Below are 285,661 nucleotides of genomic sequence, written 5' to 3' on the forward strand. Positions count from 1 at the left end.
CACCTGCTCTTCATAAATTACCCGGCTCTTACAGCACAAATGGACTAAGACACCGCCACACTATTGATCTGCAATCCTGGCCACACATCAGAAGCAACTGTCACTTTCTGTGCACGTCCGATGGGATTCTGACTATTATATAGCAGTAGAGAGTAGACACCAGTGTGTTTCAGAGCTATTGAGATGGTATTTATATCCAACAAGAACTAAGAGTCACCGGGTCCTACATTACAGCCAGTCAGAGTGAAGCCACACAGGATTTTCCACTGATGAAGCTAATCAACCTTGAACATGGGCAGCAACTTCTGTATCATTTTGGGGACTTTGCATTATATGAAGTGAATTAAAATTGAGTTTTTCTATATTCCCTATAAAATGAGGGACGGAGTCATAACTTCATCAGGACAAATAGGGCAGATTAAAAAAAAAAAAAAAAAAAAAAAAAAAAAAAAAAAAGAGCAGCAGGCCAAACTGCCTCTGTACTTCCCAGTGTGTCTTCTGAGTCATGTGCACCTTAACACAAAACTAGCCTAGCATAATCAAAATTCAAACTGCAGACTAATATTTCTCATACGTTTAAAAGGTAAAACCCTAAAAGGGAGAGTGCTAGACAACCAAATTCAGACAAATCACAGGAATTATCTAGCATATCCAGGAGCATAAGAACAAACCAAGGGGCTAGTCACCATTTGACGTGAATCAACATACACAGAAAAGCAATTAACCAACTTCAACATTCAGTCATTACAAAACAATAACAACAACACCCTTCATATACTCAGAAATATAGTGAAACTTTCTCAACTTCATGAGGAACATCTATAAAAGTCTACAGCTGGGCCTGTGAGATGATCTTCAGAACCTAAAAGTTGTCTTCTGACCTCCACGTGCTCAGCATACGTAGCACACACGTGCCCACACTCACATGTGCAAAAATGGTAATAATAAATACTACAATGTCAAATCTATAGCTATAGCTAACATCATAGTTAACTGATACTGAATGCTCCCCTCCTAAGTTTAGGGGTGTTGCAAGGATGCCTACCCTTGGAACTCTTATTTCACAGAGTAAAGGAGGTCCCAATCAGAGCAAGCAAGAAAGAAACTGTAGGAAAGAAAGAGACAAATTGTTTGAGTTTACTCATATCATTATCTACATAGGGAACTCCAACAGAAAAAGTTACAGAACCAATTCATGAGTTGGAGGACACAGTACCAACACCAATGCATACCATAAACTAGCAACAGATGTGTTGGGGGTAAGGTTATAAACGATGCCACTTACAATTGCATTGACAAAATGAGGTACATAGGTATAAATCTAACAAAGAGTACATAGACAATGGGTACAAACATACGAGCATCCGGGTTCATTTCTCAGCACTGAAAGAAGAAATGAAGAAAAGTAAATGAGATTCACAGTGTAGTTCACTCTGGTGCCAAGGGCTACCTTCTGTGTCTGCAAGATGTCCCCACTGGGTGTCAAGTGAAGACTTCACAAATTCAATATCCTTGTGAAGTCATCTGTACTTAAGATGGTTTTTAAAAGCTTTGGGAAACTAAAAGTCAAATTAAGAGCGAGTTTAACATTATTATTGCTGTGTGTGAATGGTGCTCATGAATGTGCACTATGTGTGTAAAAATCAGAGGACAACTTTCAGGAGGATTTCCTCCTTCCACCGTGGGCTTGGAGTCAGGTGGTCTGGCTTCCTTGGCAAGCTTTTGCCCACTGGGCCATCTCACCAGTCTGAGATAAAAAAAAATGTTAAACTAAGGCATCTCCCCAAAATATTAAAGAGTTCTTAGTGAGGCTTAGACACAGTCAAAGGCTTTTGTAGTACACTGAGGTTGGGTGGGAACAAGGGATAGCAGCTGCAGCAACAGAGGGAAGCAGACCGCAGCCCTGGGGCCTACTGGAGAAAATAACAATTCCTCAGAAAGAAAGCCGAAGAGGAAGGAGGTGATGCCCTTGCAGGAACACAGACCCAGCACAAAACCCCAGCAGAGAGGCTGGGGTTCATCTGAGCCTACCAAGTGGGAAGTAGAGGATGTGTCTATGAAGGTAGATGGAGTGAAGGGGAAAATTATTCTGGATTGAAGGCAGAAAGACTCTGCCTTGTGAAAGGAGGTTCTCCCTTGTGAGCATGGCTGGTTTGAGAGCAAATACTCCTTTGCTGATGGGAGAACTGCAGTCCCTCCCACCCAGGAGAGCCACATTGCCTATTCTCATCCATCCTTCCTCATCAGGCTCAAGGCACATTGAGCCCAGTCGCCATCACAGCGTACATTTTCACAAAAGCTTCTCCACCTCCCAAAAATTGTTCCATATCTATGACCTCATTTAAGCCTCGCTGTTCACTTATACGTTATTAGGGAAGGTGGCTTTAAAAATTTATTTTTAAAAATAGAAATGCAGTGTCATGAAGTTTGTGGATAAATGGCTAATTTCAGATTGTGAGGGTATGATAATCAACTCTGAACTACCAACTGTACCCCATGCTTTCCTATTCACCCATGTTGTCTCTTGAGCCATAGTATCTTTTGCAATCTGAAGTGCAGGGCTGAGACCTTCAGAGAGAAATGCTAATAGCAAATTACAGCCTCATGGAAGTGGCATTGCTTCCCATGGAGCTGGACTGAAGGCAGAGCACTGCTTTCTCCCTGCTGGGTTGTGTTCATCTTGAAAAAAGCAAGAAAATATCACAATCCGCCCTGGCTTGTTTGACACTTTCAGGTAATTCCTGTCTTAGCCATACATGGGTCCTGGATTAATGAGAATATATTTTTATCTCTCAACCTTTGAGCTGAAGCTTAGAGAGCTGTTCTTTGCCTGCTGGGTGAGGTTGCCATGGAAACTCTTTCAGGAGAATGAGTGTCTCCCTTTATAATGTTGTGACTATGAGCAGGGACTAAAACAGACCAGACACTCCAAGACAAGAATGGAGACCAAACAAAGCAACACCCCTCCAGTCCTCCACAAATGGGAAGTATTCCTCCAAACAGATTCATGCCCGAATATGTAAAACTAAACTTCTTTTGGCTTCTAAATCCTGATCGTTACTGATGCTTCCTCAGGCGTGGCCTGCAAGCCCAGTTAAAGCTAGGGGCACCAGCAGAAGCAATGCTGTGTGGTATGTCTAAGCTGGCCTGAACTGCTTCATGAGACCAACATGTACATTTCTTCCCAAGGCCATGTTCAGAGATGGCACACTTGCAATCTCCTTACCTCTGCCTCCTGAGTGTTGGCCCTAGCACTATCACACCTGGGTGAGAGCAGACCATCATATACACTGCTCTATGATTAGAGCAAGAATAGTATGCAAAGCACTCAACAGGTGTTTAGTGACTCATTCATTAGTTCAGTGAACTGAACAAATCAAAGTATTATATAAAACAGTGACAGCCCTCAGAAGAAAACACAATCCCCAAAAGTGGTAGTCACTATCCCAAGTATACAAAACCTGTCAATGAGAGGGGATAGATAAAAATTCAGCTTTAGTTTTTTAAAGTCATAGTGTCACCAAATTCCAAATTCCCAGTACCATGGTAAACATTGTGTTTGATCTGTGGCCACAGCCTTTCGGTTTATAGCTGAGAATCATTTTCTATCATCTTATTGTGTAAGGTGCTTTCACCATGGGGAACTCTATTCTTGTGTGAATGTTTCTGCCATCCCTAAGCCTCTGATGCTATTACAATCAAGTATGGCTACAAGGAAGGCAGAGGGTCTTTCCATTAGCTCAGTGCCCTCTTGTCTTCATTTCCTCCCTCCCATCTTTCTTCTTTTTCTTTTCCTCCATCTTCTCTTCCGTCCTCCATTCCTTCCTCTCTCCCTTCAGCCCACCACTTTCTTCCCTACACCTGGTACTAGATAGGGCCCTCCATAAATCTTGAGTAATCTTACACTTACTCTGAAGTTGAAAGTCTCATGAAGCTCCTGGATGTTCAGGAAGGGTACAGCATTCAAGGTTGAAAGACATTACTACATTTTTGTTAGATCTCCCTCATAGATATCAGTATTTCTCTTATAGTGTGCACTGGTTAGTTTTATGCCAACTTGACACAAGCTAGAGTTGTCTGAGAAGAGGGAACCTCAGTTGAAGAAATGTACCCATCAGATTGGTCTGCAGGGCTTTTCTATGACTGATTTGGCAGGGCCCAGATCACTGTGAGTGATGCCACCCCTGGGCTGTTAGTCCTGGCCTATATAACAAGGCAAGCTGAGCAAGCTAATGAGGAGCAATCCAGTAAGTAGGACTCCTCCAGTTCCTCTGCTTCAGTTCCTGCCTGCAGGTTCCTGCCATCAGTTTGTGCTCTTTGATGATGAACTGTAATGTGGAAGTGTAAGCAAAATGATACCTTTCTTTCTCAAGCTGTTTAATAGCATGGTGTTTTATCACAGCAATGGAAACTTTAACTAAAAGTGTAATGCTTCATTAAGTATCTGACTAGCTTTTGCTTCCCCCTCTTAATGATCTTAACCACATCCTCCTCCCTCTCCTTTTGTCATAACATAAAATGATAACATCAAAAGTATAGAATAATGTGCACTCAGTTCATTGTTGGCTTGTCAAATGGTCATATGCTTCTGGTTATTTTTATGAACACATAAAGAGAAGAAAATCATTTGCTAAATTAATAGCTGAACAGGTCCTAGATGATGGGCTGGTGTACTCTTATAAACACACACACACACACACACACACACACACACACACACATCTGAAATTAGGGCTGAAAGTGACATTATCACCAATTAAGTTTACAATGATACATGATCGTTTCTAAAGACCCATCTGCTGTCTGCAGAAATCCAACCACCAAAGCAAACTGAAAGCCACTGCAGCCACTTAAGAACACAGTCCAGCATCTCCATTCTCCATACTTGCTCAGTAAACCCATTGTGATCTGACTATTCCTTGTGTAACCCTCAGATTTGTTTTCAATAATGGTCAAAACCCACAATACCACTACAGCAAGATTCCTAAAGGTGCCATAGTGGCACCAGTAGTGGTAACCAACAGCCCCCTAACTTGGCCTAAGTCGTTCTCAATATGAAAGAATGTGTTCCTGGTACTGTAAACTTGGCTAACTAAGTTACCCTAGAAAAGAACCTGCCACTGCCACCTTCCAAAACCAGAATACTTCCTGACCGCTCTCTGAATACTTATCCTTATACCCACAGTAAGTGTAGCTCTCAACTTTAACCAAAGAAACTCTTCTTAGGAACAGCAGAGGTAGATCATTACAGAAGGCCACACCTGGTCAAAAGGCAAACAAAAACTGACTTTGGGGTGTTCAGTCCCAAATATAAATCTATATCACAACTCTTAAACGCAAGGCTCAGGGAACATCATGAAAGATGGGGAGGATAGGAAAAATTGTAAAAGCCAGAGGACCAGCACACGTACTGTGAAATAGTATCTTCAATATATAACAGAAAGTTATGCCCATAAAATCTTAATAATATACTCACCTAAACAAGATCTTCACAGTGACAAATCCAGCTAACATCCAAAAATGGATGGGGGAAATCTCACAAGGCCCCACTGACCTGAAACAATAGGTCATTCTTGAGTGACAGTTTCCTAAGAGAGAGATGGCCAAAGAATGAGAAATAAAGAAAATAAGAAAGTTTGGGATCAGGAAGTCTCACACAAGCCAATGGCTCATATAATCAGGTATACTAAGAAGTACAACATCAACAGGGCATGGTGGTGCACACCTTTTATCCCAGTACTTGGAGGCAGAGGCAGGCAGATCTCTGTGAGTTCAAGGCTAGCCTGATCTACAAAGTGAGCTCCAGGATGGACAGGATGTTACACAGATAAACCCTGTCTCAAGGAGAGGAGGAGAATGAGAAGATTTTATATACAGTTTTTTTTTTGTTTGTTTGTTTTTTTTCAGGGAGAAATGGGACAGAGTCAGCAAAAAGCTATCATACAATGGGAGGAAGTCACAGGAAGCTAATCAAGCAATGTTGCACAGAGGGAACACAGGATATCTCAAGTGCATCTCAGACTATGTGCTCAATGGCCTTGGGGACTGATAACCACAGCCCTTTAGGGGAGTGGGGGAGAGTGGAGTTCTCAGGTCTGGAAAAACCTCAGCTCCCTCAAGACCCCAAGTCATTACTGGTCTTGCCAAATGTGTGCCTGATTTTAGAAAATGAACTAAGTTCCTGCTCCCTACATGAGGACCTTAGGAAAAGTCCTGGACCAGCCTGGCCCTCACGTACCCTAACCTTGATGAAGAGCTACATGCAAATGGCAGCTACAAGAAGGATAATCATTCTTCTCTAGAGACAAACCTCCTAATAGGTTACCCATTCCCAAAAAGTCATCCCTAAACACACACACACACACACACACACACACACACACACACACACTTAAATGGATTTAGCAAGAGTTTTGATATTTTTGGTTGTGAGCCTCGCCTTTAATGGCTGAGCTATCCCTCCAGCCATAGCAGGAGTTTTTAAATAACATGTCTGTGTGTGTGTGTGTGTGTGTGTGTGTGTGTGTGTGTGTGTGTGTAATAAACAAGAGGCCATGACTTTGAGGGGGACATGGAAGGAGTTGAAGGCAGAGAGGATAGAGTGGAAATATGTAAATGCAGTACTCATGTATGACATTCTCAAAATACTAATACAATAAATGTTCTCTTGAGAAAAAAAAATCATCAAGTAAAATGAGCTGAGAGCATAGCTGAGCATGAGCACAGGCTCAGCATATTTAAAGCCTTGAATTCATCCTCATGAGTGTGAAGGAGGAAGGGGAAATGGAACAAAAATGAGGAAGTAATGCAAGAAAAAAAGAGGAAGAATGAAGGAGAGAGGGAGAAAGGTAGAGAGGGAAGCAGGGAAGTCACTTGAATACTGTCACAAGGAGCTGGGCCCTGGGGTACATGAGAAGATGATGAAGAGTCCAAACTTTCTGTATGAGATGCACAGGTCCTGATGATCTAAAACACAGATCCAATATACAGGTGATAGGGGGTGTGTCCATTTGATTATGGTGACTATGACGTATACAGTGTTTCAAATCCATGAATTGAGCTAACTCGGCAGAAAATATTTTAAAACATAAAACCTGTAGGACCAGAAGGAGAAGTTGAAGAACCAAAAGTGAAAAATAAAGCCATTAAAGAAGGAAGATAGCACAGGAGGTCAACGTCCTAGCATAGGAGGGCCAAGCTTGCAGGGAATTCTGGGAAACAATCGCATCTGAATGACAGCTGAACCACAGAAGAGACTTGGGAAGGAGTTATATGAAGCTACCACACCAGCCACTGCTGGGGACTGTCACTGTAAAACACAGTGATCTAAAAATAAACTGGATGCAGGTCAGTCAGAGGTAAGGAAGGGCCAAGAACCTTCCCCTCCCATGCTGACATTTCTGGTCGTGATGCTTTTCTTAGTGCAATGGCTGTCCTGTGATCTCCCACATTTTATGCAAGTTGTTTTAGACATGCCTAGTTCCCACACAGGGTGGGGAATGCTGAGAAATAGAGTTCCCAGACTGAGCAAGTTCTCTAAGCACTGCCTAACATACCTTCTAGCTGTGTGCAAGGGCAAACAAGAGCGTGGAGCTACACAGAGAACCATAAGACCTGCACAAAGACAAGGAAATAAACAAAACGGGACATGTCAGTATACTGTGATCAGCTATGGCCTGTGCTGAGAGATGTGTAAAACTGGGGAGTGAGGGAAAAGAGAGCCATCACTTTCATTCCTTTTTACTTCCACAGATTCATAGGCAAGCTGTTTCCTGACACTGTATTTTAGATATTTATTCATCAGAAAATTAGGAAAAATGGAAGCCATGACTCAGTTGATCCAAAAAGAAAAAAAAACCTTTTCCCAGGGAAATAGACATAACTTTATCATCTTTGTCATCTATGAAATCCCACAGTTGTTTTTACTATAAAATCATTTAATATTACAACGTTTTCTTCATATGATGTATTAAAGTGTTCTCTCAGCTTTGCCTTTCTGGGTTGATTTTTAGTATGTCTTTCTAAAATGACAGTATCAAGTAGATGAAATTGTCACTGTCCCTTCCATACCTAAACTATGATGTCACTCAAGTGTGGAGCTTCACCACTGCTGTTCCCTCATAAAATGCATGCAGGGTGGTGGTATGAGCTGCCCTCAAAGATGAAACAATAGTAACTACTTGTGTCTGCAAGGAATTTGAAATTTATAAAGCACCTTCAGATAGGTCTTCATATTTGAGTCTTAAGCAAGCTAACAAAGTAAGCAAAGCAAATGCATCTCTGGGTTTTTTTTTTTTTTTTTTTTTTTTTTTTTTTAGTGTTTGTCTCTGGGTTTTTAATAGCATGATGTCCCCAGGGATATTTCAGTTCATCAAGTATGATGTAACAGAACATTGCAGCTTCCAGGTCATGACAGCTTGCTACACTTCATGCAGACTTCATTACCTGATAATTTCTGTGAGCAGCACACACATTTTGAGGTCCTGCTGAAAAGAGAATGTCTTTTAGTAAAAGTAAGGCTTGGCTTTGAAGAACACCTACATCAATCACTAACTTTTTGGCTACAGGAATAGTATTTAATCTATCTAGGGTTTATAGTGCTTCCAATTTTTAAAACAGAACCACTTTTTGCAATCTTTCAAGATTGCAGACATTGTGTTATGCAGTGCACATCCCTAGAATGCCTGAGCAGAGCCAGGTAAATAGCAAGAGCTCCATGGATGCCTTGTTTCATCTATAAATCCTGGGGATTCCTCATGGCCAAAGACAGTTCTGCACAAATCCTTCACTAACCTCTCTCATTTTTTTTCCAGTTTTACTCTACCAAAATCTACTCAGAGGCCATTCTCAAATTGTTTCATATCTCAATCTTTTTCATTTAATTCACTATATATTTAGTGACTACAAAGTATATCTTATGTACTACACTAAACATCATATGAAAAATTATAAACTGTTATGTTCCTTATTTCATAGAGCTTACAGTCATGTAGACAGTAGTCAACATGTCATTAAACACAGAGATAGTTGCAAACTTACAAATGATAACACATGCCAAGAATGCACAGCCAGGATACAACATGGAAGGCTGAGTTTCAGTTGGGTGGTGAAAGATAATCTCTGTGGAATGACATTTAAGCATGAGCATGAAAGATCAGAAAAGCTAATCCTGTACAGAAGGAAAAAATAGCTCTCACTAAGAACAACAGGACTAGGGCCTGATGGGCAAGAAGGTCAGGGTGCAAATTGAAATTGGGGAAGTTGGCACCATCCAGACACTGTGGGGCATGTGATGTGCTTTGGGTTCCCCACAAATCAAATTCTGTAACATGTTTTAGGACCCATAATTTATTTATAGATAGTGGAGTAAACAATGCCAATAAAGGTGTAGAGCAAGTCACCTCTGGGGCACTTGCACCTCAATCTCCATGGCAACTCTAGGATGTGATACAAACAGAAGAAGCACCCAGGAGGCTAAGGAGCTGGGCTCCTCATTAAAAATCTCTATGCTTTGAGTAATTCTCTGGAACTTACAGATTGTCCTGTACAGCATCAACACACTCATGGATAGAAAAACAGGGTTGGGGCTGTGGAGAGCATCCAATTAGTAATGGGCTTGCCTTGCAAAGCAGAATAGCCAGAGTTTGAATACTCAGAACATACATCTAAAGAAAGAAAAATGAGCATGATTTCTCAAGGAGGCAGAGACAGGCAAATCTTTGTCTTGCCAGCTAGTCAGCCTATCCTACTTGGTAAGTCATAGGTCAATAATATTAAAAAAAAAAAAAAAAAAGATAGGATGAGGGAGCAGGGATTTGTTAACTGTAATAAGAACATATGAGAAAAAAAAAGACTACTGAAACCTACTATTTTTTAAGCTAACTTAAAAATACAACTAAGCAAGAAGACAAAAACATAGCAGTAGTGGTTTGAACAGAGGCATCTGCATGACTAGACAATACTTATCCAGGAAGACATGGATAATTAAATGAAACATTTCAGTGACAGGAGTGTGCTACCATGATAAGGGTGTCCTTTTGTATATATGTTTCTCTTGTTGGTTGGACTAAAACACTGTTCAGCCAATGAGGCAGGAAGATAGGAAGGTCTAGGAGACAAGGAGAATTCTGGGAAAGGTAGGCAGAGTGAGTCTGCCACACAGAATTGAGATGCTGATGGAGTAACAACATGCCTGGGCATAACCGGGTAAGCCACAACCTTGTGACAATACATAGGTTGATAGAAATGGGTTAATAATTAAGACAGAGCTAGCCAATAATAAGCCCAAGCCACTGGACAACAGTTTCAGTTTTATAATTAATATATAAGTCTTTGTGTGTTTATTTGGGGCAAAACGGCTGCGGGAAGCTCTGTAACACTACCCCACTATGAGTTTTTGGTCAGAGATGCCAGGAGGGTCTCAGAATAATAAAAGCTATTTCCAGTGTTCTTGGCTGCCCAGAATAACTAAATAGTAAGACCCTATTGCTGGAGACACAACACACTTTGGTTGCAGGAAATAGAAAAATCAAACTAAACTAAACTGGAATCTTCCTCCCTGATGGCTAGTTTCATAGTGCTGGAAAGTGCTATGCAGTCTACTATGGAAGAAAAGTCAACAATGGACTTAGTCACCATTGGGCCCTGTGTTATAACACTGACTTACAAGGAAATATACCTACTGGTGCAACAGTGGCATGATTGTTATTGGGGTAAACAATCTCTTTCTGATTGACTTTCAGGCCTATGCCATAGGAGGGAATTCTTACTGGATATTGTAAATCCAGGTAAAAGTCAATAGCTAAGAAGTTCATAGGCCCTAAAAGGAAATGCACTGGTACTGGTTTGCTAAATGGACTTGTTTTTTAACTGTCTTCTGAATATCTAGGTTCATACTCATATATTAATGCTGCCGTCACTCTTGGTCAGAGAAGCATCCTATCATAGTGGACAACAGTCAATACAGAAATTCATAACTGGTCAAATTGTTGGAAGTGACTATTGAATGTTCAATCTTATGTGAGACATCCCTAAAAGGAAGCGACACTGAAAAGATGTCAAAAGAAAGTAAGAATTGGAAGATGGAGAAGAGAGTTGTGGCATTGTATTCATGAACTCATAGTAGCTACGGTTACATGCACAAGACTTGAACAAGATCAAGCCAGTCAGCATTCTACTATGGATATTGGAAGAGCTTATGAAGCTCCACCATTAGCTGTTATTGGCAATTGATAACTTCTGAAGAAGAGGGAGTAATTTTTGCCTAGGCATGTGATGCTGGTTGTTTATCTATGTCCTAATGGATGACCATACAACCATGTGCATTCAGTCATCATTAACTGGACTTAGAGGATTATAAAAATTGTGAAAACAGAAGAGAACATGAAGGTAGATGGGGCACCCCAAGAAGAGGTGAGGATGGGTATGTTCAAGATATATTATATACATGTATGAAGTTGTCAATCAATCAATACAAAGTAGTCTTTTAAAAAGTGAGTGGCATCTGAGAAGCAATGGCTGAGGATGTCCTTTGTAAGGTCTTTGAGGACACAGAACACACAGTTTATATGTAACTATTTCACTATCCATGGTGATGGCCAGTCCTGTTTATATACTGACTACCGAATTAGTGTGGTTAATGACTGTCCAGGACAAAAAGCAGATGATGGATCCTAATTAATTAAGTCACAAAGGATTGACTTAAAATTTTTATCTGTGAAAGGTTTGTTATTGCTTTCTGTTAACTCATTTAGGTGGCCTGATGGTTCTTGGCCCATCCATGTATTCAGAGAGTTAACTCAAAACTATATATACTAGTATTCTGAAATATTTTGGAAACAGTGACACCATCGTAAGGGAATTTCAAGCCCCCTTTATCCCTGAAGAGATGAATGTCACAGCAAGTAATGAAGAATTTGCAAGTATGGTTTGTGTAATCCACCTTCATAAGACAAACACTGGGCTTTGGGTCTTAGTAACCGTGGGATATGGAACAAATTACACAATTCCATAAGCCCTCAGATTCCTCATCTGAAAAATGGGCATAAGACTATCCTCAGAAGTCTCACAAAAAAAGTTTAATAAGGTAATTCTCACTGGCCAGAAAGTAATAGCATTTGGTAAGTGTTATTGTAAAGCTTAATATTTTAATTTTTATTCTGATCATTTGTCTGGGATGCATAAGAAGATTGATTCTCAAGTTTAGTACAGATGTATGACAGGAAGACCCCTTTGTATTTGTCTTCTCAGGGCAGAAGCTTCTTTCCTCAGCACACAGTTCTGACACAGACTTTCCTTAGGAACTTGAAGAGTGAAGAGAAGTATGCAGGATGTCATAATGCCATGCCCATACCACTGTGATAGTTAACATTGATTGCCAACTTGACAGAATCTAGACTCCCCAAGGAGACAAGATTCTCGGCATGTCTGTGAAGAATTGCCTAGCCTGGGTTAATGGAAAAGAAGACACCATCCCAGTAAAACTAGAAAATAGAGCTGGAGAGATGGCTCAGCAGCTAAGAATGTTTACCATTCTTGCAAAAGAATGAATTCTATTCCCAGGACCTATAGTAGATGATTCATAAACACTTGTAACCTCATAGCCAAGAGATCTGGTGCCCTCTGCTGGCCCCTTCTGACACTCACACATATGTGTCAGACTCACATATGCATGCATACACATAAATAAAAACAAGTCTTTTTATATAGAATATTTTATTACATTTTTGTACCTTCTATGAACTGTGCATGTGATTTAATGTGTTGTTTTTTTCCATCAGTATATGAACCTCACAAGAGGAGTTGTGTCTATACATTGTTTCTAATGGAATCCACACATTTCAGATATAACCTAACACATCATAGGAGTCTAGAGACTTCTTAAATGAATGTCATGATTGTGTGTTAATAATTTCACACAACTAGTAAAATAACTAGTTTGTTTTGTTTTATAGTTTTGACTTGCATATTATTTGAAGTTGTTGAGTGTTCTTTTTTCCCCTACATGTATGTTCATCATGTGTGTGCCTGTTTAACAGCTATATGGTAGCTCACAGCCATTCATAACTTCAGATTGGGATCAGCCTCTTTCTTCTGGTCTTTACAAGTGGTAGGCACACACATTATGAAAACAAATCTTTTTAAGAGAGAGACAGACAGACAGAAAGAGGCGGGCAGCATGCTAGCTGAGCACAAGCACTTACCTCTCTCTGCTTCCTAACTGTGGATACAATGTCACCACTTGCCTCATGCCTGCCCCACCAAGATGAACTGCATGCTGGAAGTGAGAGCTGAAATGAACCCTTCCTTCCTTATGTTTCTTCTGTCATACATTTTCACAGAGATGAGAAAATTAATTAATATACCCTTTGTCCCTCCTCAGATCTTTGATCCAGCTGCTTCCTGGGGAACTGAGACCTGAGGGCTTAGGTGTACAGCATGTTTAAAGGGTAACTTGACAGACTGCGAAGGTCTCAGGTTCTCTTTAGTTTTTGTCTATACTCATTGTAATTTTTTTTCGTAATTTCATGATATATGCTCTCTTATATGAAAAATATAAAAGTGCTTTTTTTAATTACAAAAGAAAAAGGACAAAGGTAAAGTTCCTTGAAACTTCCCCTTTAGGGTCTTGCTTTCATTCATTGAAGATGCATCCGTTGAACTTTTGAAAATGCTGAGTCAAATGCTTCTTCACTGCATCTGACCTAAAACTCACTCATAGTCTACATCCATTTCTTCTTGCTTTGATGGACACAAAAACAAACATTTTGTAACCAATTGACCCTGCCTTTGAATGTAATAGTCATCTGCCAACCTCGATGCTTTCACACCCCAGATGCTAGAAAGAGTTGCCTCCCTCTATGGCTGTCAAAAACAGTAATGTCTAGTTCGGGGTCAAGATGGTGTCATGGATGAGGGTGTACTGGAGAATATGAACCCAGAGCTTACCAAAATCAAACAAGCACTGGATGTCCAGGTCTGGTGAGACACTGTTGACAACGTTCTGAGGTGCAGTCCCACTGAAGGATAGGGTGCTGGGGTCTTGTCACTGCAGTTATGAGTTCAGGAAACAAAGATGGCCTCAACCAGAAGCTTTTGTTCCACAGCCCAAGCCACATATGCCAGCTTGGAGCGTTGTCTCATTGAGACAAGGCAATTCTTGTGAACTGAGAGCAGAGAGAGAATCTAAATAAAGCCCTACAGCTGGGCAGTTGTCATGATGCCCATCTTACCTCACTGTGTTGGAATGAGCATCGGGCTGCCTAGACAGAAAACTCCAGGAGCTGTTGGGAGCTGCTCCTTCCACTAGGGGTTTCTAGGCAGCTAAGCCAGGCTGTTGAGAAATGGAAGCCAGGGCTTATCAACAAGGGGCCCCTGGAGCAGGATAAACAGATTAAATCACTTGGAATAGATTTCTAGCTGTTTTTCTACCTCCTTCCTGCCAGCAAGGAAGGAGGGGAAAGAGGAAAAGGATGGGCAAAAGAAGAGGGGAGGGAGCGAGGGAAGGTAGAAAGGAAGAAAAGCAAAGATCAAAAGCCACCCAGAAAGAGCTCTTTCTGTATATGCTGTAACTGTAATGTAATATTAAGAGCACACACTTAGATGTATGCATTTGTACTTAGCACTATAATAGAACTTTGCTTTATATATTTTCCTCTTGTATTTGTTTTATGTTGCAGGAAGTCCTGGCTATGGCCCATGTGGGGGTCTAATCATAGGAGTCAGGTATCTCCTTTCACTATGTAGGTCCCAGAGAGTGAACTCCGGACAACAGGCTAGGCAGCAAGCACCTTCTCCCACTAAGCTATCTCGTCAGTCTTATCATAGAACTTTTAAGTTCACAGTGTGAATTAATATTTAGTCATATTCTTGTTTGTTTGTCTGTTTGGGCAGTCTCCAGTAACCCAGGCTGGCTTTGAACTTGTATTCATTCAAGGATGGCCTCAGATTTCTAACCCTCCTGCCTCCATCTCCTTGTACTGAGATCATAGATGTGCACCAAATCACCCAGACCTTTATTCACTTTTTAAAAACCACAGTCTTTGTGATCTCTATATACATACTTTAAGATTGGTTTTACTCACTTCCTGATCATTAGAAGTGGAATTTAGAGAAATGTGAGATCTTTGGTCAGATTACCTAAATTCAGAGCATCCTCCATAGTCAATAGCAGGAATACTCTGGAATTTTCTTGACTCCTACCATTCAGCCTACAGTGGATGCGAGCTGCTGGCCTCAGTGCAGCCTTCTTTCAGGTTTCCACTTTGGCTGCACAAGCAGGGCTCAGGTCTGTCTCTTGCCTCCTACATGAAAGCAAGAGGCATTTTGCCCTCTCTCTGAGAGAAGGTTCCATCATCCTGGCCTTCAGTGCCCCTTGGGACTGCCTATAATAATGCAATCCATGTTTATTTGGATAATATTTATATGTCATAGATGGCTATTGCTAAGGGATCTTGAAGCTGTTATGACTCTAGCTAGGCAGTGGTGATGTACACCTTTAATCCCAGCACTCAGGAGGCAGAGGCAGGCAGATCCCTATGAATTCAAGGCCAGCCTGTTCTACAGAGAGAGTTCCTGGACAGTCTGGTCTATACAGAGAAACCCTGTCTTGGAAAACAAAACAAACAAAAAGACTCAGCATTATCCATCTACAAATAACTCTCCAATTTTAACAACATCTGTGTCTTTTGTTTCTATGTGCTAGGCCTTTTCGTGCCTCTGTCCCACCTTTTAGCAATACCTCCTAATCCTCTGAAAGGAGGCCATTGCCTCCATTTCCTCGTCCTCCCCAAGAAGGCAAGCAGCCATTGTCCACAGCCATGTTCTGACTAGGTGTCACTGTGGATGGGCTTGCTATGCCCTACAGTTTTCATGCAAGTTTTTCAATGTTTCAGCACCTTCTCCAACATCCCCTTGAAGTCTCCTTATATCCTCTTGTCTTTCCCATCAGCTGTCTCTCTCTCTACTCCCCCACTGTCAGCCTCAGAAACACTAGTCATCTGTGCTGCTAAAGATAATCTGACCTTGTGATCTCCCCCATTGATTCTGAGACCTGCCAGAAACCCAGCAGCTTTCTCTCTAATCCAGTAGAGTGTACACTGAGTCCTTCAACCAACAGTTGACTAACTGAAAAGCTAGGACTAATCCCTCAGTTCTCACCTTTCAAATACCACAATTTTGTTGTTCTCGTATTGCTTTGTTCTTTTTAATATTTTATTTATTAACTTATTTATTTGGTTGGTTTTGTTTTCTTGTGACAAGTTCTTACTCTGTAGCACAGGTTGGTTTGTTGTTCACCATGGAGCACAGACTGGCCTCTAGCTCATAATAATCTTCATTTTTAATGGTGTGTGTATATATATTCATGTGTGTATGTGTGTACATGCAGGTACTTGTGGAGTTCAGAGAACAGCCAGCCACAGATAGCAGGCCTCAGGAACTGTCACTTTCTTTTTAAGATAGTGTCTTATCGGCCTGGAACTTGCTTAGTAGTCTGGGCTGGCTGTCTACTAAACCCAGGAATCTGCCTGTCTCTGCCCTTTATTGCCTGAGCTATCTCCCCAGCCTGGAATTGTATTGTTTTTTGCTATCCACCACCAAATGATCAGCCTTGAAAACATACTTACATGTAACATTATACAGACTGAGCAGGCTGTACTTAACATATTTAGGAATATGTGTGCAGGTATTGGGGGAGGTGTGTGCATGAACATGCATGCTTGGAACATGTATATGTAACAGCCGTTAATGAAAACAGATGAACATGGTATGTACTCTCTCATATATGGATTTTAGAGCAAAGGACCACCAGCCTACAAGTCACACTACCAGAGAAGCTAGGAAACAAGGAGGACCCTAAGAGAGACATACATGGTCCCCCACAGAAGGGGAAAGAGACAAGATCTTCTGAGCAAATTAGGAGGGGGGCAGTGAGTGGAGAGGGAGTTAGGAGAAAGAGAAGGGGAGAAGAAGAATGGAGAAGTGGACATGAGGGAGCAGGAAGATTGAGTCAGGGGAGGAATAGAGGAGAGCAAGAAAAGAGATACCATAATAGAGGGAGCCATTATAGGTTTGAAGAGAAATCTGGCACTAGGGAAATGTCCAGAGACCTACAAGGGTGACCCTAACTAACAATCTGAGCAATATTGGGGAGGCTACATTAAATGTTCTTCCCTGATAATAAGATTGTTGACTACCTTATATGCCATCCTAAAGCCTTCATCCAGTAGTTTATGGAAGCAGAAGCAGACACCCCCAGCTAAACAATGAGCTGAACTGGAATCCAAATGCAGAGAGGGAGGAGTGATAAGAAAAGGGGTCAAGACTAGGCTATAAAAACCCACAGAGACAGCTGACCTGAACAAGGGGGAGCTAATGGACCCCAGACCGATAGCTGGGAAATCAGCATAGGACTGACCCAAATCTCCTGAATATGGGTCTCAGTTAGAAGGCCTGGGCAGTCTAAGGGACCTCTGACAGTGGAACCAGGGCGTATCCCTGGTGCACAAAAAGATTCATGAACACATTCCCCATGGAGGGATACTCCCTTAGCCTAGACACATGAGGGAGGGCCTAGGCCCTACCCAAATGACTTGACAGATTTTGATGATCCCTCCTGGAACACCTCACCCTCCCTGGAGAGTGGATGGGGGATGGAATGCGGGGGAGGGATCAGGGGAGCATAGGAGGATGGGAGGGAGAGGGAACTGGGATCGATATGTAACATAAGAAAAAGCATTAATGAAAAACGTAGGCTATTAATTTTAAAAAAAAAAAAAGCAAGGATAGTTATATGGAAAAGTGTGAAGGGATACTCAGCCAACTATTCTCCCTTTCTACTGTCTCTGTTGAGCTGGATGGCATTAGCAGCTTCATAAATACTGTTACTAATACCATGGATTATTTCTTGTTCCACCTGGCTTGCTCTGGCCTTCAGGGGTGGTGCCTCGGTGTTGGTGACAAACCCCTGGGGCCATTTCTCTAGATCCATCTTGTCTCAAACCCATTCCTTGCTGAGTCTACTGATGCTCATATCTACTTCCATTTGCCTTTAGTTAACGTATCCTCCTGCTTCTCTGAGCTGTTCCTAGTTTATTCTGATTCTCCTTAAGTTCCGTCCTGCTCCTCACTCATGACAGATGGACTCATTATCTGTTTCACTGATGAATTTTCTTTGTCATTTGAGCAACTTCTGGCACTTCTTTTCCTACCTCAGTGTACCCTTCTGCCTCCTGATCCTCATCCACCCCTCAATATGTCTGACCTGTTAGTTGGTGCTCTTGATTCAAGCCCCTTGCCCAGTACTGTGCCCCTCCAACGTCTCTCTCCTTTAACCTTCCATCTCTCCCTCTGCATTGTGTCCCAGTGTTTTGCTTATACAGCCACACCTTACTTCTCCTAAAATCTGATCAGCTCTTTGTCCTTCTTTTATTCTCACTATCAAATGATTGGAAAGTAGAAAAGAACCATTGGCATCCACTAGCTTTGTCCCAGCACTCATTTAACCTGCATTGTGTAATTCCTTCCTGTTTCTCCTACTCAACTCCTCCTAAGGCCACAGCCAACTTCTCTGCCAGTCACCTCTTGCTTCAGCACTTCCTGTTGACAGGGAGCCTTCCCTGAGTTTACTCCCTGCAGTGAAACTGCTTTGATCTCCAATCACTTTGATCAGTCTCCACATCTTCCTCTACCCCACTAAATTTAGATCTGCTCTAATCTCCTTTCTTTAAATGCTATTTCTGTTATTTTGGTTATCACTGTAAACAGGGTCAATATTTCAAACTAAAACCTTGTCAATAGTACCCCAAGACCTATCACATTCCTCGCTAGCATCTTGAAAAGGCCCATGTATACAATGGACTAAAGTCTCTATAGTCAGTATAAAAAGTTTTCAGCACCTGCCATAATGACAGGGACTCTTCCTCCCTTTCCTCACATCTTGTCCCTGATTATCTTTAATGAACAATAGCCTCATGATTCCTTCAAAATCGAATTTCTCCAGCTTCCTGTATTATACACCAATCCCCAACTTCACACTCACTATCAATACTGCAGTCATTTCCGTTTCTCCCACACCACTCTTCCTATTTCTTCAGATTAACTTTCCCAAGTACATTTAACCATATCATCTTACAATTCCCAGTTATCCAGCAAACACACTTCAAATTCCTTAAGATTGGCATTGACAGCAATTTTGTCAACATCATCACCTTTATTTCTCCCACAGTGTACAGTGTTCAGATGAATCACTCATTCTCTCCATCTCAGACCCTATATCCCTGCTGTGCCATTCTGCTTATGCTGCTTTCCTGCAAACAGCATCATGTTTTAGAATCACACTTCCTATTGAAATCCTGCCTTTGTTTTGGGATATGTTTTGAATGTACCTCTTTTTACATCTTTTCCTGTTTGGGGTGTAACTTTCTTAATCCCTGGTCCCATGTCTCTTCTGCTTAATCTATTTGGCTTCATAATTGTTTATGAATATTTTACCTTCTCACTGCTGATGTCTTATTCTCGCTGTAGACTATGAACATCTTTAATTGTATTTTTTTCAAGTACTTTACTAATGTCTACAAATTCAAAGATAAATGAAAATTATCCTTTTTTAAAACCAATGCTTCCTCATCCAGAGGAAAACATTAGTTAAGTTTTTCATCTCTGTTTTCCAGTGTAGGTTCCTCCCTCATTCAGAGGGTAAGAGAGTCCCCAGAAGTACTCCATTGGGGATGCAGACATAGAGAAAGTGAGATTATGTCTACCACTGTGTGTGGTGGGGGAGATGAAAATAAGTTCTCAGGTCTTTGTATGGGAGCCTGAAGGCAAATCTTTCCTTCTGAGAGAATATCACAGATGACTAGTGGATACACACCCCAAAACACCCAGTTTTGAGACTCTCAGGCAAAAATGGAAATGTGTGTAATTGGAGCTGTGGGAAGTGTTGCCATCATGGTGTAGTAATAGTAAAAATGGGTCTGAGCTGGGAGGAGGGAATTAACAGCTACACACCTCAGGGGTTCTCAGTGTGACATCATTTTGTCCATCACATCGCCTTTGCAAAATATCAAACATAATCACATTCTCTTATCAGTACTTTCAGAAATGCAAAACTTGAAGAAAGTCATGCTATGATCTCAAAAGATCTGGAAATAGACTCTTCCCTTTGTATCATTTCAGTTTGGGAGTTGTGTTGGTAGATCATGCCACACAGCTGTTGGAGAATTCTGGATCCACTGTAGTGTCTTATATTTTTTCTCCTGCTGTGATTAAGTAGCCTGACAAAAGAAACTTAAAGGGAGGAAGGGTTTATTTGCTCACAGTTCCAGGTTGTGGTCCATTGTAGCAGGGAAATCACAGCCCCTGTAACTTGAGAGAACTTGTCACTTTACATCCACGGTCAAAACCAGGGAACAGTGAATTGGTGCTTGTCAGTGCTCAGTTGGCCCTATCCCTTGCATTCAGTCTTGGGCCCAGCCCATGAAATGGTGCTTGTCACATCCAGGGTGGGTCTTTCCATCCCAGTTAGCCCTGTTAAGAAAATAATTCATGGCTCATGATCTACTTTTTTCAGATAAGTGTAGCTATCACCCTTGTCAAAGAAGCTCCTCAGTGTGGCAAAGAGAGACCATAACTGACAGCCACAATAGAACACAGTGAAGAGATCACCGGATCATTTGGAACCCAGACCCACTGGATACACTGACATCACAGTTCTTCTAACTATCGCTCAGGCAACATTTCAGAAGAGGACAGAACGATTATGAGAGTCAGAATACCAGGAAGTCTACTGTAAAAGTCTCCCCTAGAAATGGCTTTGTAAATAAGACCAGACCAATGGCAGTATCAGTAGGCAGGCTAACAAGGAAGGAGGTAAATCTTACCAGGTTCCACCCATGGACAAGTAACTGTGGGCAACTGGTGACTGCTTTGAGAAGAGTTACCCTTTTCGGAGGATGAGCTCACTAACTCATTCAATACAGAATGGTGAGCCCTGAAATCATATACATACAAACAACAAACACAGATTCAGTGGGTTGTATTTACATAATTGTGCATAGATATGTGTAATAATAATAATCATGGAAAGAGAAACTATCAGTTGGGAGTTGCAGTAGTACATGGAAGGAGCTGGAAGGAGAGGCTTGGTAGGGCCTGTATGGAGGAAAAGGAAGAGGGGAAAGTGCTGGAATTATATTTAAATTTTAAAAATTAAATTTAATTAAAATAGAAAATCACTCATAAGCATGCATACAGACCAACCTAATGTAGACATGTGATTCTAGCTTGTGCCAGATTGACAAACCTTGAGGTGACTGGGGCTGGAGAGGTAGCACAGCTGCCAACAGTGTGTGCTGTTCCCACAGAAACTCAAGTTCCCATTCCAGAACCCATGACAGCTTCTTCCAGAGGATCCAAAACTTCTGGCCTCCACAGGCAGCTTCACACTTGTATACAACGACATGCACACACGCGCACGCACACACACACACACACACACACACACACACACACACACACACACACACACTCAGAGAGAGAGAGAGAGAGAATTTCAAATAAAAGTACAACTGTTTTTTAAGCTAGTGATGACTGAGAGAAATAAAGACAAGCAAACAGGAAACAAAGAATGATGGTCCTGTGTAGACATTGTTAAAGTCATATGACCTCTAGTGAATGTACTTTCCTGAAGAACAAATGTGAGTAGCAATGATGTTGAGTCCAGGAGGACAAAACATTAATTATTAAGATTATACTATGGATCAGTCACACACATGCTTTTAATTCTCTTTATTCTGGCAAATCGCTATGAAATGGTAGCATTATCATGCTAACTTTGTGTCTAAAGAAACTGAGGCTGGGGGAGTTCGGTAACCCCGCCCCAGGTCAGAAGTCATAAGCAAGGATCCCGGGAAGGAGTCAGTCTTTCCTGTAACTACAACTGACTGCTCTGATCATGCCCTTGCTTGGAAAGGATAATGGTTTATAACTGTTGCCTTTCTCCTCGCTGTGACAAGGCACCAGGGGAAGCAACTTAAAGGAGGGTTTATTTTTATTGACAGTTTTGGAGGTTTCTGTCCATCTTGATGGGGAGCATGTGACAGCTGACTTCATCAAGACAGGGGTTAGAAAACAGAAAACAAACTGGGAGACGCCTGGCAGGGAGGGAGGGAGAGTGGGGGAGGGAGGGAGGAAGAGGGAGAGAGAACAACTTTGTATACTTACGCAAGTGAGTGTGGAGACCAGAGGTCAATCTTAGTGCTGCTCCATGAGCACTGTTCATTTTACTTTTCAGTTATTTAAGAATTTCATACATGTATGTAATGCATTTGATCAATTGCACTCCCTTTCTATGCCTCCCCTATAACTTCCACCATTTTCCCTTTGCAACCTCATGTTCTCTTAAAAAAGAAACAACCCACTGCTCCTACTTAGTGCTGCCCGTATGTACATAGGTGTAAAACCATCTGCTTGTGCCCAAGTAGTCTCTTAGAGGCTGCATCCCCAAATAGAATTGACTCTCCCTCTCCCAATAGCCATCCATTACCAATAAATCCTCAGCCAAGGGTGTGAATTCTTGAGCTCCTCCCCACTCCAAGCTGGGATTTTGACAGCCTTGATCTTGGGCAGGTTTCGTACATGCAGGCACATTGTGAGCTCATGTGTCCAATGACCCTGTCTTGTTCCATAAATATGGCTTTATTACCAACACTCACTATCTTCGGCTCTTATGATCTTTTCTCCCTCTTCTGAGATGATCCCCGGGCCTTGGGCTTAGGGAGTGTGATTAGCTTTCCTATTTAGCACTGAGCTCTCCATACTCTCAGCACTTTGACCAGTTGTGGGTCTCGGTCTTAAATCACCAGTTACTGTTTAGAAAATGTCTCTGATGAGGGTTGAGAGAGGTACAACTCTATGTGTATAATGATAAGAAATCAAGGGGGTAGTTTATTACTATGAATATTTAACAGAATAAATGGCATTAGGTTCTTCCTTAGGGCCTGTGGTATTTTGAGGTAAGATTTCTTGCTAGAACCCAGGGCTCACTTATTCTGCTAGACTTCTGGTAAGAGACTCCAGAAATCCCTCTGTTTCCATTTCCTCAGTTCTGAGAATACAGACTCATGGTACTATAGCCATGTTTTACTGGGATGTTATAGATGTAATGTAGGTCCTCTTGCTTTCATGGCAAGAACTTTACTGACTGAACTATTTCCTCAGCCCCTCAGAGTTACTATAACTCTTAAAGGTCATAACCCAAAGAGCCCCCGCCTGAGCCAACCAGACCCACAGCCTACCTAGGCAATATCATTAGCTAGGAGCAGGCATCCAGACACGTGAAGGACAGTTTGGATTTACACCATAACAGTCATTCTGTGCAAAGGGCTTTGGATTGAAAACCACAAGAATCCCTAACTGCTATTCTTCACCTTTAGGAAAGTCTACTAGTTCTATTTTTAAATACTATCCTTTTCAAAACTTTCCCAGTACTTTCCCTCTATGGCTATAGTTTCCAACACTGACCACATTATCTTGGTGTCTGTGAAAGAGTCATGCAGTACCAGGCAAGGAACAGAAACTGAAGATGTAACACACAAATTGTTTAATTTTCCAACCTCTCAGGTAGATAGCTCATTTCTCACATCTTATGGGTACATTATGGGTCTCATGAAACAATGTTATGCATCTTAAACTAAAAGTAACTCAGAAGATCAAACCAAGAAGATGCTTGTTATATGAGAAACAAAAGGGGACAAAAAAGAAAAAAAATGTATTAGTCAAATGTTCTCACTGAATGAAATTCAATGCATCTCAACAAATATGTTTGGTGCCATGTTACCCAGCAGGCTCTCTGCCATGTGCAAATCCAGGAAGGGATTGCATGGTCTCATCATAATGCCCCTGCTTCCTGCTCTAATCCCACACTTCCTTGGCTGGTGACAATTCCCCACAGCTGTCTGGCAGGATGAGGGAATGATTTGGGGGCCTGGTGTCACTAAGTCTCACATGTGCTTTACGACCAAAGTTTAAAATAAACATGATTCTCCCTTCTCCTTGTCCCAGAGGGTGTACACGACATTTCAGAATCTACTTAGAATAACAAAAATAGGTCACATGACTCCACTAGACCAGACCAATTCCTGTGTCATGGCTCTTAGTTCAGGCACATTCTGATCACAAATGGTTCTTCTGAAGTTCTCTTAGGCTTGGGATGGGGTGGGCAGGAATGCAGACAGCCTCCCCAGGCCCATATTCCCCTGTGCCTCTCTAATACTAATCCCCAGGGATCATTCGGGTTCCTGCTCTACCCAAAACATTATGTGAATCTTAAGGTCCCATTTTTTTTCTACCACTGGCCCTTTTGATATCTCTAAGCAGCACATCCACATCTGGTAATCTTGGTGAAATGACACACCAAAAAACCAATTTCTCGTTGTATATCACAGAAGCCATTTCCCCTCCATTAGCATAATTTTGCCCCCAATATCCAAAATTTCGAACACCTCTGATTCACACTCTGTGTCATTCATTACCCTTCATCATCATGGCATTGCATCTCTTGTTGATGAGTCTTTTCCTCTTCCCACTACTGATTCCCTTCCGTGCTACTCTTATTCTCTCATCCATTCATTACTTGTTGGTTTGAGTCCTTTATGTAGAGGACCCAGTGCCTGCCTGCACCAGTGTATACCCAGGAAGACAGCAAGGAACAGAACAAAGAAGGCAGCTGTCACAGAGAAGCATCCTGGCAAGAGGAGTTGGAATGGAAACAAGTGCTTAAATGGAAGTTAAATAATTTGGTCTAGTGAAGGAAGATGAGAAAACTAGAAATGGGGTCCAGAAATTTCCATCAAAGGAGGTGTGCAGGAGCTGGTTTAGAAGAGGGACCAGGGCATGCCACTCTAAGGTGAGGCCATTTGAGACAAGGCTGAGAAGAAAAGAAACAAGTCACAGAATGGGAAATGTTTCAGGTTAAAGGCATGTCATATTGGGTACAAGGGTTTAAATAATATTATAATGGGGTTGTTGGGTGAGTTTGGAGGTTATTTGTCTTCTATTTATGTGTAGCTAGAACACTGTGAACAACACAAAGTTGTCAATATCTGTGAGAAGACAACCAAGGCTTAGGCCAACTTGCTACACCATGAACAAAATTCTAGATTGTGTTTTAGGATAGTACGATAATATGGGAAGGCTTTGAGTTTGGAAAGCATAGAGTGAATGGATTCCTCCAGTCATAGGTTGAAAATATTCAGGAAGAAATGATGTGTTTAATGAAACGTGTATATATGGTTTCTACATAGTGTGTGTGTGGAGATCAAAGAACAACTTTTGGGGTCTATTCTCTCCTTCCACTATGTGAGTTCTGGCCATCACGTGCTTTTATCCACTGATCCATATCAATGGCCTAACTTTTTTCTTGCCACTCTCCAGACAAAACAGTATAGCAATCACAGTGAATACATTGCATTAGTTATTGTAACTAACCTTGGGGGGGCAGATTATATACAAATTCAATTCCATTTTATAGAATGGCCTTGTGCATCTACAGATTGAATATCTACAGTTCCTGAAACCAAGCACCTGCAGACACCAAAAGACAAAGATATATGACCTTGTGAAATATAGACTGCTGTGTCAACTGCTAAAAAACAAAAACAAAAACAAAAACAAAAACAAAAAAACAAAACAAAAAAAAAACTGTATCATATGGGCATTGGCCAGTTTCTCATCGCTGCAGCAAAATACCTGGCACAGGTAGGCAAGTTAAGGGAGAAAAGAATTGTTCTGGCTCATGGTTGTAGAGGTGTAATATCATGGTAGGAGGGGAAGGTAGAGCAGATCTCACCTGTGTTGGATTGGGAAGCAAAAAGACAGAATACCAGCACTACACGGCTTTCTCCTTTTCCTTCTAGTCCATCCAGCCCATGCCCCATGTGATGGTGTCTCCTGTATTCAGGGTGGCTTTGTCCTCCTTACTTAAGCCCCTTGGGAAAGGCCCTCACAGACAGAGCCAGAGTGTGACTTTCTAATATCCTAGGTGCTCAATCTAAGCAGGCTGGCAGTCACGATTAATTATCACACATCAGCAATAAGAACATAATGATTGATTACTACATGGGAAAGATCAAGCCAATACCAGCAAGACAGTTCAATACTAGTTACAAAGAGGAAGGGAAGTTTAAAAGCTCTCAGAACAAGAGCTAGAGAGATGGTTCTGTAGTTAGAAGCACTTGTTATTTGTCCAGAAGATCCAGGTTTGATTCCCAGCACCTATGTGGCAGTTCTCAACCATCCCTGTAACTTGAGTTCCAAAGGATCTGGCTCCCTCTTCTGGCTTCCACAGGCACTGCATACAGAGTGTGCACAGATGCACATGCAGACAAAACACCCACACACATAAAATTTAAATTTAAAAAGACATTTCAGAACAAGACCAGATGTACTGCAAGGAACTTAAGGTACTTACATATGTGGCAGACAACTCCTGCTGGAAGGAAACAGCAGAAGAACAAAGAGACCAAGTGCTCTGATTTTCAACAGAGGAGATGAGGAAGTGGCTTGTAAGAACTGGAAATGAGTACATTTCCCAAAGCCCCAAAACTTACCAAAGGAACACTTAAATGCTGCTGGCAAATCGTCAGAACAGGGCTGGCAAAATGTTCATGGAGTAAAGGCCCTTGCACCAAGCCTAGTGACCTGAGTTCCATACATAGGATCCCCGTGGTGGAAGGAGACAACCAAGCTGTCTTCAGACTTCCATAAACATGCTGGGACACACATCAGCCCATATATAAGATATAAGCACATATGCACACACAAAATAAGTAAGTCAAATGTAATCAATTTTTAATGTGCGGCATTGACCCTGCTTCTTTCCTACAGATTATCATAAATCTAATTATTGCCTTCTAGTCTAAATTTCAAAATGTATCATACTACATACGTACAAGTAGGAAAATGTGTTTGGGTCTCTGTGACAGAGCTATTTACTTGAAAATGAAAAAAAAATTAAACTAGAGTGCCATTTTAGGAACATGCCGGGACCTACTATCTGTTTTGTTTTTATCTGTTCATTTGCTAAAAACTTTGTCTATAGATTAAGTGATTTTCTTTTCCTCCCTTTATTCTTCTCTCATACATTACATCCCCTCTGCTGTTTCCTCTCTCTTCTCTTCACTCCTCCAAGTCCATCTCTCCCCAACTTCCCTTTCCCCCAGATCCACTCCTCCTCCATATCCCTTCAAAAACAAAACAAAAACAAAACAACAACAAAAACCAACCAACCAAAACAAAACAAAACAAAAAGAGCAGGCTTCCTCAGGGAATATCAGCCAAACATGGCACATGGTCTAACAAGTTACAAAAAGGCTAGGAACAAATCCTTATATCAAGGCAAGATGAGACAAACCAGTAGGAGGAAAAGGGTCCCAACCCCTGGCAAAAGAGTCAGAGGCATTCCCAACTCCCATTATTGGGAGTCCCACAAGAATACCATGCTACACAACAATAAGGCAATGATCTAGCTTAGACCCTTACAGGGTCTGTGGTTGTTGCTTCAGTCTCTGTGAGCCACTATGAATCCTGCTTAGTTGGTCCTGTGGGCTGTGTTCTTGTGGTGTTCCCTGCCCCCCTGGCTCCTACAATCCTCCCTTCTCCTCTTCTGCAGGGTTCAGATGAAGTGATTTTCATGCCTACAAATGAAATCAAACTTAAGCAGGAAAATTTAGTTCATGGTTGAATTGAGATTCAATATAAATATTAATAGAATATGAAGGCTAGAACTAATAAATCTTAACAGTAATTGCAAAGTTTCATAACAAAATTTCCCAAATTCTACATACAAGTACAAAATGACTCTGCAACAAATCAGGTGAAAAATACTTCTGATTGTAACTGAACGTAAGCCTATTATGGTAGATCAGACATATATTAATAAATTTTGCCTCCTAAGCAACTGTGTTCCAATTCCACCGGATTTGTTCTGCTCTGACCACACAGAAAACCTTAGATCCTATTCATGACGTTACTAAAGATGCTAATGAATTAAAAATCTTACAAGAAAGTGACCAGCATGGTCTAGGGTTGGAATTGACTAGAAAAAAAAAGTGTACAATAAGGAAGCTTAATCCCCCAAAAAAAAAAAACTCTCATGATGGAACATGGAGGAAATAATTCCCTTATTAAGGAAAATGTGTTAAGAGCATTTAACGAAATTAGGGGAGGAAGGAGTGCAGAATTCAAATGAGTCCAGAGAACTTCCTTAACCACCAGCAGGGGTTACGTTGTGAAGAGTCTGCTGTCATAACAAGAAGGTTCAAACTCACGCATCAGGGATGTTCCTCACTAGCTCATGAGTTGGAAAAAATGTTGCTAGATACTCAACACAAGATGGCATTTATGACTCCATGTCTCTCTCTGCCCCAACCTGGTTGGGGATCCTCTGTGACTCTGTGTGTGACATTTTAGTAAGGAGCATTTCCTGCCTACAGTTCATTTACAATCAGCTGTTCCTCTGCATTCCCTTTCGAAATTATCAGTGTTAAGTCCCCCCCTTTCAGCGAGAGAGCAGGAGAAAAGAGAGCCGGAGCTGGGGCCAGGCTTTCCCTTCGATTCCAAGCATACCTACTCTGTTAAATCAAGTCGAGTTTATAACTGAGTGTAAAGGTTCAGGTTTCCCTTCCAGAAATAGGGCGGGGATGCTCAGCAGCTGCTAGGACTAGGGAGTGGCTAAGAGTTGGAAAACGCCTCAACACCATCTATCTGCCTTTTACAAATGGTTACGAGGGGGATTCAAAACAAAACAAAACAAAACTAGAGAAGCGGAAAATCGGCCTTTATCCGCACTCCAAAGCTTCTCTCAAGCCGGCCTTTGCATCCAGGCTGAGCGATGAGGTGGGAACAGGTGTGCCAAACCCTACCCCACTTGCCATAAGCAGAAATTGTCTTGCTGTGCCGCTTGAGAAACCATTAGTCTAGGCAAGACAAAGGCTAGGCAGAGAAGCCGGGGATCGGGGATTGGGGGGGAGGAGGGGGAGATGAGGTGGAGCGCAAAGAGAAGCCAGCCAGGAGCCAACCTAGCACTATGAACATTATAGATGACATCATTGCTTCAAAGAGATGTGTTCCTCCCTTTCCCAGAGCAAGCCTATTTGGGAGGCAGCAGGAGTAGTGTTGCCTGGAAGAGGTGACTTGGTGGGTAGCTGTGTGTCCACAACCCAGAAAGAAGCCCAGGCAGTAGGAGACCGGCTGACACTCAGCTAGCCCGACAAGAAATCACCTCCGCTGGAGGTGTTTGCACTGAGGCGGGCTCCGCCTCCTCTTCTCAGCGCGCCAGCCCTGGGAGGGGCACGCCGGTTTAGGGGAGGGAAATGTGTGTCCAAGGGGGAGGGTCCGTAGCGACCGTGGCGGTGGAGAGCCGCTTGCGCATGTCAAGGATAGCAACTCATTCGGCAAGGGGACGGCCCTGGAGAGGGGCGGCTTGATCACCCAATCACCCAGCGCCAGAGCTCCACAGGCTCCAGGGGCGCGCTCCACGGAAGGGGTTCCTTCCCTCTACCACCCTCCACCTCTGACATCAACAACCCTACGGAAGCTTTCGCTTCTTTTCCAGCCCCTCCAGAACCTCCCGGGAATCCGGGCTCCTGTGTACAAGACTGAGGTGGAACAAATTTTGTAGCCCAGACGACGGCTGGAGTCGGGACACACCCAGCTGGAGAAGCCTGCTGGAGCTCCTGAGGCTCAGTGGATCTAAGTCGGAGTGTTGCTGTCCCTAGGGAAGGCGAGAGGTGAATCAACATGACTCCTTCGACAGCCGAGCATCCCCGCGCCCGCTGAGCGCTTCCCTTCCCAGCCCACTTTGCTTTGGTTGCTAAAGCTAGACGCAGGGGAGAGATTGGAATTCCAAGATCCGGGTGGGCGGGGAGGCTACTGTCCGTGGTGCTGAGCCAAGCCCGGGGACTCACTCCAGCGAGAGAGCACGAGGGTGGCCTGAGCTGACACCCACTGGGCTCCAGATCCCGCAGACCCCCCCCCCCAGGCAGGGCGCATGACCTTTTGTTCTTCCTCCCACTCAGAAGATCTCTCCCTTAGGGGTTTGATCCCTAAGGGTTTCCTCGAAAGAATCAGAGGGCGAAGTCCTTGACAGAGATTCTCTGTTTAGCTTCAGAAACCGCTCACGGAAAAAGATGCCTGCCTTCAACAGATTGCTTCCACTAGCTTCTCTCGTGCTCATCTGCTGGGGTAAGTACAGCACCCTGCCCTGCAATGTGCAGATAACAGGCACTGTGTAACAATAATAACACTTATTTATGTCGCTGGTGACAAAAAGGGAGTTCGCTTGGCTTCCTTCCGTGCATGTCTGCCAGACATGGGTGTCCACATGTGCTCCCAGAGAACTGGTTTTGGAGATTGCAAAGGCACCTCCCCCACTGCCCTGTGGCTTGATTTCTTTTCTTTCTCTAACCTTCTTTGGTGCTTCTCCCAGCCTCCCTCCTTTCCTAATTAATCCTATTTTCTCTTCCTAGCTTTTCCCTTTGCTGAAAAGGAATGTATCACATTCATTATTTTAAAATTCTTGCTTGCATTTACATTGTGTTACTCAGTGAAGGGTCAGTTATGAACATTTCAGTGGGTTGAGGGGTCATTTCTCTCTACTTAAAAAAAAAAAAAACACAAAAACTGGATGCATGAATTTTGAGAGAGAAAATACTGTAGTTCATTCATCTGTTAAATTTTAAAAAGAGAATGGGTGAGATAGTGGCTCAAGCCATTTGCTAGTGTGCCTTTATAGATGGGAAGTGCATTTAGTTTGCAAGAACATTTAGAGCTGAGGTGCTTTGGTATTCGGTGAGCTGGGTTGCTTTATTTGCTTGCTGGAGTTTTGGGGGTTTTGTTTTGTTTTCTCTTGGTTGTCACCTGTGAGAGACTGAGATGGCATTGCCCCTCCAGCTAAGGGACTTGTGACAATAATGCTGGGCTAAACAGCTTCATGTATAGCTTACAAGGTACCTGAATGAGTGCTAAGGGAACTGGGCATCTAGGTACTAATAAAATGCTGTAATACACACAGTATTTTATTGTGTGTAAATGTATGTATGCACTAGCATTCTTCTGAGCATATTAGTATGAGTATCTAAATAGACTAGTGAGACTCAGCAGAGAGAGAGAAAGAGAGAGAGAGAATGTTTCTGACATGTTTGCTTTCATGTCTCCGATCCAGCCCTCAGATCAAGTAAGTATAGATGCTTTTCAGTTCATAAGTCAGTTTATGTTGGTTTAGCTACATTTCTCCATACTCAAATATAACAAAAAACAAAAACAAAAAACATAGGGCTTGTGTCTACCTTCCTTATAGAAAGTAGGTTTGTGGGTTTATGGCCCTGTACTGGGCTTGGCTCCCATTCTGCCTGGGCAATGGCAGGCATGCCTCTTTGCCTTAGTATCACTTTGTCAAGCCTTGGATAGGAATTGTGGTTGCATGTGTTATTTGGATTTTGCATGTGACCAGAGAAAGAGCCCAGTTTCCTGTTGAACAAAATGTCTAGTGAAACAAGAATAGGAAGGAAAAGGAAGAAAATAATGCCAACCCCAAGGGCACATTCACAGTAGCCTATTCCCCGAAGACTACAGCATACTTGGACATAATGCGCTCAATGAGCTCACCTGTCTTGAAGATCAAGGCTGCTTGCTATTTGCTCCAGGGAAATACTCGGGCTGTGAGCCTTAGAATTTAGTCTCGAAGGATGAAAGAAAGCATGAGCGAGGTTAATTTGTAGAGAAGGGTTGAAGGAGGTCTGTAGAGAATTTTTTCCAAAATCTAAATTCTTAAGGTTCTTTCCTGAATTCCAGGGGTGGGGGCATGCTGCATTCCCAGCAGTTTTTCATTAGGACCCACCCAGCTCCAGTTTGCATCTTGCCTCTATTAGTTCTACTACTTCATTTTTATTAGGTAACATCCTCAGAAAGCCTGATAAAGGTGAAGTTTGAACACTGTCGCAGTCATAGGTAACATCCTTCTCAGACAAAATATTGCTAGAATTTGCAGTGGGCCCATCATCCCTACTCCCTTAAAATCTTTGGGGACAACTAACAGTATAGGTCACATCTATCCTTGCTCATTCCAAGATTGTGTAACCCAAACATTGGTTCAGCAAAAGGGTCTCAGAATGCTTGGTGGTCTGTGTAGAGGGAAGAGCCTTAGTCACAAGTACAATTTTACTTTATTTGCATATAATTCTTATATTCACTAGGTCTTTTGATCAGCACATCAAGGAGGGGTGATGTGAGAGTTATTTCCACTTTATGAATGAGAATATGAGTTCATAAAGGGCTGAGGGCTTGCTAGAGAGCAGCTGTCTTCCTGATTTCCACCTTCGAGCACCCTGTTGTAGACACACGTGATGCTGTGTGCAACTGTCAATTGGACATTAATCCTGGAATTTCTCCTGTGAGCCTTTCTCTCATTCCCCAACACCACCACCTTCCCTAGGGCTTCACCCATCCTTTAGCGCCTAGTGCCTTCTCTACTTTTGCTCTCCAAGGGTCCCTGGTATTGGGGGAGTATTCTTCTTCCTTTGGCAGCCCTTCCTGGATCTCATTCCTTCAAGACTCTGCTAATCTGATAGACCAAATTGTTTCAGGATGTTAATGTCTAAAAATAATTTTATTCATGCCCCCCAGCACATTATTTACATTATAATTAAAGCCTTATTATCTTACTGTGGAAGAAGCATTCTAAGAAAAGCTCAGAAAGAGAAAGATCTGGAAGGAACAGAGGAGTTGGTTTTTTTGGGGGGGGGTTGTTGTTGTTGTTTGTTTTTGTTTTAGTTAGTCTGTCGTCCTTCATTCATCACATTTTTTTTTTCTCATGATTGTCTTCCTTGTTACTTTAGAAATGAAGGTGCATTCCAAGGTCAATGATGCAGCCCACATCATTCCAAGATTATGATTTATAGCTAGTGATATGGGTTGACCTCTTCCATGTATTCCACTTTTTGTGGGTATCTAGATATTGCCACAGGGAAAAAAGGCAGTGGCATGCGTGGTGGAGAAACGGACCTCACTGTTGACAGAAGGAGCAGGAGGTCCTATTGCAGGGTGCAAGCAAATGAGGTGAGAGAATTTTGTGGCAATTTTACAATGTGTTGTCTGGGAATGCAGGAGCAGAGTTCTCTTACCTGGAAACTGAACTTTGGCCAGAAGGGTCACAGTGGGTGTGCTCTCCAAGGACAGTGTAAAGAGGGTTAGCTACATACACTCCATACACTACCACCCACCTCCCTGACTGTGCAATGTGTTCCCTCCCTCACTTCAAATGAGTGGCTGTGCTCTTCCTCTGCCATCCAGTCTGTGTGTTCATGAGAACCCCCAATCTACCCACCATTGTTAAGCCATCACCTAGGCAAAAGATCTCCCAAACTTAACCACTGTACAACTTCTTTAAATTTTTTTTTAAAAGTTATTTCATGTGTGAGTGTTGGTGTGGAGGTATATGTACGTGTGTGGGTGTGCTAGCAGCTAGAGGTGGGTGTCAGATCCCCTGGAGCTTAAGTTACGGATAATTGTAAGGTACCTGACATGGATACTGGAAACCAAATTCAGGTCCTTTATAAGAACAGCAAGTACTCTTATCCATTGAGCCACCTCTTTGGATGCCCAAAAAATTTTATTTAACTTATTTCTTGGGTGGGGGGAGTACATGCCATTGTGCACATATAGAGGGGTCAGAAGATAATTTAAGTGAGTCGGTTCTTTCCTTCTACTGTGTGGCACCCGGAGGTTGAACTCAGGTTTGTTCAGCTTGGCTGAAAGTGGCTTCATCAGCCGTACCATCTTGGCAGCCCCTGTACCAAACTCTTATCATTCTTTCTGCTTGTACCTTTGAATCTGCCTCACCTGCCTATTTATTCTCCCCTTGGCACACTGACCATGCAGCATAGTGAAAATCACATTATTCAACTCAAGGTTGCCTAGTTTGTGATGTGCAAAAGTCAAAGCTCCAACTGTGGCCTGCGGAGATGGGGCCCTCGCCTCCCTCGCCCTTCTCTTTTCTCCGTTTTCACTGTTTGCTGGTTTCCCACACTGGGCCTTGCTGTTCCTTGAATATGGCAGGCATGCTCATTTAAAGCCTGGAATGTCTGTTTTCTCTTGCTTGTCATGACCTCATACAGACATCTCTGTGGCTTCTTCTTCCCCCCCCCCCCCCTCTCTTTCCCTTCAGTGGCTTCCCAGTGACCATACACTCTTAGTGAGGCCGGCCCTGATAATATGTTTTTCTCTCCTCTCCTTGCCTTGTCTCCTCTCCCCTCCCAGTCTCCCATCACCCTCTCCCTCTCCCCATTCTCTTCTCCCTCCTCTACTGTATTATTTTGTTCTGTAACCTACTTGTACCATCTCCATTGGAATTCAGGCCCCAAGAGAGCTGGGTTGGTTTTTGTCTCTGCACAGTGGATACTCAATACATTCGCCAAATAAATGGAAGATAAATACCATTACTAATGATATTTATCCAAAGCACAGCCGTGAATTAATCCATAGGATCTTCATGACCTATCTACAGGGCATTTTTTTAATTATTGAATAAACTGAGTCTCAGAGAAGTTAGGTAGTTAGTCAAATACAGTCCTTAAGTTTTCAAACACCACTCACCCTGCTTCTGTAGCTGTAGCTGTGCATTACTTGGGCCTTACCCTTTCAAGCCTCTGAGGCCTCTGATCACTTCTCATCAGGTATGAGGATCTATGTATACACTTTTACACAACAATATTCTTAGTTGCTTTTAAAGTAAGTCTAACCAGTTTCCCCAAGATGTGGACCCTTCTCCATTAAAACAACAAAACTGATCTTCTGTAGACCACTGAATAAGACTAGCTCACTTCTTTTGAGGGTTTAAAAGCCAATTAATATTTCCCCATTTAGAACATTTTTAAACTTTAATTGTACTGCCAACAGGCTCTAAATTCCAAGTTTAAAATGAAATATGCTGACATTGAGCTAGTTTTAAAATATCAGTGTGTATTGTCCCACCTTGTAGAGTTTGTGTCTATCATTAATTCCTAGACAGGGTCATCAGAGGATCCTTCAAAGTCCCGATGATGGTAGCTTTTGAATCTTCCAAATAATTAGGTATAAAAACTCTTACTAAATGGTTTTTTTTTGTATTTATGAACAGTTTCAGAATCTGAAAATAAATTTTATTTTTTAAGTTGTTATTTATTTTGAGACAGAGTCTCATGTAACTTAGGCTGGCCTCAAATACAATAAGTAGCAACGAAGACTCAATTTCTGATCCTCCTGCCTCAGTATCCTGAGGGCTGGGACTGCAGGCATGTACAACCACACCTGATTTATTCAGCGCTAGAACTTCATGTTAGGCAAGCACACTACCAACTGAGCTACAGCCCCAAACCAATCTTTGTTACTAATTTGTTTATTGGACACAGAGTTGTACTCAGTAGCCCACACTGCCCTCACACTTGCAGCAATCCTGGCTAAGAGAGATTTTCTAAAGTTAGGTTTGATGGCACATGTCTGTAGTCTCACCTCAAAGACAGAATCAGGAGGATTGTGAGTTCAAGGTTAGCATGGGCAATACAGTAAGACCCTGCCTCAAAACACAAAAGAAACAAAACAAAACAAAACAAAACAAAATAACTGCACTAAACTGATTTTTTAAAACTTTTAAAATTGATAATAATTGAATTTCTTTGCCATGTGTTAGTCTGAAATGTTTGAAGACAACTCTGCCCTGTGTGCCCGTTCCCACATTTGTTCCTCACCGGGTCTTGTTGATGGCCCTTCCTGATCACCTCTGGCTGTGCACTCTCTGAACAGCCTCCTTTTGTTCAATGTGACATGCCGAGCTGATGGTACCATCCAGATTTGTTCTGAACATTGAAGAATTACCCCCTCCTTCCTCTGCACACTGTACATCTGTTAATGCATCCCACATTTGTTCATGCTTTGTTGGCATCTCTGTCCTGCTTTTGATTCATTCCAAATTTGCAGTCTGACACAGTCACCTTCTTTCTTTGGACTTGGAGTTTCTAGAAGGAAGGAACCAAAAGTCCAAACCTCCATGTGTCTGATCATCTGACCCCTCCAGCATTTGAATTTTGTCTCTCTACTCTGCACAGGTCTTGCTCCAGACTAAGTGGTCCATTCATCATATTCACACTGATGCTGCTCCATGCTCCATGGGTCCCCAAATACCAATCTGATTCCCTCTCACCTTGGCTTTAGAGCCCTCAATATATTATACCACAAAGCACATAAAGGTCTTTTCAGCATGAGTCTTATCTGCCTTTCTTCATGTCCCACCAGTCCTTTCTTCTCCCCAGCCCAAGCACTAGTAACTGATTGCACATTACTAACATGACCTCTTGTGTATTCTGGTTGAATCACCACAAGAAATGCATTCTCTGCTAGGTTATAGATGCATGCAAAGCGTGGCTAGTGTCTTGTTCATTCTCGGGTCTCTAATTTAGCATCAGACCTGGCAAAGAATGTATTTTCATGTCTCCTGAATGAATGATCAGTGAACGGACAGTTGATGGATGGAAGCATGGTCTGTCTCCCACTAGACTTCAAGGCTTTGAGGTTAGGCTCGAGTCTGTCCTGTGCTGCATCTTCATGGCTTCCAAAAACTTCCAGTCAGTGTTGAAGGACCCACCTCTTCACCATCTTACTCTAGACCCATTCTGATCACATGTACTCAAGGAACCCCAGCAACAGGTACACACGTGGGTCTTGTTATTTTCAAGTCTCATGATTCTTTCTTCTCTGTCTTTCCTCCCTCCCTCCTCATTCCCCAATGCCCACTCTGGCTGTTCCCTTCTTGTCACCCATCCTCTCTCCAGTCAGAGTCTGCTTCCCTGTGTGTGTGGAAGTACCCTCGGAGACGGAAGCCGTGCAGGGCAATCCCATGAAGCTGCGCTGCATCTCCTGCATGAAGAGGGAGGAGGTGGAGGCCACCACTGTGGTGGAATGGTTCTACAGGCCTGAGGGCGGTAAAGATTTCCTTGTATGTCAGATTGCTGCCTCTGGCCTTTCTTGTGCTGTTGTATGCCTGGGTGATGATGTCCTGACATGACATTCATTCCTCTCCTGAGCACTAACATCACCTCAGCAGATAACTGACAGCCTTATAGTATCCCAGGGTCTTTACAAGGCAAGCCACTTGGCCATCTATGCACAGCCCTGGTTACAAGCATGAGAAGAGGTACAAAGAAGTAAATGTGTTGAGAGAGTCTGTGTAGGCTAGACACCCTAGTAGACCTCTTACAGGTGTGTTCATCTTCCACACAATCCTGTGAAATGGATTTAATGCAGCTTAAAGAAAGAACACAGGCAGCTTTATGTAAGCAGCCCAGGTGAGCTCCTTCCACTCTCACAGTCCCAGTGAAGTAGGAGCAACTGGGATGACCAAAGTGGATCAACAGATATGCCCAGGACAGTCTCCTCTGGGGATAGTTTTTTATTAGTTCTTGCCATGTTCTGTATCCCAGGAGGTAATGCTGCCATTCTCGCCAGGAGGACCCCTAAGTACCCTCCCAGTGGTCTAGACACCAAAGGATTCACCCCTGGCATGGCAAGAAGTCCTCCAGATTATGTGCCAGGGTCAAGGTCAATGTCAGTTCTGGTTGGTCTGAGACAGTGCTCATGGGGTTGTGATTTCCTAAATCACTATCAGTACTTTCACTGAGTCTGTATCCAGGTTGCCTGGGTTTGATTTTGATTCTTTTCTTCACACTATTTAGCTCCGTGCCCTTAGACATATTCAACCTCTTGATGCTTCCAACTATTTTTTTTTCCTTTTAAGTAGGAATAAAAACAAAAGTTTCATTATTGGGTTGTTACCAAGACCCATGAGCTCTAATTTTTAATTCATTTTAAATAGTTATTGAAATATGGTGTGTTCGTTAGGGAAACTGAAGCTCAAAAAAGTAACATTAAGTCAGCAAAAGAGTTTAGATTTGAACACACACACACACACACACACACACACACACATGCGCACACGGGTTTAGATTTGTACATGGTGGTCTGACAGCAGATCACAGGCTCTTCCCAGAGCTCTACCTTGCTCCCCTGGGTCTCTTCCAGAAGACAACAACATGGTGAAATTGACTTTCACTCTTTTATTCTTTCTTTCCCCCGAGATGGAGTCACTTCTTATTCTAGGTACTATTTGGTATTTGAATGTAGGCTGGCTCCACCTGGTGCCAGGGCAAGGACCAACAGCCACTTCTTAGAGACTAACTTAAGCCCGAGTCACACACCAGGGAAGGTACACTCAGATAAGTGCCCATTCTTCGGAAGCCAGAGGTCTTGGCTGAATGTGAAGGATCCACAGGCTTCAGGCCTGATCACGTTTTAGCTGCATTCATTGCTGGCATGCCTGACTCAAACCACAAGGTGGGACTGAAGGACTACATTGTAGTTAACATCTAGGAATATGAGTTTGAATTTTTGTCAACACCCATGGCTAGTGGAGACTAGATGGAAAAACTGTCGTGTCAGAGAGTGGAAATGCCTGAGAAAGAAGTCAGAAAGTGCTGTCATTGTTCTAATTCAGCCCAATGCAAAAGCTCTATAAGTCTTTCTGTTGTGAGTTCTCTGCTCACTGGCCGTCCTTCTGCATTATGGATTCCCATCTATGGCCTGGCCACAACCACCATGATGGGTGCCAGCTCAGAGAGTCAGGTCTTAAGCTCAGGGCTGTCAGGTATCTTCCCTGCTAACGGCTGCCTTGTTGGCCTCTATATCCTGCTTTACCCTTGCTGGTCTCCTTGTCACATAGCTCACTGTCCTTCCCTAGCCCCTTTCTGTCTCCATCCTTTCTTTTTCCTGCTCCTAGTCTCGTTTATGTATCACCACCCTCCTTTCTCCTCCACTCTGTTCCTTAGTCCCCTCCCAGGACTCTTTCTGACTACTCCACGCTGCCTTCCCACCTCACCATGTCCACATGTCCAGACATCTGTTCGCTTCGATCTGCTCTCCCGTCTTCACTCTCTCTCCTGGCTTCCTCTGTGCCTCTTTATCCAACCGCACCATGCTCTGGGTCTCCTGGAACCCTGCCCCTTAGCCTTCCTGCCTGTGAGGACTCCTGCTCTTCCACCCTGTCTACCTGGCTCTCTGGCCACCACCTGCTTCTGCTCCTCTCTTTGCAGATATATGAGTATCGAAATGGACACCAGGAGGTGGAGAGTCCATTCCAGGGTCGTCTGCAGTGGAATGGGAGCAAAGACCTGCAAGATGTGTCCATCACTGTGCTCAATGTCACTCTGAACGACTCTGGCCTCTACACATGCAATGTGTCCAGGGAGTTTGAGTTTGAGGCACATAGGCCCTTTGTGAAGACCACGAGACTAATACCCTTGAGAGTCACTGAAGAGGGTAAGACTGAAGCCTGGAGTCTCTTGGGGGGGGGGGAGTGGGCCTGTGATCCTTAGCCCATAAACTGATGCTCGCAGATGCAGACAGACGCGCCTTCCTTGTATGGCCCACTTCCTACAGCCTGCCGCATCAGAGTCCCTGCTGGTTTCCCCTCAAAGCAGACAGGCTAGTAGAGATATTAGGATAATGTCCTTGGTCCCCAAGGGAAAAAGGACAGCTTCCACAAGGCCTACATCCTTTTCCCTCTGGCCTTTTCCCTCTAACCCTAACCTAATATATAGGGAAACATCATCTCTTCTCCTGTTTCAAGCCACATATATCTCCAAACAGGTTGCTTTCAAAATTCAGTGAGCCTCAAGTCTCCTCAGTTTTAAAATTGAAAATTTGCAATTTATATTTATTTGCTCTATGTGTGTGTGTGTGATCTGTCTCTGCATGCACACACATGTGCCATGGTGTGTGAGGAGTTCAGAGGGCAACTCACAGGAGCTGGTTCTGTCCTCCTACTATGTAATAACAGGACTGAACTCAGTTCATCAGGCTTGATGGCAGGTGCCTTTGCCTGATAATCCATCTTGCTAGCCCTTCCTCATCCATAGACATGTGTCTATCCTCAGCCAGAGGTAGGAACAAGTTGACAGATCTCTACTTTTTAAAGTGTACGGACTCTTTTTGTTCTGTCAATAACCAAACTTGTGCATTCCCCTTGCAATCTGAGCTCATAATCCTAGGAGCACCTTACAAACTGCTTTTGCGCTGCTATCAGGAGATTCAGAGGTTCAGACCTTGGTTAATGCTCCTTCCCAAGGCAGGATGTGAACTCTGCACCTCCTTTTGGGTTTCCTCACCAGGAAGCCACCATGCCGTTCTCATACCCTCTCAGACAGTTTTATTACCAGCATGTTCTTATTGTTATCCTAAGATACAGGGAGGTGAGTTAGGCAGTGGTGCTGGCTGTGAAAACCAAAGTCACATCTAGACAGAGCTTGCCCTAAGCAAGGGAGTAGAGAAATCATAGCCTCTAAGTGACTGGCTAATTTAAAAATAAAAAGTATCACTGTTATGAAATCTAGGAGGTGACAGTTTCTGGGTCTTGAGGGTGAATGCCATTGAAACATTGTAACTAACTCAAGTGGAAGATCAGCCAGTTCTGAACGTGTAGCAGGCTCAGGCCACCTGAATGAAAACTTGTTGACCCACTTTCAGTCTCGGAGCCTGTGTCCTCTGGTGGGAAGTAGAGGGGTTGAACAGGAAGCTCTCTGAGGTATAAATCTGTTCCAATGTTCCATTACCCTCATTTGTTTATGCACTCTCTCCTCCCCTGGGAAGGGAGCCTGGTGCCATCTGGTGTTCACCACCAGGAACTGTTGGCTGGTGCCTGCCTGACCACAGGCAAGTGCCTGTGTCTCTCTCTGTCTCCTGGCCTCTCAGGCTTTGGCCTCCAGAGATGCTGGGGACACTGCCAGTGGGAATGTGTGGCATCACTGTGCTAGCTTGCCTGTTTGACACCAGAGCAATCCTCCTTGGGTAAGAAGAGAGGAAAAAACAAGTTCATAATTAGAACGGCAGGCAGAGCCGCGCAGGTGGTAGGCTGGGAAGGAGTTTGGATAGTATTTAATCCGGGTGCCTCCACATCACCCTTGCAGGTGTGACTTCAGTAGCTTAAGGTCCGGTGTGCATTCATGACTCCCCTTAGGCACATGGAGAGTGTAGGTGCGGTGAGAGTATAGGCGTGGCGAGGAGCAAGGGGTTTGCTTAGGAACATGAAGTGGCATGAAAATCGGGACCAACGCCACTCTCAAGTTAACCCTCCCGACTGCACCTTCTCCTTCTACCACCATCTCCTCCCCGAGATGCTTTCCCTCCATTTCTTGTTTTTGCCTCTGGAACCCCTTGGCAGGCCTCCCCACCCTTGTGTCACTCACAGGTACACATGACAGATGTTTGTTTGTCCCACTCCTGGGGCCCCAGGGAATCTGCCTGGTTCTCCTTGTTGGCTTTCTCCAGGCTTAGTCTCTCTTTCTCATTCTAAGACAGGAAGCTGTGGCCTCTTCTCCTACAGGTGACAGAAATACAGAGGGAACCTTCCTGTTACTACATCAGAGCTACTTCACCACAATAGAAATAACACACTTTAAGGCAAGCCTATCACATGCATTTATCATGTCATAGCAGGCACAGCAGAAGACAGGTGAGGGATGTTTTCATGTTCATACACTCCCAGCTTCACCATGACCTGCAGCTCCAGCAGGATCAAGAAAACCCAATGTCTAAGTGCCCTGCAATTGTGCTGTCCCTGAGTTCACCACTGCTAGTGTATGACACTGATTAATGTAATACCCACAACAATCCAGACTACTGTGAATCTATGTCCTCATTTTACAAACTGAGACTCAAAAGAAATGAGTATTCACACACACAGTAGGTAGTTTAATTTGGATGCAACTGGTGTGTGTGTGTGGGTGTGCGCGCACGCGCGCGCACGAACACACACATTATCTGCAATCATTCTGACTCCAGTATTCCTTTCCCCTCATCCTCATGTCCAGAACAGTCGAGTGAGAAACTGACAGGGAGTCAGGCATTGTGGATTCCTTTGATATCCTCATAGGTTCCTCAAGACTTGGTGTTTATTTGAACTATACTTAATAGGCTTCATCTTGTGCTGGGTCTGTGGGACACATGCATTCTGAACCTCATTCTTCTCCTTGCAGAGGGAGAAGACTTCACCTCCGTGGTCTCAGAGATCATGATGTACATCCTTCTGGTCTTCCTCACCCTGTGGCTGTTCATCGAGATGATCTATTGCTACAGAAAGGTCTCCAAGGCTGAAGAGGCAGCCCAGGAAAATGCGTAAGTCAAAGATGCAAAAGTAATGACAGCTTGCACATTCACAATGTCTGCTGTCAGTGGTGTCTGCATTCCTCTTCTTTTAAACAATTATTTATTTTATTTTATATGCATTGGTATCTTGCTTGTATGGATGTGTGAGGGTGTCAGGTCTCCTGGAAGTGGAGGTAGAGACAGTTTTAGATCTTCCATGTGGGTGCTGGGACTTGAACCAGGGTCCTCTGGAAGAGCAGTCAATGCTCTTAACTACTGAGCCATCTTTCCAGCCCCTACATGCCTCATCTTAAAAATCTAATAAAAACTCTGACAGAGCCAGGTGGTGGTGATGAACAACTTTAATCTCAGCACCCAGGAGGCAAAGGCAGGTGAATCTCTGTGAGTTCAAGGGCAGTCTAGTCTACAAAGCATTCCAGGACAGCCAGGACTGTTACACAGTGAAATGCTGTCTCAAAAAGCCAAAGAAAGAAACAATAAAGGATACATTATTATACGTATTTTACCAACCAGAAAATAGTAAGCTTAGAAGAGGTTCTGATAAGGCCATTTTAAGTCATAGACTATCTTAGTTACTATTGCTGTGGGAAAAAAAAATAACAAAAAGCAACTAGGGAAAGGGAGGATTCACTTCATTTATAACTTCTACATCACCTTCCATCCTCAAAGAAAGTCAGGCCAGGAACCTAGAAGCAGGAACCAAAGCAGAGGCCATGGGGAAAATTCTTTCTCATCATGGCTTACTCAGACCACCTACCTAGGAGTAACACCACCCACAGTGAGCTAGGCCTTCCCACATCGATCATCAACCAAGAAAATGCGCCACAGGCTTGACCACAAACCAGTTTGTTGGGATAATTTTTTTGTTGTTGTTGTTTTGTTTTCAATTGAGGTCACTTTTCCTAGCTTGTGTTGAGTTGACAAAACACAAGCCAGCACAGAGACAAATCAAGATTTGAATTCAGGCCAGCTGTCTCCTGGCTTGCACATTAAACCACTGCCAAAGCAGCCTCATAAGGTTATATGTTATCATAGCAGGTTGTAAATATTGAGTTGAGGCTGCCTCACAGAAGCACATTGCTGAGGTGAATGGAGAAGCTGGGAATTGAACCCAGGCCTTCTATTCTTTATATCTGTGTCACATTGGCTGTTCTCTCTCTGAATTCTGGAGCATGCCAACTCACCTGGGCACTGCCCTTTATTAGCTAAGGAGAGCCACAAAACATGCTCTTTCCTTTAAAACTTGGTAACAATGGAAAACCCCAATGAGGGGATCTAATTCCCTAGTGTGTGGCCTCTGCTTTCCCTAAAGACACATCACTCAAGAGTGAGTACATGTGACAACTGCTGGAATCTTTAAGGACAAAGGGCTAAGAAACCCTATAAGCCTGTTGTTTGGGAAAAGAAAATGGAGTTATGTGGGAAAAAAAAAAAAAAAAAAAAAGTCCACAGACATCCAGTGACACCGAAGAGGGAGTATCTAAAATGCCTAGGACATTGTAGCTTAGATATTTTTGATAAAATTTAAATTAACTCATTTTATGGTACCCATGATCTTAGAGAAATAAAAATTACAACAAACTATGTATAAAGGCAGTACTAATGATTGAATAGGGGATACTGAGACTTGGACATGATTACCTCCTATTGGGCTCACACAAGAAACAGAGTAGGAACTAAGAACCTCCAGTACAGTCAGAATCTCCAGAGGGCTACACAGGGTAAACCATGACAGCTTTGAGAAAATCCAAGGAACTTATTTATGCTGGTCTGACTCCAAGAACCAGAAAAGATTCTTGGAAATAAGTAATGACAAGTTTGCTATCACAGTATCTGGGATTTAAATAGATACTATCCACATGATCAAGGAAACTTAAGATGAGAAATTTGATTCAAAGCTACAGAAATAAGAGGTGAAAAAAAAAAAATTCCAAAGGGGCCCACTCTCAGCCAAGGCCTAGCAAGATGACTCAAACTAAGCGGGCCTAGATCTCCATTTGTAATCTCATCCCACCTAAAGCTCACTGAAGAAAGTAGTCAAACTGAGCAAGAGATGTTGTAGACAGCAGGATTAAGTCCCAGGAGACTTGAAAGTAAAGCATAGAAAATTAAGCTTGTTTAAAATAGAACAGGGTGAGGCTCAGGAGGAAAGCTTATGCCTCAACTGTGAGAAGACCTGGGTTTAGTTCCCAGCACCACACAAAAATGAATAAAATAAAATACTTTCTGCAAAATAAATAAATAAATAAATAAAATAAAGAACACAAAGCCAAAAAGAAAACAATTTGCTAGAAAGATCAATCAGAGTTGATAGAAAATAAAACAAAACAAAAAAATGCTTTTTTGGGGGGAAATTATATACTGGTGACCAGCAAATGCAGGAGAATTATATGTACTCAGAGGAAGGAAAGACTTCCCTAACCTGAAGCATGATGTTTGTAGCCCTGTACTTAGTATGATTCATCCTAAGAGTATTTTACTTTAGAATGAAGTGAAAGCAATATATTTTCAGCAGATACTACTTCAGAGGTTGGATTCTGATGTCTTCTCAGATTAACAATACAGTTTGCTCCCTCCTGATGCTGAACAGTCACATCAACCTCCAGTCAGCAGGAGACACACTGTTGCTAACTAAGCTATGGTTATAGGTAAGGTAGCTGTGTTAAATGCATTGCCATCACTTAGCAGGACATGACCCTCTAAGTTAAGGATCATCTTATGTCCTGAGTAGGGTGAATGCATGAATCTAGACCTAAACACAAATTTCCTTTAAATAGATCAATGGCAGCTACTCACTTGGGTACTCTACATCAGTATCATCTGAGATGAAACCTTGGAAGAAATACTTACAATACCAGCAACATGACAAGGATGCTATCTCTCCCTGCTCCTATTTAATACTATATTTGAAACCTTGAGTAAAATGCTAAGAAATGCGTTTAGCTTCTTTTCCTGTTGTTATGATAAAAATACTCTGAAAAAAGGAATACAAAATGAGAATAAGGGTTTATTTGGCTCACAGTTCAGGAAGGGGCCAAGCAAGTCACAGGTGGGGGAACTTGAGAGGACTGCTCACTGTTACATCCAGTTACATCCACAGTCAAGAGCAGACAGTAGTGAATGCATGCATGCGTGATAATGCTCAGCGGGGTTCCTCCCCTTTTATAGGCCCAGGATCCCTGCCTAGGGGATGGTACCACCCACAGTTAAGATGGGATGTTCTGAAAACAATCCTTCATGGTTTTAGATGCTAACCTTAATCTACTCAATCTCTCACAAGTGTGCCCAGAGACTTGCCTCCTAGGCAATGAACTGACAATTACTGCTAATCATCACAAGTATAAAGAAAAGTGGGATGAGATATACAAAGAAAATATATCACCATTACTTACACCCAACATACCATTTTCTATACAAAATTTCCTTAAGCAACCTAGTTAAGAATATCTATAAGGTTGCTGATATAAATCCAACTTCAGTCATGTATCATATAATGTTCATTCAGCCACAGACCACATGTGCCATAGTGGCAGCTACTGACAGTTTAGTTTGTGTACTTATACTTCACGATGTTCATACAAGGACAAGCTCACCTCATAAGACATGCCTCAAAATATGTCTCTGAGGCACAGCAAAGCAAGAATCCAATGTAGAAGCACATTTAAATTCTTAAATTAGAAAAAATAATTAATTGCAATAAGGGCTGAGATTGTTTCACAGTTGAGAGCATTTGCTGTTCTTGCAGAGGACCCAGGTTCAATTTCTGGAACCTACATGATGGTGCATAACTGTCATCCCAGTTTCCAGGGGTCCAGCACCCTTTTCTGACCTCCATAGGCACCAAGAACAAACATGGTACACATACATACATGCATGCAAAACATCCATTACACATAAAAAAGTTTTGAAAAAAGAAAAACCTTTTAACTGCAATAATAATTGTTCAGCAGTACCTAGCAATAAATGAGAAAATTATAGAGCCTTACTGAAAAACATAAGAAAAAGCAAAATGGTGGAGAATGAAATCTCACTCTTCCAAGCAGTTCTTCCCCAAAATAATCTTCAAAGTCAATGAAATTCCAATAAAAACCTCTATTGGATTTCTTGGGGAGTCTGATAAATTCATCTTAAAGGTCATGCAGGAGGGAAAAGGGCCAACAATGCCTTAATCCAAAGCACAGCTTGATTATTTTAGGTTTTGCAAAGCCACAGGGAATTCCTCTGGGTTTTTCTGTTTACAACACTTTAAACAGGTAACTATCTTGTGGGTCAGAAGTTTGCCCACCCACCACTGACCTAAGTCAAAGCAAAAACAGCATGTCTGGAAGATGTTGGTGGCAGGATTTGTCTTAGGAGCTATAAAGATTGCTCATAAGGATACAAGACGATTGCTTCTCTGCCTTTTGGCTAAGGTTGAGTGAGAATCTAGCAGAGAGAAGTTAATAATTTTATCCATCTCTCTCTACAAGCCAAAATAAATTGGTGGCCATTTTTAAAAGTAGAATGTAAAACTTGAAAATTGTACTAATGGAGTAGAAAAAAAAATGTGTAAATACAGAAAATTCTTTTTTTTTTTTTTGTAGTTGAATAAGAATTTATATCCAAAGCATATTTTACAGAGGAAATTCTTCAATAAAATACTAAAAGTGTAAATCAAAAATGGGAAAAATAATTTTCACTATATCATATGTAAAACAGCAATTGTTAATGATAAGAAGTTATATTAACAACAGATAAGGGCAAATTTTACAAACATGAAACAATAAAAGAACTTAAATATTTCAGGAGAAAAACGAAATAATAGAAGTAGAAAACAAGACAGCTTGCAAATATATGGAGATGCTCAACTTTACCAGGAACCAGGCAGATGAAAATTAAAGCCACTATGAAACACAAATTCGTAGCCATTCGGTTTAGTCAAAATTTCCATCTCTATCCTGATGATAAGAATGATGAAAAGTGATGTCTGCACTGTTGGTGGACATGTTCATATGCAAATATGGGAGGGCCATTGCCATATCTGCTGAGAGGCAAATTGAAGATTTGTCTTGGGAAGACCTACCTATAAGGAGATACAGAGCTCTTCTGTACACAGCTTTGTCCCTGGGTCACATGCCTTCCTGTTTCCTACACATTATTCACCAATGACTACTAAAGCACTACCTTTTTCCCCCTCCCACACCCTCTGCAGGTCTGACTACCTTGCTATCCCGTCGGAGAACAAGGAGAACTCTGTGGTACCTGTGGAGGAATAATGTGGTGTGACTTGAGGTGATGTACAGGGTTTGGGAAGAGTAAGGTGGGTGTAGATGACATGCCATACAAATGTCATTTGGCATCCACAATTGAAGCAACATTCAATTTGGTCTTTTCTACTCTGCATAGCAGTCCTGCCCTCTGGGAACTTTAAGTTAATGGTCAAGTCACAATGCCCTCCATTATGTCAAACCCTTCAGAAGCTGAATTTATTTTGGCTTCAATGTTGGGCAACCCAATCCCCTTGCTCATGATAACAAAGGCATAATAATTCTCTCATTCCCTCTTTGGTCCAAACGGTTTTGGGAAGAGCTGGGCTGGACTTTCTCAGTGAGTTCTTCTGTTGCTGGTAGGTGATCTGAGTACTGAGGGACTTGGATGTTCCCAGTTCAGTGATGTCAGCAGCATCAGCAAAGTGCCCCAGGAGTCCCATTGCATCCGTCTTTGTATTCATCAACCATCCACCCAACTGTGAGGTTTTATCTGACCTCTGAGCTCTATTGGAACTCTACACATCTTTCCTGAACTGAAGAGCCAATACCTCTACATAGAATAAACCTCACTTTGTCCTTGCTTTCAAGCAAGTAGATCCTAACTCAACTAAAGTTGTCCCTTATGCTCCAAATGACTTTACATATGTACTAGAGAGTTGTATTCCCTCTGCCCTGTCTGCAATTGGGTCGTTCTCCACTGCTACAAAAAGAATGGATGTATAACTGAAGGAAGCACTGGTTAGTTTGGGCTAAAGCCAAAGCATGCCATGCACTTAGATTCATTGAAGTCAGTTTTCCCTCCTAAGCCCATGCCCTGCTTCTCAACACCAGAAAGCAGCAATGTCTCTCCAGGGTATCCAGGAACATCCTCCATGTGGCCTGGAATATGCTTTGGAGCTTAGTGTTTCAGGGCTAGATCTCCATAATTCCAAAGGCTTGCAGCAAACCCAGGACTTCCAAGAGCCAAGGAAGGATCCAGGGCAATTTCATTGCATCTTGAAAGTGATACAACATACTTCTGATATTGGAAACATGGATGTGTGTTCTTTCTGGACTGAAATTGCTCAGTTGTTCTTTTCTCAGTGTCCGTGGAACAGTATTATTCCTCATTTTACAGGAGGCAGCTGAGACTCACATGGGGATGAATGGGACATTTAGGAGATTAAAGTGGACAAGAGATTTCAATGCTACCAACCTCACATTCCCTGAAGCAAAAGATGTTTTGAAGACTCTGGCGTGCAGCTTGGCTATAAGTCATGCCACTTGCCCAGCAGAAGCTAATTATGATAGATTCAGGGAACTGGAAAGCAGGCAAGAAAACCCAGAAGGCCTGAGACAGACCTGCAGAATTTCACACAAAGATGTATGAATCTGAAGCATGCCCCCAGAAGATGCAGCACCTGAGGGTGATACCTGTACAAACAAAAATGTTTTAGTGTGCAATGGATGATGAACAAACTGGCAAAGATGGGCGTGTAGCTTCTAAATACCTCGCCTGTAGATCTGTAATGTTTGGAATTTGGTGTTTGTGTATCCTCCCAGAATATCTTAGTCAACATCTCACTATTTCATTGTAATGACTGTTCTAAGTGCAATATTCTTTAGCCCCTACAGATACCGAGGACAGGAGGCCTTATGGGATATAAAAAGATCGAAGTGGGATTCAGTAAGAGAAATGTCCCTCAGATCTGGGGAGGCCTGTAAGAATGACCATTCTCTACTCCCATGGGGGTTTGTATGACAAGCTCGCTTTTTCACCCCTTCCATCACTGGGGCATACTTGAAACAAGACCCTCAACATAAATGAAAAGCATCTAATTATGTTGGAGAAAACATTTGCAATAAATTCAAGATCCTTCTTCTCACCAGTTAATTTTCCACCCTATGCTTCTGAAATAAAAGTGACAACAGAACATTTTTTTAAAAATACTTTACATAGGGAAATAGACTTGAATTAATGCAGCATTTTCCTAGCAATGGGCTAGTTAGTCCAGACCTTGTGGTGGTAGCAAACTACTTCTTCCGTTCTACTGTCTGCTTAGCCATGCATCTAACTTGTGACTAGGTGGTATGTGTGACTGCCTGTCCTCTTTATTCCTTTTCCTAAACAGAATTCCAACCTAGATATCAGAATTATAATGAAGCGGAATGACACAAATCATGTGTCCCTTACATGACAGTTTCTCTTCCTTCTTCCCTTTTCTACAATTGCAATCCTTCTTATCCTTGGTACCTTCCTTACATCTACAGGGCTTCAGAAGCATTTGGCTCATTATTTTCTCTCTCCTCCACAACTACTCCAGTGATGTGAATGCTGTTGATGCTCAATGCTACAATGAAAAAACCTGAGGTCCTTGGCATCAAATAGCTTTACTAAATCACAAGGTCATCTAGCCTGCTATACTCAAAGAGCTAGAGTCCTAGTCTTCTCTCTCCCATCTCAGTCTCATTTCACTTCCCAATTGTGCCATTGCTGCTTGTTCCTCCCTCCCTCCTGTCAAGCCCTTTCTTCTCTCCATTGTCCTCTAAGCTTCCTACTCCTTGGCTTCTTTACCCTTTCCTTCTTGGTGAACGCTAGACACATGCTTTGGGAGTCCATCCCATTCTATTTTTGTCTGGTTTGTTTGTACATGGTAGTTTATCCAGAATCACAATTGAGTTTCCTTTGGAAGATTATGACTATAACCCACAAGGTTGGTACTCACTATCCTACTTAAAATTATCACCACTTCCCTTTCTTCCCATATTTCCACTTAGAATCCCAGACTAGATGTGTACCATGCTGGAGTGTTTTCTGGTGTGCTATTGCTTACCCAAGGGCTTAGAAGAGTTCTCAAGGGCTATAATCACTTAGAAACCCCAACGTTTGTCTTGGTGCTGGGTATTTCCCGTGACTGATCCTTAGCCATTTACTGAAGGTCACACTAGGTTGGGTCTGATTTTCCCTTTCTTTAACATCTGTGAACTTGGCCACTCAACTCAGTTGGTCCAGAAAGCATCTTGCCCTGTGACTCTTACTGCCAGCTAGGTCTTGAATCAAACCACAATCCCTGAGTTTTAGTGCTTGCTCTTATCTTAGACTTCACTCTCAGTCTGTTTGACAGCATTACTCTTTGGTTTATCCACCCTAACATAACTGTACATGCCAGCTTTCTGTGGAGTTTCTGGGATCACTCTAGACATCGAACTAGAATTATTAGTAGAAGAGGAAGTTTTCAAGCATGATTGTGCCAGGAAAGACAGCGAGGGGGAGGGGACGGGGGGGGAGGGGGGTCAAGGAAAGGGACAAGGCTGAGGGGACAGTTCACTACGAAATGTGCTCCCCACACAAACATGAGCACCCGGGTGTGATCTCCAGCACCCATGTAAACAGCCAGGCATTGTGGCACATTCCGGTACTCACTGTGCTGGGAAGGAAGAGACAGGAAGATCTGTGGGCCTCACGAACCAGGTCACCTGGCTTAGCTTACTTTATGAGCTCCAGGTGAGTGAGAAATCCTGTCTCAAAAACAAAACCAAAAAATCCAACAAGGTGGACAGTGCCTGAGAAATGATACCCAAGGTTGACTTCTGGACTCCACATGTAAATGTACACAAGTTACAACCCATATGCAAACATTTGTAAACATGAACACACAGACACATGCGCGTGTGCGCACATGCATGCACACACACATGCACACAGAGGCTAGGTCCAGTGGTACACTATTGGAAGCAGGAGGATCATAAGTTCAAGGCCAGTTTCAGCTACATATCAGGTAAAAAGCTAACTTGGACTACATGAAATCCTGTCTCAAAAAAAAAAAAAAAAAAAAAAGAAAGAAAGAAAGAAAAAAGAAAAATCTAAAACACACACACGCACACAAAGGGGGGAAAACAGAAAAGAAACAGTGGTTCACTCTCTTCACATCACACTACCACTACATATCAAAACATAAACTATGAACTGAGCACAGTGATGGATGCCTTTGTCAGAATCTGAATCTACTGGGTGCAAACCACATGGAAATGGTCATGATGACACCTTTGCAGGAAGAGGCAAGAGCTAGACACATCTCATATGTATTAGCAATCTTTTCCATGTTTGACAGGGAATCAAAGTGTCACACACACACACACTCACATACACACACACCTTCCTTTCACTTCTGTTTTATACATGAGAAAGCCTGAGTTCTATGAATTTACCCAGTCACTGCAAATGTGTCTACATAGGACCTGGTATGCTTGCTCATCAATCTGATCACATTAACACACTGTCAAATACTAGGTTAGTCTCTCAATAGACCCCAAGGTCTTAGGTCTGTAAAAGTGTGTGTGTGTGTGTGTGTGTGTGTGTGTGTGTGTGTGTGTGTGTGTGCACGTGTGTGTGTGCACGTGTGCACTTGTGCATAGGCCCACAATTCCAGTAAAGTCTCTGTTCATGTCAATAAAGTGTCTCTGAAGACAACATGCTCTGGGTTTGCTCTGCTTACAGCATGCGGCTGCTGCCTACTCTGCCTCCCACCTAGCACACAATCTGCCCCACTTCCTGAACCGAGGAGACTAACCCTAGAGAATGAAAAATACTCAAAAGTCTAGAGCTAAACATGCTAGATGTGGGATCTAGATTTTCAATCCTTCCTATCCTCTGCACAAATACAAAAGAACACAAGAGAAATGTGCACTCTTATCTAGCATCACACATTTCCTAACCAGGTGTGGAGATGCTAACTGCAAGGAAGATCTAATGTAGGGAAGGCTCAGGTGGCTTCACATTTAGGGAACACAAAAGCAATGCTGTCTTCTAGTATCTAGCTTCCTAAAAAAAAAAAAAAAAGCCAAGATCCCCTTAAAGCTGAAAGCATAACAAGAAATTGTGAGGGTTCAGGCCACCAAAACTGGTTGTGGGATTTTGTTTTGTTTTATTTGAGGGGGGCCTTGAGGCAAATGTTTCTTTGTGTCTCCCTGGCTGTCCTGAACTTGCTCTGTACACCAGGCTAGCCTCAAACTCAGATCTGCCTGTCTCTCAAGTGCTGAGATTAAAGATGTATGTTACCATACCCAGCTCTACCACAGTTCTTACAACAATGCTGTCTAAGACTAAAAAGGGGGTTGAGAAATGGCTTCGTGGTTAAAGGTGCTTGTGGCTCTTCAGGAGGACTGAAGTTTAATTCCCAGTACCCATGTCAAGTGGCTCACAACCACCTGTAACTCCAGCTCCAAGGAATCTGATACCCTCTCTCGTCCTCTGAAGGCACCTATACTATACTCACAAGCACACACAGGCATGAACAACAGGTAATTTAAAACAAATCTTTTAAAATACATGAAGATTAAACTTATTGCAGTACAATCCCAGCTGCCATACTAAGATATATATATATATATATATATATATATATGCATGTCTTTATAAGAGAATTATGAAATGACAGATGGGACCCACGGCCACATTACTTCTTAATAGTGACACATGAGTGTACTCAGGTATGACAGTTAAAACTCTCTCCCTCCAAGGCTCTTAACACATTGAAGAAGTAGAAAGATTGTAGGATCCAGGATAGAAATGAGTGCTGTTTGACTCATTGATCATGATTACACAATAATGTTTAAAACCTGAGCAAGACAGTGCCTTTTATTCCATCATGGATGGGGTAGGAGCTAATAAGGCCCTACCCCTCCCTGAGGATCTACTGGGGAGAGACAGGAGTTTTCTTTAGTGGTGTAGCCACTGATAAGTTGCTCAGGCTTTCCTAAGCATCCCTCCTACCCATGCTTATACAACAACCTAATTGATCCCAGTGAGTTACAAAAAGGCATGGAGGTAGGAGGGGGAACAGGCATAGATAGGAGGGGAAAAGAGGGAATGGAGATGGATGAGATCACAATTCATTTTATAAGTCTGTATGGACTTGTCAAAAAGTAAGAAATATCGAACACGGAGTAAATAAAAATTTGAAACCCTAGCCATTCCACTTAATCAGGCTATTCCCTACCTGAGATGGAGGTGTGTATGTGAGCAACATGCCTGTTCACACATGCCTTCATGACTTGCTGTGAGCATATCTAGGGACGTCAGGAACACTGGGGATGAGGGAATACCAATGGACCAAGCAATAAACACACACACCATTTCTTATTTGTAATTCAATACTTTTTTCCTTTAATTCATACTGGGCTTCCATGGCTCTAGCTACTTTACATTATGATTTGGCTGGGTAGCCTTGTATGTTTCTAGGTACTAGCAGTATTTTCAGACCTTGCGCACAGCGCCAGGCAAAGTACAGTTATAGATCCAAATACAGACGGCCAGACAACTCAACTGCAACCAACCCGTGTTCTTTCCCACTTGTGGCCCAGTGTAGGTGTTGGGTGCTGCTCCCTCTGCCTCACCCTCCTCCTCCCCATGTCAGGATTATCCATGGGCCACTATGGCCCCTGATCCATCCCTCCCCACCTCAGAGTCTAGGTTGAGTGAAGGGGCGGGGGAAAGCACCATGGGTTTGGGAAGATGGTCTGGTCCATGCAGAGAGTGGTCTGGCCCTAGAGTGCAAGGGAAGGAGATGTGGGATGCCACACATTCTTGTTGGCAAAAGTGACTGTTTTACTGTGCAGTCTATGCACACAACACAGAAGGCCTGGGCCGGCTTCCCAAACAGCCTCATGTCCTGCCTGGAGCAAGGGCTGTCATTTGCATTTTGCTTCTGAGGTGTCTTATTGTATCGAGAGAAGCAAGGAGGACCAAAGGGCAGAGATGACAATGTCCATTAAGCATTCACATGCTGGGAAGATCGTCTGGCATCAGCAAATCTTGGCAGGTAAGTACTTCACATCGGCAACCAAGGCTCCAATCCGGGCTCCCAGGCCTGCTGAGGACCTCTGAGTCACAAGACCCCTGAGCTGTTGCATGGCACACTACAACAGGGAGCTGGCTGAGCCCATCACAATGGCTGGAGCGGGAGTGAGGTAACGAGGCTGGGCAGAGAGGTGGGAGAGGGAGCTCTCTACACCAAGTGCAAATTCCTGATTCATATCAGGAATTCAGGGATGTTGAAAGAGGGCCTTCCAGAAAACACTCCTCTGAGACCCAAACGCATCTTCTAGAAGAAGACTTGGAGACGGAAGGGAGTGGGGCCAGCCTGCTGGAGTGGGGTGGGAGTAGAGGGACAAGGGTTGAGAATGGCAAAGGGAAAATGGGAATCATTGCTCCATGGCTTAGAGACAGGGATGGTGTTGGGGGAAAGGGAGAGAGTCTTGGAGAGGGCAGGCAGAGTCCAGGTGTGTAGAAAGGGCTACCATAGCCCTGGCACCTGGTGACAGAGAAGAGTGCTATTTCTCCTAGGCCCTAGTGAGAAGGGCTGGCTTTAGGCTGACCTGCAGAGCCAAGGAAGTAGGATGGTGGCACAGAAAGGACCCTTCTGGGAGCAAGTAGTCCAGAAAGAGTCTTCCCCTAGCCAGTCCTTTCCCCAACACCTCATCTTACAAATGCTGTCTATGATAATAGTAGTCCAGTCCCAGCATAGGTGAGAGGCTATGGACAAATAGAGAATCCACTTGTGGTAAATTCCTCTTGAGGTTCCCCGGTGCTCCCCACTCCTTGATGCCTATGTCCTAAGGCAAGCCAAGGATTTTAGTAAATGTTTCCCAATTTATCCAAACCACAAAAGGATTTTGGCTGAGCAAAACAGAAGTTCTTAAACTGGGAATGGCTTCTTCCCATTGTGTCCTCCATCAGTGAGGAAGGAATATGGACAGTACAAAGGATTCACAGTGCCTGGGGAAGATGGCCTCCGTCCAAAATGCTACTCTTCTTGCTGTTACCCTCTAAGCCTGAACCAATTCCATACTAAAACTAGGCCAAAGGAGGAAGGTCTCCCAGGTTAATGCTGAGCAAGGCTATCCCTGCCACTGGGCTCCCTAGACCTAGTCAAGAACAAAGCTCATCTGCCCTGACAGGACATCTTCCAAAACTGGAAACTTAGATCTCCCTAGTCTCTTGACTAATCTCTGAGTCAAGGTCAAACCTAGAACCCATATTAGAGGTCACTTACTGACCCTTGCCTGTTACAAATTGATCCTGAAGCTCAGTGATGGGGACTTAACCAAGGCCACACAACTTTTCAACAGCACAGTCAGGACTCAAGCCCAGATCTCTCCACTCTTAGGAGAGTCAAGTGAAAGCACTTGACTGTCTTGATATACAAACCCTCATAGAAAAGTCAATATATGTCTACAATAAATAAATAGATGCACCCTGCCAGTTGGAAGAAGTCACCCAAGGCATGCCAGCTTCCATGGCCTCCTGCAGACAGTTGCCACGTGCCAGGCTATTGTCCAGGGCACTTGTTTTAGTTGCAAGGGTGAGCTCCCTTCTCTTTCACAGATTAGTGACTAAGGGTGGGGAGGGGTTTTGTTTAGGAATAGCCTACAATGTTGGCTTCTTCGTAGTTTAAAAGCCCAAGCTAATGGTAAAACAAAAGCAACTCAGAGGAAAGCCATGATTCTGTCCCTCATGTATACATGCTATCGGGGGCCATCAGAAAACAGGAGGCTCACTCCCCAGCGGGTGTTCTCCTCCCCTAAATGATATTTCTGGCTAAAGAGAAGCAGCTCTTTGTGGTCGGGGCTACTTCTGTGAACAACTTTGAAATCATCCAAAAGGATCCTGCTACATTAACAGTTCAACTCAAGTAAGTAAATAACTACATATGCAATAAATTTGAGAATTTCCAACTTTGCCTTCAGAGTTTCTGGGAATATGTGTGGCTTCTGGCTATTCCAAGGGGAAGCTAGCATTTCAAATGGTACCGTTTGCCCTTCTTTGTCCCAGGTCTCGATCTTTACCAGCAAATCCCTCAAAACCGTGAAAAAACCAAGAGAGCCAACTGGTCTTTGGGCCTTGACCATTGTAGAGGAACAATGAATCCATTTCCTCACCCCTGTTGTCCCGGAAGAGTAATGGTAGCTAAAGCGCCAAGCCTTCTCCTCCCTTCATCAGAGGATGACCCAAGGATATATCCTATTGTTTGATTCTGCCCTTCTAGAAACACCAAGACCTACTTCTCCGGGGCACTGCAACATCAATGCCTTCCTTTCACTGCCTAAATGGAAGGTCCAGACAATTCTAAGAGGAGAAAGTAACTTTCTCTTTGCGGTAGGTAACCAGTGCCTTCTTGTTCTCTTTGTAGGGATGCTCTGGGAAGTCTGGGGTTCCTTCTTCCTCTGGACTTGAGAAGCCCAGGAGAAGAGGCCAGCTTAGAGAAGCCTTTGTGCCAACCTGGCAGCAATTCTTTACTACTATGGATCTCCATGAGCTCTGCCAGGGGCTGGCAGGGTTCCTTGAGTCATCAGATTGAAGAGCAGGAGATTCTGTAAGGGAGGATGATGGGTCTGCCCAGAAGGGCCCCTTGAGATCATATAAAAGCCTGAGTCCTGATGGGTTAACATTAAGAAGGCCCTGACTGGTTCAAGTTCCTCATTCCTAAAGTAGCATCTTCTTTTTATTTCTTGGTGACTTTATACCTCACTGGGGCCAGGGACTATACACAGAGAGAGATTTACACACACACACACACACACACACACACACACACAGTCAAAACCCCCACTCCCAAACCTGAGAAACATAGAACTGAGGTGGCCTCTATGTGGGCCAGGTTTCACTTGGCCTCTCCCTGATCAAACATACACATCTGTGCCTAATCCTCCCTCCAGTGGCTCATACATTTTCCCACACAGTGGCACACAAATGCCTCTATTGCTAACACTGGTTCTTTACCAAGAGTTAACAGTGCTGTTAGCCCTCAGATTGGCTTAGCTACTGTGCTCACTACTCACACAGGATTCTGGGCAAGCCCTGCAATCCATGTTTCTAGATCATTCTGTCTCCTAAAGCCTGGAGGTTCTAGGATACCCTGACTTACCACCCTGGACATCAGACTCACAGCTCAAAGGGAAAGAATTAGAGCCACAGACCTGACTGGTTTATAACCACTAAAAGAGGTTTTTGTTTTTGTTTTTTTTTTTTTTGTTTGTTTGTTTTTGTTTTTTTGTTTTTTTTTTTTTTGTTTTTGTTTTGTTTTTTGTTTTTTTGTTTTTAACAAGGTCAAAAAGGCTCCACCCTGGCTAAGAAACAATGTGTTCTTAGGACACAGAGAAACAATAGGACTTTAGGCACTAAAAAGTGACACTTCTCCCAGATCCAGCCTGGGAGAAGACCAGAGAGAAAGGAAATGGGAGGGTTAGAGATTCCCAGCCCTTGTGGGGTCCACAACCTACTCAGGTCAGAAGGTGTGGGGGTGGCTGAGGAGAATTCCCTTCAGATGCCAGAGCTCAGGAGCCTGCAGCCTCACAGCCCTGGCCCACAGATGCAGCCTCTGCCACAGTCCTCGCCACCTGGCTTTCAGTGTAGTCCTAACCAATGGTCTCCTGCGGGGCACTGAATAGGGCTCCTGCCCTCTCCATTCTTCATGCTCCCAAGAGAAGGCCTGGGGAAGCATTGGGTTGGGGGGGAGGAGAACAGGTTCTCTTTTATTCTAGAGACAAATCAAAAGAGGATTAGGGAATGAAGCACCTTAAGCAATGCCTTCTTGAATGTCTTTTAAGACCCAAGGGTCTTCACAGGCATTAACTTTGGCTCAGCCACATTTCCCTTCTAAGGGCCAAGAATGGCCAGCAAGGGAAGGGATGAGGAACAGAAGATGGGAAGAGGAGGATCAGGGGAGGTCGGTGCTGAGAGGTGGTCCCTGCCCTCCTCAGTCCCTCCACAGTGGAGGGAAAATGCTGCTCTGGCCGGCACAGGGGGCGGGAGTTCCCGCTCCTTCTCCCTGGTACATAGGCATTATCTCTTTTTTTTTAAAATCTGTATATAATATATATTTATATTCTGTATATATATATTTATATATATTTATAGGGTCTATGTACATGTATTGCACAGGCCTCTGGCAGCCACCCCTGGTCCTGCCTTGTCAATGATAGCGGTTCCTCTTCTCCTCGCTTTCAGTCGTGTAGTCTCGGGACCTGATGCCATTCTGAAGGTTGATGAGTGAGTCCTTCATCTGTAAGACAGTGCTCCCAGTGAGTCTCCAAAAAGTGGCAGGTGTCACACCCATCTGTGGCCCACTCCTCACCATGACACAGAAAACAAATCCAACACAAGGGTGGCTACCAGAAGTCTCAGCCTGAGGCAGAAAGGGGTCAGCCAGTCCAGCGCTGGAAATTCCTTGGGCTTGGTTATTTGTGACTCTTACATTAATGAGTTACCAGTCGCTCTAAGGAGCCACCTTTAACTACCATTTTCTTGACCTTCAACTCTGATCCTAAATTTAACCTTGTCCCATGTTTCTCCTGGGCTGGGATGCTTTCCAATTCCCCTGCTCCAGTTTTACCCAGCTGGAAAGGACCAGAAGCAACACAAATTTCTATGGTTACAGTCATCCTTTGTCTCCTGACCTGTCAGACACACAGGGTCTCTAGGTTGCCTCCTCAGGAGCTGCTTTACCTACTATTTCTTAGAACTAAAACAGACATGCACAGTGGTGTCAAGTAGAGAGAAGGCAGGTGTTTGATCAGCTCCGTAGCAGGAAATTAATATTCTGAGGTCTTAGAATGAGGTTCAAAAGGGACAGCTCCAGTTGGAGAGACTTAAATGGTCCATTACATAGCAGCTTGTTTAAATACTGTCTAAGTAATCTACTCTGTTATAATGACAAGGTGATAGTCTGTCTCAATGCACTGAGAACTAACTCCTGGTCTCTCTGCATCACCTACTGTTCTGATTTCTCCGGTTCTAAATCAACTCATCGGGTGGGAAAAGGGGCCCATGTTCTGTGCATGAGGGGTATACATGTGGAGTTTAGAGGACAGCATACAGGAGTCTCTCCTTCAAGAGTCTTTAGTAGCTGAACCATTTCACTGGCCCCTCAAAGAAAGTCAATATACACATCCTCTAGGAAGACAAATTACCATACAGTATTTCTCTATAAGAAAAGCCTGTCCTACATCCCTCTGGCTATTAATCTATTTCTTGTTATTGTTGCTTGTGCTTCTAATACTTCATTGAGGAACAGCTTTAAAAGGAAATCAATGGATGGGCCAGAATAATAATAAAAAGGAAGCTGACATCAGAATGGTGGAAAGGGAACACAGTGACATTTCTCAGTACAGAAGGAGCCCAGGCTCCTCAAGGTGAGGGACCGTGAGCATCTCACCTGGTCAAGGAGCATCACTGAGGATTTGATGATCTCCCTCCATTTCTGGAGCTCGGTATCATGGTACTTTTGTTGGGATTCTAACAGCTGAGCCCATTCTGTCTGAGATTGGGGTAACCTGTGGGGTAGAAGAAAGGGTACCCAACAACTGGAGTTATGCTCAGTGGGCTGGTGTGTGCTCCCAAAGGACAGAAAGGCACATCTGAGTGCTCTCTCTTCTGCTCAGTGCTCTAGGGTACCCACTGTCCTGAAACTTAGACTGAAACCCAATGACAGATTTCTAGAACCAGACTATAGATGCATCTCAAAGGGGTGTCCCCTGAGCACAGGCAATGGGACAGTCCCAGGCAATTGGATGGGGTTCAGATGGGGACGAAGAGGTGAGGTTGATATTACCTTTCCTGGAGCCTGAGGCCCTGCCAGGCCGTCAGGGTCTGTGTGGTGTATTCCAGCATCCATAGCTTGTAGAAGAGCATCATGTTAAGGATGACCAGCAGCACCAGACTGGGAGGGAGACATGGGGGAAAGGAAGGGCAGTGAGTTGGCATGTGGGCCAGGGATCTCCCCACCTACCCATGAGTCCACATGAGCCTGCTTGCTGGGCCAACCCAAGCATTACAGAGGGGTGAGGTAGTTGAAGGGATTATAGCAATGGTTGGAGAAAGAGAAGCAATCTAGTCTACTGGGTCAGTGACAGAGCAGGAGAGCCATGGAGAGAGGTGTAAGCAAAGGTATTGAAGGCACAGGTAGGGGAGGCACAGGCACCTGAATCTGGGTGCCTGGGGGGAAACAGCACAGGTGGAGGGGGGGAGTGATGAGGTAAAGGGAACAATCATAGAGCTGATACCTGAAACAGATCCTAATGAGAGCAAGGGAGAAAAATGAGGAGGAGGCAGAGGTTAGAAACAGGAGTGTGGGGAAGGATAAAATGCACTTCAATGGAGCCAGAGAGCAAGTGAGCATCTAGGAAAAACAAAACGAAACGAAACAAACAAACAAAAACAAAAACAAACAAACAAACAAAAAAAAAACCATGAGAAGCAGACACAATGGACAAGGCAAACAGGCAAGGAAGGATGGAGGGAAAGTAGCTGCAGACATAGTTTTCCAGGGGTGCTAAATCAAGAGGTTTTCCTACCAACCCAAAGTCATGCCATACTTGAAGGGTGAGGCTGAAGGTGGAACTGCTATGCCTTATGGGTACTGGTACCTCCCTGAGGCTACAGTGTCTTCTCCCTCTACTCACCAACTATCTGGCAGGGATCAGAAGCAAAGGATGCCAAGGGTGGGAGGTGGGAGGACAGCAGAGAGGAGGCTGGGGATTATCTCCTCTCTACCTCAGTGGCTGCCTAGGCCATTCTGTGACAGAGGCTCATGGGGTAAGAGCAAAAGGCAGGGATGCGGAGAAGACTCAGAGACAGGCAGAACTGGGGATGAATCTTAGTGCGTCACCTACAAATCTTTTCAGACTTCCGTAAATGTTTCTCATCTACCCTGAAATGGTTTTCTCATGAGGGATATCACACCTAACCTGCTGGCTGGTCTATGGATGGAAAGGAACATAAGCTTTATCAGAAGGTCCACCTTAAGAGCTGATTCTTAACACAAAAGAATTTGGCAAGGGCAGGTATGCACAGGAAGAGAGAAGATGGCCAAATTGGGAAGGCAAGTCATAAGCGGAAAAGGGGCCAACAAAGGGAAGAAATCACATGAGATTTAGACTGTGCCATAGAAAACACACAAAGCCAGTGTGTGAAAGTAATGTCCAGCACCTGACTTGTTTCTCCAGCACTATTGGATGGGCGTGTCACTCTTCTGTCAGCTACAGGTCCCTGGGGCTAACCTAAGTTCTCCAGGAGAACACTCAGCTTTTGTGTTGCATGTCAACACTGTCATCTGACTGTGTCAGCACATGCTGAATCATTTGAATGCCCGCCTCCTCAGTGTGTGCCACATCCCACCTCACACTTTGGTTTGTGTATATCATCCTGGGTGTTTTAAGTAAAGGTCATGTGCTGTCTGAGGAAAGACTCCCCAGTGTGCCAACCAGAGACAAAGAGGTGGGAGGTTGAGTCACCACACTGAGGGTGGATGATGGCAAGAGCCTGCCAGACATGGGTAAGCCATACTGTGTCAGTGTGTTCTAAATGCAGGCTATTAGAACCCTAGCCTGGAGAGCATTGTGTTGAGTCAGAAGGCCCTACTATCCTAAACTTACCAAGGCACAGATTTAGCTGTTGCCTATGGGATCGGCCCGCTTGAGTGGGCCTTGTCTAATAAGGAAAACTGAATTGCAGAGAGAGTATAAATATGACTAACCAAGGTTATAGCCTCTTACTGACCAGTACCCAATACCTGGCATAGTTTTAACTATGCCGTTCTATCACGGTTTCTTATGCTATCATCTGAAGAACCTGAATATATTTTCATGCTATGCCTCCAGGAGTAGCAAGAACCCTTCGTATTCTCAGCAGGCTTCTCTCCTATAAGAAGTCACAAGGTAGTCCCTGGCCCCACTTCTGTCACATTCCGTATTCATGGTCTCATTTAAATCCACAGCTTTACTCTCTCTTCTAAGAGCCAAGCCCACACCAGCAATCTATTGTAACCCAGACATTTCTGGGTTGGTCTCTGGTCTGTCTTCTCTGATGACTTCCAATTAAACTCCAAATTTCTGTTGACACAAGCACTTGTGGTCCCTGTAGGAAGCTGGTCTTCCTTTGAGATATAGCTGAAGTGTTAGTGAGCTCTTCCATCTGTGACCTCTCATGCCCACTCTGTCCTCTCAGTTTGGTGGCACCCACGCTGCTTCCAGTCTTTGTCAATCCATCCGTGTTATTAACACAGTGCTGGTCTGACTGTGCCACTTGTGAGCTCCCCCCCCCCCAGAGTGTCCTGAGAGTAAGGATGTCCTCTCACATCCCTATGAGGATGCTTCAGGGAAAAGTACAGAAGGGACACAGAGCAATACTGACCCAGAGGTGGCATGATGCCTGGTGGACAGAAGGTAGAGTACACATGCGGGTATTTACTGTGCCTCTCATCCACCTGTGCCACCTACACTCACACCTCATTCCCAATCCAAAGGAATGGGATGCCAGGCTGCAGGCTGAGCCAAGCAGAAAAGCTGTCTTTAGCTGCTCCAAATGCCTTTTGTTCAAATGGTTTAGCATATGACAAGGACTCACATACAAGACAGCTGTGTTCTTCTATCTCATGCCTTCATTTCTTTTGGCTTCTCGTTGCCCAGCTCAACTTATTGTGCAAGCTATCGACCCTATGGTTTTGTAATGATGTGATAATTATAAGTCATCTACATTGAAATAAGCATCTGCTCTCCCTGGACTGGAACCATTGATTTTGTCTGGCTACCCAGCCAGTGAGGACTCTGTGTATGGCTCTCATGCTGGGCCCAGAGCAGACACTCAAGAGTACCTCATATAAATTAATGAACTCTTAAAATGTCCTGAAGCATCCCTATGTCAGTCAGCATTTATCTTGAGAAGGGATTCTAAGCATTCTACCTCTCTCACCCACTTGGCGTAGACACTGCATGCACCATTTTCCCCCTAGAAGGCTAACACACAAGAAGTGCTGAGAAGGGGCAAAGAAACAGAAAAAGGTAATGAATGAGCAACTGATTCAGTGAGGACTGGACAAAGGAACAAAGAGAAGAAAGGAGGGAAAGTAAGGGGGAGTGTATGCTCGAGAGATGAGGATGACTCTTCTGTCTGCACCAGGCAGGAGGAGGAAGATGTTGGGGCCAGGGAGGGAGAAGATCCTGGAGTGTCTTACACACAGCTGATAACCAGCAGCAGCTTGGACACACTCTGTAGGTGAAAACCGTTGGGAGTGTCCTCGGGAATATGCCGCGTCTGCGTGGAACCTGTGGGAGAAAAAATAGGTCGTCATCATCTTCACAGGCCACAAGTCCACACACACACTGCTGACAGGGTACCAGGGAGCTGTGCATCATGCTTCCAGAGACCTTGGTCTCACATCTTGAGAGGAGGCAAAGGTTACAAAGTCAAGGCTTGGGTCAGATAATTACTGAACAAAGAGAAAACATAGCTATGTAACTAGGATATAGAGATGTGTTTGGCTGAGGAAGACAGGCTACAGGCAGAGGGCTCCTGGCCCTGGCTTTGTAATCAGCTACATGATGTCAGGGCAAGATATGTAACTTCTCTCAATCAGTCTACTAAAATGGGACATCAATCATATACACCTTAAACATGTAACAATAGAGTGCTCCAGCTGGAATGGGGAATGCATGGGAAATAGTGGTGCTCTCCTGTCCCCACACAGCACTGATAAACTCGCAAGCATATACAAAGCATGGTATGTAAACACTGGAATCATAGTCTCTAGTCCCTTGGAGAGCCCCAGGTTTTCACAACAGAAAATATGCATAAGGACTAAAAGGACAGATGACAAGAGGAAAAAATATAAGAGGAATCCACAGCCTGGACAAGCAGGCAGGCAGGCAGGCAGGCACTTGGTAGGTCTGTGAGGGACAAGTGACACATTTTACTCATGGGTGCGCACACATATGTCATGACAGAGGCATGCAGCATCATCCCATAGCCCTGATCTACCTGCCACGTGCTTGATCCTGTGGCCCACATCTTCATCAGTGGGTGTGGTGACAGGGCTCATCACCTCTTCCAGGTGAGGTACCCTCAGGTGGGCATGGGGACGCTTCCTCCTCCGAACTGCTGAAGACTTATTGGCCTTTTCCTTGGGTGACTGTCTATGCATCTCAGCCAGGTAGGTACTCTCCGTTTTGGTTAGCTCGGACTCTGTCAGACACAAAAGGGCCACGTCAGAGACCTATAGCTTCAGCCCAACATAATGTCCACCAGAAGCAGCTCTCTAGTAGTACCATATTTCTACAACCGTACCCTAGGAAGCTGGCTTGGTGGGAAGATGACCCTCAGAGATGCCATGGCAAGGGTTGAGGCAAAATATTGCTTAGAAAACCATATTCCAACTTCGCACCTCCATGTATATAATTTATGGCATATCACACATTCCCTAAATAGATGCCCTCAGATCTTTCTTATAATAAGATGACTCAATGCCAATGTCACTACATCTGAGGGTAGGCAAAAATCACAGCCCCTCCTTAATGATCTCAATGCTACAGGCACAGTCTCTTGAAAGATACCATTCCCAGATATCAAACTTGATGCTCATTTCAAGGGCAGAATTAGGGACCCTATGAAACTAATTTATGGTCTTAGAGACCCCCGTGTTCTCCAGGCTTCCCAATCCCCTGAATGGCAGCCTGCAGCTGCACAGGCCAACAAGGGAAGGTTCAGGCCAGATGACATGAGGAGTGTGGCACCCACCTAAATGGCGGAAGTAGTCCTCCAATCCACTCCAGAAGTTCTTCTCAATGAAAGTTTTTACAAACCCCCAGGGCTGTTTTCGATAGCGGAGCTCTGTGGAGACCCTGAAGAAACGAGATGAGTCATTCATATTGGGAAAACAGGTTTCGAAGCATAGAAGATCAGAGGTTAGCAATATGTTGCCATGCTGTGGCCCCCTGGTGTGTATGTGTGTGGAGAGTTGCAGGGAGGAGGCAGTATATGCTCTGCAGCTTCCCAGCCAATCAAGAGAAAGTTTAGAAATGGAAGTCAAGCCCTTTTAAATCCAAGTAGGGACTCTAGTGCCTCATCATGTACAACTTTGAGTGTCTTCTCACCTGCCTGCCTCTAGGCTACACCCAAGCCCTTCTGAGCATCTGTCTCCCATCACACTCTACCCTCCCATGTAAAAGCCTTGCCCTCTGCCTCTTCCTTGGGTTTATGAGCATCTGTCAGTAGATCTTCCCCAACATAACCCTTACACACATCAGGGCTGTTTGTCCTGATGTTCTGCCTCACCAGGGTGCTACCCTCCTCCGGGCCTAACAGGAACATGGCCATGCTTGGAGTCTTCTTAAATTCCCACCCAGTATCTGTTTTCTGCATGGAGAATGGGCTAGCTCCTCCTCTTCCTGAGAATGTCTAGCTGCCATCAGCCATGATGATTTTCAAATATGTGTGTGCTGATTTCACAATTAGACTACACACTTCTTCTAGTGTCATGGTCTATATTTCCCCCTTCCTCTGAGTGGACATCACTGTAACCAGAACTAACTTCATCTGAATATAATGTGAGCAAGCTAAGTACAGAGAGCTGGTTGTGTTAGGTCAGGATTAGGTTAGGTTTGTAGAAGCTCATTGGCTAACCGTGGAAACAACAGGAAATCCTATCACACAGGGCATGGAGCAAAGGGCACAGGGTCCTATTGATATGAATTCAGTATGAACCTGGGACACAATTCTTGGCAAAGTTACTCTTCTGATAAATGAGGGTAACTCATCTCCTTGGGTTATTATTCTAAAAAGCCCAACAGATGGATGTAGTTTAAGTCCCTACACAGTTCCATTTAAAGCATACAAAATGAACAGTAGGCTTGCTGAAGATCTTCCAAAGAAGATGCAGAGAGCTCAAGGTGACATGGGATGGAAAAGAATGAATTCTGGATGGGAAGGTGAGGAGTCTCAGAAGGACCCAGGGAGGATGTACAAGTGAGAGTAACCAGCTCTCCTTCTCCCCAAGGAGCAAATGGGCACTGCATAATTTGGATGCTTTCCCCCACCTACACCCATATAAGCCTTCACACTGCACACCTGAGTCGACACTTGTTCCGGGCCACGCGGGTGAGCGTGTAGCGATTGATGGTGTAGAAGTAATCATGGTATGGCACATCGTGGGTAAGGACTTCAGCATCTATCACGTAGCATTCACTCTCCTGACTCGCTTTGTACATGGTCTGTAGGGAGGGAAGCACCATTGACCATTGACTGAGGAGAAGCCAAACAAACAGGAACAGCACCCTTTCCCATATCCCTAGCCCAGGAGTCCTAAATGGAAAGTGTGACATCACTTGACTTGGTGGCATCTGAGGTAGCTGGATGCTGCTGCCTCTGGACTACACCAAGCCTAGATGCAGAAACACCTCCCAAGTCCAGCTTTCATCCCACAGGATGTGACAGTACTTCCAAATACACTCTAGCTCGGTTCTTTCCTCTCCTGCTCACCTGCGTCTCCCTGACAGTGGCGGTTTTGGGAGCCAGGGGGTTGGTAAGGGTAATGGTGTAGAGGATCACACGGCTCTGGTTTCCATTCTCCTCCTTTTTCCATGGGTGGAAGATGATATCTGAGGGTAGACGAGAGCCCTGGGATGAGGGGGTGGGGAACAGCACAACTCCACTTGCCTGAATCTCCCCTCCAATGAACTCCTTGCCCCATGCTGACTACTGACCACCCCGTCCCCTGGAAACCAATGGGAGTTTGAAAGCTGGGGGAGTTGGTGAAGGAGAGGTGGAGTTGGAGCAGAAAGGAGTCATTGTGGCATTGCCGAAATTCTACAGAGAGCTCCATAATGCTGACTGTTCCAAGGCTGGGGCACGAGGTCTTGGGGCCACCTGCGGGGGTGCAGGCAACATTGGAGCCACTGTGGCAAGGGTACCAGATCCCCAGGGAGTATAGCCACCCCATGGCCTCAAGGTGCCTCTTCTTGCAAAGGGTGCCTTTGTTGCCTAGAGCTTTTGCTCAGAGGGGATGACTGGCATCTCTGAGAGGCAAAGTTACATCTGTGCTGTGGGGAAAAGTGAGTGAGAGTGAGAACAGACACAGAGCTCCCAGGGTACCAGATACGGATTGGATCCTCACACAGCCCTTCCAGGCTAACTTTCTACAGGCAGGTACATAACCACCTGGAGTTCAGATTCCTAAAACCCCTAGTGCCAGGGACCCCAAGGCACAGCTGAGGACTGAATGAGCCAATGCAATCCACTCAGTACAGTGGGTGTCTCTCAAACAGCAGAACAGCTGCCCTATAGTAGACAGAGCCCTGTGGGGACTAAGAACTGGCAGGCCCTGCTCACTGGGAAATCTTTAGAGTCTGGTGGACAGTGGCCATATGACAACCTGAAGTACTAGTGACAGAGAGGGCCAGAGAATCCTAGAGGACCTCTGGCAGCACATAGGGCCAGAAAGAAGAGCCTGTGTCACTGGGAAAAGAACAGTATCTGGAAAGAGGTAGGCAAAAAGAAGGAGGAGGAGGAGGATGAATGATGGAGGAAAGCATGGGCAGTCAGGGAGGGGCCAGTCCGCAGGTCAGACCAGAGAAGCGCCGTTGCTCCATGAAGTCCCGGAGGAAGGGTGAGTTGGTGAACAGCAGGTCATACAGTTTGTCCACGCTGAAGTTGAAGACCTCGTTCACATACTGTCTTCCACTCAGGTCCTCATAGAAGGCCTGGACCTCTCCTGTGAAGAAGAGTGAATGAAGTAGACAGTGACTGAGGAGGGCAGGAAGCTGTGGTGACATGGGGGGGGGGGAGGCACTGGTACCTCCATGGCTAATGCAGGCACTACCACCAAGCAGAAGGTGGCTGGGACCATGGGCTCGCTGTTAATGCTTTTGCCTGCATCACTTCCCTTCTCTAGGACCTTGGCTGCCTGGTCTGGGGCACAATCTGAGATTCAGAACCTAGATTCTGACTCAAGGATCAAGCCAGGAACTTCCTTTCATGCTACATGATGGAGAGGTGAAGGGATGCTCCAGACACGTGCTAAGAGGCTCACCTTCATCATGGGTATCTGAGGAATCACTGAGCTCGGTGGGGATATCCTCATTGTCATTGAAGTCCAGTGAAGGGGAGGTCACTGGCGCAATGATCTCAATCTTCTCTCCTATGATGTTGTCAATGGCAAGCTCCTTCTCCAGGGACCCATCACCCTCCATCACCTCTTCCTCCAGCGGCAAGCCATCAAACTGCAGTGGAGATCAAGAAACACCCACCAGGGTCCCTCTCCATGGAACAACTCTTCAGAAGGAGACCAGCAACCCAGCCTTAGAAGTCATCCCATCCCCAGCATCACTGCTGCTCAGGACCAGGCGGTCAGGTGCTGAGACTGAGAGAGAGCACACAGCCAAGCGCTCACTGCCCTTTCCATGCCATCCAAATGGCACACTGGTCGATGGGTGGTGCTCCCATTCTAGGCCCTTTCTGGAGCTCTATTCCTACCATGTTGCTACAATGCCAGCCTGCCTATAAACAACATCCCTTTCCTCAGGATCTCAGAGGGCTTCACGGGCAAGTTTGGGGCTTCATTCTCTCACTGGCACTGGGAGAGGATTGATTCTATTTTAAAGCTAATCTCAGAGATAGAAAATGAAGGCTAGGCATCAATGACACTTTCATTAGCCTGGTCACCAGATATGAAGTAAAGGGTTCCCTTTTCCTAGAGTCCTTTCCCAAGGAACCCAGCCCCTTCTTGCTGACATATGTTCTAACCCTGCAGCAAAGTTCTGGCTTCTTTGCAACAGTGTTCTGAGGAGAAAGGTCCTCACAGACATTTATATAGTCTCCATAAACTCTAGAATAATGGGAAAATAAACTGCAAAGGAACTCATCAACAAACATTCATGATATACATGAATAAGCAATTAACTGTCCTACGGTTCTACATTCATGTGTGATTTTGAATTTGGATCAAGGCAGGGAAGCAGGGCATGGGGTAGGCATTTAGAGGGGAAGAAACCCAGGAAAGATATCCAAAAAGAGAGGCTGTCTGGAGTATTCCACCAAGGGTTACACTTTGAGAAGACTTAGAGTACTTTTTATCTTCTCATTTGTCAAGCCAAATCATGTAAACAAGATGCTGAGCATCTAGTTCTGGGCATCTGGAATATATCAATGCACTAAGAGCTCACGAGTTCTAGGATGCTCCCTTTTGTCATGGTGACCCCTTCCTACTTCCCTGCTCCCAGTGGGGCTCATGTGGGGTTAATTAAACTAGGAGAAAATGGCCACTAATGGGGCAGGGGTTAACCCAGAGTTTATGGCCCATACCGAGACAGGTGCTTCACTGCTTCCTGTAGAGGTGAGTGTACTGTTGGTGATGGACTTCTTGGGCAGCTGGGGACTGGCATCAGGCTTGGTCTCTATGCTGCTTTTGGATGAGCTGTCATTCACTTCATTCTCTTCTACAGGGATCTCTTCACAGTAGCTGGAGAAGATCCCATGAGCGTAGGTTAGTCCTCGTGGAGGACATCACCAGCTAGTCTAAGAATTTGGGATTATCTATCAATCTGAAGCTATGGGCTTTCCTGCTTCTCCTCTCTTTGTATTTGATTTTGTGCTGACCAAAAAGCTGCCCCTTCCCCTTGTGGCTCTCCCAACGTCTCATTCCCTTCTTATTTCACCTCTCCCTATCCTGAAACTTGTCTGAAAACTCACTTCTTCTAGACTCCCCCTCCTTAGATGTATGTCTACCTAAACAAAACTACATCTCATCTTACTCTTTTCTGTTGCATTCCATCCCATGCCGATCATCTGAATCTAACATCTGGGCTCTGAGCACATATTTTCTTTCTCAAACATCAACTGCCAAGATTGGACTCTGAATACAGTACTCCCTTGGTAGTACTGCCCAAATCATAGATCACAACTAATAAACGTCCCTTTATTGTACATCCTGGATGAAGGTAGGTGTCGTTCTAGAGACACTGCAAGAGTGCCACTGCCACAGACATTAACCTCACAGTCATTGGCACTAACATCTCATTTGTACATTTAGTGGCATCTGGATGTATTACAGCTCCAAGTAAATCATGATATACATTTTAGACATCAGAAAACAGGGTTCAACAGAGCTAATGTGAAAGCAATATTAATGCTGTTTCAAGCCAAGGTCTAAGTACTCTCAATGCCCTTTCCTTCCTTCCTATTTTACTGGCTTCTCACAACATTTAGTCCCCACACACCTAACTGCTGTCAGTCACCCACTCTCCCCATCTTTCTAACCTACTTGCAGCATGTCATTCAGTGAGAGTCTCCATCCTTAACTTTCTGATCTTAGCTTCTAGTGTGAAACTCTCCTTCCTTTTTGGAATATTCTTTCTCTGCTTCCCTCTCTTGCTGAGTGCTTCCAAGCCTAGACCCTGAATGTCCTTTTATGCTCATTCACTTGGAGGACTGAGCTAACCAAATGGTTATCCACAGGTGACTCTTAGCTGTATAGCCCTGGTCCAAACTTACCCCAAGAACCTAACAGCCAACTTCAGAGGCTTCCTTGAACTGTCCCCTTGGCTAGCAGGATTCCCCGTTTGCCTAAAACGAACCTTTTAATCTCAACAATCTTCTGCCAACAGTATTCCCCATCTCATGTTTGGAACCACTCCATTTGTCCAAAGAGTTACATGAACAAACTTTATATTAAACCTGAGCTATCAACAAATCCTTCAAAATACTATGAGGAACTAATTACTACCAGACCTACTACAATCACCACTACCGTCTGTCCTCTAAATTATCATCGAGCAACCTTTCAACAGGTCTCCCTTGTTCTCTACCTGAGTGTCTTTCCAATACAGAAGCCATACTGGTCCTGTTTGGATGCTAATTCAGAACTTATCAACTGTCTATTACAAACCTGCCCCTCCCTTTCTGCCTAAAAGCCAGCTGTCACACTGACCAAAAGGCTACTTACTAGTCCCTGCTCTCTTGGCCTCCTGGCTTAATCTCTGATCACGTCTGCAGCCATACATCTCTGTTACAGTTCCCTCTTCCTGAAACACTAGTTCCCTCCATTGTTTCCTGTAGGGTGGTACTCCGATACCATTTTCCAATGATGTATTCATTGCCATTCAGATCCCCACATCCTCTGGGAAGCTCACCCAAGGCCACACTCACCCCATTGTATTGAAGTCATCGTCTGGAGGCACATAATCCTCATCATCACTGGTTAGACCCAGCTCGTTCCCATAGCATTGGTGGACAAAGTGCCAGAGCTCCTTGGGGCACAGGGGCTGCAAGAGATAAGAGCAGTGACCCTGATCCTCCCTTCCTCAGGCTCTGCCATTCAGCACATAAGCACTAAGCCAGGCTGGCCCCCTTGTGGGGAAATAAGCCAAAGGGCTTTCTTCCCATAGTACATCTCTATGACAATACCATCCACCTCAGATATCCCTGTTAGATGCCAATCTCCTGCATGAAAACAATACCATCCACCTCAGATATCCCTGTTAGATGCCAATCTCCTGCATGAAAATATAGATTCCAACAAAAACCAAGGATGTGGACCTTTCTTGCCTGTCCCTTCATTGAAGCTTTGCAGGATGGGATTAACTGACCTTCCAAAGATGGGAAGTACCCCACCTCTTGCACCCCTATTAATCTAGGGCCACAGTTATCTCTGAACACCCACAGGTGCACTGACTCAGTCTTGCAACACCCCAGCCCTCTCCTGACAACCTGGGTATTTCCTTCTTCATTCTGAAGGGCAATCAATTTGTATACAATCCTGTGTCTAGCTTTCAGTGTTTACCTATTGAGGAGGCATCTATTTGTCCTCTTTAAGAATACTGTCCTAAGAAAAGCTAGTTTTCATAGGATACAATTTCCAGAGAGAAGCAAGGGAGGGAAACTAAAAAATAAAGTCAAAGAAGCTAAGATCATGGGTGAAAGCCATTATTGAAGAAAGTACTAGTGACAAGTATGTGAAAAGGGGGGTAAGAGCATAAGAAAAACAGATACAGCCTATGAGTAAAAATAAATAAGTATAAATATAAATTCAAGAATCCTGACACCAATAGACTTTCTGAATAATACAAGAGGCCTCCAGACCCACACTCTGAAGGAATGGTTCAGGCATCTGGAAAAATACCTTAAGTCAACTTTCCAGTTTTCTGACTTAGTAGAACCATCTAGAATGGCAGTTGTGTCCTGCTTCTGTACAAGCAGGTGTTAAGCGCTAGCTTTCAGTGGTGATTATGAGAATAACTCCTCCATCTCTTATCAAGACCTCCCCTGGTATCTCTAGCCTATGTGGACGCCCTTCTTCCTGCCTAGAACACACCTGTTTTCTGTCAAACTCTGTCCTAGCCTGCTTCACCATTCACCCTCCCCGTATTGCTTTCCCTGGCCAGGTCTGCCTGGATCAGCTAGAGTTCACACAGTCAGGACAAGCACAGTTAGCAGACCTCATTAGATAAAAGTCATTAGTAAGAGTCGTTTTTGAAGACACTGCAGTGCCCAGTGCATGATTCTATGTCCTATTCAGAAATGACCACAGATGTAAACTGAAAAGTCAAACCTTCCAGGAAATATCTAGACCCATTATTGCTTTATTGCTTTGCCATAATTGATGCTTAATAAGGCCAGAAGAACTCAGCTCAAAAAGTTACCAAGATTTATACCAGGGCTCTAGAGGCTCAAATTAGAAGAAACTGTAGATAAAAATTAATTCAGTTGATTTTCTCCAGAGAATAATTAGCTCAGACTAGAGACAAGGCAGATACATACATACATGTATTTAACACATTTATGCCAATCATGTGGTAACCTAGTTGGAGGTACATATTATTTATAAAGGGATCCCCCCATGTTTCTTTCTCTGGCCTGGAGAGTACCCCCAACATCTGACTGCTTTGAAATGGGAACTCTCTATGGACATGGGCTGTAATATTCCACCTGTGTATCCTAACCTAATGCAAACACACCAGCCATCAGTTGGTGGCTATCTTAACTGGGTTTTCTTTATTGGTGGTTCTCTCAGACCTGGTGTCTGGTTGGCCAGGGTAGAACCTCCCAGGGATAGCAAGTTCTTAGAGACTTGGGATCAACTTACAGGTAGGCAATAATTCCCCCTTCTATAGCTTGACAAATTTCCTCTCTTAAGGCTAGGTATCCTAAAACCAGATGCCAGGCAACCTGAGATAGTCTCCAGACCCTAAAGGCTGCTGAAATGAATATTAAAGACTAATCCTGTACCTTCATGGCCTGTTCATCCTGACCACCCCAGCTGATCCCAGGAGATCATGGTAAAGGCTCTTGCCCATTCTTCTGCCTGTTTTGCCTCCTGACCAGCCACAGTGCTTCTCCATGTGGCCTGGCATGACTTGAGAAGACATACCTGATTTCTGGAGAACCTGTGGATAGGAAACCTGCTTCCTTCACAACAGTTTTTCTATGGCTACCTACTTCATTCTACTTGGCTAACCCAAGTCCTAGAGCACTATAAAACAGTGGGACTAAAATGCCTGAAGTCACAGGTCCCTTACTTCTGGAAGTGCTGGGACATTCTCATTAAAAAAAAAAAAAAAAAAAAAAAAAAAAAATCCTGACCCTGTTCAGGACTCAGGTCAAGATTACCAGTGGGAGATTCTCAGGAACATGGGCTCCTTAAGATCCAGACATAGCACAATAAAAGCACACTTCCTAACTGGGGCAATACCCAAGTGACAAGAGCACTTTGAGTGGGTGGCTTCCCCAGGTTGAAGGACAGAGCCAATCCCTTATCTCTATAATCTGTCTGTCTGTCTGTCTATCCATCCAGTAACAGAGGAACTTTATGTCCACTTCCCCTTTAGTACTTACCTTTTCAAGGAGAGCATTCTGCCAGAGTCGGAACATCATCATGTATGTCCTATCCCGGGCCCCGAATGAAGTAAAAAAGTGCTAGATTGGAACAGAAGATGCAGAGAAACACCTGTGAAAACTTACAACACAGTGAATGGAAACACGGCCTTCCTTTCTCTCATTCAAAATACTCAGCCTCAAATGCTACTGATACCCCAAATCGTCAGCATACGGGGACCTGAAAGCTCTACGTCCTCACTGTAACCAAGTCCTTCAATATTTTACACACTCTCCTCTGTGTTTTTTACTCTAGTTCTAAACTGTGTCTTCAAAACTATAAATGTTCTTTGCACACCAACTGGAACAGGGCAAGAGGTGAGCTGGGGCACAGCATAAACAGGATGAGGCAAACCTACTGACCCAGCAACTTTCAGCTGGGTCTAAATACACATATGAAAGCTATCCAGCACAGTCTGTAGGTGCAAGACACAAAATCAGGTGTTCTGGCTCAAAGTTCAAGTTCTAACATGCTACCCTAACCCCTTGCTCAGCCTCCAACCACCCTGCTCACCCAGGGTGAGCTCACCCTGCTCTAGAACTAGTATCATGTCTAAAGACTACCATGGCTTAAGGTGAGAATACAGAAGTGGAGAGATGGGGAATGGGATTTGGGTAGGAGGGCATGGGCAGAAAGGTTAGAACTTGACAACACTCACCTTTTCTGAATCAGTACAGACTTGTATGGCATTGGGAATGAGGCGAGCTGTTTTCTCTTTAGTCATGGAGCAGATATCTTTCAAGCGGACTGTCAGCTGGCATCCCCATGGTGACAGTAGCAAGCAAAAGCGGGCATTAGTACAATCAGGCAAAGAGTGTTCATGTGGCACCAATAGTGGCCAGGCAAAATCACATTGCAGTTCCCATACCTCTGTCCCCAGGACGGACCAATTTAGAGAACACACAGTTTACACCTTATGCCACAGAAGTCATGTGCTACGGAACAACTAGATTCTACAACCTGATACACAGACAGAGGACCTGCCATTTTTTGCTACTCACAAAATCATCTGCATCATAATTGATAAAATGAAGAACTCAGAAAGTGTGCAAGTCAGATCTTCTGAGCCCTTCAGCCAATGTCCTTTCCACTTTACTGCCTCTCTCTGCTATAATGTGCCAGACAGCTATCTGCATTTGCCAAAGGAAAAAAATTTTATACTGTCCTCCACACCCAAGAGCAGGAAAGAAATGCATGGCAGTAGAGATGCCATCCATGACTGGGACTCAGAATCGGGTATCCTCCAATGCTCAGGCATAGGTTTGTGCTAACAATATAAAGGAAGAGCTGGGGTCGGTGATGCATGCCTTCAGTCCTAGCAGTCAGGAGGAAGAGGCAGGTGGGTTTCTGAGTTCAAGGCCAGCCAAGGCTGCAATCTGTCTGGGGGCTAGGAGGTAGGGGTGGGGGCACACACTACAGAGGCTTGGGAAGAACATAAAGTCAGTAAATGAAGACAATGGAAGCAGCTTGCTCAGTCATGGCCAAGGTGATGCCCAAGGGGACAAGTCTGGGTCTTTTCCTTCTTTCCTTTTTGCAACACTGGGGACAAGCGCAGAGAAGCCTGTATGTGCTGATTAAGTGGTATGCATACTACCCCTGAGATACAATGCCTGCATCCCCCACTGCCCCCCCACTAACGCAAGTCCAAGTTCTTTACCAGAGTTTCCCATCGGAAGATGTTGCTGTAGAAGCAGATCCAGTTTTCTGAGAGGTAGAGTCGGCCCTGAAGAAGAATGTCTCTTTGGAGTGCACATGAGTAATCTGTGGAGAAAGCAGGATTTGGAAGCTCCAGAAATAAGCAGGGGACATTTTCAGCAAACCAGTCAGTGTACAGTGAGCATGCCACCTATCCCTCTAGCACTGGGGGAGACCAGCCATATGCTGTTGACTAGGTGTGCAAGCCCCTTGATCTATCAGCCAGGGAAGTCACTGACATCTCATGACAAGAACACAGAGATGAAGTACACTCCTGCCTGGCGGCAGGAAAATGAATGAGTATTATAGTCAATGACTGGCCAGCTTTAAACCAATTAAAAAGGCCAGTGCTGTTGTCATCCTCTTACTACCATGGCAGAAACTGGCTCTATGACCATTTTCAGAGGGAAGTATGCCTCTGAATCCCTCCTAGGTGGCCTCTCAAGGATGCATGCCATAGGCATGGTGCTAGAGCCTAAGATCTGGGACTTAAGATATTGCCTGATGCCAGCTCCACCTGCTTGCTTGTGTTGGCTCTCAGCATCCCATCAGAGGCAGCCTGAGCACTCTCTCTCTCTAGAAATCCCAAACTTCCTGGTTGGCCCCCTCCCAGGTTACTAGCTCACCAACAATGAGGCGCTCCGTGTCTGGAAGTTGCTTAAAGAGCTTTCTGAAGTCTTCATTTCTCTGCTTGTAAGTGGGGCTTAGCACCTGTGAGACAACAGCCAACATTAGCATGATGTGCCCACATGCTGCGGGATCAGAGATGGATGCTGGGGTGGAGAAGGGGAATGCTTATGTGTTAGAAAGGCAGAGAGGGCAGAGAGAGGCACCTCTCTGCCCATAGTCCCTGAGAGGCCCAGTTAAGAAAGGGGCCTGGGTGTAGAGAAATAGCATAGAGGATCTAGTTCTGAAAAACCCTCCATGCAGCATTGGTCAGTGAGAAATAAGGTGTCCACATATGTCCCAAGAAAAGAAAGCAAGGAAGGAAACCTTCAAGGGTCTAAGGATCTAAGATGTCAGCTATCACTCCCCTGCTTCCTGCCAACTCTGTCTTGGCAATGGAAAGGACCTGAGGGCCATGGTAGCTCTCAGCAGGACTTTGAAGAGGGTTGGACACTGTGGGCCTCTCGAACTCTGTTATGGCCAGTATGGTGGGTGAGCTGAAGACATTATATTTTGTAAATCATAAAGCATGACACTAGGTAAAATTCAAAAATTCAGTATCAGAAAGAAAAGGAAGGCAAAACACAAGTTGTGAAGTTAAAAGTACATCAGGCACACAGGAACGACACTTCCCTCCCTATTCTCACCAGATGATCTGCCAAACCAGTGTACAGTGAGGAGACCGAGGCAAGAGAAAAGCCCTATGCCCAGGGGCTCCCAACTGCGATATAGTGGCAGAGTCCAAGATGAGAGTCCATTCGCCATAAGCCAAGGAAGCCAGGAGAGAACAAGGACTTGTATAGTGTAGAGAAGCAGATCTATGAACAGCTGTGCATCCTGTACCTGCTCATTCCCACAGACTAACTTAGCAAATCTTCCTTGGAAATCCCTCCAGCCAGTGCAATAGTTAGGAACTCTGCCCTGTCAGAGCATACAGCCTTAAAAGCTTCTACAAAATGAAGGGAAATAAATAAGATGGGTGCCCATAGACGAAGGACACTCAAGGATGATACAAAGCGTATACAACCTGCGGAAAGCCACACAAGAGGACAGAGGCACATCTGCATTCCGCCCGGCCATGTGCTGACCTACTTACAGACACACCAGGCTGCTGACCCTCTGCCAGAGATACAGGCCTGAGGGACAGATTGTCCTGCTCGCAGTGACATGTGGTTCCTGGCCTCTTACCCTCTCACCCACTTCCCTGGGAATCCACAGGCACACAGGGGATGGACCCTTCAACTGTTCACATTTCAACTTTCTATGAAGTTAAACGGCCCACGTGGAAACAAAGTCTGGGAGTGACTGCGTCTGCCTGCCTCTGCTACAACCTGACACTCTGACTAGAGGAAGAGGAACAGGAAGGGGGAAACACAGAGAGAGAGAGAGGGAGGGAGGGAGGGAGGGAGAGAGGAAGGGAGGGAGGGAGGGAGGGAGGGAGGGAGAGAGGGAGGGAGGGAGGGAGGGTGTGAGTTCAGTTTAGGTCAATGCTCCAAGAGGCAGAAACCAGAGAAGAGCCAAGGAAAAGGAACTTCCCGTCAGTCTGTCTACAATTTGAATTTCAAGCTTTTGTTCTGATTTACTTACATGTGTCACATGAGAGGCCCAGTTACCATTCCCAAAGTATACCTCACTATCAGCATATAATGTCAAACTTCCCAAATCACCTATATGAGCTTGAACCAGGTTTCCAAACTACTAGGAGGCTATCTAGAAGCTTCTCTATCTTATGATTTCTATGACTTGAAAAGACATTAGACAGGCCAGCTGTGGCACACACCTTTAATCCCAGCACTTGGGAGGCAGAGGCCGGCAGATCTCTTGAGTGTAAGGTCAGCTTGGTCTACAGAGTGAGTACCAGACAGCCAAGGCTACACAGAGAAAACCCTGTCTCGAAAACAAAACTGAAACAAATGAAGACCTCAGATACAACAGTCCTCCATGAATCACTAAATACAGGACAGAATCTGAGCACAGGAAACCCACGCTTGACAACCTGACTGCTCTTGTAGTTCTTGTGATATCTCACCTTCTAGGCAACTATACGCACCCCACAGCAAGCACATGTCCACCACATACATCACCACATCTCACCACAGGGTAGACTTCATTAACCCACTTCATACTTGTGGGAAATGAGGCAGAGGTTAAGCAGCTTGCCTGAGGGATGTGGAGACCCAGTGGGAATGGAACATGAGTGTTATCCAACTGATAAAAAGAAACAACACACTCATGGGAGAAGACACTCGCCTGCTTTGGGTCTCCCACTAGCTTCTCACATCCCTGGGTGAGTCTTTACAACGTTCCTGTATGAGGAGAAGCCTACTAGGGGACCCCAAAACTACTTCAGGGGCAACTGAGTATCAGGCATCCAGTAACCTGATGCCTAGAGTCCTTCCTCCAAGTTCCAATATTTCATCCTCTTCCCTGGGCTTCTATCATCCAATGAGAGAGTTCCAGGACCCACAGAGATGGAGGTACAGAAGACTAGGTACAATCTCCCAAACACAAGCAGAAAAGGACAATTAGCTGTAGGTAAGAATAGGGAAAGCCTCCGCCTTACTCTGCACTTGTACCTAGCTATCCTTATTCCACTGTCGATGTAGCTGATAGGCCAGTCTCCCTGTACTAAAGTACAAAGACACATTGGATGGGAATGCTTGGCTTTCCATCCTATGCCCCGTCAATGCTGGAGAACCTAGCCCTCTGCACCCAATCCCTATGTAGTCGTAAAACATTCTCTTCCAAGGGTGAGGCAAGTCTCACCTCTGTAAAATGGCCAAAGAATTCTGGCTCAAGGGTTGTCAAGTCTGAGACTCTCAGCAGGGCCAAGTTTGGCATGAGAGAGTACACAGAATAGTCACAGGGACACAGAGAATTCAGGTTACACACTCACGGCTGGGATATTCTCAGATCCATGCCAGCAGTAGCATTCCACACCAACAGGTGCATCAGCAAGCCTCTTCAAGTACCACAGCAGAGACTGGCTGTCCAGTTCCAGCAGGAGGCTCCAGAGGACCCCAGACTCTGTCAGAGACTCCATCAGCCCCAACAGTGTCCCAGGCAAGGGTCCCCAGGTCCTTATGCTGATTTTCAGGTTCCCTCAGAATGAAAACAGTGAGGCTTGCCTGGACTCAACACAAGGTGATCTCTGGCTTCTGCTCTGGGTCTATAGAACCCTAGCTGGTGTCTTCTCTCTTAGAGCCGTGCTCCCAGTGCAAACTCTCACAAATGAACAGATACAATAAGCCGGGTTCTCAGAGCGGGCTGGCTGGCCAGTATCCCACAGCCGGGCTCTGCTTCATCCTCCCCTTGTCTTCAGTCTGGGGACAGCCCAGAGGGGGTGTGGTCAGGCAATACTCCCTGGTGGGTGCAGCCACTCAAGAGTCCAGGTGAGGCCCGAACACATAGATACAGCAGGCACACAACGCAGGCTGCTGGTTGGGGAAGGGCAGCCCCACCACGTGAACAGGCAAACTTTGCAGAGCAGGATGACCCACAGCTGGGTCCAGAGGTCTGTTTCCACTAGCTACTCACACTCCGAGTGACTCACAAGTGACTCTTCCGAAGCTCGAGAGAAGCCCATGATGGCCCAGATCCTTAGTCCAGATCTGCCCCACAGACTGGCCTGTTTAGTCAACAATGTACTTTCTATCCCCCATCAGACCAGGACTTTCGGTGACTCATGTCTCTCACCCAGGCAGAAAGGGTCAGTCACCACTTAGCTGCAGCATGGGGTGCTCTTGTCCCCACCCCTGCACACACCCCTTTTGCCTCCAGAAGGCACTCCTTTGAGCTGGCCAGCAAATGACTTCTTTGTTAAGAGTCACTGGGGCCCCAGGGAGGGAAGGAGGGAGGGAGGCAGGGCTGGTGGGCGGGCAAGGCCAGAGCCCCTGCACATGCTTCAAGTTACAGGATCTGGGTGATGGGCCTGCCCAATGTCCTTTGGTAACCCCAGGCCTATCCTGGCCTCAACCAACAGATGTTTCCTGCAATGGAAAGTTGCTGGCCAGGCAAGGCTCTCAGTCGAGGAAGAGAAGGGGAGGTGCCCAGGGTATCACAACTCTGGTGAAATGGGAAACGTGAGACTAAACAGAGCAGGGGTTTCCTGAGAGACAGCAGCAAACATGGGATTCTACAAATGTGCTGGCCACAGAGAAGTCAGACAGATTAGACTGGAGAAGAGGAGGCTAGCCTGAGGTGCCTTCCAGAGGACTAGGCCCCAACTTCCATACATGGAGGTATAGGATCAAAGCCAAGCAGACTCCCCGGCAAGCTGCTCAGACCTTAAGGGCAAAATAGCAACAGTAAGAGCAGACCCCCTGGACCTTGGTGATAAGTCAAAGAAAGGAAAGAGATAGCAGCCAGGCCCTGGGGGCAGAAAGGGCTCTAAAGTGATTCTCAACCTGTGGGCCATGACCCCTTTGGGGGTTCAATGACCCTTTCGCAGGGGCTGAATGTCACATTTATTTACATGATGACTCACAACAGCAGCAAAATTACAGTTACGAAGAAGCAGCAGAAAATAATGTTATGGTTGGGGGTCATCACAACACGAGGAGATGTATTAAAGGGTCCCTGCAGTAGGAAGGTTGAGAACCACTGTCCCAGACAGAGAGGTAGAGATGAGAAGTAAACAGCACTGGGGATGGGAAGGCGTGGACTCCCACAAGATTCCAGAAACAATGGAGGTAGGTAGCTCCCTTGCTCTTGGGCTTGGCCTGCTGCATCATGGGTAATGTTTCTTTGTCTTATAAACCTTAGTAATTTCTTATGCTGGAATTTTAGCATATTTAAAAATGAATATAATGAATTTAAAAATGACTTCCAGTGAAGTCAAAGAACACAGATTCTTGGGTCTCAGACCCAAAGACTCCAGTTACGAGGAACATGACAGTCACTGTTAGGATAAAAAGAGGGGACAGAATCCTTGCCCAAGGTGTCCCCTAATTCCCTCCTCTTTCCATCTTGAAGGACACCTGCCTTCATCCAACCTAAGGTAAACCCCACTCCATTGGATGCCATCTTCCCCAGGAATGAGCCACCCTTCAGTTTGTTCTTCTCTAGCACTTAGTATTTCATATATTGTATAAAAATTATCACCACATGAACGTATCTCCTATCTCTCTATTGGCATCTTATCACCATCCCTACACACACACACACACACACACACACACACACACACACGCACGCACGCACGCACGCACACACACACACACACACACCCCTACAGATCCCTAGATCATAAACCTGGCTTCTTGGAGTGTAGTCCCTGCCCTCCGACTCTATCCTAAGATCAAGTTCTCTCTGCTTATGTATCAGTGGTCCTCAAATTTTGTGAAAGGTGATTGCAGCAATCCTGTTTTCCAAGGTGATCACAAAACCTCTCTTCAGGTCCACACCACACTCATAATATAGGCAGTAAAGACAGTACCAGGAGGCTCCGGGAACTTAGCAGAAATTCCTTGGAAACACTGGTATCTAGGCCACAGACACAGGACAGGTGAGATGGTGAATGTCTGGACAAGGCAGGGACAGTTTACAACCAGAGAGATCAGAGAGATAGTGGCATAGGAGATGAGTCTCAGTCTGCATTAGCCCTTGAATCCACCCCCCTCTCTAGGGCCAGGCAGGGCAGGGCCAGAACTGCAGGAGCCGGAATTGACTCTTAGCTAAACATTAACTCTATGGCAAACACTTGGTGCTGGGACTAACTGGTACCCTTTCTCCAGCCTCAGCAGGAAGGAGGGGGTGAGAGAGCCCAGGTGGAAAAACAAAATAGATTTTGGTTCAGCATTGACCTCACCTGGGAAGAAACCAGTTAAGAGCCACAAAGGAAATCCTGCTGCTTCAGCCAAATCCGGTAGGCAGAAGCCAGATGTGGGTGGGACAAGGAGACAAGAGAAGGTGACTAAACATGGGGTGGGCATGGGTGCAATGCAGAAGGGTGGGGAAAGGGTAGGATTGGGATGGGGATCTCATCTGGAGAAGACATACATACACTACCGGAGAGTGAAGGATGGGGTTGACTGTCATGAGGGTAACAGTCAGGGAGATTCTTCAAAGTTATGGGTAAAAATCATCCCTGGGAGACAGATGGATGAAGAGGAAAGCCAGTCCATGAAGGAAATACCAGGCATTGGATGTGTCATCTCTGCTACCCCCAATGCCTGCATCCACTCCTACAAAGCTTTGTCCTACAGTTCTCGAACCGATGCCAGCTAGACTTGCCATGTCATTCCCAGGATTGGCACCAATCCTCCTTCCCTTCTTAAAGCCGGCTTTCCTAACAAAGGACAGTGTCAGACAGTGGATGCTGTCTCCAGCAGTTGCCCTATTCTAGGTTTTGTCCCTAAGTTGCTATGGAAACACTAACACCCCAGGAATGAGACATAAAGCAGGAGGGTCCATCTACCCACCAGGAGCTCAGCCAGACTGGTGCCTACTGGGACCAGGAAGGATCATATTTAAAAGGCACATGTGTCCCTCAGGCTTCAGTTTGACCACCTTTATTTCTGACCACAGTTCCAAAAGCCCTGTCACCTGATCCCTTAAGCTCCTGACCACTGGGGCTGCACCTCTGTGCTCCCAGGCTGGAGGCCCTGCTGAATAAAATGAGCTAGTCAGCCCATGGTGAAAGGGTAAGAAGGGTCCCAGGGCAGTTGCACAAGACAGAGTCTTCACATTCTACCCCAACCGTGACCTTCACCCTCCATAGACTCTCCCCTATGTTAATGGGGTCTAGCCATTTCCTTTCCTATGACTCACCCATCAGGTCAGGTTAGTCTTTTATTTTGCTGACAGCTTCCCTTGGCAAGTTGTGGGATGATGAGTTAGTTGCTTTTCTACAGACTGGTGAGGGCAGAGTGGCTTCCTCTTAAATTACACCCAGGCCCCTTGAACAGGTCTCCAGGGACTCCTATAGTGGTCAACCCTATGCAGAACTCTGACCCCGTCTAAAGGAATCCTAGTTGGAGGGATAGAACCTGAGGCATCACGCTGGTGAAATGAGCACAGATGGGGGAAAGAAAAGAAAGTCTGCAGCCGCAGGAACAGGACACCAGGACCCTCTCTGAAAGTCGGATTCCAGCCAGCCAGCTAGCAGGGAGCAAGAGAAATGAGAGGCAGGTCTAAGGGAAAGCAGGCCACAACAATGGAGAGACTAGGAGGGGGTAATGCCGAGGGAGGGGCCAACCAAAGCTCCCCTGATGATGCCTTTGAACACAAGTATATAAGGTGTAGCCACAGCACTCAGAAAGAAAAGGTACTTAGCCAGCCAAGGCCCAGCAAGTGCTACAGAACCCTACCCAACAGGTGGCTCTCAGAGAACCCAGGTCATAGATTCCAGTTCCAACCACGGCAACTGTGCCAACGTCCAGGGTAAATGTCCTGGCAGGGCCAGAGAGCACTCAAGGGAAACTTCTTTAGTGTCAAACAGACAGGCTAACTACACTAATAAGTGGCTCTGGGAAACTGAACCAGGGCATTTGTCTCATCAGTAAGGGTGGAAGTATCCCATCCAACTAGCCTGTTTGGGGCGCCGTATCCAGCTTGCAGCTATTCATCAACCTCTTCAGGAGCTACCTCTGGTACAGGAAATGCAGGAAGACATGAAAGCAGAGGCTATGGGCTGTGCGATTTCCATGCACACTTCTTAGTAGCAGCAGCTAGGGCAACTGGAAACTGTTTTTCATGTCCTGATGTCCACCTGCCATTTCTGTTTCCTCCTCCACTTGGATCCTTTCTGCTTCCTGCACCACCAGGCAGCAGCCCAGAGCAGGCAGAAAGGGATGTGTTGGTGGTCATCCTGGAGGTCCATCAAGTTCAACTGCAGGCAGATGTCCCACCCCCACGCTCCAGCCAAGAGGCATGGCCTCCCAGCTTGCCATCACACTGAGTGCTCAGATGTCACATCTTCGAGATCAGGCTGAGGGAGGACAGGGAGATGAAGGAGGTGGAGGGGCAGGGCGGTTGAAAACTTGTTAGCAATCAGGAAGAAATAGGAAATCGGTCAGGTGACTGGAAAGCAGATCAGAAAAGAGCATGAAGGGGGAAGAAAAGGATGGTGTGTACAGGGGAGAGAGCATGGAGACGACCACGGTACAAGGGATGGGAAAGAAAGGCAAATAGCAGCAGCTGTGCTAAAAGCCATTCGAGGAGAAAGGGAGCGATGAGAGCCTAAGTGGCAACAAGGACAAGATTTGCATGTCCAAATTTGGATGTTTTAATTGCCCAATAGCACTGTGGCCATGTGTTTTCTGTTTCCCTTAGGCGACACTAATTTATGCAATGCCACTCAAAAGGAGATAGTTGGGTGGAGGATGCTGGGGTATTTGTAACAACTGGGCCTGGACAGCTCCCACACACAGAGAGCTCCTCCTTCCAAGATACCAGCTGCTATCAGCCCGAGGAGGCCAGCGGCAGGAAGACTCTTGGGGAGTCAGGGAGAAGCAAGGGGCAAGGGGAGGCAGAGGTCAGCCTTCTCTTCCACCTACTGTCATCCCAGTCCTCAACTGCCTCGTATCAACACCGGCCATTTATAGCTCAATAAAAAGCACCTGAGATAGGCAGGCCCAGAGAGCAGCCTGTGGGAAGCCAGAGTGTTAGCTGACATGTGTCTAACCTTAAGGAACTACTTATTACCATGCTGGAACACACACATGACCCGTAGGGATGACTTGAACCCACAGCCCCACATTAAACGCAAGCCTCTCCTTAGGCTTTTCCTCTGCTCCCTCCCACGTCACTGCACCATTCTGCAGCTTCTCCACACCTCAGCTCCTGCTGGAGCAGAACGAGGGTCAAGAGGAGATGAGCTGGGGTAGGGGTGGAGGAGTGGTCTTCTCAGCACAGACAGGCTCAAAGAAGGGGAGACAAGGGTCTGAAGACAGGGCACAGTGCCCGTCAGCTCTTCTTCTGGGCAGTCCTCCTGAGGACACAGAACACATGACCAGGGCAGGCTAAGAGATGACCTGATCCATGTGAGGAGGAGAAAGGAGGTCTTCACAGAGACTTCTTACACCACAAAGCCTTCTCAGGGTCCAGAGGTGGATGAGCGGCCACCAGAGGTGACCTAAGAAACAGACCAGCAGCCGCCAAGCCCTTCATCAGGCACATGCTCTGGGGGACACTGGATGTCTATGACACATCCCATCACATAGCATAGTCTCTCCACTCCAGTTCCCCCAGGATATCTTGGCTAGCAGATGCTAACTTTGGCTTCCTGGCTCCCCTGACTCCAGAATTCTGTCTGGCCTTGAAAGAGTCACCCCTCAGTGGATGTTCCCTTAGCTCATACAGGGCACAAATGAGGAAAACAAAGAAGTTGGTCATTTCTTCTGTCCCCAAATCAAACCACCTCCCCAAGACTTATCCATCCTCCTAGACAGGAACTACTCTATCTATTTTGGGACAAGAGGCTGACAAGGGCAAAAGCTCACAGAGAACCCAAATTGTACTTGACCCATTTCCTTCCCTCTGCCCACCTCTACCCACCCCACCCAAGACACAGACATACCCAGTTTACTATTACCCACCAGAAGAGAAACAGAAATACTTACATTGTACCAACTCTGGCTTTTCTGAAAAGACAAAAATAAAAAAGAGAACCAAGTTAGCTAGGGAAGAGATAATGGGAGTGGCTAGAGTATTCCTTCCCCCTGGGGTGTAGGTAACACAAACAGCAGAGGGTGGCCAGGGAGAAGGAATCCAAATGCAGCTGAATGCTTCCCATGTTGATGCTCAGGAAGGTCCTCCTTTCGCAAGACAGCCCCAGAAAGGAGGACCAGAGAGCAGTCCATGCTGGAAGCCCCACCACAGCTGGGGCGATTGGAGATGCAGGCAGTGGCAGCACTAGCTAGCGCTCAACCAGAAGGGAGTCAGAGCCCCATCCATCGCCAGGTTCTACTGATGGGGGGTCGGATGTGTGGTAGGCATCCAAAGCCTAGTCCGCAAGTGGGTTTTGACTAGAAGCAAAGCCTAGATGGAGCCCAATACAGCCTTCTGCTCCAAGTCATCTCTGGCAAAGGCAGGGTAGACTATTTTGGTGATGGGGGGAGGGGGAGGGAGAAGAGGCAGCCTAAAGTCACACTATGCTCCTGGCTGGCTGGCAGATGAGTAAACTCATCCTATCCCAACAACTGGCTGACCTCATAACAGCTAAGAGCAGAGGTTCGGCAGGGGAAGAAAGGAGAATTGTCATCTCAGAAGGCTTCTCCCAACCCATGGTGTGACAACTCGGTATTCGCACACTACATTCTGTCCCAGCTCTATGGTTGAGGAATTCTCATTCTGATCTCCCCAAGGGACCTGAAATCTTCTAATGAAAGAAGGTGCGTGGCTAGAGTGTTCCGTGTCTGTTTCCAGCTTCTACATTTAAGCATTCTGTGTAAGAAACTTTACCAACAGGTTGAAGCCTCAGTGTGTGCTAGAGGTATGCAGCCTGTGCACAGTCAGCAGCCTGGAGCTTGTGTATCAATGCAGAACTGGGAAGCCACTGTGTCAGCTGATAAGCTGCGTGCGCGTGAGTGTGTGCGTGCGTGTGTGTGTGTGTGTGTGTGTGCGTGCGTGCGTGTGTGTGTGTGTGTGTGTGTGTGTGTGACAGAGAGAGAGGGAGAGGGAGAGAGAGAGAGACCCAGAGAGAGAGGCGACTAGGTGACTATGAACCAAGTATGAAGGACTGTCTGCCTGACACCTTGACTTCTGCTTTGGTGTCCAGAGACAGGCAGTGGAAGGGGATCAGGTATGAATATGCTTCTCCCTCACACAAATTTCACTGACTAGCCTGCCCAGGGCAACAGGTAACAAGGTAGACATTCAGTTCCCCTCAGCTAGAGGCTCTCTGTAGTCATTCCTCAAAAGGATGTCACCGGGGTCTAATCTAGATGGCGCAGTCTTTTATCATAGTGCCACCCCCTCCTACCATCCAGAAGTTGAAGGTCAAATCCACACATCCAAGACTATTTCATCACAGGGTGGGAACTGCTACCTGGTAGGAAGGAATTCTGGACTTGAACATTCCCCTCGTTCAGCCAAGGCTACACATGCCTGGAGGAGAATGGACAGTGCAAGAAAGTTGTACCTAATGGGACCCCAATTTCTATAGACTTTTTGAGTGGTCACTGTGACAACTGACTCTAGGACTACAAGAAATGGGGTTGTGAAGATGTTAGTTAACTGCACATCAGGATGACAGCAAGTATACTCTTGCAACCTCCACCTGAACTATCCACAATTACACTGTGATATACCAGTCCTGACCCAAGCTAGTCACCTGACACAGACGAGGAGAAGCTCTCAACTGTACCTAAGCACTTCATTCCTTGTAACTTTTGTATACAACTCAAGGAGGAAAGGGGGTGAGTGATGGGGACAGGGCCCTTTGTGATCCTCAGACACGGTGCCTGCCTTCTGCCCATACAGACAGAAGTAGATCTCTTTCTATGCACCATCAAGACGTTAGTTCCTTAAGAAACAACTTGAAACAAACCGCTTCAAGGTCCCAAGAGCTTCAGTTAGAAACATCTGTCCCATCTCTAATTAGCTCTGTGATGCTACGTCTAATATGTGATATCTTAGAAGGTGAGAGCAAGGAAGTCTAAGAACTGAAAGAGACGAGGAAGGCACCCACTGAAGGCTGTGCCCCCAGCACAGCTCTACGGAGGGTGCCTCAAGGACTGTCCACAGGCAGGAGTTCCTGGGGAAGAATTGCATCCTCATGGCTCCCCATTCCTGAGCAGAGGGCTAAAGGCACCTCCTGTGAAGGAAGGGCCTCAGAGAGGCTTAAGGCCCAGGAGGGTGACAGGGGTGCCAACAGGCAGGACATAGAAACTGCCTGCCATTGTAAATCCACAGCTGTGCCCCTACCTGGAGGATAGAGCTAGTGGGCAAGAAGGCACAGAACTAAGAGGAGGCCAGGTTCTAAGAGCTTGTAACAGATGATTAAAGGGGAGGAGGGGGTGAGGACAAAGACAGAGCTGATGGAGGCAGGGTCAGGGCTAGAGGTGGAGGATTTGTTCTGTGTTTCTTTGGGCTTTTCTACAAGGACTCAGACAAGCAAGGACTAGATGGAATGCAAGGCTCCTAGAAACATACCCGAACTACCTTACAGCAGTGTCCTGCCCTTGCATCCAAAAGCATCTCCCAGAGCAAAGGCTCAAGGAGTCTGGAAGGTGGGCTGAGGAGGGGGATGAAGGGAAATGGGGCCAGAAGCTGTACATTAAACATAAATTGGGAAGGAGGGAATAAAACATCAATGTCTTACTTTGATCAGATTAAGTTTGTCATACTGAAAAGAAAACCACAAAAATTAGAATTCAAACAAGCAAACAAACAGAAAGGTGAAAGGTCACAACAGCACTAGTGTCACGGCACTGGGCATTGCCAAGCACCAACAGAGAGCTAAGCGGCAAGGCAGGAGCCAAGGATTGAGTGGCCCTATCTACTTGGCAGGCCTGCAAGGGCTGAGCAGCACTCCTGAGCTTGCGGGAGCAGGAAAGCATGCCCTGGCTCCCTCTAGTGACCACAGGCCATCACTACCTAGTGCAACTCGATTGTGGCCCAAACACAGGGATTTCTGAGAGTACAAGTCAGCCCTGGGACCTGAGCAGAAGCAAGAATCAGCCTCAACCACTGAGATAATGATGGGGGAAGGTAAAGCCTTAATGATTCCCCTGTCCCAATCCTGCATCTAACAAATGAAGAAATGGAGGCCGGAAGAGAGAGACACTGTGTCTGCCACCTCTCCTACCTGTGTGAAGAAGGAGGCATCTTACAGCCTGCTTGAAAAACACATAGGGTGACCTGTTTACAGGAGGTGGTCAGGGTGGCCTAGCTAGGACTGTAGCAAAAACAGCTCTAGCTTACAGATTCTCTGCATAGCTACATCTGGCCACCTTGAAAGAGTGCTGCTCTGGGCGGGTTGAGCATAATTGCTCCCTGGTGTGCTTGCATGATGTGGTCCTACCCACATCAGTGGTCAGCAAGCATTGTGCTGCTCACTGAATGAATAAGAGCTGTACACTTCACTTTAGGATTGGAAACACTATAGACTTGGAGAAGATACGGAGAGAAGGAATAACCTGATGCCCCCCAACAGCCAGATCCTCCTTGTTCTTCCAGATGAGCCTTGGGCCCTCCAGTACACATTTCACCTAAGGCAAAGGAGTGAGCACTCTGGCATAGAGACAAAAGGTCTTACATAATTCCTGTCCCCAGATCGAGCCTGCCTGAACCTGCCTAGCTGCCTACATCCAGAGAGGACCCCTGCTGGCTTCTTCACTCCAGGATGTCCTCCACTGGCAATAACCACTTAAAGTCCAGTGCTTTGAGTGTGAAGAGCACAGTGGGCAGTCTCAGGTGTGGGGCTGCATGTTCTTCCATTAGGAATGGACAGTGCTGTTCCTTCCTCCCTGAGGACACTAGCACTGTGAGTCTTCCTTTGGCTTCTTCCAGACACCCTGTTTCCCCACAATTGATTGATTTCCTGGGCACTATTCTCTTACCACCAATTGCTCACCATTTACTCACTCCAGCTTCCCCTTGGACCTCAGAGATCCTGGGGCCCTGGGTAGATAGAGTCTGGCACAACTCCCCTCTGCAACCATAGCTAGATCCAGAGCCTGGTGGTATTGACACATTCACCAACCTCCAAGTGCTCACACTACACTCTCTTTGATCAAAGCCCAGGGCTCTAAGCAAACCCTGAATGAATTCCAGAGTGGGACAAGCAAGCAGTTAAGGGGTGCCCTGGCCCAGTAGCTCTCAGGATGGAGGGAAAGATGAACTGGGCAGATCCCCTGAGGTCTTGTCAATGTCACCAACCCTCTGTCTGTGGTCCTTCTGGCCAGGCTCTCATCACTACTGCCAGAGAAGCGTATGCATCAAGGGGCCACAAGAAACAAAAAAAAGTGTGACTGAGTGGAGGCCCCATACACACAGGAATGGGACTACCCCCTGCAGGACTCTCCTTTAGAAAGTGCCACGCAAGGAGAGAAACGCATTCCCACTAGTGGTGGTGTCTGAGAAGCGGGCAGACACGGAGGGGCGGGCGGGGGTGGGGGGGTGTCTGTTCTCTTATATCAGGTGCAGTGGGAGTGGTCCCTCAGTGACTTCCAAGCCAGCCTGCCAAGGGATGGGGGTGGGGCACAGTGGGGTCTGCCCTTCTGGGAAAGGAACCAAGCAGGGCATATGGGCAGAATTGGCAGGGGTGGAGGGAGGGGTGCTGAGCTGAGCACTACAGACAATTCAGTACTAGGGGGAGAGTAAAAGACAGAGACAAAAGATGGCTTACTTTTGAGAGGCGCTTGTGAGACTAAGACCATGCATGCAGAGAAGGTATTTGGGAAACAGTGGGGAGAAGAGGAAGAACAAGAAATCAAAAGACAAATTCAAGTGGGAAACTAGCTCCCATCCCAAGCCTCCCGGGGGGTGGGGTGGGGTGGACTCCTGTTCCTCATGCCCTGTGAGTGTGTCGGCTGAGGAGCACCTGGGCAGAAGTGCCCCTTGTTCGCAGAGGCCTGGGGATGGAAGAACTCTGGAGAACCACACCCCATGAGACCTCTGTGCTAACCCTTGGGCCAGGAGCCTGGGGGTTCAGGTGTGCAGGCACAGGGAGGAAATGCCCTGGGACTATCCTCTCTGCAAGATGAGTAGGTTAGTATGAGGGTAAGCAGGGTGGTGGGCAAATAGCTCTCTGGAAGGTTCCCTGAAGCCTCTCTTTCTAGCAACACAGTGGTCCCAAACAATGTCCCTTTACCAGTTCAAGGGACCAATTTAAAGGATTTATCCCCAGAGCCCTCTCCATATCTCAAAAGGTCACATAATTCCTTAATTCCTACAGAGAGAGATGGAAAGGAGGGGGGCATGTGGCTAGGACCATCCTCCACCCCACCCCACCCCTGCCTGCCCGCAGCCCACCCGAGTGCTTAGATGGGAATCTATTCAACTACGATTTCCCGGTCAGCCCTGACCTAACGCGACCTGACCACATAGACACTGGTGCTCTTCAGTCACCGGAGTACCCAGTACTTTCCAGCAGCTAGCTAACAAGGGGTACTGGATCTCCAGCATGGTCTGCTCACCTTGGAATTTTTACCACCACTCCGACCAGATTGTGAAGAGCAACTGCGTTGCACACCCTGCTCCGGGGTGGATGGGGATTTGTCTGAAGAGTGGTCTGAGCCCTTCTCCACCATGGTGTCTCCGTCCTGGTTCTGTGGTGTTGGCGAGCGGGATCGCTTCCGGAGGATGGGGGAGCAGGCCGGCGTGCTGCGGTTGGAGTTACTGGCAGTGCTGCAGGGGCAGATGGAGACAGGGAATGAGGTGAGAAGGAGGAGGAAGGAACGCTGTCAGTGATAGTAGGCCAGAGACCCATGCAAAGGACCCAGCCAACAGGCTGAGGAGAAAACCAGAGAGAGGGGGCCCCCAGCTAGGGATTCGCTGCACTGTAATGCTGCTACTGGCCAGCAGGGAGCAGTAGTGCCAGTGTATAAAGGGAAACAGGACTAGAGACCAGCAGGTAGGTATTTAAATGTTAACCCACCCATCCTGCAATCTCCCCATCCCACCCAGTTTGAGCTTTTACTATAGGCAGAAAACTATTGGGGAAAATAATTTAGACCCTGAAAGAATCATTGGCAATCACTCAATACCACCAGCTCATTTTATAAACAGTTTCAAAACTTTTGTTCATGATGATAATCTCACTTTTTCAAAGCATTCACATACATATTATTTCATGGACATGCCTTTTTTAACACTGATTATGTCACTTTCTTTTGCACGTATGTGTGAGAGCACGCATGTGCCACAGCATGTCTGTGGAGGTCAGACAGCAACTTGCTGGAGTCTGTCCCCCTCCTACCACAGTGTGAGTCCTGGGGAATGAACTCAGGTCACTTGAACAGTGAGCTTTTATCTACTGAGCCATCTCACCGGCCCACACACGATGTGTCCTAAGATATTCAACCAAGCTCATAATGGCAAGTGCCACTATCCTTAACTTTAAAAATGAAGACAAATGCCAGGCAGGCAGAAGCAAGTGATCAAAGGACAGACTCACAGTTCATGCCACTCTATTAAGTTACATTGCTGTTGCATTGGGGCAAAACCTTCTTCTCACCCCCCACCCCCAATTCATCTCTAAAAAGTTCCCTGCACTTCCCACAGCACCAAATCCAGCTACATCTTGGCATACCATCTGTTAATCTAATAAGATTGAAACTTGTCTTATGTTTTCAATAGAGGTAAAGAAAAAAAATTAAATTCATTTTGCTATGTTTTGACATAGCAAAGGACAAAATTAAAGAGATGGACAAAAGGGGAAATCTACTCGAAAGAAGCAGGGGGGTGGGAAGGAATGATGTGTGAGATTGCACAGCCAAAGAGCATGGTGCCAGGAGGGGGCAGGACTCGGCCCACCTGCTCGGTAGCCAGACTGGATAAGCTGGGCAACCATCTCAGGAAACCACATGCTGGCCTTGCCTCAGGAAGTAGAGGGCAGGGTGGAGGACAATGACATTTACATGAAGATCTGGCTGTAACCTCGATGCCCCACTAGAGACATTTGCAATGATTACCATGCCCTACCACCTAGATAAACTCAACACAGGAGAGAGAAGAGGGTCTACATGCCTAAGCAGTATCACTGGGGAAGGGAGAAGTAGGGTAGGGACCAGTTTTGAACCTTATTAGAGAAACTGAGAAAGAAAGAAAGAAAGAAAGAAAGAAAGAAAGAAAGAAAGAAAGAAAGAAAGAAAGAAAGAAAGAAAAAAGATCAGGGGGAAATGAAGCAAGAAGGCCCATGGTTTTGCTTCATCTGAACACAGAGTTCAATAAAAATCTCATCTGCCAATGATTTGAAGAAACCCAAAATGTCTCTCAGAGGAGGTCATCCAACTTCTCTCCCCATCCTTTTTCTCTGACCCTCGATACCCATTCAGAACTATGAACCATGGTGAAAGGAAGTTATATTCACTTCTTCAGTTCCAGAGGCTGAGCCATGTGTCTGGTGAAAACAGATACTCTAGTCCTCTGGGAAGGCTTGGAGGGAAGGGAGACCTGGGTGCACACCTGTCCATAAAAGCCTTATTAACCCCTGGACTGATAGCTGGGAAACCAGCATTGGACCGACTCAGACCCCCTGGGCCATCTAAGGGACCTCTGACAGTGGAACCAGGATGTATCCCTGGTGCATGAAAGGACTTTGGGAGCACATTCCCCATGGAGGGATCCTCCCTTAGCCTAGAGGCAGGAGGGAGGGCCTAGACCCTACGCCAAATGACTTGACAGATTTCGATGATGCCTCCTGGAAGGCATCACCCTCCCTCTGTGGAGTGGGGGGGTGAGATGGGAGGGGGATCAAGGGAGGGAAGGAGAGGGAACTGGGATCAATATGTAAAATAAGAAAAATTATAATATATATGTATATATATACATATATATATATATATATATATATATATATATATAACCTTTACCATAATGAAAAAAATAAATAAAAAGCCTTCTTTCTCTTGGGACAATTCCAGTCTATGTCCAAGTATTCAGGAGCGATCTTCCTACCTACTCACCCCCAACAAAATTTAAAAAAACAAAAATTACTGAACACCTGCCCATCAAAATCACAAAAGATCTTTCCTGTCTTCCTGAAACAAAGTCCATTCTCATACAGTCTGATTCTAGATCATGAGAACCTGCTCAGAGGTAGCTGCTGGGGGCAAATTCAAGCAAAGGTCAGGTAAAACAAACAAACAAAATAAAAAGCATAAAAAACTAATGGCAGATATGGGAGATGTCATTCTGTATATGTTTCTCATACTGGTTAATGAATAAAGCACTGTTGGCCAATAGGAAAGGAAGATAGGAGGGACTAGGAGACAAGGAGGAAAGAGGAAGTAGTAAGGGGGGTCAAGATGGAGAGACCGGGGAGACCAGACGCCTGCCCCACTCCCCAGTAAGGAGACCATGTGGAAATTCAAATAGAAATGAGTTAATAATTAAGACAGAGCTAGCTGATAAGAAACAAGTAACTGGCCAACAGAATTGTATGTAATACAGAGTCTTGGTGTATTATTTGGGGCTGGCGCGGCGGCGGGACAAGACCAGGCGGCAGGTGGAAAATCCATACTCCTTACAACACAAATGAATAATGTGAGTGGAGTGGGTGGAACGGTGCAGTTCTTGCTACCAAGCCAATGACTCAAGTATAATTCCCAGGATCCACAGGGTGGAAGGAGAGAACTGACCCCCTGCAAGTTGTACTCTGACCTCTACCACATGTATGTGTACACACCACAGTGCACACGTGGAGAGTAGAGGACAACTTTAGGGAGTTAGTTCTCTCTTTCCACCATGTAGGTCCCAGGAATCAAACTCAGTTCTTTAAGCTTGACAGCAAGCATCTTTGCCTCTCAAAGCCATCCCTCTGGTCCCTTGGATCTTCTCATGTTACCCAAGCTAGAATTTAGTTTTCCTCCAATTGTGTTCTTCACCTCTGTGGCTACTACTCTTGACTTCAACCTGTCATTGGGAGAGTCCCCTCTGCCACCAGCCCTACACACACTTGCTAATCTGGCCCAATAATATTGTGCCCAGTAAATATTTCTTCCAGATAGATGTCACCTGAGTGCCTCAGCTCCCAAATATCTGGCCATCTTCCTCCCAGACCCGCCCATTTCTGGTGCTTTTCCAGAGACACCATCATTGCTCAGAAGTGGCACCTATCCCGCCCCACCCCAACTGCATCCTGCTCTGGTTCCATAGACTCATTATCCCATCCTTCCTTCTCTGTCCTGGGGTCCTACCCCGGCTTCTCAACATGCCTTGTCTGGACTTGTCCAACAGCTTTAGCTATGATTTGAGTGGTTCCTAAAAACCCTGAGAACAGTAAGAGGTCGAGGCCCTTCCATGCTTTGGCCCTGCTCCAGTCCTTCTCTATGCAAGAAGAAATCCCTGTAACCATAGTTCTGCACCTAAGCAGAGTCATTGTAAACCTATTAAAAGATCAGCCATTGTCCTGTAGATTTGGACATGCTGCTATGCAAATAAAAGCAATTCCTGCACATTTTGTATAGCAGTCTACCTTTCCAACTCTATTGTGTGCCCTTAACCTGATCCTACAGGCTGTATTGATAGAATTGATGTTACACTTGGGGAGGGGGCTCAAAAGGACCTTACATGCACTATAGAGAGGAAGACCAGTATTGGGGCAATAGACAAGACCACTGACCTGAATTCAGGAAGAGTCCTGTATGTAACCTTTGGCCTTTAAGAAACCTGAGAAACAGGAGAGTAAGTACCTGGCTGAGGTGTTATGATTGTGTGTGTAGCACTATAGTGCCAGAAATATTTATTGGCCACCCAGTATATGTTAAACATTCAAATTCACACAGGTGAATAAGAAAAGTTCTTTGTGCTAAGGACATTTATATTGTGGCAGAGCTAGACATGACCTCCTCTCATTGGAATATAAGCTGCAGATGGTGTGATCCAAGAAAGCAAAGAGGAGGAAGAGGGAAAGGAAGGGAGAGAGGGAGAGAGGGATGGAGGGAGGGGAGTGGAAGGGAAATTAAAAGGAATGAAAGGAAGGAACAAAGGAAGGAAAGAGAAAGACAGACAGACAAGAAAAGCTTTCCTTGAAGAACTGGGTTCAGAAAATGCACTGGGGTTATTCAGGTAAAGACAAAGAAGTCAAGGCAATGCGGAAAGAAAGAAGAAGAAAGAAAAATCATCACGAAGAGAATGAAAGTCTTGAATAGCATGGGGAGAGTGACAAACCACACATGAGTTCTGAACCAACTAAGCCCAAGAGCATCCTGTCATCACCACCTCTCCCTAACAACAGGTCCACTAAGACTAAGACCCTGCTTGGCTGCACCTAACCAAGTCAGATTCTATTTCCCACCTCTCCTGCATGTGAGACTGGCAACAAAGATTTTCATTCCTGTCTCAGTTACCTTGTGACAGAAAGTATGTCCTTAAGCCTGACCACAGCAGCTCATGCTATGTGTGGTCATGGCCTACTCCCTATACTTAGGTCTGGCGGCAGTCCCTAAGCAATGGGGAAATACAGCAGGAGAACAAAGGGTTTCTTTCTACAAAGTCACTCTTTACAGATTCTCCGACCTGCCTGTACCTCATGCACCCTGGTGATTGCACCACTTTTCCTGGCTTGCTGCCCCCATCCTTATTCCTAGTGAGGTCCTGCAGGCACAGGCAGACCTTGTCAGCATGCCAGCTCCCTGATCAGCCACCCGTGCATTTTGCAGAACTCTGAGCTGAGTACAATGGTCAGCTGCTGTCCTTTATTCAAGTTTATGTGTTTGTCATTATGAGAGATTGTTTCTGCTCCAGATACTGCAAAATATATACCTGCCACTCTGGATGCCCTGTGCCTTCATCTTTTTGGAGTGCAGCCTCTACCCTTGCCATCTTGTGGTGCCACCAGCACCACAGCCCTAGCTCATTCTTGATCAGATTCCCAAGCCCAGCCCTAAGGCTCCCTTAATGACCAAATGCTACAATCCTCTCACCGCCAAAGAGCACTGGTAAACGACTCTCTGATATATTCTAGGCCACCGCCATCGGAAGGTACTACCCTTGAAATCTGGGCATAGTGCCTCAAAGCAGTAGGGTAAGGTAAATCACCAATGTGTTATGAGAGAAAGTACAGCTTGAAGGCCCACTTAGCCATTTGCTTTCTGCGTTGCCTTGGTTCTTGAGTCTCATTCTTTCTCATTTGAAGAGACTTAGCACAACGCCTGATGCATACCCAGTTCTAATAAACAGTTGAGCCACCAAAACGGGCACTAAACTCCCTTGGCCTCTTTCCTCCATTTTTTGGGTTAAGTGTAAAAGACATAGATGCTGCCAGACACTACTCATAGCGTGTGGGGCGGGGAAGAGGTGTCAGCAACACAAAGTCTGATTCCTAAAAGTATAGAATCATAGAATCCCAGTCTTGCCCCCACACCATCTCTAGCTTATTTTCTGGGCATCGTTTTCAGAATCCTCATCCTCAATAAACACCATTCTAAAGCTGCACTATGCTCAAGGAGCAACCTTTGAGAGACTGAGAAATAACTGATACATCTGCATGTCCTTGGTCACGGAGCTTTCTCCATGCTGGTAGGTGGACTCCCTGGAATGGTAAAAACCACTCTGAACTCATGATATGAGCTGCTAGTATAGAGAGTTGTAGCAGAACTGGTGGGGGCATAAGCAGGAGAGTGTGGTAGAGGAGAGTGGGACCTAATGAGACATCCCATGCTTTTGGCCCCCTGTCAATTATCACTAGCACTCACATGCTCCTCCCAATTCCCTGCCACTCACAGCCTCAGACAAAAGCTGATTCTTGTACTGATCCACAGATGACCCGCCTCAATGCTGACCCTGAAGTCTCATCAACAATCCTCCTTAGTTCTCCGTAACTCCACTGTCAATATCTATGTGAATCAGCCACCCTCCTTTGAGTTTCCCCATAGCCTGTGTGTGAGATAGGACGGCCGCAGGTGCGTGTATGTGACACACTACAAAGAACTTCCATGATGCTGCCTGCAAATGCTTTCATTAGTAAGCCTGCCCACCTACGCCAGAGCCTGTGGAGGACTACTGATGATGTGTTCTTCCTTGTGTTCTTGCTTGCCCATTAACAGTCTTTGAATTTAATGTCTGCACCCACCAAAAACCACAGCACAGTAGGTGGGAAAAGGCAGGCCCACTAGGACTTTCATAGATGGGAGCAAAAAAAAAAAAAAAAAAAAAAAAAAAAGCACAAACCACAAAACCCAGCTGGGTCTTTAGTTCCCCTGGCATCTCCTTCCTAGAAGGAATCGGTCACTACTTTTAAAAACCCATCTTCCCCAGTGAATACAAAGACACATCTCAGGAACTTAGCACCAACTACACTTTTTAGGATGTTGGATGGGGTTGAAGCTGAAAGGATAGGAAATGTCCTCATGCAGAGAGCCCCCTGTGGTCACAGGTGGAACCTGGTCACGGTATACCTATAACCTGAAGTCTCATCCTGGCAGGATCCCACCCTGGAGCCAATTCTCTCCAGGGAAGCATGCCCAATTACATGTGGTCGGGCAGCTGTGATCACCTAGGTAGATGGGTGATGGGAGATGGGTAGTCTGCAGGAAGTACACTTTTTCCTGTGGGACACAGAGGCTGGCTCCTCCAGACACCTCCTCCACCCACAAGCTGGATACAGAAATATGTTCCTGTAATCCCAGCCCTAGGAAGGCAGAAAAAAGAAGGTTCCTCAGGCTAGCTATCCACTCAGTCCAGCCAAATGGGGGTATTCCTGGTTTCCATGAGAGCCCTTATCTCAAAGAAAAATTAGGCAGAAAATGATCAAGGAAAACATCTGATATTGAGCTCTGGACTCCATGTGTACCCGTGTACAGAAACAGATACATGCAAACAATTGTAAAACAAAACAAGGAATGCTTAAAATTGTTTTCCAAAAAGGAAGTTTTAAGAGGTAGTTGAAAGGTGCCACAGCCCATTAAACACTCGCCGCCAGGTAACTACCAGACCCCCTAGCCCTATTCCCACTGGGTACATACTTGCTGGAAAAGTCTTAGTGAAGCCTTCAGCTGTTGATGAATTAACTGAGTAAGTGACACAAGGGCACAGTCCATGTAAAGTCTTGGGCCAAAGAGAGAAAAGCAGAACTTGAGTTGCCCTGACCCTGGCATTCATGGTCCAGAGAAGTGATGGGGAAAGAGAGGGCTGGTCAGGGCAAAGGCCTTTAGGTGCTTCAGCCAGTGAGGAGGGCCCTTCTTCACAATGCCTGGGGCCTCCATCCACCCCACTCCCACTGCCTGGCCTTCCTGCAGCTTGTTGAGCCCAGAGTTTGGAATTCAAACCAGGAACAGACATGACAAACGCTATTTTTCATTTCCATGGAGACCAGAGCCTGCAATGGAACCAGGGCTCCATGCCTGAAATGCCAAAACAGCCTGACCCACTTTCCCCCTCTTCCTGCAAAAACAAAATAGGTCTGTTTGGGTCCTTCCAGGGCACGGGAGAAGCCAGGCTGCTGTTATCTTCATGGATAGTTCAAAGAGAAACAAATGATAGTCACCACAAATAACACTGAGCATGCTACAGAAGGAACCGTCCGGACAGCAGGTCACAAAATCACATTCTAGACCCAACCCATACCACTTCCTTGCCCACTTTCTGCAGAGAGAGACTCAAGTCCTCCAAGGCAAGTACCCAGAAGGCCTCAAGCTACCTTCCCTACTTCATCTTGTATCACTTTATCCCTGTGTTTTTCCAGCCTCCCTGGGCCATTCTTTTCTTCAAACCCAAGTTCCCCTCCTCCTAAGGATTCCTACTTGGCCTCTGTGTTCTTCTGAAGTTTTACATATTGGTCCCTTTCCTCACCATGGCATCAAAATTCAAGTGTTACGTCTCTGGAACAGTTTCCCTCTGGACCACTCATCCAAAGTGGCCTTGGTGTCCCCCCAGAACCACCACTCCATTGCTTCTTTCACTTTCCTAACCCCTACAGCAGCCCAATGGTCATGTTTTGGGGCTTTCCCTTTTTAGCACTGTAAGGAACACTGTTGGGGGTGGGGCCTTAACTCTAGAGAAGTTCCCCCAATGCTCTCTGGGAGCAACTGCCACACACTGGGATCACACTTGCACTGAATGACTACAGGGCTATCTGTTCTGTCAGGTACAAGCACTCTCTTAGACATACCTTTGTGAAGCTGGCCAAGTCTGCCTTCTTTCTAACTCCAGCTCTTAGTCTTTATTCTGACTTCTTAGTCGATAAAAACTGAAATATGACATCACTTCCAAACTCCTGGCTGGCCTTGTCATTTTGTCTAGACATCAGAGTATCTGGGTTTAAAATTCTGAGCTCTTTGGTGCCCCTGAGAAATCTTTCTGGGAACCTGTGTTCCTTGGCTGTTAAAAGGTCATGAGCTGCCTTACCTGAATGAGAGTCTTAAAAGGAATAAACCTGGACAGGGCATCCCAAACGTAGAGGGGTTCCTGTAATTGCCCATGGGGTGAAAAGGGGTTTAAAGTTTAATGCAAACTCCCAGTGAAGAAACTGGATCTTGTTCCTAAATCCTGTGCCCTCCGAGTGACAGAGGCACAGAGTGTATTTACAGGCACTATACTGACTCCCTAACTCCATAGGACAAAGACTCTAAAAGACGAAGCAGAAAACACTGAAATCACAGCCAGAACTTGCTGGTGTGTTACAATCTCATCCTAAGAGTGTTCCCAACAGAGCAAGTACTGAAGGGTGCAGTTCTGCTGGGCTGGTTGCATGGTCGCTAACGGCCTGGTTTAGAAGGAGCCTTAGTGATCACACTGCCACTCTGCCCACAAACTCTGCCTTCAGCAGGGCTGACCACAGCCTGGCAAATCTGCATTCAAGTTTCAGTAACAGCATTCACACACAGGCTGATGAAGTCAGGTAAGCTGTCTCTTAAAGGGACTGTATCAATGATCATTCTCTCACCTTCTCCTCTTTCCTCCCACACCCCTCTCAATTTTAAAATAAAGCTAATCTCACTCAGTTAACAACACCAAGCAAGGACTTTCCAAGCACCTCTAACCTTGTAACACAAATTTACTCTCTGGGCCCCACTGGGCAGTGACTAAGCCATGGTCCTTTGTATCCACATACACATCAAGCATGGCACTGGGCACAGAGTAAGGACTTAATAGTTTTTAAACTTGGCTCTAGCTGTCTCTGCCAAATTTAAGGACAACTCTACCCAAAACATTTTGGAATCTTCAAGACTCAGGAGTACGGGACCTTGTAAAACGAGGGTGCTAAGCTATCCCAGGAAGCCCCTTAAGAAAGATTTCCAGTCCACAGGGAGACCACCAGCTAGTCAAATAAGGCAAAGAGGAGTTAGTTCAACTGAATAGAATTTCCAGCTCCTTCAGAGTGGGCTCATCAAGTGCCCCTCCCCCAGCCTCAAGAAATAAATGTGGTTCAGAGTAACAGTGGGAGGGTAGCTCACATCACTAAAGTGCTTGCCTCAGGGGCTTAAGGATCAGATTTTGATTTTCCCTCAGGGAAGGCAGAAGCAGGAAGATCCCAGACCCATGAAAGACCTTGACTCAAGGAGGTAGATGGCTTCCTTGAGGGTGACACCAGAAACGTTGTCCTCTAGGCTCTACATGCATGCAAACATATATCTGTTCAACCCATCCCATCCTGTCCCATCCATCAGTGGAAACACATTCCATATCAGATCATGTCTTGACATGAGGAACACCTTCTCCGACTGAGGATTTCCAATCTGGAGGATGAGACCACTGTGCAGTTAACTAACACCCTATAACAGGAAATATTTGGATTTCATCGAAACAACTCTTATCACCACATGTCACGGCAGCCAAGCTGAAGGACCATGGAATTGCACCTCAGAAATTAGATTGCCCTTCTGACTTGGCCCTTCCATGTGTATGATGTCCTGGCAACCCCCTCTACTCTGAGCTTCAGCTTTAATTGTTGGAGAAAAATTAGTGTACATTCTCCTCACCCCCACAGAGATGTGAGGGGAGGGTGGAAAAGAACACATTGCAGAGCACTGAGAGTCTCAGCATCCTTGGGGCAGACAGGCCCAGGTCTAAGTTGGGCAAAGCATACAGAAACAAGATGCAGGCAATCTGAGTCCACAAATCAGCTCAGCATCACTGTTCTCTCTGTCTCCCTGGTCAGGGTCACATCTGCACAGTGGAGATTACCATAGGACTAAGTCAGATGAAAGATGCTACATGGACGGCTGCACCAGCAGGTGTTTAGCAGTGGACAGCATAGTGTGGCATTCATTTCTCCTACAGCTTTCACCCCATTGGATTACCCTCAAATTCATACCCAACTCTTACTTATTTTCTATCAGTGACCAAACAAAATTATGCCAAAGGGAGAGATGGATAGCTCAATAGGTTAGAGCATGAAAGTAAGAAGATCTGAATTACACACAAAAAGCTATCTGTAGATGCTCGGGCCTGTAACCTCATTATTGGAGGCTGGACACCAGTGGAACCCTGGAGCTTGCTGGTCAGATGATGTAGCTTAAAATGCCAAGCTTCTGGCTCTGTGAGACAATTTGTCTCATAAATAAATAAATAAATAAATAAATAAATAAATAAATAAATAAATAAGGTGGTAGATGATAAAAGAAGACTCCCCGGATCTTCCTCTGTTCTTTTGTGCAGTTGCCACCCCCCCCACCCCCCCACACACACAGAGGCACATATATACTTTTTATAAAACCATAATGCTAAGGGCATTTAGGATAATGAGGACTATTAGAGAGGGGAAGTCTATCTGCCCAATTTAAAATACATTCAAGGAACAAAATCCCGGAGTTGTCTTCCTACCTCCAGGAAGTGTTTGCTTGTTTTTTGTTTGGGGGGGTTGCTTTTGTTTTTTATTTATTTATTTATTTATTTATTTATTTATTTATTTATTCATTTATTTATTTATTTGTTTTTGCTTGCTTGAGACAGGGTCTCACTATGTAGGCTGGCTACTCACTGTGTAGACCAGGCCAGCCTCAAACTCACAGAGATCTGCCTGTTTCTGCTTCCCAAGTACTAGGATTAAAGGTGTGTACCACTACACCCAGGATTTTTAAAAATACATTACAATTAATTCCACTTCTCGAGGTCAGGTCCTAGGTGGGTAATTTCTTCCCTCCTTACCTCCTTCATTAAAGTGAAATTTACTTCCTCAAACCTATTCTCAGAAGTTAAAAACCACCATCTCTCTCTCCAACATTTCATACAGGGTCTGTTTACATGCTGTCTTGTATTTGTGGCGCTGGGCACCAAACCCAGGACCCAGCATGTTGGAAGCAGGTGCTTTCCCCCTGAGCTGTATCTCCAGGTGACAATCTCTGTTCCTGTGGCACTCTTACAAGTCAAGCAATGGAAGCCATCATTTGGCATGCAAATCATTTCTCCTTTGAATACCTCAGATAAAGCTCAAATTATTTCCTGTAGCTTCCTACCAAAGTTCTGCCCCCAAGGAACCATAATATAAATCTAATTTCTTTTCTGAGCAGTATTTTCATACAGCTCTCATGGTGTAACATAACAGTGGATCCCTCAGCAAGGCCCTGGGATCACTGTTCTCTAAATTGGAATCTAATTGATCACTGCCACAATATACTGGGACACTCAGACATAGCTATTATACCACAGAAGTGGTCAACAGACTCAGGATATAGAGGGATGACCACCCCCCCCCCCACCATTTACTTTAGAAATCAGAGCGCAAACCTATTTTTGGAGCCATCTTCTAAAGCAAGGAAATCTAGAATTAGTCATTTTCTCTTTTGAACCTCCGGATTCTTGCTTTTACCTCATCTTTGCTAAGGGTAGGGGTGTCTACACGTGTTACATACTGATGTGCATCCCTACAAGGAACACACCCACTCACCACTCCCCCCCCCCACAGGCTCCTCCTGAGTTCCGGTGTGATGGTGACATCACCCAGTTCTTGTTCTCAATTGCTGATAGGGCTATATCTCTAAGCTACATGTAAAACCATGGACCTTACATTCTTACCTGGACAAATTTGTACATTATATACTTTTAAAAGGTTGTTTTGTTTTTTTTTTAAACTAATCAAAAAGATTTTGTAGCATGTTAAACTTTTAGGGTTTCAGAGAAATGTTTTATTGTGAACACACCAATATTCCTTTACTCAGATTGACTCCCACTGTCTAAGACAGACTTAGGTACCTCTCATAGAGACCATGGGGCCCGCAAAGCCTAAATATTTACAGAAAGAATTTGCCAGCTGGCTCTAACACTGTGCAACTTGTAAAGATCTTTTCGGGGAGTCTGTTTTTCCTGTGTCCCCTGACAAGGAACCTGTGCTGGACAGGAATACCATACAACACCAGGAAGAGCTGCTGCATGCTCGCTCTCGGTGGCAGCAGAAATTTTTAGGACCAGAAGAGTGGGAAGAAGGGAGAATGACAAATGTCCTCCCCTTCCATCTGTCCTCACTTGATATGAAGTTTCAAATCACTCAATGCCTACCTACCAAGTTAACCACACCAGCAGATTCTCCGCTCACCACCCACTGACAAGGCCTTCAGGTATTACTTTCTGTTCATGGCCACTGTCACTCTCCTGCCCTAGGCAGCTCCACAAAAACCCCTTTCTTGTGCTGATCCCAGACTTCTCTAAGCTGGGTAGAGCTATCCACCATTCAAGACTATCTGTTAGGAGGAGCAGGATGAGGCAGGGACCCGAACAGTTTGCTAGCAAACGACAGACAGAGGGACAGAGACCACTTCTCCCAGCCCTGGCTGAACCCTTGGATGAGGCCAGAGGGAGATGACTGAGTTCCCCAACCCCCACCATCACTTGTCTAAAACAAGTAAATAACTAACAATGCAGGGAGATATGGAGGATTAAGATGCAGACACTGGATTCTATTTTCTCAAAACATATGGCAAAGCTCTGAACCAAGTACCAGCTAAGTCACAGAAAAAGAAAACTCCCTTATTTCCCAGCCACAAGCTGCCTTCATCTCTGTCATCTTTCCCTTCTGTTGGCCAGATCCATATGTTACTCGGTCCTCTCCCTTTGGACTAAGCATTCTCTGCCCCTATCTTCTCGGTCACTGCTCTTGTCACCTCCTACCCATAGGAAGTCAGTGGGTGGGAAACAAGAGCACATGGCCTATCCAGCCTCCCCCAGCAGCTCCTGGCCACCTCTATGACGTACCATTCATTCCATCTCCTGACCACCTATCTCAAGTCAGGGCGCTGCCATTAAGTCTTGCAGGCAAAGAGCACCCCATCAATTCCATTTACCCTAGGGCTACCTCTCAGGGCTGGACCACTCAGGTCAGCTCAGGGATTGCTCCTGGTGAGAGGTGGGGAGGATGGAAGAGAAGAGAAAAGGCCAGGAGGGAAAAGAAAGTGGCATCTCTGCAGCATGATGTCACACTGACTGCTTTCTCGATCCCGACCAGAGAACAGAAGCAAACAACATGGACTCCTGATTTACTCTGCCTCAGAAGGTCTGTGTTCTTGGCAGCCCCGAGCAGCCAGCGTCTCACTTGGGGAAAGCGCACAACCAGACAGACAGGTCCATGCTCCAGGCCCCCAGAGCCCCCACCCCACTGCAGGACATAACCACCCACTTCCCAAAATTCCCACAAGAAAACAAAGATAGACTGACACACACACACACACAAGCGTCAGCACGAGGTAACACTAACCTGGAAGCCATTAGGAACGTAGCAGAGTGCAGTGCAGAGAGCTCATTCATTCATGCATTGGGCAGTAGGGGCGGGGGCAGGGAGCAGGGGCCCTGAGGAGGTTGGAGGGCACTCACCTCCATGCCCATCCAAAAGCCCTGTGTCTACAGGGGAGGGGACTGGGGACACAGCTTGCTTAGGCTGGGGGCGCTCTCTTGCTCTGCTGTTTTGTACTGCTCTGGAATTTTAAGCATGCCCCCCCCCTTTTACTTTCCTTTCTCCCACCTCCCTCAATGGCTGTTATTTGGTGTGGCCATGCAGCAGTACAAAAGTCCCTTTACGTGTTCTCTCTCTCTCTCTCTCTCTCTCTCTCTTTCCCCCCCTCTCTCTCTCTCTCTCTCTCTCTCTCTCTCTCTCTCCTTCCCTCCCTCTCTGACTCCGACTCCCTCAGACAGCTGTTCTAAGCTCAGGCACGCAGGCGCACAAGCAGCAGACACACACCCTCTCAAGCAGGAACACGAACACACACACACACACACACACACACACACACACACACACACACACGCCGCCTGCCGGTTTACATAATGCAACTCTTTGGTGCAGTCAGCTTGCCAGCTTTCAATTATTCATGCTAGCTTGCAGGGCAGAGCTACTGGGGCTGCGGGCATTATTTCCTCTCCATCCCCAGATCTGACAAAAACCCAAGATGATGCCTAGGAGCTTCTGCTCTCTTTGCTGTCACCAATTATTTCCCAGGTGTTGCCTATTAGGTCAACTTGCATCGAGGAGGTGATGCTAAATAAAAACACAGGTGCTGAGCTCCAAATAGAGGCTTGCATCCTTCACAGGATGACAGCTGCTCTCCCTGACTGAGCCCTGGCAACGGGGAGAAGGAAGATGGCACAGGGGACCAGAATCTGCCCAAGAAAATGGCCGAGGACCTGTTCAAAACAGCACCTTGCTGACAAGAGAAAGCCATGCTGGCTTCTCCAGCAGGTGAGATTCACAGGCAGAAGACAGCAACACCCACACTAAGCACTTGCCCTCATGACAAAGTGGGATCATCTGAGTTTTCACCTTCTCAAGTATGCCGCTTAAAACTGTATTCTCTTCATCCATTCACTGAGCTGCAGGGTCAGTCCTGACACATGCCGCAGGAGAACATGTGTCTGCTGGCCTATTCAGCCACTGTGCTAGCAAACACCTTTCAGACCACTCATTGTTCGCAAAGCACAAGGCCACATGAAGTCATTCTGTCCTCCACACACTCACTGGAATAGGCTTATGCAGCCTATCTAACAGATGAGGACACTGAGTCCTAGAAAAAGTAAAGGCAAGATGGAGGCCTTATTTTCTATGTCCCTCACAGCTCTTGTGTTTTTAAACTTGATTCCCAGCTGCTGGTTCTGATTTGGAAAAACAGAGAATTTTCTAGGCATGGAACCTAACTGGCAGACATAGGGCCATAGGGTTAAAAGTTACAGGCTGGCCCCACTTCTGGCTTGAGGTCTTTGCTTCCTGGTTCATTAAATATGAACAGCCTCTCACTGCCATGGAGCTGCTCACCACTGTGCCCTTCTTGTCACGACAGACTGGGTCCCCTCAAACTGTGGGCCAGAGTAAATCCATCCTTCCTTAAGTCACTTCATGTCACAGTACAAGGTAAGTAAGTAATCCAGGTCACCTGACTCTGACCTCATGTCTCAGTTAGGGTTTCTATCACTGTGAAGACACCATGACCACAGCAACTCTTATAAAGGAAAACATTTAATTGGGATGGTGACTTACAATTCACCGGTTCAGTCCATTATCATCATGGTAAGGAGCATGGCAGGCAGACATGGTGCTGGCTACATCTTGATATGCAGGCAACAGGAAGTGGACTGTGGCATTGAGTAAAGCTTAAGCAAAAGAGACCTCAAAGCCCACCCCCACAGTGACACACTTCCTTCAACAAGGCCACACCTCCCAACAGTGCCAACCCTGAGCTTATAGGGGCCACTTACATTCAAGCCACCACACCTTATGAGCATCAGTTACCACTGCTGCTGCAATGGTGAGCAGCATCAAAGGGAAAAGTTTTTCTTTGGCTCTGTTTCAGAGGTTTTAATTCACGGTCACTGGTACTGTCATGGTATGTCATGGCAAAGTATGAGGAGTGAGAAACCTGCCCACCTCATGGATGGCGGGAAGTAAAGGCAAAGGAAGTGGCTGAGGTCCAGACACTGGCTTCAGTAATCATCCTTCTGCAACAAGGCCTCAGCTCTCTAGGGTTCCCCACCTCCCCAAAGCACCACAGGTTGGACATTCCTTCACTGCGTGAGCTTTTGGGGGACATTTCAGATCCAAACCACGGCAGCACTGCCCAAAGCCCTAAACATGCTTGTAATATTTGGAAAACTATCATCTTCTGAGGGATGTAGAAAGGGAAGTCCAACCCTGGGTTAAAACATGAATGATGACAACTACATCCCAAACAGTAATCCCCTAAGATTCTGACTTAGTGGCTCCATGAGAATACTGTGTCAGTCTTTCTAATGCCCATGCTTCATCCCTTAGACAAAGTGAGTGCCAAAGGGCTGACAGGTACATTCTCACTCTCTGCATCTTCTTAAGGGATTATACTTGTCCCTCTGCTCTCAGTATCTATGTGATCGTGATGAAGGGTAGATAATCACCTTGACCCACTGGTGCCACCTGTGTCCTGCTCATGAAACTCTTGAGCATCTGTGTGTATGGGGGGGGGGGGGCTCATTCTTTAAGTCCCTGGCCTTGCAGCCTCATCATGACAAGTCTTTTTAAAACGTTTTCCTTCTACACCCTGTTGATAGAATAACAGGCTTGTGAGATCAAAGAAGCAGATGAGTTTGGACTGCCTGGTTCCACTTCAGTTACTTAGAGGAGTCTCAGTTCCAAAGAAAGGCAGACTAGCAATGCCGAGGGACCCACACACTGTCTCAGCTCAGTCTTCCTTCTATCATGAGGTCTACCTCCTACCTGCTTCTGCTCTTGCTCCACAGAATGGCTTTGAACTTAAGTCAAATCTGAGTCCAAAATTAACATCTGGATGTTTACATCTGCAGTCTTTAGTAGGTGACTCTACCACCCCATCATGGATTACACACACACACACACACACACACACACACACACACCACTTATATCACTGAAAAGATGATAAAGCAAATATAGGCACATGAAAGTGACCACAGAGACAGAGTTGGGTGCACTCCCACTGCATCCCTTAGAAGATGAAATATAGAACTCACAAGTCAACTACAAGTCTTGTGTTCTTTCTGTTGCTTTTACCCTCCCCCCCCAGAAAGGTTTTGGGCTGTTTTCTCTTGTCACCCCAGCATACAGGAGTACTGAGAATAGTTAGTCAGTACATTCACACTAGGTAAAGCTCCATCGGGCTAGTAAACAAGGTGCTGGAAGGTCAGATGACCAAGTCCTTGTCCTGCCTTCCCCAGTCCCTCACTATGTGACTCTGAACACACTGTGCTGACCTTTCAGGAACTCTCCCATCTCCATTATAAATACACAGACTCATCTGTCATTTGTATGGCCCCAACATGTTTATGGTTTATACTGATAACAATAGTGAAAAGGTCAAGGAAAAGGCAAGTATAATTTCAAACAGGTTTTGCTGAGTATCATCTTTATTTATGTCTTATATGAAGCTAACCACATGAAGCCTTGGAATCTTTGATCTTTAAATCAGTCACCAAGAAAAAACAAAAAATCACCAACATGTTCTTTGACTCCTCTGCCCAAGAAGAAAACATCTTAGCCACCATTCAGAAAGTTACACAGCAAGCCTTCAAAGACTCTGCTCTACTGTTATGGAATGTAGCCCCTTATTGGGGTATATATAATGAATGTAATCCTACCAGCAACATCAGAGATGTGTTCTCATGATCCCCATTTTTCAGATGATGAACATAAAAGGTAGGGTCCTAGGGCTTTACTCCAGTTATGATAACTGAACATCAGGGCATGCATCTGAGCACATCTAACCTGCCTTCTCTGGGCTCACTCCTTCTCATCACACTATAGGAAAAGCAGCAGCTTCCATCTCTCCCAAGGTCCAGGCCACTGACTAGCAGCATCTGTTCATCACACTGGTCACTACATAGCTAACTAGAGAGACTTCCACAGATGAGTGATGGTCTCTGATCCAATCTCCACACATCAACAGCTAAGCTATTATTACCTAAGTGCCCAAATTGCTCTTCTGTAAATTAATTTAGGAAATTGTGGTAAAGTTGATTTGCCTTTTCTGAATTAAACCTTCCCAGTGAAATGGCAAACAACAACCTCAAGTTCCCAATAAAAATGAGTTTTCACAGAGTCCTGTGTGGTGGTACTGAAAGCACATTCCAGACAGCATTCTGGAGAAAGGTGGGGGGGGGGGGGAAGGTGTGTCTGCAAATCCTCTTGACCCAAATAGCAGTCTCACAGAACTCAGCAATATTCTACTGTTTATGTAAAGAAGGCTCCTGTCCACACAGTATACTGTTCACCTCAAATGCTTAATTGCAGTTGACAAGAATGGGAAGCTGTGATCACAGGATAAGTCTTATTATATCTATGAATCTTATTTGTATCACAATGAACACTTTCCAGGGGGAGCACTCAGCATGTTAATTGGACCTGATTTTGTGGAATGATATAGAATGATGGGCAATGATGAACCAACCGGATTGTCTTATCGCATCATCCCAATCATGAAGGCATTTGTAAAGTGTAGCCAGCCATCTAAGAGGATTCCTGAAGTATGTGGGACATGTCGAAGAAGGGAGAAGAAAGCTCTGATATTTACAAAGAATCTTTTGAATGCTAGAGACAAGGACCAGAATTTTACAAAATTTGCTATAAATTATAATATTTTTATCTCAAACTGATTAGAAAGTTGAGTATCAGAAGCCTGGCCTCACCCCAAATCAGTTTTCCCGCCATTCTTTTGTACTTCCATAAACACCTACACAAGTAAAAGGCATTTGATGATGTGATTTGCTGTAGTAGTCTAAACCGCAAAACACCTTGAAAGGTTTCTCTCATAGTTTGCTCAGTTTTAAGGCCTTTGCCCCTTGGCTCTAAATTCACCCTTCTTTGCCCTGTCTTGTGATGGTCAACTGTTCCCAGAAGCATTTCTACTTTGAAAGCAGATACAGTGTTAGGTCTTGCCAATAGAGGGCACTGGAGGGATGCTACAAGTAGACTGTCCCTGACAGGAACCCAATGGGGCATCTCCTAATTAAATGACTTGTAGGATCTCAAGAACCTTCTACATACATTAAGGCTGAATCACATTCACGGACTATGACCTAGCTGTAGCCAAAGCCTCTTGCTAACACTGCATCCTTCACCCAAGTGTGTCTACATAATAAAAACAGAAAGCAAAAACATGTCTCAAAGGATGAAGGGAGAAGATGCTGAAGATCTGTGTGGTTTTATTACAGTGCTCACTCTACTACACATCAACACTGCCACTAAGTCAGGTATCCATCTGTAGAAAAAAACTTCATCATGGACATGGACATGGACATGGAGGTATAGATGCTCTCTCTGGGGCCAGATATATCAAAGTAGTTACTGAGGAGTGAATCCCTGACTAGTTCTCTGGGGACAGAGATTGCATAGCAGGGGCTTATACACACAACGGTTAAATCCTGACTCACCATGAATACAAACACTCACTACAATTATTTTAGAGCTGTATCCAAACAAAAGTAATGGTGCCTATACAACCACTTTATATTTTCCTAGACATTCATAGCCATTATTTCTACGTTTGCAGCCAAGATCAATGTCAAGTGTACTGAGTGGTGTTAATCTTTACTTTCCATTTGCTACATCAGAATCAAGTGAGAGTACTGGGCCACTCCACTGCCTGGGTCTCTTCCCACTCCAGTCAGAATGCTGGAGGAGAGGAAGCAGGGATCAGTATTCTCCAAGATCAAGGAAGGCATCACAATGTGAGACAGTTCAGGAATCATTGATCTAAACAATTCTAACCTAATCTGCTAGTACTGTAAAAACTTCTTCAAATTTGTATTTTGAAGTAAAAAATTAAATAAAAATCTCTGACATTTCCCTACTACTTTTTTAATGATTTTCCATAGAATAAGAGCTAACATGAGAAGGCGATGGGCCATCTGGGAACTTAATGAAGGGCACGGTGGTTATATCTCATTTAATCTTATTATTTCAATCTCACAGCAGAGTAAATTGAGTCGACAGGACCCAGAGCACTTCTCTTTGTTTATTAAGTACACTGGGATGTCACTATCAAGGACTTCAATTTAATATGGTCAAATCCTAGTGTTATCATTCTCTGACCTTCAGATTTTATTTCAATCCAATTCTCTTTGCTCCTTTGGGTTTTAAATTTTTTCTGTGGCTAAGTTTAGTGATGTTCAGAAATGCTTTGAAAATAATTAGGAAGAGCCTTTTTCTCTTGTACTGAAGTTGGTCATTCGGTGACACCCAGTGACAGGCACTGAAAGTGTTCTAATCCTGACAGAAAGCACAGGGTTCTACCTGTGTCCCTATCAATCATTATTCCTAGTATAAGGAAGGGACAAGAAAAGGCATTAGGTCATACCTAGAGAAAGAGGGGGGGGGAGGGAAATTAGACTGGAGGACAGGAGAACACACAGCTAAGATGAAAGATCTTGTGGTCATGATTCTATGGAAAGCTCAAGAAGGCATATGTGTCTGTGGAGCCCAGGAGCTGCAGAGCAACTTAGAGAATTGAAAAGAATGGTGTATGGAAGGTGGTAGATGGGACTGGAGAGGTCCAGGACAAGGCTCAGTTTCACTTAACGGGGAGCATCCTAAAGCAGGTTCTCTTCCATCCAGGTAATTGCATTTGTCCAAGCAGGAAAGCCATGAACCAAGAACCTGCCAGCAGGGTAGCTACAAACAGAAATGGAAAGCTTTAAAACTTAGAAGGAAAGGGTCAAATCCAAAGGCTTTTGGTTCCACTTTGCAATTTTGAAGTCCCAATTGCTTGCAATAGGCAGATGACCGTGCTGTGGCTTCCACTGCTCTGCCCACTTCAGGATATTAGGAGATACTAAGCCCCTCTCTAAATCACCTCTTTGCAGAGGTACCTGACCTCTTTTTAATACCAGATTAAGGTCTTAACCAGGGAAGGCTGCTTGCTGGGTGTCCCAGTTCCGATGCTAACATGTGCCTACGGACAGAACTTGAGTCCCTTCTGTCCCTGGCCCAAGGCCTAAGCAATAGGTCCATTCCTGCCACCTTCCTCTACCCCAACCTTACTTCTATTTTAGATGAAAAAAAAAAAAACACAAAAAACTATTAGCTTTAGTAACTAACAGAGCTACTGAAAATACATCATGAACATAATATTGGTAGGCCCTTGCATTGTCTTGGCAACTAGGTTGGGGGAAGACTATGTGTTCATACATGTAGGTATGCACATGCGTGTTTAGGTAGAAAAGGTAATTTCAGGGTGACTGAGGAAGAAATTCTGGTCAATGATATAACCCAGTCTCCAGCTATGGGCTTCTGTGTGCCATCTAGCATGCCAACATGTCTCAGAAGGTTGTTTGATGGGATCAGCCAGAGGAAAAGCAGGTGGACCAGAAACCACTGCCAAGTATCCTTACCCAGCTCCCATTTAGTCTAGTAGAGTATCTGGGCTAGTAGAGTAGCCCAAGAGGGCTGTCATTTCCAATACAGGGAGAGTTCTCCAGTTCTAATGTGCAGAGTAGGGAAGTGCTGCTATGCATCTGATGTCCATGGGCACCATGCTGGGTTGGTCACCATTGTAGATCATCCCTATCTACAGATGCATTTTCTTAAGTGTGCATCTTTCATGCACATGTGCACCTACAGCTGTTAGTCTGTTCAGTCATTTTCCCTAAAGGTGGCACCTGGGATGCTCAGATGAGAGTCCCAAGGCAGGCTTCCGAGCAAGGAACACAATATGTACTTGACTCTAATGAGGATGATTCCAGCTAAGGGAGGAGTTATGTGTCACAATGCAGCATTCACCTTATAAGGCAACTTCTACCCTTGCAGGATGTGAATAGGTGGTGTATCCCACCCTTACTCTGAGCCTCAGTGTATCTATTACAATAAAGGACTAAAGGGACTAGAAGAGATGACCCTCCCCTTCTGGGCCAGTTTTCCTCTAAAATTCCATATTCACGCTTCACTTCACTTTTTACCTTTTTAAGTAATATAAAGCACTCATAATGTAAGCTGTGTGGCCATGGAATAGGAGGCAGACAGCAGCCAAGCTGATCACAGCTGACTTGACAGCAACTCAGCCAGTGCTGCTAAGCCCTGCTCCTCCTAATCCCTCTCCTCTGAACACATCCTTTCTACCTACCTATCTCTCTACATCCTGTCTCTCCGGGGAGAACAGATGAAATGCCATCATGATGGCTGTGGTGGGCAGCCAGGAAGCAGTCCACCCCTAAATGCTTGACTCTTCTAGTTCAATCTAATAGGGACTGGAAAGGGACAAGTAGGGGCAGAAGGGACCTAGGTAAAGAGATCAGTAGTATGGTAGCAAGCTGGGGACACTGACTCACAAGCCAGTCTGGCATAAGGGGTATTACAGAATAAGCCCAGACCTTTGATAACACATTTCTTCTCCAATTCTGAACAGAATATTAAAGTCTAATTTCCATGAACAAGACCATAATGGTCCACATGGACCAGAAGCATAACATGTGACTTGAGCCTCATTGCCTGAAGCAAGTGAGGAAATTTGATAATCCTATCACCAATATCGCCAGGGGCATGGCTAGAAGATACACACTACTTGCAGAAGATAGGTGAGATAGCATGGAAACCCTGGAAACCCTGCTCTACATAAAACAGCAAACTACAGACTTTTAGGCTAAGGGGATACCTTAAGGCAGTGATTTTCAACTTTCCTAAAGCTGCCACCCTCTAATATATACCTCATGTTGTGGAACCATAAAATTATTTCATTGCTACTTCATAACTGTAATTTTGCTACTGTGTGTATTGTAATATGAATATCTGATATGCAGGTTATCTGATATGCAGGTTATCTGATATGTGACATCCCTAAAGGGGTGGAGAGCCACAGGTTGAGAACTGATGTCTTAAAGGAAACTGGTTTTCACATGTGTGACAGGAAGCAGAAGGAACACCTAGAGAAAAGAGTCCAGTTTCTTCAGTTCTTCAGAGGAAATGATAAGAGATGGCATGTTGGGATTTGAGTAATGGGGATGCCACAAGGGTTTTGGCAGCCAAACATTGCAGGAGGAGGGGGCAGTGGAAGGTTCCAGTGCAAAAGTAGGCTTCAAGTCCTCATTTTGGTCCAAATGGCTTCCACAAAACCTCCTAACAGCACATGTGGTTGAATAGTGCCCAGCAGTGGATGGCATCTATGAGACCACAGAAGAGCAATGAACACAGGACCTTCTAAAGTCTTGTATTGAAAAGTACTAACATGTTCTACCTGCTTCTATTCTATAGATGTTTCTGCTCTAGACTGAGATATGGGGTCCTCCCTGAATTGTCAGAAGCCAGAAACACATCTACAACACATCTACAAGTCTCTATCATGAAAAACCTTTTGATCTCTCAATACAATTTCCACCCAAGGCAGTTATCTTCTACGAAGCTTCCTCCAAAGGGGAGTTAATAGAAGTAGGAAAGGAACAATAATAACGGTGTCTGGGTCATGATCTCCAAAGAAGGGGGAGTATTCTTAACAAATGGGAGGAGCAGGGATAACATCCCTCCCCCAAAGCAGGTGGATACACTGTGTCTATCAATGATGCCCTATCCATCACTGCAGGTCTCAGAGCAGTCAGTGGTATCTAAACCCCTACCAAGAACAGAAATGGCCCTGTGCAACTTCCTGGAAGTCTTATAAAATATGTTCAAGTGGGAGGGAAGGGATTCTAAGCAAACTCTGCCCACTGCTGGGTCTCTGCATGCTGACATTTGTAATCAAGATGGAAAATATCCACAAGACAGGCTCTGGAGGACTGGCTTGTTTGCTTCTGAATAATTTTGCATTTGACTCACCAAACCCTTGATAGCAAGATCTATAAAACACAGTTTAAGTATGCCTCATGCAAAATGTTTGAAGGCAGTTACTGTGCCTCAGAGAACTTGCCTCACATGCATGAGGCCCTGGGTAAAAAAAAAAATCCCCAGTCCACTGACAAAAAAGGAAAAACAAAAGGCAGAAGCAGTTTTCACTCCAGATTTTTGTACATTTTGAAGTGTTTTTTTGAGTGGGTATTTTGATGGTAGGACCCAAGTCTAAATATGCAGTTCTTTTTTTTTTTTTTTTTTTTTTTTTTTTTGTTTCTTCTTTTTTTTGGGGGGGCACCTGTATTTTTTCTGTAATCCATTACATAAAGTCAGGTGTGCTATTTTTCACTAGTGTTGTCATGTCAACACCCGAAGTTTTAAACTATGGGGTTTCAGATCATGGATTCTCAGTCCACACTCCTGACTACACAAACAGGATTGGATTTCTCATCTGAGAAGCAACTTTGTCCTAGCCCCAAGGGTTTCCCAGGACACCTTGGTGGGAGAAGACACAAAGCAGAACTGAACAAGTCTAGGCTAAGCATGTGTCTCCAAACTCCTCCCCTGCTTACTTGCATGTCCGTAAGCATCGGCACAGATGTAACTACTGAGTAATTGATGTAAAATAAAATTACAGAGAACAGGATAAAAAAGAAGCCTTGAGCTAGGTGCCAACTGTGGGGGAAATCTGACAGGCTTGTGTTCAGAAAAGCAATGGTTGAGCAAAACCAAGAAGCTGTAACAGAAATAGCTACAATGGGTGCATGCTAAGAGAAAGCACCATTTGGGACCCACATCAGCCCTGTCGGGTGAAGCTTCCTATGTAGCCTTGGGTATGGCCTACTTCCTCCCTGGATGTCCCTAGTTCCCTCTCAGACACCCCTGACCATCCTGGTTCTCTGGGGTTAGGAAGACTGTGCAGAGGGTTAAATTTAACTCTGGGGACCGAGCTGGGTGTGGGTAGTAATTATAATACCTTGTATTTATGCCTAGCTATTTCGGGCCTGCAGCTTGTTTTCCCTTCCTTCAGTTCCCTCCTACGGACGAGGTCAGGGAGTGTTATAGATGTGGTTTTCAGGGCCTTCCTGTAACACCCTATCCAATGCTGCTGACATTGCCTGGAGGCGGGCATCCAGGAGGGATTTCTCTCAACCAAGAGCCTGGGAGGCCAAATGGTAGGTAGGCTCACACTCCAGAACAAGCCACACTGACTGAAAGGGGCTTGACTGACTCAGCATCAGAATCACCAGAGCAAGGAATGTCTCCCCATCTAAAGCTTGCTTACTCACAGGAAGGTTATTCAAATGGTGATCTCCTCAAGAGGCACACAAAACTCTACCTAAGTACCAACCTTCAAGAATGTGTCATCAGTATCAACTTCATCGCCATTTTATGGTTGAAAAAAAACAGGGGCAGAAACTGATTGAGACAAACAGTGGAGTTGGGAGTTAAAACCCTGTTGACTGGTTCCAGGGTACCCATCCATAACCAGCTACTAGGCTCAGAATTAGGAACATGATTCTGACACCTACCCAGGTCAGCCATCCAGTCATCAGCAAAGCTCTGGTTTGCCTAGTGATACTCAGGTTCTAGGGACCCAGAAGTTCCAGAACTGAAGCCCAACACCTGTGGTTTAATAAGCATCTCAGGTGTTCAGCACAGATGGTGCTCTCAGACACCTGGAGAAAAGCCCCTTGTGTCCTATACCTACCCCACTACCTGGGGCAAGTAAACAGCACATTGGGGACAAGCTGGAGTCAACAGAGGCTTTTATTTCCCTCACAGGAACAAGCACCCTGGGGGAGGGAAGCTGGTGGCCCACTGCAGGCAATGCTGAAGACAAGGCTGTCATTAGAAGGGGCAGGGTAGAGCAGGGGAGTGTGTGTGACCCAGGACAGCTCACCGGTCCTTCCACACTTGACATGCTGCACAGTAGAGGGGAACGCACAGACAAAAATGAGAAAAGAAAGAGACTAGGCGGTCTGGGCCCGTCTCTCAGCACCAGAACAATGGCCTCTTCAAATCCCTGGCATCTGAACTGGCCATCGGCCACCAGGAAAGAAAAGAGTCTGCTGTCCCTTTAAGAACGCCCTCTCTCCACAAAGGTCAGAGATGCCTCCTTGGGCAACCCAGAGGCTGCCTCTCAGGCCACTCTGGGTCCTGTGTTCTGCTCCTCTGTCCTGCTGATTATGAGGCAGTAGTTATCTTCTCAAAGCAGAGACCCAGTCATGGGGCAGTGAGTGACAGAGCAAGAGCCCAGGAGCTCATGTTCTTCTCAAAATCCTCCCTCCAAGAAGAGAAAGAGGGCCAGGACAGGGAGGAGAGGGTAGTGGCCCAAAAGAAAACTGGCCAGAGCATGAATGCTCCAAGAGAAACAAAATTACCATCAGAAGAGCAAAGGGTGGCTGATGATGGATCCACAAGTCACAGAGGGGAGGGAGAAAAAGTGGAAAAGAGGTCACTGGGAGCCAAGAGTGGTTGGAGGGCTCTGCAGGGCACGAACGAAGAGGAGTTAGGACAAGGGCTTTGTCCTACATAGACAGTTCATGCCTCACCACTTTGTATGACCTTAGATGACTTTCCTGATTCCCCATAAGCCTCAGGTTCTCTATAATTAATACTTGCACACAGGGAGCAGAAAGAAAATATCAGAAACTAATATTATTCTGGCACTAATATTGTTAGGGCATGACAGATAGAGTGTGTCTTCAAGGAGGCCCATTCCCACACCATCATTCCACAAATAAGTCCCAAAGGGAAAGGGGGACCTTCATTAAGAAAACCACATGGTCTGATACATACCATGATTTTCATGTTAAAACAGGTAGCTAATAATCAGCCATCCATTGTTTATACATGGCAGGGTATACAAGTATTTTCTGTAAAAGGACAGATGAATATTTCAGGTTCTGAAGACTATACAAACTCTGCCATTAATTAACTCCAGTGTTACTGGGGGCATAGGAAACATCTAAATGAAAGATGTGGCCATGTCATGGTATAAATTTATTAAACAGACATCAAGCTGAAAATGCCTGACTCCTGAAAGGAAAATGACATTGACAAGGGAAACAATGAACATTATAGGAGATGGAACAAAAGACATAAAGGCCAATGCCTATTTCTTGCTCTTCTACCTTGGAATAACAACTGTTTTAATTGCATGCCAATTAGTTGATGGTCAAGACAAGTTACTGGCAATCCCAATCAACTACAATTACTTCTTTCATTTGAGAATTTGTCTTGACAATATAGCCTGCCTGGTCTTGAACTTATTATCATCCTGCCTCAGCCTCCAAACAGATCACAAGTAGGTCCACACACTGCTTCATTGGTTTCTCTCTGATGGGTTCTTGAGCAATTATTATGTTCATGTACGCTCTCTCTGCTGCAACATATTCCCATCCATCCATCCATCCATCCATCCATCTATCCATCCATCCATCCACCTATCTCCTTCTCTCTACCTTAAAGGACTCATTATTGGCCTTTGTGACACTGTGAGTTCTCAGAAAGCAGAGACTCTCCCTTCAGCTGACTTAAGGATTGAAAGATCTCCTCTCAAGATGTCTACCTCAACATTCTTCATAGCAGACATCTATCTTCTACCAAGATACCCACATCCCAACAGACTGGATCCAGCCAGTCTATTCTTCAGGGGAAAAAAAACCATGCATATTATTAATTCACTGAGTCATTATAGGCAAGGATGCCTATGATGCTTAAACCGTAGAAAACAATCATTTCACCTCTACCATGAGTAGAATGGGAAGGTTGGCAGAGAGGCAGCAATGAATAGAACCATTTCTTTTTCCTCTCTTAATGGTTATTATTTCTAGGTGCCAGGTGCACTAAAAGTGACTTTCTTGACTGTATAAATGACTTTTATATCTAAAGCAAATAAGACAAAAGTGAAAGAAATCTATTTTAAAAATTGTTAAAACTTGCTCACTTCATTCTTTCTACACAGAATGACCACAAGCCATGAATCCACCCTACCCATCATATCCCAGTTCTGCTTCAAAGTCTGCTTTCAATTCTTCTTGCCTGAGGAGAATTCCTGACACAAATTTCCCTGCCCCCAATTCCCAACTCTCTAGCACCCTTGGAATTTTCCAGTACAGTTCACTCTTGCTAACATCCTTTACACATGCATGGTCTAGGAACACTTATTGGCTGGATCCTAGCCCTCAGCCTGCTGTCATCTCAGAACTCATAGCTACATTTTCTTTCTCCCATTCCCCTTTGGACCCTAAGCTAGGTAAGCACTCTCCATGAGCTTTTATATGAATAAAAGACTGCTTAGATGGAAGCTGTTGCTATCTACCTGTATCTGATCTCCTGGCACTATTTCTGCTACCACTCATTAGCTTATCCAATCACCCAAACCTGTATGGAATTCTTTCCTGTTACATCTAACTTACTGAGATTTCCATTACTAGACAGCTCGTCCACAAGGAAAGAGAGAACTTCAAAACTGATGATAAAAAGTAGACTCTGAGCAACTGATGGAAAGTGGTGGTCCCTAATACTTTGTAAAGGAGCAGTTCATACTCAATCAGGCATCATATGCTAGAGAAAACTGCATGACTGTCACAGCCCCTTCTAATCACACAATTGAAGACTGTCCTTGTCCATATAGGCTACATAATTCTAAATGTCAGCTGAGTTTTATGATGGTAGGTATTATTTTATATCAAAACAGGATGAAGGTACATGTGAAAACACATGCCTTTAATTCTAGTACTTGGGAGATGAAGAAAGCAGGATCGGAAGATCAAGGTATCTGAGGTTGTGAAGCAAGTCGAAGGCCTGACCCCATGTTAAAAGACCACCATGGCCCCTCTTCTGTAAAAGACTAATGTACTAACTTATATCTTATTTTTATGTGCATTGGTGTTTTGCTTGCATGTATGTCTGTCTGAGGATGTCCTAGAACTGGAATTACAGACAGCTGTGTGTTGCCATGTAGATGCTGAGAATCATACTTGGGTCCTCTGGGAGAACAGTCAGTGTGCTTTTAACCGCTGAACCATTTCTCCAGCCCCACTAATTTATTTTTTAATTACATTTATATATCTACATATGTATTTGTGTATGTATGCAACAACACACACATGGAGGTCAGAGAACAACTCACATCAATACCCTTTATCCACTAACTCATCTCGTTGGCCCTAATGTATTAATTTAAAAATGAAATCACAGCCAGCAGTTGAGGAAGTACAGGTGAATATACTCAAGGTTGAGGAAGAACTTTCTGTGACTACTTCTAAACATAGAAACCACAGAGAAGACTGGTGGATGTGGTTACATTAAAACAAAATCCAGCCTATCAAAATCTACCTGAAGTTTAAGCACAGAAGAAATGGCAAAAATCCTGGCAACATGTCTGACTAAGCATTTATACCTATAGTGGTGAAGACCACTTAGCAATGAAAAGACAAACATATCAACAGAAAAGTTGGCAAAAGATAAAATAGATAGTTCACAGGAGTTCACACAATCAGAAGAAGGGAAACTAAAAATGTTACCAATGATCAAAGAAATGCAAATCCATGCAACTCCAAGATACCATTTTGGAAAACCAGGTTAGCAAGGGCTATAAAGAATGCTAGTACCAAGTGGGCATTCTCATAATCTAGAGATGACTATATAAATTGGTACAACCTTTCAGTAGCAATGTGGATTCTAAATCAATGTCTTTGATCCAGAAACCTAGCTTCTAGATTTTTATCTGAAGAACATTAATCAAGACATTATGTTAAAGCTGAAAAATTTTAATAACCTAAATGTTAAATGCAAATGGATCAGACAATAAATGATACATACTTGCTGTCAATACAAGTAGCTGTCACCAGGCTGAAGGCCCACACTTATCTATCCGAACATTAGGAAAGCTAAGGCAAGAGGATTGTAAATTTCATACCAGCCTTAATGACAGACATACATAACACTCAAATGTTCAATTAATTTTAAAAAAATTGGTGGACCATGGTGGAACACAAATTTAATCCCAGCACTCAGAAAGCAGAAGCAGGCAGATCTCTATGAGTTAGAGGCCAGCCTTGTCTAGAGTGAGTTCCAGGACAGCCAAAAAAACACAGAGAAAACCTGTCTCAAAAATATAGATGATAGATAGATAGATAGAAGATAGACAGATAGACAGAAGATAGATAGATAGATAGATAGATAGAAGATGGATAGATAGATAGATAGATAGATAGATAGATAGATAGATAGATAGAATTGTAAGGTGCTAAGGAGATGATGCAATGGATAAGCTAGTATGCAAGCTTCTATGCAAATCCCCAGAACCCATGTAAAAACCAGGTGTGGCTGCATACACCTGTAACTCCAGGGCTCTTGAAGGTTGTCTGGGGGACCAGAAACAGTGTGATCTCTGGGGCTTGCTAGTCACCAATGTAGCTGCAGGTTCAATGAGAGATCCTGTGTCTCCTGTCTCAAAAAAATAAGATAGAGGGTGATGATAGAAGAAGGTAAAGATGTTTGCCTCTGTATGTACACATTTGCACACACACACAAACAGTACTTAGCATTTAGAAAAAGAATATACTGCTAACTATACTGAATGAATTATAAATACATCTGTCTAGCTATAATAGACATATAATAGTTTGAAGAATATTAGCCCAAATCCTAAGTGATTATCTCTGAGGAGTGAAATTATGATTGATAGCTCTTTCTTTCAATACTTTATAATTTCTGATTTTTCAACCATGCCAATGGAAAGAAAATTTGTGTTACAAAAAAACTCTGACTACTGATATGCTTTCCTCAAACATTCATTTAATTCTCATATGCAAAAAAAAATGATGAAAGAATACAGTAAAGAAGATAGAATTGACAACAACAAAATTATGGGATTCCCAGCAGCATGCTTGGAGAACGGAAGAGGGTTAACACCTACTTGAGATGAGAGCAAACTGCGATGATCCTTTTCAAGTATGTGGTAATGAATGACAAGGATGATCTGCAAGGAAGGAAGTCAAAGATTTCTGTGATTTAAAAAAAAAAAAAAAAAAAAAAAAAAGTGTCCAGCATACTCTGGGAAGGTGGAATGCCAGGCCGAGATAGAAGGCTCATGGCAGGTTGGGATGGGTGATGAGTCATAACACATAGGGTATGGATGGACTGGACATCAGATACACAGCAAGGTGTCTCTGTGCTTTTTAGAGAACAGACGCAAACACCTCTATGACTCCATTCAATGCAAGTCTGGAGAGGGGGACCTGGAGAGGCAGAAAGAGCTGCTCACATTGGAGTAGGGAAGGAGATGGAAATGCTGGCTAAGGACACAGGGTTTCTTCAAGAGGCAAAGAAATGTTCTGAAGTTGGCTGTAGTGAAGGCTACAAACATATGTGACCACCGAAAACCACTGGCGTGTGCACTTTGAATGAACTTTATAGCAAGTGAATCACATCACGGTAAAGTGGTTTCTGAAAAAGACATCAATCGTGTGGCTGTTATAACATACCAAGCAAAATACTAAGGAGACTATAAAATGAAAAGACAATAGGGCTGGTGACATGGGCATAAGTGCTTGGCAGAGGATCACTTACCTAGTATGTACACAGCCTAGGATGTATACCCAATACTACCCACCCTCAAAAACTAGAAGTTAAAAAAAAAAAAAAAGACAATGGCAAAGGTCATGAAAATGGGAGGGAGAATGGACAGAGAAATGTTACAAAGATAAAAGTAACAATATGGAGAGTGAGGATGGACAAATAAAAACTGGTAGAGAAGTTTCCAGTATAAATGACTGGGAGAGGCCAAGCATGGTGACTCATGCCTAATCATCCCAGCACCCAGGGACCTAAGGACAGACTATAGAGTGAGGCCATGTCACAAAAACAACAGAAATGACTGGGAGAAGATGTGAAAGATTTGGGCAGGAGACTTGCATTCATTTTCCCCCCCAGTGAAGTCAAGAAAGGGGAGAAAGCAGTGTGCGATTTTAATTTAGAATCCTTTTCCTGACAACGATGGCTATGAGTGTCTAGTGACTGGTGCCAAAAACAGTTATTCACTGCATTTGGTGCTATGGATCAGCCCAAAGTGGTTCTGACTTATGCCTAGGAATATTCTCAAGAGAATTAGTCAGAAGAAGACAGTAGAAAGGAAGAAAAGCCAACCCTCAGGCTTCACACTCCACTGTCAGCATTTCCAGAGCTTTTGCTTAACCAGTCCAAATACACACTCATCAAAAGGGGTACTACCATTGCTGCTACAAATGTCTTGGGTTAGCCTAAGATTCCTCACTAGCTAGGGGGCCGGAGTTGGCTCCTATTACCAATGGGCCTCATCAGAATATTATTTTGTTTATTATATCAAGGAATGCAAGAACATGAAACACAAACCTTCCAGAAGTGAATCTGGAAGTTTAAAAGAAAGCTTTTGGTCACACCAGAGTTAATAGATGTAAAATAAATGCAGAAGGGAGAGGGGGGTTGTGTTCTGCAACGCAAATCACCTTCAAAAGCCAAATGGTCACATCTTTGCATTTTCATGTCTGTCAAATTAAGACTCAGAAGAACAAAGGAGTTTTGCATGCCATGTCCGAATAGCCCCTACCCCTATGTAAAAACTATGACCGTCAGGAAGGATAAAAGTTGAGGTCACTGTAGGGATGCTATTATGAAACAGAGAGACTCCCAGTCTCTGGAGAAAGGGTTCAAAAAAAGATCTGAACTGAAAGATTAATCTATTTGCACTACTGCAGGGGAAGCATCCAGTCTCTCCAGTGGGATTTTCCTGTCCATTGCTACCTGGAACAGGGGCGGGTTCTGGTTCCTCTGTTGCAACAAGCACCCTCTTCCACCCAGACCCAGAGCAAAAACCAGTTTTTACTAATGGTTTTTATTCCTAAAGCTAAGTTCAATGGTTCCTCTAGAATTTAGTTGAGTGAAGGAATGGGCAATTGAACTAAAGAGAATATAGTGGGAACTTGCAAAGAACAATAGGAACATTGCAATGGGCGGCTTATCAGCCCAAAGGGCCTAAAGAGACAGATTCTTTAGGTGCCCATGTGTGACAAGATGGAAACATTCCAGCAACAACACCAAAACAGAGCTTAAAAGGTGGCTCACTTGAAAGAAGAATAAAGCTGACTGTGTGACCTTGTGTCCTAAGAAGGCAAAGACAGGAGAGAATGATCATAGCTCTCCAGCTCCATCTAGAATGGGGTGGAAGGCAAGGACTGTGACCACGTTCTTCAAACAATGTCAAACATAAGACAATATTCTAAGAGCATCTAACATTCACAAAGTAGCTGTGAGTGTCTGGCTTTGTCCTCTGTTTACAGGAATTGTCATGTCTCATTTAAAACATGCCATGCTCATAGCAGCCCTCTAATGCAGATGTGGCTGTTACAGTTTTTTTGTTTGTTTGTTTGTTTTTGTTTTTATGTTTGTTTGTTTGCTTGCTTGTTTCATGAGAGAATCAAGAATTGGGGACAGTAAGGAACCTTTCATAATCATACAACTGATGGAGAAATGGACCATTTGTATATTTTCCCCAGAGGTCCAGGGCACAACTCATGAAGGGAACCCTACCTTAATGATGTGGTCTCTTAGGCCAGCATCACAACTACATGCAAGGTGAAGGAGCATCACCTTCCTCCTATAGAGGAGACAAGACCAGATCTGGGACCCAGTGAGTGTGCAGTTCTGAAAATATTTGCATACTCTGAGGCTTGCACTCTGGAGACTTTGAATGTTGTCATCAATTTTAAAGAATGGCTTCCACATCATATTCTAAGGTTGCACTGAATCTGGTTAATGGAGAAATATGATATTCTTCTCTAAGCTGTGTGGATATGTTAGGTACAATTCTTCTGTGTTTGATATATTTCAGCTTTAAAAAACATTCTCTCTCTGTCTCTCTCTCTCTCTCTGTCTCTCTCTCATATGTGTACATGACATAGTTTGTGTGTGGAGGTCAGAAGATACTTTGTAGGAGTTGGTTCTCTCCTTTTACCATGTAGGATCCAGGGTTCAAATTCAAGACTTCATGGTTGTCAGTAAGCATCTTTCGAGGCAGGGTTTCTCTGTGTAGTTTTCGCTGTCCTGGAACTTGTTCTGTAGTCCAGGCTGGCCTCAAATTCATTCAGATCCGCCTCTGCCTCCTGAGTGCTGGGATTAAAGACGTGTGCACCACCTCCCAGATCAGTAAGCATCTTTATAGGCTGAGCCATCTCAACAGCCGTCACCTCTATTTTAAATACCTAGGTTCAACACACTGGATATACCACAGCTATTGTTTCCATGGATGAAGAAAGCCCCAACTCCCAGGGGGTTGTGGACCCAGTAGCATTCCTCTAACTTAAGGTGAAGTTGAAAGCTCCAGATTTAGGCACATCCACACTGTGCTAGCAAGGAGATGCTGCTGAGAGCTCAAACCCTAGAGCCCAGCTTCTTTAACCTTCTCTCTTACTCTGCCATTCACCATGTAGACCTTAGACTGCTTTGTCACCTATGATATGGGGCAAATTAAATATCACCCTTCTAACAAGGCTATGGAGAGAGAGGGGGGAGGGAGGGAGGGAGGGAGGGAGAGGGAGAGAGAGTTTTGAGAACTGAAAGCAGCCCCTTCTGAGCTGACCCTCACATGCACACGTGCACACATGCACACAACTCTCTCTCTCAGCCCTATGACTTTTTCAAAGCTCTTTTTCACAGCTGCTACCAGATTACAAACATCAGCAAGCTCTGGCCTCAAGCATCATACCCACTGAAATGGAAAGTGCATCTGGGTACTTTTTGGTCATCCTGAGCCTATGGGTTCTCCTGCTGAGTGTAGCAGGCCCTCGGTGGGGGTGGGTGGGGTCTCTGCATATATTCTAAGATATCTCTTCCTGAACTGTATTTTGTCATTTAAACTTCTACCCCAGTGCCCGCAAGTACCCCTTCATTCTACTGAGCTACTTCATTCTCTCCCTTCCAACCAGGCCCTTGTTCTGGTTTCAGTGGCAGTTCTAGCTTTTTTCCTACCTCAAAAGGTTTGCTGGTCTCTTGAAATGTTGGTGGCCTTCATTCATCAAGAATCAGCAAAGTCTCATCTGCCCCCTGCATCCCTTCTCAATTCTGACCATTGTTACTGCACCCTTTTCTGCTCTGTCACATCTTTGGCAACTGTAACTCACATCAAACACTGTCCTCACAAATCATTCCACAACAGTTCTCAATTTCTTCTTCCTCAGAGGCAAACATCTGCCTCTGCAATTGCAGTAACTAAGGAACTCAGGCCAGGTAAGACAGCACTCAGGAAGTTAAGACCCTATCCATTAAAACAGAACAAAAGAAAAAGTAAAGAGCATGGGCTCTGGGTCAGACTGCCACCTCAAGGGTTTTCAGGCTCTATGATCTTGGGCAGAAGATTAAGGGTTCAAGGCAAGGCTGAGAATTCAAAGTGAGCAATGTAGAAAGACCAGGAAGATGTAGCAAGGCCTGGTCTCAAAAAATAAAATAAACCTGTCATGCAGCAAATTTTGAAGTATTACCTATTGTTATTATTGTCCTTATCATCATTGCTACAAGTATAAAGCCCCTGGGATAATACTGCTAGCTAAAAAGAATCCAGCAAAGAAGAGCACTGAGTTGCTCTTAAGAACTGTATTTGCCCAATCTTGGAGCAACAACCTTTTTATAAGGGGCCAGGTTTGCAAGACATGGGTCTCTGTCAACACTTTGTTGTAGTATACAAGTAGCCATGGACAATCCATGAACTAATAATTTGTGTCATAGCCAGATGGGATGTTATCTGACCTTTTTACTTGTCATTTTGCTCTTCTTGGATTTCTTGAATCATTTTTAAATGCACAGGAAGCCGGACCTGGTAGGGAAAGCCTAAAATCCCAACTACTCATGAGGCTCCACACTTGGAAGCTTGCAAGAGGATCATAAGTTCAAAGCCAGCCTAGGCTACTGAGTAATTTCAAGGCCCATTCTAACAGGCAACCTAAAGGACTTTGTCTGAATAGAAAGAAAAAAAGGAAGAAAGGAAGGAGGGAAGGAAGGAAGGGGGAGGGAGGAAGGAAGGAAGGAAACTAATAAGAGAACTGTGGATATCACTTTGTGAGGTCCTGGTTCAACCCCTAGTATCATAAAGCAACAAAATGAAAAATGTACTAAAGTATGAATTTGTCAAAGAATAAAGAAAAAAACAAATGCACTGGAACAATCTTGGCTTGCAAACCTGAAAAAAAAAAAAAAAATGCTCTGCAAACTGAATGTACCCTGGTAGCTCATGTCTAGGGTCACACAGGCTCTTCCCTAATATCTCACTGTAAGGCCCTCAGGGAAATCAGTTATGGCAGGCACTGAACTGCTTTGTTCTGCAGTCAGCCAGGCTCATGTGACTGGCTCTGGCCATTGTGTGATAGGTACAGTGGGGAGTATAGAAGACCCAAGCTGTCCTCCCTGCTGTGGTAATCATGCAGGAGACAACATGAGAGTCAACAGCTTGTACAGATAAACCAATGCATAGAGCAGTTCCCTGGGAACAAAGTCTAGAACCTGAGAGAATTGGATGATCATAAATGTATTTAGGAGCCATACAATAACTGGGTGTGGTAGTCATGGGCTAACATGCTCTCCTCAGTTTAACACAATTGTCTCTCTGCAAGTATAAACCAAAGAACAATATTAAGATGGGATCACCAGGGCCAGGACTTAGCTCCACAGGTGAAATACTTGCTACAGAGTGTGAGGGCCTGAACTCTAGAACTTGCCTGTTAAGAAATGGGCCCAACTGCCTATAATCCCAACTCTGAGAAGCCAGACATGGATAGATCTGGGAGTTGTTGGCTAGCCAGTCCAACACAAATAGTGAGTTTCAGTTTCAGTGAGAGACCCTTTCTCACATGGAAGGTGAAGGACTATTGAGGAAAAACCTAATGTTGACCTCTGACCTCCATATGTCTCTATATGGGTGAGTTCGCCAGCATACAAATGTGTAACACATTAGATAGATAGATTAGATTAGATTAGATAGATAGATAGATAGATAGATAGATAATTGATGGACAGAAAGAAGGAAGGAAGGAAGGAAAAAAGAAGGGGGAGAGAGAGAGAGAGAGAGAGAGAGAGAGAGAGAGAGAGAGAGAGAGAGAGAAACAAAGAAGGAAAGAAATTACTAAACAGGGCTAGTAGGACTACTCAGCAGTTAAAGCAACTTGCTGATCTAACCCTGACTTCAATCCCCAGAATACATACTACACACAATGGAAGGAAAGCTGAGAGAGTACAGCTGCAGGTTGGATTCTGACCTCCATGTGCCCACATGTAAATAAATGAATATAATAAAAAATTTTTCTAAATGAGTGTAAAGTCATCAAGCATTACCTGGTTTACTATAACAATTCATTTCAGAAATCACTAAAGGAAAAATGTCCAGCCTTTTATGGACAATTCAGTGAGGTCACAGATACTTCGTCTTCAAGTTCCTTCACCAGAAATACAAATCATCTTACAATAACCAGAGAAAAGGTTCCAAGCCAAGAGCTTTGATAACTTGGACATCTGATTTGTCTCATCCTTACATTTACATTATAAGACAGTAAATGTCTTCTTCTAAAAAGAATGATGGTGGCCACAACAACACAGAAAAGCAAGTAATGTTCATTACTGGCCCACTGTAGAAACCTGGGTGACATGTGTAAAGAGTATGTCATCTCGAGAAATCCATAGCATCAGATTGCCACTCTGGGCTGTCTGGCTCTCGGTTATAATCTTAGATGACCAACACTCATGGCCTTGAACATGAATGAGGAAACATAACTCTATACCATCGAATGATAAAATAAATCTCAATGTTCATAGGAGAGCATGCCTGCAGTGTGATGTTTGTAAATGAATATTTAATATTTTCAAATGAAGGTTTCTTTCTCAATACCCCCTGCAGGTTAAAGAGGCACTCCAACAGTCTACAGCACATGTTACAGCTCTGTAAGAACTATGACCTTTTTCTAGAACATTAGTAAAAAGGAAAGCTGAGAGATAATGAATCCACCCAGAGCTGGAATTTAATCCCTCTTTCAAAAAAACCACCACCCAGGTAAACAGAAGTCCCCTACCCAGGCCCACAGCAGGCTGACAGGTAGTGAAAAGATTCCCATTCATGAGTCCTCTCGCAAGCTATTGAGAGACCTTCTCTGTTCCCTCCCTTCTGGGAAGCCTCTCACTCACAGGCTGTGAGGTCAGGCTCTACAGGGGGCATGTAGAAGCCCCCTGGGCTGGCTCATCTTTCACAGCATGTCTCCCTCAAGAAGAACCTCAAAAGACAGAAGTGTTGGGGGAGTGAAAGAATTGGGGCATCATTCATGAACAGATCTAAAAAGGTAGAAAACAATAGACAATTGACCTTTGAGGTCAATAAAACATGCTGACCACTAATGGCTGGGAAATGAGGACAAAAGCCAGTTACCTAGGAAGAATACAAGAGAGCAGATTGGATGGGGGGCACTCTCATTGGGCCTGGGAAGGCAACATGGAAGCTCACCTGCCCTCACATCTGTTAAATAGCCACCTCAATTAGCCATTTGTCCAGGCTTTGAGACTTAGTATCTGCCTATTTGATAGCACCCGGAGAAGACTGAGCTCTCGCCACATAAGTGCTTGCCTGTTATGTCAGACGATGCTTTCTTAATTCTGCTTTTTATAATTTTGTCACAGACTTTCCTGAGGGTCTACACCAGCCTCGGGCTCTGTGTCACCTGTACCACCAAACCCAGTGAAGAGCAGGAAAAGCAGGAGAGGGGGGTGGCCCCACAAAACTGAACTCTGGAGCTCTGAGGGATTTGAAGATAACTTTACATCATACAAGAGTGAGTGGGGGAGAGCAGCCATGTGGAGACAAAGGAACTTCGGCTTCCAAAGTAAAAATGCAATACTTCCCTCCCCTGCTTGGCCACAGCCTGATCACTTGTTCCCAACACCTCCTTCAGCTCTTTTCATTGCAATCCTTACCTTACTCACCAAATTACCAGCAGATGGGACAATGGAAGCAACTCTTGAGGCAGACTTAATTAAGCTCTTTCCTAACAAATCAGAAACAAGGAGGGGGATTTTTTCTCAGAGTGCAGCCCTTTGACAGTCACACACATCTACAGCCGAAGTGTCACCTGTAAGGTTGGGACTCTGTGAGTTATGGTGAAGTTGCTGTGTAAAGTCAAACTTTATTTACCTAACAGCCCAGATCCAAGCATCCTCCTGTGTCATCTACCAAGAACACACTGCTGTTCCACTAGCTGAAATCAGTTTCTAGAGTTGTTTACTACACTTATCTGGCCTTTAGCACGGACTGACTTGTACCCTGTGTGGAGAGAATGTAGGGCTCAGTCTACCTGTGAGAGGTCTGGTCTCTAGGTGATGAATGACCTCTTACATATTTTAAACTCCCACATTCCCAGGCAAAGGGCTACAAAATGAAAGCTTGATCAACATTTGTAAAATGAAGGGATGGATGAAAATACGAACTTACAGACCCTGAACCTTCTTTGTAGAAATGTTGGTGCAATATAGATACATCTTGCTATTATTATGGCTGTCCTTTGGTTATGAAGAGCAGGGGAACCATGGGTAAAGTCCTTGCCATAAAAGCATTAGAACCTGAGTCTGGGTCCCTAGCACCTGTGTAAATGATTTATGTAGGCTCAGCACAGAAAGGCAAAGACAGAATCCCCCTAGAGGTCACTGGTTAGCCAGCCTAACCTAAATTGTAGCTCCAGATTCAGTAAAGAGACCTGCTCTCAAAAAGGAAAGTAGAGAGCATTTGAGGGATACACCAAGAAGCTGACCTTTGGCCTCCACAGGCACACATATACACAGACATGCACACAAGCACATACTCAAACACATGTACATATAATAGTGAAGTAAGCCAGATTGCACCCTCTCATGAACTAGCTACATAAATTTAACCTAAACAGTTTCTGACTCTAGACCTTAGTTTCCCTCAGCTCCATCACAGAATAGACATGTCATCAACACAGAACAGATACTTCATTGGGGTATAGTAAGAATCAAATGAGGTAACTTTTCTATAGTTTTCAAAGTCTAGTTCAGTGACCTAAAGAGACATGAGAGCAGGGAAAGGAGCAGCCAAAGCTGGATTGTGTGTGTGTGTGTGTGTGTGTGTGTGTGTGCGCGCGCGCGCGCGCACACGCGCGCACCTTAACCGCTGCCTCCACTCCCCAGTCTGTAAAACAAGGGGTCATAATTATAGTACTGCATGGCTCATGCTAATACATGCAAAGTACTTAATATAACTTGACACAAAATAAATCTCAAAAAGGGATAGACCACTACCTACTTTTATTATGAGCAGAAGTACCACCGTTTTTTATGCCACCTCTACATAGTAGGAACCCTAGAAGTGTTCCTAGAGATGACTTCAAACATTAGAAAGCCTACTAACACCATCATCCTCTTCTGTATGAAGTTACACAGTATAACCCAGGATAAGAACCATCTTGCTTCTTGGGAGTAGGGCACACCTCCCATGGAATGCCAAAGAAAGCCAGCCACTTTGCACGTAAAACAGCCACAACACACCTGAAAAGAGGGGGGGCGGGACAGTACACTAGTGTATCCATCGTTCATGAGACAAAGGGTCACAGATCTAACAGCATCCAGACTGACAGAAATGACAGAAATATCCCCCACTTTTGTTTATCTGAAGAAGACAAGGTTGGCCAATTACAGATCCAGATGAGCACTGCTCTCCTTGTTGAAATGCATCAAGAGATACTCACGACAGATTTCAAAGGCAAACATCTCTACATGTCCCTGTGGGACCCGAGCCAAGCTGAGCAAAGAAGCGTCTCCGTTAAAGTGATGTCTCATCTAAATGACAGCCAGGCTACCTAGGTCCCAAGCTGAATGTGCTGACAGCAGGAGAAGGGTGCTGAGTGATTTTGATGAAGAGCCCAGAGTCTTTGTGCTTCCAGAAGCACCTGTCCTTTTCTGTGATGCCTGGGTTTACTCCACTGGGGAATGAAAACAGCTCTGGCCACCCATGTGGGCCTAGAATTACTGATGTCAAGAGACCCAGGTTGACAGTTTGAAACACAGTGGGACAGGCAAGCTCCCCCCCCCCCAGAAAGCAAGGGCAGGGATAGCCATTGGGCACAGTTGTCCCAAATGAGGACTCAGCACCCCATGGTGTGATCCCTTCTCTTGAGGAGAAGCAGCTCAAGGCTAAGCAGTCACCAGTTCTCACCACACTTGGGAGCTTGCAGTTATTATGAGCTAATCTTGCAGAACTCAGCTGTACTCTTTGCCCTTCTCGAGGCCCTCCAAAGAAAGCTCGATTGCACTTGCAGCTTATAGCAGGAAAGCTAGACTTTGATGGGGGTGGTGGGGGGTGGTTTGGGTAGGGGCCTCTAGAAAACCAGAAGTGGCCTGCAGCCAGGCTAAGAATCCTTGCCTACTCTGCTTGATCTCATCCTGGATTCTGAATATCACCCTGCCACCCCCTATCCCAGGACCCAGCTTGCATAGCAGGTCCAAAATGAAGGTAGGCAGGCTGGCCACATCTCTGCAGAGAGCTTCCCCAAGCTATTCTCCTCCTACCTCCACCCTCTTTAAGGAGTTAAAGCACCCTCCCCTCCCTAACCCGGGGAGCCTTTCTCCTCCTAGGCAGCCACACAGGCTGCCCTGCAGGGGTACCAGATTCCTGGTAGGACAAAGTTTTCCAAGCAAAATCTACAATGTCCCCAGTTCCCCCACCCATCTGGTCCTCAGTGGATCAAAGGAGAAACGACAGTAAGGGTTTTATTTTTAAAACAGAAGGTAAAAAATACTCTTCCTACCACTGCAGCTAGAATACAACTATCCCTACACTCCAAACAAGAAAGAAGTTTTTTTCATGCCCCAATATCTAGCCCAGGAAGAGTCAAACACTTGCAGATCCCCAAGATGTATGCCCACGCTCCCTTTGAGGGGATCCTAGAAGAAGGAGCCTGATCGTAACACACTGCTTAGGGAAACACCTCCAAGAGAGGTCAGAGGCTGCCTCCGCTGTGGCTAATCCTACATACCAAGGAAAAAGCTCCCTGGGGGAGCCAGTCCAGACCCCGGTTCAGAACAACTGTAATACACAGGAAAGGATATCTCTGTATAAAGTCTCCTCTCTGTGTACAACCACCACAACCCCCCAAAGTTGGAGGCTCTTTTCTGCTTCTATTAGATTCTCTCTACAGCTTCCCAACTCCTACAAACCCCTGACACAGAGGATATCTGGGAGAAAATACCACAGCACTGTGGGTGCTAGCTGAGCCAGGGAGAGTACTCCAACTTTTTTTTTAGGATCCATCACTCCCATCTTGACACTTTGATACCCACCCAGTGAGATAGGCTTATCTCAAGGAGACCTCTGAAGGGGGCAAGGATGCTGACAGAACACACAGGTGAAGAGAGAAGGAAGCGGATGCACCTTGTCCATCCTCCACTTACCAGGAAAGCTTGAATCCTTTCATTAGTACAGTCACGAGAATCCACTGACCGTATCCTTAACATCCCTGTCACCACTCCGGAGGTCCCAGGACATAGTGGAAAAGATGACGAAGTCCCAAAAGAACAGAATCCCATATAATGTGACTTAAACACAGAGAAAGGAGAGGAGAGGAGAGAGGAGAGAGGAGAGAGAGAGGAGAGAGAGAGAGAGAGGAGAGAGGAGAGGGAGAGAGAGAGAGAGAGAGAGAGAGAGAGAGAGAGAGAGAGAGTACTGCTGCTTCTGTTCCCACTGCTCCTCTCCCAGCTCTCAGCTGGGCTCAGAGGCCAAGGGCAGCTTGGGCAAATCCAGCCCCAGGCTGGAGCCGGCTGCCCTGGCTGTTGCTGCCACTGCCAGTCTGTGATGAGGATGGGTACTCTGGCAGATCTGAGCTAAGCCGAGCCCTGGAGTTGCATCCACAGTCAGGCTGGCCGCCAGCCACCCACCCTCACCTCCTACCGGCCATGAGCAGCCTCAGGGAGAAAATGCAAGGAGGGCCTTGAGGATCAGAGCACCGACCTAGCAGAACCTGCACTCTCCTCCCCCAGGCGGCAGCTCCATGTAATCTCCTAATCAATGCAGTACCCAAGCAAAGCAACGCCAGTCACTTCCGCCCATTTAAAGACACAGCACATGTTTTGTCCCAGAATGGGACAGATCACTTGGGATGCCCAAGATTAGTGTATTGCAGGGAGGAATGTGGTACCAGGAAGGAAGAGGGAACAAGCAAAAAGCTCTTAAGAGGGATATATAGTCACAGGCAGCCAACAACATTAACCAGGTGAGTTAACAGGTCACACCCTTGGTGGGGAAGGAGTCCTGGACAACTTCAGGATTTCTTAACTGAACAGACCTGAAAATCCCAGCTCGTGGCTATCATCCCAAGGCTGGTTGCTCACGACCACCTTAAGCAGAACTGTCAGTTCCCAATGAAGCAAGCTGGGCAGCCAGCAGGCTCTGAGCTCCCAAGCAGTTAGTTCTGAGCACAGGGAACGCATAGTTCCCTGCTCCTGCTGGGGACATTGCCCAGATTACCAGGGCATGTGGTGAGCAGCTCTGAGTGGTAAAGCAGCCTTTGGGTCACCTCAAATCAGGAATCCTTCCAAGGTGGCCCCAACAGTCTGGCCTGGCTTAGGACTCAATCAACACATCAGCCACACAAGAGGCAAGCAGACTTACACTAGGAACACTAATGGGTGGGGGGGGGGGGGGGAATGTGGACTTTGGACTTCTTAAAATGGGGGAATGCCCAGTGCTTCCTGAACCTACTTAGGTTGGAAGTTCCAGCACCAACCACCTCTCTGGCTGTACCACTCATTCATCTCTGGCCTTCCCCATATTATCCATTATCTGGGTCAGTAATGCGCATGGGTGAAAAAGAACAAAGAGGAGATTAATTATGAAATAGCAACCTCCAGCTGAACCATAATAAGCCTTTCTACTAAAACTGGCCTGAAACAGCCTACAACCATGCCTGGGCTAACTATACATCACCCAAGCTTGACCTTCTAAGTTAACGTGCTTAAACACAGACAGACCACTGGGAACAGTCATTGGGCATGCGCTGCTTATTACCTGTCTCCTTCTTTCTATTGGGTACCCCCAGGAAGGCAGGGAATAGACATCTCCTTCCACTTGGAGTAACATCACCCTGGATAGGTGGCTTTTGGGTGGGAGGGGTCCTGTCACTGTTTCCTTGATATGACATTAAGCAAACAATCATTGCTGTCTCCCTCTATCATTTGACCAGACAGAAGGCACACTCTCTAGGACCCTGAACTTTCAGGGATATACTAGCCAAATAGCCATGACTGGTGGAAATCCTCTCCATCCATAATCCCATGTCAGATGATTTTCAAATGCTTCCAGGACATCTGAACACATTCCCCATTGTGTTTTTAAGGCTCCTTGGGCCTGTATCTGGGCCATACATTCAGCACAGGAACTGATGAGGTATACCAGATCCCAAAGTCCACAGAATTGTTCTCCATGACTGAGTAATATGGTCACTGGAACTCCCAAATCCTATAATCCACCCCCTAGGTTAATATCACTGATACTCTTCTACATAGATGTCCCATTGCTCCAATCATGAGGAACACTTCTATACCAGTCCAGAGCACCCAAGTGTTACTCTAAAACACATTTCTGGGAAAGTTAAAATCTTTGGTGTTTGGCCATTAGTTGCTTTAGAAACCGACTTTTGCCACTGCTAACAAGAGTTTATGGAGAAGCTGTTCCATAACATTCATGTTTCAGGAAGGGCACAAATCATTTTAGAGAAAACTAGACTCTGAAGTATTCCTTATCTGGCAAGATGACCACACAGACTTGACTACAAAACAGAAAGCCAAAAGGAAATTATTTGAAAATGCCTGTGGTACTGGCAAAATCCAAAAAGTTAAGAATATGTAAAGTTCAAACATTTGTGATGGCAGAAATGAATGAGCCTGGGTTTCAGTTTTCATGGCCTCAAAGCACAAAGAGAAACTCTAAAATCCCACTAGTGATTTTGTAATACAATGGCATTGCCTAGATGGGCTCCTGCTTGGCCACACCTCATTTTCCTGGTACAGCAGGTCTCCCAAAGGCCCTTGTTTAGCCATATCTCACCCTAATGATGAACTTGAAAGGATTCAGGCCAGTCCTAAACCTTGACCTGCAACAATGGACAAAACAAATGGTCCTCAAACTGATCTTCCATTCAACTTAGTGATTATAGTGTAAGAGTTTCCTAAACCACTCTCTTCTCTCTCTCTCTCTCTCTCTCTCTCTCTCTCTCTCTCTCTCATACACACACACACACACACACACACACACACACACACACACACACACACACACACCCCTACCTACAAAAGAAGGATCAATTTTAAATGACCAACTTCCTGTCATTCAAAGGAAAGCTGGAAGAAAGAGGGCACAAAGGTTTTGCTGGGAGGAAATACAGCACCAAAAGCTGAGGAAAGGACTGGTTGGATGTTTACTAAGAATTCCTATATGTCCATGAGAAGTAAGCACAACAGTCAGGAGATTAGAATAAGGGCTTTCAGAAGGGGAAATAATAAACATATGGACAGGTCCACACCTTTATGAGAACTCATGAAAATACAAATTCAGAAAACTAATATGATGCTACTTTAGACCCATCTGATTGGCCAAAAGTCTTAAATCAAGCAATCTCAAGTATTGAGAAAGAGCTAGTAGAAGGACATATTGATTCAATTACTGAATTATGGAAGAGTTGAACAATTCCATCCCTACCCCATCAATACTATGGGCCATTCTACTGCATGGATGAAAGTAAACTACATGAGAATGCACACACAAGAAAGTCAATAAATATAGTACGCCACACATTAATAAAGACCTGAATGAAAAACAAAGGTATCTGTAGCATTTTTCAAGTGGAATATTATACAGCATTGAAAACACACAGTACAGCAATATACAACAGAGTGGATGAATCTCAGAAACATAAACTGAACCAAAATCAGGAGTCAATGTGGATTTTATACATTCTTCCATGAACATAAAAAAACCAGTAAAACTCATACATATATTCTATATCCATAGGCTAAAAAACTAATCCTAAACATTGACATTGAGCAAAGGAACAAGCAACAATGACAATAACAAGTCTTTCAGAAAGCTGGTCAAGAGAACAGTGTTAGCTGAGAGTCCATCTCCTCCTCTTTATGAGTTATGTTTATTTCCCTTTTCTCCCCGAACCAGAACATGACAATTAAAAACATTTCCCTGTCGATAAGTTCATCAGAATATTTTATACATCTCAGAAATATCCTCTTGTATCTGCTCAATGCTTCTGAAAACACGTTGGCTATAACAGAGTGATCTGGAGCCACACCCACATCAATCTTCTTTGATATGAGGCGAAGTCTGACCATGACAGTGTTTTGCATTATTCATGTTTTAAAACTTGTTTGGGGTTGTAGCTCATATATACCCATTTGATTAACATAAAGTTGGTTTGTACTATTCTAAGCCTCTTAGGGTGGCTCTTCTAAAATTTACTAAGTTAAAGGTAGAAAAAAGTTCACTTTTATTTATTTATTTTTTATTTACTTATTTATTTTTGTCTTGGCCTCTTCCAAGCCTTAAGGTTTCCAACACTCTAGTGCTGTTTCCTGTCCTAACCCAACAAAAGCAATGACTAGTGTTTCTTGCCTCATCTACAGACAGGGACTGGAAAGGTAACAGGTCACCACCATTCAGCTGGAGCATGCCACAGCCACACACCCAACACTCTTGGCCAAAGTCAAGTCCAGAAACAGTATATCAAGAGTCGGGCCATGGAAGGATTTGGCCAACTAGAAGAACTCAAGGGTGAATTCAAGGCTTTTGACTTCAACTCCCCATGAGAGTTCTTCCCCAACAGCAGAGGGTTAGGCTGCCTCCTGACCTTACTAAGTCACCCCAAGCAAATATCTGGAGCAGAAAATGGATGGTGAGATCCCTGAGGCTCTCCTTGTATCTCAAGTTCTCGGACTCTGGCTGGCTATAGTCCCTCTGCCCATTCCTTCTTCAGGGCAGCAGAGCTAGCTGCAGTAGAGCAGCCTGCCTCTAGCTGCTGGCAAAACTGGGACAGAGCGGTGCTGCAGTCACACGCTGGGGAATCAGAGCTCCAAGCTCCGGCAGGAGAGTCATCAGGCGCTGAGAGTGTTATATTTAAGGAGCGTTTTGGAGGTCAGGAAGTAAGCAAGAGAGGAGCGAGCCATGGGGGAGGGCATAGCGTTCCAAACACGCCACTTCAACAAGCTTCCTCATCACCCCCTAGCCAGAATCCTCTTCCAAACTCCAAATTGCAGTCAATAGAGGCTGTGTGAGGGGCCGGCAGATGGCCAGGGCTGCACTGATCAGGTGCTCCCTACCACTTCCCTGTTCCTCCCCCTCTCTCCTCCTCCCTGCCTCCGAACTCACCACTCCCCACCCTCTGCCACTATTAGTCACAGGCTCTGGGGTGACAGTGTAGGCTGTAGGCATTGGCCTTGCCTTCTGGTCTGTTCATCTGTGTCAGTTCCCAGCCTGGAGCCTCCTGAGCACCCCCCCCCATACACATCCCTTGTCCTTAATACCCTTGGTACACACCCCAGCCCTCTAGCCACACATCCCAGAGAGCCAATGTTGTGCAGGAAGCTGGTAGAGGTTGACAGACCTGTGGACAAAGTAAGCCAGGCTTTTTGCATCTAGAGCATTATGTCCTTCTGCCTCTGTGACCCCAGGGATTCACTTAAGGCCTTAAAGTTAAAATTTATTGAGAGAGAGAGAGACAGAGACAGAGAGAGAGACAGAGAGAGACAGAGAGAGAGACAGAGAGAGAGAAACAGAGAGAGAGGAGAGAGAGAAAGGAAAAAAGGAAGGAAGGAAGGAAGGAAGGAAGGAAGGAAGGAAGGAAGGGGGAAAAGACAAAATCACTTCCTCTTCCCAAGCCATCTCTCCTCCCCCTTCACAATCTGTTAATCCAGAATGCTCCTTCAGGCAACAACAACAGGAGCAAAGCCAAAACCAGACTCCAATCAACTCTATCTTCCATCCTGCCCCCAGGAAAGGGAAAGCAGGACCAGGGCTGCCAAGGACAGACAACATGCCACTCCAGAATGTTAAGTGGTGGTGCATACATGGTGTCTGATGAATCTCACAGTGAACATTGAACACTTAAACAGGAAAGAGCTAACATGGGTTAAAGAAAGAAACCAGGATTTGGTGCTGTCCAATTCTTTTCCCAACACTACCAGAGACTACTAGTTCCTGGGTGAGTAGTACAGCAGGCCCTCTGCCTTCACAGGTCCTGCATACAGGATTCCAACCTTGGATACAACATATTCTTGGAAAAAGCTGCATTTTACAGAACATGCTCAGAGTTCATTTTCCATTATTCCTCAAACAATACATTATAACATTGGGTACTATAAGTAACCTAGAGATGATTTGATAATGAATACATATTACATACAAACATGCCACTTTCCAGAAAAATACTTGGACACTGGTAGATTTAAGAAGCAGACCATCATGAGACCAGGACCCTGAGTAAGTCCAAGGGATGCTGTTGTGAAGGTTTAAATGAGAGTGGCCCCTTTAAGCTCATATATTTGAATAGTTGGTTCCCAGTTAGCTGTTTGGGAAGGATTAGAAGGTGTGACCTTGTCAGAAGAGGTCTGCCACTGGGGATGGGCTTTGAAGTCTCCAAATCCGACAATCCGACAACCTTTCCTAGCTAGCTCCCTTGCTCTGCTTATGGATCAAATGTAAAAGATCTCAGCTGCTGCTCCAGCACCATGCTCGCCTGCTGCCGGGCTCCCCTCCCTGATGATCATAGACTTTAACCCCCTCAGAAAATGTAAGCAAGCTGCCCATAAACTCTTTATTTATAAGTTACTTTGGTCATGGTGTCTCTTCACAGCAGGAGAAAAGTAACTAAGACAGAAGTCATTGGTAAAAAAAAATGGGAAACGCTAAAAGATGAAGGAAAGATACCTAGGACCACAAGACCCTTCCTCTCTAGCCCGGGAACCTCTACGGCCAGATAACCCATAGATGATCTGCTACACTCATGTTGGCAGAGAACCCAACTAAGCTTCTCTTTCTTTTCTATGCTCTTGACATACCTTTTGGCTGGTGGGTTAGAGGACAAGGAAGGTCTCACTCTGTAGCCCAAGCTGGCCTTGAACTGGAGGTGATCTTCCTACCCCTGCCTCCTGAGTATTGAGGTACTTAGGCCATGACACCAAACTTGGCATTCCCCTTCCAAGAAAACTGTCTTGGTGAACTCAAGATGCCCTTAGTTCTGTCACAGGAGCTCTCAGAGAGGACCCTCAGGTCTCCATCCCACTTTCTCATCCCCTTCAAAAATCCTACTTCCCAAAGGCCCACCTGCTTGCCTCCAGGTTGGTTTAACTGCACAGTAAACATATTCCCCATATCTTGGCTAAAAAGACCTCTTCTGCCCATAGACAGAAGGGCAGTTCCAAGGAGGCCAGGGCCTCACCTACCAGAGAAACCCTACCCCACCCCAAAGAAAGGAGACTCTGGCCCCCTTTCAGCATTCTAACTTCACACACAGCTGAGATGCACCTGTGCCCTACAAGAAGGAAAGGGCAGGCAGATTTCTAGAGGCCTGCTGCTCCTCTAGGCTCAGGAGAACCTCCAGGTGAGTGAGTGTGAGAAGCCAGTCAGGGCCTCACAGACTCTGATTTCCTGAGGAAGGAACACCTAACCACCCACAGTCAATAGCTGCCTAATCTCCTATCAACATGAGGGTTTCTCCTATACATGGGTGGCAGCTGGGGCAGGGGGAGAATGACAGATGAATTAAGTATTACACTTCTCTGTTGACAAAAAAGTGACTTGTTCCTAAAATGAACCTAGTGGAGACACATCCTCAACTGACCCCAGCCTCATATTAGTCGGGGGGGGGGGGTATACTGTGGTTTAGCACCCAGTTTCTAGGATCAGACTTCAATTCAAATCCATTCTTCACAGCCATGCAGTCTTAAGAAAGCTTACTTATTTCTCTAAACCTCAGCTCCATCACTTACTCAAAAAGGCAATAATGACAGCACCACCAGGTTGTTAGGAGTCCATCTATGGGGATTTCTAAACCAGTGTCCACAGATCTTCCACCATCCTCTGCAACCCTTCCTGGCAAAGGTTTTCTCTGCCTTTTCCAAGTTTTTTCCTGTTGTGCTTTGTTAGAATCCTGTACTTAAATTGCCTAAACAATATGGTGGTGATAGCTTGCTGGTACAAATAAAGCCTGTCTGTGGGTCAGAGAGTAGAGCTTGCCACTAGCTAACCATAGAGGTCTGTAGGTCTGTACAGACACACAGGAAGTGAGGTAACTGGGCAGAAACAGGATATAAGCAAGGAGAAACAGGAAATCATTCTCTTGCCTGCTGAGAAGTGAAGGAGGTAAGGTGTGGCGGTGGCTTGCTCCTTCTCTCTAATCTCTGAGCATTTCCCTAGAAGGAAATATGACTCTGGGATTTTATTATCTAGACCAATTAAGAGCTCCACTTACACAATACAGCAGCAGAACAACCATTTATATAGAATTTCCACAGAATGAAGTATTATAAATAACCTAAGAATTTTTGTGTCTTGGGTGTGATACTTTTCAGGTATTCACTGAGTGGGTACTATGCTCGTGATGCAGGTACAGCATAACAACATTGCAAAGACGGGCCCAATGAACTCCTTGGCCTCCAACTGGTAAAAGGATAAGATACAGCATTAACGAAATAACCAAGTATAAATAAGCAGTTCACAGGAAGAGGCATTTCTAACCAAGATGGATTACCTCTATCTTTCAAAATGAACACAGCTTATAACCATTATGCTAATTTATCAGCTGACAGGCGGGCTACTTAGCTCACCTACACAAAGTTTTTTTTTTCTTATTTTACATATTGATCCCAGTTCCCTCTCCCTCCCTCCCACTAAGTAAGTTTATGATAATAATTCTTGATTACTCTGCTCTTCATGTGAAAGCACTAGCCAGAAAAGGTATCCAGTATTTGTTGTCATCCTTTACTGATACAGGAACTTCCTACTTGCATGGCAGGCCCAGAAATAGTGCTGTTAATGTGCTAACTGCCGTCACTGCTGATGAATACAGACTTTTGGGGATAGAGCAGAATGAATTGAATGAGCACGGATTTTGAAATTTCTCACTTTCCACCAGCAGGATATTTTCTTCTTCTGCATAGGATTGAGAAGGCAGCAGGTGTGGGGGTTGAGGATAGGGGACTAGAATCACCTAAGGGTTCTGATACCAGATACAACTTATGCTTTTCTTTTTAAGACAGAGTTTCTCTTTGTAACAGCCCTGGCTGTCCTGAAACTAACTCTGTAGACCAGGCTGGCCTTGGACTCACAAAAAATCTGCCTGCCTCTGCCTCCTGGGTGCTGGGATTAAAGGCATGCGCCACCACCGCCTGGCCCCATGATAAAGCTTATACATGATGCATGGTGAATTTGGGAATAGTTACAGCAACATAGTGAGTTTTAAAAGGATGGATACATTCAATTATTTAATTTTCAATAGTACTTCCTTTTTAATTTTGTGTTAAACTACTCCTAAAATGTAAGTAGGGGAAGCACTAGTTTTATACCCTAATTTGGTTACCTTTCATGGATTCAATAAATAATGGAAATTTCTCCCTCTGGAAGAAGGCTATTGTGATTCTAAAAGTTTGTGATCCACTCTTGGAGACAGAGTTGGGAGCCTAGGTCACTCAGTGCTATGGTAGTTTGAATTTAACTGGCCCCAAAAACTTTTAGGGGGTGGCATTATTAGGAGGAGTGGCCTTGTTGAAGGATGTGTGTCACTGTGGGGGCAGACTTTGAGGTCTCTTTTGCTTAAGCTTCACTGAGGGTCACAGTCCATTTCCTGTCACCCTCTGATCAAGATGTAGCCAGCACCATGTCTGCCTGCACGCTGCTAAGCTCCCTGCCATGATAATGGACTGAACTCACTCTAAACTATAAGTGAGATGGACTGAACCTCTGAACTGTAAGTGAGCCACCCCAATTAAATATTTTCCATAGAAGAGTTGCCATGGTCATGGTGTCTCTTCGCAGCAATAGAAACCATAACTAAGACAAATGTCGTCTGGGCCACAGAGGTTCCTAATGAGACGTGAGTGTTTTAACGATGCCCTGAAGATATGTCAGTGACACCCAGGTGTATATGGTCATCTATAACCACTCTCTTAACCTCAGCAATAGATTCCCATTGTTCCTGGACAACTTATGCCTCACGGTACTCAAATGATCTAACCCCAGATCTACATCTCCTGACTGACCTGCTGTAACACCTCAATGAATGGCACCATCAGTGATCAGGTCATCCATTCAGGGACATATAGCTCACTCACCTTAGATCCCTTCCCTCTCACCTTGATCTTAGCTCCAAACTGTGGCTAAAGGTTATCTTGGGCCAGCATCTGTGCTTATCTGTCAGCAGCTGTACTCTCTCCTACTTAGTTCTTGGTTTTTTGACACAGGGTTTCTCTGTTTAGTAGTCCTAGCTGTACTGGAACTCACTCTAGACCAGGCTGGCCTCAAACTCACTGAGATCTGCCTGCCTCTGCCCCCTGAATGCTGGGACTAAAAGTGTGCACCACCACTGCCCAGGTCTCCTACTTGTTTTTTGTTTTTAGTTTTTTTTTTGGTTTTTTAATTCAATGAACTTTGTTGAGTATATCTTATGCCAGGGAAAGTAGAAGATTCCAGAGCATCTGTAGACAAAAACAAAACAAAAGAACAACAACAAAAATAAAATATAAAGCTTAGTCCTCGAGGAGTTCCTGGTTTAATAGAGAAAGACCAACATGTAAAAAACTGAAATGAGCCAGGCATGGTAGTTCATGCCTATGATCCTAGCAATGGGTAGACTCAGGCAGGGAGATTAATTGGAATTTAAGACCAGTCTGACATAGTGCAGGCTACCAGGCTATCCTTTTGAAACCCTATCTCAGAGGAGCAGTTCACTGATAAATAAATAGAATATCAAAGCTGGAGCAAAATGAGGAAACTATCTTATTTGTCTAGGGGAGTGGGAGGGTCTTCCTCCTAAGCAGGTCTGATGACAGCTCAGGGTCCTTGTCCCAAGTATCTCGGCTATCTCAGTACATTATGAGGCTTCAGAACGTTTCTGTTCTGGGCTCTTTCATTTCATCTTCAGCCTTGTCATCTACCCAATGCAAAACCCCACCTTGGGAGACACCTGCTTGCTGGCTCCCTCTGCCATCTAGAGGCCTCCGCAGGAGCAGCTGCCATTCTGTGAACAATCATCTCAGCTTAGCAATGCCCTTGAATCTCCATGATGGCTCTTTGGTGTGCATATCCTTACTCACAAAGTAACAGACCAGCAAAGGTCAAGGTAAGTCACTGAAACTCACAGAAACAGATGATGAGCATGCCAGAATCTGAACTCAGAAACATCCACCTCCAGCCATAGCTATTCTCCTCCCCTCAGTGATCTACCCCACGGCCACTTTCCTGACCACCTCCTTTGAACCTGCACAGTCAAGAGGTACCCCTGAGCTTCCCCAGTGACAGCCATTCCTCTCCTGCTCATCACCATGTTGTTTGTTTGTTTTACTTTGTTTTGTTTTTCTTTGTTTTGACTTTTTGAGACAGGGTTTCTCTATTATGCCGCTCTAGCTATTCCGGCTCTCTATGTAGACCAGACCGGCCTCAAACTCACAGACATCTGCCTGCCTCTGCTTCCCAAGTACTGGGACTAATAAAGGTGTGTGCTACCATGTCCAGCTGACCCTCATTGTCTTGTACTGCCATGACTTGTTTACCTGCCTGCCTCCCCCAAAAACTGGTAGGCACTCACAGTAACCATGTACAATTCTTCTCTAAATCCCCCACACCTGACTCTTCTGCTGTAAAACTGGCATTTACTACACCATCACTGACGGGTTCATCAATGCTTCTAGTCTCTCTTCTCAAGAGATTAAAAACTGCCTGAACTCAACATATATTTTAGCAGATCAAGACATGAGATACTGCAATCTTAAACCGAAACCTAAAAAAAAAAAAAACAGGCAATGTCATGAAAAGGCAGGCTCAGAATCCAGACTCTGGGAAATGAAGTCACACCTCCAAGCCCTCCTCCAGGAAGTGAACAGACTCCAATAAGGATGTTGTCATCAGAACTGGACACACTCCCATCAAAAAGCTATTTCATTCTATAGTAACTCTGTCCAGTGTGTGGGTGCTGGAGGGCATTCTGAAAGCCACACTTCAGAAATAAAACAGGGAAGGCTAGGGTAAGAGGGTACATTTACATGTATTTATTCAGCCACTTGCACAGAATCCAGCCATGCCATAGTGTCCCTGTATCTGGCCTCAGGGCTTTCTCCCTGGCCTATACAACCAAGCTCCTTATGGTAGCATCTTGGATCAGTTTAAGATTGTTTAACTTTGAGTTGTAAGCTTTGTGTAGAACCGATGGAAACCATGGATGGTGACTTCATAAAACCACATATGGACGGTCCATGGGCCCTCTACAGAAACCCCATTCATGGCTTGATGGCTCACAAGTCAAGATGCAAGAGGCCTGAAATAAGTGTTCCAAAGAGCTTGAATCAGAGGTTAAAGAAGTTCCCAGGTTGAATAGTCTCTCGGCTCTGGCAACTTTGTGATCTAGAACATGAGGGCAAATGCTAACTTCGGTAATTATCCAGCTGAGTTCTGGTTCGACACCAGATGACCCGAGATCTAGATCATGGAGTAGAAAGGCCTACAAAAAATAGACCTGTGTCTGCTTCTATGCCAGCATGAAAATATGGACACAATACAACCATATCTCTCCAAACTAACTCTAGAACTCCCCAGGACTTCCATGGCCACAGAGCCCAAACTATTATGTCTCAAGAGCCAACAGCAGGTTGATGGCAAACCACTTACACCTTCAAGAGGCTAGGTCACTGGCCTCAGCATCACACACATCAAAGGCAGCAGCATTCCAACCAGATAGTAAACTGTACACAGCAAACCAAACACATAGCACAGATGCCTGCTCCCACAACTGCCAATGCACACGCCAAGGGTGGAAGGGGTCACAGCCCCTTGTGCCATCCCATGTACAAATTCAGAATTCAATTATCTGTAAATGTAGGGAAGGAGAGAAGCACTTCTGGGAGAGCTGTTCTCATTCAGTTCTTTTCCCTAGTTCCTTTTCAAGTGTGTGATAGATCTAATCTGATATCAACAACCGATAAATGTCATTTTCACCTTGGTATAGGCTAAAAGAAAGTATAGGCTAAAAGAAAGCTCAGAGAGGTTAAGTAACTTGGTTCCAATCACACAGCACTAAGAGCCATGATTCCATGAGACCCATCAAACAGCTCTGCTAGCAGCACTCTGGCTACTTGGGCCTCCTTTCTCATACTCTCTTCCGTACACATCACAGGGGAAACAAGTTGCTCCAGAAGTCTGAGCCTCTCCGAGTCTTCCACCTCTGTGAGAATGGAGAGCCCATGGCCTCTCCTCACACACAGGGGTTGGGGAGGGGCTGTTGAGACTAGCCTCCTGCAATGCCCCATCCACTCCCAATGGCTCAGTCTCCATGTTTGGAAAAATATACAGAGAAACAAATTTCCAGTTGCCAGCAGCAGCAAGAAGAATAAGAGTACTACTCAACAACGCCCTCTAGTGTGCCCAGGACAACAGATGCAGCACCCAGCTACAGTTCCCCTCTGGAGGCTCAGACCAGCCTGCCATTGCTGCTCTCAGGAGCTTGGGGGTGGGACAGCACAGCACCTGCCACTCAGCCACCAAGGCCTCACCAATCACTGTCTGCTACAGGATAGAATGTCTCTGCTCCTGATCGGTTAGGCTCACAACTCCTCCCAGCCCTTATACAACAGCAAGAGAGGGAGGAGCACAGAGGTGACAGGGTCAGGATGAGCCCACGGAGTAAGAGAGTAGGGAAGAGCCAGAGGAAGAAGACAGAGGACGAAGGACCCAAAAGGAGATAGGACAAAGATAAAAACAGAACACTGAGGAACAGCTAAAGAAAAAGACAGACATAGGGCAAGTGCCCTAGGCACAACCACCCCCCCCCCCCAACATCCTCTATCCACAGGCTCTGATATGTGGACACAGGAGGTGGCCAGCTGCTGTGCTGCACCAGGCACACTGTCCCCTCTCCTGAGGTCATTTCCCTCTATGGACACAGCCCTGACTGCTCCTGAGTGCTGAGCTGAGGGAGAAGAGGGGAGAGAAAGTGAACCAAAGGCGGAACTCGCAGAGGGAAACCACTTACGCACAGTGCGGCCGGCAGCATTTCCATCCTACCTTTGCAGTCGCCATGTCGGCCGGATCCATGATCCCGGCTTGGCCTAGGGAGCACAGCAGCACCATCCAGGGAGAAAAGGCAGAGTCACAAATGTCCACCCAGAAAGAGGACACCACCCCTCTGGAAGGAAGGCCAGGAGAATGAGACCGACTTCCATTCTCCAGAGGCCCCCCTGGCACCTCCTCTGTTGGAAATGGAGGAGAGCATCCTGGGTTCCCAGCCAGTTGGGAAAGCAGGCAGTCTGTATCCCTTCAAATACCCATGAACCCCAGTCAGTCCATTTTCCCTCCCCTGGTACTTGGTCTCAGAAGGCCAGTGTGGGTCTCCCCAGGCTCCCCCTGGTGGGGGGGAGAGGATGCAGAGTAGAGGCCGTGCCCCCGCCCCATCACTACCAGCTGGTACCCACAAATCAGGACAAGGAGCAGCACATGTGGGCAGAGGTTCCTGGAAGGTGCTGAAAACCAGTGCTGGGGTGGAAGGAAGGGCAAAGTCTTGGGTCGGTGGGGACAAGTGTGAAGGTGCGGGCACTCAAATGGAAGGAAGCAGCGGGAAGGTGCTGTGCAAGGAGAAGCTGGAGGGGCAGAGCTGAGTGGCACCGCTAAGTGGAGAAGGCAAAGGCAAGGGAACTCCCCCGGTGAAGCCACTCACCTTGCAATAACATTCAGACTGACTGAGGCCTATACAGAAGCCAGGGGCGGGCGGTTCACACACCCCCCCCCCCACCCCAACTCCACTCCCAGAGACTCAAAGCCTCTGTTTAAAGGTACATGAGAGCGGCAGGCAGCCCGGCTGGATCTGCAGAGGCCCCCAGCTCCGTTGGAGCAGCCTGATTGGTGGAGCAGGATGACTTCATCCAGCCCCATTCATCACTCTAGGTTTTCTGCCCAGCAGGGACAGTCAGCTCAGCTTGCAGTAACTACAGCTTCCTCTCAGGCCGGCAGAGCCAGCGGCTTTGGGATAGGCTTTATCTGTCAGGCGGCCACTGCGCAAAGGGAACCGGCCAGTGTACTCCGCGAAGAGTGAAGCGGGCTGTTCACACTGCTAAGAAAGAACGGGGCATTCAAAGCACCAAGCCAGTATTCACCGTCCGCATCCTGTCTGCGGGAGCCTGCTCCGGGAGATGAGAGCAACACCCCAAAGAGGACATGGTTAGAGCCACTGAGCTTCCTGTGGAAGCTGTGCTTCCTCACAGAAAATGAGACGTGGAAAAACCAGATCCAAGTCCTCAAGCATGCTTCAGTAGCCCTCTGTTGTCTTCTCCCCATGAGCAAGGCTCCCCTGACCTAATTGTAAGGGCATGGATTTCCTTGTGTCCAGCATTTTAAGTCTATGGAGAGCTAACAACAAATGGAGGCTTACAGATACACTTTACAGACTATGGGTTCAAGTCCCAGAAAAAAAAAAATAAAAAAATAAAAAGGTTAGTGGATAAATGTAAGAATGTCAGCTTCTGAGCGTCATCTCCACATAGGCTTTTACTTCAAGAAATTTCCTCTTGGGCCAAGGAGATGGCTCAGTGGGTAAGGTATATGCTGCCAACCCTGAGAAACTGGGTTCAATCCCCAGGATACACATAATGGAGTTTTCACCAACTTCTACATGTTGTCCTCCGACGTCTACACTGAGTGCTAGGCCATTGTGGGCAAGCACATACACAAATAAATAAATGTAATTTTTAAGATGTCATTGTACCCCCCAAAAGCTACAGTTCGTGGAGAAATATTCTGTCTTCTTCTTCTCCTCCTCCTCCTCCTGCTTCTTCTCCTTCTTCCAAGCTCTTCTCTTCCTCCCTAGACCCTCCTCAACATCAAGGAATAACTGCAATCTGGCCTGCAGGTCCCTGGTCATCTCCTTTGCTGTCCACTCCCATGCAGGAGACTCAGTAACAAAACAAGTCAATCTATGAGCCATGGAGTCTTAACTCCACAGCCTATTTTTGGACTCTAATCTCAGCACTGCCTTTGATTGTGGTTACTTGAATCAATCATGGTGGGCATAGTCCATAAAGGGAACAACTTTTCTTTCTTTTTTTTTTTAAATGTGTTCAATGATTGCCGTTTTATTAAAGAGAAAATGTCTTGATTTTCTTTCTCAAAACATCATCACACAAACACCATCCCCCATATTCATCAGTGCTCATGAGTCTGGCTTAAAGATCACAGCAATAAACTGTCCATCCTCCATTTCTACAGGGCTCCATAATTTATGTCTCCAAGTCCACCATTCCTTGCCGATAGATAGATAGATAGATAGATAGATAGATAGATAGATAGATGATACAGGGATGATTAATCGGACCCTGTAGCTGTGAAGTGACTTGTCTAAGGCCACACAGTAAGCAAATGGAAACTGGACTCAACCTCATATGAAGTGAGTTCATACCTTCCTCCACAAACTTCCTAACCCAATTTCCCACCCCTTCTCTATACCTCCTCCATCTGCTCCCAATTACTGAAGATATAAAGAACAGAAAATATCAGTTAAGGCCAAGTGAGAGGCAGAGAATACAGCTCAGTTGGTAGACTGCTTGTGTCCCATGCATGAAGTCCTGGGTTCAATCCCTGGCACCTCATAAACAAGATGAGGTAATAAATACATGAGGCAAACCAAGCATTTAGGAGCTGGAGTTCAAGGCCATCCTTGGCTACATATCAGGTTCGAGGCCAGCCTGAGCAACATAACACTGCCTCCCCCAACTGACAATACAAACTAATTCTAATTTACAACCAAGAGAGACCAAAGCAATGAATAAATAAATAGCAAGATGGCTCAGCAGGTAAAGATACTTACCACAAAAAACTGATAGGTCAAGTTCGGTCCCCAGAAACCGAACTTGTATAAGGGTATAAGGAGCGACCCAACTCCCAAAAATTGTCCTCTGATTTCCATGTGTACTATGGCATGCACACGTGTGTGCACTAATATATAAACACATCAAACACACATGATAACCATGATGATAAATGAAATATACTTTTTAATTTTAAAAATACACAAAATGGCAATTGATCCAAAATTACCTTTGAGATGTTTTTAAGATGGAAAATTATGAGATAAAAGATAATAAAAAACTGGTGGGGGGAGCTTGAGATTATCAAAAAAGTTAGCATGAACATTTAAATAAGTCTCCTATAGCTGGGCAGTGGTGGCACATGCCTTTAACCCCAGCACTCAGGAGGCAGAGGCAGGTGGATCTCTGACTTCAAAGCCAGCCTGGCCTACAGAGTGAGTTCGAGGACAACAAGGGCTACACGGAGGAACCCTGTCTTTAAAACAAACAACAACAAATCCTGATATAGTGACTAATCCAGCACTCAGGAAAAGTTTGAATCCAGACTGGGAAGAATTCTCAGAGAAGAATTCTTTTTAGATAAAAAGAATCAGCAATTTAGTCACGTTCACTTCAGGCAGAAAAGGAGACCAAGGTACCTTACAAAGGTTCAATTTAACAACACAAGTTAAAAGTAAGGCAGGGGAGATATACATATCTTGGAAGCTGGAGATCCATTTTTCCTGCCATCACAAACACATATTGCATGCATTCTATGAGATGAAAGCACGTGTTTTGTCTTTCTTATCTGAAATGTTTGGGATCAGAATTGTTACATATATGGAAAGGGTGTCATTGTTTTAGATATTTGCTTAGGCTTTCTCAGCTGAACCATCCTAATTCAAAATATTTAAAACCAAAATCCTCACCCAAGAGTAGGATTTAGGTCAATTAATATTTTCCTGTAACTCTGCTTAATTTTTTATAAGCCTCCTTTTAGGGTCATGGTTGAATCTACTGGTCAGGGGCCAGAGGAAAGGCCTTTCTCCTCCTATTCACTGAGAGGTACCCTTACCAAACTCCTTAAAAAAATCCAACAGCACAGGGCAGTGCCACTCAACATGCACTATCCTCTCTAGTCAGAAGCCTGACAAGCTCTCTCTGGCTATTGCGTAGCCTTCAATCCTCCCTCTGTGCCTGGGCTGGCAATCAAATGTGTAGATGAAAAGTAGAAAGCCAGGATCTACAAAGGAGAATATTCTGTTTCATCAAAACCATACAGACACCGATTCTATGATCAATGAAGTCTGCCTAGTTTCTCCAATGATCCAAGGCATATATCTACTCTTAAAGAACTATTATCAGGTACAGTGGGGCACACCTGTAACGCCAGCACTCTAGGGGCAGAAGCAGGAGGAACCCCATATGCTTTGAAGCCAGCTGGTCTACATAATGAGTTCCAAACTAACTGGGGCTACTTAGTAAGCGCTGCCCCAACAAAGCAAATAACAGAAACAACAACCAAATCCTTGCACACATCCCTGGAAGGCGGACATGCATTGACAGTGTGGAGAAAGCACCAGTGTATTTCACAAGGCAGCTCAGGCCTTGAACCTCAAGAGTCAGGGACAGTGTTATTTGGTACTGAACAGACAACCTGGAAGGCATGGCAGCAGCATGAAGGGAGGGTACGGTATCAGGTTTCGGGGGTGGGGGAGGTATGTAATTCAGAGTACAAAGAATATTCAGAGAAAAAAAAAAAGAACTGAAAATTATACTTAACAAGAGGAGAAATTGATACAGGGTGTATAAGAGGTCACTGGATCCATACCCCTTCTACTTAGAAGAAAGGACTTGATATAACCTCTTATGAAACAACTCCTCTAGACTATGCTAAAGGAACCTGAAGCTTCCTTTTCTTCAACCCATTTCATCTCACCTAATACTTAGTGGAAGGGGAAGGGAAGACATTCCTTGATAATTTCTGTCTAGGAAATTATTCTAATTACTGTACCCTAGGTAATATCCTCTGTTTAATCACTGCACTTAGGCACTAAGTTAAGGAGAGGAAATGGGTCTGATAAAGACCCAGAAGCCTTTGAGAAGACCGGCTTTTGACAGAAGAGTGGCAGGGAATGTGGGAAGTAGAGTCTCCAGCTCCCTGAGCACAGCTCTGAGGCAGAACACTGCACCTGCTGCTATTAGAAGAGCCTTTGTAGGGGCAGCCAATGTGGTTGTTTCAAACTTTAGCCAGATCAACGTTCCTGGCATTGCATCTTGGGAGTTGTAGTTCTGAGCAGCAGGCATTTGGCAGCCATGTTTGCACTGATTGGAGGGTATGCAGCTGTATCTTTTTTTTCCCCTGTAGCAATTCTGCACATCTACAATCAGATGCCTTTTCCCAAAATGTGAAATCCCTTCTCTCTAGAGTCTGGGTGCTGACACAAACTGAAAAGAAAGCAATGAGAATGGAAGAGATTCACAGAACTGGAACTTGAAAAAAAATGAAGAGCCAAAGAGGTCTTTGGTAGACTGTTTCTAGAAGGCAGGTTCTTTGGAAGAGGAAACAGGAAGAGAGAAAGGACCCTGGGTGTTCCCTTGCAGGTGTATGTCTGCATGAGTGGCTTTCTCATCTTTTGCTTGTTAACCTTCAATCTTCAGCAAAACACCGAGCATAAGGAAGCATTGAGATTTGAATTCTGACTCAACCACTCACCTCTGTGTAACCTTGGGCAAGTTACTCAGCCTGCCTGTGTCCCCATTTCCTTATCTATTAAGACATGGATATTACAAAACTAAAAAACAAAATTACAAAAGTCAGACAACACTGTAAAGGGTTTGGGTGTATAATAAATACTATCAGAGTCAGCTGAGTGTCTCCTTGCTATTCAGTGGTAGACTGCCTGTCTTCCCCTTCAGGTAACCCCTCTTCCCAGGGTTTCTATTTTATGTCTCTCCTGGAGTTGATGGTAGGGACACTTGGGCAGCAGAGAAACCCATCTGCTGTTTGAAGCAGCAGGACAAACAAAACAGTCACTAAAACAAGGCCAGGAAGGGGAAATTGTAACAAGGATGCTATAGGGCACTGCCAAATGGTGCTAGACACTAAGAGGAAAGGCAGACATGGAATCAAACAGAAGGAGGCCATAATGTGGGCATGATGACCCGGGCTGTAATCCCATCCATCACTCAAGAGGCTGTTGGGGGATTGCTTCTGGGAGTTAAAGACCAGCCAGGGTTACTTAGCAAGGCTTTCCCTCAAAAAAAAAAAAAGTCCAAAGATTAGAGATGTGGCTCGGTTGGGAGAATGATTATCTAGAATGCATGAAGCTCAGCCTTGCATGAAAGCCTACATGGAAGCAGTTGCTTGTAGTAACAGTACTTGGGAGATAGAGGCAGAAGGATCAGGGATCATAAGTTAAGGGTCATCCTTGGCTACATAATAAGTCTTAGGCAATCCTATGCTACATGAGACCCCCCCCCAGTAAAACAAAACACCCTAATCCACAAGACAATCAAGAGAAGTGGCTCTAGTTGAGCACGGAGGGAAAAGAAGACTAAGTGAATAGAGTCAGGCAGGGTGGGAATGACCATGAGAGGATAAGACTGGGCACCAGAAAGCTGTGGAAGGAGACTAGCTGTCCAGCATGGGGAAAGCCAGAGGCTTGGGAGCCACCCATGCACAGGTCAGGTACAAAATCTGTCTTGCAAAACAGAGCTGCTCTCTACATAAGTGGGGGTGTTGGGAGGGTTCTCTGGGTAAGTGGGGGTGTTGGAGGTCTGGCAGTAGAGCAATTTCTAAAGAAGTTTAGAGAAAGAAGAACAGGGATAGTGAGTGGAAAGGAGCATGTTAGGCAACAAGGAACTGGCCACACCTTAGAAACTATTCACCTGGATCAGTGCACCCTCTGTACTCTGTGGGGGAGGCAGCCAGGAAAAGCATTAGGGATATCTTAGTGCAGGTGCGGCTAACCAGGAGAAGGGAAAGCCGGTCACCTGTGCTGCTGGCCAGCGGAAAAAGAACACGGGTCGCCACTTCCCAGAGCACCTTGCTTTGGGAGACCCGTGGGCCTGTAGTGCTCCCAGACATACCTTGGACATGAAATATCCCTGGGAAAATAATAAAATTAGCAAAGAAGGGACCCACTTTTCTTAGCTGCTAGCGATTCCTGAGACCTCATGGGCAATATGGATGAATATAAATGGTATTACCTCACCTTGGCCTCTGTATGTTAATAATAGAGACTAGCATAGTGCTTAAAATCTACAGTTGCCTGTTTCAAATTCTATCCCATTATTTAATAGCTATGCAATTGTACAGACAATTGCAAGACCTCTATACACCCCAGCTACCTTATGTACACAATGAAAATCATAATGAATATCCCTTATACAAAATGCATTGGGCCCAAGTGTCTGGAGTTTGGGTTTTGTTTTGGATTTTGGAATATTTGCATAAACATGATGTAGCTTCTTGAAGATGGGACCCAAGCTGAAACATAAAGTTCATTTTCATTTCATATATACCTTGTATTCTAGCCTGAAACCAATTTTATGCACTATTTTTTGGTACACCTCCAGTTTGCCTATGACCTATCACATGACACCAGGTATGGAATTTCCCATTTGCAGTATTTATTAGTACTCTTAAAGTTAAGCTTCAGCAAGCATTTTGGATTTCAGTTGTTCAGCATAGAGATGTTAAACCATGCATTTCATTGAGGAGGAAAAAAGATGAAATGGAAATGACCACAATGACAGACAGGCAGCAGACATACTTAGTAAATGTTAATTAAAGGGATTTCTTTATAATCCCTATCTCGGGGCACCCATGGGTATTCCATGAGCTCCCCCACTCCTCCAAGACATCCTGACTTGGTGTCCATGCAAGGCCAGCACTGTTTATGCAACTTCTCCACTCAACACACATCTCTAGGCACCATTACAGCACACACATTAGCTTTAGGCTTTCAGATAGCAAAGACGTGCAAATTTCATGCCCATGTGCACATGCAAACAAATGAAAAAAGAAAAGCTCGTAAGATGCATATGACAACTGGCTTTCCCTGCCTTGAAATTTTACTCCTGTGCCTGACCCAAATTTCACACAAGCCCTCTATCAGACTGCAGAAAATACAGCTGATCATACTTTGGTTCCAGGTATGAATAAATATAGGGAAGTATGGGATCAACTGAGCCTGGTAAGGGGTGAGCACAGGGTTCAGCAGTGTTGCCTGACCTCTTGGTGCATGGTCAATGAGCGAGCGCTATGTACTTCTGGTGTCCTGACAAACTGCTCCTCTGAAAACACAGGAGGAAGGAGCTGGGTCAGGGTGGAGATGGGATAGAGGATGCCTGCAGTACACTGGGTACAGGCCACTGAAAGACACTGTGACCACTGCTGAAATTAAGAGAAAACACAGGGAGATGGCAGACAGACCATGGTCTGGAAGAAGAATGGCCTCAGGATTCCCACTGGAGAAGTGTTGGTGAGATTCTGGGAGTGCTGGCAAACTCTAAGATGAAGGGAGGGCCCACACAAATCCCCACAGAGGCTTCAGACAGTACCTGCAGAGAGGTGAAGAATGTAAGCTCTGTTCCACTACAAATAGTAGTGAAACCCAGAGCCAGCATCAAAAGATGCAGTCAGAACAGAGATGCCCTGCAGTTTCTACACAATACTTGGTAGAGTCCACAGGCACTGCTAGAACCAATGAGACTCCAGAAACAAACATGTCGAAAAGACTAAAGTAAAGATGCTGCTGCTGCTGCTGCTGCTGCTGATGATGATGATGATGACAACGATGACGATGATGATGATGAATCAAGAGCCCTTGGTACTAAGGAATGTTTAACTGGACCATTGAGCATCATAGTGACCTATTCTGTCTTTGTCATGTGTGTTTTCTTGTTTTGTCTGGTTCTGAAGTTTTCCAAGAGATAATCTTCAAGAACAGGTGTTCTCACACACTCCATATCTGAATCCCAGGAAGGTGGAAAATATTTTAAGGTCCATGGAATCCAAGGAAAAGTAGGTTTGCATAGGCACACCCATACCCTTGGAATCCTACAGAGAACGCCGTATTACACAAATGAATTTGAGATCTGGAGTCTGATCCCATCTCTCACTAATGAGCTCTGATGAGGATCAATCTAATCTAGTAAAATATGTTCCAGTCATTTCCTTCTGAATTTGTTGCTACAAATACATCAGATGAGAAAGGGAAAGCACAGCACTGAGCATAGCCCCACCTGACCCAAAAACAAAGCAGTGAGTGTTATTAACAAGGAACACCTCAGGACTGCAACGCAGCACTGTGTCATACCATAGATGTGCTGTTTCCATGCTCACATTAGTGAGACTTTCCTATACGTCTGAGTTAACTTTGCTGGAAAGTTCTCAATTAATTTTCTTTGAAAACTTCCCATTCTGGAAGGTTTTCACAGAGCCACTTAAGTGGGGATTGAAAGAAATCATGGACCAGGAAAGAATGCAGTCCCTCAAATCCATGCTTAAAAGCCCTGTCTATTGACACATGTTCTATACCTAACTCACAAGGACAGCACTCTGGCAGGTGAGAGCCCACCTGTGATTTAGGATGACTAGAAGAGGAAGCTCGGGTAACAGGTCTATTTTATTTCTAGAAGAACAGGAACCAAGCAAGTAAAGTCACTCCCATGGTAGAACCTTCGGCACCTGTGCCATGGAATTTCAAATGTCAACCACTTATCTAGGAACCTCAAAAGTCCAACCTGAATCCCATTTACTAACTCATCCATCACTGCCACATAGAGGGGGACAAAGGAGAGCTACTGTGTTTGTGCACTTCTGAGGGTGGGAGTGGGTGCATACAAACATCCTCCACTCCTCCCTCTCTCTCCCGAGCTCCCAAGACCTTGTTTGTCTGTTTGTTTGTTTGTTTGTTTGTTTCAAGACAGAGTTTCTCTATGTAATAGCTCTTGCTATCCTGGAACTAGCTCTGAAGATCAGGCTGTAGACCAACCAGGCTGGCCTTGAACTCATAGAGATCCACCTGCCTCTGCCTCCCCAGTGCTGGGATTAAAGGTATGTGCCACCAGACTCCCCAGACTATTCTGAAGCAGGATCACAACAGGTTCTCTCCATCTCCAAGGAAGACATTGGCCTTCAGACTAAGAAGGAATGAGAGAGAGAAAGAGGGAGCCAGGCACTTTGTTGCATATGAATCATGTGCCTGAGGATAATGCAAAAAGAAACAAGTCACCTAGAAAGTTGGTGACAGATAGGGTGGAATGACTGGTTTCAGCACACACCCGCAACCCACCACCCTTCTCTTTGTTGGTGATGGTAGCAGTTCCTGAGCTCTGCACCAGACAGATATTGAGAAACCGGAAGCTGTGTACCTAGGCTAGTCTGGTACAGTTATGAAATTAATTAATACTTAGAACAGGGTTACAGGAGGCTTCAGGCGTATGTTCCTCTAAGCAAGATCTGTGACAACCTGCATCAGAAGGTCCTATGATAAGATTGATAAGATTAACTGGAAAATTCCTGAGCCTGCCTAGGTATCCATGAAATTAAGATTGAGGCCTACGGGTCTGCAAATTGAACAAGGTCTTCTTATAAGTTTCAAACACATACAGGGCTGAGAATCACAGCCTCAGGGATTAACTGATCACTCATTACCCAGAAAGCATGGACATTAACTCACATCTGAATGGGAAATGTTACAACTTGGATTTGTAAGTATATTTTTATCTCTGACTTAAAAATCTCTACATCATCATACACACTACACACTGGGATTTTAGTACAGATGTGCACATCCACAAATGCCCTGGTAATATTTACAGAATATGGCCTTGCAGCCATGCTGATGTCATCACCCTCTAGTATAAAAACTACAGTGCTTAGATGGCGAAGCTACAGAGGGCTGCTCTGAGCTTCCAGTGTTAGTGATTAGGAAGAGGGCTCTGGCCTTCAATTCCCCATCTCAACCTTGGTGTAAGAAGGAAGAAAAGACTGGAGCACAGAATAGGACAAGACTGAGGCTACATTCTCTGCGCTGAGAGCCCAGGTCACCTTCCACTCACATGCCTTCTTCATAACTGGTAGGAGAATGTGATTCTCCCAGCAGGAAGTAGGAAAGCTGGGAAATGAAACTTACCATCCAGCCTGCCAGCTATCCAAAGCAAAATCCCAGTTATGGTGTCAGCAGAGATCAGGCACTTGGCTGAGCTATAATTAACAGTCCCTTTCTCAGGCAGTAAGTGCTGGAGTAGGAGAAACGCAGAGCAGGTGATGGTTACACCTGCAGACAGTTCTGCTGACAGCTACAGAAGCATCCAGAGCTGCCAACGAGGACAGCAAGAAGCAGGAAATACTGAGAGGAAAGGCAGAGCCTTCCATGAGCATCCCTGCTATGAGTCCAGACCTAAAAAGTTCTGTTCTCTATTATCCACAGTCCATAGTGTTATCTTTCAAAGACCAAGTGCTCCCCAGAAGCATGTGGGTTACATGAAGTGAGGACACATGGTGGGTGGACACAGAGTAAACCATTTCCACTATCATGAAAAGCCCAAAGAGTAATAACACTCTTCTCTTTAGAACAGCTTCAATGAATAATCTTGTCATCACAAAACATTGGGGATTATAGCAGAGACCTGGTCTCAGCTTAAAAAAAAAAAAAAAAAAAAGACTTTACTCAGTCACTGGTTCAGATTCACACAATAAATATTTTTGAGTACCTGTCAGGTGCAAGGCTCTACGCTAAACATTGGCAATACACTAAATCCCTAATCTCATAAAGTTGAAGGACAAATGATGGAGAGAACAACTAATGAACACATACAACTGTACTTGGGGTTAGCACTTAGTGCTAAGATATAAAATAAGGTCAGTTATAGTGTCATACACTTGTAATTCCAGACTTGGGAAGCTGAGTGGTCCCTGTCTCAGGAAAACAAACAAAAGAGAAGAAAGTGTGGGGGGAGAAATTCACCAAAGGAAAAATCCTCCTTGGCCATCAGCATTGTATTGTGTAAAGAACTACACATTGTCTGACATTGTTTGCTGAAGACCTACTGTGTGCATGGCACAGCCTGTGCAGGCAGCCCCTGGGGGAGCATCTCGGGAAGAGACTCGGCCCAGCACACCAACCACCAAACCTCTGGCCATGATAAACCCTGGAAAGGGAACTGTGCCTCCTATGTGTATAATGGAGGGACAGACAGACAGACAGAGACAAGTTGGTCACCCTCTGATCCCTACTACTGTGAAATCATTTAGCCTCTTACTACCTTCTTGTTTCTCCTTTTTTTTTCTCTCCTCACGCTTTTTGTCCCATTTCCCCTTTCTCTAATATTAACCTGTTTTCACATAAAAGAAATGAGATGCTCCCCCCAGCCCCCTGCAGCTTGTACAAGTCTATATGTCCCTTGAGCCACTGAGAAGGCTTTGAATTGAACTCTGATCCAGCCCTGGAACCTCTTCCTCCCAGCAAGCTGTTTCCTCTCTGCTTGTCACAGCAGCCAAGGTACAGCATGGGCTGCACGGAGCCACTGCAGCATGGGTCTGCCAGATTAGGGGCCTGTGTCCCACATCTTAAGACAAGCGTCCCACATCTGGATTGTACTCATATCTTCATGTCAACCTGCACAGGCAGTTCTAGTGTCAGAGGCTAGTCCCAGAGCAAAGGGGCACAATAGGTGACCACATGAACCCAATATCCCCAGACATTTCCATCTTAAATCCCTATCAGTTAAAAACAATTCTCAGCACCCACCAAGGCCAAGCCACACAATACTCAGGCTCTCGACAGCACCTTCCTCTTGGGCCCTCCAATTTTTTTACTGACTGATTTTTCAAGGAAGATACAAAAGCTGCCATCTAGCTAGATATTTATGGAGATCACCAGGAGGCAAGTCACCTCTTAGGAACCACTCAGTGAGGCAGAGACTAAATCTCCCAGCTGACACTCCACCAGCTGCTAACCTTAGCTTTTCCCTCCAGCCTTCTGCAACACATCTGTCTCCCTCTAACCGATATGTCACTCATCAGGGAGCAAACATGGAAAGCAAGCCCCAAAGTATTTCTGCCTCCATGTAGAGTCCCAGGCAATCCTAACCTCTGGGGCCCCTGCCACTTACTTGGCTCTCAGGAAGGCCAACTTCTTCCTCAGACAGGAGACATGGTAGTAGCAAGTCTGCCTGACAGCTGTGCTGCACGAAACAGTTTCTGGCCGCAGATTCTGCACCATGCCTGGCTCAGGGGAGGGCCTGCCACATGGCAGCCAGGACCTCGAGGGCTGCAGGTTCACTTTGGAGGCACATGGATGTGTTGCCTCTGCAGCTGCCCCAGCGGTTGGCAGTAAGCTCCTACACCCACAGTCTCCATGCTCTGCGGTTCCATTCAAAACTCGGGAAGGTGAAGGGCCCAGTGTGAGAGAGCCTGGAGTTTGATGTATGCTGCTATTGCAGTCTCCCTCGCCTTCTGTTTGAGCCACTGTTTCATGCAGAGCGCACCTCCATCCTTCCACATCTGGCAGTGTTGTGGTACCTGGCGAGCTTCTGCTCCCTCTGTCCTCCAACAGGGAGGATGGAAGTATACCTGCATGTGATATCAGCTGCTGGAGCTGGAGGGAAGGGAGGGGCAGCGGGCACTGCTCCCAGAGGGGGTTGCTTCTGGGCTCCTTCTTTAAGTTAAAGATCACCTGAATAAACCAGGGCCATGGAGAATTCAGTGACTGGACAGATAGGTGGAGCTAGAGTGCTGCAGAAATCTACTATGGAGGACAAGTTCCACACCAGAATGGGCAGCACTGAAGATACTTCTCCTAGCAGGACATTACAGCTAGTTTATTTTGCTTTCTGTTGCTGTGGAAAAAAAAAAAAAAAAAAAAAAACCCACCATGACCAAAAGCAACTTGAAGGGGAAAGGGTTTGTTATATCTTACAGGTTAGATTCCACCACTGAGGAATCTAAGGCAGGAACTCAAGGGAAGAGTTGATGCAGATATATATATATGTGTGTGTGTGTGTGTGTGTGTGTGTGTGTGTGTGTGTGTGTGTGTGTGTAGAGGTGAAAGATTGATTTGATTTCAGGGGTCTTCCTTGCTCTCTCTGTACATTTTACTTGAAACAAAGTCTCATGAAGCTGAAAATGACTCAACTAGTCCAGCTAACTAGCCTGCCCACAAGAATACCCTATGCCAGGCAGTGGTGGCACACGCCCTTAACCCCAGCACTTGGGAGGCAGAGGCAGGTGGATCTCTGTGAGTTCAAAGCCAGTCAGATGGGACACTTACAGCTTCTGTGTGGATGCTGGGAATACAAGCTCCAGTTTACAAGCCGAGCATTTTCTCCATCTAGCTCTTCAGTGGGTGCTTTGCTTTGTTTTGCTTTCTCTGGAACTCGCTCTGTAGACCAGGCTGGCCTGGAACTCACAATATGCCTGCTTTGCCTCCTGAGTGCTGGGATTAAAGGCTTGCCCAACTGATTTATTTTTTAAACCTAGATTAAGAGGTCAGCAAAATGGCTCAGCAGGCTGAAGTGAAGGTTCTCTCTAAACAAGCCTGGAGAGCGAAGTTCAAACCCTGGAACCAGGGAGGAGGATAGGACAAATGGTTCACAGAGTTAGCTGTCCTCTGGCCTCACACATATGCTGTGGTCTTCGTCCCTAGGCACACACACAATATTATAGTTTTGGACCCTGGGCAGGCAAAGGTGCTTCCCTCCAAGACTGAGAACCTGAGTTCCGTCCCAAAACTCACACGGAAGGAAAGAAGTGAACTAAATCCTGGGACAAACGGCTGAGCTGCCTATTTAACATATTAAAGCAGACCTGACCTGGCCAGCCGCCAGGTTCTCCCAGTGCCTACCCATTACCCATTTGACAAACTCCACTCTCTATGCTGAACTCTCCAGCCCAAGGGCTGGACTGCCCTTCCCTGTAATCCAGCCATTTGGTCACCCCACCTTTTTTTTTTTTTAAATACCTTTGCCCCTTTGCCCTCCTGGCTGCTGTACCTGGTTCCCCTCTCTTCCCCTCCCATCTCCTCACAGGGCTCAGGGTCATGACCACTCAGGCTTCTGCCACCTAACATATATGGTTCCAAATTCTAGAGTCAAACCCTGAGACAAATGGTTGAGGTGCCTATTTAGCAATAAATACATTTGATTTTAAAGATTAAACAATGCTGCAAAATGAATAATCAACCTCTAGACTGTTTACATCTCACCTTAGGGATCTCATCCTTATGTGACCATCTTCCCTTCCTCCTCCATGACCTGTAAGTGCATCCCACTTTGATTTTTTGAGATAGGGTTTCTCTGTGTAGCTTTGGAGGCTGTCCTGGAACTAGCTCTGTAGACCAGGCTGGACTCAAACTCACAGAGATCCTCCTGCCTCTGCTTTCCTCCTGAGTGCTGGGATTAAAGATGCATCCATTCTTGTTACTCACCTGGGAGTGCTCCTTTTCCTACACTCTGGGTCTCTCCTCCTTGATACCTGGCTTCCCTACATTTCAATGGGGCCCAGCCCAGCAGAGCAGGCTAGGCCTCTCCCTCTTCCCACACCTACATGCTGCACATCCAATTGCTTGTGACCTAAATGAGATCTTTGTAGGTTTGCTTGTAGTGCTGGGCTGGGACCTGGGACCTCCAGCACACAAGGGCAAGTGCTTCTCCACTAAGCTACCCCAAGAGCTCCAAACAGGTCCTTTTTGAACTTCACAGCTCCTGCATAACTTGCCTTTCCATTTGCACATACCATGAGTAGTTCACACTCTGTATGCTGAAATTAAAACTCGCTAAACATGGCTGTGCTTCAAATTCTTCCAAAACATACACAGTATATTACTAGTACCTAATGCAAGCGCATATAAACCACTAGCTATGGACCAGGCATAGCCTTATAATTCAGTCACTACACCCGTTTTACAAAGGAGAAGAATGAGGCTCACAAATTGTTAGGTTGGAATCTCCAGCTCTCCCCTGCCAACACAGAGTCTCCAAACAAAGAATAGGTACCAAAAAAGCCCAGTTCTACATTTTTGGTGATTACTACAGGGTCCTCCCCTAAGGTTGCCAGTTGCCAAAGTCCCCACCTAAAGTGCTCAGCATTTGACAAAACCAGCTTGTGATGGACAGACACATCATCACCCCTCACCTACAACCTATAAACTCTCCCTGCTTTTATCTGTGGGCCCAACTTCTCTGGCCTTGATCTCTGGGACTGGAGAACTCGTCTTGGAGTTGCTTTGCTCAAATAAACCTGTTTTCAGTTTGACTTGATCTGGCTTACTGTGTCAATGGAAAAACCAATTATGGGAGACGGGGAGAAAACCTATTAGAAATGTCTACTGACCCCCCCCCCAACATTGCATGGCATGTGCTAGAGCCATTACAGAGAAGGGGGCACTTAGCCTCTAGATTATACTGCCTTTTTCTACTGCACAAACCATAAAACTCAGGTTCATCCTGGAAAGCATCCCAACTTGGATGCCACTCCTGTCAGCTCTATTTCTCACATTTTTAATTGGTTCCTCTTTTTTTGTCCTCAACTATCACCATTCAGAAATACACCATCTGGTCTCAGTCCCAAAGTTGCCATGGCAGAAATTCCTCCCTGCTCATCTTGGTCTTTATCGCCCTCGTTCATTTTCTCCAGAGCTCTTCTTACTACTTGGTAGTTTCCTTGTTTGGTGTCTATTTCCCCTCACCCAGCAACAAGCATCAAAGAGGATGTCTTGATCCTAGCTGTATATAATGTCTCCAGTGGATGGCATGTAGTGTGTACTCAATAACTATTTCAGACACTGAACTGGTGTGGTGTTATCTGTTTTCACTTCATTTGTTTGCCCTCCAAGTGCTCGTTTCTTAATCCATGTTTCTCCATGGGTCATTGTGATTTTTCTCACAAGATTAGCTGGGAGTGGGGCTGGCTTAGAGAGTAAAGGAAGATGCTGTCAGGCTGACAACACTCAGGAGGCAGAGGCAGGCCGATCTCTGAGTTTGAGGTCAGCCTGGTCTCCAGAGCAAGTTCCAGGACAGCCAGCATTTTACACACACAGAGAGAAACCCTTCCTCAAGAAAAGAAAACAAAACACTCCTTACATGACACCAAAGACAGATCCACTTGTTTCAAATAATCTTCCTGGCCCCTTGCCAGAAGCCCACTCCTAGAACGCGATGCTGCAGCAGACTTAAGTCTCTGTGCTCCCTGAGCTCCCCCTGCTCTCTCACACCCCCATGCTGGTGCACACCCTGTTCCTTCCCTGGGAAAGCTGTCCATGTGACACTCCCACTCATCCGGAAGCTCTCAACCAAAGCATCACCCTCTAGAGCCTCTGCAGATGCACCCCATAGTCACCACTCCAACAGTACACCACTCCTGGGCAGGTTCTTAATGTCACTGGGCCTCAAGTCTCCTAAATTCTGGAAAACACAGCATCAGCTTGATAGGGCTTACTTTAAGGTAATATGTAGAGAATTCACTGCACAGTTTGGCGCCTGGCAGGGATTTTGTTTTATTAGTGAATGCCCAATTCCATGTCCATAATGACATTGAACATTCATCTGCAAGTGTATCTCACCATTAACAACAAGGCTCTTGAGGAGTGATGTCACAGCTTACTCTGTTTTATCCACCAGTGTCTGTACTTGGCATCTGCAGGTGCTCCAAATTCCACCCACTCTCTCTGAGTGATCTCTTAGATACACAGTATTTTTATTTATTCTTTGAGAATTTCATATATGCATAATATGTTTTGGTCCTATCTACCACCCACTCCTCCACGAACCCCCTCCTACAACCCCCTCCCAACTTCACATCCTCTCCTCTTTATTGATATTTTATAGCCTGCTGAGTCAAAATTAGTGCTGCCTTAAGCACAAGGGTCTGGTGCCACCCACTGGAGCATGGGAAACTTTCCCTCCCCTGCAGCTATCAACTGCCAACTGTTCTCAGCTGGGTGAGGCCACAGGCACCTCTTTCCCATATTTAGGTCAGAGGAGCATAGCTCTCCTCAGGAAGAATGGAGTCTCACTGGGAGTTAAAATGAGAGTATAAATACCTAGCATTTCCTCAACACCTACTACGTATCTAGTTTCTTTAATACCTATTAAACGTCTAGCACTTTACATACAATATTTTAGCTATTCTTCACCAGATGTGATGAACAATACACCTTTACAAATGAAAAGACTAAATCTGAGTAAGCCAAGTACATTACTTTTTCAAATGCAGTTACAGCTGGACATGGTGGCATGCCTTTAATCCCAGCATTTGGGAGGCAGATCTCCAAGTGCAAAGCTGGACTGGTCTATATATACCAAGTGCCGGGCCAGCCAGGGCTACATAAGGAGACTGTGCCTCAAATCAATAAAGCACAGACGAACAAGGAAACAAATAAATACATAATAAAATGCACACCTGTAATGTCAGGCCTCATGAGGCACAGGCAGAACTGTCACAAGATCAAGGACAGTGTGGTCTACATTGTGAGTTCTAGGCCAGCCAGGGCTACATAGCTTAATATAATGAAACACTCTCAAAAGAATGACAAAAAAAAAAAAAAAAAAAAAAAAAAAAAAAAAAAAGCAGTGAGTGCTGGGGCTTGTAGCCCAATGGGAGAGAGCATGCCTGCCATGTGAAAAAGTCCTGGATTTGGTTTCCAGCACCTCGGGGGGAATATATGTACATGCATACATACATACATACATACATATGACGAAATAATATCAGGTGTGGCACAACCTTCAATCCCAGCACTTGAAAACTGTAGGAGGAACAAGATTTCTGTGTTATCCTCAGTTACACACCTAGTTTAAGGCCACACAGGGCTGCTTGAAAAACAAAACAAAACAAAAATGGAGAAAAGAAAGCATTTCAAATGCAATGTTCCTAACTGTAAGGTACTTGCTCTTACCAATACAGCAGGCCCCCATCAACAGCCAATGCACCTTCACCCATCTTGCAGCTGGGTTCTAGCAGCTTTCCTATATCCAGTGGATATTTCAGAAAGGCTCAAGGCATGCATACCTGCATGCAGGGATGTCCACATGCATGCACACTCTGGGCCCTGCTACAGCCCCACCCTGACATCCACATACACACACCCTCATTCCAGGTCTCAACTTCCCTGCTGCTGAAAGGCATCTGGGTCAGCTACTGGAACTCACCTGCTACACACAAAGGGTCCTCAGTAAAACAGCTCAGCTCCCCTTCCTACAGTACATGCTTTGTTTACAAGTCCCCACCACTGGGGCAGATGTACTGAATAAAGTTCTGGGTACCTGAGAAACTTTAATAATTGGTCTAGTTTAAGGTGAACCTGGAGACTGATGTTTCACCTAGAAGCAGGAAAAGTGGATTAACACCATTCTCTCTCTCTCTCTCTCCTTCTCTCCCTCCCTCCCCCCTCACACACACACACACACACTCACACGTATGAGTCTGTACATACACCCAACACACAAACCTGAGGAAGTCATCTCTTCCTTTATACTGGAAACCTGGCAGGACTGTAGACAAGTCCTTACTTCTGGGACAGCCCTCCCTCCAACCCCTCCCCCATTTCCTAGTAAAGGGATTCTTAATCAACTTTACTCCCCAAGGTCACTGCTGCCCTGTTTGACCAGAGAGAGACTTTTCATTCACCACTGTTAAGGCAGCCACGGGATACATAAGCACACTTGGGTCAACAATGGAAGTAGTCCAGTAAGATTAGATTCCTGGAGATGCTCACAGCCATCTCAGTTATGTGAGCTACCCCATGATGTCCACACAATGAGATAATCACATGGTGATGATACTCCTATTGTCAAGTGACGAATGATTGGAGTAAGGTAGTTATCTTGTCTCTAAATATTAGGTCCATCCTGAACTCTGGGCAGAGCTGGAAAGAATAAAAGTTTTATTAAGCCAGCCAAAAGCACATCTTATACAATAAACCTGTCATTTAAAAGGACTTAAGGAATTTTAAAGAAATCAGTGTTCATTTCACCTGTTCCATGAAGCAAGCTTTCGTGATCTAGACCATTAGAAGCAGCTAGAATGCCTCACTCTGGGCCACTCCCATTCAGTCTGTGAAGTCCCTGCTGCATTTGCCACTCCCAGCCCACCCCCTACCCCCACCCCAGAGGAATGGCACAGAGTAAATGGCAAGATTACAGGAGAGACTCACGGTGTAGGAAATGTGGCCTTTAATGAGGCAGTGCTCAGCCTTCCAAAGGCCCTGGTGAAGCTGGGAGCATAGCTCAGCCAGTATACTGCTTGCTGACTTAAGCAGGAGTTCCATCTCCAGAAGCCCTGAGCTTATAATCACAGCCAGCATGGGGGAGGCAAAGACAGATGGATCCCTAGGGCTCACTCCTAGTTTAATTAATGAGTTCTAAGCCAATGAGAGGCCTTGCCTCTCCTCCCCTTTCAAGAAAGAAAGAAGGGAGGGAGAGACAAAGACAGGACAGCACCTGAAGAAATACAGAGATTGACCTCTGACCTCCACCAGCACCACCTGACCCTCTACACACACACACACACACACACACACACACACACACACACACACACACACACAGGGAGGGGGAGGAAGGGAGAGAGAGAGAGAGAGCGAGCTCAGGGTAAGTAAGGCACACGGGCCACACCCTCACTATTACAGAAAATCTTTTCAGATTTAAATCTTGGTCCATCACAGTCCAATGTTCTCAAAGCAGCAGACTCTAAAACAGATGAAAATGTATTATAGGAAGAATCACATACAGGGTGTTACCCTGGAAGCTCATCCTCACCAGTAGAAGAAACCCAAGAAGGGAAGACTTCACTGAGTGTGGCCATGGCAAACATAGGGTGGCTCTGGGATCTCAGAGCGGGGTACACACAGGGACAGCCACCACAGCACACTTCTGACATATGCCACACCACAGATGCCAAGCAAGTACAGGCAAATGGTGTCCACAACCACCATGAAGAATGTAGGGAACTGAGCAGGGACTTAGTGTTTTCTATTGCTGTGAAGAGAAACCATGTCCATGGCAACTCTTATGAAGAAAATATTTCATTGGGGTGGCTTACAGCTTCAGAGGTTCAGTCCACTATCATCATGATGGGGAGCATGGCAGGTGTGCAGGCAGACGTGGTGCTGGAGCCGAGAACCCTACCTCTTGCAGGCAACAGGAAGTCAACTGTAGTCACAGTAAGGGAAGCTTGAGCAATAGATCTCAAAGCCCATCCCCACAATGACACACTTCCTCCAACAAGGCCACACCCCCTAGTAGTGCCACTCCATTTGGGGGTCATTTTCTTTCAAATCACCACAGCAGTTTCCAGATGGGAAAGAAATTTAGGGATTTCTTTCTAGAGGCTACGAGTCTGGAAGAGAAGCCTTTATGGAGGTTCACATGGTCAGGCAAGGAGGCTAAACATAGTTTTTATCAGTGTCCATCCTAAGCAGCCAGACAAAAGCATGTCTGGCTAGGAAGCAGTGTCTAAAAGACAGGGCTTCCTGGGGAGGGTGTTGTTGGGGTTAGATGTAATTCAGTACTTAATTATTTCCCCCAGGAGGCAGTGGCAGGGGGGTCTCTGTGAGTTTGAGGCCAGCCTGGTCTACAATTAAATTCTAGGAAAGCCAGGTCAACACAGAGAAACCCTGTTTCAAAAAAACTAAAAAACAAAGTTCCTCCTAACCTAAGCTGAAACCTTCTTATTTAGAATTAATTTACTCCCTTTAATTCTGTTGAATCCCATTTTGTGAGATGTTGTATATAAAGAGTGCTGTCAAGCTGGGAATGGCAGCAGTGACTTTACCCAGCAACCCAGAAGCACAAAGACCAGCCCAGGCTCTAGTGAGACTCCACCTCAACACTGAGTGCTGTGATACTTCAGTAAACAGTCTCTTTTCTAACCTTCCCTCCTTCCTGTCAACCAGCTCTCATTTTCTGTTTGTTAGCTTATGTTTTTGAGACAGGATTTCTTTGCATAGCCCTGGCTATCCTGAAACTCACCAGGTAGACCACGCTGGCCTTAACGCAGAGATGTGCCTACCTCTGCTCTTATAATTATATAGCCTCAAAACCATTCTCTTGATTCTAAAGACTCTTTGGAAGAGACGGGTGATAAGACACTATAGATCTACTCAAATTCATACAGATCACAATTCTGCACATCCCTTCAAAGGCTGTCTGAAGAAGGGTGTGGTGGGGGCAGTCCTGTATTCCTGGCACTTGAGATTCAGGCAGAAGGGCCAGGAGTTCAAGACCAGGCTGAGCCACAGGAGATCCTGTCTCAAGAGATAGGAAAGCCATGTGACAGTGTTGTGTTTTGGGCTTTATGGAGCTGAAAAGTAAAATCACCATGTTCCTTTTCATAGGAAATCCTTTCAAGTTAGTCAATAATAGACTTATAGATAGTTTTGGTTTTGCTTGTCTTTTTGAAATAGAGTCTCCATATGTAACCTGGGCAAGCCTGCAGCTATGTAGACCAGACTAGCTTTATGCTTTCAGGGATCTGACTCCAGTGTGCTGGCTAATAGGCAGAAACTGCTAAGTGTAAAAGAAATGTATGTTGAGTAGGCAAGATGGCTTAGCAGGTAAAGGGGCTTGCCATCAAACCTGAGAACTCAAGTTCAACCCCCAGAACCCACACAGCAGAAGGGCAGAAAAGACTCCTGAAAAATGGTCCTCTAGTCTCCATATGTGGCCAAACACACACACACAGAGAAACCTATAATGTAATTTTTTAAACTTTTAAGTAAACAAATCTTTCCTAGTATATAGTTGATTTCCTTTGTTGAAATATGTATCTCATTCAAGAACAGTGGCATACCCCTATAATCCTAGTACTTGAAGAAACTGAGTCAGAAGGATTACAAGTTGGGGCCAGCCTAAGCTACATAGCAAGCCTAAATAAACAAAACTCAGAGCCCCTATGGTAGGCCAGCAGAGTCTTTCTTTTAGTTCCCATCTGCTGTCCTGCTCTCTCCAGATATCAATTCAGAATGTGTGCTCAGCATGCTAGAGGCTCTGGGGTCAAGGGCCAGCATTTCAGGTCAAATCACCTTTCATTGACTTACATAAAACAAACAAACAAACAAACAAACAAAAAGAAATATAACTCATAACAGAAACCCCTCAGCCTATACTCACAGCACTAATGAAACAGATCCTAGCCAGTTCTCACATCCCTAGTGCAGAACCAATGAACTCTCAAATCCTCAACCCAGCACTTAGAAGTCACCACATTCACTCCCCTGGTGGCCCCTATATCAACCTGTTCTCCCCAAAAATCCCCCCTCACTCCAAAGACTGCAGCCTTCAGTCCCAGGGCACACAAACCTCTCAGGTAAAAAACCTTACCCCAAACAACAATGAAACAAAATTCCTTTTCCCAATATGAGCCTCACTGCACTCTACCTTCGAAGTTTGACTCAAATTCTATACCCACTCAAATCCTACACTCAACATGGTGGCACACTTCTTTAATCTCAGCATTTGGGAGGCAGATGCAAGAGAATCTGTTTCCAGGTGCCATCCTCCTCTACAAAATGAGTTTCTGGACAGCCAGGGCTACTACACAGAGAAATTCTGTCACAATACAGAACAAAACAAAACAAAAGCACCACTCAAATCCTAAACCCTAAGTTTGCCCAGAGCCTTTGGTCTGCAGTTGGCTTCCTCCTCGGAGAGCCTGGCCCCGACCTTCAGCAATAGTGTTGTGCCCTCTGGTTTCTGGGGCAACAGTTTGTCTTTCCAATCATTCTCCATGAACAAAGGCCAGATGCTCTCTCTTCTACTTCCTGGAACTCTCTCACACACATACAGCAGAAGCAACAGAGGTACTTTACCTCTTTCCCAGCCATTTTTCTCTGCTCCCCCGACACCACTCCGGTTTCTTCAAACTTACCTTTCTTGGCGCACTCGAGGACTCAGGAACCTGCTAGAATCATCATCGTGGCTGCTCTGCTGGCTGCTCTGCTGGCTGCTGGGGGAAGACAAAGGATGTGAACCGTTAAAACTTCTGCTTTCTTTCTCAACCCTGGGGGAGGTCGTCTAGAACTCAGAAACACAGTTACATCAAGTGAAAGCAGAATGTTCCTGTGGAAGCAGGGGTGCTGAGCTGGGAAGACCCCAACTTATTTTAATAGAATTTTGCTCCAGTGTTACTGACCCATGTAATTTCATGTTCTTACCTGGCACAGTGGGGGTTGGGAGTTGGAGAAGAAATTCCAAGTCTCACAGTTCCAGAGGAAAGCCTCAAGATAGGTGTACCAGTGTACCCCATGGAAAGCACTTGGCAGGAAAAGCAGAAGAGGAGTGCCTAAAGTTCAGGGTTTATACCATATATAATACTCGAGGGGCTCAACTAACCCAAAAGACCATAAGGAGCATCATGGCCTCTCTGAGAAACAATCTGGCTTTGATCTGTTTTGGCAATAACACGTTAGAACTTCCTGCTCACCATACTCTTCTTCTGGTAACCAAAACTTAAAATTAAGCTAACTAAAAGAGATCCTAGACCAAAATGATAATCAATGTAACAGTTTCAGAAAAAGTAATTTGGACTTGATATTAGCAAGATATTCCACTAGATGGCACTGTTGTTCCCCAAATCACAACCAAACCAGCGCCACAGTCACTAGAATGAGTTGATTTTCAGGCGCCCCCTCCTGGTCTTCCCATGATTTGGAAAGTTGGGTTTACAGGAAATAGAAACTGGTCACTTTCAAAATGTATATTGGTTTCAAGTAACTAACAAGTACCAACTGAGGGCCAACATGATGGCTCAGTCGATAAAGACTCTTACCTCCAAGCCCTGAGACCTGCAATCTCAATTCTACTCCTAGAATTTATACTGTGGAAGGAAAGAACCACCTACCAACAGTTATTGCAGTGCAAACACACACACAAATATTTTTTAAAAGAAGAGAAAAAAGCCAACCTGCACATATGTATGTATATGCACTTATGTCAACAGGAAGCATCATTAAGGCAATGGCTGAGTCTTGACCACAAAACCTAGGCCACATAGCAATATCCTACAGGAGGAAGGGGGTATGCCTACGGTGTGGTAATACTCTGCTGTGGGTTGGAGTCACACTTCTCCACTCCCTACTTGTATGACTGAGTGATTTATTTCACATTTTGCTCCTCTACCAAAGAGACATTACTGATAGATAGGTCTTACCTCACAAGGCAATTTTAAGGTGCCAGTGTTTGGTTCATATTAACTGCTGTGTAATGCCAGGTGGCACACCATGGAAAAAGAATGGTTTTGTAGAGGACAACACAAAAGTAGATGTGAATCATATACAAACTCTGTTTTCAAGAGGAAAAAATAAAAATGATGACTCTCACAAAACCCGAGATGCTTTGGGAACAGAACAGCAAAGGCCACTTCCTTCTGGGGCCTGTCAAAGAAGAGTGTCTCAACAACAAGCTTTCTGCATCAAAACTTTTAAAAGTGAATGGGGACAAGCAGGATGGGCAGGACATACCTGTCACCTCAGCACTCAGGGCAGAGGCAAGACAGTTCAAAGCCAGCTGAGTCCCATAGCCAGAATCCACATTTAAAAAGCCAGTTGTGGTGGTTCATGCTTGTAATCCCAGTACTGGAAAAGCAGACCCAGGCTGCTCTCTGGTGCTCACTGATCGGCTTGCCTGAAGCACTTGCCAGTGAGAGACCCTATTTCATAAAGCAAAGTAGACAGCACCTGAGGGATTGACTCCTGAGGTTGACCTGTGGCTTCCACAGGCACACGCGCATGTACACACACACACATACACACACACACACACACACACACACAGAGAGAGAGAGAGAGAGAGAGAGAGAGAGAGAGAGAGAGAGAGAGAATTCTTGGATACACCAAAGGGAGCCAGCAGACTCCTGGTTTCGTTCCCCATGTCCCTGCTACTGCAGAAGTTTGTTCTAGATGGTACCATTAATACTCTAAAAGCTGGGAAGGGCTGGGAAATCCACGGAAATTCACCAAGCATACTCCAGAAGGCTGGGTGGGGTTGGGAAGCTTTTCAATGCATGCTGGACAAAGTCCCTTGACTCCATTGAATGACTGCCCTCCTCCCCACCCCAAGGAAAGTACAGGCTAACCTCACAAACCACAAGCAAATACCCTTGTGCCCTCTGAAGGCACATCTCGATGACCATGGAGACACCAACTTACTTTTATTTTGAGACAGTCTTGCTGTTTCCCAGGCTGACCTTGAACTCACTATGCTGTCCCAGGCCTGATCTTTCAAGCCTTCTGCTTCATTTCCCAAAGTACCTCAGAGACCACCACATCCTACCCAGCCCTCTTTCTGAGAGGGGGTTTACTGAGCAGAATCGGCCCTTCCTCTCCCAGGCAACAATGCTCTGCTCTCTTAATCCTGGAGGGAGTTGGGAGACTTAAGTGGACCCAAGCTGCCATGAGGCTTGCAAGATGAAATGCAGTATTCCTCAAGCTTGATGGAAGCCACCCACACCAAGGCTATGGAGACGAAAGTGCCCATTTCTCTGCTTTTGGCAATAATCTGCAGACTGCTGCATTAGGGGCAATTATCTCATGCTAATTGGGAGTTTCAAAACACTGCAAGTGACAGTTACAGCTGCCTTTGATTAATAAACAAGGAGAAATACATTCTCCAGGGCTGCGGATGTGGTAGGAACAGATGAAGTGGCTTTTCCCTGGCCTTGCTCCTTTCTTATTGGCCTTATAAACCCTGGACCAGCACACTTAATCCTCCCTTAGCCTAATTCCTCAAGAAATGGAGATTTACTGTTTAGTCACTATTTAATCCTCAATTTATAGAGCTGGGGATTAAATTGCAAGGAATCTGATCAACATGCCCCAAATCATAGAGACACCAGTTCTAGTCTTGACTCAACCACTTAATGGAGGAGATGAGATTTACTTTTTTGAAAGGTCAGATGTGCACAACAATGCATGGCCTAAAGGAGTACATTGGGGTTTAGAAATGGTAGAGATCCTGGCAAGTGGTGAATACCAATTGTACAGAACAGCCACTGGTAGTTTGCTTGATAGATACTTTGAAACTGCCAAGGAACCACAGGGTAGTAACAGGGGAGATTCTTCAGGATTTTTTTTTTTTCTTGTTTTTGATGTGTCAGTGTCTTTGAAGGCCTCAAGTATGCAAGGCAAGCACCCTATTGTTGAGCTGTAATATCCACACAGAGGAGATTTTTTTTTTATCCTCTTATGAGTAGGAGGGCATACACATGTCACAGCATATGTATGGAAGTGGAAGAACACCTTACAGCAATCGGTTCTGTTCTTCTTTGGGTCCCAAGGATTGAAATCCAGTCCTCAGGGTTAGTGGAAGGTGCCTTCATTTACTCATTGAATCATTCACTCAGCCCCAAGAGAAATGATCAATGAGAAAAACATTAAGAGCTACTGGCTTGGAAAATAGACACATTATCACAATTGGAAGAGAAAACTGCATTCCCATGCTGAATTACTTCCACCTATAAAATAACTTTAAGCTGGGTGGTGATGGGGTACACCCTTAGTCCAGACACTCGGGAGGCAGAGGCGGGAAGATCTCTGTGAGTATGAGGCCAGAATGGTCTACAGAGTGATTTCCAGGACAGCCAGGCAGGGCTACGCAGAGAAACCCTGTGTCAAACAACCAAAAGATAGGATAAAATAAAGTAAAATAAGATAAAATGACTCTCGTGTTTACAATTTCAGTTTGAGTAGGAAAGGCATATTCAGAAAGAGAAGGGAGGTAGCCGAGAATAAAGAAAACCAGTTTCTGTTTGTCACCTGGCAAGCAAGTATGGGAAGGTCTAATAATAGAAGTAAGTACACAGATGTGATTGGGACATTGTGAATGACTGCCAGCCTCTTACACAACACACCTAATAGCCTCAGAGAGTACTCAGAAAATCACAGGCTGGAGCAAACTGCCAATCTGCCTACAGGGTTTGGAGGCTCGCTTCTGCTTCACAGCCCCCATGAGAACATGCAAGAGCAGTAGCTGAACAAAGATTTAGGGTTCCATAACACAGCTCAGTGTTTTTCTCACCTATCCAAAACAACAAACACTTTTCTGTTGAAGACTTAGTTTCATCTCTAAACATGCCTGTGTCTGTACTTCATTTGGTTTCGATTTGCCTTGCTCTTTTTGAGACCCAGTGTTGTTCTGGAGTTCAGGCTCTTCTGGAGTTCAGGCTGTACATTTAACGATGTAGCCCAGGCCAGCCTCAAAGTTGCAAGGGTCCTCAGTCTCCACCTCCCCAATGCTGGGATTACAGGTGGGACAACCACACAGCTGTGCTTCGTTTTTTCAACAGATTCTCACTATGTAGCCCAGGGTGCCTCAAACCTCTGCTCCTTCAGTCTCAGCCTAATGAGTAGTTGGAGATTATAAATACCTCCGTGCTCGGCTTCTGTGTCTGATTTTTAAAAGGGTAGGGGGAAGGTCTCCTCCAACTCTTTTGTTTTTCCTTTTCTTTATGGCCATTGACGTAACACACTGCCCAGTGACTGGTAAATCTTTGTCAACACATAATAAACCGGTGCTTTATCAGGCAGCCCATCTAAGCCAAAGTCAGAAGTCATTTTGGGGTATCCAACCCAGTGACCACACATACCAGGCAAACACACTACTGCTGAGCTAGTGAGTATTGTTTCAACGTTTCCCACTGACATGAGGGGCAGGATGAAGGACCTACTCCTGGATCTGTAAATTAACCCCTTGCTGTTTGGACCCCATATCCACCTCTCTGGTTTTGTTCCCTGGGACAATGGTTAATCCTGCTTTCAAATAGAAATGGGGACATACAGCTGTGGTCCCAGCACTTGGAGAAGCTGAGGAAGATCATGGGTTCAAGGCCAGTTGGACTATATATCAAGTTACAGCCTAGGCTATAGAGTGAGACCCTATGGCAAAAAACCAAAGCAAACAAACAAGAAGCCAATCCTATCTGACTGCCCATGCAAGTCTGACGTGGAGGGTGATCCAGGGTTTGGAAGGGCCTCCTTCCTGGCTTCTGTGACTCCTAGGGCTTCCCTCTGCTGCACTTCTGCTCTTGGGAGTTTCTTAAGTTCTTCTGGCTGAAGTGTTACCCAGGACTCTTTCAGGCACTCTTTCAATTGTCACGGATCAACTACATACTAAACATCATTCTGGAATCCAGACACTGGTGTAAATGGCAGACAAAACATGGGAGGCCCCTGCTCTTGAGGAGGTAACATACTATCAGGTTGCTTCTTCCTACTTCCAACCAGGAAACCTACCCCTCGGGGACCTCTGACATCATTACAACTAACTTGTGCAACAGCAGCATACATTCCCCAGAGAGATTATAATGCTCATCAGATTCTCAGTAGCCCATGACTACTGAGAAGTTCAAATATCTACAATTGAGCCTGCTTTGGTACATTACCCTTGTAATCCCTGGTCCCGGAATGCTATGGCAGGAGAATTGCCGTGTGTTCTAGGTCAGCCTGAAATAAACAGTGAGGCCTTGGACAGTGCTGCAAAGAGCACCGGATGCTCTTCTTGGGGACCCAGGTTCCATTCCCAGCATCCACAGGGTGCTCACAACCATCTGTGACTCCAGTTTCTGGGGATCTGATCTACAGGCATGAGGTACCCATGTGATGCAGAGGTATATATGTGCAGACAAAACACCCACGCATAAAAAAAAATTGATGAAGCTGTTTTTCAAAAAGTGGCCAAAAACAAATAAAAAAAAAATAAATGAATGAATATACTTTAAGTGTTAAAAACTGACTGCAATCCATCTCTGGGGGTGAGTGACCTTCACCCTAAGGCTCTACTTATGATACAGACAACTCCCAAAGATAGCAGAGCAGAGAGCTGGGTGAACCCACACAGTGGACACTAGGCTCACATGATTGTGTGATTTTCAGTTAGTTAGAAAACACAATCCTTGGCTGCACTTTGGGTACTCAATATCCATACAACTAGTGGTTTCTGTAGCAGGCAGTCTAGAACATTTGCCTTCTCCTAGGGAGCCCACCAGACAGTATTTGTACAAGAAGTTTCCAGATCAAGCCCAGGACTGGAATTCTAGCTCTGCCACCTGTATTGAGAGCAACGCAGAGAAGCAAACCTCAGTCTTATCTACATCCCCATCCCTCTGTCTGCTCAGATGTAAGCTAATAGACTCCTTACAAAGACTGAGTGCCTTGATTAACGTAAATATTTAACAAAAAGATTGGCAATCAGTAAATAAACACCCAACACTTGTATTTATTACCATAGCGTACTGAGCTCTCTTAACATCCAACAGGCTTCTTGCCAATAGGCGAGCAGGTCCATTTCTGACCTCAGTGTCTTCCCCCTTTGTGCTCCCCTATGAGATTCCCACGAACGGGAAACACACTGTCTCCCACTGCTCTACTGCTGGCAGTCGCCACTTCCTGTCTCCCAAATCCCCCTTGCCCACTCCTCACTCCTCCAGCTACTCAGATCCTTCGCTCATCACTCCACACCCAGATTACTTTAATGGGCTCCCAACTGCCTTTCCTGTTGCCAGCCTGGGCCCCTCTCCAGTCCACCTTCCACGATGACACAGGGATCTCCCCGTCAGGGTGATTCCATTGCTCGGATCACTCCCTGGCTTAAAATCATGGGGCTTGTCTAGAGAAAAGATCAGAGGTTAGAGAGCTTTGCCTACTGTGCTCAGGATTCCAAGAACCCCAGGGGGAATGCACACACACACACACACACACACACACACACACACACACACACCCTCCTTGGGATTTCCCATAATTTTGGAGCAAAGTTCACACTCTTATCTTAACAGTAAAAGCCTCCTGGACTGATGCTGTTTCACTTCCCAGCTCCCTCATCTCCTACAGCTAGCTCCACTGCAACCTTACTTCTTGTCTACCTTTGAATCTACTCCTCCTCTGGCCTGTCACATCCTCTCTAGTTCTTTCCTTCACCCAGTAAACCCAGTAACTCCTGCCCTGAGGCAATAATGGCCTAAGGATTGAGACTCAGGCTTTGGTGTTTTACTGCCTATATGCAAATATTTTTGGGGTGTGTGTGTGTGTCAAGATATGTTTTTCTACATAGCTTTGGCTGTCCTGGAACTCACTTTGTAGATAGACCAGGCTGGCCGTGAACACACAGAGACTGACCTGCCTCTGTCTCCTGAGTGCTGGAATTAAAGGTGTGTGCCACCATCACAAGACCCATGTTCAGATCTTAACTCTTCCACTTAGGGCACTCAATTTCAACCCTTATAATACATTCCACATTACAAAATAACATCTGCATTATTGGGGTGTTATAGGAGTTAAAAGGCATGAGAAAGGCTGGCACTGAGTAGACATACTGTGTATACAGATAGTAGGTCTCCATTATTCTTCAAACTTTGTCTCTTCAGGAAGGAAGTCATTCTGATAGCCATCATCTAAGTATGACAAGTACATGAAAGGTCATTTCAGGCTGATGCATACTAGAGTGTCGATGATGGCTATCTGTGAATCAAATTGTACTTGTCATACTTAGATGGATTCTAATGAACAATTTGATTCACAGTCCAGCATGGTGCCACATATCTGTAATCCCAGTACTTGGAAGGCAGAGGTAGGAGGAGCTCCAGTTTGAGGATAGCAAGATCTTGCCTCTAAAATATATAATAATAATTTCACTTCACTGTATCTTCCACTGTAACTTGAATTATTTTAAAGGAAAGGCCCCATTTTCATTGTAATTTCTTTCCATTGTAAGTGCCTAACACATAGTAGGTGTAAAACTATGTTGAATAAGTGAATGAGTGAATTTTCTCTCTTGGACTTATATAGATCACTTATTCTACTAGTCAGTCAAAACAAACAAACAAAAAACAAAACAAAAACAAAAGCTCCTTTTGGAGTGCTCTCAAATCAGTACAGTTTGTGTACCTGCCTTCTTGGTTCTCAACATTTTCCAAATGCCAGCGTTGAAAGGATCCCAGTCAACATTCCAGGACATGGAAGGGGTCATCCATGACCTTTACTTCAAGAATGGAAGCCCTGATACTGAGATCTGGTGATGCCAAATAGAATGAGATAGATGTATGTGCCCCCCTCCCCAAATAAAGAGGCCAGCCATGACAGCAAAACCTAACGCCAATTTTCCTCTCTTTTCCCCACATCCCAAAGACATGATCATTAAAATTAAAGGTCAGGACTGGAGTTTCATGCTTGACAGAGCTTTCATCAAAAGGTGGTCAAGAAAGATTAAGGTTCTTCATGTACACATTACCATCAAAGGTTGGCGGTAGGCTGGGACTCATACTGAGTGTTATGAGTTTCACATCTCCATGCCAGTCTTAGGTTGTCACAAATACAGATAATTGCACTATGGCTTGGGAAACAACAAATGTTCTATCCAATACCTCATTCTATGCTCTTTTTTAAAAGGAAGAGTAAAGAACTCCTCAGCCACAATAAAATTCTAGATGTCTAGCCTTGCACAATTAAAAGAATTATACTTACCCCATTACATTCCTGGAATGGGTTCTGAGACAGGAGCAAGTGAGTTAGCCTCAGCTCCAACTCCCCTCAGTTGCAGTTAGCTGAAGTAACACATCACGTGGCTTTTCCCCCTGTTTGCACCATCCTTGCTGCTGCTTTGGCCTCAATCACTACTTAGCTTCAAAGTGACTCTTATGTGCTCTCCAAAGAGTAAATGCAAATTAACCAGGTCACTCAGAGGTAAATCTTTCACTCAGGAAGTAATGCGGTCAGCTTCTCAGAACTTGAAGTCTGTGAGGATTGGTCAAGACTCTGGACAGCAGGTCTCATAAACCTTGCCCCCACAAATGTCTCTCCCCTTCCTGCTCTTAACATCCTGTGCCCCCCTTCCTGGCTACAGAAAAACCTTTGCTTCCCTAAGCCTGGGCAGACAGTGCAGAAAAGCTGCAGGAATGGCTCAAAACCAAAGCAAGCAGGAGCCAAGGTATGCACAAATACCTCCCAACCTGCATCTGAGACAAATGTTCTGATCCTCTGACTCCCTAATCTAAAAATGAAGTTCAAGTTTCTTTTCCACTCATTTCCAGTCATAGGAGTAGGACACAACATGCAAGCACTGTGTGTCTGCTCCTTGCAACACTCTAGCTTCTCCCCATCAAAAATCCCTAAAATGTAACCCCAGCTGCTATGTTCTGGAAGACACGCATACCTCAGTATTATTTGGTTCTAATTATTTTACATACATGTTGTGTTTCTAGTGAGAGAAACCTAACTACCATTCAGAGCCTCAAGGCAGCATCGAATAGCATGCCTTCCCACAATATGTTGAAAAAACTCAGAGAAACCTGTTGTGGGATATATTATTTTAACTATGTAAAGATGTGTTACATTTGTTTATGCTGCTGAATATTACTTCAACTGTGTAAAATCATGTTACATTTGTTTGATTGGTCCAATAAAGAGCTGAATGGCCAATAGCTAGGCAGAGAAAGATAGGTGGGGCTGGTGGGCAGAGAATAAATAGGAGAAATCTAGGGGGGGGAGAGAATGAAAGAAGAAGAAGGAGAGAATGAGATAGATGCCTGGGGCCAGAAGCCAAGCAGCCACCGGCTGACAGAGAAGCAGTGAAAGTAAGATACCCAGAAATAAGAACGGTAATAAGCCTGAGGCAAAGACTAGATGAACAGGAACAGGTTAATTTAAGTTAGAAGAGCTAGCCAGAAACAAGCCCAAACTAGGCTGAGCACTCAAAGCTAATAATAAGTCTCCATGTCATGATTTCCGAGCTGGTTGGTGGCCCAAAAGAAAAAGCCTGGTACAGAAACCTAACATGGGTTGTCATGTGTTGTGGTTAACATATGAGATGGTCCTCGTGTTTTGAACACTTAGTTTGGCCATTAACACTATTTGGAGAGGTTTGGATACTTCAGGACAAGAGACATAGGTAGAGGAAAGAGATGACTAGAAACAGCTACCCAGAGGCTGTATCACTTCCTATTGTCATCTCTGTGGCAGGTCTACCATAATGTGGACAGTGCCTGCCACACGCTCCTGCTGCCAAGGTGTTCCATCTCACTCCAGGTCAGAAATACAGAGCTAATTCACTATCACTGAATCTTCTGGAACCATGAATTTAAACAAGTCTTTAATTTGTTAAGCTTTTTATTTTGATGTGTGTGTTTGGCACTTCTATGATCTGCAGTATGGGGGCATGCCAGCCATGGGGCTTGTGTATGACACATGTGAGGGCATACATGCATGACATGCACGTGCAGATCAAATGACAAATGGGTGAAGTTGATTCTTCTCTGTCTTTACATGGGTTCCAACAATCGAATTCAAGTCTCCAGTCTTTGTGCCAAGCACTTTTGCCTCCTGAGCTATCCTAAGGTGGTCCCTTGAGTTCTGACAGATGTTTCTTGTTGTGATATCCAAAGTAACTAACACATCTGTTATACAAGAACATTTTGTGTGATAGATGTTAGGCCCTTGAAATATAAAAGTGACTGGAAAGCCCTCCTTTCCTGCTTCAGAAATGACCTTCATAATCAATATACAAATTGCTATGGCTTGATCTCTTCGTGGCTTCTCATCTTCTACATGATTCTGAAAACTAAGTTCTTTCCATTCTCTTCCTCCTCCCACATCACACATCCAGTCTATCCATCTCACCCAAACATAAAATAGCTCACTCCCTAACCTGTATCCCCAACTCTGGTTCCCAGTATCCAGATGTTTCTTTCACCAAAACCTGTCTCCCTTGGCTTCTCCAACAACATGTGCAAAATAATGGCCTTCACCTTCACTTCTCCTAAGCAGCTCAAAGCTGCCTGCTTGAGGCCAGTTACCGTCATCATCTTCCATCTGCTTGGCAGTCAAAATGAGGAAACTCAGAAAATTGCTCCTACCTTTCATCTACCTTTGCACTCATCCTCTCTCCTCTATCCCTAACATCCAAGTCCAGGGACCAGCCACACAGGCTGCATCGCTTCAAGACTTTTAAAAATGTGTTCCTACCTCCTTGCTCATCCCGGATTTTGACCCATGGAATCTCAAGTGTAGCCTGAATTGGGGTGTTTTTTGCTATTTTGGTTTGGGCTGTTTAGTTTTGAATTTTTTTTTTTTTTCAGGGAAGGTTTTTGAAAAGGCAAATCTTGGGTTTGCAAATGACAGAGTCTCATTCTATTGAAATGGACCATTAACTCTTTAAGTCTACTGATAAATGTTTGCAAACCAGACTGGGTTAGCTGATTTAAATCATCTGCTAATGTCTGTGGTGTAAACACTTTCACCATAGTTGGTTTCGCATGTCACTGAAATCAGCATTGGGTAATGACAAACATAATCAGCTTTTGCTAGCTGATGTTAGCCCACCACAAAACATGAATACAACCAGGCTGTTTCCTATAGCCTTCTAAAGCAGCTTTTAAAAATAAACAACCCGGGCATAGTGGTGCATGCCTTTAAACCCAGCAGATCTTGACTCTGAGCTTGAGTCTACATAGTAAGCCTGGTCTATATAGTGAGTTCCAGGACAGCCACAACTACATAGTGAGACTTTCCTTGTCTTAGAAAAACAAAGCAAAACCCAAATCAATCAACTAATAAGGCAATTTTATATATCTCTCTTTCCAGGCTCATGTCATCTTTTAAATCATATTTTTATTTATTTTGTATATGTCACAAAATACTGTCATGTGGCAGACACATGGAGGTCAGAGGATTGACCTGCAGGAGTGAGTCCCAGGGACAGAACTCAGGTCATCAAGCATGGCAGCAAGTGTCTGAGCCATCTCAGCAGCTCAAGGGGGCTGTATGTGATTAATGCATACTATTTGCATGTATGGAAATAAATATTGATATGTATAAACACGTTACATTTTAAAACAATATATAGTGTTTTTCCTTTTCTGTCTTTCTTTGGGGAGGGTAGATTTGTTTTATTTTTAATTTTATGTATGTTGTGGAGAGCTGTTCATGTGAATTCAGGTGTCCTTGGAGGCCTGAGGCATTCCCCTGGAGGTGGAGTTTTAAGCAGTTTGGAGCCCCCTGGTGAAAGTGCTGGGAACTGAACTCAAGTCCTCTGTAAGAACAGCAACTGTGCTTAACCACTAAGCAATCTCTCCAGTCCCCCTCTCTACCTTGTTTCTTGAGACACAATACCTTAAAGGTTCTATGCAGCCAAGAATATCCTTAAACTTTTGATCCCACTACCTCTGCCTTCCAAGTGGGTGGGGTTACAAGTATGTGCTATCAAGGTTGGCCCAATGTTAATTTTTAGAAAGTAAAATATATGCTGATATCCATCTTAAGGAAGGAAACAACTTTGGGGGATGCAGGACATGTCTAAGATTAAACTATGGATGGACTAGAAAATAAGGGTTTCAATCCAAGGCTTCTGCACCTTAATTCTCTGTCCTTATTGGGCCCCAGTGTTCACATGGAACCTCAAGAAGTGGGCCTCAGAAATGACCTCACTGATTAAACTGAGGGCAGAGCTGATCTCTGGTTAAGGACAGGGAACTCCAAAGGGCTTGGACATTCATTCCGCTGTGTTGATTGAGGCAGCAGAAGCAAGAACACCTAGGAGTTCAAAACAGCAGAAGCCTTGACACAGAGGTAACAAGAACCTTCAGGGATCACCGTGAAACAGTTTGCTAAGTGACATTATCACTAAGGTCACTAGATGACAGGTGGAAAAAAAATCTTACACTTAGGAGCAGATGTATCTCAACAACCAGCTGGGGACAGATGTACACAGTCTACTGACAAACCAAATAAGGAAGAACAATGAGCCAGGGCTCCAGTTCCAGGGCTTCAGCTGTGACTAGGAGGCCAGTCCAGAAAGAAGTCTGGAGACCATAGACACCAATATCATTCCAGTGAAGCATGAGGGTATAACTCAAAAGAACCAGACCAGCTGCAGAATTCTTGTGCCCTGATGGCTGACCTCTTCACAGAAAAAAAAAAAAAAAAAAAAAAAAAAGACATAGGAAACAGTTCCAGCCCAGTGCCAACTTAATTCCACCACCAGCAACACTCAGGAGCGTCACTTAGGAGCCAGCCTGAAGTAGATTGGCAGCTGATTGCCCGGAACAATACTAAAATACTGCAAGAACATCTTAGCAGAAACCTGAGCCTTCAATACACTCTCAACAGAACACACTCTATGAAGGATACATGTTTTCACCTTTGTTGCTATGACTTCTCAGCATTAACATTGTTACCCACTGCTGGTGTCCCTCTCCTTTAAGTTCAGAAAAAGTTTACAGTATGGGGCTGGGGAGATGATTCAGTCAGTCAAGGGCTTGCAGGGAAAGCATGAGGACCTGAGTTCAGGTCTCCAGCACCCACAGAAAAGCCAGGGAATCCCTGCACCAAAGAGGCAGGGACATGAGGATCCCGAGTGCTTGTCTGCTAGTCAGTCTAGTCTAATCAATGAGTTTCAGGTTCACCAAAGCTGAAAATATGTAAACCACGAAAGGTCACAAGGTCTGAGAGATTTTAAGGCTCTGAGCCCTGCCATAGAAGGCAAGGACAGAGGAAGCCAAAAGATGCTCAGCTGATGCATCTATAAAGAAGTATCAGTTCTTGGGACCTAATGGACAAGACAGTGGGTGGGCGACACCCCTCAAGTGTTGAAATTCCAGCTTGTGTCACCATACTAGGCTTAAAGTCATTATTTGAGGAATGTAATTCCCTTATTCAAATTCAATTTTCTGTTCTCTTTCCTTGATTTCTTTGTACTAAGAATCCTATAACCAGAAACTCCAGTCTTCCTTAATGCAAATGATCTTTGATGAATGTAAATTCCCATCTTCCCCATCCAGCATCTTCTGCTCAGGCCTTTCCACACCCAAGATAGGCCATAGCCCATCATGCAGAGCTGTCAAAACACTCCATGTTAAGCCTGTCATGATGAGAACATTGAGGTGCTCCTTCCCGGTTCACTGACCAAGGAGATCTGACCCATGGTTAAAGGAACGTTCCAAGAGCATAAGGGTCAAGTCTCAAACATATCCTCCTCAGACACCATTTCCCAACCAGAAGTACCTATGTGCAGTTTAAAACACCCCACCTCTGCAGGCATGTCCATAGCTGAAAGTGGGGCACATCCAGACCATTCAAAAGGTCAAGACATTCCCTCTCTTCTGTCCTGGCTGCTGGTTACTCAGCCTGGGAAGAGTAACAAGCAAGCATCAGGAAAACACAGAATTTATCATTGCTCATCTAGCAGATTGTTCGTCGGATATTGTTAATCCTGAAGATTTAAAAAAAAAAAAGTGGGGGGTAATCTACTTCCACTCATTCTCCTTCTCTAAGATGAGACCCCCTGGGGGCTGGAGAGATGGCTCACCAGGGCTGGAGAGATGGCTCAGAGGTTAAGAGCATTGTCTGTTCCTCCACAAGTCCTGAATTCAATTCCCAGCCTCCACATGGTGGCTTACAACTCTCTATAATGGGATCTGGTGCCTTCTTCTGGCCTGCAGGCATGCATGCATGCTGGCAGAACACTGTATAGATAGATAGATAGATAGATAGATAGATAGATAGATAGATAGATAGATAGATAGATAGATCTTAAAAAGTGGGGGGAACCTGTCTATGTAGTTCTTGGCTGGCTCTGAACTCTCCATTTTCTTGCCTAAGGCACCCACACCGCATCTTCTTTTGTTCTTTTTCTCTTTTCCTTTCCTTTCTTTCTTTCTTTTTAGTCAGGGTTTTTCTGCGTAGCTTTGAAATCTCTTCTGGAACTCTTTGTATACCAGGCTGGCCTCAAAATCACAGTGATCTACTTGCCTCTGTCACAATGAGTGCTGGGATTAAAGGTGTGTGCCACCACCTCCCAGGCTTTGGTCATTTTTCAGAGTATTTATTATCTACTTTTGGCAGTGCCAGGACCTGAAGCCAAGGCCTTGCAATCTAGGGAAATGCTCTCCACCAATTACAAATACCCTCAGCCCTGTGTAGTTTCTTCTATGGTGGCTGAAGTTGGAAGGCCATGAACAGCAATGCAGTAGGCACTGTCTGTTCCTGCCTGACTGGAGGAGACTCTCCCTTGGATGAGACAAGCTTGTGTCCATGGGGAGCAGGTGTTTGGGGGTGTGAATATTTGTGCAGTGGGCTCAAGACTCTTTTTCCACCCCACCCTCCTTCACATCACCTTTTCCATTTTTACTTTATGACCTTGTTCCTATGACTAGCTGTGTCTATTTTCTCTCTGCTTCTTCCTTCACTGAAATCAAGCCACCACCCCTATTGCTTGATACAGTGTTACCTGATCGAAGGCAACTGCCCAATGGCCTCATATCCTAATTCTTTCTGATGCTTCTATAGCATCAACAAGAAGTATCTCATCCTAAGTATTACTTCAGTGGTACCTAATGAATTCTCATCATTTATTCCATCACCACTTATGGTTGCCCCACTATGTGCCAGGTGTCATAGGTGAGAACATAAATATTCAAATAGAAGTTGGGCATAATAATTCATGCCTCCAATTACAGCACTCAGGAGACTGAGACAGGTGGATTGCTGAGAGAGAGTTCAAGGCTAGCTGAGTTTCAGAGTGAAACTTGTCATCAAAAAGTCAAAGAAAACATTTAAGTAGAGAGGCAAGGCTAGGGATGTAGCTTGAGCAGCCAGATGCTTAATTAAAAGACTGGTTTGATATCAACACATGCACTTGCTCACGCGTGCGCACACACACATACTGGAGCTCACACATTCACACACAAATATTCTCACACATACACACGCTCACACACTGTACAAAAAGAAGGAAGCACACATTCTTCTGTCATTTGCTCTCTGGTGAAGAAAGCCATTTGCTGATACAAACAATGCCCACACTGCTTCATGCATGGTGGGGTTGGGAAGAGCATCAGCCAAGCTCAACAACTATATGAGGGAAAAGATACTAAGATCCATGAGAGGAAACAGTCAGGGACTCAGAAAGGAGGAGCATTTGACTGACATTTCAAAGTCCACTGCATCTTTACCAAGCAAATCACCTTCCAAACCGGGACTGCTGCTTGGCTAATGTAGAAGCTTGAAGAAGGTGCAGGCTTAGTCAAGTCCCACAAGACCCACATGGCTGGGGAAGAAGGCTGATGCAGGAATGGCGCAAGGAGAATATGGCAAAGATTGCTGGAGCTGCAGAAGGAAGAGGAGTGCTATGGAATGCTAACCTTTGCTATGGCATGACCATTGCAACCACAAACATGGTGCAGCTGGAGCTACCTGCACAAGATCTACACACACACACACACACACACACACACACACACACACACGCATGTGCGCACATACGCACACATATAAACACACTGGGGTAAGAAGGGGGACTAGTCAGAAAGAAAAGGGTAGTCAGTAGGAGTAAAAGAAGGACAAGAAGGGGTGATGGGGTGAATATAATCATTACACACACACACACACACACACACACACACACACACACACACAATTGTCAACATTTAATTAAAAGAAAGAAATCCAGGCCACCCTGTTTCCTCTGCTTTCCAACTCCTAGACGCTGCTATCTTCTTTACTCATCCCACCTGAGCACAATACAAACCAAATGTAGTCAGGCAAGCAATTAATACCTAAGGACTGGCTAATTCCCACCATCTTCATCAATTACAAGTATGTTCCCCAGCAAGTCCCCAGCGAGCACTGTGCCTTGGAATAAGAGCAAGAAGATGCTAAAATGGGTCAAGAAACGATCCCAAGGACTTCTAACCAGTCTCTATGTAGCAAACACACCCGCAAGTCTCTAGTCTTGCATATATATAGTAACACTCATCGACTAAAACAAAATATATGAAGAACAGTAAAGCGTAGGGGAGCAACAGCAGCAGGGTCATGCTCAGAGCTCTGTCACCTTGCCCAGACTCTGTCACCCAGTCTGTAGAACGTAGAGCAAGTACACTCCCATTCTGAACCTCAGTTGAGCCTTCTTTAAAATGAAGAGTGTGACAGATGATCATGCAAGATCCATCTAACCTTACTACAAGAGCAGTGAAGCAAAGCAATCTTTTGTTTGTTGGTTTGTTTGTTTGTTTTTTGTATTTTGTTTTTTCAAGTCAGGGTTTCTCTGTGTAGCTCTGGCTGTCCTGAAACTCTCTCTGAAGATCAAGATGGCCTCGAACTCACAGAGATCCACCTGCCTCTCCCTCCCTGTGTGCTGGGTTTAAAGGTGTGTGCCACTACCACCCGGCCATGTGAAGAAATCTTTAAGGAAGTTTTTCAAATCCAAGTGTAAGTCACCCAGAAAACAAAGACAGGATCTCAACATGTATGAAGAAACCAAGATGGGAGGGGGCAATGGCCTGACAGTGATGAGAAGGGAAGGGCAGCCAGAGAACAAGTGTGCTTCAGAGAACAGCAAGGCAACACAGGCCCACAGACGGACCTGTGGCTTTGCGGCTCGCTTCCTGTGTCCTCTCTCTGATTCCTGTTTTCTTTAACTGTCATTCTCTTATTGTCTTTCCAGCTTGTCATTTTTATAACAGTCTATATTCCAGTTAATACAACCATGGACCACACTTGTCAGTGGGAAGGAGCATAAAGGAAGACTGGGCTTGTCTATTTGATTTTTTTTTTTTTTTTTTTAGAGATTTAGCTTCATTATTTTTAATTATGTGTAGGTGTGTATGTCTGTTCACCGAATGCATGCAATGCCTGCAGAGGTCAGAAGAGGGCATCCTATGCTGGAGCTGGAGTTACAGACTGTTGAGGGCTGACATGCTGGGAATCAAACTCAGATCCTTTGGAAGATCAGCAAGTGCTCTTAACCACTGAGACAGGCCCCTCTAATTCTTTTCATTTGGGAACAGGTAATCTCTCTTAGTTAGAGTTTTATTGCTATGAAGAGACACCATGACAACTCTTGTAAAGAAAACCATTTAACTGGAGCTGGTTTACAGTTCAGAGGTTTAGTCCACTACCATCATGATGGGATATGGTGGCGTGCAGGCAGACATGGTGCTGGAGAGGTAGCTGAGAGTCCTACATCTCTGGATCAGCAGGCAGCGGGGGGGGGGGGCATTGAACCTGGCTTGAACCTTTGAAACCTCAAAGCCTGCCCTACACCCCCATCCCCCACATCCCACACACACCCCCACCCCTGTAACACACTTCCTCCAAAAAGGCCACGCCTCCTAATAGTGCCACTCCCTGTGAACCTTTGGGAACCATTTTCATTCAAACCACTATAAAACCAATGACCAGAAAAGTTTAACAGATGTGTATAAAGCCACAGACATACTTGACAACAGTCCAACGACTAAAACTTCAGGCTGAGATTCCCAGAACTCTTCCTGTTCTGAGCCCAGAGTACAAGGAAGTAAATGGCCAGGCCTTTCAGCAAGTCTCTTGAGCTGTTCTACTAACCCTGGAATGTTCATAACCTGGCTAACTACTAACAAAATGGATGTGGCCTGAGCCGTGACTGCGGGTTTACAGTCTGGACCACTCTGAACACAGGAGTATCCAGATCTGACTAGATTCTTGCCCTCATCTATGGACCTCAAATTCCTGTAGGCTTGCAGCAGAAAGGCAGAGGTGGGAGCCAGATCATCACCAAAGTAACAAAGAAAAGAAAGCACACTATAGTCGCCTGGCAATGGGGGCCACAGCCTGGACTTGTATCCATGCAGATCATTCTGGAGCTGGCGTCTTTGGCAACTGCCTTATGTTGAGTAACAAGCCCAGCAGTTTGCATAAGAAACACAGAAGGAATGATTGGTCTAATGTGAATGCATATGGGCAGAAGGGGTCCCGGCGTATTTTTAATTTGGAATGGAAATCAAAAACAGACTCCAGTGAAATCTGTCCTGATTTTAGTTCATCATAATGAGTCTCTAACTAGTCATGATGGAAACACATAATTTAATCAACGTTTTTCCTTTCATTCTTTTATCTACTGGGAGAAAAACAAAGGATTTTTTTCCTATTATTTTGAGATGGGGGCTCATATACCTTAGGCTAGCCTGGAACTCCCAATATAGCTAAGGATGACCTTGAACTTCTAATCTTCCTGTCTCCAACTCCCAGATCTACACAGTGCTAAGGATGGAACCCAGAGCTTTGTACATGCTATGAAAACACTCTGTCAAATAAGCTACATCCCTAAAATAACTGGGGGAGGGGAACAGACTTAAACACATTTTCTCTCTGTACACTTATACACGATGCATAGTCTAACAACATCTATCATTAAAGTTAATGAAAATAAATCAGAGCACATAATTAACTAGAGTATAAAACTAAGTACCTCTCACAAGACCCCATTCAGATATGGCAAATGGGAGCATTTCTCCAAACCCAGTAGTTATGTGTATATAGTCTCACAGATACTATCTTATAGAAGGTGGCAAAAGCATTTCCAGGGAAACAAAACCACAAACCCACCTGAACCACACAAACACATGGTCTGCATGTGGTTTTAGAGAATGTCTTTAAGCCTTACCGTGACTCTTTGTTACAACTTCTCGTTTTCCTAAATGCTCTCCCACTCTGTCTTCTCCCAGGCACCAAGAACATCTTCTTTCCTAATTATGCCACATATCAAAAAATGTCACTCAACTTAAACCCAGAGCTCTGCCCTCCATTCATCCAGAGGTCTCCACAAAACCGATGCCCACACTGCTTCTGCTGACACCAAACACGAAGCCATCTTACAGGAAATCAGAGCCCAGGCTAGATATGTATGACATCACCATGGCTGGTCACTTGCCATCATCTATGTTAGGAAGGAGATCAGGTTCCAGAAGCACACCAGGAAATGCCACCACAATATAGGCTGCTTTGGCTGAGCATACACATGGCACTGCCCACTCTCTGAACCACTGTTTGTTCCAAGTTGGCTAACCTCAATGTCTCAACACAGATGCCTGGCAATGACAAATGACCACAAACTCCAGTGCTTGGCCTTCAGATCAGACAAGCTTGGCACTAAATGACATCAATATGAAAATCCATCCTTCCCTGAAACTTAAAGTAGAGGGTGAGAAAGGAAGTAGTCAGAATCTGAGCACCTACCAGGGACCAGGATCCTTGAAGAATCCCTTCCCTTTGCTTTTTCATCTTCCAGCCTGCCTACAAGGGAGGGGATGATCACAGTCACCTACTTAAGGAGGAGGAAACTAGTGATGCAAAGCAGCCTGAGGGAAGATCGGTCCTGGGGTGGAATTTTACTCTAGAGAAGCAGGCTAGAAATTGCTACCAGAATAAAAGTCAAATCCAGCCAACTGGGAAGCATCAACAGGGACTAGTGAGCAACAGTGTGGGCAGGGGCTCTTATTAAGAAGAGAGCACATCCTATCTTGACCCTATGCTCACACTCGCTTTCACAGTAAGTAGCATCCTATGACCCTCAGGACATAGCTCTGGGAGCTCTGGGATGTAGCCTTAGAAGGAGTTGTCTTGTTTTCATCTATAATAAGATGGTAAAGTCCAAAACTCCAAGAGGTAGATGGATGTGAAACCAAAGGCTGACATTAAGATTGGTATTAGATTGACCAGGCAAATTCAGTTTTCCCCACCTGAGGAGAATCTGAGTCACTGTTCCATGACCAAAAGCACCCAGACTCCTCAGGGGGGAAATTAATCTTTACTATATGTATACACACACACACACACATATATATATATGTATGTATATACACATGTATACATACATACACATATATCATTGCAGTTCCATGGCAGAGTGCTTGTCTGATACATTTGAGGTCCTGAGTTTCATCCTCAGCACTGTTAAAAAGGGGAGGGGGTGTCATATACATACACATGTATAAGCTTATATACACAAATCTACATAGATATATATTAAATAGACATACTTATTTTTAAATGTCTAGGTATAATGAGTGTGATCTGCACTAGCTGATCTAACCTAGACAGTTGGGTATGCTATTATTTACACAGTATCAACAATTTCTTATTAACTCTCAAAGGGGCTTTGAGCTCATGGTCCATCCATGTGAAGATGCTCTAGGGCTCTAGGTGCTCCATAGCTGTGAGGGACAATTTCAGAAATAGGCACACAATCCGGGGGGGGGGGGGAGGGGATGGAATTAACTTATGAATCTTTATATTCACGGTGCTTGTGAATCACAAAAGAGAACTCTGATCTCCTTTTCCTGTCCACTGCTGGAAAAACCATGGGGAAGTTTCAGAATCATACAAATATCACAGAAGGGACACAAGAAACAAAGGTGCTGGTTATTCTGTATTGATAGGCTGGATGCTCCAGACAGTAGGACACCTCCATCCTCACCTATCCTGAGAAGTGAAGGGGTGAGAGCAAACTGTTCCCACTTTCCCCACACTATACTTCCATATAAGACAGCTCACTAAAGAACAGCATGTCCTGGAGGATTTCCTTCACAAGATCAGGCCAGCTGGATTACCCAACACAGCTGTTTTCTCCCTAGAGGCTCTTGGCTGCTTTAGGATTTAACTCAGAAGCATCCCCTAGAGGCTCCTTTTGTCAAAGGTGACCAGCTGATAGGGCTTTGGAGAAATGACTGAATCATGAAGGCTCTGACTTAATGAAGGGATTAGTCCATTGAAAGATTCATAGTTTTATGGCATTATTGGGGAAGGAATGGAAATGAAGGGCTGGGGCCTACATGGAGAAAGTACACTTCTGGGGAACATGTCTGAAGGATATCTGGGGACACCAGTCTCTTTTCATCTCTTCTCTGTTTCTTGATGTCATGAGGCAAACAGTTCTATTTTGCCACATCTTGTGTACTCTGGTGTTTGGCATCACCTTGGACCTAAAAGGTTACAACTGGAAAGGCTGAATGGAAATCTATGAAACCATGATCCAAAACAAACGTCTCCTCTTTTGTGTCATTCACATTGGAGATTTTGTCACAGTGATTAGTGACTGGTTGTACGTCTTAAATTTTTAGACTTGTTTGTGATATTTTTCATTGAAGGTCAAGTAAATAATCAATGACAATCAGCGATTTAACAAAGGACCAAATGACCAATAAACAAACTAGACTGTAACCTTGAAGAGCAGAGGCCTGCTGATGCCCAATGGTGAGCACACACAAGCAGCCAAGCAACAGAGCTAGACTCCCCAATGTCTGGCAGCTCAGATGTTTAATGTGTCTCTGCAAATGGAAATGGAAAGTCAAAGCTTTACACCAGAACTTTGAAAGAGAAGAGGTAGACCAGAACTCTGTGTCTATGCGCGTGCGTGTGTGTGTGTGTGTGTGTGTGTGTGTGTGTGTGTGTGTGTAAAATGTGCCCTAAACAATATAGGAAACAACTGAATGTGATGTGCCAGGGCTAGATAGATGATCTAGCAAATTAAGGAAACACATTGCTCTTGCAGAGGACCCAGCTTCAGTTCTTAGCACCCACAGTGTCCCACAACTATTTCTAACTCCAGTTCCAGGCAATCCAGTGTTCCCTTCTGACTTCCTTAGGCACACACAGGGCAGACACACATATATTCAGTCAAAAACACTCCTACATATTAAGTAAATAAAGAAATCAAAGAAGAGAGACTTAAATGAGACACACTACTACCTCTTTTCTAGAATCTGTTTCCTATCATCACTTAGGTGCCCATAGATATGCCTGTTGAGTGTTTCAATTCGTTAGGGACTGAGCAGGCATACTCATTATATCTGCCCCACAGGATGTAGGAACAACGATGTAATGGATTGTCATGTCATCCACATGTCATGAAGAGACCTGTTGTACTAGGCACTGAGGTAAATGCAAGGACTGACACCAAGAATCACTGTAGTCTGTACCAGCCCTTCCTGGTGAAGAACTTTGAAAGGACAAAATACTGCTCAGATTAAGTAAATTGCTACTGTCCACACTGCTTTCACCTGCATCATGTGGGCAAAGTTCTCTGCCAATCTGAACGGAGCCCCCTCCCCCAACAGCAGGTGTACAGTTTCCTCCTTCCTCTTTTTTCGTCCTTAGCACCCAGTTCTGGGTTACTCACTCCATAGAGGCTCAACAAATCCATTCACCACACCACCAACCGTGTTACTGCACTAAGTAATAAAGGGCAATTTTTATTGGCAACTTTAGCTCTTGGTTCCTCTTGGAGGGCCAAGAGTCTCTCCAGCCCCAATACAACAAGTGCTGTGGCATGGACAGCTGCAGTAACAGATTTGGCTTAATCCTGTCATGTCCCAAGGTCTTGGACAAAGTCAAAGCAACAAGTGTGTCTACATTATGAATATCACCCCAAATTAAGTCAACCAGATGAAGTCCCACTATCATTGGGAAAGAAGTCACTTCCCACAGTCCGTTGCTGGCTCCTGCCCTGCTCTACATCTTTCTTTGTAGCAGGGGGGGGGGTCTTACAATTTGTAAGTGCTGAATTTTAGAGAAAAAACCTCTTCTGATAACGTTCCCAAATAACTTGCTCTTAAACAAAGAGGCAGAAGCAGGTGGGGTGGCTTGTCCCTGTAATTCCAATGCCTGGAGGTTAAGACAAGTAGATGGTGCATTTGAGGTCAGCCTGGGCAGCAGAACAAGTCCTTACCTCAAATGTCTCAAACAGTGAATGAATAGGAACTAGCACTGTTTGGTTAATTTGCTCCGTCGCTAGGATGTCAAATCTATCAAAGGATGAAGGAGATAACTTTCACAAGTGCCTTATGTCAAGAACACTAGCTAGTACATAGTATGTGTTTAATAAACACTGGCTGGACTAACTGTGAAGGGGGAGGTGATGGTGGAAGAAAGCATCTATTCCAAAATCCCCCTCCTTTTCAAGAGGAGCAACTGATGTCCTGACCTGGAAGTAGAAGATGACAAAAAGAATTGTTTCCATGGCAACCATAGCTCCAAAAATAACTAACTTTCAAAGGTCCCACCAGCTTGTGTGTATGTGTGAGAGGCAGGTGCTAACAAGACATTTGCAGATTGTACCCAGGGCCTCAGGTCAAACAGCAGACAAAATATTGGCCCTAGTATCATCCCACTTGCCAGAACCCCATCTTAGGTAACCATCACCACTTACCTCCTGACTATACCAAACCTGGTTTCTCTGACTAAAGCCCACCTTTAAAAGAACTGTAGCCCATGGTCTCCAGAGGACACGAACTAAATAAAGGGAGAACAAGGGAAACCAACAGACAAGCAAACCAATATAACTGTTCACATTTACATAAGTGGCATATGGGGGTAATTATTCTGATTTAAGAGGCTGCCTTGTCTAAAGGATAATTTATATTCGAATTCCATGAAAATCCAATTTCCTGTTTATTGCCATCATTGCATTATTCCTTCATTCCTGAAATACATATTCACCAAGCTCCTGCCCTGTGCCATACAAAAGGCTTCTTCAGTGAATAATGTAAACTGCTGTGTGGCTCAGACTCTGGGAAAGGACATAGTGAGAACATGGAACCCCACTCCACACAATATCCTTCAGCAGCCCCAAAGAGAGCACCAGAGTCAGTAAATGTACCCTGGAGAAAGGTCCAATGCCAAATAGAAGGCCTTCGAGGGTCCAATAGCATATTGTCATGAAAGAGCAATCTCCTCAGAAGGAACAATGTCTACAAAGACTTGCAAGTAAATGACTACCATATTAAAGGAACTGAACATGACCTTGGGTGGAGACAGAGGTCATCGAGCAGCAGTTCATGACACAACGGGGAACAGAGGGAGAGTTCAGCCTAGTATGTTTCGGAGAGCAGAACAAAGGGGAGGGGTTGTAGTGGAGATAAGGCATGAAAGTGGATACACTCATGAAGCTGGCATGCATGGAGGTAAGAATTGAGATCTGAGGAACTGTCTCTGCCAAGGTAGGGAACCTCCTCACAGCGGAAGGTGGCAATCTACAGTCTACGAGTGGAAAAGGAGGAACTGATTTAGAGAGAAAGATGGTGGGTTCAGAGACGGACAGGCAAGCTGAGAAGAACCCACAGGAAATACGACTTAGCTAGTGGGAGTATGAGCCAAAAAGCCCATAAAACAGAGTTTTATATAAAAGGAAGAAACTCACCCTATAGATTGAATACTTGTTCCTTCAAAATCTGTGTAAAATTGTATGTGTGTGTGAATGTGTAAACGTGCATGCATGTCCCTTAGCAAACACATAGACATGGTGATTGATATCTTGCTTGTACAAATAAAGTCTGTCTGAAGGTCAGAGAATGGAGCTTGCCACTAGCTAACCATAGAGGTCTGGAGGTCTGTACAGACAGACAGGAAGTGAGGTAGCTGGGCAGAAACAAGATATAATCAGGGAGAAACAGGAACTTGCTCTCTTGTCTGCTGAGACATGCCTTTCTGTGTGTGAATGCAACTATGATCAGCCAGCTCCTGCCCCTGCTTCCCTGACTGTTTCTGTACCTTCCCTGACATGATTTACTTCATCCTTCTGAAAGTCTAAATTCTTAGGCTAAATTCTGAATTTTCTTCCTTAAATTGCATTTGGTCATGGTATTTTATCATAGCAACATAAATGTAATTAATACAGATGGGACCCCAAAAAATAAAGAATAGTACACTTGAGTGTCAAGAGATCTGAATTTTAGCCATCTCAGTTACTGACTGGCTATGTGGCTTTGAACTTCCTTTCCTCACAGTTGAAATGAACACCTCATCAATATATCTGTCATAAAGCCTAAATATTCATATTCTATCTATCCATTTATCTATCTATCCATCTATCTACCTATCCATCCATCCATCTATCTATCTTGTTTGAGACAGAAACTCATGTAGTCCAGGCTGGCTTCCAACTCCCAATGTAGCCAAGGATGAAGGGCCCTCTGCCTCCACCTCCTGAGTACTGGGGTAACAGGTGTATCACAATACCTGATTTTATATGGTCTTAGTGGCTCATCCTCAGTCTTCATGTATGCTAGGCAACTACATCTCCAGCCCCAAACCTAAAGAGCAAAAAGCAGGCACTAATGGGGGCAGGTGAATGTGAGTGAAGTAAGGCAAAGTTGGGGGGGAACATCGGGGCACTGTAATTCTCCTCTCTTCTCATGCCTAGCAGATCCCTTCCTTAGAGCTGGTTTGTTTTCTTGCCTTAGTCTGAATACTATAATTCCTGGAATTGTCTCTTATAGAATGTGAACTCCTCCACACACATAGCACGAGACCAATTCCAGTAAAAGTCCAATAAGTGCTTGTTGAACTAGAAGAGTCATTTCTCTTGAGTTATCTAATCTACACTTTAGAACAAATCTCTCTGACAATGAAACAAAAGATCTAATAATCAACCATGGCATGTAGGAAGTGACTAAAGATGGATGGAGAAAACTCTTGAGAGAAAGGACTCAGCATTCTCATGAGCTTTATGAATGGGCAAGTCACTTCCCCATGTCTAGTTGATAATTCTTCCAAGAGGTCTGCCGGGTTCCAAAGTCCTCTCTATAAAAAATAAATACATTACCTAGTAGTACAAAGCCAGTACTTTCCTAATATTCTGGAAGAAATGACCCTACTTACTAATAATATTTCTCCAAAGGACTATCAAGGGTGAAGAACAGCTTGTACCCCTCCTTCCTCACTGAGGGAGCACAAGAGAAAAGTGGGAAAATGCACCATGGGGATTTCTGTAGACCAAGAAAGGTAGCAGAGCCTTTTTCCCTTTTTGGTTTCTTTGGTGTGATTTTCCTATGTCAGGAAGACACAGGTCACCATGGACCCAGGTGTTGAGAGCATGTCAGCACTTGAGCTAAGTAGGGGCTGTTTTGTGAAGAAATTCCACCTGCTCAGAATAACCTTTACTGCTGCCATTCTATCCAAGCCTGAGACTCAACAAAAAGGTCAAAAAGAGCTTCAGACTGCAATGACCCAGCCTGGAACAATGTTGGCTAGACCAAGCAGATTGCTTGAGGGTCAGCCTGGCACTAGCTGACATGCTTGGACCGGAAACCACAACAGAGACTAAATGCTGTAAACACTTGGCAGGGCTCTTCTGCCAACTTTGGTAAAGCTTTTCATCTTCCCGGCTCCTCTAGACACTCACTGGCCGCATAGGATTTTAGTCCTTTCTTCACAGGCTGTCCTACAATCTTTATCCAGTCTTTATTTGTGTTCCATCCTTAAAACCCTTGGAATCTCTTGAGAGATAGGTCTTCTGTTATTGATAATGAGACCCCCTAGGGAACACTAGAAGTGATGCTAACCAGCCTAGCCCTCAGCATTGGCCCAGTCTTTCATTAACCTGAGTGTCTGCTTAGCATGAAGAACCTGGGTTTGAGTCCCAGTGCCACATGTACTGGACACACTTTCCATAATCCTAGCACTCTGGAGTTGGAGGAAAAAGAGTAGAACTTCAGTCTCATCCTCAATCATGAGTTTAAAGCCAGCCTGGGCTACATGAGAACTTGTCTCAAAAAAAAAAAAAAAAAAAATGCATGGAAAGAGACTTCAAAGAAAAATATAACAGAGAGGTAGAATTTTGTTTCAAGGCAGGGTTTCTTTATTTAGCCCTGGTTGTTCTGGCCTGGAGCTCACAGAGATCCACCTGCCTCTGCCTCCCAAGTGCTGGGATTAAAGACATACATACCACTGCTGCCCCCCCCACACACACACACAACTGCCACAGCCACCACCACCTGGCTACAAAGGAAGAATCTTACTTTAATCTACTAACTTTCAGAAAAGAAGTGGAGGGTGGGATGAGGCTGAAGATGGAAGTCTGTAACATCTAGACAACACAGCTCACTGCGTTGTCTGGTCAGGTTACTGAACTTACGGAGGTTCTGGAAGGGTGTTGCTCCCAAAAAGAATATGGGAGACCCTCCACCCATACCTCACTGCTTATGTTTCATCCCATACCTTCCGATATATACCTCTTTTATCTACATCATTCACAATAAACAAGTTAGGTATCTCTCTGAGACCTTTGAACCCAAGGGGGTGGGGAGATGGGAACCCAGCTTACAGCTGTTGGGTCAGAATGGGAGGCCTGACCTGGAGTTAGAACCCGAAGTAGAAGTAAGAGTGAAACAGAGAAGAAAAAGAAAGGGAAGAACCCAGTAGCTGTTTCAATGGAATGTAAATACTTAGAGGGATGCTAAGAACAGGAATGAGTGAAGTAGGTGTTAGAGAGTTTGAGGAAAAGGTGTGGATACCAAAGGCTGGGAACAAAAGAGAGCTCTTCTATGCTGTCGGCTGAACATTTTCTAAACTTTGGAGAAAATTGACAGCTCTGATTGGAGATTGCCTTGGGCCACAGTCAGGTATAATAAACACACGAGAGCAGTCTAGACATGGACAGGGGTTGAGCTTTAAAAGCCCTTCCAATGACAGCATAATCTAGACAGAGAAGGAAGAATGGATATGGAAAGGGAAAAAAAAGCAAATGTCACATGACAAAGTTGGTCCAATATTCCATTATCATATCAAAAGGGGCTCAGGAGAACAGGCAGGCATGCTAATGAAGGTGAAGATGACCAGGATCCCTTAACCAATCTCCCTGGAAGTCTTTTGTTTACTAAAGGGTTAAACATCCAGGAAGTACAGACAGGAGGTTCTGGTGACTCTGATCCAGGAGCACCACACACTGTGGCACCAAACCCACTGGTAAAATTCCGATGAGGATTATCAGAATGAGAGAAGAGCAGATTGTAAGGGTTAACACTTTCTTTTTAAAGGCTGGAATGCATGAAAAGGTTTCTTGACAAGAAGGGAAAGAAATGGTGGCTCCTTTACCTGCTTTAAGCAGACAGAAATATCTGGCTGGAAAACACCCTGCTGAACACTGTGAAAACCACACCAGTTGTTAAAATTCCAATGGCAACTATAGTTGATAGGTAAGGATTGATGGTATTAGGCCAAAACCCTGTAGAGGAATTGGTATTCTCCAGATAGGCTTTAAGTGAAGTAGTTGACTTGTTTTACCGGATATGACAGGCATGGACCTCATGAAGACTGGATAATGCTTTTCACACCTCATACTGTAAAGCATAAGGCAGGGGACTCTGTCCCCTGAGTGATTGTGAACTGGATCCAGACTGTCCAAGCTCACACAGCATGGGAGTGTTAGTACAGACACATTCCCTTCAGGGTACTTTTGTGCTGATCCTAGACTGGACTTACAAAAAGGCCGGAGATAAGGAAGCAACAACTCCTGGGACAGGGGGTTACAGAACTCAAATGGCTTATTCAAGACCGGGCTGCCTGGGGACTCCAAGAGGATATATGATCAGGGAGCCTCTTTTCCCCCAGAGACTCTAGAGCTGCAGGAAGCACTCCTAGACCTGTCACACTCAGACAGTACCCTATAAATGGCTCTCACGCCATCAACAAAGACCTGCTGCCTGCAGCTGTGCATGGCAGTTCCAAGAAAAACAGAAAACATCCTGTTTGGAAGGATGCCACTCTTGATGGCAGAAGAAAAAGCAGATCAGTGGCACGGGCTGAATTTTACACTGGTTTTAGCAATGGTCAAAGAATTCAACGGTGGTATATCTCCTGGGCTTAGCCAATGGCTTGGCCCCTTGTCAACCGTAATGCCAATGGAACCTGACCTCAAAAAGACAAAGAGGGTCATACAGATCATAAACCTATGGCAGTCACTGTGGGGATTTGAAAGGTTTATTAAAGCAGGACACTTTGGTGCCACCGGATGACCTCCCGTCCAGGTTCAGATGGCACCTAGAACCAACAAGTAATATGTGTGCTCATCTATGGCAGCCACCTGGATCCATGAAAAGAGTAAGCATGGCGACGTTGCAACAATACAGAGATGGGCTAGGATGAGGCCCATAATGTAAGCAACAAAGCAGAGACTGCAGATGGTTATGTAGCAGCTCCTTTGGAAAAAGATGCTACATGTAGTTGGCAAGGCTGGTTGATGCTGACAGCCATAGAGGGCTACTAATGGGAATAGGCTCTGCCGTTGACGCTGGAGTACATAACTGCTGGAAGACACGAATGCCCAGGGTGCCACAAACAAACTGAAACAGAACACCCTGGTACCAATTTGGAAGTCAATCCATCACTTCTTCAAAACAGGGAACACACCTAAAACCCCTAGTACCCAACAGTTAGAAGGGGAGATTCTCTTCAGAGCAGTAGACTGATAGAGAAATGGATCATGAATCTGGGCTTGCAATCAGCAAAACAGGAATGAAGGGAGAGTTCCCACTAGATAGATTATGCTCTTTCATGGCAGACTCTAAAAGAACAGCAGGAGGGAAATGCTGGTTTGATAATTTGCTTTCTAGTGCCAGAACAAAATACACAAGCTTGGATAATTATAAAAAACAGAAGATGGTTTGGGCCATGACTCTAGAGGCACCATGGCAGCACAAGCTGCTGAGAGACTTCCTTAGAAACCCTTCAGGTGGGAGGGGTGCCACATTGTGAGACAGTGAGCCATCCAGCTCGGTTGCCTCCTCCTCTTATAAATCCATTAATGGCACCAAGAAGGCTCCACCCTTGTGACATCTTTGTTCCCTAATTGCCTTCTGTGGGTTGGAACCACCAATGACATTCACACATGCATTTGGAGACCAAGTTCAATACATGCATTCTTGATGTTTACAGTCAAACCATACCAGATGTCTCTGGAGCTAGGAGTTAAACCCAGGCCCAACAATCACACTATAGGCCTGAACTACTTGCCCATAGCTCTACTTTTTGGTTTTCCTTTTCTCTTTCTTCTTTTTCTTTTCTTATACAGTCTCAACTTTCTCTTCCTTACCTGATATAGAAGTCAGAAGTCACATGGAGCAGGGTGTGGTTTGCCTATTGTTCAAGATTGCCCCCTAGTCACCCTACTTCATACAAACAGGGGACATTGGGAGAAGAACCTCTTGACTGGCACTACAGTCAGAAGTCTGGACCAATATGGTGACTGAGCCCAATGCCCTTCTAAAGATGAATATCCGAACACATATTGAGAAGAAGGGACATGGCCAGGGAATAAAAATGAACAATAGAGCTAGATGATGATGTCAGATCCAATACTGCACCAGCAGCCTAACAGAGGCTCAAGAGAAGATGTGGCACCTGTACACAGTTCATTCATGTCAGACACTGAAAAGGCAAAGGTTTACCTTGCTGAGGCCACTCCTGCCCTTGGAGCCTGTCAAGCTCAAATGGAAAATTGCAAGCTTGAGTGGCCTCCACTGGAGATGCTTGCACATGACAATGCTAGTTACTAGTGACAGAATGGGGTTCTGAGAATGTGCTATTGGCCCTGAACTGCTACAATACCATCACAAGAGACCCATGATGCCAACTCAAGGGATGGCCTGTGGTATAGTACAAGCATGAGTGACTTTTGTTCCAGCTTCCAGCCAAGGGGTTCCTAACATCCACAGAACTGGCAGGGAAAGGAGTGTCTTTTACACATGCCCCTTTGATACACTTGATTTTATTATAGTGGGGGATTTATAACTCCAAATGTCCCTCTATTAGAAGGAAAAACTGAACAGGAAAAGAATACTAGAAAATAATACGACAAATGCAACACTCAGGGTCAAGATTATAAACTATTTTCCTCTTTCCTGCTACCCTAAGTTTTTCAATTAGCTAGTTATTCTATTAGACTGGTTATATTTGTTGACTTCAAATAGTATTAAAAGTGACTTGTTTTAAAACAACAGGCTGGAAGACCCCAGAGAACTTTGAAAAAAAAAAAAAAAAAGAGCTACTAAGCTGGGTGTAGTGACAAACACCTGTAGTATAGCACTTTCTAGACTGAGGCTGGAGGGCTGTGAGCATGAGAACAGTTGGGATTTCCACAGTCTAAGTCATTGTGAGTTACAAAACAAGACAAGACTGTCTCTCTCTCTCTGTGTGTGTGGGGGGGGAGGTGTGTATATAAAGAGTTGAGTAGGTATGATGGTACATCCTATAGTCCCAGCACCTGGGAGGTGAATGCAGATATATCAGAAGTCCACAGTTATCCTCAGCTCCATACCATTTCCAAGGCTAGCCTCGGCTATAAGAGACCCTGTCTGAAACAAACAAGAAGTGTCACTAGACTACCCATCCATTGTCTTTCTTCATTTTCCTCACAATTGGGACAAATAATATTATGGTCACAATTTTACTCACCTTTTTATTGCTGTGACAAACTACTTGTGGCAGGCTAGCATTATTTTTTGAAAGTCTGTTTAGCTCACATTTCTTAAGGTTCAAGGGCTCACATCCAGCAGAATCCAAAGGTAGCAAAGATCAAGAAAATGTCCCTGTTTTGTGCCTCTCCTTCTGATAAAGCCACCAAGATTCAGTCATGGGGGCTCTGTGGTAGTGACAGTATCCAATCCCCTTCCCTCAGCCCCATAATTTCATGGCTAAACTCCCAACCAGACAGCAAACGGCTGTGGACAGACCTCTAGGCAGAGGCTCCAGGCCAGGCTCAGGCTTGACTCCAGTGGCATGCTATCGTTGGGGAGAGGCCTTAAAAAGAGCCTGATGCTTGAGAGATGCCAGAGCCAGTTAGGGACTGACTAAGACTTCAGGTCACAGGTCTGAGTCTCAGCGAGCAAGCCACCATGGCTTGCCTGGTCACCTCATTCCTTTATCTCATCTTCAGATCAGGGCAGAGCCAGCTGAATCTTGGGCCAGTCAGAGAATGCACAGGAAGCAGAGAAAACCACACCATCTAAGAACAAAAACTTTTTGGGGGTCCCCAAGGTCTTTTTTAATCACTGTCTCCTCCTACCAACAGCCTTGGCTCTGAATGGACATATTTTTCTAGTATTTTAAACTGTGTAACTTAACTCAAAAATCAGAAACACAACTGAAAACAGGAATATGCCAAATCAGTAGTTCCTGACTATTTTTTATTATTGTTGTTGTTTATTTTTATTTTTTTTAAGGAATGAGGGATTGAATTTAGGACCTCGTGCCTGCTAGGCAGACCCTCTTTCACTGGGCTACACCTCCAGCTCAGTATTGCCTTTAGAGGTGACATGTGGCTGCCAGAGGGAGCACAAGGGTGGCAGACCATTGTCTGGGGAATCTCTTTTCATCAAGTCTAAGAACCCTGCCTCCTTTCTCCTCCTTGAAAGCCCAGGTTTCATTTTCATTCTGTATTCCTGAGAGAGGATTTTTTGTTGTTGGTGGTGTTTTGTTTTATTTTTTGTTTGTTTTGCTTGTTTCAATCGGGGTTTCTCTATATAGCCTTAGCTATCTGGGAACTTGCTCTGTAGACCAGGCTGGCCTTGAACTCACTTCTGCCTGCCTCTGCCTCCTGCATGCTGGGATTAAAGGCATGGGTCATCTGCCTGAGAAAGTTTTAACCCTCTCCATTGAGAGGAGACCTCCTCCATCTCTAATGTTGTCGGACACCAACGTAATTAAACATGTTCTCCTTCACACCAGGTGCACAACCCCTTGGTAAATAACACACAGCTTTGGGCTATACAAGGGGGGGGGTGGAAATCCCAAAATGAAGGGGCCAGGAAAACCTCAGACTCCCTAAAGCTAATGTGCACACGGCAGCCCAGCAACCATGTCCAGCATCTAAGCACCTGCTCCAGAGTTGGCAGCTAACTCACTAGGGTCAGGAAGAAAATTCCCCACCAGCAGCTTAGCCATTCAGGCGCCAAAAGCAATCATCATGGACTAGCATAGCAACTGGAAGATACACAGTGTCTGGGAGGAACTAACCAAGAGGGGTGGGATTATCACCTGTTAATCTGCCCCACACTCATCCTGGTCTCCTGTAATTGGCTGAGTGCACAACCTCATGGAAACTCTTGAAATACCAGCCCCCACAAAGGAACCTGGCCAGTGTGAATCAGCCCACAGGGCTCCATCTCCACGTCTCAGTTTCCATCAACTATTTTAATCTAGAAACCACATCTACAGGCAAAGGCAGGCTGCCTCTCTTGGGGTAGTCCACCCAAACTATCATCGTCACCCACACACAGCTGTGCTTCCCACACATCCCCCACCCAAACTCGCTCAGCAGCTTCCCCTGCCTCCAGAATTCCCATCTTGCTTCATAAGCAACTCCTCCACACCTACACCTTCTCAAGCACACCAGGTCAGCAGCACAAAACTACAAAACCCAGCATTGAAATGAGTACTTTTCACATCCTCACCTTGCTCCTGGAAGACCAGGAACACGTTCATCTCTCTACTTCAGGTCCTCCCCTGCGAAGCCTACCTCAGGGAGCTTGTGAGGGTTAACAGTGATCACAGATTTAAGACACTTAACAGGACACTGGGCACAAAGACTTACTCCCTGCCTCAAGGAATTATGGGACTGGTAGAAGTTTCTGCTCCTTAACCCTTTCCTGCTTACTCTGTATGCTAACCTTTCGCAGCCTCCTTTACATGGATTTGTTGCTTTGTGTTAAGAGGGTTATGAGTTTCTTTTCCTCTACCACAAAGAGCAGGGCACACACTGGATGACTGACTACAGAAATAAGTAATAACCCAACAGAGTTGAGTGTTTGGATGTCCAAACTCACCCTGCTCCCTGCCAGCTGCCTGAAGTTTGAAGCAAATCTCCCTCCAACTATCAGAGGAAGCAATGGAGAATCAAGACAAACACATCAATGGCATCTACCTGCAAACAACCAACCAGCAATCCTGGCAGCACAGATGTAGCCTAACACAACAGACCAGGTAGAATTGGTGAGTACCATTATCAAAGGTCAGAGGGAGCCAAACAAAAAGATTTCTCTCTAGCAGGTAACCTGCTAGACTGTGAGCAACTGTTACAGGGTAGGGATGTCCCACAGCAAGGAATGCAGAATGGCCTAGTGAGAGATGGCATAAAAGGTGACAGCTAGGAGGTGCCCAAAGGAGAAGAGCAAAGAAATTCTTTTGTGTCCTCCACTGCCCAATTCACCTGTCCCTTGTCAGCTTTCCTTTCCTTCTCTTCTCATAAGTGTCCTGGGAGACATGGCTTTGCCCGATTTCTGACTTTCTCCCAGAATTAAGACACCACAGGGGACACTGATGCTCAGTTTGGGTTTTAAACAATTAACCACAACCATTTTTGGGCAAGAGATTTGGGAGCACATGCAGGCATTAATTTTTTATACATTAATTTTTTATATTTTATTGTTGCTATTGTTGGTTTGGGATGGTACTGCTTCTAAAAGCCTGTCCCACTGAGTTATTCATTGTTCAGAACCTGCACTAACTCCCACTGAGTTGGTTCCACTTGGTATATGAAGAAACTAAAGCCAGGCATGATGCACACTTGTAATCTCAGCATTTGGAAGTAGATGCAGGAGCATCACTTGATCCCTATCAAGGCCAAGTTTGGATACTTGAGACCCTTGTCTCAATAAATAAGTGGATGAATAAATAAATAAAATTAATCTAGTCCCAAGAATTTTGGCATAGCAACAGAAGACAAAATGATAGTCATCCACTTCCATCTTCAATAGACATTTGGCTTTTTAAAAACTCAGACGTCTATAAAAATCAGATTAGTAAGTATCTAATGCTGGTGATCCAGGTGGGAGGGTTGGGGGTTTGACAGTGCTAGCTAAAGGGTATGACTGTGTATGTGTGCTTGTGTGTTTGTATGTGTGTGTTGACAAAGAAAGTTTTAAAATAAACTGTGGGGTGTGTGCACACATCTATCAATATAAAAAATTGGATTAAATACTTTCCCCAGCCTGGCATTAAATACTTTTTCCTCACAGGGTCCTGTGCATGTTCTGCAAATACTCTATCACTGAATTAGACTCTCAGCTTCAAATCCAGTAGAATTTGAAGATGAATTGTGTGTGTGTGTGGTATCTAAATTATACTTCTTTTTCTTTCTTTTCTTTTTTTGATTTTTTCAAAACAGAATAACTCTATGTAGCCCTAGCTGTCCTGGAACTCATTTTGTAGGTCAGCCTGGCCTCGAACTCACAAAGATCTGCCTGCCTCTGCCTTCTGAGTGCTGACATCAAAGGTGTCCGTCACCACACCCAACTGTTCTAAATCATATTTCAACAAATATGTTTTTTAAAAATCTCAGCTCTGGACTCATCCCTCTCCCCTGAAAATTTCTCAGACTTGTGAACAAGGAGACTTTCACTTCGAGATTTAGCATAGATGAGCATCTATGGGTCACCACAAGGGGGCAGGTACTAGGCAGTGAAAACACAGAATGGAAGAGCATTCCATGCTGTGCTGATTTGTTTGAATTTGGCTCTGATTTTGTACTGTTTGTTTGTTTGCATCATTTAGCCCAGGCTGGTCTCAAATCTACTATATAGCCAAGGATGACCTGCATCCCCAGCTCAGTCTGCCTTTTTCTACATATGCAGTTGGCTTCTGTATCTCAAAGTCCTGTATCTACAGATCCAACCAATTAGAAATAGAAAGACTTTGGGGAAAAAATTACCTATACTGAACATATAGACTAGATCTCACTATATAGTCCTGGCTGGCCTTGAATTTTCAATCATCTGGCCTCCTTAATGCTTGGATTACAGACATGCACCTCCATGTACATACAAAACAGATTTCATTTCCTATCCTTGTTCTCTAAATAATACAGTACAGCAATTCTTTTGATAGCATCTACAATGTGATAGGTACCTGAGATGATTTAAAGTGTATGAAAAAACAGGTCATTAAAATGGATCAGCAGGATCCTACATTCCAAACAGCTGGACAAAACAGCCCTACAGACTACAGCTAGGATATCTGAATCTTCTTCGAATCCCCCAAGACAGCGCCCCTTACCAGCAGGAAGTAGTTTGGAAAGAACGACGCCCAAATTCCCAAATATTGTGTATATATGTTTGTTTTCATTTAATTGGACTTTGTTATATAAAATTAAATAAAAAATACTCTATATGCATAAAAAAAAATAAAATGGATCAGCAGGTAGAGACACTTGCCACTGAGCTTGAAGACCTGAGTTCAGTTCCTAGAATCCTCATAGTATGAAGATAGAACCAATTCCTTTGTACATGCATATGTACATGCATACATATGACACACAGAAAGAGAGAGTGAAAAATTACATCTATGGAAAATGTGTACAGGTTATATGCACTTATTATGCCACTTTATATAAGAAACTTGGTGACTACAAAAAGACCTGTAACCAACCTCCATGGATACCAAAGGATGAGAAGATACACAATTTCTTCCAACTCAATAAGCCAACACACACACACACACACACACACACACACATACCAAACAAACAAAAAACTGTCTTAAGTTATACCTAAGAGGTAAAATAAATAAACCTCTTATTTTTAAGGCTATCCTTCCTACTTCAATTTTTAAAAATTAATATTGTACCATACCCTTAAGTAACTCAAAATCAGAAACATTTTCCTTACATTTATTCAGCTCTACCCGCCTAACGTTAGCCAGCAATGAATGACTCTCTCCTCTATATTTTGTCTTCAATAGATGTGACAGAATGCCAATGCCTCTTTTAAGGTCTCTCACATTTGAGGAAAAGATGGTTTAGTTTTTGAGATATCCCCCATCAACCATCACTTCCCGCTGCGCTGTGGAAAAGGCAACAGGGTGGAATGCCAGAAAAGAAAGACCTGTTGCCCCCAAGGCCCATAACTGGGAATTTGTACAGTCATTGCAAACAGGAGAGACATTTCATGGTGAATCAATGGAAGAAGCCACGAAGACTCAGAGGGTCATCTCCTGCATAACCCAACCCTAGCCCCCAGCACCATGAAGACACATCACACACCTTTGTTTATTTTCATTTTTACCATATTGTTCCCTTAGTCCATCTTATGCATCTGATTTCATGTGTGTCTCAATGTTTTCTTTTTCCTATCTGCATGTGTTATGGTTTGAACCTCTCCTTCCCAAGACTTCGACTATGTTTCCAAGCTTCTCTTTTGGTGTACAACCACTACAGGTGATATAGTGTAAATCTTCCAATGGCTTCCTCTCTTTAATGTGAATGAAATTTGCATGTCTCAACTTCTTTTGTTGTACAGTGAGTTGGTTTATTTTTGTTTTGTTTCATTTAGGTTTGGGGTTTTTTTTGAGATGCCAACCTTTCCATGTAACCCAGACATATCTCAAACTTCAAGGATCTGCCTGCTTCCATTTCTCTAGTTGTGGGATTACAAGCAGGTGCCACATAGACTTATTTATTCATTCATTTATTTATTTATTTATTTAGGAGGTGGCTGTGTGTCAAATAGATGTTTGTATTAGTGTCCTACCATGCTTAGCTTCTACATCCCTTCACATCCTGCAAACCCTTCTCAACATCAGCACCATTCGCTGGTGTCACTCTTGAGCTCCGGAGACCCACTCAATAAATGCTGCCTACGTGAGAATGAGTGAAAGTGAACCAAATAGAGCGAATGATCCCCATTAAGTGATTCATAACTTAGTTACCACCACCACCAACCACAACAACAATGCTCCACACCCAACAGCACACAAATATCTGCTAACAATAGTCCCTGAGGCCAAAAGCAAATGGGGAGTGTGGCATGGTACCCATGAGTACTGGGGGCCTCCATTCCACCATGGACAACTTCTAGAAGGTGTACACCACCAAGGCTTATGTAATTACCCTGCGAGCCTCACACCAGTTCTTGGATGTGAACAGCAAACACCTACCTAGCAAACCTGGAGCTGGCATGGTGATAAAGAGATGTGCCTCTGACACGGTAGGATAGGATATGTGGTGAATAAATACTTCACCTCTACCTAGGCATATGGACCTGTATGGGCATCTTAGTGTAGGAAAAAAGACAAAGAATGAAATGGAATTTGGAAACCCACATGGAGGCGCCTTTTCTCACTAGTCTTCCACCATCTCCACTGTACAATGGAATCATAGCACCATCTACCTTAAGAGTTTGCCTGAGGATGTAATTTGGAGACAGGGAGAAGTACCCACTAGTCTGCACTCAGTGAGGGCTCAGCAAATGCTAACTGATACCATCTTACTGTTCTTTTTTGCTGTGAGAATCAAGAGATGAACTGCAGCATGAATCTATGCCAACCTACCAAGTGATATAAAGTCCCTAGTCCTGGGCTGTGGAGACAAATCTTCTAGCTCTGGTGCCCTGGCAGCTCCTGAAGACACCTTGGTGACGCGAGAAGCTCCAGCTTTGGTCCCGGAAGTTTCCACCAGAATGCCCTGGGGCCCTGGACGGCTCTCGGGAGGGGCGGGAGGTGCCAGGGAAGACAGCTAGAGAGAAACCGAGACCTACCTGCTCTCACTGCACTCCTTCCGCTCCCTCACCCTCAGCCACTTGCGGAGCAGGAAGCGCTTTCGGCGCGGGGACGCGCTGGGTGTGGAGCAGTTGGACCACGGGGTATCCTCGTCGCTGGAGGGCGTAATCTCAATGGACGGCAGCTGCAGGAACTCCTTGCCCGGGGCTAGAACGCCGGGTAGGTCCGGGGCTACCAGCCCGGCCTCCAGGCTCTGCTCTTGCACATTCTTCATCCGGCGCATTTTAAAGCGCCGGCGGCGGAGCGTGGGGGTGGACGAGCTGGACCACACCGCGCTGCCCTCGGGCGCGCCCTGCGGCTCGGGTACTTGCAGGGCGGGCAGCTGCAGGTTCTCCATCATGTTAGCCGCCGGCATCGGGGTCCCTGGCCGCTGCCCGGTGCCCTCCACCTGCAGCCTGGCCCGCAGCTCCTCCTCGCGGCTCCCCACTCCGGGGCCGGTGGCACTATCCGCTGTCACGTTCAGCGAACAGCTCGAGCCTGCCAGTGTATCAAGTTCCTTTTCCTGGAGCGCCGCGAGGAGGGGACTGGTGGGGACGCCGCCTCCTGCCGTCTAGAACTTTTCGGAGCGCTCTTCCTCGCGCAGTCCGCCGCGGGAGAAGCGACCCCGGACGTAGTGACAGGCGCCTGCCAAACCTCGCCACCCGCCTGCCCTCCTGGGGCTCCCCTCGCGCGCCCGCGTGTTTGTCTTCCGCTGCGCTCGTTCGCTCTGCTGCTGTCTCTGCCTTAGCGGGACTTGGCGGCCCAGGGCCCCAAGGGGCTTGCGCTGTAAACTCTCAGTGGTTTGCGTTCAGCAGACTGCGTTGGGAAGCCGGCTTGGCGCTGCAGGAGAGTGGAGGGCTGGAAGAAGAGGCAGTGGTAGGAGGGAGAGGAAAACGAGAGAGAGAGAGAGAGAGAGAGAGAGAGAGAGAGAGAGAGAGCAAGGGAGACACTAGATAAAAGCAAAAAAAAAAAAAGAGGAGGCGGTGGAGCTGGGGGTTGAGGAGAGAGTAGGTAGCTATCCTGAAAGGACACGCACAGGCAGCGACAGCCGTGTAATTGTACACGGAATCCCTTGGGGAGGGACTCTACCTCCAACTCAAGGCTGCTCCAATCAGCCAAATGAAATAGGAGCACAATCCAAACTTTCTCAGGGCAATGATTGGCCAAGCAGCTCTGGTTAGTGAACTCCCTGTTTTTTGGTTTGTTTGTTTTTTTTTTCCCCCTCGGGGGAGGGGAATCAATGGATTCAGCCCACGCTCTCAGACCACCCAAGACACAGGGTTGAGGGAAAACTAAGGGACTTTTCAGCAGAGCCTCTCTCTCTCTCTCTCTCTTTCTCTTCTTCAAAGAGACATGTATTCTTTGAGTTCGTGGAGTGCTGACCTGGAAGACTGGGCATAGTCCAAAGAGAAAGGAAGGTTCCTGGAGGCTGCTTCCAAAATGGCAAGCTGAGGGCACTTGACATGACACAAAGGAGAGACAAAGGACTGGATGGAAAGACACAGGACACACGGGACCAGTAAGGAAATGTCTTCCCCTGTACATGGTGGGTGACCCTGCCAACAGTATAGGCCCATTCTAAGCAAAGGCAGCATGCCCTCAGATCCCAGAGTCAAGTGCATCCCTGAACATTCTGAGTCTTTCTGATGCTGCTTCAGTCTGCTGGGGCACAGGGGCTGGGTCACAAAATCTGCTGTGGCCCTAGGCCTCTGATGTGAGACATATGGAACAATCCCTCTAGTATATCAGTGTGCTACACCCCCTTGCCTAGTGTGCCTTAAGCTGTAAAAGGTAGAAGTGATCTGCTCTGGGAAGACATTCTTTGTTGGATGGAACCTAACCTGCTGGGGCTTGACACTTAATGATCCCACCTGGAAGCAAGGCATTTGCCTCTTCAAGGGTAAACCATAGGGAACAACAAAGACCCCACTACAAGGTCTACAATTTGACCCATTCTCTTAGGTGCCATTTGTTAGTCCAGTTTCCCTTTGGGGAAATAAAAATCACACCTTCAAAGGTCATAAAAAGTCACTGCAAAATGAAATATATCCCTACAGGTCAGTAAGACATCTTAGGTAACAGCTGGCCACATGTCAGACTGTCATGTCCTGTAATGACACATGGGGGGGGGGAGCTTGAGACATCCTGACATTACACAACCTCCTTGAGGCTGAAAAAAAAAAAAAAAAAAAAAAAAAAAAAGGAAGTGCATCTGACTGAATAGCCAAGGCCATATCCATCTGTTGGTGATTCCAGAGTATCAGTCCCTTTTCTGACCCTTCCTTCACATCCGGCTGCTGGCTTGAACTGATATGCTCTCGTATCACTCACTCTATTTTAACTCCTGCTCATAACAGAAGAAGAAGCCACTTTCCATCAGGTGTCAGGCCTGGCAAAGAGCAGGAAAGCTCTTGGGCTCAGAGCCTTGGCTGCCACTCTAAGGAATCAACTAAGGATCTACATAGTTTGTTTGCTGTCTTGGATCTCCTCCATTGAGGAACATTTTGTAGAAGTTCTGACAACTTCCCAGTTCAAAGAACTTGACCCTTAGATGGGCTGTTGATATACGAGAGCATAGTCTCCATGCTTAAGGGAAATGGAGCACTACCATACATTTAGAGGCCAAAAAATTGGTCAGATAATTTGAAGGGTACACCACACACACACACACACACACACACACACACACACACACCTCATAGGCCTTCTGAATGTAAATGCATCGATTTCAAGACGAAGAAGAAGAACCACCAGCTTTTTCCTCCCATGGACTTCAGCCAGGTGTCCCATAGGAGAGTCTACACCTAAAATCCTCTGAGGTTTCAGTTAAGCTCTGGGCACAGTAGTGGTTGAGAATAATTGTTTACATTTTACCTGGCCTGAGGGAAAACCTTTGCCAGACCAAATCTAAAAGGGTCTTGCTTGCAAAGAAGCAGATACCAAGAGCATCCCTTGTCCTTGACCTTGTCTTCCACTCACTTCCACCCGCAGCCTCTTCTTTCCTTAAAGCTTTATCCTTTTCACTCATCAAATCCCCAGGCAAAATTAGGACTTCAAGTTCATCCTCACTTACAAAGAAAGTTTGAGGCCAGCCTGAGCTTTAGAAGGACCTTATCACAACCAACCAAACAAACTAACTAACAAAAAGAAAACCACACCCCACACCCCCCAGCCACTGCAACTGTCTCTGTTTGCTTTGGAACACAGAGAGTTGCAATTGTCAGCTGTTGTCCCCTCAAAGCTCACCCAGAACAAGCCAGATATTTCTTCCTTTGAACCTTTCCAATGTTCTTTTTATTTGTATATGACCTTCAGGCTTTGTAAATGGTTCTCATACATCACATTCCATCTTCCCAGTGACCTTGCTAACATAACAGACGTTACTACCCTCTTCTTGCAATAATGAAAGTGGGAAGAGCTACAGAAGCTTATCCAAGAACTCCCATGAATGACAATGACTAAAATGGCAAGGGCAGAATCAGGCCTTTGGAAACCACTGTAGAGGCCAGGAAAATCATACAATGAACATCAACTCAAGAAGGTAGTGCCCTGGTAGTTCCAGATTGTAACTGTTCGGTTCCAACAGCTGTTTCACAAGTAGGCAAAAAGAAGCACAAATCTTGGGGGATGACAGTTTCCCAAAGCAACTGATGGAGGGTATCATAGCCAAAAAGTACACACAACTCCCTTTCAGACTTGCACCCTCCCCTCCCCACATTTCCTGTCTCTCCTATTGACTCTAAATACCACCTCAATTCTCAGACTGACCTCATCTGAGTGTGTGCTAGGGTGGGGGTGGGGAGAGGGCGGTTGTTGCAGACAGATGGTGTCCAGAATATCCTAACCCCCAACCTCCAACCCCACCTCTAGGCCTCCAACTTTAAATGAATGGGTCTCATATTACCAAGTGACTGTTGTTTATTCTCAGCTGTACCGGCTCTCCTTTCCTGTCGACACAGGACACCCAGCACCTGTCTATTACTTCTGGTGACCTGCAACAACACAGTACATTATCCAGAAAACCAACAGCTTTGAGGCTAGAAGTCCCCTGAATACACACTTAGATGAGCATGCTGTGAAAACATGCAGTCACGCACCAACCCAGCATCTGTCCAAGTGCATGGACAAGAGCAGACCAGGAATATGTGAGCAAACTTGTGGCTTGCAGGAAAGCTGGAGATGAGGATAGAAATGTAGCAGATGCTGCAACAGCAATGGGCAACTGATCCCCTCTAGTTTCTTCTTTTTAAATTACTGCATACTTCATGCAAAGGGCAGTGTGGGGGATTCATGTTCAGTGACAAACATTTACCCAAGGTTAAGGCCAGTGAACGACTGGAATGCATGGCTAAGCCCAGTTAGGAGTGGCTTTCTCCTTCGAGCTTTAAAAGGTAACTGGAGCTTAGTTAGAGGCTGTGGAAGAAAACAGATTATCTTTTAAAGACCCATATCCGTCCTACCAGTGTGAGGATCTAAAGCTCAGGTTTTCCACTTTAAAACAAAAGCAATTTGGCAGGCACTTGGCTCATCCCTGAGGAGGCTCAGCACTGGGGAGGCTGAGGCAGGAGGATTCAAAATTCAGGTTCAGACTGAACTAAATAGAAAGATCCTGTCTCAAGTAATTGGGTGAAATGATTCAACGTATGCCCCACCCCCTTAAAAATTTGGTCTGAAAAGACTGTCCTTGGCTGCAGGCCTTTTGATCGCTGACCTTCCTGCCATTCACAAGCTGCTTCCCAACCTTGCACAGAAAACTAGAACCATGGAGACCAATGACTAGTTTAACAGGAAGGACCAAGGCATAGAGAGTAAGGGAATAGGAGCACAAATGGAGAGAGTCACTGAATTCTGCCTTTCCTATGTATATTCTAGTTTCTGAATTTTCCTTTCACACCCCCTACCCCTTAGAGGAGCTAACCACTTAGGAAGCATACGGAGATTGGCTCAGTGTGTAAAGTTGCATGCCAGAAAACCTGACCACCTGAATTTTGGGCCTGGGACCTACATGGTAAGAGAGAACTGCCTTCTGCAAGCTGTCTCCTGACAGCTGTGTGCATAACAAATACACAAGCACTCACAGGAGCACATAAACAATCTCTCTCTCTCTCTCTCTCTCTCTGTGTGTGTGTGTGTGTGTGTGTGTGTGTGTGTGTGTGTGTGTGTGTGTGTGTGTGTTTAAGTCAGAAAGAACCATGCTAACTTTGTGTGTCTGGAAAAGCACGGTAGAGTATGAAGGCAGCTCTTGCTAAATACAATCTAAGTCAACCACAGCAGAGCAGCCACCAAGTGCTGGGGGACCTTGATGGAGAGCCTTCTCCTGAGAATAGAGGGTGAGGAGTGCTCGCAGCCTTGGGCAATGTACAAATTTGGCAGAGGCTTGCTTCCATCAGCCTTCACAGGAGCTTGGGTGATCTCTAACATCACCTGGTCATCCTGGGAGAAGGGCAGCCACCAGATAAACCCTCCAATTTCCTAGCTCCTCAGTGGAGATTTTGCATAACATTTGGCTGCCCTTCTCTGTGACATGTAATATCAAAGTACAGGCAAATGCCATCCCTCTTGTCTCTTAAGTCTTGCAAGGACAATCTTTGTGCAAAGCAGGGCTGGCAACAACTTCCTAATGTCACCCCCATCTTCCCCTTGGCTGGTCATACCATTTCTAGGTAATACAGTTGCATTCCTCAGAATCAACATAGAACATTCCCTCTGGAGCACTGATTACACTCCAGTCCCTTTCTGTCACTCACCATCAGATTGGATGTGGCCATTTCCCACCTGCGTACTAAAGGTCTTGACTAGCAGCTTTTTCCTGGCATGCTCATGTACTCTAGAACCACAGCAACCGCTTAGAACAGAGCTTGGCACATAGGAAGCTATTACCCCAGCCTCTACTGTGTCTGATTGCATTTATCATCTCCTTGTTAGAAAACAGGACTATTTGTGTTGATCTTCCATTCCAATTAATTTATACAAGTAACTGTGAAATCAGAGCACTACATAAACTCCATGTTGAATGCTGGAGACAGTGCAAGAGAAATCAGATGCAGTGAATGCATGGGGGCACACTGCCCAGCAAGTCAGGATGAATCATACGCAGATAAGATGTGAGTAGAAAGATGGGCGTATTTTAACTAGAGGGAAATAGGTAGTCCAGACAGGTCCCGTGGAAGAAATGGTATTTAAAATTCAGAGAGCTAAGGAAGAATTGTTATGAGTTCAAGGCCAACTTAAGCTAATGACTTCTAAGCCAACTTGGGCCACAGAGTGAGGCTTTGTCTTGAGAAAAAAAAAAAGGCTCAATAATAAAATAAGTAAATAAAAATAAGACCATAAGATTCTGAGTAATGAAGCCATGGAGGAGTAAAAATGGTGTTTGCAAAGTAAAGGGACAGGTTGGAACCAATGAAAAGATGTCCTAGGAGATGAAGGAAGACAGATTCATCTGAGTGTCGATGTTAGATTTTATTCCTTTAACAAAAAGATACAAGTTAAATGTGTTTTGTTTGATTTTTTTCTTTTTTGGTGATTTTTTTTCCTTCCAATTTTGGTGGATAGAATAACATTAAGGACTTACTACTGACCTGTATTTAGGAGAATATTAACTCTGATAACACTTTGAAATACATATTAGGAAAGGAAAGGACCAATTAGGAGACTATCAGTTGATCATTGTTTAGGGGTATTGAATTTCTGGATAGCAAACAGTTCGGGTAAAAATCTGGGTGAAAATCTGAAACCAGGCATGGAAATCAATGGACTGAGAGGAGCTGAGAGAGGAAAATGGTCCTGTGTGGAAATTTGTTCAGAGCCATGACTTGGAAGTCAAGTAAAATAAGGAATCGACATTGCTCACATGGCTACAGCAAGCCAGGCACCAAGAGATGTGTTTCATGCTCAAAGCACTATGTGGTGTTCCCGACAACCCTGGCAAATTGCTTTCAAACACCCATCTTAGAACACTGAGAGGGTTATACTGTGATGCTTGCCCAAGTTCATACGACTTCCAAGTGGGAGATAGGAGTAAATTTTAGTTGGGGTCTCTCTACAGCTCATGTTTTTATTCCCAAAAGATTGAGACAATTCCTTTACATTTGATAATTAGGTCTCTCATGACCTCTGAGGCAACAATTTCAATGGAGTAGCAAGAGAAGAAATGACATTGCTATAGGTTAGATAGTAAATACAGGTAATAAGTGGCTAGACTGCAAAATTAGATTGTTCTTCCCAGTAATGGGTAGAAGACATTCATTCATTTCCAAACCATTCTTTTTAGTCAGTGTTTGTTTGCTTGTTTGAGAAAAGGTCTTGCTGTGTAACTGGCCTTGAATTCATACCCTCCTGCTTTAACCTCTTCTAGTACCTGGAGTTACATTGTGAGGTGTGTGTGTGTGTGTGTGTGTGTGTGTGTGTGTGTATGTGTGTGTAGGGGTAGGGGCAATAATGGTTTGTGTTTTGCTGCCACTCCCCTTTTAAATTGTGTATGTGCCTCATTGCTGAGAGATGTTATGTTTCAAAAGAACAAAATGTGACTGCATGATTATGTCATTTAAAATGGAGTTCTGCTTATACCTGCTAAGAAAATTGAAGCTTGGTGGTGTACCTGGTAATCTAACAAATCAATCAAAAAAGCATTTAATATTCCCAGACTCTCAGCACATGTAATAGTAGGTACTAAAAAGAGGATTTTTTAAAATTTAAGTTTGTGTAGATGTACTCTTTTCTTCCTTAAAATATTTCTTTTGAAAGCTCATCACAGAAGACTCTGGCTTTGGCTGCTTCAAATCTGGAGGGGGGCAGGAAAGAGCAAAAAGCCAGTCTCAAAAGTGCAATCTGAAAGGAAAATCCACTTGGATAGAAATATGTGCCAAATGTAGTGTGACACACAGCAGAAAGATACCAATCCAAAGAATGTCATAAAGGCAACTATGTAGTCCAGGGCTGCAGGTTTGTAGAGGAGATTTCCAGGTAAATGGAGGAGTAGGTGTGCTTCCAGCAAAGATGCTGAGGCAGACAAAAGAGTAGGCATGGTTTAGATCCAGTAAAGAATACTTTCATTGGAAGGTGATGATTTTTCAGCTTGGTAAGGTTGCAGGGGAGTGCTGAGAAACTCTGAGGTGAGTCTGGCTTTAAAAAAAAAAAAATGACCCTGATCACAGAATCCCAGGATAGTGAAGGGGAGATTTCAATGATCTGGTTCAACCACTACTCCTTGCATATTTTGGCCAGTAGAAAACCAAGGCACAGCAAGGTGATGTATTCTGCTGAAACACAGGGACAAAACTGAGCTTTACATATAGAGTTTTCTACATGCTCCTTGAAGTTAGAGGCCAGAGTTACAAGGTTAACCCTTTCCAGAAGGCTCTTAAGCTGTAGGGAATGATTTCTTTTAAGCAACTGAATAACCAACCAGTTTTTCTTTTAGTTTTAATGAATACTAAGGCTGTTCTCTACTGCCTAAATCAAAAAACAGTAGCCGATCTTCACAGATAAGCAAGCCAATACCTAGGACTACTTGGATGCCATGCTCCAACTACTTGTAGAGCTATAACAGAACTCTTGTAACATTTTATCCTGAGATACAACACTGAAATAAGTCTAGAGACAGGTGCCTGACTTGCTCTGCTAGGATAGGATACTACATTTGCTGAGCACCAGGGACAGTCTTTATATACTAAGGCCAAGCAGAAACTTTAAGTCATTTTTGTTACAACACGGGAAGATGTTGAAGACAACTGGGCTCAACAGATGATTTTCATCATTGGCTTTCATAACTAATTCCCACTGCATAATGAGTCATTTCTCTTTCTGCAAGCCACACAGCTAGAGGGAGTATCTGTAAACAATTCATTCCCATACAGGTCTGCATTGGCTGTGGCCTTCTGCCTATCAGCTTCTACTTTTCAGGAATATTCCATATGCATCCACCTTGGCAACCCTCTGCCCCAGAGCTGTCCCAAAGGCAAGCATCCCTGGCTCCTTCCTGGCAGTTATGACTGAACCACTGTGCTCACATGTCACATCCATGCCAGCACCCGTGCAGGATTTTACACAGCCTGAAACTGAGACTCGGGGAAGTGAAGGCCGAAGTTTCTGCTGTAGATCTCAGAATCTCCAAACTAGAAGAAATTTCTTTAAGTAATAGTGGTGTATGAAATACAGATTTAAGTCTGGGGCAGTCCCAAGGAATCACCTCAGTGTAGGAGTTTGAGGCCACTGGGCAACAGGAAAAACAAAACAAACAAAAAAACATGAGAAGAAAAAAGCAAGCTAGATAGACTTCCAGGTATGGACAAGGTGGCCCTGGATTCAATTCCCACTACTACAAAAGAGTTTATATTAAAAATTATCTTTTAAAATATAAAGCAAATAGTATATTTTACAAAAATAATTGTTTATTTGAATAGGCAAAATTTTTAATTAGCAACTTGAAGGACTCTCATTAAATAACATAGAATGTCTACACTGTGAACTTTCAGTGTATGTCATTAAATGCAGACTGGACTTCTGGGTATCTATCCAGAATAAAGGTAGCCTTACTTCCTATTCCCTTAGCCACTCCCTGAATGAACAGGGCACCTTTGGGAGATATTAATTCTGTCTAATAGTTGGACTCCCCCCCCCATTTTGTGTTTGAGACAGGTCTCCCTATGAAGCTCTAGATGGCCAAGACAGAACTCTCAATGTAGATCAGGCTGGTCTGAAACTCACAGAGAGCCACCTGAGTGCTGGGATTAAAGCTGAACATTTTTACAGATATTCCTTAGGTGATAGAATTATAGCCCTAAAAGGAACATTAGATATTTACTGCAATGCTTTCCCTCCTTCAGTCCTGTCTCACAGATTCATGATGAGAAACGGAGACACTAGCAGTGTAAATCTTGACCAGTGACCAGAAGGCTGAAACTGGAAACTCCTATGTATTGATCAAACATCTTTGGATCAAAACCTACCTCAGTAGCTTCTAGTACTGTTTTCTGAAGTAGCATTTTGACTTCAAAAATAATTTAAAGCAAATTGTACACAAGAGTTCCCAACAGTCACGTTGTCTTCATCTACATACATCTACCCCCCTCCTCCATAAGCCCACACAGAGTAAGGAGTAAGCTGAGCACTAGCACTGTTGGGAGAGTGAATCCCAGTGTGTCAGTGTGAATGTTTAGCTTTGCACAGAAGATCTAGTGGCATGCTTCTCTGCTTTTGGGAAGATTCCCTTTGCATGACTAGAATGCCTTTATGTAGGAAATTCCCCTGATGCACTTTAGTTTTCTAATGTTTTTTATTTGTTTGTTTGGTTGGTTGGTTTAGTTTGGGGTTTTTAGTTTTGTTTGTTTGTTTGTGTGTGTGTGTTTGTTTGTTGTTGTTGTTTGTTTGCTTTTTTTGTTTGTTTGTACTTGCAGGGGCTGTGTGCACATGCCACAGCATGCTTTTGGAAGTCAACGGTCAGAGGATCAATTTTCTCTTCCAAGCACATGTGAGTTCTAAAGTCAGTCTTCAGGCTTGGAGGTCAGTGTTTTTACTCACTGAGCCATCTCTCCATCTCACTAATCTTTTAAAAGTATTAGTTGATATTCTATTATCATTATATTTATTTATATTAAATATTACAACAACTTTCTTGAAACAACACTGCTTAATAAAAGTTACCAGTCAGTTACCAACTTACATGTTCTACCCTGTGAGTTTAAAGTAAATGTAGGACACTTAGGCCTTAAAACAAATTAAAAGTTCACCAGATATAGGTTTGATACCTATAATTTCCCTAGGCCTCAGTTTCCTTATCTTGAAAATGAGGTAGGAAAATGACAGTTAACTTATAGGTTTGTTATAATGTCCTAAATATTTTAGGACATTGAACTATTTCTAGCCTAAGTATTCTCAAGACAACTAGCGTTTCCGTCGCTCTACTGTCAACCTTCTTCTGTGCTATAAAATCTGTATTCCTACGTGCTATGCCAACTGGCTCTCCCTGCCATTTATTTTTGTGAATACTTTTATTTGATTTCCAACACTCTCCCAACCCCCTGCCCCGGTAAACAAATTAGTGTTTAGAGTTGTAATCCCACAAATGGATACATGTTGTTCTCTTGTTTAATTTAGTCAGGTTCTATTAGCTCCTTCAATAAAACAGACCACAAACTTAATACTAATCTCTCCTCAGGCATTCACATTGGATTCTAAATATTTTTTAAAAAGAAATACAGCCCCAAATATCCAGCAGAGCTCCCTTACTCAGACTCCCAGCAGAACTTCCTAGCAACAAAAAGTAATTTTTAGGCCATGTTCAGAAGGCATAAACAGCTTCATTTGTCATTAATAATGTAAATGTAGGTTTAATTAGCTTCTAACACGCCTTTCTTACCTGTTGAAGAGTCTACCCATAAGTCTCAGCAAGACAGTAGGACTGGGTGAGTCCTGCACTTCAAGGCCTCTGCTATGGAAAGGCTTGCCAACTGGACACTCCACGGAAGAACTCCAGAAGCAGAAAGGAGAAATCTTCCTTTTAAATGAAGCTTGCTATCTTCAACTAGAATAGCTCAGTAAACACTAGAAGACCTTTAAACAGAGCTTCTCCATGGTCTTAGTTCTGATTTGGTCTCCACAGGCAGATAACCTCTTTCCGGGATGCAGTCAGGCAGTGGTTTAAATCTTGATAGTCAGAGCAAAGTCCCCTTTCTTAAAAGCTTGCTCACATGATCTCATTCCATGCAAGTGTGCCTTCTCTGCAGGTGGGACCTTGGACCTTGGACCCTGGAACCTGGACATTAGTTTCCCATCACCACCATAATGAAGTCTCCCCAGTAAGACTCTAAGAACATCTAGTCCTAGTCAGCACTCACCTGTCCTGTATAGACACCAGGCTCATCACGGTTCTCACTACCCATGCCCCAGTCTTGATTCCTTCCACTCTGCCTACGATCCAAATGGGAAGATTCCCCCTCCTTCCTTCAGGGAAAAGTAGTGATCCCACCCACAGAGATGGTGAAGTGTGGAGGGACCATGCTGGGAACTGACTCATTATAAGGTTGTGCCAGATGACCTCTGGGTCATTTCTCAGAGCTAAGGTTCTACAGCATTCCACAAGTCAGGAGGTTCTGTGACAAGTCCATGCCTGCCCCTGTTCTTCCAGCTATCCTATAATGCCTCACCATTTTTGTTTTGATAACAACCTCCATAACTATTGGAATCAATTATCACAGTATGAAATAATCTCAAAGCAATTGGGTGATACCTTTTCTCACTCTGCCATTATTTTCCTTGCATCATGATTATTATTGTTGTAGGGCACTTGGGATCTACCCCACAGCCTCGTACCATAGAAAGCACTGCACCGCAAGCTGTATCACCTCCAGCTCTGTATCCGAGTTCTTCTGTGGATTTCCCACCTCCCACTACACCTGGCGTACAAGCAGGATTTATACCCTATCTGTTTCCTAATCTGTGATGGATGAGATCACTGCTTCATCTCAAATATTATGAAGAAATGGCTGTGTGGTTTGCAAGCGGTGGGGTGGGAAGTTGGGAGAATTAAAGAAGTGCCCAGAGTTGTTTCCCTGCCTCAAACCCTCTAGGGAGTGTTCTTATACTGGAGAGATGAAAACAGAATACATGGCCAGCCTGGGTCCTGCAGTTTCTCCAGGAGCAGCTCTTACTATGGTCACAGTTTCTTTTGGATTGCATTGCTTCACTCAGCCTCCACCATGTAGGAGGTCTCAAGAGGAGAGACCTCAGACCGTAATGGTCCTTGCTCAGCATACTCATTTCTGATTAACTAAAAGCACAAGTTTCTCAGGTAAGGGCGTTTGGACTACGGATCTTTGGGGAGCAATTAAAGGAAGAAATGGAATGTGCTGGGAATCAGCTGCCTGTTTCTCAACTCTTAAGGAAACTTCCTGAACTGAAGTTCTGCTGTTGCCTTCTCGTATCAATAAGGCCCCGTCTTAGAGATGGGATTTCATCCCAGGGTCTTCAGATAAGCACTATCCCAACATGCCCCCTTGGAAGCCAAGGAGAGGTAGTACTGGCCAGCCTCCCAGATACCACCATCCTCTTCCCCTGTTCCTGATTCAAAGGAGGCCCCGAGGCATACATTAACCACCACTGGAGTCTCCTGTAGTGTTTGTTTGCTCCACTTGCTCTCCAAATTGCAAAGTTCCTTCAAAGAGCCCAGTCCCCACATTTTACAGATAAGGCAGGCCTCTGGGTGCTGACTCCAAGACTGCCTTTGTTACTTCATACAAAGATAGGGTTCGTCTGGTAATGGTCAAACTGTGCCCTGAAACACAGTGCCACATGCCTTCTAGAATATAAACAAACTTCATATTAATACAGCTTTAGGTTCACAGAAGTCACGTGGCATGCTTTTTAAAAGCTGAACTTTTTTACCCTCCCGGATTCTGTTTTACTGACAGAAACTCATGTCCTATAGCAAGGAGGACTTCAGCCATTGTCAAAGTAACTGGCTTTCTGTTTCACTGAAACTAAGTACCTTGAGTGGCTTGGTACAGATTTGAGGAATAATTTGCTTGTTTTCTGAGGATAAAATCACAAGTACACAGTTCCCCGATGAGGGCAGGAAGACAATTTTATTTAGTAACGAGCAGGGTGTGAAAATAGACTGTCATAAGGGACAAAGGGACCTTTAGGGGTGGGGGAGGAGAGTGGGCTGTCTGGGGGAAGAAGGGGACTGGCAAGTGGGAGTGGGAGAGGTAAACAGTGGTAGTGGTAGGGAGACAAAAACAAACTACGATAAACTGTATGCATGAAAGCATCACCGTAAAACCCATTGCTTTGTGCTGGGGGGGAGATGGCTCAGTCAATGAGGTACTTCCTGTGCAAGTGTGAAGAACTACATTTGAATCACCTCACCAGAACACATGGAAAGCGGGGTACTTCTGCAACAAGATGGGTTCTGAGACAGGAGAGGCAGTAAACTCTCATGATCCAGCTGCCAAGTGTGATGGCCAGGACTAACACCCAAGGTTATTCTTTGACCTTCACACATGCTATGACATGCACACTTGTACTCTCACACACAAATATGCACACACATCATACATGTACATATACCTTTCTGTTTCTCTCCCTCTGTGTGTATGTGTGTGTGGGAGAGGGAAGGAGGAGAAAAGGGGAGGGAAGGAGAGAGAAAGGAAGAGAGAGAGAGAAACAGAGACAAAGAGAGACAGACAGAGAGAGATGGGGATTTAAAAAATAAAGAAAACTTGAGGGAGAAATGGTTCAATGGTTTAGAGTACTGTCTATTTTCCAGAAGACTCAGGTTCGATTCCCAGCAACCACATGGCAGCTCACAACTGCCTATAACTCCATACAGTTCCAGGGGATCCAACCTCACACAGACACACATGTAGTCAAAATACCAATCAATGCAATAAAATAAGAATAAATCATTAGAGAAAATTCAGAAATCCATTGCTTTTTATTTATTTGGTTTTTTTTTTTTTTTTAGGTAGGCTCACACTATGTAGTCCTGGATGTCTTAGAATACACTATGCAGAAGACAAGGCTAGCCCCTGACCTTTAACTCATTCTCACATAGATCTACCTGCCTCTGATTATTGGGACTAAAGGTGTGAACCACCAAGCCTGGCCTGAAACCCATTATGTTGTATCCTAGCACATAAAAATAAAAACAAATATAGTCACAGCAAGACTAGCTGACATTTCCTGTACACTTAACTATGAATCTCAGATCATACTCTATTCATTCAGTTCAGGTGCCATTATCAGTGGTTCTTTCCATCTCCTTTCTTTTTGTTGTCGTTTTGTTTTGCTAATTGTTTGTTTGTTTGGTTTCCTGGTTTGGTTTCCTACACAGAGTTTCTCTGTGTAGCCCTGGCTTCCTGGAACTTGTCTTATAGACCAGGCTGGCCTTGAAATCAGAGATCTACCTGCCTCTGCCTCCAAGTGCTGGGATTAAAGGCATGTTCCATCATCACCCGGAGACTCTTTCCATTTTCTAATGACAAAAAAGTGATGCTTGGAATGGTCATTTGAAGACAGAAGACCATTCCGTAGCTGGGCTGGGGTTTAGTCCAGATAATTTGACTCCAGAATTTTGGCCAACTGGTGCCCAGCTGCCTCCTCCAGCTTGGAGTCACCTTGTTCTTTTATACCAAACTCTCAGTCTTAAAATGTGGCAGGTTACTGTTCCCTTACAATGGGAGTGCTTTTGTTTATTCAGTTACCACCTTCCTCACATCTAGTGGGAATTAAAGACACGTAGGTACTCCTTCTATGCTTCTGTACTTACAATTATTATACACACCTATATAACATACCAGATGGCCTATTTGAGACAAATTTATATTTAGCATGTGTACACCTATATCCCATACATCTGCATATCTGAGATTGGCAGGTGTTAGTGAATATTCCCAACACTTACAGGCACATCCCAGTCATAGTAAGCTCATAATATTCATTTATTTCCTCACTGATGGGAAACATGATATGTCTACTTACAAACACACATAAAACCCACATCATTGAGCCCTATAAGAATCCCCCCCACACACACACATACAGTGCCACAGGCTGCTTATCTGAGCTTCAGTATTGGTAGCTTTGTACTCACAAAGTCACACATAGAAGATGGATAAAGATTACAGTCAAGTCAACAGCTGCAAACGTGGGTGAATTTATCTTGAGGCAAAGTGGAGAAAGGAGGAGGTGGCAAATGGCAACAACTGGTAGAAATTTGATCGTTGTTGTTACCATTATTACCATCAGTCACTGGAACAGAGCTCTTGGGCTTGTCAGCTTCTCAGATTCCCCCACTTGCCTTTCCTAAAGGAACTAGAGGATGCTTCATTGCTCCCTTCCAATGGCAGTGCTTTTGCCATTCAATTATCGTCCCCATCACACTCAATGGAGTTAAAAGATGGCATTCTGCTCTTCTAGTCAAGCGGGTGATCTTTCTGTGCCTTTCATTACAGGAGAAGCAACTGGTAAAGCTAGGGCAATGTACTGTAACTAATGCCCTGGAGATGCCCACAGAACAGCAACACTAATCCACTTTAAAGACTCAAGGTATTCAGCATTCTACATTTCATAGGAAGCTATATATTACAGTAAAACCAGCTCTAGGGGAAAGTCTCTTTTAACTAAACTACTTTTTATTTATTTCTAGTACTTACAAGAACTTGATGCAACCGGGCAAACAAACCTCAATATTAAGATACCCAATTTAGCCCTTGGCTGAATAGCAGACATGTTATACACGAAGCCTAAAGATGTGTTAATAAGATCTTGATCTGCCATTATGCATATGGGGCCAAAAAAGTAGCATGGCTAGTTCAATAGACTGCACTGAAAGTATATCTCAAAGGCACTGCTTTGCCAGCACAACAAAAAGTAATCAAGCAGTGACTAACAGGAAAGCCACTAATAAATAAACCCTTTTTCTAATCATACACATGTGATGGGTAGTTCCATTTGTGTTTCATTTTAAATCCTGTAGTTCAAAGGCATCTCATCTGTTGCATTTTATTAACTTTTTAATGTATAGTTGGGTTTTGTAGTTCCAATTGATAGTGGTGTTTTTTTTTTTACATTATTATTACAAAGTATGTATTGGCAAACTTTCTTACAGGTAGGGCTTGGTCTGTACATATACTGAGCACTTCTTAATCACTCTTAATTACTCATCTACTCATTTGTGCACTTGTAGAGAACATGGTCTTTTTGATCTCTTACAGTTACATCCCAGGGACTGCCTTAGGTTGCCAATCCTCCTCTACGGCCAAGGTATGTTTCTTCTGGGTCTGCCATAGGCAGTTTCATAGCCCTTCTTCCTCCACCCTGGAATCATCTGGAGAGGGAATATCTCCATAGACGAAGATTCATTTGAGGATATGCTAGAGTGAGAGCTCACTCCCCATAGATCTATGTATATGGTGAGGGGGTGGTGTAGAAAATAAATCCATGCTATCTATGCATTGCACAAATGCTTTGCCGTTGCCCTCCACCCTGCATCCCATTAAAGTATTTTTAACACCCAAGGAGTTGTAAAAAGAAAAGAATACATGCTTTACAAAGAGAATCTAAGAACATTTATTTACCCACAAAGAATCATAGCAAAGAGTAAATGATGGGAGAGCATCCCACATAGATAAAATCTTCACTCCATCAATACCTACTAGCCCTGAAGGACACTGCTAATACAAAGCTTCTTCTCAAGACCAAGTAGGCCCCAGGCCAGCTACATACTGACTGAAAAGATACAGAGTCAACAATGAGAACTGAGCAAGCCTCAGGAATCCCAAATAAATGGGCTGGGAATTACAGGAGAGGTTACCACATGCACAGATTCAATCTGCACTTTTGGATGCTTCATTTGAGGATGTCTGGCATTAGGAGAGAGCAAAGTTATCCAAGGAGCTTTGCATCCAAATGTACTCCTTTAGGCTTGGGTTAATCTGGACTTAAACTTTCTGCGATCTTCCTGCCTCAGCTTCCTAAAAACTGTGATGACAGATGTGAACCACCATACCCAGATTGTTTTATTTTGGGAGACAGAATAGCCCAGACTGAACTGGAGCTCATGATTCTTCTACCTCAGCACTGGATGCCTTTTAGCAATATGATACATTTGGATGGGTGTGCAGATAGTAGAGAAAATCTTTTTGAAAGAGTTGCAATTTTGCAGTGTTTTGTTTTGCCTTATTTTGGTGTGTATTTGGAGTATGGGATACGCAGTGGGCATGCAGGTGTGGGTGTACACATGTGCGCTTGTGTGAAGACCAGAGGAGGACACTGAGTGCCTGGTGTCTTCCATTGTCACTCTCTGCTTTATTCTTTCAAGGATGGGCTTCTACTATCTTGGAAGCTCAAAGTTTGGGCTAGACTAGCTAGCTGCTCAGGGTCTACCTGTCTCTGTGAAGAAATGCACAACCATGCTCATATTTATATGTGGGTGGTTGGAATCCTAATTTAGGTCCCCACGCTTGCACAAGAAGTGTTCTTACCCATTGAGCCATCTTACCCATGAATCCCAGCACTAGGGAGGCAGGTGGATTTCTGTGAGTTCAAGACCAGCCCAATCTACAGAGCAAGTTCTAGGGCAAGACAGGCTCCAAAGCTACAGAGAAAAACCTGTTGTTTGTTTGTTTGTTTGTTGTTTTTAAAAAACAAAACAAAAACAGCCAGGTGGTGGTGGCTCACACCTTTAATCCCAGCACTTGGGAGACAGAGGCAGGTAGATCTCTGTGAGTTCAAGTTTGAGACCAGCCTGGTCTACAAGAGTTAGTTTCAGGATGGGCTCCAAAGCTACACAGGGAAACCCTGTCTTGAAAAACCCCAAAATAAAATAAAAGTTATACTTGAACAAAGCACTGGAAGAAGCAAATCCACAAATGTGTAATCTTTATGTTATTATCTTTAAAAATGTTGGAAGTTAAATGAACTCTGTGGAGTGTCGTTTACACTGTGTCTGGAAAAGCTAAATAACTGCAATCATAATCATAATGATGACAATGAGATGAAGATGGCCACTGACACATCCTTCCAAGCCCCTCTTCCAGTGAGCTGATAATAGTCATTTGTTTTTACTGGATGGCCTTGAAGTTGAGCAATGCTTATTTGAGTACCGTCTTCTCAGAGCAATCACTGTCCTCACACACACAGTCCAAGGACACAGGCCTATCTGCATACTAATCTTCCATGGTCAACTGAGCAAAAGGCTACAGAATACGTCAATGAAAAGTGTGAGTCATTGGCTGGTGCCTGCTCTGTGCGCCCCTCTTCTTGGAAGCCGTGGCAAGAGTGGGCTGGGGGCCATGGACTACCTTTGAAAGTTCTTCTCTTTAGGGAACATAATACTCTTTAGGGGATTGAAGAATCCAAGGGACCCTCACTCATCCTGTGTGCTTCGAAGGACTTCAGAGGGGAACCAAGCAAAGGGGGACATTGTTTGTCACTTTCATCTCTTTCCAAAAACTTAACAGAAAACTAAATTCATTCCTTCATTTCAGAAGAAAAAAAATAAACGAAATGGGACTGGTGAAAGGCCTCTGAGTTGCTGAGGAAATGCCCCAGTGTCTGTCTCTTTGCTACAATCATGTCTCTGGATGTTTGTTGATCAGCGTTCTATCAGAGATGCTTTACCTGGCACTGCCACTCATATAATGGGAGGCATACAGGAAGTTCAAAGACTACAAGAGGCTCTTATTATCAGGATAGAAAATGCTTCCTGACATTTCTCAGAGAAATGAAGGGAATGATTGGGGGATGGGGGAATAGGTTCTTTCCTTTGATGCTTTGACACAAATGCCCCAGTTTCCAACAAAAGTGAGGGACCAGGACTAAGTGATCTCATGTGAGACTGTGATATCGTCTGGCCTCCATTCCAGGAAGCCCATGCTAAAGGGCAAGATGACTTCACTTCTAAAAACAGCACTTACAATGTTATAAAGATTCTCTTGGAGGTTCTTGGCTTTAAAAATGAAACCAGACAAAATTTTAGAGAAAATAGTATATTCCAAGAGTTAGGTTTTATATAACATCACAAAGCTTTTGGAAGGCAACATGGGAAATGCAGTTCCAGCTATGAAGACATAATTAATACCTTTAGGCCTTATCAACCTGTTCCTAAGAGTTGCATCTTTTGGAGCAGCAAGAAATGGGGAGTTAGTCTCACTGGTATACAAATCCTAGCTCAATATTCGTGGCTGTGGCTTGGCCAAAACACCTACTTTTGAGGGCCATTGTCTGACTATACAACTCAGAAAAAAAAATGTATTTCATGTGTCATGATAATTAACCACTTCATGGTATTGAAATGTCACGCATAGTGTCTTACACATTCAAAAGTTTTTTAGTTCCTTAGTAACAATTGCTATCTACTAAGCAAAAGACGATGCTTACTTAACAATGAAAATCAAACAACAAAATGGTAAAATAAACTGTGAAGACAGAGGAGTTGGCTCAGTGGTTAACAGTGCTGAAGCCTGAGCATCCAAGTTCAACTCCTGCTTCCCATATAAAGACCCAGATGTGCTACTGTGCATCTGTAATCCCAGCACTTCAGATGTGAGATGGGGCACAGCAACAAGACAATCACCCTGAAGCTCACAGTCCAGTGAGGCCTGGAGTACACAATGCAGCAGCAGAGATAAGAGAGATCCTGCCTCAAAAAGGTGTAAGGTGAGATGACTTCTGAAATAGGTCCTCTGACCTCCATGGATGTTGCATGGCAAGTGCACATCTGAGTTAGTCTGGGCACATGTGCACACGTATATACACATATAATGGTTTTTAATTTAAGAAATACCATGGTTATTTAACACTCATACAATTGCCATTTATTTAGACAGTTAATGGTTACTTTTAAATATATGACCTGGAAATATACATATACATACATATATACACACACATATAAATCTCTCTCTATATATGTATATATATATTTAAAACAGTGGGTATCAATGTATATGGTATGCATATACATGTATAAAACATGAAAACATATATGTACCTGGCTGAAAATTAAATAATTTTCTATGTTGCATTAAGTAGTATTGTTGGTTTTATTGGTTCATAATTGCTCTTAAAGTAACAGAACACTTATCCTAAATATATCAAAATCAAATTTAATCCTTACCTGAAAATGATAAATTAAGGATGTGCACATGGTCCCTTGATATTTCTGAGTCTCTGGAGGAATCCATGTTAATTTACTGACAGCAAACTCACACCTGCCACCACAAACTGAGGCAGTGATTAAATCCAGACACCAAAAGCCATCATCTTCCTCATGGGTTCAATTATTATACACTGGCTGCAGATGTTTGCTATAACTGCTACATGCCACATACCAGGCTGGGTGCTGGGTCTTCGGTGATCACATAAAAGACATAGGCTATTCAATATTATTTAAACATTAGGTAGAGGGATACAGAAGAGGCATAGTAAGCACTGTGTGGGGTCCATTTATTTTCTCAAAAGAACTGTAAGGTAGACATGAAGACTAGGACAAATGGGATAGGTTTCTATGGGTAGAAAAGTTGCATGAAAGCCACTCAGTAACTGAAGAGCAGAGCAGGGTCATGGAGGCTAAGGATGCGCCCTCTATTCATGTTCTGCTAACACAGCCTCCTTCAACACAGTATAATTTGGAAATGATCTTTACAAGCATCTTCTTCCTATATTTTCTTCCTCAAACCCAAGTAAGGATGAGCTGTTCTGGCTTTGAAGTAGAGGAATGGCAGCTACTCTGATGTAGGATACGGCCTCCATGATCCAAAGGAGCCGGAAAGAGTGGCAGGCTGACCTTGGCCCTGGTGCTCACCTGGGACTAGGACTCACTTGTTACAGTTCCCAGGTAGAGAATTGGTGGGAAATATGGGCACAGCATTGCTTGATTCTGCAGAGTCTCTCCGGGTGGCCGGACTACCTCTTCTTCTGCCCTCCCTAGCATGGCCACTCCTCTTTGTTACCTTCATTTCTTTCTCCTCACTTCTGCTCAGTAAGATCCCCACCCCCACCCTTTTCTGCTTCTATAAGCTCCTTTTCCTTTATCCTCAAATCTTCTATCTCTGGGTCCCCAGGGTCTGGTCCCTGACTTTATAATCCTCCCAGCTTTCATCCCCCAGAGCTGATAATGATCAAACAAGTCTGTCAGGGCCCAGAGGGAAGAGGCTATGGAGCAGTGAGGGTAAACCCTTTCTGAACTGTGTCTTATGACAGTGACTCTTAGCTATTTAAATATATGTGAACCACTCAACACCTTCAGAGAGAGAACACTGGAAATGCTTTAAAGACTCTTGCTTTGGGGTCACTTGATATGTTTGTTTTTCTGTCTGTTTGCTTCTTTTTATGGTGCCTGAAATTGTGTGCCTTTTGTGTGCCAAGCACTGTACCGCTGAACTGCAGTCCTGCCTCTTCTCTTTTGTTGAATGCTGTTTTCAGGTACCCACAACTAGTCTGGAAAGGCTCATCCCTACTTCACCAACCCCATATCTGGCAGAGGGCTGATCTCCAAAATATAAAAAGAATATAAGAAACTAGACATCAAAATACGAAATAACCCAACTGAACAATGGGGCACAGAGCTAAACAGAGAAGTCTCACTAGAAGAATCTCAAATGGCCAAAAGACATTTAAGAAAGTGCCCAACATCCTTATTCATCAGGGAAATGCAAATCAAAATGATTCTAAGATACCATCTTACATCTACCAGAATGGCTGATATCAAAAATATTGAGGACAGCTTATGTTGGACAGAATGTGGAGTCAGGCAAACACTCCTCCACTGCTGGTGGGAGTGCCAACTTGTACAGCCACTTTGGAAATCAGTATAGCAGTTTCTAAGAAAATTGGAAATAATCTACCTCAAGACCCTGTGATACCACACTCTTGGGCATATACCCAAAGGATGTTTAATCAAACCACAAGGACTCTTGCTCAACAATGTTCATAGCAGCACTATTCATAATAGCCAGAACCTGGAAACAAAATAGATGTCCCTCAACTGAAGAATGGTAAGAGAAAATGTGGTACATTTACACAATGGAGAACTACTCAGTGGTAAAAAATGATGACCTCATGAAATTTGCAGGCAAAAGGATGGAACTAGAAAAAAAAAAAAAAATCCCGAGTGAAGTAACCCAGACTCAGAAAGACAAACACGGTATGTACTCACTCATAAGTGGATATTAGAAGTAAAGCAAAGGATAACCAGACTACAATCCACAGCCCCAAAGAAGCTAGGTAATAAGAAAGATCCTAAGAGGGACACATGGATACCCCTGGGAAGGGGAATTAGATGAGACTTATGGGAATGAGGATGGAGTGGTAAAGGAGAGGAGAGAAGAGATGAGAACAGGAAGGAATGGGATGGTTGAGCTTGAGAGGGATGCAGTGGGAGAGCAGTGGGAGATATCTTAATAGAGCCACCATGGAGTTAGGGAGACCCTGGTGCTAGGATTCCCAAGAATCCACAAGGTTGACCCCAGCTAAGACTCCTAGCAATAGTGGAGAGGGTACCCATACCCAAACTGGCCTTCCTCTGAAATCAGATTAATGAATACCCCAAATACCATCATAGAACTCTCATCCAGCAACTGATGGAGCCAGATGCAGAGAGCCACAACCAAGAACCATGCCAAGCTCCAGGAATCCAGTCAAAGAGAAAGAAGAGGGAATATACGAGTAGGGGAGGTTAAGTTCATGATGGAGAAATCTACAAAGACAGCTAAACCAACCTTGTGGGAACTCATGAACTCTAGACCAACATCGGTAGAGAATCCAGGGGATGAACTAGGCCCTCCATATATGGGAGACAGTTGTGAAGCTGGGACTATCAGAGGGGACCCAGGGAGTAGGACCACAATACAAACCTGGTACATGAGCTAGCTTGATGGAGCCCATTCTCTATGGTGGGATACCATGCTCAGCTTTAATGCATAAGAGAGGGGCTTGGCCTTGCCTCAACCTATTGTGTCAGACTTTGTTGACTCCTCATGAGAGCCCTTTCCCATGATTGGCAATGAGCTGGGGGTGGGGTGGGGGTGGGGGTAAGGGAAGTTGGAGGAAGAGTGAGAGGGAGAACTGTGGTTGGAATATAAAATAAAATTTAAAAGAATAAATAAAGTATATATAAAAAAGAAAGCATGTGGCTTGTATTGGTCCCTTAGTAAGAGGAAAGGCAGGGTTCTCAGGCAGGTGTGTCATTCTGAAATTACCACAATTACCCAGAGCACTTCACTTGCAGTTACCAGGCAAAGTGATGATAACCTGGGAATCCAGGCCTTAGTTCCAGTTCTAAGGAGTTTATTGCCTTAAAAGTGCCTAAGCAACAACTAGGTAATCACATTTCTTTTCTTTCTTTCTTTCTTTTTTTTTTCTTGTTCTTGATAATGATCAACCAACCAATAAAGCCTATGGACAAACACCAATAAAATCAAAGGAAGGCCAGCTTTATTGATCTATGCCGTCCCTGCAATGTTACATCTGTTTTCTGAAAGGATAAATATTGCACTTTATCTGGAGGGCAAAAGGAGTTTCTTCTGTCAGTAGATGAAGGGCTTCAGTCTCAGAGGTCTGATTTAAGAAAACATAAAAACCTAAAGGTTGCCAAGCTAGGTCCGTAATCGTGTCAAAAGGGAAAATCAATACAGTGCAAAGATCATTGGCATCATTGTCCTAGAGTCTTTGTGTCCAGAAGGACCACAGTTGAGCACAGACTCCATTGTTAGAGCTTGCAGGCAGTCTCACCAAACACAAAGTGTGTTGCAATGGCACCTCTCTGGGCTCTGGGAGTACAGAGAAGAGGGTTTCCACAGGCTGCTCTTTCTTTATAAAACAGTAAGATAGAAGACATTCTTTGACACATCAACTACTCCATGTTTCTGTAAAAAACAAACAAACAAACAAACCCAATAGGATTTTCTCTTGGTTGGAAATCATTAACATCAAGGATCCAACAGTCTTTCACTAGTGAAAAAGAGTTTGGATTTAGCCTGCTGGATTCAGTTCAGAAACTCCCAATTCTATTGTCAAATCTGAAGGGCTTTGGGCTTGACCAAGACATTAACTGTGAACACATCAGAGTCTTAGAATTTGAGTCTTAGAAATTCTTTGCAGTCATGCTTGTTGGCCTCGATCTTCAAAATAAACAAAGTACACTGTTGTCTTCTATCTCCTGCCTGACACACATGGTGACCAGGATTCAAGGTCAGCAGGGTATCCAAGTTTGTTTCTTCTGATATACTCTTCCAAGGGCATTGGGCCTTCTCCCAAGCCTCACTGTCTCTCTAGGTTGCAGAGGGCTGTGGCATGGGGAAATTTTTTTAGTATGTGTGTGGCTGCCTTTCAGCACAGCTTTCTTAGCTATGAAAGCCTTGATGGGATGCAAAAGTCCTTGTTTACCTTCAATGTCATCTTGTTGCAAAAGTGAAATACTGATTTTTAGCATAGGCTAGACTTCAATATACACAAATGATGACAGTTGGTCCATACAAACAACTAGCTGTAGACACACACACACACACACACACACACACACACACACACACACACAGTGCCAGCAATATCCGGATTGTTTTCTTCACTCTGTGTGTGTGTGTGCGCGCGCGCGCGCGCGGAGGGTTTTTTGTTTTGTTTGTTTGTTTGTTTGTTTGTTTGTTTGTTTTTGAGATAGGGTTTCTCTGTATAACAGCCCTGGATGTCCTGGCATCTGCTTTATAGACCAGGCTGGCCTTGAACTCACTGAGATCTGCCTCCCTCTTCCTTCTGAGTGCTGGGATTAAAGGCATGCACCCCCACAGCCTGCCTCTGCGATGTCTTAACGTTCTGTATTATTATTTCTTTCCATTTCATCTGGTGTTGTAAAAGGTGCAGTCTTAGTAGCAAAGAGACACTGGGAAAACTTGGATTAACAAAGCAGAGCTGTTCCTCTAAGCTGATCTAGTAGAAGAGACCCCTGGGTCAGGATTTCCACAGGAGGCTACAACATCACTCCCTGCTGCTTTCCCAAAGCTTAGTTGTATTAGAAATAAGTCCAGGGTCACAAAGTTCAGGGTTGCAAAGAGACCACTGGAGTGCCTGGACAAGGCAAACTTTACTCTTGGTCAAGCGGATGTACCCTGGAAGACAACCACACACCATCTAAGACAGGAAGTGCTCTTGGTTTTTATTCTAAGGAAAGCGGTAACTGTGTCTTTTCCTCTTGCCCTCATCCCCCAACTCACAGAATTAGCAAATAGGAAATGGAGGAAGGGAAAATGACTCACTGTGGCAAGGAGGAACGGCTTCATCAAGCCATCAAAATAGATTTAGCCATGGGCTTTTGAGTAAACAAAGTTTTACTGGGTGGAGAGTATTAAAACATTTTCCAGTCTTACAAAGTGGAGGAGACAAAAGGGATACTAATTCCTTGTCCTAAGCACAAGTTTTATAGCACTTTATAGGAAAGAGTCATATATGATATTTCTTGCAGCTGTGACACCAAAGACTACCTCCCCAAATTCCATCCACAGAGCTCTACAATGGCCTACTTGAAGTTGTCAAGATAACAGTCCTAACTCGCAGAGCTTTGACCTCATGAAACACCCTCATTACTCACAGCCATGTGGGGCCACCTCGGAGGCCAAGAAGCCATTTTTCCATTGCCTGTGGAAGAATCCAGACTCTGAGTCTCCAGAAAGCGAAGGTTGTGCCTTGTAGAAGGCTTCATTCACAGTTCAGATCAGAACCTGGTGCACCTTGGTGCATCACTGTCCCTTCAACATTCTTTAAGTAAAGTACACCTGCATGTCTAATCTCAAAAGCTGAGACAAAGGAGCTCATGTCTGTTTACTCGTTTCCCTGTCATTCTGGGACCTCTCTGTGGAAAAGATTGTAGGACAGTCATGTTGACCACTTTCCAGATATGATTGGAAGGGCCAGATTCCCGATGTTGTGGAAAATAGGTTCTTACTGCCCTCTGCTGGCCAGGATGACTCCAGATGCCTCTGCACCCATTGTTCTTCCAGAGGTCTGTTTGAGCACCCCAGAGCCAAGTGAAGATTTCACAGGCCATCCCCTCTTCCACACAAGACTCCTGGGTCTTCAGGCTATGAAGATGCCACTCTGTCCCCAAAGTCCTCAGAGGGTGCTTCTTGCCCCTTATCTGACAGTGGACTTATATGTTAAGGAGCTAAAAATGGACACTTGTAAAGTGAATATGAACAGCTTTCAAGTGATAAGTCAGTGTTTCCAAGAACTCCTAGGGATGGAGGGAGAAAATATAAAGGAAATAATAATTTACAGTCTGGATTTCCAATTATATGGAATATCCAGGAAGCCTCACATTGTTGGCATCCCATGGATGTATCCCCACTGACTGGAGTTGGAAACTGAGACCACAAACCAAGAGTTGAAAAAAAAAAAAAAAAAAAAGATAGCTCTCCTCTTGTGTCTGTAGGATAATTCTTGATTTATTTTACTATAAATATATTGGGAGAGGATGACACCATGGCAGGAAGCTGCTAGGTAGATACCTCCCGGTTTTACCTCTCAGTGACTCCCTAGCACCAGGACCAGTGTCTGGCACATCAGTGTATACTTGATGGATGAATGAGTTGAGCCTTAAGGAAAACATATTTTTAAATAGAAATATTTGTGAAATGGTACAAGCATGATGATATACAACCAGCCTTGACTTTGGAGAGAGCATCATCTCTTCCATTAAAATCCTTTGGGAAAGGTTGACTTCTCACTCATCTTAAACATTCTGGAATTGAGGACCTAGCAGGAACTTACTAACTCATCATTCTGATATCATTTGATTCTGCTCATTCACCCTGCAGACAAGGAAAGTAAGGCTCTTTCAGAAAGGCTAAGCAAAGCACTGTAACTCAGCTACATAACAGCATAGCCCACAGGAAGTGCAGGTCTTTATCCCTAGAACTTTATTTTCAATACATTTATTTTATTCACTTGTGTGTTTGTGTGTATGTAGGTCAGACTAAGCTCATGTCCTCAGACATGATGGCAAGACTTTATCTGCCACACCATCTCATCTTCTGAACCCCTAAGACTTTCTACAGAGCAATGAACCTCACTAAGAAACACAATGCAACTAGTTATATACCCAGATGCTGCTACACACATGCACACATGACATCCAAAGAATTTAGTGAAACACTCACTTTCCTATCTAATCCATCCTGGCCTGTTGTGTATTTTATTCTATTCTATTTTGTCTCTATAATATTCTGGTCACAATTCAGTAAATCTATTTTACAATTATAAGTTAAAAACAAAACAACTGCACTATAGTGTTCTGCCTACAGTACACTGTATACCTGTACAAAACTAGTTTTCCGGACTCTCTAACAATGAAGAAAGGCTAGGAAGCCTCTTGAGGTCTCTTAGTTCAAAGATACTGCTTTCTGAACTGGTATAAGCAATAGCTGCTCCTATAAAGTTTCATTTCACTCCTAAGAGTCCTGTCCAAGCAACCATCCTTACCCTCCATGGTAACCACAATAGTGAGCTTCAAACACTGACCAGAGTCACCTCATCAAACTTGTCCCTGTCCTTGAGGCTCTGAAATAAGCTGGTTGGGCTTTGCATTCCTATGCAAAATAGCATGTTCTTATCTTCCACTGGCCTTTTTCCCTCTGATCAAAAAAAGCCTTGTGGGGAGGGATAGCAGGGACAGGAAGAGAAGGAGGTGTCTCTGAGGTCATCAGTCATGTGAATGAATGAGTATGAACAGATGGACTATTGGGGAGGTCTAATAGTGGTCTCTCTCTCTCCCCCCCCCTCCACCCCACACACATTGCAAGCATTTAGAAGACTATAATACATTTTCTTCTTTTCTTACCACTTTGTCATTTTCTCTATTATCTCTTACCCCAATTACCTCTGTTAAACTCCGCCCCTCCCAACTTTGAAACAAGCTTGGCTATCTCTCATGTAGCTGAGAGGTTGGAGCTTTCAGCTCTGAGTTGAGTTCCTACTTTCCTGCTGAGAATCAGCAGGACAGAACTTGGCAGGAGGGTGCACTGGGCTGGCCAGAGCCTAACAACACAGCAACTGAGGTCCAGCCCCCTTTCCTCCCCAACACCAAGCAGATCATCCAGCATTGGCAGCTCACCGCATTGGAGCAGTGCAGACTCTGCAGGCTGGCTGTCCCTTACCAATGAATCTAGTCAGGCTGCAAGGCAGAGAAGCGAAGACAAGGAGCAGGGGGAGGGGAGGATGAGCATCGCTTCAGAGATATATTTGCTGCTCTCTTATGAACAGCTTTTAGGTTCCAAATCTGGGATTCTACTCCTGAAAGATTTGAGTGAGTGTGGAAGACAGGGGAACGCCTAGCTAACTCTGTCCCTGCCATCAGTGTACCCTGTGATCATAGATAAATGGATTAATGTCTGTGCCCCTCAGTGCTGTGTGATTTGGAGTCTGTTAACTTTGCTGGGTCTTCATTACTGCACTTTAGTGTGGAATGTCAGACTAGATTTTAAAATGTAACAGTTCAGCTGGGTGTTAGTACTTAGCACTGAAGAAGCTGAGAAGGAGGATGGAGGATTTGAGGTCAGCATGGGCTACAGAGCAAAACTATTGCAAATGAAGTGAAAAGGTTTTGTTTGTTTTGTTTTTTAATCAATTAATTGAAAAACATCATTTGTTTTCTTGTACTGACTTGGTCTATAGTAGCCATAGTAGTTGAGGAAAAGTATCTCCTTTGATAGGTGTTGTAGCAAAGTAACTATGGACCATCATCATTTTGTGGCAACCAGTGAGCTGACAAATCAAGACATCGGTTTCCAAAGACAATTCAAGTCACAAAACAGAGAGAAAAGCAGACAGGGCATGATTCCTTATGAGAAAACACAGCCCTCTCCCACAAGCCAGCGGAGAAGACCTACCTCCTGCTTCCAGCAATCAGTTTGCAGGAGACAAAGAGAACAGAGAACACATCAAGAGCATAACCTGCAGAGCCCACCCTGTGAGACACTGCACAGAACATGCTGCCCACGTTTGTGTAACGAGAAGAGAAGGCTGCAAGATGAACCAGAGTACAAGAGGCTGATGACATGTGCCAGATTTTCTATTTAAAGGAAAAGTCTGTACAAGAATGTCCACAGTCACAGTGGGTGATAAAGAAAAATAAAGAAATCATTGCTTGGTAAAGGGAGCCACAACTTCTGTGGAGCGTGGAAGCTGTGACTGGAATATAACTCAGTGTTAGATCAGTTCACTTAGCAGGTATGAGGCTATAAGATTGGTTCCAAACACACACACACACACACACACACACACACACACACACACACACACACACACACAGAGAGAGAGAGAGAGAGAGAGAGAGAGAGAGAGAGAGATTGTACGCCTTAAATACATTCAAAGAGCATTGTTGGCATTCTGAAATTCTAAATTTGGAAACTCCAGCCATTGTAATTGTAAGATTAGTGGAAAGGCTGATGATGGGTGGGAGGGAGTGGAGCAGGAGAGCCTGTGTTGCTCTGGAGGGCAGAGACAGGCTACACAGGCCTGTGAGTCCCTACTCTGCCACTTCCTTGCTGTGACAATGGAAATGTAACTCTTCCAATCCCATTTTCTCATCTACCAAGTGGAGCTGATCATAGTTTCTGTCCTGTGGTGACAGTTAAATAAGACATACTACTCTAGTCTCAAAACAAGCTGGTTCCATACAAGCTGGTGATAGTTATTGCTATGATTATCTTTGTTATTCTTCTTTACTTATTTCCAGGGAAAAGAGGGTCCATTATTTTCCTCTCTGCATTTCTAAAATTTCATTATTTAATTTTGTGTGTTAGCAAAGAAAGGAAAACACCTTCCTTATATGGAAGAGCCCTTCCTTATATGGAAATCAATCTGATCATTACAGAAAAAAAAAAAAAAAATCCCAGAACCCATGAAATTTCATTAAAGCTAAACTTTCCCAAGGACCTACCATTTGATGGTATATGTAACTCTGACTAAGACTCTCACTAAATGGGTATGATACAGTATATTTTCAAAAGATTATAAAACTGTATGGTCTGACTGTTTGTCTCTCTAAAGTTCAGGTTGAAACTTAACTGTCATAATAATAGTAGTAAGATGGACACATTTGAAAAAGGTTAGACTATAAGGGCTCCACCCATAAGTGGCATTGGTGCCAGTATCAAAAGGAAACTTCAGAAATTGCTGAAACTTCCTATTTGGTTCTTCTACTCATCTGCCATATGACAGCAGAGTTTTTTCCTCTCTGGTACAGTGTTCTTATATAGGTAATTCCTTAGGTAACAGTTGTAGCTAAGCTCACTTAGTTCTTTTTTTTTAAACAATTATTTATTTGTGTGTGTGTGTGTGTGTGTGTGCGCGCGCGCGCGCGTGTCACAGCATAGATGTAAGGGTCACAGAATAGCTCTCTCCTTCTACTGCAGGGTTTCCCAGAATCAAACTCAGATCATTAGGTTTGGTGGTATGCACCTTTACCCACTGGACTGCCTCATCACCTTGCTTTTAATTACAATGTTCCAAGTAGCCAAAGCTGGCTTACTTGGGAAGAACCCCTGCTTAGCAGCTTGTGCTAATTCCATCATGTACTCACCACACATTTAGTTCCCATCTATGTGGTTTTCATTAAACCAGTGGTTCTCAACCTTCCTGATACTGTGACCCTTTAATACAGTTCCTCATGATGTGATGATCCCCACCATAAAATTATTTTTGTTGCTACTTCATAACTGCAGTTTAGCTACTGTTATGAATCATGATGTAAATATTTGATATGCAGGATATCTAATATGCAACTCCTGTGAAAGGATCATTTGGCCCCGAGGGGTTGTGACCCACAAATTGAGAACCACTTCATTAGGATGCTAGGGTCCTTTTGGGTACCACAAACAGCACACACAAATATCAATGATGACATTTAAATAGGTACATTCTCCAGTGGCCATGTCAGAGGAGCAGCAGATGGCAACTGACTTCAGGAGATTGGCCTACCAGGAAGCAAAACCTTGATGGGTGAATCGCAGATAGGCAAGGCCCTAGGAGCCTCAGCCACATCTCACTACTTCTGTGTCTTTTCATGTTTGTTGCTGCCATTTTTGTCTGCTATCTGGCATAGTGTGAACGGGTGTGGGGAGATTCCCACCGCCCTTAATGCAGTGTGGTCATCTCGTGGAAATATCCCATTTTACTGGGAATTTTTACCTATGGATTATTATGAAGATGATGTCCTCTTAGCTGTATTGTTAACTGAAGCAATGATTTTATACAATAGTAATGCTAGTTTAAATAGAATTTTGATGATTGAGGACCTTAATAAATACAGTAAGGGATTATGATAGCAGTTAGTTTAATGGAAAAATTAATATAGGTAAAGGTAGGATAAAATGTTGCCCCTGCCTCTGGTAAAACAGAGGCTGCAGAGGATAAAAAATAGAACAAGCAAGTGTCACACAGCTGGAACACATGTGTTACTATTGTGGAGTCATATAGACTATGGCTTAGGTTAATGATTAAGAAAAATAATTGAGTACCAGTAACCTAGCTGGCTTAAATTCTTTTAATATCAGTGTTGAGAGATATGCTCACAACTTTCAGAATGCATCACAGCTAAAACAAAGCTTTGAAAATAACTTAAGGTTAAACTAAGATGTTTTTGTCAAATAGCTTTGAAGTGAAAAACCCAAGAAGATAATCTAAAGTTTTAGAAAGGCACAGAGTTGAATGAGGAACTTGTTAAGGTCAGGAAACAAGAACAAAGCAGCCCAATTATTATTGGTTAAAGTGCCTTTCTTGCTAGGATGGTGACCAAAGACAATAACTAATTCCTTGTGCCCATTTCTCCCTTACCTTCCTGATACAAAAAACTGTTGATGAGTGGGTATGCACCCTGAGGATTTAAAGTAGAGCTTTATATATATGGTTAGATTTGTGATTTTAAAATTTCTTATAAGATTACCTTTCAAGGCAAGTAATACAATGATTGATCCTTTCCTTGTAACCACAACATACAGCCTGCCAGTAAAAGAAATGGTTGAGAAAAAATACTCTGTATGCTTATGCTCAGTTAATCTATAACAGTTGCTTGGGTGTGAACGTGTGTGGGTTCTTGGGACAACTTGCTTTTCACCTGCAATGTAAAATGTTTAATCATGCAAGGGTAGTGGAAAACATGTTTTTACCTGTATTCATTATAACCTTTTACTTTGAAAAATAGAATGTAACCACATTGTAATATTGTAATTTTTATATTGCCTGAAAGATTTTGTTGGAATATATAAACTGTAGAGGAAAAATAAAGTTAGAGGAAGAATACAGAAGAAGGAGAGAGAGAGTGTGTGTGTTTTCCCTCATCCATTCAGATAGAAAAATGTTTAGTATGCTGACTCTATGGGGTCTCTTTTGAGCCCTGTGTTCTGGAGGCTGGTCCTCCCAGCAGCAGTAGGTACATTTATTTGTCATTACTGAATATTAATCTTCAAATACAACAGTCTAGCTTTAAATCCCTCAAATTTAAACAAGAAAATATGCCAAAGCACTGATTTGACTTGTGCTGAATCATTTTTATACACAGTTCAGTTCTGAGGCGTTTTATTATAAAACACTGATATGCAACTATATAAACTAACATGAAGTTAAAATTCATCATGCTGTTCCTTTGTTTTCTAGCTTGACCTTCTAGTAAACTTTTGGTGTCATTAGTTTTGGCTGGTGTATAAGGAGATCCTCCTTCCATCAGATTTAAGAGTAAAATTCCCTGATGAGTATATCTTATTTTTTCTTTATGACAAAGGGATTTATACCAACATAATATCAGTACCACTCACTGTGTTACTATGGGTTCAAATCTCTGCAACAGCCTCAGTTGAAGGTAGATTTGGGTGGACTTTGAATTACTTTGTTTGAAGCTTCACATGCTTCATGTCTGTAAAATCTTATTATGGCTATGGCTCTGATTAGGCTCCTGTTTCACCAGAATCATGGTTCATCTCAGTCCAGAGTCCACAGTTACCAATTATATGCCTTTGCCAAAAGCAACACATAGAATAGTATCTTAAAAACAAAAGCAGGGCCCTGTCAGGTATAAAACCTGTGGGCACCTTGATCTGATCTTCTTAGCTTCCAGAATCATAAGGAGTGTTTCCATTTTCTGAAGTTATTTCCCTTGAATTAAATTATTCCTTCCTAAAAGTTGACAAGGAAGACTCATAAGACTCAGAAACTAAGGAAACTCATGAGGTTCAGAAAGCTCATAAAATTTACAGGTCCCAGGAAACTCAGAAATGTATAAGTTCTCTCTTCTCCCCTGGATTGTATAAGCAGTAAAATAGTTACTAGAAGAGAGGAGGATGTTTTGGTGGAGCTGTCTGTAAGTCAGGGAGCTTCTGTGAGTTGTCACTTGATGTGGAATGTCCTTCTGTATATATGTTTCCCTTATTGGTTGATGAGTAAAACAGCATTTGGCCAATAGAAACAGGAAGATAGGCAGGACTAGGAGACAAGGAGAACTCTGGGAAAGGTAGGTAGAGAAAGACCACAAGGAGATGCCATGGTGGGACTGGAAATATAGCATGCACCAGGTGTTCTCTGGTAAGATAAGGGCATGTAGAAACACATAGATTAGTAGTTATGGGTTAATAATTAAGACACAGCTAGCCAGTAAGAAGCCCTAGTCATGGCCAACAGTTTAATAATTAATATAGCATCTCTGTGTGCTTATTTGGGGCTGAGGATGCTGTGGAATCTGGTGGGACAAGAAAACTTATGCTGGGATGGAAATTTTGGTGATGCAGCTGTGAAGAACACAAGCTACTCCATCTGAAGAAAACAGACTATGCAAACCATAAACAGATGAAAGTTTGGCCATGCTTAGGAAACACAACACAGCGGCACTGTATGAAAGAGGACTATCAATGTTGATAGTAAGAATATTATAATAGAGAATGTGCTTGTTAGCATTTAAAACACCAACAGACTGAAAAACATTCACATTCACATTCTTAACTTAGCCAGAAAGATCACACTTCCTGGTTTCCTTGAGACAATATTAATTTTCATCACTGATTCATGAGTAATTGTTAGACAGTAGTCCTTTTCATTCTTGACCTTGTTCATGTTTGTGCTATAAATTTATGATCATCTTAACAAGAAGATTCCTAGACTCTCTATAAAACATCATAGGGCAAAGCAATAAGGATGAACTCAACAGAGCTATGTTTTCCCAAGATGCTTCAGGCAGTTGCATGGAATTTGTACTGGAAAGGAAGGGAGCTAGAAAGAGATGGAAAGTATTCAGTGTATAGATCTACCCTAGGCAAAGGCAGAAAGAGTCTTGGCTGTGGTGCTTGCCTAGTGCATTAGGTCACTGGACAGATGGTCCTAGAGGCCCTGTCCTCCTGATAGTCAACTCCTGTGTAGTCCTTTCCCCCAACAAATGGAGTTGACTTCTATAACCAATGAGAGGTAATGGACATAAGACAGTCCTTACTCTAAGATGAGGTTCTAAGAATTCTTCCCTTCCTTTGTGTATAAGCCAGCTTTCATGTTATTAAGGTCTCAGACAGCTTTATGGAAAGGCACATGTGGTGCAGAATGAGATCTGTTGCTGCCAGTCCTAATATGTCAGCCATGTGAGTTTGCAACTAGACACTCTAAGCCAAGTCGGTGCCTCAGATGACAGCTGCCACCGAAGCAGAGCTTCATGAAAGACCCTGAGCTTAGAACTCCTCCCCACCTTGAATTCCTGTGGAACCTAAGACACATTTATGCAATGTGTGTGATGAATGTGTGTTGTGTGCATATGTGAGTGTGCCCTCACTTATGCAGGTACATGTGGAGGCCAGAGTTTGATGTTAATATTGATCTCCACATTGTTTTGAGACCCAGCATCTCACTGACCCTGATATTCTCTATTTCAGTGAGATTGGCTATTAGTGAGCTCCCAGAATGTGCTTGACTCTACCCCACAGTTCTAGTGTTATCGGTGTGTGCCTCCACGTCTGGCTTTTACATGGGTGTTTGGGGATGCAAACTCAGGTCCTGTGCTTACCCTGTACTTGAACCACCAATTGTCTTACTGGTCCCCCATTTACATATTTTAATATTCTAGGATTGGATAGGATGGTTTGTTATATGTCAACACATAATAAGTCATAGAAACAAAAAGGAGAGGACAGAGATAAATTTCATAGGCCAACCTAGAGTAACTGGCATGTGAGTTACCTTTACAGCTCATCCCCCAACTGCTATGAGGAAAATGACCTAATATACCTCTGTCTTTTCATCTGTAAAAGTCACCCACCTGACTAAGATCGTCATGTCCTGTCTACCGTCCAGATGAAATGATTCCATTAGGCTGAGTGTACTTATTAGTCACGGAACAGGTTCAGAAATTATCAAATTATCTGGAGGGCTGTGCATGTCTCTGGCCTTACTCACTTCAGTAATTTTATCAGCTACAGGGGACCTTCTTGTCAAAATCCAAGGCTGATGAGAGTGCCTAAAACCCTTGAAACTGTGGGAAATGAGTCAAATACATGAAGATGAAATGTAACAGAGACTACTCAACAGCTTGTGGAGCTCTAAAACTTTTCTTGTGAATTCTTAAGAACAAGAGATATTAATTCTTGGTCAACAGTGTGCACAAAGTCCAAGGACTAACTCTTTCCTTCCTTAATGGAATCCACAGATTCATTACATAGTCACCCAAAATGGTGCTAACTCTGATCCCAGTGATCCGCACATAGATGTGGGCTTCAGTTATAGAATGATAGAACCTGACTCAGGGAACACAGATGCCATTTTAACCTCTGCTTGGTCAGATTATAGATAAATGTGTGGCAATAGTTTGGGTTTGAGGAGAGTTGACAGAGTAGCTATGGAACTGAAAATAGAATCAATTAACCTTCTCCATACCCTGCCAGGGAGAAGATGGTCAGAGCAAAGAAAGGGTGGCTTAGGCTGGAATCTCCAATGTACAAAGGATAAGCAGAAGAGAATATGCAAAAGTGGGTGGGGGTGGATAGGAGCAGCAAGGAAAGAGATTAAACCTGGAAAGCATGGCCGAAGTCAGAGCTACACCACTGGAGAATACTCTTTCCATCTCCTCCACCACAGGTTCTAACTTCTGACTCCAACCTGACAATTTGTTCTGCTTTGTCTGTTTGGTTGTTTCTCAGACAGGGTCTTCTGTAGCCCAGACTGTTCTCAAACTCCCTCTGTAGTGCAGGATGGTGACCTTAAAAAATATCCTTCAGCTACTACCTCTCAGGTACTCAGATTGCCAGCATGCACCAGCACAACTAGCATGTAAGGGTCTTCTCAGTACACTTTATGCGGTCCTCACTCTGGGTCATCGTCTTTGTTGCTCCCATTGACTGACTTCCCTGCCCTCACATCCATGAATAGTTCAGGCCTACGCTCTGTTCAGTTCTCAGCTCAGACACTACTTCCTCAGGGAGCTCCACTCTGTCCTGATCTACTTCTCCTCCCAGAGTCTATTGGCAATCCTAGGGTAGATGATAAACTTAGGTGTTCTTTAACTAACCCCCATCCCCATACACCAACACAGCAGTGACTCTCTGTTTCTCAGTGGTATGTGTGAAACATGGTACAGTAGTACATGTTAAATGTTTAGCCAAATAAAAACTTGAATAAAAGTATCTGATGAAGGAATTAAGTAAATAAGATGTTAAAGAGGACTCGGTAATCTAGATAACAGTTACTTCACTCTTCCTGCAGCTTACATCCTGTGTTTTGGTTGCAGATATCTCTTTGTAAATTTCATCATCTTTGACATAAGCTCTGGTATTCAGAATGCCTCCTTATAGAGCAGAGTTATGCCTGTGAATTTGGGGAAATTGCTGGACTGGGCAGTATTGTGCTTGAGTCTTTAGAATCACAGGGCTTAGAGGAAACACCCCAATGCCCCATGCCTTGTGAAAGGGGTCATTTTTATTGCTGTGTTCTGTTTCTTGTATATTTATTGAAATAACACTTTTTATTTCTTTGTTTGAGAATTAAGTTTTAGCTGGGTGGTGGTGGAACATACGTTTAAATTCAGCACTTGGGAGTAACAGGCAGGAAGATCTCCATGAGTTCAACATCAGCCTGGTCAACAGATAGAGTTCAGGACAGTTAAGGCTACACAGAGAAACCCTTTATCCAAAAACCCACTGCCTTCCCCCCCCCCAAAAAAAAAAAGAGAAAAAGGAAATGAAGTTTAAAACTTGGTAATTTCAGGGAGAAAGTCAAATACATGAGCAACAATAGATTAAACCAGGTCTAAGGAAGGAGGAGATCATGACATCTCAAACACTCCTGGTAGGGACAAAGGAGGAGAGAGCTGGTGCTAAGAAGCCAAAGGCCTCCTTGCCTCACAACTCTAGGCCCTTTTCAGGCAACTCCTGCTTACCTGGAACTCAGTGTGTAGCCCAGCCTGCCTTCAAACTTGTGCCAATCCTATCTGCCAGAACCACAGCAGTGAATTACCATTTCTACCTATTGCATAATCTCAGTTTTATTTTTTAAACAGTATTGACAAGTAGGCCACTGAGATGAATTCCTGCAAGTGGTGGGATTGTGAGTTGGGGAAAGAAGGGTGTGTTTGAAAGTGTGTTGTTATTGTTGCAGTTTGGTCTGTTTGCAGTGCTGGCTCCTAATTCCCAGGCTTTCCCCATGCTAGGTAAGTGCTGTGCCCCTGAACTATACACCTCCAGCCTGAATAAAGTCATCACTGTTCAAAACAAACAAGCAGGGGCATGGTGGCACTTGGGAAACAGAGGCAGGTGAATCTCTATGTGTTCCAAGTCAGCCAGGCTTCATGGTGAGACTCTGTCTCTAAAGAAAGAAAATATAAATAAATGAATAGCTTCATAAAGAAAGAAGTTTTTGCTATGCAACAAGAAAGACCACATTTAGATTAGAAACCACATCTTTAGTGAAGCACTAATCTGCATGTTCCTGGGACATCTTTCAGCATCACTGGGCAGCCTAGGAAACAAAGGAGGAGAGTATCATGAGCCTGAAGTTGAACTCCACAGATTTGATAAAGCAGCAATGGTCATGCAAGTCGGCAGGAAGAAGAAACTGGCTGTAGATGGGGAAGTCTACAGATGGGCTGGTATAGTGCAGTCAGCACATTGGTCCAGAGTAGAGGACAGAAGCACACTCTTTACAGGAACAGTGAATATTTATCCTATCCAAGAAGTGAGTGATGGAGATGGGACAGAGGAAAAGTACCCACCTTTAAGAGACTAAAAGAATTACCACGAAAAGACCATCTGGATCTGTGGCTCTTAAATAAGCATTGTAAATAGATTGCGTCCAACAGCACATAGAGAATGTCAAAGTCATGGTAGTTGTCAGAATTCATAAATAAGATCCAAAGCTCTCTTTAGCAAAGGAAAAAAATGCAGTACCAGAGATATTACGGGGGCTGGAGCAGAATGGTGCCTTCTGGGAAGAGACATTCCTCAAAGGAACCTGGAGGCAGAAAGGAGGAAGAGGGGACCCTGTGGAGAGGAACACCACCTCTAATCAGCCAGAGAGAATCTATACTAATTCAATATGATTAGACTTCTGTTTAATATCTTGATAGTATTTTGTGTAAAGATGTATATATTATAAGTCATTAGAGTAGGTGATCTTAAGTGTATTTGCAAGGCAACAGGCCTCTATTTTTTTCCTTTTGATGGATTGGTTTGAGCATATGGTAGTTATTATGTTTAAGATAATATTATTTTAGAACAGTTTTTGACTTATGGAGAAGTTACAAAGTGAATTGCACAGCACTCTTGTGTACGTATGACATGCCCACTCTACCTTATTACTGTGTCACACTAGCAGGGTATATTTGTCACAGCTGGAGCATAACACAAGTACTTGGGAGGTAGAGGCAGAAGGTTTAGGAATCGAAGGTCATCCTTGGTGACATGGTGATCTTAGGGCCAGCCTGAGCTACAAGAGATCTTGTCTCAAACAAACAAACAAAAAATATTCTCCACAATTACTGAATCAGTATTCTTGCAATAGTATTAACTAGAGCACATATAACATTCCATTTTGCTTGTTTGTTGCCCATCTTCTCATCATGTCTCTTTGGGTAACACTTGACTGGCCATTTCATGACTTTGATGACTTAGAAGGGTCCTCATTAGGAATTTTGCAAAATGTCCCTCATTTGTGATTTTTTTGTGTTTAAGTTTTGGTGGGAGAAAACAACATAGGCAAAATGTTCAACACAGCATACCCAGAAAACATATTGCCGCCTGATATACTGGTTTTTCTGATTTGGATTGGTTTGTTCTTTGTTTGCTAATTAGTTTTTTGGGTTTTCAACCCTCACAACTTCAGATTGACATAGGACCTTATATGGGCTGGTCAAGTGCTCTACCACTGAGCCACTCCCCAAAGGTCATTTGGCTTATTGTTGATATTAACTTTGATACCTTGGTTAAAAGCTTTAGTCTATTCAGGCTGTTATCACAACATACACCAAAGGATAGCCTTTATTTTATTTTAATTTGGAAAGTTTTAATTACATTTTTATTTACTCCTCTCTCTCTCTCTCTGTGTGTGTGCGTGTGCATGTGCGTGTGTGTGTGTGTGTGTGTGTGTGTGTGTGTGTGTGTACATGCCTCAGCACTCTTGTAGAGAGAACACACATGGGAGTTGGTTCTCTCTACAACATGAGTTCTAAGGATTGAACTCAGGTCATCAGGCTTGGAGGCAGGTGCCTTGCTGAACATCCCCCCCCAGCTTTTGAAAAACTGAAACTGTTCTCATACTTTTAAAGACTAGAACTCCAAGCTTAGAGTCCCAGCATGGCAAGATTCTGGTGAGGGTCACATCCAGCTGTGTCTGCACTTTGCAGATCTGGTTATTTAAAGGAAAAAAATGTACATTTCTAGGTCAAATATAGTGGTTAAAAGTTGGGAGTGGGTTTGATGCTTATTTTTAGGTATGATGAGAGTCAGAAAACACAACTCTGGGACCAATGGGAAAATCATAGCCTACCCCCAAGAGGAGCATTGCATATACCTCTTGCTTTGTGGAAATGTGAGCACGTAACAGTTACTGGAGGTGATTGCTGTTCTTTGATACACTTAGAATCCATTCCCCTGCTCAAAAGTTCTTCCTCTGTGGAGTGCCCATCATTCATCTGTCACCCAAAGAACGCTGCCTCAGTGACTTTGTGGAGGTTTTTACACTTCCAACTTTGCTTCTAAATACAGTCTGTCAATGATGGTAAACATTGGGCCTCATGCACATGTGTGTAGGCACATGTGTCAGTAAACACTCTGCCTTCCTGGAGTGCATGGCTATCTCCTGCAAGTCATCCCTCTAAGGAGAACTGTGCCAAACCTTTGCAGGGATACTTCATACCCAGAGCTGTTGCTCATGCGACCAGATGATCTTCAAAATGCCAGCCTCTGAGTTCCCAACCACTCTGTATAACCAGCTTGGAGGATCAGAGCTTCCTCTACCCCTCTACCCCTCCTGAAAGGAGCACAAACAGAAAACACCTGCTCACAGCTCTGAGAGCAAGCCCTTCATGAGAGGCTGGAGGTCTGTAGGCACTCAAGAAACAACTACACATTCCTTCCTCCTTCCCTTATGCAAACTCCAGACCAAGGGTAACATTATCTCCTTCTTAAAGGCAAGTCAGGCAGGACCTAGGTTCTACTGAACATTGCAGAGCCAGTTCCAAGGGACTGAGAACTTCCTTCCCTTTAAGACAGTAGTAGTTTTCAAGCCACAATTAAAGTAAAACTTGAGGCATATATAACAGTGGAAGTGTGTCTTCTTAAAGACTGAGACAAGGAAATACTAGGGACAAAAGTCCATGTACTCTACCTGAAGCCTTTTTTGAAGAAGCCATCCCTACAATTTAGTTGCCAGATCTGTGACATTTGTTATAAAAGTGTGTGTGTGTGTGTGTGTGTGTGTGTGTGTGTGTGTGTGTGTTTTAAGGAGGCAATCAAAGGAAAGCTATATATATAAACCTGAATTTAATCTTCTTAATAGTTTTGTAAAGTTGATATCAGGGTCCCACTTTATAGGGGAATCTGGATGTGAAGGAGTTTAATATTGCATAGTCAGGTCAAAACCTTGAATTCCAAATCAAGTCTATCACTGGCTACAAAGCATAACACTGAAGGCTAGGAAGAGGACCAAGACAGATACAAAGACCTGCAATCACACATGCATTAGTGTGCACACAAACACACACACTCCAGTTTCCTCATACAATATGATTCTTCCCACAGTCATAGGAAAGGCTTTGCTAGTTAAAGATGCAACTCAAGGCCACAGAAAGTGCCTAAAGGATGAACATCTATAGAGATTATCAGGCTATGGTCTCTCCATTAAGAAGTCTAGTAACCTGCAATGCATAGCATATGACTCAGTCCTGCCCAAGAGACCTTTAGGAATGGAGCTGTTGAATTGGACTTTGCCACAGGAAAATTTTCATGAGAACTGAAGATAGATTGGAAGTCATCATATTATGTGAGGTGAGCCAGCTTCACTAAGGCAAACTATAGCTGGGCATGTTGGCATATGCATTTAATCTCAGTTCTAAGGAGGCAGAGGCAGGAGCATTTCTGTAGTTCGAGATCAGAAGTCGGCTTGGGCTACATATTGAGTTCCAAACCAGCCAGGGCTTCATAGTGAAACCCTGTTTTTAAAGAAGGAAGGAAGGAAGGAAGGAAGGAAGGAAGGAAGGAAGGAAGGAAGGAAGGAAGGAAGGAAGAAGGAGTAAGGGAGGGAGGGTTTCTTTTTAAAGAGTATGGAAGAAGGAAACCCCAGGAAGGAAAGAACCACCAGGCAGCCAGATACTGAAGATTTAGAAGAGGAGGGATTAAATTACAAGCATGGTAGGTGCCATACTGATCTCAGGTAAAAGATTCATGAAGAAGACAACGTTTATGGATCCCTTTAAAATGAAGTAACCTTAAAACTAGGGACACCGGTCCTCTCCCAGATGTGCAGAGAAAGAGTCTTTAATCCTCAACCACGAAGAGTTTAACAAACATCACATACATTTCACAGATGAGGAAGTTGAGTTCCTGAGGTTGGTAACTTGCCCAAGGACCATGTTTAATAGTGGCAGAGCTGGGGATTCGAGTTAATATTATTTAGCTTGAGAACACATGTACCCGCCACTTCATCAAAATGCCACACTTCAGAAATATAGTGGGCTAGAGGGAAGAAAAATAGAACTGGCAAGGAGAAAAAAATGAAAGTACAAAATAGGTCTTAAGTCTGAGTGAGCCCAGGTTGACACCAGCCACTCTGAGCACACCTATCCCTCATCCACACACTGTGCCAGTAAGAGATGTTTCTTGCCACACACTTGCTTCCATCTTGGTCTTTGATTCAGAAGGGCCCAGTTTTCTCACCCTCTGGCCTCTGTCTAGGTCATGCCAAAGGAGGTGCTGGTTGGAGATAGGAGTACAGAGGGAGAATGGAGACAGAGATTTGCCCTTTGTCTTCTCACAGAGTCTCTCTCTATGTTTTGATTGCATCTTTGCACCAAAGGCAACAACTTGAATCAGGCAACTTCTATAGCAGCCACTGCCTCTGTTGCCAATGTGAGTACCTATTGTACCCCAGATTGTCTCTTTACTTCAGGACACCTCTGAAAAGAGTCCTACTGGTAATTCGCCTCCATTACTCTAAGTATGCCATCTCTGCCCTGCCAAGACACATGATCATATGTTCCCACATGCTTCTTCATAACATATATCACGTTCTAGACCTTCATCCACCTTCCATGTGCATACATATCACACACCCAAAAAACCAGCTGCAAGGTCTTCGTAACATAAACATGGATATAAAGACTTTAAAGCTGAACCTTGGGGTTCAATGACAGTTTAAAGCTCATAACCAAAATGATTTATGAACCAATTAGGTCTACTCATGGAACTTAGTATTCTTAGATTTTCTCAAATTCCTTAAAGAAACAAATCCTAAGCTTAGCTTAGGTCCAAATGTAGAAAGAAATGTACCAGATCTGAAGTAACAATTAGGTTCAAGTTCAAAGCTCTTCCCAGTTCTGGTCTTGAAAGGGAGGCTAGTCAATCTTTTGCTATGATTCAAACATTGAGATAGGAACCTAATTTAAAATACTGATTTGCTTTTCAAAAGGACAGTGGAGGAAATGAAGCCCTCTGAACCATGGCCCCCTGGCCTCCCTCCTTTCCTCTTTCCACTCCCCAACATATTCCGCTTTTCCATCAGCAGCATTCATTTAGTTTTCAAAGGTGAAACAACCTAAGTTTTGAATGTATAGTGTCTTCCTCAGGCTCTAGCTAACAGCTCAGGACAGTGGGCAGAGGACACCTCCTCTGCCCTAGGGCAGCACCCCCATCATGTGGGCCCAGGGCAAGGGGAGCTGGTACCAATCTCTTCATCATCATGGCCACCTTATTCTTTCTTTTTGTTTGTCACTTCATTTTTAACAAAACAAATTCACAAAAATGCAGCACTTCCTTTCTTTTTCCAGAATGAGGGGGTTTTGTTTGTTTGATCTCACACACACACACACATACAAACACACACACACACAGACACAAAGTCCCAAAATATGGTGGCTTTTTTGGTGTGTCTGGTACACAGATAGTGCTCTTTGTTGGGACATTACAGCCCTACAGGACCCCTCAACCCATGTTTGGACCCCTAGACTACAATATTCCATTCTAGTGTGCAAGTGCTGACTTTTTAAAAATTTTAATGTGTATGTGTGATGCCTGCCAACCAAACAAAGACCTGGCATTCAAGACTTTCATTTTTGTCCCCACCCCCTTGGGTTAGCCCAGAGCATTACAAAGAATGGTCTGAAATCTCAGGAATGTAAGTCTCTGTTTAGAGCCAGATCAAATCTATGCCAGGATCAGAGGTCAAGTTTTCTCTACCTGGGACCTTAGAACTAGTCAAAGTGTAGTTCTGAGTTTCTGGGTCAGTCAGAGATTTTAGATGAAACACTGCATTTATTATCTGGGTAAGGGCTTTGAGGGAACCCCCTATCACAAGCCTAGCTCACAAACCCATCCCCAAATTTATTCTAGGCTTTGAAGGTCTGTGAACACTAAAACAATTTCCCCAAATGGCCTTCACTCAAAATATATCACAGACAGAGAGAGCTATAATATTGGACTTTGATTGTTAACCTTTGTTGTCATCTCAACTAGTTGTGTACACATATGAAAACACACCATTTGTGTCCATGAATATTTACAGAAATGTTTACCTGAAGGAGGAGCCATCCCAAATGAATGAAGAGAACGGGATCAGAACATCAATGTTCGTTCATCTCTTTTTGATTCTTTGATTCCTTGCTGCAGACACAATGTGAGCAGCTGCCTCGTGCCCTCAGCACTGGGCTTTCCCCCACAATGATGAACTGTACCCCTCAAACTGTGAGCCCAAGTAAACCCACCTTTCTTCCTTCCTTCTTCCCTCTTTCCTTCCCTTCTCCCCTCCTTCCTTCCCTTTCTTCCTTCCTTCCTTTCCTCACCTCCCTCCCTCCCTTCCCTCTTTAAGTCACTTCCTGTCAGGTATTTGGCCACAACAATGACAAAAGTAACTAATACAGGGATTCAATTCCTATCACAGTTCCAGGTATGATGAATACAGACTCACCTCCAAAGCTCCACACACCTCATAAGGTTTTGAGACTAATTTTGTGCACTATCCCAGCATAGGAGAAAAGCATCTGGAGTCACTAAAGCATCAGATTAAATTCAGTTCCACCAAGAGGCAAAGTGCAGCTGGAATGACTTCCAGAACTTTCCATCTCAATCCAGGAAGTAAAGATCAAGGAGGTGATTAGGGATGCACCTCTTCTAACCAGAACAAAAAGGAAAACATGGCTGGGTCCTAAGAACTGTCCTTTTCCTGTGAAACACACCAAATCTGAGGTTTCATGAAGCTGCCAGACATCCTAGACAGCAGTAGTCTTTTCATAATGTTTCAGCTCTCAGGGCCATCGTCATCACCATCTGTTAGTTCCAAGATGCAAGACCTCCAGAAACTGACCTAAGAACTGCACTGGAAAGGACTGAAGAGTGAGTGGGAAGAGGAGTGAATGATACATAGGATGAGCAAAGCTTGCTCATCTCACCTCTGCTCAAGAATCCTCTACCTGTGGACCAGAGGCTCCCACTGAAACAAGTTCCATCATAGGAGGAAAAATAAAAAATATGAAGTATCCTGAAGTATTTGTGAATTTGCTTTAAGGAAGGCAGGCTTAAAAGACCACATGCAAACCATACTGATGTTAAGCGCTGAGCCTGGAGAGATGTGGGGTAGGCAGGAGGTGAGAGGCGCCAGGAAGCACCAACACACATAAGCAGTCAGGAGAGAAAAGGATGGTCAAAAGTCATGTCCCAAAAGGATCTCAGATCAAAAGAGCAAGAAAGGAAGGGCAAAAGAGAGGGCCAAGAGCAGAGCTGGTGGTTGTGTCCAAAGAGGAATTCGATATCACTTTAAGCCAACCACAGACAATGGATGAGTCTATAATCCATTTCCAAGTTCAGGCACTTCAAAAATCAGTCCATAAATGAATGATAAAGTCCCTGGAGATGCCTAAGATATCTTCATCTTGTAAAACTATAACTCTTTGGGTCAACTGCAGGAAAGGACTCTTACTAGACTCAATTTCCCAACCTTGTTTGAGACAACAAGGTTGTTACAGCCAAGTAAAATAAAATAACAAGAATAGCATCTCCTAGAACTATACAACAAAGGCAGAAGCAGTACAAGTACACAGAAGGTCTGAATAGGAATTTCTCTAAAGAAGGCAGATGGCCAATAAACACATGGATGGATAGTGAACATCTTTAGCCATCAGGAAACAGGAATCAAAACCACAGTGAGATGCACTGCACCCCTTCTGGGATGCCCATACTACAAAAGCAGGTGGTAACTTTGATGGCTAATATTCATTTTCAATTCCATCTGATTTAGAGTTACCTAGGAGACATATCTCTGGGCATCTCTGCAAGGGTGTTTCTAGAGAGGTTAACCTGAGGGAAGAAGAGCCATCCTGACCCCAGAGACATGAGCCACAGTCAGGATAAAAAAGAGAAAAGGAAAAAACTGGCCCAGCACTAGCTTGCACCCCTCTCTGCTTCCTGGCAGGGGAAGCAATGTGACCAGCTGCCTTAGTTAGGCTCCTGCTCCCCTCCCACCACGACAGATGCTATCCCTGCTTAAACCACTAACCAAAACAAACCTTTCTTTCCTCAAGTTGCTTCTGAAGCAAGAGGGGAAAAATAATGAAAAAATAGTGTTGATGAGGATGGAGAGAATTTGTAATCCCCGTACATACATAAGCTAGTCACTTTGGAAGATGGTCTAACAGTTCCCCACAAAGACTTAAAGCCGTTATCATATGACCAGAAAGTCCACATGCAGTTATTTACCAAGAAAAATGAAAGTTCATGTTTACAAAAAAGCTTGTATTCATGCTGGTATTATTCATAATGGACAAAAGACAGAAAGAGCTCAAATGTGCATCAACTGACAACTAGGCAAGTCAAATGCGGTCCATATACACTCAGGGTATCATTCAGCCCTGAAAGGAACAAATTGCTGATTTGTATGCTTGAATATAGGTGAGCTTTTAAAAACACTGTGCAGAGTAAACACACAAAAAGCATGCATTATATGATTTCATCCCTAAGGGATAGTAGGGAAAAAGCAAACCCATCAAGACATAATGCAGACCAATGACTGCCCAAGGCTGTCAACATGGGAGAATATAAAGAAACTGTTAAAGTGCACAAGACTTATTATAGGGTGTGAGATAGTCTGGAAATGATTGTAATGATGATTATACATCTCTGTGAATATACTAATAAGTAAAATCACTGGGTCGTATACTTCAAAATGGACAAATTGTATGGTTTGTGAAATATAGTTCAGGAGAGCTGTAACTGAGAGAAACAGATCACACAAAACTGCAACACACTTATCCTGCCTCTAAATAACATCCTGGCTTGTGCATCATAGCTTCTGCGTTATGTTTGGGTATACACTGCACATACACACACACACACACACACACACACACACACAATCACAGTGTATGGGGCATTTTTTTTACAGCCTTCATCTGTGGTAAAGGCCTCCCTTGGATCTCCTCAGGCCTGTCCCTGAAGCATGGTAACACACTGCTATGGTTTAGATCTGGACTGTACCCCCCAAAGGGCCATGGACTAAAGGATTAGTCTTTACCTGGGTGCTATTGGGAAACAAGGAAATTTCTTGAGACAGGGCCTACTGGGAAATCTTTTAGCCATTTGTGGGATGCCCTCAAAGGGGATGGTGAGACTCTATCTACTTCCTCTTCCTCTTTTTAACCTACCAATCACGAAGTAAACAGTTTTACTCTGTCACACATTTTCACTATGTGACACTGCCTCATCACAGGTCCAGAATCAACATGGAGAATTGACCTTGAACCTAAAGTGTTAAAATCATGAGCCAAAGTAAGCCATGTGTCTTCTTAATGATGCGATTATCTCAGATATGTTACCCAAATAGAAGGGGATGAGCATAGTTTGTGACAAATGAAAGAGTCATCCTTAACACGGAGATGGTAGTGCTTCCTTCACTTCCTTAGATTTCCCCTCCTCTTTGCTTATCTCAGTTGTCAATCATAATGACTTATCATGAACTCTCCCAACACAGTTGTAAATGTATGTTTCCTGTGTCCACCAGCTGGTCACAAATAACCAACTCAGAGGCTGAATATTAATTGTAAATGCTCAGCCAATAGCTCAGGCTTATTACTAACTAGCTCTTACATTTTAAGTTAACCCACATTCTTCGTTTATGCTCTGCCACATGGCATGTTCACCTACCACACCCTCTGAATCTGCTGGTGACTCAAACTCCACCCTCTTCCCTCCTATCATCCTTAGTTTAGTCATCCTGCCTATACTTCCTGCCTGGCTACTAGCCTATCATCATTTTATTAAATCAATTTGAGTGATAAATCTTTACAGTGTACAAGAGGATGATTCTATAGCACACAATGCTCCTGCTCCTTTGTGCATATTTTCCCACTGGCACTGAGAATGTGTGTACGTGCGTGCGTGCGTGCGTGCGTGCGTGCGTGTGTGTGTGTGTGTGTGTGTGTGTGTGTGTGTGTGTGTTGTAATTATGAAGAATAAGGAAGACTGTAAAACTAAAAGGTAGGCAATCAACCCAATATTTTTTTATGAGAAGAAAAGAAAGTATAGTCTGCAAATTTAAGACCAGTGAGTATGAAATGAATCCTTAGAAAAAACTGTATAATTTCACAACATGGCATTGTGAAGCATTTCAAAAGCAAAGCTGTTGCCAATAGCAGCCAGTAAGGTTGTACAGAACCCAAGAACTGGCAAATGAATCCTATTGCTGTTTTTGACACAGTTATTAGGCTATGCTATGAGATTGGGGAATAGCCAGACAGAGTGTGTTCTAGCACTGCATCCACCAGTATCTGTGTGTCATTATAAATATAAATTTCAGCAAAAGCTCTTTATATAAGGAAAATCCATTGTGATTTGATCGATGGTGCACACATGTAGCTCAGTATATGGGCTCCATCCACCATACCCAAGTGTCTGAATCACGTCTGCTATATAGTCCCACTGGGACCATGATCAAGTCCTGATAATTCTACTTGCAGAGCCACCAGCTAACCAAAGTGATGCTCAATAGATCATAGAACACTCTTGTTTGAGGAGACAAGGTCTCTTTATATATCCCAAACTGACCTGAAACTCAGCTCAAATTCATGGCCATCCTCCTGCTTCAACTGGAGGCTGAGATTACAGGCATGAATCACCACACTCTTTTAAAACACCTTTTTTAAGAGGGAGAAGGAAGCAGAGGGACTGAGGAGAGTGAAGCTCTTGCCATGCAAGCATAGCGAGAAGAGTCCAGATCTCTGACACTCGTGCTATGGCAATGTTCGCATGTAATTCCAACACCAGAGAGGCAGAGGCAGGGGGATCCTTGGGCCTCCCTGGCCAGCTAATGTAACTCAATCAATAAGCTCCAGGTTCTGCAAGAGACCTTGTCTCAAAACACGAGCCAGAGAGCAATGGAGGAAGACAATTAATGTTGACTGCTGGCCTCCACAAACATGGCCTCACACAGGTATAGGTGTTCCCACAACAAATGGACAGGGTCTTCAGTGTACAGTTGTGAATCCATAGAAGAAATGTGGTGGTCACCTTTATATAGTTATAAGAATCAAAAGGGAGAGGTGTGTTAAGTCAGCTACATATAACCCACAGTGGCAGAATCAAAGCCAGAAGAGGTTACTTGGAACTCTAAATAACATCAGCTCAACAAGTGAAGCATCCTTCCCCACAGCCCAAGCTGTAACACAATCCAATGGCCTGCCTTGTGAGGCCAGGGAGAGGCTACAGATGGGATTTAGACACTTAAACGAAGCTGGACCACCTGTCTTCTTGGATCCTTCCCAGATCAGAGATACTAGGAACTTGTTCATGTTTTCTTCTTTCCCTTGCAGCCTTTTTTTTCCCACACAGTGTGCTACAGTGGATGAGTTTGGGAGGCGTTCTTAAGCTATCACCTTGTGCTTATGCCTCAATTCATCCCTGTACCTTTAAGCTGTTCTGGACCCCTCTTTCCCTCTCTCCTTCTTTGCCCACATTTCCTTTGTGCTCCTTGAGGATAATGCAGGACAGCTTCTCACACCCTTCCCTCAGCTCCGCCTGAAATCAATGCTGAAGCCATGTGGCACATCATGTTTCCTTGTTTTGTTATTGTGTCATTATTGTTATTGTATTATGCAACACATGCTGACATTCAGTAAGCCAAATTAAGTGGGCTCACACGAGTTATCTTAGAAAACGTCCATATACACTTTGCTTTCTGCATGCATTTCCCCTAATTCACCAGGAAGTTTCTTCAAGAATGTACTCAGAGGATAGTAATTAAATGAAGATATACTTTATCTTGCACCTTCCCCCATACACACTAGGCTGATTGAGATTGTCCTCACTAATGTCCTGTTTAAGATTAAGGATTGGACAATGCAGACAACCTGAGAGCAACAAGGAATAATCCAAACCAGTTCAATCCTTCCATATGACAGAGCAATAGATGGAAGGCAGGGGTGACAAAGTGTTCACCTAAGGACATGGCAAAGCTGAGATTCAAAACTAGTGAGTGACAAATGCAGGTTTACAACCTGATAACTCTGAGTTCCACTGCAGGTCTTTGTCTTACTAGGGCTGTGACACAGGCAAGTTAGCCAGTGGCTTCAGGCTTCAATGTTTTCAGAAGTCAATAGGAAAGGCATCTTCAGCCACATTCCTGTCCTAGGGGGAACGGTCATCAACTGTAATCCTGACAGCTATCACCAAGCCCTGTGCTCTGATTACTGCCATACATTGGTGTCTAGTCTTGTGCCTGATAGGACACAAGCACACACACACACACACACACACACACACACACACACACACACACACACACACACAAATACCAAGTGCTAGCCACTTGTTAAGCATTTTTCTATCCTCATAGTAGAATGATGTTGAGTTACATAAAAAGTGCCAAAACCACTTCTGCTAACAACTGTCTATAAGAAGGAACATGTGGCCATGGGGGACCGTCCACATCATGCAAGTTCAGTATCCTTTTGCAAAACTTTTCTTTAGATGCCTAAGTCCTTCCATATAGACAATAGCAAGCATAGAGCCACTGGAACATCTTCATGAATGTTATATTCCAGTTCTCAATGGTTTTTGAAAGCAGAGGGCCAGGAGCATGTCCAGGGCAGAGACTGGTCCTTTAGATGTGTAATAATGACCAAAAGCAGATAAACCAAATTTTAACCATTATATTGTGCAGAAAACTTGAGGGAGAGTGAAGATGCCCCAAACCAGCTCAATCTGTCCATCTAACAGAGCACTAAATGGTGGGCAGGGATGAGAAAATGTTCAGCCTCTACACAGAGATACACATATGTATCCTACACAGTTGAATACACACACAACATTATGGAATATTAATAGCCTGTATGAGCAAAGTACACTGCCCCAGTCTCATTGCTGTTATGAATTTCCTCCAGTATTCTGTAGAGATGGAGGTGGTGAACACTTTGAGGTATGTTGCTAATGATGCATTTCCTCTTCCCTAACAGCTCACTTTCTTATCTCCCCAACTGCTGTCTTAGTTAGGTGTGCCCGACACCAGCTTCTAGCTTCCTGTGTGACATGGTCTCTTATCCTCTTTTTTTTTTTTTTTTTTTATGAATTCCTTGCCATTATACTCTAGAAACGATTTGACTTAATCCCTCCAAAGAACATTCCTTACCTCTTGAATCCAGCACACATGGCTCCCTCTTTGTTATAATACTTTGTTTGCCCAGAGCATTCAACCAGATCCAGAACTTGTCAATGAACTGGAATCATTATTCATTTTAGTTCATATTAGCAGGGCAAAGTCTAGGCTTAACTTAACTGCTTGCTGCTGTTTCCAGACATTTATATTTGGTCTTCTGCAGCAGTTATCGTCCTAGGCTGGGATGTACAGAGGGATGAAGGGATGAAGCGGCCTAGAGACAATGCAGCATTTCTGTCTTTGGGACTCTTTACCAACTGTCCTGGGATTTCAGAAATTGAGGGAAGCCTGGTTTGTTTGTCAAAGAAGACACTCAGGTTCTTTCAATACACTTCCTTAGAATAATTCAAGAAGGTGGAAATGAGTGGGTGGGGGAGAGAAAATACAAGTTAATGTGGGAGGTCTAACACTCAAGAAACTGAACTATGAGCTATCCCCATGTATATCGCTTTACCCAGTTCATAGTTCAGTGTTCAGAATCCGATGATAATTCTCAAACATAATAACTATTTGGATGGCAGAGTGAGCAGACAGAGTTCAGAGCTGTGGAGGAAAAGAGCCCAAACTCTAAGGACTTAACCCAAGTTTCTTCAAGTCCTTTTACCAAGCAAGTCCCTGGTCCTTGACCAGGGCAGACAAAGGAAAATAGTTAGGAAAATCTCAGAATTATGATTCCAAATCTTCATTGTCTCTGTGTCTAGAAGATATTAAAACTAATAGACATAAACAATAAGAAAAGTGCAGTTCTCTTTGCTCCTTACACAATAACTATGTATTGATATCATCTACTCATCATACTATGCATATGCATGCATATGTTGAGGGTCAAGTGTGCATATGTACATGTGTATGTGTGTGGAAACTCCCTACCTTATTTTTGAGAAGGGGTCGCTCACTAAATCTGAAACCAGGCAATTTCATATTGCCTGGTCAGCAAGTCTCTGGGATCCTCCTGTCTATGCCTCCCCTGGGCTGAGATCACAGGCATGTATGGCGACACCTAGCTTTTACAGTGCAGCTGGGGATATGAACTCACCTCTTCATACTTGCACAGCAAACATTTTACAGACTGTAGCATGTTCCAGACCAACTCAGCATGTTTTGTAAATAAAGGGGAGATGCAAAGTTGTGTATGTTATCTGTCAAGAGGTACAGTGGGGGTGGGGGATAGTACCATTTCAATGTTAAAATCTAAAACATATTACACCTTAGCTACTTCAGACAGCTGAACACCTCAGAAACTGTCAATATTCTTGAAACATCTAGAACATTGCTCAATTAATTGCCCTGGGTTTTATTTTTTTTCTTTTCATATTTAGAAATAAGTGACTCCCCAGAGCTATCATCATTCCTTCTGACACGTTGGCCACAGGAGAGAAGGCAAAAGAAAAGGCACACTTCAGCAAATGTGTGTCTATCTCAGAAGGCCAGAGAGGGGGCTGTTTAAAGAAAGTGGATTCCCCCAACAGATGTACATGAGCCAGATATCCAGACAGCTCTGCAAAACAGTATGGGGAGAAAACAGTTGTTAGATACAGCCTTGAACCACCAAAATCTAACTCATGGGGTAGAGGTTCAATGGTACGTACTTGCCTAGCAAGTGCAACACTCTAGGTTGAATCCCCAGCACTGCAAAACAAACAAACAAACAAGTAGGCAAACAAATAAATAAAACCCAGCTCATACAGGCCTTGTGGCCTATGGCTGGGTTGTTGATATCCAATGTGTACCAAGTTCTATCTTTTCTTACACTAGTTTTCAAGTTGCATTCTATAAAACATAAGCTGTGTGTAGACTAGCATGGCTCTTACCCTCCTAATTTTACCTCCTTAACTCTGCCCTGCTTATTCTCCACCACTGCTCTGGAATAATTTTAGCTCTGAAATTAATAATCACTGGATCATTATGAATGATACAATATGGATCATACTAGTACAGTATACAAAAGGGAAAGGAGGATTCAGTCTTGAGGTGGGAAGCTGGATATTATCTGTTTTTAACCATTAACCTGAACACATCATACATTTACAGGTTCTGCAGAAAGAAAGTCCTTATGATTTCAGACCACATCATGTGCTAATGGTGCCCAAACCCCAGCACCCATCCTCCCACAGCCTTGTCTCATCCAACTAAAACATGTGCCCAATGGTTTTCTTTGTGCCAGGTTCCACCTCTGCTTCCTGGCACAGGATGCTATTTATTAGTAAGCTATATAATCTCCAAGGCTCTGACACAGAGCAATCTCTGTAGCATATACCTGACAGTTGGCTATCTATACATTCAGTTCAAACATGCCTTTTCCTTGTCTTCCTTTATTATGGAACCTGAGATGAATCTTTTGCAAATAAGGTGGTTCTTTCAATGTCTGGACAACGAAACATGAAAAAAAAAAAAAAAAAAAAGATGTACCATGAAGTTCTGGAAAGCCTGGGCTTCCTTCAGAAATGATGACCCTGACCCATTTTTCTACCTTTAAATGATCCCTGCTTTCAGGAGATCATTAAGTAATACCATGGAGATCAAAAGCAAAACAATCCCGATTGCACTGTTGACTTTCTAAACTGGGGTAGGAACCTCCTTTCTCTGAACTTCCTGTGTGAAAAATATGAGCCTTCATTTGCTTGAGCTACTGTGAGAGTGTTCAGTAAACCCAAACCAAAAACATTGCTTACTGAATCACTCTCTTGGGATCATTTACTTAGAAGCAGCATACATTTGCACATACATATGACATAGTGCTTCTTAAATTCCTCAGTAGTTCCCCATTTCCTTGTGCACAATCTTGCTTTCTGATACCTGCATCTCATGCACCTCCCCACAGTCATTTTCAATGCATCTTTTTTACTTCACATGATGGTAATTCCAAAACAATGATGTTTTCTGTAAAAATTCCACTGTTTGGCCCCTGTGATTTGACTCTGTTGTTTTTTCTGCTTAAGATTCTCTTCCCAGCTCTCTTTGCCTGCTTTTGCTTGTCCTACAAATATAAACACCGGGGATTATCTCCTTCGGGCAACTTCCCCTTACTCCCGGGAGGGGCTAATGCCTCTTTTCTCTATTATCATAGCACACAGAGGTATATCTACCTTTTTACTGACCAAATTGGAGGGTGTTTGCTTGTGAATCTGACTAGGCCCCCACCAGTGACTTTCTCTGACCATGGAGCCAGTATCTTTACTCATCTTTGCAACCCTAACTCTTAAGATAGCAACTCAGTGATGGATGGGTTTAAGGAGACTCTGAACATGTGGTATAGAGGAAAGTGATGGAGTGGGGTCACGATGAGTGTGCATTGTGTCAAGAGAGCTATTGGCATTGAGAAGTTGTACCCATCCAGTTATCATCAGAACTTCAAGAATCCTAGTGAACAGGCAAATTTCCCTCTTACTTTTCATTATTTATTTTTAAGACAGGGTCTCATGTGGCCCAGGATGGCCTAGAACTCTCTGTTTAGTTGTGGATGGATGAACTACTGAGAGTTCTACCCTGCTAGGATTATAAGAGTATATACCACACCTAGTTTCGTGTAGTGATGGGGACTGAATCTGGGGCACTGTGCATCCTAAACAATGTACGTACTCTAACAACTGAACTACATCCCCAACCCATAGATATTTTTATACTAATTGCTCCAATTTCTTGAATGAGTCCTTCATTGTTGGGTAGGCATTAGTTTTGCCCATTTTAAGAAATGAAACATTTGTTCATTTCTGTATCCATGTTGCTGCTTATTATCTTCATCCCCCCTCCCTTTTTTTCTACTGAGTTGGTCAAGTGAGCATCCTGCACTAAATGACCAACTCACCTGTCATTTACTATTAAATATTTCTCAGTAAGACTTCTGACACATCCCACTCCCACCAACACACACAGAAACAATAGAAATATGCTCTTCGGGATCACTAATAGAACAACGTCCAAGTTTCCATGTATCCTCTTGATCTGTAATTGTCTTGCCTTCTCTTTGTCACATCTGGCATCCTTGACTCTACACTTCTTGTAAACTCTTTAATTTTCAGTTCTTATGACATGACAGAAGCCTACCTCCTCACTATGTCCTTGATGTCTTAATAGGTCTTCTCATTCCACCACTAACATCACCAAAACACTGGCATTCTCTATGTGTTAAATGGATGACTGGTCACGGGGGATGGAGAACATGATAAACAAGCCATTTGGAGAGTTTTCAGAGAAGGGTTTGAATCCATTTTTGAAGTTCCTGAGCACTTACTATGGGAACTTCCAGTCTACAAGATAAAGTCCCGTATTCTGAAATTGGTCAATAATGAGACTCACCTTCATCTTTCTGTCTTCCTCTAGGAAACACCTCCATGAAGCAGACATTCAGTAGAAATCTGCTGCACAAAGAGGTCATAACACAGATGCTTCCTTCCTGAACAGCTCCCTGTCCACCCACTCCAGCCACTTTGAACCATTCAACACCAAATGCCTCACACTTTCTCACCCTCAAGTTGTTCTTCTCACCACCTGCTTTGTGAAAATGCTTTCCTGTTTGTTCTCATTCTGTGTAAACCTCACCCATTCCTCAAAGCCTAGCGTCAATCTCACCTTTTTTCATGACTTATTTATGAGTATAGCATATTTCACACATTGAGCATTTGTATTGATAATTACTGGGCTATTGTTTTTTGAGAAAGAATCTTACTACCACAGGCCAGGCTAGCCTCAAACTCCCCAAAAAAAAAAAAAAAGTATTTTAACTAAAGACTTGTATCACCATAGCTGGCTTCTTATTTTTAAAAATAATATATTCATTTATTTATTTTGTGTGTGTGTGTATGTGTGTGCATGTTTGTGAGAGTGAAGGCATAAATTTGTCACATCTCATATGTGTAGGTCAGAAGACAATTGGCATGAGATGGTTCTCTGTGTCTGATATGTATGTTCTGGGAATTGAGTCCAGGTCATTCACATTGGGGGGGATGGATCTTCACCTGCAGGGCCATCTGAACAGCTCCTTTTTTTTTTTTTCAACTCCCACTGCAACCTTTGTTTTTTGTTTGTTTGTTTGTTTGTTTTGTTTGTTTTTTTGTTTTCCCAAGGCAGAGTTTCTCTGTGTTGCCCTGGCTGTCCTGGAACTCACTCAGTAAACCAAGCTGGCCTCGAACTCACAAAAATCCAACTACCTCTGCTTCCTGAGTGCTGTAATTAAAGGCATGTGCCACCACCATCTGGTTCAGCAGCTGCTTTTAAATTACTTCTTGAGTAACAATTTTTAAGTTGTTTGGAAATAGGTGACTTATGCTAGTTTTCACCTTCACCCCATATGCCTAGCATCATACTTTAGAAAGGAGAAATGTCTGATAATTTCTGGTTGCTTTGTTTCATGTGACATAATCTCATTGGAAACTCAGGCCCTGAAATCAGACCCAAATTTGAACCTCAAATATACATGCTACCACTGTAACCCCAACAGGCCAGGTCTTTTAGCTACCCAAATTTTGAGAGGTCTTTTAGCTACCCAAATTTTGAGAAGTTGGGAAATTAATAATACTGCCACATTTCAGTGAAGGGGATTAAGTGAGATCATGAATATACTGTGGTTAACTCAGTGCTTAGCCCAGGAAAAGCTTTTAAGTATAGCACCGCTATTGATATTAGTGATAAAGATGAACGTGATTCTTCAGACACGGATTAGACCTGCGTCAATGCCAAGGTCAAATGCATTCACTGAAACCCTTTGACTACTTTGTTCCATGTGACACTGGGGAAGACAAATGCTGGTGATAGCCACTCAGCACCAGAGTTTTAAATAACGTTTTAACATAGCTCATTCCAAGGATGACTTCCTCTCCATCTCTCGTCTCATCACCCAAGCACTCAGCCAGAGTGAGAGTCCATTAGCCCTACACGAGGGTGATCTAGAAATAAAAGCAGAGAGTTGCTGTGTATTGCTTTGCAATAATTTAACCAAACACAGGCAAGTACTCTTGGAAGCTTTTATCAAAATAAAACTGGAAGGCTGTGAAGCTCACAGGTCAGTGATCTCGAGGATGTCAAGTTGTTTTTAACTTGCCCTTCCTGCATTAGAGAAGGGAGTTAAGCTGTTCTGAGGCTTTTAATTGGAAGATAGTAAATTTGTGGTTGGAAATTTCTGTACCTTAATGATACTCTTATTTGAGAGAAGGCTCCTTGAAACCCTGGGTTGTGGTTTCAGTTGAAGCCTGAACAGAAACAAAGGCTTATTCTAAGACAGTTACGTGGAAGAGTAATGACTATTGTTGAGTACCATTTTCTGTCCCCAAGACTCAACAGCAAAATAGCCCATCTTGGAGAGCTGGACTAGGTTTGACTGTGGGAGAGGAGGAGTGGACAGACAAAACACCACATTATTCAATGTGTTATTTAGGAACAGACAGAAACACTAACACTGATAACAGAAAAAAAAAAAAACAATCCAGACTATGAACACATTATTTTTAACATTTTGGAAGCAGTTCATTCACAGCATTAAACAGACCAGGAAAATAGTGTATCATAGATGCCAGTAAAACGTTGAAGGTCCCCATGCACACCACACTTCTCATCATCACTAGCATGTCTGAGTACCTATGCAGGAAAGCTATTAACATGGATGTCTACACGGCTGTTGACTCATAGTTTGTCCATATGGGGTTCTCTCTGGGGAAGGAAATATCAGAGAGAGAGAGAAAAAAAATATGCAAGTACAGAACTATTTTCCAAAATGATCAAGCAATCTCTCAGCTAAGCATTCAAGGATTTCAAACTTTGGCAAAAGGAGATAGATGAGTTTTTCAAGCATTCCATATTTTCTTTGTGTTTAAGAGGCAAAGATGAACCTCTTCAGAGGACTTTGTTTTCATTTTAACTTAGGTTTATTTCTTTTGTGTATATGACTGTTTTGCCAACATATATGTATGTGTATCACATGTGTGCCTGCCACCTGTAGGGATCAGAAGAAGATACTGGTCCCCTGAAGTATAGATGGTTGTGAGTTGTCATGTGGCTGCTAGGCAATGAACCCAGGTCTTCTGTAAGAGCAGCCAGTGCACTTAACCCCCAAGCCATCTCTGTAGCCCAGGATGTATTTTTCTTATGGGAGGTTTCCCTGGTTCCCAGACATATTCTTGTCCATTGTCAAATTATCTTCTCCTACCTATGTGTGTAAGAGAAGCACTTTGGGGATTTCAATCTCTTAAGTGTACTTTAGACTTTCCCAGTATTCCCATGGGGTGACAAAAAAAAAAAAAGCCCCAGACTAGAGACATTTGCTTAGTGCCTGTTTCTGTAGCAAATATCATATACACCACCCACGTGAACAATAAGATCCCAATAGTGAATTTGTAGAACCTTTGCCTATTCCGAAAGAGGAAGCAGACTCCCACACTGGAGTAGGTCACAGATTCTGAGCCATCCCTTAGCATACCATAAGCCTGATAGATAATAAGTGACATTAAGTCATGAGAAACCATGTCTGTTCTATCTAAAGGTCACTTGTACCCCAAAACCATCCAGCTAGAAGACTAGACAGATGCTATAGATAGCTCTACATGGTTCTACCATCTCAACTTATTACAAGAAGTCACTGGTGCCTTTGAAAGGGTTGGTATCAATTATTGATACAAATATCTGCCTGTTAACAGATGATAACACATTATAATCCAGAGATGAGCTGGGTATGTAGCTCAGTGATAGAGCACTTGCTTAGCATGTGCAAGGCCTTGGGCTTGACCCCTACACTCCAAAAATCAAAAGGTTAACGTAAAATGTATTAATTAATTTGTGGTTGGTTGTGTGTGTGTGTGTGTGTGTGTGTGTGTGTGTGTGTGTGTGTGAAGGAGCACATGCATGTATGTCTGCATGCCTGTGAAAGCCAGAAGTTGACCTAGAGTGCCTTTCTCTATTACTCTTTAGCTTATTTTTGAGGCAGTCTCTCACCGAAACTGAAACTCACTAAATTGGCTAGACTGAGTGGACAGTGGGCTGTGGTGATCCATCTCTGTCTGCCCTCTTCAAACTGCAGTTACAGATGTGTGCTGCCATGCCCAGCTTTTTACATAGGTACTAGGGATCTAAAAACTCAGATCCTTAGACAGCAAGCACTTAGACCCATTGAGCCATCTCCACAGCCCCCTCAAAACACCAATTATGAATCTATTGTTGGTATGAATAAGCTTTTAAAATGTATGGTGCTAAAAACAAAATCTACTTAGTCAAACTGCTCTCCCTTAAGCACATAGCCGCCAAATAATGAGGGGAAGGAGAAGAAAGTGTACAGAATAATCTGCACATGGGTCATACCAAGGACAAGAATATTCTAGTGCCCTACAATCAGCCACCTAACTGACAACGCCACTCCACACCACCTCAAATTACCCTTCTCCAGCATCTGGGAGTGAAGAGCTTCCACAGAGCGCTGGGAGTACTATATGCTATGCCAGGAGATGGAGGCAAGTCTGTCCCGTATCTACTATCAGCAGGCTTACGAACTTAACTAAATGGCTCTTCCCTTTTCTTCAATTACGCAAGGTCACATGAAGTGCCTCTGGGTTCCTAACTAGCCAAGAGTATACAAAGAGAATGCCACAAAGGGTCACTGAGATCTGAACTGTTAGGATTTCCTGTCCAGAATTCACCATCAAACTAGGTCCCCGCCCTTGAGAAGGACACACTCTGCCGGATTGTTTCCTGTGTAATTGTGTTTGACATGTAAATTGAAGCCCTGAGCTTCATTTAGTTTTCTCCTTTAATAGCAGGGGAGGAAGTCAGAGCCACCTGTATGAAATGGGGACAGACTGACACAGAAAGGGCATCCCATAACCTTGCTTAGTGCCTGTGAACGAACAAACAGGCAGACAAAGCACAGCTGAGATTTTTTTTTCCTCTCCTTCCAGTTTTATAAAGCTCTTTTTGAATGCTGTCGGTTGTTCACAGGTACTTGGAGCCCTGATTCCTTTTGCTGGTTCTATGTGGAATAGTGTTGCAACTGCACCAAGCTGCAGATGATAGAAACCCCAAGACACAGAAGTGGCTTGAGACTGAGTAAGGATGGACGAACCACAGAGAACCCTAATAGACCGAGTCTAACAGGCAATTCTCCTGCCCACTGGTGCCATTCCCCAAATGGTAGGAAGAGGTTTTGTCTGTCTCAGCAGGCCTGCCACATGTCTGGCTTCTGGATGTCAAAACTTGTAGAAAAAGCATCACTATTGGATGGTGAATCGATGCCATGGAATATGCCAGACAAAAACGGAAGCCATTATATTATTTGGCTAGAGTGGAAATGTGGGGGAATGGTCTAGAACATTTACTTCATGAGTCTGAAAGTTTGTGAAATAAGAGATAGGAACTGTGATCTCTGACATAAAATGTAAAATAGTGCAGTCCAGAGAAGAAAGAACCCAGTGGATAAGGCCTTCCAAACCTAAGGTCGAAAAGTTTGCAGTGTTTTAGAAACTCTTCAGAATAACTAATTGGACTGCACAGGACTGTCAGGACAGAGAACTTCCAACTGAGGCAGGTATGAACAGTATGCAGAGCTGTTCGTATTCCACATCATGAAGTGGTTTTGACTCTTCCGAACTTTCTCCACTCTTCTGGAGCTCTCCACGTCATTCCTTACTCTGATTTCAGAAGATGACAGCTCTTCACAGAGGAAAGAAACGTGATCCCCTGACAGTCCTCCACACCCACACTACTAAAAGTAGGACTCACTCTCTGAACTTCCCCTACTTTCTCAAAAATAAATGGTGTTTCTTTTCTTATAACTGTTTGAATAAAAATTAAGTCAAAAATATAAAATGCATACTATACTGCTCCATGGGCCATAAATACTAGTGCTCCTTCATTCTTCCCTCTGTACATTTCTTCCTTCTGGTTTCACCTTGCTTAGTAGTTCTGTTATGAGTTTGCACGGATCTTTCTCTCTCTCTCTCTCTTGTCTCTCTTTCCTGTACCTTCAAGCATTCCCCTTACAATGTGGCTTGTCTCTATTATAAAGACATTCAAACAATTATCAGTCTATATATCTGTTCATCTGTCTGTGTGTATATTGTGGAATATTCCTTTAAGATGTGTTACATTCATTTATGTTTCAGAATATTTGCTTAATGATGCAAAGATGTGTTGTATTCCTTTATGTTGCATTTGTTTAACTCTGTAAAGTTGTGTTGCTTTGTCTGCCTAAAACACCTGATTAATCTAATAAAGAGCTGACCGGTCAAAAGCTAGGCAGGAAAGGGACAGGTGGGGCTGCCAGGCAGAGAGAATAAGCAGGATGAGAAATCTAGGCTCGGGAGAAGAGTGAAGAGCAAGAAAAGGGGCAGAGGAGGATGCCATGGACTAGCCATCCAGCTACACAGCCAGACACGGAGTAAGAAGGAAAGAAAGACATGTAGACTAAAGAAAGTCAAAAAGCCCAGAGGCAAACTGTAGTTAAAGAAAAACAGGATAATTTAAGTTAGAAAAGCTGGCCAGAAGCATTCATAAGTAAGATTAAGTCTTAGTGTATTTATGTGGGAGCCGGGTGGTGGGACCCAAAGAGGGAAAAAAAAAAAAAAAAAAAAAAAAAACTAAAGACATCTTGTCTATCCCATTCTTTCAATCTCTCTACTATGTAGACCAGCCTCATACTTACAGAGATCCACTTGCCTCTGCCAAGCCTGGCCACAGTTTTCTCTTTTGAAACCTTTTTCATCCACTATTCTCACATAAGTTGTCATTCCATCTCTTCCTCTCTTTCAAACTCTAACAGTAGTAGCTTCCAAGTCCCCACCTGAACTCTGAGCAACTCTACTTTTTTGTTCCTTCCATCTTTCTACACAACTTTATTGGAACTGTTTTTGAGAAGTTTACAAATAATCCACCACATCTCCATCAGAAAGCCCCTTTTTAGCCTTAGCCTACTCAAAGTCTTCTGTGGTTACCATACCTTTCAACTCCTCACCATTCCAGAGTGTTCTATCTCAAGTCATGGCCACTGATTGCGCACAAACCATGAAATAGGGTATTCATTTATTCTGTGATCCCCCTACCTTCCCTCAGCCTTCATCATCTATCCCCCAACACTGGACCACCACTGTTTGGACTTAACCTTTGCAACTGTGGTCAGTTTCTTTCAGAAACAGAATCTGTTTTTAGACTCTTGCTGAAAATTAATCTGCACCTCAGTTTAATGCAAGTTGTACTCTTGGGCCTTCAAAGTCTCACTCCAGACTGGCTTTCCTACTGTCATCACCTCTCACAGCACTCGTGACTCAGCCCACAACCACATCAAATATGTTGTCACTCCATGTGTTTGTTCACACTGTCCTCTCTGCCTGAAAGATGACTTCCTCCATGTTTTTCCCTCTGCAGCACACCTACTCACCAGCTCAAATATGATCTCTCCTGAAGAAACCTTTGTAGAGTTCCCCAGGCTATTGTCATTGTACTGGGCTTGATGTCCCTGTAATGCCGTATTCTTACTTCCTCAGAGTCATAACCATGGTATCTTCCCCCTCTTCACTACTTCCTTACTAGATCATGAGTTATCTGAAGAAAGAGATGCATCTTCTTCAGCTCTGCATATTCATTTCCCACCTCGTTTCTTGATTAATAAATGCTTGCCAGGGGGAAGACAAATGGAGGATACAGTTTTAAAAATAAGCAGGAATGGAATAAAACTAGGGAAAGGACACATTCTGTCATATCAACAATTCCTAAAGATAAGTACTCATGTAGATAAAAAGAGGAGCTAAGGGCACTTTCCAGGTACCCATAAAAGCCTAGATTCTCGTCTTTAAGGCATTTCCCCCCATTGCTCACAACAGAAAAAAAAAAAACCCACAAAACATAAAAAGATCTGCATTCTTCTCTCTCATACCATTTTGGTGCTACTTTTTAATTCTCTTCCAAGATCAGTTGACCACATTTGACCATGGTCTCATCATTTTACTACAGGTATACAAAGTAGCCTAACAGCTTGGTGCCTAAATTAAATCTGAGTGTTGCTAAGAGATATCAGGCTTCACATAGAAGAGTAAAAGCCTAGCCTTGGCAGGATGTACTTACATCTTTGGCACATGGGTGTCTTGAGAAGCATCATATTTAGGAAGAAGGGACAGGAATAGATAAAATTACTCTAACCACATTTGGTACACCCTCTACTCTCATCACAGCTAAGCATACTTTCTGGAAGAATAGCCTTGCTGAACCTGCTAAGTTGTTTCTGTTTTTTTGACAAGCCAAAATATATTATTCTGCTTGGGTCAGTCTAACTGCTAAATAAAGCCACTAGCATAGCCTAATTCACCTGGGTTTGTGCTTTTCTTAGACAAACGGCAGGAAACTCATGCTTGCAAAAGACCAGCCAAGACCCAAAATTAACATTCTCTATTGCCTGTTGCCAACTGAGTTCAAAGGAAGCGCTGGACCCAGCCAAGATGAAGTGAGATCTTAAAGAAGTCCATTTACAGAAGCCCTTGAATCCCCAGGGACTTCCCTCAGCTCTCTTGTGGAATTCGTATGCCACAGAAATGTATGTAACACTGATTTCAACAGGAGAAAGCCAGGAGGCAGAATTTCTCTCTGAGGCTGGTCTGCAAGAAAAGGAAGCATAACAGTTTCACAGTATAGTGCCAACTTTCACCCAGTATTTTCTATGATTTAAATGTCAAGGCAACTTGGCAGTGATGAACATGCCAAAACTGGAAGAAGAAGAAGGAAAAAAGCAGTCAGTCTCAAGAACACTGATGTTATTTATTTACCTTCCAGCTTTGGTTCCAAATCCCTATAACTATGTTCTCACGAGGCGGTTGCATTTCAGGGCCTGTTTTGTGATTAGTACAGATACAAGCAGGTGCATGTGTGTCTCTATCTGCCAATGGCGAGCACTAATTAATGGTAGATGACAAAGAAAGGAATGAACTGAAAATTTAAAATGAAAGCACCCATGCAGAAAATCACAGTACTGGTTTAAGTCCCAGCTGTAATTACTGTTTACACATCTTGAAATTTGGGGGGGGTGGGACAGAAGTTTTTATTGTGTATCCTCTGGTAACCTAGAAGATACTATATAGCCTGGGCTGACTTTAAACTCACTGTAGTCCTCTTGCCTTAACCTCCCAAGTGCTGGGGTTATAGGCATGTACCTCCATGCTTGCATATGCATCTGGTCTTTATATCTTAGTTTCTGCAACTGTGAAATGTTGTTACTAATCACTTACTCTGCATAAAAAGCTCTGTGAAGGACAAACTCTGATGGAGATGACATCTCAATACAGGAGGAACATCCCTAACTTGAAAATTCAAAACTTGAAATGGTCACTATCAAAAACTTTTTGAATATCAAAACTATACCACAAGTGGAAAATTCCATACCTAACATCTTGTGATAGGTCACAGCCCAAACACAGATACTTTCAAAACATGCTGTGTGTACAAAGGGTATGTATGAAATGAATTTCCTATCCCCATTATATCTTCTTATATGTCTACAATTAGGCCAAGATCAAACCCAAACAAAACAAACAACAATAAGAACAATTCAATGTATTTTCATAAGAAACACTGAACTTCCAATGCAATAATAAGGAGCTCTGGGACACTTTACTGGCCATTTCCTGGAGAGAGTTAATTAAACCTGAAACACCTAGCAAATGGAAACTTGTGGGTAAAGACTTTGCACACACTCTCTGCTTCCAAACAAACTGAGGAACTTGTTTCTGCAGATTTGTCAAATTAAGCATGAACAGTCTCAAACCCAAATGTAAAAGTCTGAGGAAGTTGTTTTGATGAGAAAGCATGGGAAAGGCATGTTCTGCTCCAGTAGCTTACAAGCCTGACCCTTAGAATACTGTCTCCACCCTGAATATCCCTGAACTGAGAGCTCCATGATGTGGGGGCTTTATTCATGGGAAGTCAGACTTTGAAGCAGCTATTAATAAAGGAAATGCTGACTTTCCCCCACAAAATTCATAGAAACGTTCCATGGTCTCAAAGCTATGCCAGACACACTGTGAGAAGCAGATGACCAAGATTAAAGTGTGTTATGGGGGAGGGGGGTTGGCTTCTGCTTAATGAACTATCAATCCTTCATAGGGTCTTTGAACACACACCCATATGGTTCCTGTCCAGTGTGCTCTGTGTTTCAGTGAGTCACACATGGAGATACATTTTTATAGTCACTTTGGGGAATATTCTCGGGTTTTAAACCTTTGGGGTCCTGAAGGGAAAGAGCAGGCCCTACCATGCCAGCCTGCAGGAAGAAGCATTCCTGAATCAAACTATCCTATCCATGACTCTTTTTGACTTCAGGATGGATTCAATAGCAGTCTTCATCACTATCTGGTCTAGTACCAGACTTGGCAAAACAGTATTTTAAAGGCACTAGAGGAGGAATTGTATAAGCCTTCAATGCATAAGGAAAAGGAGCCCACACGTACCCTACAAATCATCAACACATGCGTGACAAGGACAAGTTTTTGAACAGTCTTCTGATGGTGCATCTACCCAAACAATCTGGCCTTATCGACTGGTATGTTAATGTGTATTTCTGACTATATGCAAAGGGGTGTGTGTTTAATTGCTATTTGATCTTCTATGGCTTAAGACATAAACCCATATCCAAACCAGAAAAAAATATCTGTTGTGGTTCATATCAAGTATGAAATGAACGGCAGCAGCCTCATCATGCTTGCTGCCTAAGTGTTGTTGCTCCAGCAGAGATGAGTTTCTAGCCAACAAACAATGTGAGTGGGTGAGTGAGTGAGTGAGTGAGTGAGCGAGTGAGTGAGTGAGTGCCTATATTCTAAGCAGGGTTTACTGCATGCAAGGCAGCTTAAGCCAAAGAGAGTCACTCCTCCTCCCCCACACTCATTGGTATGAGATCGCCAAGGAGAAATGGACCAAGAGTCTCACAAAGGTAGAGATCTGATCCAGGGAGAGGAAATGCTAACCTCTGAAGTTATCCATGCCAATCTAGAGAACAAGGTTCCTTTCTAGTTTAGTCCACCATCATCAAAGCAGGTCTTTCTTATCAAAGCTCAGGCTTCAAGCCTACCACCCTCCAGAGGATGCCTTCTTATCTGATTAGATAGAATATTATACTAGATATTCAGCCACTAACACTGGCTGTGTGGGTGTGCAGGATAAAATCTTCATGAACACGCCTTCTCGGGGTCATTTGTTTAATTTCAATTCTGCAAAATGTAAAAATAGAACGAGCTGCCTGCCGTCAGGGGTTGAAGCTTGACAGCTTCAGTGCCCAGCCTCCCAATCACAAAAGCCATGCTGTTCTGCTGGCTCCTTTGCTCCCTCCCTCTGCCAGAGGACAAAGTAGAGCCAGAAGACCTGACAGCAAGGTGCAGCTTCCATTTATCTCTGCTCTTTTCGCATCTTTGGTTTTTCCTTGCACATCCTTTTGGAACCTTCCACCTGACCCATCTGTTTCCTCTTCTTCCTTCCACTTTGACTTGCTCTCCTCCCTCCATCTCTCCTTCCCTTCCTCCCTCCCTTCCTTTTTCCCTCCCTCCCTCCATCATTTCTATATTCCATTTTCTTCCCCTTCTCATCCCATGCCTCCAGCATCCTCATCTGGCTTGCTCTGGTCTTTTGGAGCAGCCTATCTTCAGATGTGCTGGGTCTCACAATCTTATTTAAGAATTGCCCCCCTCCCCCAACCTCTATCCTTGATTTATTCCTCACCACTTCCTCCAAGCCCAGACTCTCAAGAAGCCTAGAAAGGTGACACTTCCAAGATCAATCAAATCGAATGGCAGATGAGCTGTAGGAGCTGTCTTTTCATACTCCCTCTTCTAGCTAAATAGGTTCCACATTCACTGAGTGTAGCAGTGCATGGTGGGAGGGGAACAGGCAGGTGGTACATCATTAGTCTTGTGTTCCGAACAAATCAATTTTTCTGAAGGCTTTTAACCAACTAAAGGCTCAACTTGCACTTTCTGACTCTGTGCCCTCAAGTCCACCATGATCTCCAAATTAATCCTGTTAGTGCCCTGGCTCAGAAAATAGGGACTTCTCCTTCCCCGGAAGCCCCAGGGATGTATAAAAGCCCCACAAGGGTGCCTGCTTTATACCTTTGATGCTTCAGGCAGGTTTCAAACTGATGCAATCAAGTTGTTCAAGTCTTCTGTTAAAGCTGGTGAGATAAACTCATATTGTGGCTCCTCCAGCATACCTAGAATAAGGCTCCATCAGCATGCCTACAACAAAGTCTTCACTAGTGTTACCTATGAGCAACAGGTGTAGTCTAATGTAGGTCTCTGCTAATGTAGGTCCCTAGATGCCTTTTCTTTACAGACAAAACTCTCTGTTGATTTGAGGAAAGTATAAGAAAAGGGTGGGAGGGGGCTAGCAGGTCACTAACACTAACCCTTTGGTTCAGCAAAGCCAACTCACCAGGTCTTAAATTCTTCTTGTTTGGTAGCTAGCTTTTAGATCCATGCATCAGTGCCATGCCAGGAGTTTCCTTCACCCAGTAAATTCGATTTTCACACATGTACACTGAGCCATCTGCACATTAAGAGGAACCTCCACAAAGCATGTTCTTCTCCAGGACCCCACTTCCCAAGATGCACATCTTCCTCTCCTGACTGCAACATTGTTTTCCTATCTCTCACCTTTTTAGCATCACAATGTCCATTGTGGTTGAGCAGGGCTCACTCAACAGCTACAAAGAAGATGGGTTCCTGGGCCATGCTTTAGATTCCAGAGCCTTAAACAGCAAAATAAAGGGCATGTGAAATGTAGCAGTCAAAAGACTAATGCATTGCCTCTGCTTTATGTATATTGGATGTTAAATCCAGCAAAGAATTTATCGATTTTATTGTCATTTCAAGAATGACTGCAATTGTGGTGAATGTGGCCCCTAGTGTATTAATCCACAGATGCAGAAGGGAGAGTGGAGCAGAAGTGGGAAAAGATTTCAATTAAGCAGAAAGATGCTTGGAAACTAAAAGAAGAAGAGCATAAACTGTAACAGACCCCCACATGTAAGTGCCTCCTTCACCAGGCTGTGTGCAATGGATGATCATTTGTAGCAGAATTGTAGATGGCAGGTAGCCCAAAGCCACAGACAGCTGAAAACTATATGCCACCTGTGTAAAAGCAGAGCCAATGGGAAAAGAAACCTGCAGCTGGAGTTCAGCTGCTGCCCTGGGGGCTGATGATTTCAGCTTTAAGTCTACAGACTGCAGATGTGTGAGACAGGAGTCTATATACACCAGGCTGATCTTTGAGGACATTATGTGATGGCTATAGTCCAAGAGCAAAGGTTGGAAGATGGTAGAAGCGAATGACAGCATCTCCTTGTAAAGCTGTGATTTCATTCAAGGTCTGTGATCTTGAAGACAGCTGAGCAGGCAGTCATTATTTGGCAAGCACAGGGGGTGCCAGAGTCAAACTGAGATGCTACAACGGCATCCAGTTTGGCCACATTTTGATCAATTAGTTGCTCATAATACTTTCATTTCAATAGTCACTCTAACACCTAGCCTCACATCTACAAACCCACACAACTTTCAAACATACATGGTGAGGAAACCACAACTTTCACATGTCTTCTGAATCACCATGATTCTAGCAGAAACATCCATCCAAGTTGCAGGTTGAGAAAGAACTTAAGAGAAGGTCACTAATTGAATCCTGAGAAGACTCACTGATGGCCTCCCATACATCAGCAAAAGCAACTAACAAAAAGTTCTGTGGAGCCATGAAGCTGGCCTGGATAGGATACTGGGTAGGCATTAGAGATACAATCTTCAAGTAAGGAACACAGGTGGGAGGTGCAGTTGGAAAAGGGGAATGAGTGATTCCCTCAACCAAAGAGCAAGACTAGATTGCTCAGTAAGAATCCTCAGGCCTACGCTTTGCCACCCAATCTTATAAATGCTTGGTGGGAGGTATTTTTGTACTATGATGCTTCCCAATGAGCTTCTATATAAGATTAGAGCCAAAGAGGGGCCCTGGAGGAGGAGCTAGAAATGTAGTGTTTTCAATTTGTGTCCAATATTCACATGTCCTGAATTTATATGGGGGAGGGGGGCCAGCTAAGGTCTGCCTCTCCTGAAAAGCTCCAATGCAGATAGCTCAATCCCCTGCACCAATCTCTTTAGATCTTTTTTTTTTTTTTTTTTTTTTTTTTTTTTCTGGAGTGGTGGGAGTTTTGCATCTGCTGCTGTCATGAAAACATTTGATTTTATTTTTTCACAAGCCTTTATAAAATTATTTACTTGGGGGGAAAAATCTAGAGATTCTTCCAAGCATGGGTCTGTACAGGGCTAGGCCTGGGGTTGAGGTATTACAAATGCACCCCAAATCACAACCTGGGTGCATGCTATTAACTGTTTGGTCTTATATTACACTAAAGGCACAGGCCCTCTTTTGAAGAGCTGTGTGAACAAAGACATTTCTCCATGCATGTGACTGGCTGATAGTTCAAGTAGGTCTGGACCCTAACAACTTCATTCTAATGTCCACACCTTCTCACCTCTCCATCTGCACAAGCCAAACGCATGCTTTTTCCTGGAAGGAGTAGGGCCATCATGAATTCCTAGCTCTAAATCAAGGGGCCCATCAATGGTTAAGCCTTCTACCTCCATCCCACAGAGGAATTGGAAAAGCTTAAGTCTCCCTAGTCTTAGTAGCCACCCCTGGGTGAGTACTTTGTCTTCCTGACAAGTCTTGAACTTGGACTGTGCTGGCACAATGAGTGTGAGACAGATGGGGAAGCTGGGTGGAATAGGCTCTGCCCAGAACAAGGAAAGCCAGTGTCCCCAAGTTCTAAACTTTGCCAGAAAGGTGGGGAGAAACAGAAACAATCTCCATACCCCAACCTTGCTCTCTCCACTAGCTCTGTGCATATCCCCAGCGCCGAATGAAGAAAGATGCCAGCTGGCCACCTCCGGAAATTGATGGAGGAGACCTATCTCAGTGGTTTCCTGGGGACACCAACTCTGGGTGTTTGGACATCACAGCCGGGCCACAATCCATGTTAATAGCTTTACTGTGCCCTCTGGCAACTTTGATGCTGAGCTAAGAGAGCTGGGAAGCAACACCCGCCCTCCCACACCCACTCCATTATTTCCCAGTTCCAGAGGACTCCCTTGTCCTCAGCCTGGCATCCAGGTGCTGTTCCTCCTGGGACTCCAGTAGATCACGAAGTTCTTACCTAGGTCTGCTGTGAAAGCTGTTCATGGGGACCCCAGGTCTGGGCGATCAGCAGCGTCCTGGACACACCAGCTGCTGGCTACTGTTCAGCACATCTCCCTGCGGGCCTGGTTTTGCAAACAAGAGAGCCAGTCCCATCAGTAACAGGGGAGCGGGGACGAGCTGCCTTTGGGCCCGCCGACCCAAGCGTTTGATCCAATCGGAGGCACCTCCGGCAGGTGAGCCTGGTGGCAGGTTCAGGGTGCCCCTCCGCCTTGGGACAGCCTCGGGCACGACGAGGGCGGGGACAGGCAGCACGAGCTAGTGGAACTCCCCTGCCGGCGCGCTTTCGGCTCCCGCCGTCTGGGTGACGAGGTGTTACCGCAGCGCGATCCCTCTTTCTATATATATCCACAGCCCCCTCCCTGCGCGCTGCGCGGTGGCTCTGTGTCGTCCCCGACTGCACCTGGGTGGTTTCTGCTCACGCCTCCCGCCTCTGTCCCTCTAGGCTCTTCTCCCGCTCTCTTCCCTCTGCTCTCCTAGCTCTCCCCCTCCGGGAGAAGTCTGGGTTCTCCCGGTATCGCCTCACTCCTGACTCTTAGCACTGCAGTGGAACTCGACACACGACCAGGCGGTTCCTTTAAAATCCAACTGCTCGGTTTAAATCAGATCAAGTTAGTACGGAAACCAATGCCAGAAGCGCCACTGCCCTGTGGTTAGAAGAGATAGCAGCCTCTGCTGGAAAACGGATGATGGTATTTCATGAGAAGCTGTGGGAAAAGGGGCTGTGAAGAGACATGGCAGAAGTCCACAGGTGATCTGCAGGATCTTCAGGACCGTGTGGCATCCAGACTGGCTAGTATGAAAATCAAGGTGTTAAAGGGTCAAAGCTAGGTAAAGCTCTCTATTAATACATTAAGAACATGGAAGCTCAGAGGTCATCGAAAGCCAGGAACACACAGCTAGCTACAAAAGTCCAACCTGATCTCTACCATTGTCCGGAGCATCCAAATTCCCACACCCGTGTTTGTATGAGGCTATGTATGCATACGATCCCATCCTTTGTGAGCTGTCTGAACCTGTATAGAAGGGACAACAAGGGGTTGATGAGTTAACATGGCCTCTCACCAAAACCATTTCTAAATCACTCCCACCCCATCTTCCAGGAAGACCCTGAAGGAGGACGGAAATCAAAGGTGAAGTGACTTGAAAGAATGAAATGACAAATTCCTTTTCAACGCAGGCCTTCCAGACACCCAGCTAACAAGATGTGCTTCAGAAACACCTCCATTTTCCATTTGTCATTTTCCACTCTCCCTTCCACCCATCATGTCATCCTGGCCACTCTCTAACACAGACATTTTCATTTTACCCACAAAAAAACAGTGCACCTCATTTGCTTCTGACACCTAAAGTCCTTCCTGGCGTTGTGGGCTCATACATCAAAGGTCTTTGTCGTTGGAACCTCCTTGGGCTACAGCATTAGTTTCTCTTTCTTGGAAGATGCTGTTATCTCAAGCAGAAACCAATCTCTCTCACAAAACCCCTCTTGGGCATTAATCTCCACTCCCTCTGAAATATTCCTCAGGTCTGTGGTATTTCAGCTCCCTGACCATGGATTCTGATGATATCTTTGCAAATAGTCATTGGGTTGATCTCTTTGGAGAGGGTTTGATACCTGTTCCACCATTATGAACACTTAGATAACTCATAGAATATGGAAACCTCACTTGGAGTTACAAGATACATGGAGAGCCAGACCACTGTTGCATGTGGCCTTTAAGATGTAGGAGATTGAACTCTGAGCTTCAAATGGATTAATTGATCTACAGAAACGTCCAGCAGTGTCAACAGGACAGGAGAGGAGATCAAAACATTGGAGAACAACATCTGTCCATTCTGGGAAGTTAAAATAAAGACCTCTTCATCTTGGTTACCAGATATACCACCTTGCGCAAGTGCCTTGGCTTTGCCAAGTCTCATAGGATTGACAAGGTTAATATAGCAACTGTAGGTCATCTGGCACATGGTAAATGAAGAATACACTTCAATTCCCTTCCTTCTCTTTCTAAACTGAACAAAATCTCTCCCCCCACCACAGCCCCACCATCCATGATCTTGTTCATCTTCTACTTAAGATCTTCTTATCAGTGTGGTTCATTTAAATGGACTTACATGTTTTGCACATTCCTTTTCTTGTTTAGAAAAAAATGAATTACACACTTGTTTTGTTGTTGTTTTCTCATGGTGCTGGGGGTCCAATTTAGGACCTCACACAAGCTGGGTAAGTACTTTAACACTGAGCTATGTTCCCAGCCCTTATTCTACCCATTAGAATAGGAGTGCAGGCATGGCACTCCTATTCGAATACACTTGCATCTGTTTTATCTAATTCTGAATTCCCTAAACCTAGTCATCCATTTTCATCACACCACCCCATAGATGAAGCCATAGTCCTAGATTTGTTGAGCTAGAAGGAGGTCTAGAAATTGTGGAAGTCAGTTATCTCATTTTACAGCCTGGAGCAGACTTGTATGCATTGGTAATGTGGAATACCAGTTGTGCCTTGCTTCTTTATCTTTGTACAGAGCAAAATGTCTCTTGACAATTGCTCTATCTAGTTCTTTGCAGTATTAATAGATGGCACTCAAACAAAGGGTGGTACAACTGATGGGGGAAACAATGAGTTAAGCACACTTCAGCCTTCCCTGCTTTGACCCAGGCCAGTCTCAGAGGGCTTGGGCAGTATAGGATTGTGATTAGAAGCATAGACTATAGGGTTAGCCCTCACTAAGTGTTATCTCCATTTCTCAATAGCTACAGGATATTGGACAAGCTGCTTAATCTCTTAAGCTTCAGTCCTCTCATTTGTAAAATCAACATGATTACAGTGGATAGAAATATTATTTGTCTCAAATCTCTAACACTGAGTAAACACTCCAAAACTCTAGTAGTCACCAGGCTGGAGGGATGGCTCAGCAGTCAGCTGCACTCGCTGCTCTTGCAAATGATCCAGGTTGGGTTCCAGGCACCCAGCTGACTGCTTATAACAGTTCCTCCAGTTCCAGGACACCTATTGCCCTCTTCTGCCCTCCATTATCACTATACACATTATGGTACACAAACATACTTACAGGCCAAACCTTCATATACATGCAAATAAATGTAAGCCTCTAGTGGTCTTGTGAATAGTGACAGTAGTAGAATAGCTGTAGCACAGCTAAACACACACAGCTCAGTGATGCTGCTGACTTTTCCCATCCTAAAGCTCCTAGGACTTGGAATATAGAAAATTCGTCCCTCTCTTTGCTCTCTCCTCATGCTGTAGGAAGCCTGTCTTGGACTCCCAAGGACTACCATGTTCTCCAAGTGGAAGGAAATGAGTAACAATTTGAGTAAACTCGGAAGCATCTCTGTAGTGCATATTTCTGCATACACACCCCCAAAAATGAGCAAGAAGAATGTTAATCATTTAAATACCAAAAGCTTCCTTTAATAGAGCAGCTACTAAACAATACTGGCATTGTTCTAAGTGATTGGTGTTTGTTATTCAACTATGTCTGGATCTATCTACAATCTTTTAAAAATATTTTGTCTTGTTTGGGGAGCCTATGTGTATGTGGGATGTGTGTGCATGCACTTGCACACTAGGGTGTGTGTGGCATATATGTGTGACACATGCACATGGATGTATGG

The 285,661-nt window shown here is 44.2% G+C and overlaps 2 protein-coding genes across 17 annotated transcripts; one reads left to right on the forward strand and one right to left on the reverse strand.

The window, feature by feature from the left end:
- Positions 1-30,038: 30,038 nt before the first annotated feature.
- On the forward strand, positions 30,039-48,723 carry Scn3b (sodium voltage-gated channel beta subunit 3). 3 transcript variants are annotated; one of them, XM_051197152.1, is made up of 6 exons: positions 30,039-30,240; positions 36,858-37,021; positions 39,171-39,396; positions 42,111-42,249; positions 47,432-47,511; positions 48,607-48,723. In XM_051197152.1, exons 1-5 carry the CDS (start codon positions 30,186-30,188, stop codon positions 47,493-47,495), a joined length of 648 nt encoding a protein of 215 aa, XP_051053109.1. In that variant the 5' UTR covers positions 30,039-30,185; the 3' UTR covers positions 47,496-47,511; positions 48,607-48,723. The 3 variants fall into 3 exon arrangements, with proteins under 3 accessions (XP_051053109.1, XP_051053110.1, XP_051053108.1); XM_051197153.1 differs by lacking the exon at positions 48,607-48,723 and adding an exon at positions 47,850-48,356; XM_051197151.1 differs by lacking the exon at positions 48,607-48,723 and having other exon boundaries at positions 30,043-30,240; positions 47,432-47,646.
- On the reverse strand, positions 41,306-222,607 carry Gramd1b (GRAM domain containing 1B). 14 transcript variants are annotated; one of them, XM_051197136.1, is made up of 21 exons: positions 210,985-211,622; positions 171,814-171,891; positions 91,609-91,819; positions 86,089-86,109; positions 76,486-76,570; positions 75,822-75,925; positions 74,823-74,918; positions 74,125-74,205; positions 71,440-71,555; positions 69,598-69,754; positions 68,327-68,516; positions 67,865-68,008; positions 66,778-66,896; positions 66,367-66,509; positions 65,038-65,141; positions 64,282-64,485; positions 63,479-63,569; positions 60,080-60,187; positions 59,684-59,801; positions 58,398-58,531; positions 41,306-41,452 (listed from the first exon to the last, which is right to left on the reverse strand). In XM_051197136.1, the coding sequence occupies exons 1-20, from the start codon at positions 211,359-211,361 to the stop codon at positions 58,442-58,444; spliced, it is 2,637 nt and encodes an 878-aa protein (XP_051053093.1). In that variant the 5' UTR covers positions 211,362-211,622; the 3' UTR covers positions 41,306-41,452; positions 58,398-58,441. The 14 variants fall into 14 exon arrangements, with proteins under 14 accessions (XP_051053093.1, XP_051053096.1, XP_051053098.1 ...); XM_051197139.1 differs by lacking the exons at positions 41,306-41,452; positions 210,985-211,622 and adding exons at positions 191,349-191,430; positions 191,921-191,959 and having other exon boundaries at positions 58,349-58,531; XM_051197141.1 differs by lacking the exons at positions 41,306-41,452; positions 210,985-211,622 and adding an exon at positions 222,345-222,607 and having other exon boundaries at positions 58,349-58,531; positions 171,814-171,888.
- Between the last annotated feature and the right edge of the window lie 63,054 nt (positions 222,608-285,661).

The sequence above is a fragment of the Phodopus roborovskii genome, unplaced genomic scaffold, assembly GCF_943737965.1.
Source record: "Phodopus roborovskii unplaced genomic scaffold, PHOROB, whole genome shotgun sequence".
NCBI lineage: Eukaryota > Metazoa > Chordata > Mammalia > Rodentia > Cricetidae > Phodopus > Phodopus roborovskii.

Excerpts from the sequence above, each read along its gene's own strand:
- Scn3b (XM_051197152.1), top strand. The coding sequence starts at position 30,186 with ATGCCTGCCTTCAACAGATTGCTTCCACTAGCTTCTCTCGTGCTCATC. Across the intron at positions 37,022-39,170 it reads AGGGCGGTAAAGATTTCCTT|ATATATGAGTATCGAAATGG; the intron begins GTATGTCAGATT and ends CTCTCTTTGCAG. Across the intron at positions 42,250-47,431 it reads GAGGCAGCCCAGGAAAATGC|GTCTGACTACCTTGCTATCC; the intron begins GTAAGTCAAAGA and ends CACCCTCTGCAG.
- Gramd1b (XM_051197136.1), bottom strand. The coding sequence starts at position 211,361 with ATGCCGGCGGCTAACATGATGGAGAACCTGCAGCTGCCCGCCCTGCAA. Across the intron at positions 76,571-86,088 it reads AAAGCCAGAGTTGGTACAAT|GTGCTAAGCCCCACTTACAA; the intron begins GTAAGTATTTCT and ends GTTGTCTCACAG. Across the intron at positions 59,802-60,079 it reads GGCCTCAGGCTCCAGGAAAG|GTTACCCCAATCTCAGACAG; the intron begins GTAATATCAACC and ends TCTACCCCACAG.